The following is a 274,107-nucleotide window of genomic DNA, read 5'->3' as shown; positions in this document are numbered from 1 at the left end:
TCTGAAGGGTTATTCAAAAATCAGCGGAATTAATATGGTTAAGGACATGCAGCGTAATTGGACTTTGCTCTTCTTATGTAAAGCAGAGATGATGAACAGCTTTCTCTTGTTTTTTTCTCACTCCCGTTGCCTTGCCTACTTTGGAGAGTAAGGTGTATGAACTTCGGACTCTACCTCCCTTCTCCTAAAGGGAATATTTAGCAAACAAAGCCCTTAAACCTACACTTATTTCATTGCCACCCAGGAAAACAAGCCTGAACAGTCTATTCTTCCACTATTCTATTCTATAGTTCCCCTTATCTACCATTGGCTTAACTATGCCCCTTAAAACTTCCTGGAATTCCTCTTTACATTATTAGAGACGGTACTGAATGCTCCAAATAACTGTTACACCTAAGGATGAATCTATTCTTGAATACAAAAAAGTTTTACTCTTTTGCTTGTTTTCTCTTATTCTGTCTAATCCAGAAAAACATGACCCATCTAGCCTGAAAGAAAACAGGATTTTACTATAGAGCATATAATTTCTCATTTCAGTAACTGCTGAACAGTTTCAGAATCAGTTTAGAAATGGTTTGGAAATAGCTATGATCAGCAGAAGTCTACTCAATTAGTATCCTTCTGACTTTTTAATGTATGTTCAGATTCTAAACTGTTTGAAATGGAACATTTATTTTATTGTGGAATGTATTTTTTTAATCACTATCTGTAGGCAAAAAATTTCAAGGAAAACAATAACAAATATTTAAAACATTTGAAAGAAATTTATTTTACTTCTTAACCATTATTTCCATGTATATAGTAAACTAGACATCTTCAACACCTTTACAGAAGTAAAATTTAAGAAAAGTTAAATAAAAATCCTTGTCCTAGAAGACAAGTAGATTTATTTGAATTTCTCTGTAGGTCACCTATCACTCAAACAAATTTTACTGAATCTGATAATTAACCAGAAGATATAATTTTTGTTCCTTTTAGTCATGCATACTTGTAATCTCAAAATTTTTATAAAACTGAGTACTTTTACAATGCTTTGGAATACAAAGAGTCTTACCAGAGTGAGGATTACTTTAGAAAGGGTAGTTTACCATGGTCAGTCAAGCAAAATATAAAGGATTATTAAACACAAGTATTATCTGTTTATGAAAAGTCATCCTGAGATATTTGTATACTTCTATCCACAGCAGTTAGTGGGAATACTTCTAGGTTTTAACTTGTGTGCCTAAGTGCTTTGCTGCACTTGATCTTAATGGGCTGGTCTAATTTCAGGTAAACTCTGTCAATCTATTTCAGTGGGAACTGAATAAACTTGAATGAGAGACTCTAGAGAAAAGTCAATTAATTTAAACAAATGAAACAGTATATGCAGGTCTTTCACAACTGTTTCACCTTAAAGGGAAAATGGACAAAACTACAAGATCTGTCACAATGATCTGTTATCTCAGTGCAGTGTCTCAATGCTATTGCAGTACAATCATGATAAGAAAGTCAAATAGAAATAAATCAGAATAGTGATTTGTAACAGCGTTTCTATTGCTTGCATACAGTAGTGCAAAGAAAATGAAAGACTGTTCTACAGATGATTTTACCATACTAGGAGCTAAACCAACTAAACTGATATTTAAAAAGTGGGAAAATTGGAACAGTACAGTATGTGACATCTACTTAGTAAGCTACAAAATTGTGTTATTTTTCTATAGCTTCTATACTTCGACTTTTTAGTGACATAGCTTCACAGTTGCACAGAATTTGAGATCACTAAATCTTTCTTCTAATCTCTTGTATCATGGTTTGTTATAAATAATTCAGATATTTCCATGTTAAAGTATGTAACTTCAGTCTGAAGAGATTAGATTTGTGTCATAGACCAACAGCAGAAGACTCTGAGGCATCACCACTGCACATTACCTGCACTTGAGTATACAAAAAACATGTAGGTGAACATCATAGCTGATTCACAACCCACAATGTATGAAAAGACTCAGAAACAATGTAGGTGCCAGTCAATCTAATCTGAGGAGAAATACTGTTTCATCCGAAGTTTGGCAACAAGTTTTGCCCTAAATATATAAGCAGGATTCATAAACCCAATGTTTGAAAAATACTTTCTGTATTACCTCAGATTGGTTATTTGGTTAAATAAATAGCTTAATCCCAGCTTTAACCAATCTTTGACGACATCATGGGAGATTTCTTTTTAATTCTGTGGGCTGAAGGCCTGAAGCATGAAATCTAGGATAGATATTGTATCAAAGGGACATTGACTTAATGCAAAGTAAAGATGTTCTGAATATCTTTAAAGAGGAGTGTCTTGTTCACTCAAAAGTCCAAGAAGAAAGAAAACTTTTCTTTTTGTCCTTCTATTTACTAGTCACAAAATTTCCCACAGAAGATGGATTTAAATAGGGATGAGCAATCTATGACCTTTGAGCTATTTAAGGCTCATAAACTATTCAAAATTCATTCCCAAACCAGCTTGTTACCTTATGATCAGAAGAAGCAGGGATCTGCTGATATGGGAACTGTTGAACAATTCAAATCTCTTGTTGTACAAGCAAGTAAATATATCTGATAAAGTTCATGTGCCTGGATTGTCCGAAACTCTGCTACATGTCCATCTCAGCCCTATTCCACAGTGGATCAGTGGGACTCTATGATGATAATGACCTCTGTTGAGTGATGTGGTAAATGTCTTGAGAGATTTTAGCCAGTTGAATATTCTGGAAATTGACTCATAGGATCAGGAAATTTGACCTTGTCTAAATTAAAGCGTATACATGAGGAAAACATCTAGTTTCACTTAAAAAATTGCAATTGTTCACAAGTTCGTTGCACCTATTGGCTAGTTGCTTCTATGCTCCATTTCCCTTCATGGAAATTGTTTAGTTCAAGACTGAACAAAATCTTTTGGCTATTATTACTTCTATGAGGACCTTCTTTGTCAGATATCTTTTCTATGCCAAAATACTTACGAATATACATAAGCTTTACTCAAACCTCTCTTTATTAAGGTAGTAGCCAATTCCTTTTGCCTGACACAGTTTTACGGCTCCTGGATTATATTCACACATACTTTTAGAATTTTGAGTATAAGAAGTTCTTGAGTTTTTGAAAGATGGTCCCTTGGTCCATTAGGTCCCTTGAAATATTCTGGAGAGATTGTAATTGCTGTAGACTCAGGCACAATTAATACCCTTCTCCTACTTGATATAAATGATCTCTCTCGGTCACTCTACTGCCATGAGAGATTGTACTGTAACAATAAACTATCACAAACCTTAAATCCTTCTCCTAGTCATTGCTTTTACAGACCATTCACCAGTCTTGACAGTATAGTGAGGTGGGGTGGGGCTGGTTTCTACTGCCCCTGGAATAGATCCTCAGTGTGACTGAATTGCCATCTTCCAAACCCCTGCTTTTCCCTTAGGATTTTTTTCCTTTTCATGATGAAGTTTTTCGTCTTGAATCCTCGAACTTCTGCCTAGCTCCATCTCAAGACTCTTACCTCTGTTTGCAGTTTTACTTCTCTCAACTTGCAGAAGTCCACTCTATCCACTTCGTTGCAGTTCTTGCTCAGAATTTTGCAATTTCCTCACAAGTCTGAGAGAGGGTTACGCAGCTGTGCCTTGGATCATGAACAGATGAACTCCTGAGGAGGAGGAGAAGGAGTTTACAAACTCAAGTAATTACATATTAAATATATAACAGTACTAATATTATATCCTATACAGAAATTAAAGCTATTCATATTGACTTATTCCCTTCTACAATACTATTTAAAATTGTACTTTATAAATACTTGCATTATATTCCATACAGTTTGTGAAATGTCTAGGTTACACAGGAAATTATGAGAATAAAGACCTGTTGTTCAACTTCTGCTTATTAATAATAAATTCAAAAGTTTTATTTGTTTCTCTATTCTACAGTTACAGTTCATCATATTCCTTACAAATCACAAAAATGAGGAGTGGAAGAGACCTCAGAAAGTCATCCTGTCCATCCTCCTTCGTCCAGATCAGATCAACTATTCTATCTGTCATTCTTGACAGATGTTTGAGTTCTGCTACTCCAGTTTCCAAAAAACAAAGACAGGGACTTTCAGACTACCTGAACTGTTAGGAATCTTTTCTGATGTCTAACCTGAAATGCCCTTGAGATAGGCTAGACCTGTTACCCCTTTCCTATTCACAGCAAATATAAAGAACAACTTCCTCCATTCCACTTTGCAGTACTTCTGAAATTTTAATACTGCTTTCACAAGTGTTGTCTGTCCCCTCTAGACAAAAAAACCCCAGTTCCTGTAAGTCTTCTGGGTAGAGTTTGTGTTATTGATCTCTGACATTGCTATCCTCTGGACTCAAGCTGTTTCACAGTGCTTTTTTTGAGGAAAGTAGCCCCAAAATGGGGTTTATTTCAAAAACAGGTAAATATTTTTAATTTCTATAACTAATTTGACTTTCTTGTATTGTACCAGAATGGAAGTTGTCCTGGTTTTGGCTGGGATAGAGTTAATTTTCGTGCTAGTAGCTGGTATAGTGCTGTGCTTTGGATTTAGCATGAGAATAATGTGGTAACAAAGTGATGTTTTAGTTGTTGCTAAGCAGTGTTTATATTAAGCTGTGTTTATAAGAAGCCAGGGACTTTTCAGCTTCCCATGGTCTGCCAGCGAGGAGGTACACAAGAAGCTGGGAGGGAACACAGCCAGGACAGCTGACCCAAACTGGCCAAAGGGATACTCCATACCATATGATGTCATGCTCAGTATATAAACTGGGGGAAGTTGTCTGGGGGACAGTAATTGCTGCTCAGGGATGGGATGGGCATTGGTCAGTGCATATTGAGCAGTTGCATCACTTGGTTTTCCTGGTTTTTGTTTCTCTTTATTTTTTTGTTGTTTTCCTTCTCATTACAATTTATTATTATCTTACTATTTTATTTTATTCCAGTCATTAAACTGTTATTATCTCAACCCATGAGCTTTCTTAATTTTGGCCTTTATATTCTCTCTCCCATCCCACTGAGGGGGAAGGTGAGTGAGCAGCTGTGTGGTGCTTGGTTACCAATTGAGGTTAAACCATAACAGATGTATACTTACTTATTTTACTTAAACATGTATATTGAATTTTGTTACTGTAATGAAATTACTAAAAATAATCACTTTGTTCAGTTCATAAGAGATTGATTATGGCATTATGACCATGTTCTGCATGTTAGTCTTTGACCAGAGTTAAATTGCTTTGTTCCTTTAGATGTTTACTGTAAAACAAATGATTGCATACTGTAAAGTAAATGTGGTTCTACAGGCAATTTTATTCAGTGCAGACATACACTTGTTCACCAGCTCCAAATCTTTTAAATAGCCATACCCATGGACACGAGGAGTAATGCCTCCTCTTGCCAACCACTTCTGCTTCCAGAAACATAATGCCACATGCCACAGCTCCGTCTGCTTTACATGCCACAATGCCAACATATCCCTTACAACAATCTGGGTAGACCCACCAGGAGGATTCCAGTTATGATATCAAAATGTGCCTGCATGTGATCACTTTTCAAGAAATAGTTCTAGAGAGACTGGAAGAATTAACTCTCATCATGCAGGACTTCAGCGATTAGAACATCAGATTTCTGCGTGTTGTGGCCAGCAGTTACTGAAGAGCCAATTACCTCTAGTCATTCTATTGACCTAGGCCAGATGCTCTACTGCCTCTTTAATTTATCATCTTCTCTCAACTCCCAATTTCCCCCATTCCATAAGGATTCATTAATCTTAATTTCCACAAATTAATTTCCTGAAGTCCTATCCAATGGCTAATCAGAGCTTCTTATCTTTCCCAACACTTACAGCTACAAGCTCCTGGTTTGCTTGCAGTTCTGAGACGTCTTTAGACTAGGGGCTGTCAGCAGCTGAAGCTGGTGGTGGAGAGGATGGAAAAAGAGATCAGGAAGAAGCAAGCACATTTACATTGATCCCAATTAAAATACATTTATCCAAGCTTACTCACTGCAACTGTTAATCTCCCTGTAGACTGGTTGTTTACCAGGTATTATTGCCATTTTCTCCTTCCAGTTCCTAGGTACAAGATATGTTTTCACTAGGTGTTAATCAGATACTGATAAATAGACAATAGCTCATGTTTTTTAGGAATAAAGGAATTTTCCCTCTGTTAGAATAATTTGTTTGATTTCTTTTAGGAAAAAAAATATTATGAAGTGTGGCTTACATTTGACGCAGAAAAACGTTTTCTTCACAGAGACCCAGAAATGACCAAGACTCATAACTTATTCTGGTTTCTAGTCTGCAAGAATTATGATAAATCTATTCTTTCACTACCAAACAGATCAACTCTTTTACAAGCCACAGGCTCTCAAGTCACTAGTGAGCACAATTCAAGTTGCCTCATCATTGGCCAAACATCTCTCAGAGAGGGACAGCTGCACAGTATTTAGATGTCAGCTTTTGACAGCTGATCTTGTTTATTCTATCTGTTTCATGCTTTTTAAGGGACTGTCATGGTTTAGCCCTAGCTGGCGACTAAGCCCCATGCAGCTGCTTTCTCACTCCTCCATGATGGAACATGGGAGAGAATCGGAAGAGTAAAAGTGAGGAAATTCATGGTTTGAGATAAAGACAGTTTAATAGGTAAAGCAAAAGCCACACACACAAGCAAAGCAAAACAAGGAATTCATTCACCACTCCCCATGGGAAGGCAGGGGTTCAGCCATCTCCAGGGAAACAGGATTCCATCACAGGTAATGGTTTCTTGGGAAGACAGACGCCATCACTCTGAACGTCCCTCCACCCCTTCCTTCTTCTTCTTTGTCCCAGCTTTATATACTGAGCATGATGTCATATGGTAGGGAATATCTTTTTGGTCAGCCTGGGTCAGCTGTCCTGGCTATGTCCCCTCCCAACTTTCTGTGCACCCCCAGCCTTCTTGCTGGCAGGCCAGTACAAGAAGCTGGACTGTCCTTGACTACTTAGCAACAACTCAAAACATCAGCACATTATCAACATTTTCTCATCCCAAATCCAAAACATAGCCTCACGCTAGCTTCTATGAAGAAAATTAACTCTACCCTGGCTGAAACCAGGACAAAAACATAAAAGTTGTCTTCCCACATCAGTAAAACATTCTATCTCATTAACAAATCTGTAAAAATTGAAATGAGTGCCAGTCCTAGAAATTCTACTAAAAAACATTTCTTAACCATCTTATCTTCACAGCAACTACTTCATATATTTATTAAGCAGTCACTGTAGAGTACAGTGCTATAGCGCTTGACATAATTTTGTTAATATATATACTACAGTAATATTATTATTTTACTTAAACTTATACCAGTATTCTAAACTAAAACTAATCTATCACCTGTTAAAAATACCATTTTTCTCTGTTCTTTCTTCTCAGTCGAAACTCACTCCAGTTCTGACAAGCTGGCACATCATAAGATCATTAAAATATTCCAACAAGGTTTATTGCTTTACTCACAAATGCTATCCCTATCAAGGGCAAAAAAAGCTTTCTCCATACAGTTCCCAGTGAACGTTCAATTTATTAGACTTCTACCTTGCAAATCCAAATTTAATCTTTTTTCTTATTTATTTCTTACTCATCTCTAAGCATAAACTTTATATACAAGTGCCATACCATATTAAACAGTGACATGAGCAATGAAATTTAAGAAGCACTATGCATGGCCAAATTCATAGAGTATTATTAGTAGAGACCTTCCTGCACAATAAACAGCAGGGAGAACCAAAACTAAGTATTTACCCAATCAGCAAGCCTCAGGGGTCTTCCCAATGCTTTCTTCCCTTCCCTGTGTGGACTGTGAAATCACAACATGATTTCTCATCTACTTCCCAGACAGAATGGGAGATAAAGGCTGTAGGTCAGAGCCAGAAGGACAGGGGGGTGGCTCCATAAAAAGTGTATGTTTACAGGGGCCCTTGAACTACAAGGCTTAGGACTAGCCTCATGTTCCAGCACCATCAGAGATAACTGAAGAAACACAGTGATCTCCCCTCATATTCCGATTTCCTCACCCTTTGCACTCTAGACTTCCTCCTTTCTGGCTCAACCCTGAGTCACTACCTCTGCACGGTTTACATTCTGCTTGCACACAATGACACATGACCCTGTGTGAGGGTCATGACACTAAATGTAATTCCTTGATTTCTTTTTGTAGTCAGCAACAAATAATGAATTAACAGTTCATCCTGACTGAATGAAGTGTTCAGAGCAGCCATGCTTTCCATGTCACTATTCACTGAAAGCAAGTGATTTTGTCAGTATCATAGAATCATAGAATCATGGAATCATTTAAGGTGGAAAAGACCTTTAAGATCAAGTCTGACCGTTAACCTAGCACTGCCAAGTCCACCACTAAACCGTGTCCCTAAGCATCACATCTACACAGTTTTTAAATACCTGGTGAGTCAACCACTTCCCTGGGCAGCCTGTTCCAATGCTTGATAACCCTTTTGGTGAAGAAATTTTTCCTAATACCCAATGTAAAGCTCCCCTGGCACAACTTGAGGCCTTTCCCTCTTGTCCTAGCGCTTGTTACTTGGGAGAAGACACCAACACCCACCCCACTACAACATCCTTTCAGGTAGTTGTTGAGAGCAATAAGGTCTCCCCTCAGCCTCCGCCAGGCTAAACAATCCCAGTTCCCTCAGCCACTCCTCATAAGACTTGTGCTCTAGACCCTTCACCAGTTTCGTCACCCTTCTTCGGACATGCTACATGCTCCATGGCATTCTTGTAGTGAGGAGCCCAAAACTGAACATGATATTTGAGGTGTGGCCTCACCAGTGCCGAGTGCAGGGGCACAATCACTTCCCTACTCCTGCTGGCCACACTATTTCTGATACAGGCCAGGATGCTGTTGGCCTTCTTGACCACCTGGGCACACTGCTGGCCCGTATTCAGCCAGCTGTCAACCAGCACCCCCACATCCTTTTCCACTGGGCAGCTTTCAAGACAATCTTCCCCAAGCTGTAGTGTTGTATGGGGTTGTTTTGAACCTGGTTATCTTCCACACACTCCAGGAACCTCCTAGACTCTTTCCTCTCTGCTGTATTGTATTTCCAGTAGACATTTGGTAAGCTGCAGTCCCCCACGAGAACAAGGGCTAGTAACTGTAAGACTTTTCCTCATCTGCCTCTTCATCCTGGTTGGGTGGTCTGTAACAGACTCCCACCATGATATCTGCCTATTGGCCTTCCCTCCGATTCTTACATATAAACACTCAGTCCTATTGTCACCATCATTAAGCTCTAGACAATCAAAACACTCCTTTAACATACAGGGCTACACCACCACCTCTCCTTCCTTGCCTATCACTGCTGAAGAGTTCATAGCCATCCATTGCAGCACTCCAGTTGTGCCGAGTCATCCCACTATGTTTCTGTGATGGCAATTATATCATAGTTTTCCTGCTGCATAATGGCTCCCAGCTCCTCCTGTTTGTTGCCCATGCTGCATGCATTGGCATAGATGCACTTCAGTTGGGCTATTGATCCCTCCACCATTTTGGGGGAGAAGCCCTAATTCCTATGTGACCGTTCTCAGGCACTTTCATGGTTTCTAACACATCAACCCTTGCATCTTTGCTGGCACATGGATCACCGTCACCTACCTCCAACAGAGATGGCAGACTGAAGGACCTCGTTAGCACACTGTTCCTCAAACATTGGCGTGCCGCTCCCAGGCTTATCCCTAGCAAGCCTGGTTTTATCCCTCTTCCCCTTCAAATCTAGTTTAAAGCTCTTTCAATGAGCCCTGCTAACTCCTGTGCAAAGAGCCTTTTCCCCCTTTGAGACAGTCATACCCCATCTGTTGCCAGCAGGCCTGGTGTCATGTAAACAGACCCATGATAAAAAAGAAAAAAATTGTGCCAGTGACACCAGGCTTGGAGACAGGTATTGACCTGCTGGCTCTTCCTGTTTCTTCCCTCATCATTCCCTGTGACTGCAAGGGTAGAGGAGCACGCTGCTTGTGCTCCTGATCCCTTAACCAGTTGTCCCAAGGCCCTGAAGTTCCACTTGATTGCCCTCAGACTTCTTGTTGCAACTTCATTGCTGCCTACCTGAAAAATCAATAATGGATAATAATCTGCGGGCCATATCAAGGTGGGAAGCTTACTCTTCACGTCTTTAACCCGGGCCCTAGGGAGGCAGCAGACTTCCCAAAGAGATGGCTCTGGTCTGCATAGTGGGCCTTCTGTTCCCTTCAGAAGGAAGCCTCTCATGACAATGATCCATCTTTTTTTCTTTATGGAAGCAGTTTTGATGCAGGGCATAGGCCGACTTAACCTCGGCGACATCTCCAAGCTAGATGAACCATCTAGTTCATTGTTATTTTTCCAGTTGCAGAGGGGGTTCCACTTGCAGAGAGCGCCTCATGCCTATTACAGGAGGGCACCTGGGAAGGTGGGGTGGTCACAGAGGAGATGTGCCTGCTGCACCAGGCAGGATCTTGTTGCCATTACCCCTATCCCTTAAGTCACTGTGTTCAGCCAGGCGGAGAGGGGACAGGGAATCGTCCATATCATGTGTCCTGTCTGCCTGCTGGGCCCGTCTCAGGGAAGGCAGGGTGCGATTCCGGTAGTCTGTCTCTCTCTCGCACTCCCTGATACCCCTCAAACTACTCACCTCCTCCTGGAGCTCCGTCACTAAGCAGAGGAGTTCCTCTACCTGGGCGCACCTCCCACAGCTGCGCTCGCTGCTGCCATCTGGTATTGGCATAAGAGTAGGGCAGTATGGAACAATGTTCAAGGAAACAATTCTTATCAGCTCATTTAGCACTCAGTCAAACTGAGATACCTGCTACTGTAAGAAAAGGCCTATATCCCTTGTATTCAGTGTCTGTACCTGACACACTAGGAATCCTGTTCCAGTAGAAATTAGAGGTCCTAAAGCCCACATCCTAAGGATCCACAGGTTCTCCCTGTGGGCAAAGTATGCTTATTAAATACGACAGGAATTCCTCCATGGGAGCATCCTCTGGGGTTGATTGTATAGTCAATACTATGAAGCAGAACGGAATTAGGAAAATGGATCTGTTTTAAACTACCTCTGGTGAGTATCTTGGGACTTGGTGAAATGCAAACAAAGCCTTTTATCTAACCACTAGAGCAAATGATCTGGTCATTCCATGTCATGAGCCATTTGCAGAAGACTTTATAGCATTTTCCATGGTGTCTGGGGACAGATATATTGCTAGGTTACCCCACATCCTAAAGAAGATAGATGATTTCTTCAGTGATCACATTTCATCAGTTCATGAAGAGGTCCACTGAGTTGGCAGTTATAAGCAGGTGTGACCAGAACAAGGCCAAGTCCTATAACCAAAACTGATTCCATTGTATGGTGCACATGAGGGAGGAGAACATATCTGCCTAGGTTATTTATGGAACATCTTGGCAACACATTACCAAAAAAAGATGCCTACTACTGTATGTGACAGAACCAAGAGGAATTTGTCACACACCAACTGGATAGTCCAAATCTAGTGCGTATAGGAAATTGCATGTGTAGAAGAACAAAAATAATTTGAAACGTGGTACTTAATCTTGTCCCAAATATATCTGTGACAAATACTCTTTCTGAATACTGGTATGATGAATCACTTCACAGGACAGAATTACCACCTACATTCCTAATTGATTTCCACCTATATTCATATTTCAAGTAGACTGAACTATTTAAGAGTGGTAAGTCTCTCAGGGAAAGTATATATGTATGTTTCTGCAAGGCCTAAAAATGAAGATAAGTCTATAGCATCACGAGTGCATGTATGGTCTTCTCATACACTGGGGGTTAGATTGGCAGATTACACTTAATTTGTTACAGAGTTCACTTTGTTCCAGTGAACTCTAACAATTTACTCTGGTTCACAAGAGGGTGAAGACAGGCAGGCAGAAAAATGTTTACTCCAAGATTTCATAGTAAGATGTTCCCCATAAACATTTTAACCCCAAGAATGGGTAGAAGTTATTATCCTGTTTCTTTTTGTGTGCCACCACTATGGTAGCAATCAAAAACCCCTTTGTGCTAGCACAATATTAATAGTAGTGGCTTATTCTGATAATGGTAAACTGAGTAAACTGATCTCCTCCCAACAGATCACATGGATACAGATAAGGACTTGATTGTCATGCCATATCAGATGAGTCATACATTAGTGTTAAACCATGACAGGAAATAGAGGAAAGCAATAATGACATTGTCCACCTATGAAAATCTCCTTTCTTTTTCACATAGATTTGTATGAATATATATGGAAAAAGAAAGGGGTGAATAACATAAAAAAAGATATATATACATCTTCTGTATCAGCAAAATATGAGTAGAAATAATGGCAAATGTTAACAAAACCCTCTGTGTGCATCAAAAAACGTGTAGACATGGCACTTCAGGACATGGTTTAATGGGCATGGTCGTGTTGGGTTGATGGTTGACTTGGTGACCTTAAAGGTCTTTTCCAACCTTAATGATTCTGTGATTTTATGGACTTTGATCTAGATGATGATAAAAAGAGCCAGACTTTTGTCTCTCTCTTGATCTGGGTATATAATACTAGTCCTATGGTGTTTAAAAGTAGGTTCTTAATTTCTGATTGCTAGGTTTATCTTACAGTTTTTTCAGGAAACCTTTTACTAACTTGAAAACAAATCCTGAAAGCTATTCTGTACCGATGGATTTCTGCACACTCAGAGAGCCCTTCAACAGCAGTCACCCAGGACACAACTGTCAACTATATATGATGACTATGTTAACATTTCTCTATCCAGAATAAAACAGGGATATATGGGAAACTCAGTCCTCAACTATCCTGAAAATTATTGTTAATGTGAGAACAAAATATGTTTCTATGATCCAGTTACACAATTATAACCAAAACAGTGTTAAAACCAGAACTCACAGCACTGGCTACTCCTGCTTGGTCCCATTGCTCCTAAAATTTGGGAGATTCTAACAATAACAACTGACCTGACTGCAGAGCAAGCAAGAGTAATTGCAGGCCTTGAGAATTAGCTTTCCTTAATCATTAAAAACTGCACAGCCCTTAAAAACATTGCCTCAGGGTGGAGCGTGATTATCAGCTACATTGCAGGAAGAATCTCATGTAAGAAATTTAGTAGGTAGATGTCTCAGACACTGAAAGGAGATTTGGCTAGCAGGTTATTCCACTGAGAAGAGCACTATGAGAATGTAAAATCATATGAATCCTGGAAAAATTGTTGGGATTGGCATCTGAGGAAGTATCTGTTGGAGTTAATAGACCCATAGTGCCTTTAAAGCAGCAGTGGTACAAGGGTGACGTCAGCAAGAGTAATTCTGGGACCTGTGGATCAAACAGAAATATAATGGGAGGACCTGCAAATTCATCTTTAACAAATGGGCAAGGTAATGAAGGTAAGAAGGAAGTCAAAGAATCTCAGTCCTGTGGACCTGACAGAAGGTCTGTACATACTGTAATTTTCAGAAACGGAAGCTGTGGGTCCTTTATGACCATATTTCTGAAAATATGGGACTGCAGGAAAGCAATAAGGTCAAATCTGAGAAAAAGAGGCAAAAATATGAGAAAATGGGATAGAACCCATAAATTCCTTGCTGACTTGTTTTGTCAAACTAATGAAAAAAGATGAGGAGGAGGAATGAAAACTACAGAACATAACACATCCCTCTCAGTGAAGCCCTCAGGCATCACCTCTCCCTCTCAATAAGAAAGACTAGGGACACTCTGCCATCTACCTGCCCCTGGTCTAGTGGTAAAATTACAATATAACCAATGCAAATGGCCAATAACAATATTAGTACTGGGTCCGGGAAAGAACGTTAACTACCACTAGTGCTATGACATTAATTGATACCGTAGTGTCAATAAACACTCTTAATGAATGGAACTCAAGGAAGTGGAAAAAATATAAAATTTGTATTATATGCCTGAAAGGATGTTCAAGCACCTGCATTAAGATCTCTGCCTGCAGTCCAATAGCTACCAAGTTCAGAAGTTCCTTATGAGTATAGGAATGGGAGGATCCCTCTTATAAACAGCAGGGAATTACTGGCACAGCCTTGCTGAAACAAAATGGATTAGCTGCAGATTTTGCTACGGATGTTTGTAGAAGTGGGGCTGACCAGTAGGAGGTAAGGGTGGAGTGATTCCTGCAAGTCATTGATGCTTTGTTATCAAGAATCCGGAGGAAGTAAAAACAGTGGATATTTGGGTAACAGAATTTCCTCAAGTTTTGTGTGTCTCCAAGTTAAAATGTGGAAAAACAGAAGTTGTGCATTAATTGAAGGTCCAGATCCTCCTTCCCAAAAAACAATATAAACACCCGCAAAAAGCAGAGGGAGGACTCCAACCCACCGTCAACAAGTTTACTGGAAAGCAAGGTCCTAGTACAGAGACCTATAATTTTAACATCCCTTTTTGTCCAGGGTTAAAAGAAAAGAAAAAAGCCTAAAAGTGGATTTTTAACACTTAAATAAGGTAGCCACCTTATTTAAGGTGGCTTATCTCAGGTTGCCACCTTATCTCAGGTTGGTGGAAAGATGCCTGAAATTCTTGTAGCACTAAGCAGAATATGTCACTGATTTTTTGTTATTGACTTAGCCAATGTTTTCTTTGCAATTCCACTAGCAGAGCAAATCTGGTAAAAACAAGCATTTACCTACAAGGGAAAACAATATTGTTTTATCCATGCACCTCAAGACTTTCAGATCAAATGTATCAAATGTGGATGAAATTACCATCAAAATGTGTTATGTCATAATATACATGGATGATGTGTTGGTCCATGGAAAAACTGAATTGAAAGTCCAGAACATACCAAGAAGTAATCAATATTTCTCAAAACACAGGCTTTAAAGCTAATCATGACAAAACTCAGTTGCTACAATCTGAAGTGATATATATTCAGAAATAGTTTTAGGTCAGGAAGGGAGGGTGACGCTGGGATCACCAAAGAATAGAACTGACTATCAATGTCCATGCCCCCACAGTAACAATTGTATTAGATTAACTTTTGGAGTTGCTTACATTTTTGTGAGCATACCCATACATTTGCAGGAATCAGTAAACCACTAATAAAATTAGTGAAGAAATCTCACAAACAATAACGGAAAGAACAGAAAGAAGAAAAACTGCAGTAATTCAAGCCCTGGCCATCAGATGCCCAGATTCCTGTAAGGTCTTTCATGTTCCGCTGGCCACTACTGATCTAGACCTTGGGAATGTGCTATTTCAAGAACACAGAAGTAAGATGCAAGTTGCTGACTTTGCTCTGAGTCTTAAGATCAGTGGGAAAGAACTCTATATTAAAAACCAGGTTTAGCATTGGCATAGGCAATAAGCTTTGGGAATACATCAGTAGAGGTTGTTTTCCAGTAGTACGTATCAAACACATGCTCCACTAAAGTACATAATCAGTGGTAAAGTACAAACTGGGTATATATCAAACCCTAGGTTAGCTGGATGGACATTGGCTTTTATAAACTTTCTGTAGAAGCTTTTATCACCAGCTCTATAAGGCTTTTAACCACTGGAACAGAACATAAGTGCCCTTTACCTGTTTATGTGTCTCTCATCAGATAAAAGATCCGTTGCTGACTTCGTGCCACAGGATATCCAGTGTGGTTCACAGATGGGTCCAGTTTTTACCAAAAGGATGGAAAATCCTCTATTAGATATGCTGCAACCCCTGTGAAAAATACAAAGAGTTGCTTGCCTTCGCTCTGCACAAGGGCAGAGCTACAAGCTCTGCTAACAATGTTAAAAGAGGAACCTGAAGGAAATGGTCTGGCTTTATACATACTTTCAGACCGGATATATCAAGCTTTAACTCTTTGGCTACCAACATGGAATAAAGATGACCTACAAACACAGAATGGAAATCTGGTAGCCTATCAATCATAAAAAGGAAATCCTGAACATAGTTTAAAAAAAGCAGTGAGGAAAAAAATATGCAGTTCATGTAAAAGCATACGAAAAAGAAAAATACAGAAGCAGCAGTATTAGAATAGTCAAGCAGATGCTCTAGTCAAGGTTGTGGTGGTCTCAGCAGACTTAATACTTGAATAAACACTCATTTTGAAAGACAAACAAAGAAAATCATACAAAGCAAGGTAGGAAAGACCTAGCCACTTTACAACAGGGAAATGAGGAAACTGAGGGGCGATTACTGTAGAAGCTAGTAGACAGGTGAAGCACGGAGCGCCAGATAAAAAACACTTGTAGATGGAGAGCACTACATACATTTCAAGTAGATTTGCTTCAATAGGTGCATGGACAAGATCATGCAGGGGTTACCTGAATGCAAAAGGAAGTACCAGAAGATAGATAATTGGCTGAAATTATAGAGACAGATGGGTACATAACTGCTTAACTTGAGCTGTGGTGAATATCCCCACTAAGAGAAAAATAACATTAAAACATTAGAGAATTCATGAACCACAGGCTAGGATACAAACAGACTACACTAGACCAAGGGTAGTCCCACTTTAATTCCACCTACTGTGCAAAGTGGGATTAAATATTGTTTGCTAATACTAGATCCACTGACAAAATGGGTTGAGGTAGTTCCAGTAAAGCAAGCTACAGCCAAGTCTACCACAGTGCAAGCATTTAATATTGTATCTTCCAGATGGGATTTAAACCAATAAATTGATTTGGAGCAAGGAGCATATTTTCTGGGGCAAATCATCAAGGAATTATGTGGAGGTCTGGGAAGAAAAGAAAGGTTGCATATTGCTGGGAACTCCCGGTTCAAGGTAAATTGAATGACCTGATGGGACTATAAAAATAGCACTAGGTAAAATAATGAAAAATTACAGAAAAGTTTGGGATATCCCATCATCTTGTCATTTTAATGACCTGTGAGCCACAACAGCTTCTCACAAGTTCCTGTGATTTATAGTTATGCCTGGCAGAAAAAAAACTGCTTAATGTTTTAACTGAAGAATGGATACAGACCCTAACTAAATACTGGAAAGAGATTAATGTTATTATAGCAGCTCAACTGGGAAGGAATGATCAATGCATGGATAAAAAAACAAGAACAAACCACTACCCTGCAGAATGGCAAGGAGGATGGACAGTAATGTTCCATATTTTCCATGCAAGTTTACAGTCTAAACTGCAAATGGGGTGGACTAGCTCCACTTATAAATAAAGCAGGACCTTATGCATATCACATAAAACTCCAGAATGGAAAAATGCCTAAGTAGTTCCAGTTTCAATTTTAATTATGGGAAGGCAAATAAGTTAACAAAAAGCAAGAATGTTATATTATAGATGTTGCTATTAAAATGTAACAGTGAGCAGACATATGGGAAGTCTCACCAGAATCGTCAGCAGAAAGGCTATTAAAAGAAAAAGCATAAATTAACTGTTAGGCTTTCTCTGAGTGAAGTTTGCACGTTTTTATTTTCATTAATAGTTGTATATTAATAATTATGTTAGGTTCAAAACTGTGAATAATTGTTTGTGTTACAAGGGAGTAGCAAGCACCCTGATTTTTGTTGATAATAGACCTTACCTCTAGTGGCAATAGAAATCTCTTTTGTACTAAAGATCATGAAAACATTGGATACACATCCCCACTACTTAAAAATTATGAGAGGCAAGTGTGAAGGTTAAACAATAACATCTATGTTCCATGATGCCAAAAATAATCTTATGATTTTAACAAGTGTCTCTGATTTTAAGGGAATGTATTATGGGGACTTGAAGCAGCATACAAATTTAACTTGGATATTTTATTTCTACTTACTTGGCTAAAAATCAGAATAACCTACAACAATTGTGATGGAACCTGAAAAACCACACCAACCGAAATACAAGTGGAAAACACTAGAGATGGTTAAACCAAGTGCGAAAGTCAGAAACAAAATAGAAATTGGGGGAGGGAGGTAAAAAGGTCAAACATGTTTAGTTTACAGAGTTGCTGCTGCTGCTGTTTAAATTTTTAAACCAAAGATTCTAGCTGAGATGCAATTCAAAATTTTGGGAATACAAGATACTACTCAGTGGCAGCAAATTACTAGAGTGCATATTATTGTGAACAAGGCATTTACTTCTACTTGTCAGAACAGATATACTCCTTTTATTAAAGGGATATTTGTAACATTGGCCCAGAAATGGTTTCCATATGATTGAGTAAAACATACCAAGAGGGTTTAGGGATACCATTTTAGAGGGAGCAGAAGTTGCAACTGGAATTTTGGACACCCTTGATGCACAAACTTTGACTAATAAGTTATCAAAATTGGGGCATATTATATGCAACATTCAAAACCCATGAAGTAAATTTATATATAAATACATCTTTGAATGTTATTTACCTGAGAGTTAACAATGTCATCTGGGAATCAAAATGTGGAGAGAAGTAGCAAAAATATTAGTTTTATAGAAAGAAAAGTACTGGAACTTGAGAAAGTGGTATTAACACTGTTAAACTACTAATACCGTAGTAGATTCTGTGAGCAATGATCACCAACATGCAAGTTATGGGACAGTCAGTGTGTAGGATGGCCAACGTTTCAAACGTTGAAATGGGATAGAGCTGTGATTTTAGGAGAAAGGCCAAGATACTATAACAGAAGCATAGAGATGATTGTAAAACAGCACATACACAGCCTGCATTGCTATTGCCTGAAGAGATCTATCAGTCACTGCACAGAAGCTGAGTAGCATTACTGATGGCATATAAACAGATTTGGAGAGGCACTGTAAGAAATGGGGTTATAGCCACTGAGGCCTCTCCTATGGGAATGCAGTCTGAGGAAGCCCCCACAATGGAAACAGAATATTGCTCCTACAATAGCGGTAACTACTTGTATGTCAAGCCAATTAGAAGTTAATAATTTCAGGATCTATGACACCAGATATGGATACATATTATTGTTTCTCTGTATCTATTTCAGTAGGAATTGCCAGAAAACTCTGTGTAGAGAAATAAGTGTGCAACATTTCTGATCTACCTCATTTAGGGTAAACATCTGCAATGTTCACCTGTATCACCAGAATTATAATACCCAGAATACCACCAACCTGGGGCTAATTTGGAATCTATAACAAAAATGTTAAGGAATGACAGCAAATAGAGCAAGCAGCTAAAAAAAATTAATGAATGGGCACTAAGCAATAAAAGGACATATTACTTTAGTGAATCAACAGCCAGTAAGGTCAAGAACGGATGCAGAAACCCTGATTCTATCATGACATTTTTAGAGGAAAGTCAAGTACTGGAACAAGAATCATGTGGGTTTTTAACCATAAATCATTACCTGTGTATTAACAAGTTGTCTTTTTGTTACAGCTTGCAGTATGTCTTGTAGAGTATGACAGAAGATCCTGGGGCTATCTGGAGTCATACAACTGCAAAAGACCTACATGGATTTTGCAAGAAAACCATGAGACAAGACTGGAGCAGGGTGACACTCTGCCTTCTTGCTCTGATGCAGTACCTAGCCTTGGGCCAGCAGAGCTTGACACTGTGGGTTCAGAATCAAGGCATAGGGAACTGAGTTTCCATCCCATAATTGACGGGAAGCATACTAATGCACAAGACTTCTACAAGTAGAAGTATACTAAGCACGATATAATCAATATTTGCTTGTCTTGAACCCAGAGATAAGCACAATAGAACAGCAAACCCAGTGACAACATACCAGTATTTTGTAACACAGCTAATTATATGAATAATATGCAACTGCAAAGGGACAGACACTTGGGATATCCTTTCACAAAAGGGGTACAGAAAAACATCTGCAAGTAGTCAAATCTGGAAAATAAGCAGTGAGGATGCAGAATAAGCAGGAAAGAAGTCTGGCAAAATCAGAACAAGTTCTAGTCCTAAAAAAAAAGTGAAACCATATTCGTAGTAGATGAGATCCTCTGCTCTTTTTGACTGGGAAGGGGTGAGGAATGTTAGAACATCAAGGATCAGCAAGGAAGAATCAGGAGAAAAGTCATCTACTTCAGTTCTGTCGTTACTGAAGAGCTCTCAGGTCTGACCACCTCAACATCAGTGATTCAGACCTTCAAGAACCACAGCAATCAACACAGCATACACATACTCAGTTGCAAAAAGGAATATACTGGTTTTAGATGTATAGGAAATTTATATATCAAGGTCTGAATTGCACACCTGCGAAGAAAAAGGATCTTAACTTACATTTTTATCATCTATTACCTGATCAAATGTGGCCACCAAGTGGCAATGTAAATATTTAAAGTCACAAAGGAAAAGTGTAATACCTTTTTAACAACATAACAGCTTTAGAATATGCAAAAAGAATAATCAAGAGAAATGAACACAGATTAAATTTTATGTGCCCTGACATAAAACAGTAATTGCATTTATGGTTCACAAGCACAACTTTCAAAAGCTGTCTTCCAGTGTTTAGGTCACGATGCCTTCAAATACTGCTTTCCTACTCATTCCAGACAAGAAACCTTAAACTGACCTGCAACAAGTTTTAAAATTTGAAATTTACATCCTTCTTGTCCAAAACCACAAATGTGCTTCATATTTCAGTGTGTACTTTCTCTTGGCCAATTCTACTATGATGATGTCATTTTGTAGAATTCAGGTCTTGTTCTTACTCTCCTTCTGTTCATGACTGTCACCCAAGTATGCTCTAAAAAGGCATATGGTACTCTGTTTTCCTCAGCTCCTTTCACTCCTTCCACATAATTAAGTATCAGCAGGATGCCAAAAAAGAAGGTGGGTGGAATTCCATCTTTTAAAACACCCTCAGACCTTTCTTTTAAAGGATCCTGTACAGATCTTTTTAGACATAAGGACAAGCAATAATGCCGAAGTGCAAGATCTACAAATAAACTGACAAATTTACAGATTCTGAGAATTCACATAGGAAAGAGTGATTTGCAAGAGTGCAACTTGAACTCCAAATGGTACTCAGGTTTCTGAGCTAAAACTTTGTACTGAAACTTTTTTTTGTACTGAAACTACGAGGCTTCCGTACAAAGATGTTGGTAAATCAAACATACAGAGAGATGCAGAGGATGCTGCCAAAAAAAGAAAGAAAAAAGCACAACAAAAAAAAGCCAAAACCCCTTCAAAACACAAACTTTTAAAACAGCAAGCATGTATGCCTCCTACGTATACATATAACTAAGCAAGTGACTGAAATCCATGAGATGTGCTCCAAACTATTGGCACACTCAAAACTATCCGAACGTGTAATAGTAAAATATATTGCATCGCATACCAAATGTGCCATAATCAGTATGTGTTTTGCTCCTAACTGAGGAAGACTTACATGATATTTTGATATCAAGTTCATTTTCTCCTACTGCAAATCACAATACAGTATCACTTGTTGTGGGTTAACGCTGGCCAGCAGCTAAGCCCCACACAGCCACTTGCTCACTTCTGCGCAGTGGGATGGGAGAGAGAATTAGAAGGGCAAAAGTGAGAAAAAATGTGGGTTGAGATAAAGACAGTTCAATAAGTGAAGCAAAGCAATGCATGCAAGCAGAGCAAAATAAGGAATACATTCGCTACTTTTCATCGACAGGCAGATGTTCAGTCATTTCCAGGAAAGCAGGGCTTCATAATTCATAACAGTTACTTGGGAAGACAAATGCCGTAACCACAAACGTCCCTGCTTTCTCCTTCTCTTCCTGAGCTTTTACCACTGAGCACGACGTCATATGGTGTGGAATATCCCTTTGGTCAGTTGGGGTCAGCTGTGCCGGCTGTGTCCCCTCCCAGCTTCTTGTGCACCCCCAGCCTTCTCACTGGCAGGGCAGGGTGAGAAACAGAGAAAGCCTTGACGCCATATAAACACTGTTCAGCTACAGTTAAAATACTGGTATGTTACCAGCACTGTTCTGGTAAGAAATCCAAAATCCAGCCATACTGGCTGCTATGAAGAAAATTAACTCCATCCCTGCCAGATTCAATACACAACTCATATAATAACTTTGCTCAAGCGGAACTAAACCTTGTAAATATTTAATTTGTTCAGAAGTGAAGTTTTAAAGTTGCAAACTGTACTGAGACACAAACCCACTGAGAATGGAATAAAAAGTCTGACTTCTAGATTTTATTTTTCAATGTGTTTATGCCTTCAGAAAATAATTCAAGTGAATGAATTCTGTCAAATTTGAAAGGAGACAACATGTCACAGCTTTTTTAATTAAGAATATCCTTAATGGTGTTTTTTCCACTTCAGTTATGCAAACAATCTGTTTAAAAGTCATCTTCTTATTGATTGAAAGCCAGTAAATCTGGAGAAACACTTCTGAGTCTTTTTTTCTTTGAGATGTAGTGGTTTCCATAAAGGCATTGCTATCTGTAAACCCAAATGGCTTTCAACCAATTAATATTCCTCATTGCTGCTATACCAGGCAAAGCTGTTGTATTTATTCATGTAGTGACACTTCAAATTCCTAATTCAGTAATACTGTTTCTGAATATTTTAAGTAATGCATTCTAGCTTCACATGGTTGAAATCAAACAGGAGTTAGTTCCCAGTAGGTTTGGGTTTTGTTTTTTTGTGTATGTGTGTACTTTTTTAGAATCACTCATTACCCATGCCCATGCTTTACAGAGACTGACTTCTAAGTGAAGCCATATACTCTGACACACAGAGCTATTGGTATCTTATTAACGCTTTAAAGCTAACATTTTTAGAGGGAACCAGTTGAAGTCTGCACATCAACTCACACAGACATGGTGTTGTCATTAATATGGTACATCTATATTATACATTCTGTATTCAGAAATGTTAGAGCAGAAAGTACCTTTTCTTATGTAATTTATTCTAGGAATAATTCTGCAATACAACTGTCACATGCAAATCAAAAGAATTTAGGTTGCAAGTGACCGACAGAAGTAATTTTTCTACCTGCTCAAAGCAGGGACAACTCTGAAGGTAGATCAGGGCATTTTGACTTTTCATCCAGGTGACTATCTCTGGGACAAACATTCTACAGCTGCTCTGAGCAATCCGTTCCAGTGTTCGAACATCTTAGCTGTCAAGAATTTTCCCTACTATATATCCCTTGTTGCAGCTGCTGACAATTGCCCCTTTGTCCATTTGCTATGCACTCCTCAGAAGAGCCTGACTGTTCCCTCTATACTCCCATTAGGTAGTTGAAGACAGTAAGATTTTCCCTTAACCTATTTTCTTACAGAGAGGCATTAAAAATGCAAGAGTTACCACAGTAAGTTTCCTGATAAATTTATTGAGCTTTCTTAAGTCTAAGGCAGCTGATGATATTAATTTTTTTTTTCTTTTAATTCTTTTGAAGTCTTCTGGAACCTTTTTACTGTTCCTGCTTTGATAAGACAGCAATAGAAAATAAATTATTTTTGAAAGAAAGCAATGATCTTTGAGAAAATTCATTTACTTGAGGACTAAAACTTACCAATATTGAAACCAAAGCTTGGTCCAACAGATAAACCTCATCTTAAATCTCTCTCAAGTATAAAAATAAAAAGTTGCAGTTTCTGGAAACAAGGCAGAGGAGAAGAACAGAGAAGATACTCTTGCTTTTGATAGTTCTCCTGTTGTTTGGTTTTTCTATTTGTTTGATTTTTTGTAAAGTATTGGTAATTATCCAGTATGTTTATAATAATTTCAAGAACAATAGACATTGCAGCTGAAATTGCTCATCTACAGAGATGAAATCTACTTCAGCCTCAGCTTGAACTTAATCAAAAGATTACTCGAGCTGTACAAATCTCTTAATAGAAGCTACAGAGATAAAATGGGCCTCAGCAAAGACTCTGAGATGCAGAAAGAAACCTGAAGGCAAGCTCTTTTTTTCTGAGAGTCAACAAGTAATGCATTCAACATTTTCCTTAGATTGAAAAAATGAGTAAAGAACAATAGCTTGTTTCAATCTTGTTCTAGTGGAGCCATTTCATCCAAAAAAATTGTTACTATTGCTTTCATAGTAGAAAGAGAAAGTATATCCTCCTTCAAGTTCATCTGTGCCCACTTCTTTTATGCTATTTCTGGAGAGGGGAGAAAGAGAGACAGGAAACAGAGTGAACTACCTCATAATGGATTCGAATTATAGTGTGTTTGAGAAAAAATACACCCAAGGAAGATGAAGTGTTACCTTAGGGAAGGCAGAACAGTTTACTTACCATTTGATATAAAGTTCAAAGAAGATAAAAATTAGTTCAAATGTATTCAGCTACATGCTGAGTGGGGTGAGAATATGGCATATCAAGTAGTATATGATGATCTTGGAAGTATTGTTAAGTGGCAACAACACTTGAAACAACTTAGGAAAGATCTTCTGATTAAAAAAGTAACATTTGTATGTTACTACATATGAAAACATGGTCATCTATATGGAAATTTACTTTTTAAAGTTCCTACATCAACACAATTTCTCTTCAGGTAATGTAATTGGCAGTCAATAACTGGACACAGTTCCCTGTCTGATAGCATCTGTAGGAAACAGCTTCATATCTACAAGTGATACTCGTTGAAGATACCCAGAGGGGATTTGCATGTCAATAAGTAAAAATTTTTATATTTCATTAATAGGAATGGATAGCTTAAGACTTTAACAGACACATTTAGGAATATCATGTGCATAACTCAGCAGAATAGAGTTGTATCACAATATATGTCACCACTGATCTTTCTTGCACACAAATAAAGTTATTTTCCTAAGTAGAAAGGGAACTTCCTCCTAGAAAGGAAGAAAAACAAATTAATCCATACAGCTTCACATCCTCCCAACTATCCAGACAAATCCACTCCTTCACACCCCACAAAACACAATTAATTTACGGCTAGGTTTTTTTTAGCAGTGTTGAATCATCCCATCTTCCAGTGACTTGAAGTTCATTTCATTCCCTGTCTCTGTACAACTTGACACCAAGGCAAAGCCCTATACCCAGAGTTCTTCTAAGCATGCTCAGAAAGAATGCCTTTTTTAAGACGGGGACAGATGCCTGTACTTTGGCTGCAGAGTGCATTACCATTTCACTCACATGTTCCCACAGGTATGGCCTCTAAAGGTTACATGTGCCATAAACCAGTGTCTAATGGTTCAGAGCAGTATTAGTCCAAGCCTAAAAGCACCACAGCCTACAACCAGAGATGTTCTCACATCCCAGACAGCAACACTTCTACCAAGAGCAAGTCTTGACTGACCAACCAGTGGCCTTCTATGATGGAGTGACCACATCAGTGGACAAGGGAAGAGCTATGGATGTCATCTATCTGGACTGCTGTAAGGCCTTTGATGTGGTCCCCCACAACATCCTTCTCTCTAAATTGGAGAGATATAGATTTGATGGGTGGACTGTTTGGTAGATGAGGACCTGGTTGGATGGATCCATCCAGAGGGCAGTGGTCAATGGCTCAGTGTCCAGATGGAGATCGGTGACGCGTGGTTTCCCTCAGAGGTCCATATGGGGACCAGTAGTCTTTAATATCTTCATCAATGACATAGTGGGATCGAGTACACCCTCAGCAAGTTTGCAGATGACACCAAGTTGAGTGGGGCAGTTGTCATGCCTGAGGGGTGGGATGCCATCCAGAGGGACCTGGCCAAGCTCAAGGAATGGGTGCATATGAACCCAGTGAGGTTCAACAAGGCCAAGTACAGGGTCCGCACCTGGATCAGGGCAACCCCAGTGTCAATACAGGCTGGGTGGAGAATGGATTAAGAGCAGCCCTGCCGAAAAAGACCTGGGGGTACTGGTGGATGAAAAGCTTGACATGAGCCAGCCACGTGCACTTGCGGCCTGGAAGGCCAGCCATATCCTGGGCTGCATCCAAAGCAGCGTGGCCAGCAGGTCAAGGGAGGGGATTCTGCCCCTCTGCTCTGCCCTGGTGAGACCCCACCTGGAGTCCTGTGTCCAGCTTTGGAGCCCTCAGCACAGGAAAGACATGGACCTGTTGGAGAGGGTCCAGAGGAGGCCACAAAAATGGTCAGAGGGATGGAACACCTCTCCTGTGAGGACAGGCTGAGGGAGTTGGGGTTGTTCATTCAGCCTGGAGAAGAGAAGGCTCCAGGGAGACCTTATTGCAGCCTTCCAGTACTTAAAGGGAGCTTATAAGAAAGATTAGGACAGACTTTTTAGCAGGGTCTGTAGCAATAGGACAAGGGGTAATGGTTTTAAACTAAAAGAGTGTAGGTTTAGACTAGAATGAAGGAAGAAATTTTTGACAATGAGGGTGGTGAAACACTGGCACAGGTTGCCCAGAGGGGTGGTGGATACCCCATCCCTGGAAACATTCAAGGCCAAGTTGGACGGGGCTCTGAGCCACCTGATCTAGTTGAAGATGTCCCTGCTCATTGCAGGAGGGTTGGACTAGATGACCTTTAAAGGTCCCTTCCAACCCAAACTATTTTATGAACTCGCTAAGAAGAGAGAGAATTGATGACAGTGAAAAGAAGCCCACAATTTCATAGGCACTTAGAGGACTACAGGACTCACTCGGGAGTCCTAAATCCTACAGAAACGTACCGAGCAAGGGGATACGAAAGCGAATGAGGGGAAAGAGGACGTTTGGCAGACGGGGAGTGCAGGAAGTCTCGCACAGACGCCCTGCTCCGCGCCTGGTGGTGCGCTCCCCCTTCCTCAGCCGGGAAGGGGACCCGGCGACTCCACCACCCGCTCATCGCCTCAGGTGCCGGCGCGTGGCCCGCCTCGCGGCCGCCTCCGTTAGCGGCGCGCGCCCCTTTGAAGCACCGGCCGTTGGCAGCGCCGCGCCGCGCCCCTCCCGCGCGCTGATTGGCTGGCGGCGCCGGCGCTCTGCGGCGCTGTGATTCTGAGACGTTGTGGCTGCCCGGAGCGGGGTGGGGGGGGCCAAGCCGCCCCCGCCGCGGGGACCCCGACGCCTTCTCGCCCGACCTGCTGTCTGCCTCGGGGCGTTGCTCCCGCGCGGACCGGGCGGCGGGAGGAGGAGCGGGGAAAACACGGGGGCCTCCTCCTCCGCGTGCGGCGGCGGGCGCAGCATCCTCGAGACCAGGAGGCCGGGAACAAAGGCTCCGCGCCAGCCCCGGCGGCGCCCCCTGCCCCCAGCGGAGATGGCGTCCATCGGCCTAGGGGGGCTCAACGTCTCCGCCCGCAGGAAGAGCGTCCCGCCTCGCAACGCCGCGGTGGAAAGGCGGAACTTGATCACGGTCTGCAGGTGAGCCGCCGGGCCCTGCCCTGCCCGAAGGGACCGCTCCTCTCGTCCTCCGGCCCCGGGCAGCCCGGCCTGAGGGGACCGCTCCGTCGTGTGTGTGGCCCCCCCAGCGCACAGAGGACTCGCGGCCCCTGCTCGTGGCGGCCGCTCGGGGGCGGGAGCGCGGCCGGCAGCCCCGCCGCAGCCGGCGGCCGCCCTGTCAGCGCGGAGGCCGGGGCGGGGCGGGGAGAAGGGTTGCCGATCTCCAGGGGAGGGTGCCGGCCTTCGGGGGCACGTAGCGGCGGGAGAAGGCAGCCTCCTCCACCCTGACTCAGCTCGTTCGGGGGCGTTGGCGTGAGGGGCATTCAGGCGGCGGCCGAGGGGCAGGGGCGCACCTGGCCGCGCCGCTGCAGCGAGCAAGCGGGGCGTTAAGTGGTCTTTTGCTGGGAGGGGCGGTGGAGGTGATTTTGGCACCTTGGTTGGGTTCCTGGGCGAAAGGCATCTGCTGAAGCAAGGCAGGGCAGACTAAACTCTCCGCGATGCTGAACTGAGGTTTTCATCTTCGTGCAAATAGACTCGGTGCAGCGTCGGTTTCTCTTGAATTGACGCGGTACGGCCGCTTTTAAAATTTAGACTTGGACGTGAAGTGAAACCTAAAACTGTTCTTCGAGCTGCTCGAGAGGGGCTAACCGTGTGTTCTTGCTAACGCACTGATGCAGCAAGAGCAGTCCCGAGGAGGCTGCATTCAGGGAATATTTTTATCTCCAAAATCTAGATCAGGAGATCTGCAGTACAGTCTAGATCTAGTGTATTCAAAATTCTTTTTTAGCATCTTGGTGCTAAGCTTATGCAAGCTTAAGAGTACTTCCTATTGCTTTCCATGCAAGCGTTTCCACTGCTGTCGTTGTTGAATTCATGCAGCATTTCCAAGTGTGCGGTACTGACCCATTACATCATGGCAAACTTTTAAATACATGAATATGCAGGTAGTGATGACTCTGTTAGTTCATTTGTTTCCGTTGCTAAATATTTGCATTATCAAACTAATTTGAATATTATCTGGAGAACGTCTTCAACAGATTCATATGAGCTCTGATATAATTTTAATTCTCACAAAATTTTCATAATATACCAGGACAACCGTTAGATAATTTTGTACTCTCACCACTTAATGCTGCAGCAGTATTTTTTAAAACAGTTTAGGACACCGTATTCTTCCTTTTTTGCTTTTATTGTACATTGTTAATGGGTTAATGGGTTTTACAAAATGTAACTATATCATCCAGCTACTGAAAGGAATTTGCTTCAATATTCCTTCAAGTCGTAATATCTGGATTTCCGAGTTCCTCAATACTACTCTGTCTTTTCCCAGGCTTTTATGCTTATCTCTACTCTTACCTGTGAAAAAAGATATGCAACACGAACATAGAAAAAGAAGGTATTTATCAAACTTGCTGAAGCAGATGAAATAGAAGAAACAGAAATTTTCAGTTTCACTATCGCTATAGAGACACAGATATTGCCAATCTGCAGGCTTGGGAAAACACCAGTTTTATCAAGTAATGACATAATAGTACAGAATATAGAGTTCTTTTTAAAGGAGTACATTGTATTCTACAGAGCATGCTAGTTTTATCTGCCTCCTCATTTGAGAAGAACTCTTCTGTACTCTGCTGTTACATTTTATTTTTCAGTTTGTTTCATGTCCTTGTCCTGCAGTTGCAATGATGTTGCAACATATTTAAAGATGCTTGGAAATCTCTGGGAATACAGTCAAACATATATGAAACAAAGAGCTACTGCAGAAACTTCTTGAAATTGGTGTATTTTCATTATTTTCAGTAAAACAATTTAATTTTGCTATATCTTCACAAAACATGAAGTTCCTAGTTTGTGAATACACCTTAAAATTTGGAAAGGATGATGAGGAAAAAGGATTTGCATTATTATGATGTGTATACATTTATTTATATTTTTATTCTGCCAGTGTAAGAGTAAATGTTTAAAATATTTCCATGCTTTACTGTAATTATTACACATTTTCTATTATTGAAAAGTATTATTTGCTAGGAATAATGAAATTAGTATCAAAACCAGTAAGATAATAGTCCTTTCCAATCCATATCTTATGAGAATGTGAAATATTTCTGGTAAAAATAGCTCCAATGAATTGATTCAATTACATTTGGATGATATGGCTTGCTAGCCAGTGAAAGTGAGAGATCACAAGGAAGATATTCTTCTGAATTACCATCTCTTAACAGTCTCTGATAATTTAAAGAACTATTTTTGTCAAAGCTTCAATTTAGCAGAACTTTACTTAATAGTTAAACCAGGCTTTGGGTTTTTAATCTTTTCTTACAGTGATGATATCTAACTCCTCATGCGGATGTGGATAGCTTCTTACATTTACAGCTTTGGAAGGAACAGTTTGTTTCCACTATAATGTTTCCTGCAGAAACAGGCCTTGGAAGTGAGGGTCATAGCTTAAATAGAGTGTTAACACAGAATTGAACAACTGTCAGGAAATGTGTTTTTAAAATAGTGATTTTTGCTAATATGCCTAAGAGCTATTGCAGTGACATTGACCCTTAGCTGAACTGTGGTTTCATGTCCAAGCCATGGATAAGGCATGCATCCAGAATCAGGAATATTAGTTTATAATCTTGGGGATTATTCTACAGTAATAGTTCATGTTCTTTAAAATGGCATTTTAATGACATTTCCCAAACTGCAAACTAAATAAATTTGACACAATCCTTCCATTTGTTTGAAAACTGAGATGAGCAGAATCTGACAATGAAAAGTGCCAAATTCATATATCTGTCAAATTTTCTGCCTGTTTGCTTTTTGATTACTGGATTGTTGCTGTTTTGGAAATAAGCCTATAGACCTGGGATATATCCACAAAAGGTTTGGCTTTGGTTTGGAGTTATTCAAGACATTTGGGAGACCTTCTTGTGCATCTTGCAAAACAGTGGAAGAACTTACTCCAAAACATCAGAGTTCATGAAGGTTGTTTAGAAACACTGATATTGGAATCTCTCCAACGGCAGTTACTGTATGGAAAAAACAAACAAACAACAAAATAACCCTGTTGTTGCAGTGACACAATGGGAAATGATTGGATAAAAGACTTTTTTTTTTAAATGGTCTTGAAGCAACAAGTATTGGAGCTGTATTACTCCTCTGCTCCTACAGTCCCAAAAAGTTCACCTTAGAACATTTTAGGTTTGTTTTCAAGCCACTTTACTTTCTCATACCCTTTTGTTACAGTTTCTCCATTAACCTCTGAAGTGTAGGTAGACTGTTGCTCTAGAACTCAATGCTGTTGTGGCAGCCCAGTGGACAGAAGATGAAGTTGGGAGCAACAAAGGAAAACAAGAAAGCTGCTCTAACTCTACTTGGACATTTTTTCTTTCTAACTCTTGTGTGCTTTAGACCTGACCTTTTCTTTCTTGACTTTCAGTCCCCAAGTGGTTCCACATAACTCTGCAAGAGCGTGGGCTTTCTTTTATGGGGGTTGTACACTGGAAACAACATATGAGGCACCTTTCATGACTAAGTAAAATTGCATACCCAATGCTTACAGTGTAACCTTTTTTTAAAGGCATCACTACTACATCCCTTAAATCCCTTTTCCAATCTGTGTGGTAAGCGTGGTAAAGTGTGAATATCATGCAAAATGCGTTTGTGGCTTTTAACTTACACCTAGAGATATGTTTGCCTCTCTATAGTACTGGAGGAAAAAAGCCAACACAGGAGTATTTGCCTAAGAATTTTTTTAAATATAAAAAAAAATATTTCTGGTCAATCAAATTTTGCCTAGTAGCACTGTTATCTTCCTGGTCTATGGAAATAAAGTGTGCATGCTCGCACTCCCTGTCAGTTCTCCTGAAAGCCAATTTCAGCCGAACTTGGCATAGCTGTAAAGGTTGTTTAGGTTTTTGGTGAAAATGTAGCGTAGAGAGATGGAAATTAATATTTCTATGGAAAGCATGTTGGCAGTAATATGAGCACTTAAAAAGACCACCAATAATGATGATGATCTGTTAGACTGTCTTTTCTAATCAGACCCCAGGTATTTAAAAATTGTTGTATCCTTAAAAACTAGATATCCTTTTTTTCCTTCAATTGAATTGCAGAATGCTTTAAAATTAAAAAAAGGAATTATGTATCTGTGATTTTTAGAAGTGTATGTGAATTACTCCCAAATGTTTTTTCTTGAATATATGTCCTTTTCTGAATCTGTATCCTATACAATATTAACCAGTGAACTTTTAAGTAGGACACTGAATAGAGGAGAAATAGGCATAGCTACATATTATACACTACTTTAAAACAAAGTTTATGGGTGATCATGCCATGACTATGTCTCTGACTTTTAAGATGATATTATATATAGTCCAATACATTACACTGCTAACTCACTGTCTTTCTTGTGTATGTACCTGTGAGTGAGTGATATACTGCACCTTTTCTTTTCCAGATCTGCATGGTGTGGGAGGAGTCTTCTAGTTACTGTTAATACCAACTTGGTCATGATGTTGCTATATGCATTTGTTTTTCACAATTAAGAAGGTTTTATAGATAATTTCACAGCTCTTGTATAGCTTTGAGAAAACAATCATTACTGCCATTGGAGTAGTCAAAAGCAACAATACTGACTAGGTATAAATTTTACTGGTGGGCATGCATGTCTCACACTTACTTAAAATTGGTTAAAAATGTGGAGGAGTTCAAAACTGAGTCATAACTTGGCACTGTAGAAGCAGCTTCCTCCCCCACCCTTCTCACTCCTAATTCCTGTCCTGCCAAAAACACTAGAACAATAGAAGCGTGCAGGAAAGGTAGGATGCGGAGTCTCTATTCAGAAGTTTACTTAGTATAATGTAATTGAGTTGAAACTCTTGAAATATATATGTCAATTTAGTTTGAGCATAATTAGTCTCATTTAGTAAGTGAGCATCAGGAAGCTCTGCTGACTCCACTAAGGATGCAGTTAAGTTACTGTTACAGTACAGAGCATTTGAAAATAGTACTGATGGTTTAAGGAGTCTTATTCCTGCCTATGCCTATCATGTTGCTTCTGCAGCTATGCTGTAGAACTGTTTGTGTTGAGATGCTGTGAAGCATATTTGTTATGAATGTATCCATATTTAAGAGTCTGTCCACCTCTTCTACCCACAAGTACAAAAAACCTAGATCAGTTCATAGAGAGTCCCATAAAAAGCAGAACTGGCACAGCTGAGGGAATAGTATGCTCAGGTATAGGGTCTGGCATGAACTGGCAGAGGGAGAACTTCCTAAGCCAGTACTGTTGAAGTTTGGCTGTTGCAAAAACTGTTGCTTCAGGCTCTATTATGGCTCCATTAGTACAAATAAAGATTGTTGGAAAAAGCACAATAAATGCCTCAAAATAAATGTTACTTTTAAAGTCAAGGACACATGAAACTTGCTTGAAACTGAAAACTGAAGAACAAAGAATGTCGTGGTTTAATCCCAGCCAGCTACTAAGCACCATGCAGCCACTCGCTCACTCCCCTCTGGTGGGATGCGGGAGAGAACTGGAAGAGTCAAAGTGAGAAAACTTGTGGGTTGAGATAAAGACAGTTTAATAGGTAAAGCAAAAGCCACACACACAAAGAAAAACAAAACAAAGAATTCATTCACCACGTCCCATCGGCAGCTCATGGTGTTCAGCCATCTCCAGGAAAGCAGGGCTCTGTCACGCATAACTGTTACAGGAAGACAAATGCCATCTCTCCAAATGTCCTCCCCGCTTCCTCCTTCTTCCCCCAGCTTTATATGCTGAGCATGATGTCATATGGTATGGAATATCCCTTTGGTCAGTTGGGGTCAGCTGTCCCACCTGTGTCCCCTCCCAACTTATTGTGCACCCCCAGCCTACTTGCTGGTGGGGTGGTGTGAGAAGCAGAAAAGGCCTTGACTCTGTGTAAGCACTGCTCAGCAGTAACGAAAACACCCCTGTGTTATCAGCACTGTTTCCAGCACAAATCCAAAACATAGCCGCATACTAGCTACTATGTAGAAACTTAACTCTATCCTGGCCAAAACCAGGACAAAAGAGCAGAAAGGAAAATAAAAATAGATTATGATTAAAATCGAGAAGGCAAGAGAAAATTAAATTTTGTCATATTTCTTGAGGTTTAAACTATCTTCTGAATAAAAATGAAATTCTGTAAGTGCAGGTGTAACTAAACACAGATAACTGGCTAATTGACTAGTTACATCTTGTCGCTTCTTACAGTGGCTTGATTCAGCCTTTCCAATTTCAAATGTTAGATCATTTAAATTGATAGCTTTTCTGGCATAATAATGAAGTAAGACGATGCTGAATAGGGATTACCCCCATTCACAGGGAAATCAGCCTCTCTAAGTTAATGTACAGAGTTAACAGTGCATAAAAATTCTTTGTTTCATCACTTTTGGATTATTCTTGCATTAGGATGAAATTACAGTGTTCTCATAATAGGATAAAGTTTATACTTCTGATTCTTGGGCATGGATTTGTGGAATAAAAGGAGCATTGAGCGAAATGTCAAGGAAAAATCATGGTGTTTAGGATTGCAAAGAGAAATTGGTGTTTGATGCTTTTGAGTCCTTGTTTTTCTACAGCTTTGTTAAAATAATTGAGAGAAGATGAAAATAATTAGCTCACTTCTACATCAGAAGTGTGGGGATTTTTGTTTTCTTTTTGTTTTTAAGGCTTTATGCCTAAGACTAACAACAATGATTGTATTTCTGGGCTATTTCTCAATGGGGTAAGTGTTTGTGTTGCTCTGACTGAAGTTGAAATCATCAGGGTGGTTTTCTGGTTCTTTGCTCATTTGGTTTATACAAACTGCTGTCCTGCTATAGAGGACCAATAGCCATCCGTATAATTTATGATTGTGCTATACTTTTGCTCTAGGTTTTCAGTCAAGACACTGATTGACCGTTCCTGTTTTGAGACTATAGATGATACTTGCCCTGAATTTAATAATTTTGCAGCCATTCTGGAACAGATTCTAAGTCATCGACTGAAAGGTATGTTAATTAACTTCCTTAATGGTGATGTGTTTGCCGTGAGAATTTGTTTATTTTAAACCAGTGTACATCGTAGAAACTCCTTGATGCTGAATTAAAGTGTTGGCGTTTTGTCTGTCCCATTGCTGTTGCCTTCCTGATTGATTGCATTACTGTGGAAAAGTCAAGGAAACGGTTTTTGTGAAACATGTTTCCAGTGTTCTTGTTGGAAGCCTTCTTGGCTGGTAAACAAACAAGTGGATGTTGCCATGGTGCTGAGCTCTGTCTGATTTTCTGCTTTATGATAAGGCTATGTCCTAAGAGTCTGAGTCTGAAAGACAGTTGTAGTGTTTTCTGCTTTAACAGAAGCTAAAGAGAGCATAACTGTGGTGCTGCTCCCTTTTCTTTCTCCCTTCCCTGCTTTTGTCTCCGCCTTTTCCAGATACTGTGTTTAGGTCCCTTCATTCCCATCCTCCCACCCCCCTAGTGAAGCTGGTTTTTGCTACTGAAATGTAATGGATCTGGATTAAATTGTTTTTGAGAAAGGTCAGTTGTTGATTTTCCTCTTGTTATCGGGAGTCAGATGTTGTTCTAATTCAAGAAAATGTGTGTTGGCATTTTCTGATTGTTCTAGAGGAAGCTGCTTTGCCAAAAGAACAGTGTGCCTTAGCAGTAACAGTGTCTGGAAAAGGACTTTGGAAGCTTCTCCTCATTTCTCAGTTCTGTGTACAGTTTCTGAAATTATTTGAGGGACATCATAATCACCTAAATATAGATATGTAATATGACAATCTACTCCTTTTCATACTTTTGCTTTTTAATATTCATAACTAAGCTTTGTGAACAACATTGTGTGTAGGCTGACATTTGAGTAGCACAATTACTACCTGCTGTCATTCTGTCAAGAGAAGGAAAAAAAATCACACTGTGGGGTAGGAACATAGTATTTGTCACATTGTGACAAAGACTATTGTAGTGATTATGGGTACGTAGCAACTTGACACTGCAGGGAAATTGCTCTGTTTTCTCCTTCTCCCCCAGCTTTGTTGATGTTTGAGCAAAAAATCATTATGAATTTTGTTATTTTTTTCCCCAACATTCTTTTTCTTCACAGTCTATTATTCAGGACAGGCAGTACAGAGAAGCAGCCTTGACAGGTTGGAAAATGGGTTACAGGCAAATGGAATTAGCAAGTAAAAAATTATTTCAAATAAGAAATGGAGAAAATAAAAAAGCTAAATTATTGTTTCAGTCTTCCCCTTGTAATTACCAGTATGATTTTTCTAAGTTTGCAGAGTTAACTAAAAATATGGAAAAAGGCAGCAACTTGTGCATCGTATTGCAAACGGGGAATATTTTGGTAGATCCCTAGATCACTGCGACTAATTACTTTATTCTCTAAAAACTTGAAAGTGAAATTGAGATAATAAATGTACCATGAAAATTCAAATTTTAAGAGGACATATGTTATACAACACAGGACTTGAAAGAAATTGCATTTTATTGATGGAAATGACCAATATGTTCTGACAGGAAGTATGCATTCAGTAGGAGCACACAAAAAGCAGACAGGTGATTGCAGTGGGTTGTATAAAATGTTTTAAAGCAGGGCGAACATACATAATATGTTTGTCTAGGGTAAGATAAATGGCTTCATTGTATCAAAGCTGTTAGGATCATCCCACAGCACTGTAGTTAAAAGGATGATCCAGTTTGAGAGTTTGAGTATATAGACTTTTACTTTCTTAAGGCCATAGCAAATAATTCTTAATGTTTAACTTCCTTTGGAAGTACTAGGTGAGGAAGGAAGAATTAAAAAAAAAAAGTATTTAATTTGCATTGTAAAGGACTAAGTTTACTTTGGTTAGAATATTTTTTCTGGCAACTGTCTTTTCTGACACTAAATATGTTTTTAAGGAGCAAAGCATAGTCTTGATGGAATATAGTGACTGTTGCTGCTTATTGGTTTCGTGTTCACATAGGATCCAGACAAAACAAAATGAGGAAGAAGGATAGGGGGAAAATTTTAAGGGGGAAAAATGTTCAACTACAGGGATTAGAATTTTATGCTTTTTTTGAAACCACTGCAATTAAGAATTCTGAAATAATAGTTTTCCAAGCCTCATCTTCCTGGCTGTTCTGCTAAAAATGCTAATTATAGCAATAGGAGCACCATTTTTAAATTTGTTTTTGGTAGGTAATTTATCTGATGTTGCCAGCTCCAAATAGAAAAAGGGTCATTGAAGCAACATTCATAGTGCTTTGGGTGGTTTTGTTGGTTTTTTTCTTTTTGGAGTCATTGAAGAATTTAGTTTGGAAAGTACCTTAGAAAGTCATCCAGTCCAACCTCTTACTTAAAGCAGGGCTGTCTCAGATTGCTCACAGCATTTTCCAGGCGAGTGTTGAAAGTCTCCATGACATTTCTTAAACTCAGTGCAGTTTGCTGCAGAATTCCACCCCCTCCCCCCGCCCCCTTTCTGTTTACCTTTCCCAGATATTGACCATGGTCTTCACCAGATCTTGTGGTCAGCCAGACCAGGACGTCAAGCAGGCAGAAAACTAATGACTTTCTCCATGGATGCACTTCTTTAACCCAGCTGATCATTTTCTTAAGAGTGGTTTAAATGTGGGTGTTTGCTTCATAATAAAATGAGGTCAGCATAAATATATCGGCTCACACAGCAGAGATCTGTGAACACTGCTTGAATGCAGGTATCTGTTCATGTGATAGAGAAAACTCAGCACATATGGCACCAAAATAGTTCCAAAAAAGGTAACATAATATGCCATGGCCAAAAAGCCACATCTGTACTACCTTACAGTTACATGTACAATGTGAGTAAGTAGCAGTGAGGAATAGGCCACTGTTGTTAGAAAAAGCAGTCTGGCCTCACAGCCTATTTTTGAATTGCCCTAAGGAAGAGAGAGAGAGTTTGAGTAAGCTGTGTTAACTGTCTTTTCAGGGATTGCAAGCAGTTGACTGCCTTCTGCTCTAGAAAATGGAGAGATACTTATCCCTGTACTGTGTAATACTATATCTGTAGTATAGCTGGTACTCCCTGGAAGTGCTGGATTTATTGTGAATGCAGAGTAGAACAAATATCGTAATGAGGAGGATATAAAGCATGTGTTCTTCCTGTCATTAAAATAAGCTGTGTGGCATGCCTGCTGGCAAGATATGATGCTATTGGACAGGACAATTGAAGATCTTGAAAATGTAGGCAAGGAAGAGTAACAGAATGAAGATGGGTGATTAATTACTCTTATTCCATTTCAGGAATAAGAATTTGCTTGGTTTTATAATACAACAGAGAGTAAGTGGTATTCTGAGTGGATACAGAGAGAATGTATTTGAAGGTCTCTGGACCAAATAAGACCTATAGTCCTGAAAGGGATTTTACAAATTTGTATACAAATGTATCTGTGTTTGATAATCTTTAAAGCAAGCTGGGTAATTTCAGGAACCATTTTTTCCCCCAGATAGTTGTTTGGAATTTGTTCCTTTCTTAACCGTTCTGTACTGTGGATATTAAACTGTATCTTGTAGTTCTCGTGGTGGTTTCTTGTTTTTGCTGCTGGCCACAGATCTTTCAGGTATATTTCCTGTAAGTGTCCTTTTTATCAGATCAGCTAAGTAAATATAGTTAGTGCAGAACAGGTAGGGTCATCAAAAAAATATTTGGCAACAGTACTTGGGATTTGATCACAGGTATATCCTAACTCATGTAATACCTGAAGTCAGTTCCAAGTGATGTAAGTCAATTCAAAGGGATGTATATATGGCCTTTACTATATCACAGTGTTGTATGGTTTTCTGCCTTTTCCCGTCACTTTAAATTAGTTTTAACTGAGTTAGTACTGAAGAACATTAATAAGTATTTTATGGCTATCATCTCAAACATATTTCTGAAAACTATTGTCATGTGTATGTACTTACTGACTTACTATATTTTCATTGTAATATTCTTTACAACAAAATGTGTTTATATCCAAACTGCTAGCCAGTGTGCATGCTTAGAAATAGTTTTGGTGTATAAATTCAGTGCTGTCACTGACAACGTATATAGTGTATCTTGCTTGGGACTTCTGTAATTTTTGCATATTGTGGTTACTGTGAGTGTACTTGTCATCTTATTTGCACTTACCTCCATAATGACAGAAAACACTATGCTGTACTGTGCTATTTTGACCCTTCCACAGCTTTTTTCCTGTATGTACATTCTGTTGTATGTATGCCTTTTTTCCGTATGTATATTTAGAAAGTATTATAAACACACCAAAACCTTCTGCTAGAGTTGCCCAGGGAAGCTGCTTGTCTCTATCTGATCTATGTTATTCCTAATTTTTAGTGACTGGAGTTCATTTGCTTGCTTTTCTTTTTTCTTTTAGAAAACTTACTATGAGTATTAAGCTTCTATGGTTATCAGTGCAGCTTCAGTGGAAAGATAAATATAATAATCCTCTTTCTTTCCTCATTCTATAAAATGTTCTGGTTTCATGCATCATCAATAGTCTGGTGGTAGTAATGGTAAATGGCTGTACTAGTGATGTCACTGGTAAATATTCAGTATTTGCACTTCTTCATAGTAAGGTAAATTATTAAATAATTTCTGAAGCAGTGGAAGACTTTTGTATCTGCAGTGCACAATTTATCCTCTCCCATATGGTTTTTATATTACTTATTTATTTTTAGGAGGAAGAAAAAAGCACTTATGACTACCTGCTATTTCATTGAAAATCTTTCTTTTTAAGCAATGAATATAGATATAGTTTATATTAATCAAAATTCCTTGAATTCTAATAATTCAAGCATAAACAGTGGTTAGAAAGGGAAAGGATATGAATTATGTCTGCACAAGGCAATTTGCACTTGCAGGTCTAGGTCACAGGGGAGGAAGCAGGGTTCTGTGAGTAAAGTGCAGCTTATAATGCTGCTTATCCTGAGAGAGACAAGTCTGCTGGATAAAATAGTTAAGGCAATGGAGATATAAAGGGGGTGAAAAGGTAGATTAAGGAAATAAGAGCTTAGGCACTACTATAGTGAAAAAGACAACGTCTAAGCACACAGCTGCTGTGACCCTTTATTTGGTGCAGTAATGCTATTAGCAGAATAGCTTTTCTTACTACACATGTAGTGACCTTATTACCGTTTTTGGCTAAAAAGAAATAGCATGGCTCTTGTGTAATTTGTGGTTTAGTTCATTCTTCTGTATAGAGAAAAAACTTAAATGAATTTATAATTGTCTTGGAGGAGGGTTTATGAACTACTGTAAATTTTTAATTTTTAATGACTCATTCTGTAGGCCCAAAATAAAAGAGTAGGTATCACAGAAATTCCTCAAAGGAATAGCATGCTAGTTTATTACCAACAAGTTGTATTAAAAGTTATTTTTTGCGGGATAGAAAAATTTGCTGCAAACTAAATAATACAGGGAAGTCTGAAGAAAACCTGCCTGTACCTTTGAGAATCCTAGTCATTACTACTTTGCAACTGTGAAACTTGAAGATACGAAATTAGGCTGTGAGTAGGAATCAAAGTGTTTAATGTGTTATTTGCGAAGAATTTCTTGGGCATGAAAAAAATCTGCAACAACTAGTGTTGTGGATATTTGTATCTAGTTGTCAGACTGAAGCAGAAATGGATTGATACAAATAAGTGCGTAGCAGTATTGAAAAATGTGGTGAAATAAAAAATTTTCACAATATTGTTTGTTTGCTTTGCAGTTCTGTAAACAGGACTTGAATTGATTTGAACAATGTTTAGTATTAAACATGCAGCTTCCATGCTTACCTAACAGTTTTGTTTGGCTGACAAAAACAGTAACATCATTCCTGTTGGGATAGCTGTCAGCTTCTGTGTCTTCTGATGACATACAGACTTTATGGCAAAGAACCACATATTCTTTGTCTTTTGGACCTCCCAGGAAAATTACTCTTTCTTTAAGAGGTACTTTGACAGAATATAGATTATATACTAAAATTAGCTTTCAAGTTATTAGGACCCTTTAGTAAAAGACCCAACGCCTTCAGTCTTTCCTCATGGGGCAGGCTCTCCAGCCCTTTGAACATCTTTGTGGCCCTCCTTTGGACCATCTCCAGTCTCTCCATATCTTTCTTGAATTGTGGGGACCAGAACTGGACACAGTACGCCAGGTGCAGCCTGACAAGCGCTGTAGTGAGAGCTATTTCATTCCTCATTCTTGAGAGTTCTCATTGCTGTGTACATTGAGTGAATAGAGGGCCAAATAGAACTTCATACACTGAAAGCTTTTAAAATTGTAGGGAATATACAGCTTAATACCTTATTTAGTAGTTCTTAAAATACATTCTGACTGCTCTCGGACAGTCTTTTCCAACGTTTTTCTGTGTATAGAATGATTAAGGAAGTTTTTCTTCAGATGGTGTTAATTACTGGAGTGTAGGCAAGATTTAAATTTATAGGGAGAAAATAGTGAAATATAGAAGTCCTTGGTTCACAAAAGGTCCTGAGCTGTCTGTGAGTTTCAAGTGAAGACAATTAGTTGGCACTGGAATTGGTGACACAAAGTCATCTTCACACTTAAATTGCATTTAATTTTGCAGGTATAATCCCTAGGGCAGAATTGTCTCTGATATGGTTAAGAATATGAAACATATCTGTAGCTTTTTGTGTCATTAAAATGCCATTGATTTTTTTGTTGCTGGCTGCTACACTTGGCAGTTCAACAAAAACAGTAAGTTTGTAAGAGCACTTACCTCATGGAAATTCTTTCATTTTAGTCCTTAGAGCTGAGAAGATCTGAATCTACAGTAACTGAAGCACCTTGGGATTTTGCTTTTCCTTTGGCATATTGAGTAGTATATATCAAGTCTTCCTGCTTTCTTTTTTTTATAAGTCTTTTATCAAGCTTTGAATTTAGTAAATAAATCCATGTGACGAAGTAAGCAGATGGACCACAAAGTCAAGTTACATGCACCCTCTAGGGAAAAAAACCACCACTTGAATTTCATAAGATCATAGAGGACAAATCTTTGACACCACTCTTCCTATGCTTGGAGATAAGTCATGCTAGATAAAAATATCTTTGTCATTATATTTTGACATTTTATTTTCAGTATGTATGATTTACAGTATTAGTCTAATATGTTCTTTCTTGAAATATGAGCTTTCTAACAGCAAAAGAATTAGAAGACTTTCTGATAAATAAGTAAAGTTTCAGAAGTACAGCTCAAGACTTGAAAAAAAATAAAATTAGCTTAACAATAAGATCTCATTTTATATGGAGAAAAGGTTTTGTATGTATGTAATAACGTCAGTCACCAGAGGGCAATGTTCATCTTACTTTTTACATACCTGTTCATAGCTGTGTGCTGTCCAGTCTGAAAAATAGGGCTGAGCTCTTGTGTCTTTTATGAAATTTATTTTGTGTGGAGTGGTTGCAAGTAGTATGTAATTTTGCTTTTCATTTTCTAACTGCAATACATTGCAAGGTGGAAAAAAAAAAAAAGAAGGATTTGATTAAAGCTTCAGAAGAGATATAGAGTTGCTCAACTCATTTTGGTCAGCTTCCCAAGGAATGACCTGTGTGTACTCAAAATAAATTGTGACTGCAAAACTTTTTGATTGTGCATCAATTTCTCTTTCAATGAAAGCACATTTTGAAAAATTCCAATCTGCTTCTAAAATAAAGATAACATTACCACAGCAAACAGTGGTCTATTTTTTATATATTTTATTTTTATATTATATATTTTATATTATATATAATTTTTATATAAAAATAATATATAAGTATTTTCTATATATTAGATATATAGGTTTTTTAAAAAAGAACAAAACTCTCTTTACTTGACTGGATTAGTGAAACACATGGCACCACCTAGAACAAACAATGGAAATACTTCTTGCATCATGTTTTTAAGTCACAACCGTGTGTGCTCTGTTGTGGTTTAAGCGTCCCATGAAGAACTCTTTGAGTATTATTATAGCATATGAATAAGGAAAAAACAAAAAAATACACATAAAATACACAAAAGCCCCAAACTTCTCTTTGTGCATTGGTTTCAAACCACGGTGAGCTGCATAATACAAGTGGGGTTTTTTTACACCTGTGAATGAATTTTCAGTAGGAATTTATGGACTTGCTAGTATAAAATCCTGTCAGTGCAGGCAACCTATAGGGGAGTATTTTAATTATGTTTATCTCCAATAAGCAGAGAGGGACGTTCATAAGTATTTATATATCTTGTATTTTGATTTAAGGTCAGATCACCTGGTTCGGCTATGAAAGTCCTCGTAGCTTCTGGGACTACATTCGAGTAGCTTGCCGAAAAGTCTCTCACAATTGCATCTGCAGTATTGAGAACATGGAGAATGTCAGTTCTTCTAGAGCTAAGGTAGGGAAGAGAAAGGTCAAATTTTTATTACATTGTTCTCTGTAAAGTATAACTGACATTTCTGTACCCAGAACAAAAACATATTACTAAGCTTGCCCCACAAAATTTTTCATTGTTTGAAATAGTTCATTTTTATATGTACCTAGTAAATATTTACTTTTAAAAATCCCACTTTTAAATCTGAATATGTTTCCTTTTATATTTATGTTATTCGGTAGTATAAATCTCAGATTCTTTATTCAGTGAGCATATTGTATTAGAAAATTATTGCTTTCACATTTTCAAACTTACATAATTTTTTGAAAATGCAGTACATTGAGGGAAATTAAGTTCGTGCGGGTATACCTAAAATTATTATTTTTAAATTGTAGAAATGTGATTTTTTTTTTTTTCCCCCCTAACCTAAGTCTCACTTTCTTTTGTATATAATTTATGCACTACTAGAAAAGGTGTGATCAGCTCTTGAGTTTGTTGCTATGATTGTGCAGGAAGCCTTTAATAGACTTATTTGCTAATAAAGATCCATCTTTTTAAAAGGTATATATAAAATGGCATCACAATTTCTGATTATAGATACGTTGGAAATGTTAAGGAAGTAACAACTTAATGTTTATATGCATATAAACTGAATAAGAATAAGGTTTAAACTGACTTATCATTAAATCTTAATACTGTGAGAAAATATAGACCAACATCTTAAAAAAAATGCTGTTGGACAGAGATTACAAGTTCCTTTTACTATATTGGAATGCTTTTCAACAGCTTGTATTTCTGTGTAAAGCAGCCTTGGTTGATAACTGAGAACCTTCTGACTTGAAAGTCTAAGTAGTATAGAAGGATGCACGAATTAATGTTCTTAATTCTTTTTATCCCTAAATGAATGAGAATCAGTTGTTTGAAGAAGTATCCAAACAGTGTTCCATGGCTATTTTAAAAATCCTGTAGTTCCAGATTTTTATTATACTCTGGATTATTCACAGTTGGTGGCATTAGTGAGGTGGAAACATTTAGCTTGTTATATACAAAAACTTTGTAGGTTTTTTCAGGGGCATGACTGTGGTTAATAGTTTAAATTACAGGTATTTATGCAACCACAGTTTTCTTCAATATGAGATGATGCTTAGATCAACCAGCACCATGAATGTAGTAGATCTTTGAGTGGCCATTCTGATGATCCATAGTATTGCAGAACTTATTTGCTGTGTCTCCTGTTGCTCCTTTCTTCTCTTATATAGACTCAGTTTTAAATTTTGTATAGTAAATGTATCTGTAATTCCTGTGAAAGTTTTGAAATACTTGGGATTCTATGGCAAAAAGCTATTGACTCATTTTCCTATCCAGAATATGACATTACTACTCCAGCAGCCAATGTACTGGAGTAGTAGACTGATAATTTAAGTCATGTAGCTTTTCTTCTTGCTAATATTGAGATCTGGAAATTCAGATATTTTGGAGAACTTATTTCCAAATACTTTCTGGAGAGTCATGTTCTAGAATCTGATGATTGTATTGCTTATATTTGAGTTTTATTTTAAAGGTATTTTTCAATTCCAAGATTTTAATAGATATGAATCTTTATATTCAGTAAATAATAAGATGCAAAACTATTTTCTGAAATACTTTTATAAATAAATTAAAATTTTATTTTACTCTGTGGAAAACTCCATGCCAAACAGTAAACAGAGAAGCTAATTTGTGCAGTGAGTGTGGAGAGCGATGTTGAATTTTTAAAGGTGCATGTAAGAGTTTTATGGATGTCTGTATCTGAAAAGGTTGGAGGCATGTGAGGACACAAATACCGGTGGTATGCATCAGTTTTACAGGTGGTCCAAATGGGTGTCTGCCTCAGCCTGGAAGCTGTTAGTAAGGGTTTGCCGGTGCTAGTTAGCCCTGCTTTCGCTGGAACTACATAGGCTTTAGACGTTAGCTAAGCAGCAGCATCGTCAGGGTTTGACTATTTCACTCATTATCTAAATAATTGCAATGTAAAGACAGCTATCCAAAAAACCATCTTTTTAATTTTAGTGCACTCTATGTTAAAGTTTTTGCTGTGCTATTGGTGTTTGTGAAAGCAATTTTTTTTGTTATTTAGCATCTGCCTATAGTATTATAAGGTTAGTTTGATCTAGGTCTACATAAATTAAAAGTAGGTTTATAATCTACTACAGGTGGGTTTGGTAGAACTTCTGTAGTGATATTCAGGTAGATGTCAATAAACACCAAATATACTAAGCAGAAAGACATCTTACTACTCACATAATTATTTTTAAGTTTATACGGGTTACAAGAAATGTTCCTGGTGTTCTCAAACTGCCAACCATAACTATGGCAGCCATTTGAAATATCTTTTTCTTGTAAACTATGTTCTTGTGCACTAGACCTGTAAACATACTGCAACATATATTCCTAAAGGTTATTTTTGAAGCTATTGGTGTTGTTCATAGAACTGTTTGAATGAAGTTTTGCTTTTGGACTACAAGTTCTAGGCCTCTTAGATTTAATTTCATTCCTGTATATTATGTGCACCTTCTATAATGCTGTCCTTACTGAGGGGAAAAAATAATTTATGCAAGTTGCATAATAAAAATATGTCACTGAGTTACTTTTTTTTTTTTGATCCCACAAATATTTGGATGAACGCAGATAATTAGTTCTTACTTAAATCATGTTGAGATTACTTGAATCACGTTGAGGTTACTGCTGCTTTATAGTGGAACCTATTGGATGCTTCCAGTACCACTGTCTTTACAACGAAAAGCTTTCTGCCCTGATCTGCTACCACTTATGCATAAGATTTTCAAAAGGCTGGTGTATATAATTAAAGCAAAATTATTTTTTTCTTTAAATTTTGGAGAACTTTATTTCACAATCAATTTTATTTGTAATGATGCATTTTTTATTTTCATTATTACTATAATGAAGTACATCTTAGCAACAATTTCTGTTTAGTGGTAATTTTGTTAATCAGTTCATTTTACCCAGATAAATCAACTGTATTCATTTTCAGATGTAAAATTAAGTGTTTCATTCTATAATACTTAAATATTTGACATCTGTTTCTTCTTGCAGGGTCGAGCCTGGATCAGAGTAGCACTTATGGAAAAGCATTTGTCTGAATACATTTCCACAGCTCTGAGAGACTTCAAAACAACCAGGTCTCTAAGACTTTTATTTTTGCAGTATTTTACCAAACGTTGCTTAAGTGAGGGACTTGGGTTTGGAAGTCAATGTTCCACTTGGTTTGTATAGGAAAGGGTGTCACTAGTAAAAGAGCTGTAATCCAGTAAAAGATATCTGGAGTTGGTATCAAGTGGTTGCATTTTAGCATGGGTAAAATTGCAAAACTGAAAACCCCTTTGTGATTTTAACAATGTGGAAATAAGTCTGGAATTCTTGAAAGGTCAAAAGAGAAGAAAACCTCTCTACAGAAGGAACTAATTCTGAAATTGTAGTGTGATAAAGGTAGAAGATGTAATGTTCCTTTCAAAATTAGGTATGGTTGACAGAAAGCCCTAGAGACTCAGTAAAAAATAATTTATATAGGAACTTTTCTTGAAGAAGAAAGGAAGAGAATTCCAGGAAACTTTTGAGAAATACTTGATATAATATGAAAAATGTGTAACAGATTTTTGTTGTACCTTCTAATGATAAAAGCCGTTATGGACAAGAATATGCTTGGTGATAGAAAAGATACTCTGGCAGTTTTAGACTGGTTCTAGATAATGTGATTATTATATGATGCTTTGTCATGTACCAAGTGTGTCTTGTAGATTTATGATTAAGTCATCTAACTATGAGTGAGTCTGTAATGTGTTGTGGTACCTTATGTTGAACTCTAAAAGTTTTAGACATACTGGATGGACTATTTAAACAGTAAGAATTTTGTCTGTAAGGACTTGTGTTCGTTTAGAATATTATTTCTGTTTGTAATACTATTTGTCCACAGATGTCCATATATTTTGCCAATGTTAAGGTGACTTGAAACACAACTAGGTAAATGTCCCATTTTATGGAAGTTTCCAGACCTGTCATCTTTATTTTACTCAGATTTGCTTGCATTTACAGTAGACAAGAAGCTCATAAAACAGAGATTTCTGGAAAAGATTTACTCATGTTGCCTCAAACTGAAAAGTCACTTGGGTTTTTGAGGGGGAGATGAGGAGGAAGAGGAGGCTCACAAGCTATGTAGTTAAGTAGTACATTCTTTGTCCCTGTTTGGTAGTGCGGTTTGTTTGCTAGTGGATAACAGCGGTATTATTTTATTAGCAGTTTTAAATTCATTTATTTGAACATGTTAATGTTTCATATATTTGAATGTTCTTTCAGTGGTATAGCTTTTGGAAACAATCTCTCTTACATTCCAAAAATAGTAAGTGCAAAGTTTGTTTTGAAGTAATATTTTAAATACTTCTAATGGAAATAAAAGTTACAGTTTCAGATCTTGGTAGTGTGGATTTCAAATCCACTACCAATAATAGACGTACTCTCTTTTCCCATGTGGGATTTTGGATACCTAATAAGTGGCCTGATTTTTTAGTGATGCTTTGCACCATTTATTTAGCATTTTAAGTTATGCATTGTGCTATATCTATATTTAATAATTATTTATATAAACTACAAATATCACATTACACAGGTGTGTATGTAGAATATGGGATTCATCTATCATACGGCTAGCTCTTTTTAAACCTTACTGTTGTGTTTAGGTGCCTGATCTTAAGACTAGTCTTTTAATGAAGCAACATATGCGGGACGTGCATATTACACTTGGAAGGGAGTTATATTAAGCATGGGCACACAATTATTTTTCTAACAAATTGGTCAGCACAGACTCTTAACTTAAAGTAGACTGTTCTGCTGTGAGATCACTGAGAGAAGATTTGTGAGTTTTCGGAAGGGACTGTTGTTGTTTTGGCTGGATTATTGTAGCTGGTTTAAGAAACATTGCCACTGTCAGGCTAACATCTGCATCTCACCATTACAAGTACACCCTGTCTTTTTTGTGTGATTACTTCCTAGGCACCATTTGACAAGATAAACTGAACACAGTACAGATTGGTACCTGGCAGTATTTTTACAAATGCCTGTGAAATAATTTGTAATCAGCTTGTACTGGGAGCACTGTTGTTAGTTCACAAATAAGAGTAACTGTACTGAATCAGACTGTAAAGTCCATCTAGCTCAGTATTCTGTCTCAACCAGTGGCCAGTTTAGCCTCCCGGTGCACTTCCTGAAGTTAAGAGGGTAGAGAGCTGAGTCTGTACATCATAACCTCAGTGTCAGTACTATAATCTCTGTCCTCCCACAAGAAGTCTTCCAGATTTCTTGCTTCCACTGAGAACATCCAAGGTCTTGGACAACTGGTTTTCTAAGAGCAAATGGATATCTGTTGAGAAACTGCAGAAGTGGGACTTCTGATGGTGTGCATTATAACAGTTCAATCTTTGGAGCTGTGCCCCAAAAGTGTCTTTTCTGGATGTTCACCAAGCAGCCAACTCAAGCTCTCACTGAGCCATCCCAATGCTTTCATGCAGTTCTTGAAACAGATGGAGTTTTTGGTAGGGCAGTGTTGCTGGTATTTGTCTGAAAGATAGGTTGCATTCAATAACCTGGCACCTTCTTGCAACTGTACATTGCTAGAATGTATAGGTGGACTGTGTGTCTTGGTTTCTGGTAAGTGACCTTTCAACCTTGTCTTTGGTACTGAACAGCTCTTGGTTTCCCTCTTTCTACATGTAACGCACAGGTGAATTCTAGTGACCTTTCTGCCTCTGCTGCTGCCAAGACTCCTTTAACGCAGAAATTAAAGTTGTGTGCTACTTTACTAAACAGACCAAATGCCTTTTACACAAGGCCATGCATGGCAATGGTGGGTCCTATTTACCTGCCCTGTGCATGGAACATTTCTGTCTAGAAGTAGCTTCCGTGGTAGCTGGGAGGAGAAAATTAGAATAAATGGGAGAGAATGGGGAGGTGGTGAGGGAATACAGATTTTTAAATTGTTGCTTTATTGGTCACTGTTCTCAAGCAGCCCTCACAAGTCTGCATATACCAGGGTATGAGAAGTGTATTCTGAGAACAAGGCATAGAGTTTTAAAACTTTGGCCAATAGGTATTTTACAATAAAAAGTGCTGTTAAGAAAACACTTGTTCTTTCAATAATTAAAATTTTAAATCTCAAAATAACTGGATGCAGCATGCAACTTCCCATCACGCAGTATTTTAAGAAAAAGTATGCTACCTGGAAAATAGCTGACATGTGAAAATATTTTTTTTAAATAATCAACTCCTAAGAATGAAAAGTGAATGCTGAATTTTTAAAGAGCCTGCAAGTACAATTGTGAGAGAGATTTTTTTTTTCATATGATGGAATAATAATTTTTTTTATATACATGACAAAAATTCTTCCTTTCAGCAGTAAAGATACCTTCATAATTTTATTTGCATCTTGTCCATCCTATTCTACTATTTCTTAGGGCTAATATTGTAAATTATTTTTGCTTCTGTCTAAATTTTTATGTGCTCTAAGATTGTGGTGGTTTGTGCTGTGCAGTCTATTGGTTTGCTTTATTTGAAATGAAATATGAATGCCTCCAGGGTTTACATGAATTGTTTTTATTTAAACTGGATTTCTTCAGTTTTCTGTTAACTATGAACAACATTATTATTTGGAAAAAAAATGGTATTAACTGAACTAATTTCTTTCTTATTGAAGGAGATTTTATGAGGATGGAGCAATTGTTCTTGGTGAAGAAGCAAATATGCTTGCTGGTATGCTGTTGGGACTCAATGCAATTGATTTCAGGTATTATATTTGCATGCTTCATAACAAAATGCTTAGGGAAATTACTTCTAAATTGATGCATTAGGGAGAACATTGTTAGATTCCCTTAATAGTTTGAGAGACAAAACTTAGGTGGGGGGGAAAGAGGAATCAAGAGAGACATCTTGAATGGCTCTTCTAGATAAGAAGAAAGTTATGCCATAGTTTATATAGCTGCATGATTACATGGTCTTTCTTTCAGGTGTCAAAATCCTGAAAGCAATCAGAAGTATAATTGCAGAAGATGTATCAGACTTATTAAGTGAAGCTTACAGACAATTGAATCTTTTAAAGTTATTTTTAAACTGAAAGGAAAACTGTGATTAAGTACATGGTTATGCTCTGGTACTCAGTGACAGCACTGTAACTGCATATGCGGAAGGTGTAGCTATCTTTAACTTTAGCGCTTCTAGATTTTAAAAGCTTAACCTACAAATGACAGTTTAATATTAATTTCTGTTGTAATTAACTTCAGCCAAACGCCAAAGTAATATCAGATTACATGAATTTGCCTTTGCAATCTCTAGCTAGACTTTTGTGTGCTTTGTTATACAACTAATTCTGTGTTTTGGGGTAATGAGGGTGCAATCATGCCCTAGATAATATAAAAAACATCTGGGGGGGGGTGGTGTATATATATATGTATATAAACAAACAAAAAAAACCCACAAAAACATCAGCAAGGTATAAAGACTAGAGTACCTATGAAAAGATCACACCTGGTTGGTGCAAGGCCTTCTTGATATGCTTAGTTGGGGCCACTTAGCCTGTTACAGAGCCACTGGGGAAGGGTTTCATAATACAGCATAGGGAAAAGGAGAGTGATAATGCTTTTCTCCAGTCTCCTGGCAGTACACTGTTAATATTTACCCTTCAGCATCAGTAATGCTTGTCAAAAACCAGTTTAGGAGATAAACTGACAGAAAACAGCACACAGTCACACTGGATGCAGTGATTCACTGTTGCCGAAGGTCTTTTGGAGGTTTACTCCCGCTTATGTACACTTATACCTGTTTTGAGGCTTGTTGGACTCTTCCATGAGCAGCTTAACTTGTTAAAGAGTTAAAAAAACATGCCTAGTAAGAAGATAAGATAGTTCTTCTGTTGTTAGGTAGTTTGGTTCATGGAAGCATCCTATTAAAGGCAAAGATGATGGGACCATAAAGCTTAGAGAAGAGAAGAAACAGAAACGATTGAGTAATGTCTTCCCTTTCTGGTGGCAGTGAGCATTTAGTTCAGCTGCCTCTGGAACTGCAGCTAGACTCTAAAGGGGCAAAAACCTAAAAATTCAGCTCTTGATGGCTGAACTAGCTCATCATGGAGTCCGATAAGTGCCAGTAGGGGAAAGGGAATGTCTGGTTAGGGGTTTATTAAAAACAAACACAAAACCAAAAAAACAGGGAGGAAGAGATTGAAAATGCAGGATAGCTTCTTTTGCCAGCATTTAGTCATTAGAATGGCCTAACTGCTTCCTCAACATATGTTCTGGGGGAACAGAAATGTGCTGCAGGATGATAAAAGAGCTAGCCTTGTGTACAGCAAAATCAAATCTTACCAGATTTTGTTACTTTAAGCTTTACACTATATGAAATTAAACGGCTTCTGTATTAGTACTATATTTGGAAGGACTATAGCTATACAGGAATAAGCAGCATAGCAAGAGTAGGTCTGCAGTATGTAATCCTCCCAGAAATAGTCATCAGTTGATTGTGTTTGTCTTGCATAAGCTTCAGTGGTACATACTACTGGTATGAGAGTAGTTTGTACTACCAGTTGTTCTTCCTTTGTCCTCTGATTTCTAATGTAAGCATATTTAAAGGTATCTGTTAATGTATTCAGAGTAATGACTGGTTCTCATTGGAAACATTTAAATTTTTGTGAATGGCAGCCTTTAAGAGCCTAGAAATTTTCTGGGCGAAATAGGAACATAGTCCTACAGGAGCATTTTTATTGTGCCACATATAATTCATAGTATTGTGGTTTGAATGACTGAGAAGCTGTAGCCATTCTTTGCATGTTATATTTCAGATTTTTTTTTCAGTTCAGAGTCTGTTATAAATGTTGACTGGCTTATCTATGTAGAACTGTAAAAACTTTGGAGTGGAGGTGAAGGAACCCAGGTGAGAACAGAATCTAATTTTTTTTTCCTTTCTCACAGCAATGTGGAATTATGTATCCACTTCAAATAATTGTGGTTTTGCAAGGGTGTTTTTTGTTGTTTTCTTTGCTTTGCTCTTCTTAGGGAGGAAAAAAACGTTTCAGATGTACTTGTCAAATACGACCTAAGTGACTGCATTGTCAAAATGTCACTTCGCAATGATGTTGACAAAAGCTGTATCTTACTAGAATCTGTTTTTTGATGACAGAGATAAGGAGGAGTGAGTAAAGTGAACCTTGTGGAAGCATAATTAATTTTGTCCCTTCTGTGGTAATTAAACATGATTCAGATACAATCTTTCATATCCAGTACAAAAAGAATACAATGTACATGAGAGCTTTGTAAAGCTACAGCCGTTTAAGAATGTTTTCTGAAAGTTAGTTTCATTAGTGTTCCTCATCTTCCTGCAACTCAACACAAGGAAGTATTTGCAAGCAGAAAGAGTGAAATATTTTTGAGAACTAACATTTGACTATAGTAGCATAGTTACATAGCATTCTGCAAACACTTTAAATGAGCTTAAATACTGAAGATTCCAAGCTCAAAGCTCATCCATAGCTCTTCTGTTTCTCTTGGTTCAGCTAACTTTCCTTTTCCTGTTATTCCCTTGCAATCCATCTGTATTTTCAGAATAAAAGTGAATATTTAAAAATTAGGGTTTATACCACTGCCTGATCTATTCCTTGATTATGTGGAATTGCTGTTTGTTGGGGTTTTCATTATCCTACAGTATGCTCAATGACTCTCATTTAATATTAAAACATTCTAGCTTGGCTGAGTAGGATTTCAGTGTTAAATATTCTAGGCCCTTCTTATTACCAAAATATTAAGAAGAATCAAATTTCACATTGGTAACATTCAACTGTCACTGTCATTTAATTTTTTTGTTATAATCTTATAGGTTTTTTTTGTTTGTTTTATCAGTTTTTGTCTGAAGGGTGAGGGATTGGATGGCAGCTTTCCAGCCGTCATAGATTATACACCGTACTTGAAGTTCACCCAAAGGTACTTTTTATCTTTACACTGCTTTTTAAATTTTATTTCATTGGAAAAACTTTATACTGGGCCTCTTACTTTTCATTTCACATTCAAAATTTTATCCATCTCTAAATACAAACGTATACACTCACCTACTTTGCTTTTCCTGGTGGAATTATTACATGACTCATCAGCATGAGTCATGCTAACTTTGTTTACTTGTATTAGAATCACAGTTCAGCAGGAAACAAATTTTTTATTTCCTTTGAAGATCCTCAGACCAAGCTGTCCTTTCTCTTGGGCCTTTTCTGTGTAGCCATAAATTTAAAAGTAGTTATTTTATGAATAAAAATTATATATGCCCTGGTAAATGATAAGGTATAACAGATGAGCAGTTAGCACATAATAGAAAATCATGACCAGTTGCATATATAATCTCACCTCCCAGCTACATTTTGCTCCTCTGATCAGCCATATGGTTAATGATAAAAGGAATGATTTCTGTCTAACTGATCAGATAGCAATTTTGCATCTCCAAAAAGCATGGAGATTGATGGGATGTGTTCTGTTGTTAGGTTTGCCAAAATGAAGAAAGCAGTTGGGAGTTAGGAGCAGTCTTGAAGATATACAAGCGAACATGAAACATAGTTTTTCTCTTGAAGTTCCTATTAGCTTACATGGTAGTGACAAACTGCATGATTCAGTCAAAGCAGAATTTGCATCACAGCAGGATCATGGGGTTGCAGGAATCACTACTTAAACTAGTAAATGCTGTTAATGTAATGGAAATCACAATTGTAAGGGAAGATTTCAAACGGCTATTGGGATAAATTAAAATTCTTGTCTTTGAGACAGATGTCTGAATTCTCTGGCATACATTGATTCTGGATGATATGGAGATATTTTAACAATGAATCTGCATACTACATTGGGAGATACTTATGTTCTGTGAAATAACAGGCACATGGTCTTTGCTATAATCATAACTAGACATTATCATTTAAATTTACTATGATTTAACATAACGCCAGTCACTTTTTTTATTTTTCTGTTTTTTGAGAAACAAATACAATTTCTTTTCAGATACTACTCTTTGCCCTGAATTTGTGAAGGAAAGATTAAGTCAGCACTTCCTTAGATAGCATATTGTAATGCATTGGCCCTTTGTATTCCAGAGTATCCCACATACAGTTGTCTGACTTGCCTAAGACAACATGACTAAGATCTCAAGCAAATCTTTGCCCATTCTTTAGGTGGCTATACAAATAAAAGCTTGAAATATAAGTTGTATGTGGTGATCTATGCTATACCAACATTTCAATTCTTTTTGGTTTACAAAGCTTTAGATATCTTTAAGAACTGTGGTGCTTTAATTTCAAGGGGAATTTGCGTTTTAACAAACACAGCTTTTCACTTGGCTAATAAATATGATCCTTCAGTTCTGACAGCATCAGCAGTGATGAAGAAGAGCTAAGAACGCTGGGCAGTAGTGGCAGTGAAGGCAGTACTCCAGAGAACATTGGTCCTCCTTTCATCATGGATGAAAACAGTTGGTACAACAAATGCAAAAGGGTAGAACAGAAGTACCGGCTTGCACTGGAACAGAAGGTAAAAGCTTAGTCTTGGGGCGGTGGGGGTGATGGAGCCAAAGCTCATCATCAGCCAACTGATGACATATCCATTTAAGTGGATTTCTTTGAATCAAAAGGCAGAAAAAATATATTAAATATTATTTAGCTTCATATAAATGGTCTTAAATTTTACCATCCTCAGAGTATTTAAGTATCTTTGCCCATTGATTTGAGGGAAAAGAGGTTTGGAGAGGTAGGAAAGAGAATAATAATTTGGACATCAGATTTCACAAGCTTTGGCTTCTTTTTCCAATCTCAGAGTTACAGGGAGTGTATCTCTCAAGCTGTTAGGTTGTGAGCTTGACGTGAATATGACTGCCTGGATGATTTTCCTCTTTCTTAGAGGCCATAGAATTTTGTTCATATAGGTGGACTGCCAGTTGAAGGCTTTTATAATGATAGTGATGTTAAACTTTAACATTTAGTCCTGCAGTAAACACAAATGATCAGCAAAGTAATCCGTCTAAGAAGGAAAAGCAAAACTATCTTTTCAGTGACACTGAGATGGGTTTTTAGAAAGTACATAGTTTTAAGACCTGCTTCAAGCTAGAATGGGAAAAAAAAGGCATGTGTTTGAATTTAATTTTAATAATTTAGGTGGCATATCAAATGTTATTATAGAAACCGATTTTCCACCACCCAGTGGCTGTAGCAGCAAATGGAGGTTTCAGTTTATTCATGAATCTAAGATCTGGAAACATTTCTACTCCATAGGAAGTTATTTACTGAGTATGTCAAATTTTTGAGCAGTACTATTTTAGTGAGTCACATTATTCTTTGTAGCATTCTCTTAATGAACTGCCATTTTATATAGTCACCTAACGTAGGGGTGAATTCAAGTCAGTTTTATGATAACTCTTTGAAAACTTTGGTGCATTTAATACAATTTTAAAAATGACAGCTACTCTGACAGCCGTTGACACTTTCCTAATTGTCCTCCTTTAGAATGCCTACTTGACAGTTGCAGCAGCAAAATAACTTTTTTATTCCCACAAACAGAAAATTTTCCATTGTCTAAATTTCATTTGGGATGTGCCTGCCAAATTTTTATTTAATTCACTTCAACTATGCAACATTTGTTCTATTATAACTTGAACAAATTACTGTTAAGAGGTTAGTTGGACTATGGAGTAGAGCTCCTTTCCTGAGTGTTCTCCCTTTTCACGACCTTTATCATGGCAGCAAGTTGCAGCAACAATCAAGTCACACACAGTGCAGTTGGTACCAGTTAATCAGAGACAGAGAGTTTTCTTTCAGATAAAGGGGCTTTCTGACATTCTGTGTGTTGGGAAAATTGATGTTTGTGACAAGACGATCAAGTTGAAAATAACGTATTTTTAGTAACCGATATAGTGAGTCTGATATATACTTCTTTTGCTCTACTGTCATTCACTTTGTGCAAACAGTGATAAATTCCTTTTGTGCCTCCTAAGTATGGGTACTGCAGTCATTAATAGCACAGGTGAATGATGTTTACCAGGGTCACAATATGACAAGTGATTGGATTTCAGCTAAGATAAAGGTATCTGTATCTTCTGAGTTGTGTGAATGGTAGCATAGGGTCAGGTATTATTTTAGCAAGGTAAATCCTAGCATTGCTTTATTAGATCAACAATGCTATGTTGGTTTAGACCAAGAACGCTTGGTTATCTTGCTATCTTATCTTGGATATTTGCCCAAACTAGATGTGGAGAGAAGAATAGAAACAAAGCAAATGTATATGCAGTGGTTTTCCTCTAATACTTTCTTGGCCAATTCGTATCAGCTCAAGGACTTCCTGAAGCTGATAAGGTTTGTCTGTTTGGTAACCCGTGATGGATCTCTCTTCCAAATACTTGTCAAATATCCCCTTGACCTCATGTAAATTTTTAGCATCCAAACCACTTTTTGGCAAAACATTCTGCATATCTACCATCTGTTGTGTGAAAAGCCACCTCCTTTTCTGTCTTTTGAATCTAGCTCCTACTAGCTTCATTTCATGCTGCCTAGCTCTTGTATCTTAAAAAATTATCAACAGTCACTTCCTTCCTGCCCTCTTCAGGCCACTCTGGAAATGTTTTTTCTTTTCCAAGTTGTCTCTTGTCCAGATTAATGAGTCATAGTTTACACATTTGTTACTTACGTGGAAGTTATCCCTTCCCTGTTTTGGAATTGTGTAAACTGTTCACTTTTGTGTTAGTAAACTCATAAATTCTTTGTGTACTGTGTATACTGGAGTTTTGTATGCTTTTACTGGTGGGATGATGCATCTCCTTGTCATTATAGATAGATAATTATCGTGGTTTAGCCCCAGCCGGCAACTAAGCACCATGCAGGTGCTCGCTCACTCCCCCATGGTGGAACATGGGAGAGAATCAGAAGAGTCAAAGTGAGGAAACTCATGGTTTGAGATAAAGACAGTTTAATAGGTAAAGCAAAAACCACACACACAAGCAAAGCAAAACAAGGAATCCATTCACCACTCCCCATGGGAAGGCAGGGGTTCAGCCATCTCCAGGGAAACAGGATTCCATCACAGGTAATGGTTTCTTGGGAAGACAGACGCCATCACTCTGAACGTCCCTCCACCCCTTCCTTCTTCTTCTTTGTCCCAGCTTTATATACTGAGCATGATGTCATATGGTAGGGAATATCTTTTTGGTCAGCCTGGGTCAGCTGTCCTGGCTATGTCCCCTCCCAACTTTCTGTGCACCCCCAGCCTTCTTGCTGGCAGGCCAGTACAAGAAGCTGGACTGTCCTTGACTACTTAGCAACAACTCAAAACATCAGCACCTTATCAACATTTTCTCATCCCAGATCCAAAACACAGCCTCACACTAGCTTCTATGAAGAGAATTAACTCTACCCTGGCTGAAACGAGGACAATAATAGATATAGATAGTATTTACTGTTCATAGTATTCTGTTTCTGATACTGATGCTTTATATCTAAAATTGTTTTATAAAATGTGTTTGATGTTTCTGTGAGGCAGGAAATTTGTGTATGTCCTAATGCATCATTTTGTACTTTCAAAGCACTACTTAGAACTCCAAGGAGTACCTTAACAGTCAAGATAACAGTAACATTTGATGGGTCATAACTAGGCATGCTGAGAAGATCTCAAGGTTCCTTGGAACTTGTACTGAGACTAAAATAAATTCCTATCAAATAGAAATATATCCAGTGTATAGAACTGTATGTAGTCACATGTAGAATCACAGAATAGTTGTGACCTCTGGAGATTGTCTAGTCCAACTCCCCTGCTCAAAAAAAGTAGACTAGAGCAGGTTGCTTAGGGCCTTGTTCAGTTGGGCTATGAGTATCACTAGGATGCAGACTCCCCAGCCTGTCTGGTTAACCTGTTCCAGTGTTCATTTAAAACTTGGAAAAAAACTTTTTTATTTTTACATTTAAATAGCATCCTATATTTTAATTTGTGCCCGTTGCCTTTTTCACTGGATACCACTGGGAAGAGTCTGACTCCATCCTCTTTACATCCTCCCCTTAAATATTGATACACATTGATACAATTTTCTTCCTTCCCCTCTTCCCTCTCCCCCAACCCTGGACTGGACAATCCTAGCTCTTTCTGCCTCCTCTCATATAAGAGATATTCCAAACGCTTAATTGTCTTTGCTGGTGAATTACATAAGTAATATTTTACTGACCAGCTAATGTGAAACCTATTTTCTTACTCAACAGGACTGTACCTGTTCTGTGTCTATGAAAACTACCTTTTAATGTGGGCACCTGTGAAAGAGCTACACACTTTTCCACAGGCTTCAAGGAATGTGCAAAATATTGATGCAGTGTAGACTTCTTGTATCCAGCTTTAACTAAGCCTTGATAAGAACTTACTAGGATCTGACATGCTGAGACTCTGCTTGAAGAAGAAAAAGAACTAGCTGCTTAGTATTGTAACCAGATGTGTAATTTGTGAACATACTTTATAAGCAGCCTGCTGTCACAGCTGCTATTAAATACACTGTGGATTTTTGTAAATGACTAAGTGGTTGGGGTGTGATTAGGACTACAATGACATAAATGCCCATGCACGTTCCAGCTGTACATGTCCAATGTTACTAAAAGGAGTGACCTTCACAGGTTGTCCTATCTTATGCTTTACTGTAGATGAATATTTATTTCAGTAACTTTCTTCTTTGTCATGTTAATGTGTGATGCGATATTGCAGTTTTTGAAGAAACTTTAAAGTAATGTTGGATTTTTTTTATAATGATTCTGGATCCCTTTCATTAGCTATACAGATCCATACAGATACATTCTACTCTTGTCCTTCTTATGCAATATCTAACATCTTGCATCTGTGAAGGCATAGACTGATGATCTTTTTCTTGTACTACTGACTGATCCATGTCATTTACAAAAAATGAATTAGTGTTTCATGCTGGTTGCATTCCTGTCTCATTGTTTCACCTATTATTCTGTTTCTCCACAGGAATATAAATAAGTACATGATTTTTTTGGTACCTATTAGGAAACATCATACTAATCTTAAGTCAATTTACTAGTCTGTTTAAAAATTTTAAAAAACCTACAACAAAGCCAAAGTAGAACTGTATACATCCCCAAAAATGGGAACATACATAATGAAAATTTTTTTATATGCTCCTTAAGGCTTTCTAACACTTATTTCCAGGGTTACCTTGAAGAATTGGTACGACTCAGAGAAAACCAGCTATCTGAATCTGTCTCACAGAATAAACTGCTGTTACAAAGAATTGAAGATATGGATCTAGCCCATAAAACGGAGAAGGAACAGCTGGAATATATCATTGTGGAACTGCAAGACCAGTTGTAAGTTAGTATAATGGAGAAATGTTGTTAGAGCAGTATTACTTAATTTATTTAATTTATTTAACTATACAGTAGGAAGAACATCTGGTCCTCTGGAAATGAGTCAAACTTCTTTATGAAATTGATGTATTTTAGCTGTTTTTTTCCTGAAAAGTCTTATGTTCAGAAATGGCTCCCCTAAAAACTGCAGTAGTTCAAGACAGAATAATTCTGGGATTTTTTTTTTTTTTTTAGATCTGAAATAGCTTATAGCAAACTTGCTTAAATTTTTAACACATTTTTATAAAATGTTCTTACTTCCAGCTTTAAGCCTACCCTTTTAAAAAATGTACTGGAAGCAGCTTCCTTTTGAACACTGTTTTTAAAATGTTAGACAGGAGAGGATAAAGAAATATTTATTTTCTTTGTATAGATTCTATTTTATTTGTGTGGGGCTCAGACACAGTAAAAGTTCATCTGGTAGTCCTAAAAATATTCAAACTGATGAAACAGTTTGCTAGTCACTCTTCAGTGTGAGGCAAAATGCTAAAACAACAGGAAAAGGCTTAATTTTTTTTCAGTGGCATATATGACTCCTAACATGATAAATATTCAAATATTTTATGATCTGTACATAGTTTATCCCCCCAGTCCTGTCTTTTGGGTAGGGAGGTACTATCGTTTTGCAGAGACATTCCCTGGTAATGTTTAAAGACCCAGATAGATGGATCATCACTGTGTGATGACAAATTGCCACAAGACTCCTATAGTATGCATCTGCAGTAATTGTTTGTTCCATTCTGTTCATAAAATACAAGATAAGTTATTCTACCTTATAACTGGAATAATTTGTATGTGTCTGGGCGCTGAAGTAAAATAGAAGTCATCTACGGCCTTCGAAACAATCCAGAATGAACAGGATACAAAGATAGTATTGGGTTACTTTGGTTCGCTCTGCCTAACGTCTCACAGAGACACCACCCAGAAGGGTCTTTTCTATGCAGTAAAAAATTCTTCTAGCTTGTAAACAAAGCTTTTGTTGCTTTTTTACTCTTTCCCCTCTCTGTCTTGTGGTAGATCTTTTTATTGTCAGCGCCTTAAATGGGTTTTATGAAAATCCTCAGGAATACAGCATTTGCATTTTATTCATGCCAATTTCAGAGTTAAGGAAGAAAAAAGACATTTTTCCAAGTCTTCCCCCACCTTGCAATTGCCTGTAAGGTTTTAAGAGATATCTATTCTTGAGTTCTTTTCTGAGCTTACTGATATAGCTAATGATTCATATTATACTTCTTTGGCCTCCCTGATTATTTGGGGGAGGGGGGGGCCTGGGGAGGAGGTTTTGAATGTTAAGACCTGCTGGTAATTTTTAGCTAAGCTATATGCAGTCAGATTGTTCTAAAGACCTCAGTCTTTGGGGGTTGATTTTGTTTGCTATCTTGCTTATGTAAAGGCTCAAATTGTGGAGCAGTTTCTGTTGTATCCTGACACTGTGTTGTTGTATAGCTGTTTATGAGATACTGCAGTCAGGAGCCTGGACTACACTAGTTTTTTTGAGAGCGAGGTATTTGCTGTGAGTGTAGCATGCCTGTCAGATGAACTCTTCTTGAAGTGTGTTAGGAACTCATAGTTCCTAACTGGGGACGGGGAAGGGAAGAAATATTCCTAGCATCAGGTTTCTGATGCTGCACACCAGTTCTAACTGCCATCTTTTAATCATTCTTTCATACTTGTTTTTCTGGGTTTTTTTGGGGGTTGAGGGGGGAGGTCTTTTTTTTTTTTTTTTTTTTTGTTATTCTGACCAAGGGTGACCTGGCAGCAGAATATGTTGTATCACTAATGTGTCTGTAATGAGGCATGAGTTTTGGCCAATTGCTTTTTATGGCCCAGCTGTTTTAGAATGGTGTTCATGGAATTCCAAATCTTAGTGTTTTGTTCCCCTACCATTAGTAGCATTTTGCAGTCTGAATGTATACTGTAATCTTTTGGAATTCTTTACCAGCAGCTAAGAGCAAGTTGGGATTGTAATCCTGCCCAAGGCATATTACATTACTGTTTGTAAAACACTTTGAGATCTGATTTATGATCATTTGCTGTGTAATGGAAACTATTATAAATAAACATTCTCTATTTTCTTTTTAATGATGGTTTTCTATTCCACTCGCGGTTGTTGTTAAGGTAGCAAGTTCTACTGCTTTAAACTTCTGTTGAGTAAGTATTTGTTTTTGTTTCCAAAAAGGTATTTCACAGGCATGTATGTCAAAATGTTTTATGTATGTTCTCAATGGATTTGGGCAGAATCTGAGTCTGCCTGCCTGCCTCTTTTCCTCTTCAAAAAAAAGGGGGAGTGGGGAATAGAGATCTGACTTTATGTATATGTTGTTATTGTTGCTGACTTGGAAAACAGATAACACCTAGCGATCAACAAGGCCTTCAGGTTATAAATTATGTTACCTACAGAGAAACTTTTCCATATTCACATTTAATAAGGCAGTTTTTCTGTAAAGCATGAAATAAATGTGGAGATAGACGATTGGAGAAACTTGGAAGTAATTTTTGTTTTACAGCTGCTGTGAAAAACTTAATGCTCTACAGTTTTCAGTATTTTTAACTTTGTCTCACACGTTTGAGTATCCAAACTACAATGAACAATTTTCAATTTATTTAAAAGCAATTTCACGGATCTTGTGAAGACCAATATCGCTAAAACAGTGAAGCTGAAAATGTATCAAATTAGTTATTCACAAAAGAGTAACATTTTTTTTTTGTCTTTCAACGTAATCGGTTTTCTTAGTAATATGCCCACCCATCTGGGGATTGGACATCTCACTTTGCTCGCAGTTGTCTGATGGCAAATCAAGCTAGAAAAGTGAAACTGCAATAGACCACCTGATCATCAGTCAGACATGTTTAAACTAATGCACAGCAGATCAAGAAGAAGGTTCAGACTGGACATTAGGAAACATTTCTGTACCAAGAGGGTAGTCAAACACTGGAACAGGCTTCCTAGAGAGGTGATCGATGCCCCACGCCTGTCAGTGTTCAGGAGGCATTTGGACAATGCCCTTAATAACATGCATTAACTTTTGGTCAGCCCTGAAGTGATCTTGCAGTTGGACTAGATGATTGTTTTAAGTCTTTTCAAACTGGAACCTTTCTGTTCTATTCTAAGAACAGCTTGCTCTTTTACCACACTTTCAGCATCTCCAGATGAAGTGATTGCCTAGTGATATGTGTTAATTGTAATAATGATGAGGCATATTCTAGCTTTGATTTGCTTTCTTCAGAAGTGTTTGCTGTCACTGGGACGTGTTTTTGCCTAGGACTTGTAGTTGAACATTAGGGAACAGTGCTTTTGGCTCTACTCTTCTATAGAAAGTGTATTTTTATAGTGAGCGTGGGGCAGTTCTTAAGGTCTTAAAGTGTTTAAAAATAACAGGAGGACAGCCAAGAGAAGCCTGTGATCCATGGCATTCCTAACTGAAGAAAACAGTTTGGATTCCATAACATTCAAAATGTGATTGGAGAGGGATCCCAAATCATCAAGGAACCATATCCTGTAGTATTCAAAACTCACAGAGGCAGCCATTTCTTCCTCCTTTAAGGTCCTGCAAGGAAGTGTTGAATGTCTCTTGGAGCAGAGAGACATTTGATTGTGCACACCATCAGTAAAAAAATTCTGAGCACACCCCCTAATATAGGTTTATTTATTTATTTATAAATTATATACATGTACTACTGTACTAATATATTATGTACATCACCAAACACACATGAAGATAAAAATTAAAAAGGATGAGATAAAGATGAATTAAACACTTTTTTTTGTTGTTTTCATCTATTAACAGTACAAAAAGTATTTTCTTTCCATCCCCAAAGGATTGTCCTACATGCCCCACTTTGGAGACTTGCCTTGAAGGACTAATTAGCTCAGTCAAAAAAAGTGACTGGGCAAAATCTGGAACCATGTGCCCCACAACATCCTTGAATTAAAACTCTATCTCAGTTTCAACAGGCTTTTTTCCCCTCAGGGTGATTCTTAGTCTTTCTTTTGGCTTACACACTACCTGTGTCTAAGGCAAACTCTGCTATCTTTGTTACTTTAAAGTTCAGATTCTGCATCTGAAGTTGATATTTATAGATTGTTAAATATTGATGTATGATTACAAGAGATTCCATCAATTTCCTGAATAGTGACTCATCTGCTGCATAGTGAGTCACTGATGTTATCAAAGCTAATCGCTTTAACAAAAAAATATCTCTAAATAAACTGATAAGGAAAAAGAAAAGCACTTTATAGAAAGATTAAAAAAACTCAACTTAAATGCTTTAAAATTTTTTTCTTGTGCTGTGAGTTTTTGTTGAAATTACAGTATTATTTGCATAATGTTTACCAACATGAGTTTCCTCCTAAGGTATTTTTCAGGTTTTCAGGCTGGTGGCCCTGGTGTAAGATGTTACAGACCCTTGGTCCCAACTGGTGCAATTTAATTTTTTTTTTTTTTAATTTATCACATGTATTGAAAATGTATTTCGTGGATTTAGTGGCTATGCTATATTTTATACTGCTCTGTTTTTTTATCTCCTTCTGCTGTTTCCTCCTTTATCCCAGTCTTGTTTGGGTGTTTTGTGGTGGAGCATGTGGAGAAAAGGAAAGTCAAGGAAACTCTAATGTGTTTGAAATTCTGTCTTTGGTTATGACAGAAATAAGACTCACATTAAACTGTAGGGACACTCACATCTTACATTGCATTAAGCTTGTCTGTATAATTAAGAATTTTTTGTATGTTTTTAGCAAATCGTAAAGCTAGATTTATTTAATTTGGCTGTTACTTCAGAATTGATCAGTCTTTTGAAGGCCCAAACAGTGCTTGTACTCTGTTCTTAATGTTTTAACACAGCTGTCTGATAGATCCAGCAATACTGCAGTTTCTATCTGGATAATACAAATGTCTTTGTAAAGAGAGGAAATGACAGTTTGGTTGCAACCCTGAGAGACCATTTATTTCAGTGACACTCCTTCGTTACAGTAAATGTTCTGTATATGTTTCCACTCCTGAGTCATACACAGCCTGTCACTTATGTGTCACTCTTTTCCAGGCATTGACTGTTGGGGTACTGTCCACAGAGCCGTTTTTCCTTATGTTAGCACTTCACTGAGCTCAGGCTAATGCATCCTTGCCTTTCAGAGAAGTCCATCAGCTCATTCTCAGCAGCACCTGAACATATCCACAATAGCCCCGGGGGGAGCAGCATGCCAGAGTAAATTCATACATGTTTAAGTCCAGGCTGAATAAGCCGCTCTGTTTCAAATACTGTCCTGTCAGATCTATTATGGAATACTTAAAGGAAGATTTACTATATTCTTTGTAGAAGAGATGATTACTTTCCAAAGATTGATTATGCCCCATTTGGTTAAAAAACTTCCTTACGAAGATAGTTATGCGTGCTTTTCCTCACTTTGTCAAGATTCTGTTTGTAAATGCACTAGAACTTTCAGAGTGCTGCCACAAATACTCTGCCTGGAAGCAGGCAGGGGAGTGTCACCAATGAACGCACAAAAGTTGTAGAGGATGTAGGCTGTAACTGTGCTGCCAGGGACGAAGCAGAGAAAAGCTTGTCCAAGGAAACAGAAGCAGAAGGGTGTGAGCAAAGGCTTTGAAAGTTAGCCTGTGTTTTGTGTCTCCTTGTGAGTAAAACTTTAAATGTGGTTGCCTGGCTTTGTAATCCTTGCTTAAAAGCTAAATCATCTGGAGAAATAGGAAAGCTGGATCACTTTTTTAGCACTTTTACCTTCGTTTTCAGATAGTCCTTGTGTAAGACTTTTTTTTTAAGAAACTGAATTCTTCAACTGCATAAGTACAGTAAATCCAATTTGTAATAACTGCTTTATTTTCTCACTGGAAGGAACTGGGAGATTAAAATTCAATGTTTGATCTTCTTGGTGAATTTCTTTCCTAGAATGTCAAAACTGAGAATACTAATCCTTCTTTCCTTTTAAAGCTTTCATGGATCCTTGCTATCAAACCGTAATTCGCATTAGCCACGCTTTTATTTGTAATGTTTCCTGTATGTCCTCTGTCTCCCTCAAGTTTGCCACAGCAGTTTTAAATCCTTAGTATGGAAGTCTGGTCTGTTTTCAGCATCTTGTTTTCTCAACTTGTCTGTACTTTTTTTTTTTGACAGCATAAAAAAAAAAATGCATATTTTGACAGATGTTAAAACTGTTTTGTTTATGCAGTTTTGGATTTTATTTTTGTGGAATTCTGTCTTTTTAAGTATGCTGCAATATTGTACTCCTGTTTTACAAAGGTGTGGATAGACAGCAAGTAGGAAAGTTCTTTTTTCAGTGAGGCAGAAACCTGTGAAGACATGGGAGTTTCCTTTTTTCTTAAAAGTATGATAGGAAAAGTTCAGCTGGGCATAGTACATAGACAGACAGACTTCTGCAATTCAGAGTAGAGCATACAGAGTGAGGCACAGCAAAGAAATATGTGGAATTAAAAAAAATTGCAGCCAAGCCTCCGACATGACAGAGAACACGCTATTCCTAGAATCCAGAAGAATTGCATGGGTTTACTGCACAGCAGGAAGTGAAAAGTTTCTGGATTGATAGCAGCCTGGAGAAAAGCACTTACTCTACAAGATGCAGCAGATAGGGAGGGTTTTATTTTTAAACCCTCATATTTTAATTTCTCATTCTGAACTTTTGAAAGAGGGATTTAAAAAGTTTATATTAAAATAAACCTTTTTTTAAAAAAAAGTTGAAAGCTTTTGAAGTTATTGGTGTCTTCAAGGACAAGAAGTGTTGGTATATTTACAGCAAAATGCTGGCTGACTCCAAAGTGAAAAATTCTTAACTTTGTAGGGAGTCTCTCCTCTCTCTTTTCCTTTTCCTTTTTTTTGGGGGGTGGGGGTGCTGTGTCTCCTTTGTCGGTTCAAGAATCATGGGTTCCTTTGACTATTTTGCATACATAATGACATTAGCATGGCAATGTGTCCCCTTCTCTGTGTCTCTAGTGTGTAATGCTAAAATCTGTTTTTATAGTGGCATCCTTCCTCTTTTCTCCCATAGCTACACTGCCATAGATAAAGGCATTGCATAAAAGTAGCAAGCAAGAAAGCTTGGGTTAGCACTTCATGCATTCCAAATTCCAGAATTTTTATCCAATGTAGAATTGCAAGGTTGGGACCAGGGGAAGTAAAGCCTTTCGAAACAATAATGAGAACTATTGAACCTTTTAGGGCCTCAGTGCAATGAGTTGCAAATGACGAGCATTCCCAGTAGGAAAGCATATTGTGTGGATTGTGGAGTTTCTTCCTCTGTTAATAGTACCTGAACTTACCTGAACTGTGGCAGAAGATCAGTATCTCATGTCTAGAACAGGTGAACATGAGGCTTTGGTTTCATAGAAGGGTTTGAATAACTTGATACTCACTGTGAATCGAGGGAATAGAGAACATCAGCTAAAAAATAGGGTAAGTAAAGTCAATCACGGTGCATGATCATCACCTCCTGCAGTACTATCATAGAGACTGAATTTGATCTCTTCATGTTTTACTTATTTAGATAAATGAACTTGCATTACCATTTGCTTCTGAGAGTCCCACTTTTTCTTGCTTTATTTCTTAACCCTCATATAAATTTACTGTAGATTTGCTTCTATATTACGGAAGATACCGACGGGAAAAGCTATAAAAAAAAAATTTGATAGTGTTTATACATAAATTAGAAGAGTTGAACAAAAGTTATTTTTACATTCTTCTAATATATTTAATGCAAGTTACATGAAGTTCAATACCAAACTAAATGGGCTTTAAATGACAAATAATAAAAATACAACATTTTTGTGAGGGTAGAAGAATAGTGCCAGGTTAGAATGGTGAGGAGAGGCTAGTTCTGTATGTGCAGAGATATTACTTTATCATTGATATACCGTATCAATCTCTCTAAGATTCTTTAGACAAAAGAAATGGAAATTTAAATTATCCTAAATTTCATTTGGCTATATTTATAAGTTTAAATAAATCAGATTGAGAATTAAGTTTCATCCAGTAAAAAGGAATAGAAAAATCCATTTTATACTTTCAAAACAAAATTAAAAGTTTCTCTAAAATACAAATAGTTTACCAAAAGAAAGATGAGTTGTAGTCAGTGTGCGTACACACGGTCACAGGAATGTTTTGGGTTGTTTGGGTTTTTTAAATTATGGATTATATTTGTAAATATAGGATACAACTTGTTTTTCTTTCTTCGAAATCCAGTTTTAAGGCTACAACTTTGTGTCCTGTTTTTCTTAATGTTTTATTAAAATAAAACACAATATAAATAATTTCTGGAAAGACTTAAAATCAAAAAAGTTAAATGTCTGAAGTTATAACCAAGAAAACACAGTGTAGTGAGTTACCTGACTTCCTGAGCAAGAAACCTTTATTTTAGCTGCCTTTCTATTTGGATAACAAGTGGTTGAGATTTAGATTGGTGCTTTTTCTGTTTGTCATTGAGATATTATTATGCAGCCACTTAATAAAATTTTCAGTATTTTGTTATCCAAATTATAACTCAAATTACACTTGGCAAAGACTTTTATTTGCCACTTGTTTTCTCTTCCCATTTCTTGCTTTCTTACTGTTCTTCTCTCCGTGTGTGGGGGGTTTTGTTTGGAGTTTTTTCCCCCTTGTCCCTTTGGATCAGATTTTTGCCCTGCATTTTTTTCATTCTGCAGTCACTTTAGACTTTGAAGATCTGTCTTACTGTTTGCGTAGTCTTCTAGTGGTATTAATTCCCATTCAGCTACCAGGGAGAACTTAACATTGCTCATGGCTTGCTGCATTTTTTTTTTCTATTTTTTTTTTTTTTAAACCAACATGGTCTTCTATCCTTCAAAGTAAGTCAACGTTCCCATATTCACTTTTTTGAAATTAGAAACACAGCATACTGAAGGAGCTTATATGCTGGTTTTGGCAAATACTTACAGTATCCATCTTACATTTATAATATTGGATATCTCTGCTGAAATTCTTGCTGGCTTAAGACATGAGTGGAAGTTTAAAAAAGCAGTTATTCTGTCAACCCAAATTTTACCCAACCATTTTGTGGTTGGTATTGCTGTTTTTACTGAATTCAAGGGAAGCATGTTAAAATGGCAAAAAAATTATTGGGAAGATCACTGATTTTGCTGAAGTTTTACTGATCTGTTCTGAAGGAAGATCTTGATTTAATATTTCCCCCTTCCCTGCTCCCCACCCACATAGAAATGCTCTTTTAAAAGGAGTTCAGCTATAGACAGATAGTTTGTATTTACATGACTGGCATGGAAAAAAAAAAACCCCTTGAATGACAAGCTCTTTTTGAGAGAATATTACTAAAGACAAATTTGATAATCTGTCAAAAAAAAGTTGTTTTCTAAGAGTCCTCCATCTTCCAGCAGAAAGGATCTGGTAGTTGAAGAGCAGAATTAAAAGCTGCTCTTTACTTTTTTAATAGTTTGGTTGCTAGTCACGTTCAGTATTTTTTGTATTTTCAGTCAAGACCTACTATCTGGGGAAACTGGTTGTGTTGTGCCTGTTATCCTCCTCAAAGGAATCAGCCTGGTTGTTTGTCCAAGGACATGAAGAGATGTCAGTCATGTGCTGCAGTAGTATTTTAATGAGCACATGCAAAGTTAACATATTGTAGTATGCTTTGATCCATTTTGGATGTCTGTATTCAGAAATAAAATTTCCACTGTAATGAAGACTACTCAAGAGTCAAGTTGCCAGTACTTCTGCCAATATAAACTTATCCAAGTTACTCCAAAGGTAAAGGAGATCAAAGGCTGTATAAAATTGATGACAGTAATTTTATTACTGGAGGATATATCACAAGATCTCCAGGAGCTAATAAAGGAGGACTAAAAACATTGCTGAAGAAGCTTCACAGGCATTTGTTCTGTGGCACAAATAGTACTGTTGCTGTTACACCCGAAGGTCTGTTGGCCAGTCAGAAAGAGTGAGAAAACGTGGTGCAGTAGGACATGCCTGCTTTTTTCCACTGCAGCGGCTGCCATTAGAAAGTCTGCTGGGATCTAACTGCTCTGGCATCAAATTTGGGGAATACTGTGTCTGTGCACAGGGCACAAACCTGAGAGGGGTGATATATTGCAGCATCAAAGTCTACTGGTAAGTAACTCATTTTCATACCTGCTAATCTAATTTCTCAAAGTCCAATGACATACCAGTCCAGACAACTCACTGTCTTGCTACAGTACTGACCATTTGAGAGTTCCCTTTTATTTTAGAGTTGCTCTTACAGATTTTAGTTATATTCATGTATGCTATCAGTTTGAGTTTGCATTCCATATTTCCTGTCCTAAATAAAGGTTTTTAAAGCTTGTTCTTTCTTATTCAAATGTTTTTATTTTTTTTTTAAGCTTTTATTTTCACTTTTACTTTTCACTACTCAGGTAGTTCTTGAACTGGAGCACTCATCTGATATAATTCCCTTTCTTAGGGAATTAGTCTGTTTGGTTTATTTCCTGTCTTCATCTGCTGGTAGGAGGGCAAATTGCCAACTGGACTGGCATTTTCTGGATTTGGAGAAATTAAACTTGGAGGTAAGAAATTACTGGTTTTTCATAGGTATAATTGGAAACAGAACTGACTTTTTGTTTATTAAACAAAAAATCTGTGTGAATTAGTTTATCAGAATAGGCTTCAGATAGCATGAATCTGGGGAAACTGAAAATCCCAGCTAGCTGAAATGAGACCAGAAATTTTATGTGGTTACCAAGATACGGCTTTTTTATATTAACTTGGACTAAACTTGAGATTGATTTTTATTTACTTATTTATTTTTAAATTCTCAGAGGTGTTATAGTTACCATATAGTCAGTGACCAAAGGTAGTCACCTTTGTATATCATTTCCATTTTTTGTGCAGGAACCCCATGTACAGGCTGTCTTTTTGTCCCTATCCCACACTATGAACAAGCAAATCACGTCAGGTCACAGTTTCAAGATGCATAAGTGAAGACACATAATGTGTTTATTAAAAGTAATTTCATATCCTTTTGAGAGGTAGCTGAGCTGCCAAAAGTGATGCTAGTGCACTCAGAACTGTTTGTGGGGTTAGCTTATGAATTAAATTAAATTTTTTTTTAAAAAAAAACTTCTTTAAAAAAAAAAGAGTTGTAAATTGACCGTTTTGATGATCCACTTTGAGAGTGGCTCCTACATGATTGTACCAGAACAACTGAAAGGGCAACATACTGTGGACCAGGGATGGAAATGAGCAGTAATTTGTCAACTGCATTTTATTATTATGTGTGTACCATACATAATGATATTCTGCTTATGCTTAGTAAATCATCTCCAAATAATAAATCATGAAAAAAACATCTCAAAATAATATAAGTTAGGGAAATCAGCAAGTAAATATTCTGGAGAGTACCTGACAAAGACAGGGCCAGTGAACACTAGTGGAGAAGGATGTTTATTATTGGAAGACTTTACTCATCCCACTTCTCCCTACTTCTTAAATACACAATTAAAGGACTGAAAGTCAGAAGCATGCAGTGACATTTCAGGGAATAGTTGTATAAACATGATGTTAATACTTTGTCTGTTGCTGTTATTCTTGAATAAAAGTAAGTAAATTTGGAGGCCTGGACAGAGCATATCCGAAGTATCTGCACTTCAAGCAGACACTTATTCCGAATTTGGGATTATGTTTGTATTGATTAGTTAATGAATCATCAGTATTCTTTTGTAATAGGCAGGAACTCATTAGCAGGACGTTTTCACTGAATAATTTTCATTGTTTTCTAAGAGAAGCTTAATTTAAATAGCAGTTCCTGATGTAGAGAACAAAAAATATAAATGTAAGCCAAATATTTGTTAGTTTTTAATGATATATTCTAGTATTAAGATTATGTTCTCATCTCTTTTGCTTTTTGTTTTTCCTAACAAGTTATTAGCTGCAGTAGTATTTTGAATTTGTATGGCATTTTTCTTTTTTTTTTTTTTACATTAAGAAAAAAACCCCCACAATTTAAAGGTCATAACTTCAACAGGGTATCCTAGGCTAACATGGGGAGACAGTGTATATTATACTTCTCTTACGTATGTGCATCATGGAAAAAACTATGCTGTGAAGTAATACAAAGGATATTTGATCATTTTAAAAGCAATTTTTTTCTCCAGCATCACCAATCCCTCTCTCCTGTAATAAATCTCAACATGGGTTTTGCTGGGTTTGCCTTACCAATTTTCAGTACGAAAATAGCAATTCAGCAATTACTTCCAAAGGAATTAGAAATATTCTGTCTCTGCCTGCCATCTCTTCAGTATTTCTTGATTTTTTTTAATGTTTTTCAGAACTTTAAACGCAATATGAAGTTATCTTATAAAAATATTTGTTGGTGGGAGGACTGCTTAGGGCACAAATATTGAGAGCAGGAGAAAAATAATTGTTTTCGTTCTGCAGATCACAAAAGAGAGCTTCTGCTACTTTTTGCTAACATGATTATAAAGAGATGGAAATGATTGTAGGTAGAGAAGATACCAGTTAGTGGGGGGGAAGGGAGAAGTTCACAGGGTTTCAGACAACCAAGAATTTTTTCATGCCTAGATTAGGTGATGTACCATAAATCAGTTTAACCCCCTGCTCTGATAATCAATTCTTGCATATTCTCCCTACTCTACACAAAACTTTCTGCACTCTGCAGTCTCACCATGTTATTCCAGGATACCATATTCAGCCATATCTCACACACTGCTTTTTAATTCAAGAAATAATCATACAATCTCTTACTAAGATCCACTGTATTCTCCATGTACTAACTACCTTCTTGAGATTACATTTAGAAGCCATTGTTTTTATCTTCTTTTTGGCTTTCAGGAAGAAAAGGAGTTAACAGCTTGTTGTGTGTGTGTGTTTGCTTGTTTTCACTCAAACTTGATCGTATTTTCTTCTTTTTTGTCTTCTGTCTATAGTAGACCCTTTCATCTCTTGTACTTTTCCTCTTCCCTCTTTGGAATGTCCTTGCTTTTACTCCTGTATTAAATGGCTTAACATATTGTCTGCAAACCTTATTTTGTATCATCCTTAAATCATCACAGCTACAAAACAGATAGAACAGTATTTTATTGAATTTTATTTAAAAATAGAACTGCATACTTCGTTATCTTTGGTGTTATTCTTATTATATATTATGGATTTTGTTCCATATAAGTTATGCTTATAAGTTATCAGGTAATATTCTTCGTAAAATCTAGGCTTTGAGTCGTGGTTTACAGGCATTCAGGTCATTCTGGTTTTCAGTTGGTGTTTCTTGCCAGCGGTTCATTCTCAGGCACAGAAGCAACAGAATAAATTCTGTTTGTACCTAGGCTATTCCAGTTCAGTAAGTTTTACTACAGACCAGCATTTTATACAGAAGCTTATATATCACATTACATTATTTTTATGTGAACTTTTGGTAACACATTAAAATATTTCCCAGTCAAGGCCCAAAGAGTTCAGTAGTTCCCTTTTTTATATGTGCGTAAATAACAGAAAACACTAATTTTGCATTTTGTTCTTGAATATTTTGTGAAACTTGTAAATGTCACTAATATCCCTATTTGCCATCTGTACCTCTCCACCAATTCTTCATTTCTTATTTTTGCTCTGTGAAGACTTCATTCTTATTTTTTGTCTGTAAGTTTTTATACGCCAAACTTATTTTGCTCTACTAGCAGATAAATAAGTTTTAATAGTGATATTCTTCTTTTGGTTAAACAACCTGACACTAAACATGTAGAGGAAAACTCGTAATCTTCATTGCACTCATTGTGATCATTAAGAAAAGTTCTACTTTCAAACCCTGCAGTACGGCAGCTAGAGTTGGCCGGCACTAGTTACGATGTTCGCATTCTGAGGAACGAGAGTGCTACGGTAGAAATTCAGTCTGCCTGGGATAAAATAAATTGCTGTCTTTTAAGATCTCTTAACTTCTAGAAAGAGTTCCTCCTGTCTGACCAAGAGCAGGACAGCACTCAGTAATCTTGTGCAGCATTTTTTCACATTGTTTTGAAATTTGTATGCTTTTTTCATTAAAACTTAATCATATTTCCTTCCTTTTTAACTCCTTTCTATAGCAAATGCTTTTATCTCCATTTCTTTTCCTTTTCCCAGTTTTGAATATTTGTAGCAGGATCATTTTTGCCTCATGGTGATTAAGAGTTTGAGGATGATGTATGCTGTGTAGATGTGGTGCTTAGGGATGTGGTTTTGTGGTGGACTTGGCAGTGTTGGTGGACTCAATGATCTTAAGGGTCTTTTCCAACCTAAATGATTCTGTGATTCTGTGCAGTTTAATACTTTGACACTTAAAACTCTGGTTAATATGCATAAATTGATACTGCCTTTGTCTTGAGAGAATTGCCGTTTGCAAGCAGTGCCTTTAATAAGTCTTTGCTGCAGTGGAATCTCATGATACTTTAAAAATGGCTGGAAGAGCGCAAACAGCTAAATAATCTACAAGGCTGAAAAAAATCGCGGCAACTATCAGCACCTGCTGTGAATATTTTGCCTGACTTCCTATTGTCTATACTGCTATTTTATATATATTGAATACTGTATTTGGACTGCTTTTATACATTAATTTTGGTTATTTTTACATATTTTTAAAGATTCAGAGTAAAAGCATAGAAGTTTTAAGAACAGAATAGTTACTTCTGTATCCTACTTGATGCCTGGTTTTCTTCCTGAGCATGGTGGAGTGGTTTAAGTAGTGATCTACTGGAACTGCCTTTAAATGTTGTTATGCTAAAATCCCTGCAGCAGTTTGGTTAGGCTTTCTTTCAGAATTTCTTTGTCCAAACAGAAAGCGTGAAATTTCAGGTTACTATAGCGTAAAGATTTGTGGGAAAAGCCTCAGTATAGAAACTTGTGTAAAATGCCAAAATTCCACTATTAGCAACTTGCCTGTAGGTGCGTGGTTTTGCCGCCTTTGCTCAGCATGTTTATTTATTAATAACTTAAGACTGCTGCTGAGTTGTGTGGTGATAACACATGGAGTTGTCCAAATGGGAATGTACACATACGTGTTATATGTGTATGAATTTGCATTTAGTTACTGTGTGCATAGTTGGTAGCATAAACTGTGTCCTGTTATGAAACTTCTATGAAACCATACAAGAAGTCCTTCTGAATAAGGAGGTGATAAACTCATAAGAACTTGCTAAATCACTGTTTCAGTTTCCTCAAACCAACAAGCCTTTAGCAGACCTGTTTAAAGCTTGATATACCCCATGGGATTAGGGGAATTACATGGGGAAGCGAATACCTTACAGGACATTTGAAATTATTGAAAGCTTTGTGTTAGCAAAGTGATTATTCCTACAGACCCCTTAGAGAGGAGGGTGAGAGAGGAGGTCCCAGGGTAGAAAAGGTGATTGTTTACTTGCATGAATGCTGGGGGAATTTGTCATCTTGAGAAAAGTTTCTTGAAAATAATTTTGGTCACTGTGGTCCTTCACCACCTTCTCTTGCAAAATTGCTGTGCATCTGTCTTCTCTCTCAAACTCAGCTGCTAAAAATTCCTTACAGAACTTGCTATTGTCTTACCTTGTTTTGTGGGGAATTTTGGCTCTTTGAATGGCATTATGTGCCTTTACTGACGTTCTTGTCTAAACAGTTCAGATACCACCAGAATAAAAACTGGACTATAAAAACAGACCTGTTGACAATGTTATCTGTGAATTCACATAAATGTATGTGTACCATGAATAGTTATTTAATTTGCTATGCAGTTTGGCATTTCAGATAACAACATGGCATTTGGCTTTGAACTCCTGAGTACATTTGGTGTGGAGATATGTAACATTAGCCATTTACTTCAGGCCAGAGATAGTCAAACTTGTTGTAAAGCAGCATTTTACTGTTGCCTAGTATTTCATGGATTGGAGGATTTATGGGTTAACAAGCAATATTACTTCTGTTTCTAGAGTTACTCTACAACAGTGTAAGGGTAGGTTGGAGGTTGCCTTGTACTATTGGAAAAAGGCTGATCCTGTCTTGGAGCCTGAAGAACCATGTACTTTCCTTACACTTGACTTTTGGCAGATGATTTCCAATATTGGCATATTAGCTTCCTCATTTCCAGAATTTTAGAATACCGGTCTGTTTCACAGGAATATGAGGCAAAACTAATTTGAACGTGTAAGGTACTCAGTTAACACGTTTTCTGTAATTTAAAAAATAAACCACTATAAACTGTAAGGTGGTAGAAAACAGAATATCTATGTGTTATATTTTACCTGGAAGCATATAGTGGAATTAACATGTCTGGTTTTTAGTTCATTCTGCAAAAGTATTGGGGGGGAAGGGAGTGTGATCAAACTGCAAAAAATATTGCAGGGGGACACAGGACATGAGGACATCACGTTCCCATAGTTGGTTTGCAAATAGTTGGACTGTTAATTACCATCATGCTGGCAGAAAGAATCTTTAGAATTCAGTTGCTTTTTTATTGCTTTTGCGGAAAGATTCTAATTTCAACTTTTTTCTGTTCCTAACTGCTTCTCAATAGGTTTAAAAGATGCTTTCCCGAGCAAAAATGAACAGTTTAAGATGCTTTATGAAAATTGCAATCTGTTGGTCATTCAAAGTATAACAACAGCTTGGTCAGGATTATTTGTCCTGGTTTTCTTTCTGTACTTTGAGGAATTGCATTTAATAGACTGAGATTTACTGCTTTTTGAATTCACAGAACTGTGCTGAAGAATAATGACTTGAGATCAAGACAAGAATTAACTACTCACCTCACCAATCAGTGGCCTTCCCCAGGAGCTCTGGATGTCAATGCTGTGGCCTTGGACACTCTACTCTATAGAAAGCACAATCAACAATGGGATGAGTAAGTTGACTATTTTGATTCACTTTTAGAGGAACAAGGAAACTCAAAATTATACATTTCCCTTAGCATGCTCTTAAATGTATCCTATTGGAATTACCTGTTACAATGTACAAGGATCAGTTGGCAGAAGAAATCAGTTTCTCTCGCGTACCATAAAAATTTCCTTCCTTTGGATTAATTAAAAAAAAAAAAAAAAAAAGTCATTGCTTTAGGAAAAAACAGAAGAAAGGCTGAGAGAGTTGAGGTTGTTCAGCCTGGAGAAGAGAAGGCTCCAGGGAGACCTTATTGCAGCCTTCCACTTCCAGTACTTAAAGGGGACTTATAAGAAAGATGGAGACAAACTTTTAGCAGGGCCTGTAGCGATAGGACAAGGGGTTTTAAATGGTTTTAAATTAAAGAAGGTAGATTTAGACTAGATCTGAGGAAGACATTTTTCACAATGAGGGTGGTGAAACACTGGAAGAGGTTGCCCAGAGAGGTGATAGATGCCCCATCCCTGGAAGCATTCAAGGTCGGGTTGGACAGGGCTCTGAGCCACCTGATCTAGTTCAAGATGTCCCTGCTCCTTGCAAGGGGGTTGGACTAGATAGCCTTTAAAGGTCCCTTCCAACCCAAACTATTCTATGGTTCTATGAAATAGAGTGTTTAAGAGAAGAAAGATTAACTACCTAGTTATTTTAGAAAACTTTTTAAGGAGAATTGAAGGTATCTACTTAGATCGTTACATGTGTTACTGCTAAACATTATTTGCTTTGCAGGAAAAGTTTTCAAAGTCTGGACCAACTTTCAGCAGAAGTTAGTCTTTCTCAATCCTCTCTGGATCCAGGTCACTCACAGGATGGGAAGCAGGATGGAATGAACTTACTAAATGAAGGTACAGAGCCAGTCTAGTAGCTTCATTTTATTTTTTTCTTCATAGCTCTGATCTTCAGTCCCTGTGAGATGAAATTTCAGTGTGAACAAAATACGCATTGAACAGCACATTTTCTCATTGTTATGCAAATTGTTTCTGTTTCCCTAAGGACTATACTTCAAATAAGTTTGGATTTATGAAGGTGCCCACCCCGCCCAATAATTATAAGACTTTGTGCTCTATTTAAAGCTAAGCTTCAAGTACGTTGCATATCTTCCTTCTCCATCACAGAACCAGAGAAAGCGCAGCTACAAGGATGTCATGTCTCTGCTATAACTAACTGAAATCTTTTGAGTTCTTTAAGTTTCCTTTTTTGTTTCTTAAAAGAAAGATTAAAGGCACTGGATTTGCAACTACTACTGTCATTCTCACATCTTGCATTCAACATTTATCTGTGGAGATGAAGCCTGACACTGTTTCTGTTAAAATAGAGAGATGAACATGATATGAACCATGCTAATATATAAATGTAATACACACACACCCCCCTCCCTTTGAAAATCTGTATGCTTATCAAAGCTTAGCTGCTCCATCTTGTGGGCCATTGTGAAAAGCAGAAAAATGCTGGAAGACTTCTGAAATAGTAGTATTTTGGGTACAGAATATAAATTGCTATAAAAAAAACCTTTTTGTATCTAATCAAATATTAACTTTAATTAGACATGACAATACAGAGCCTTAGAAGTTCATAACTGCAAAGATTTTTTTGTTTTCTAAAATATCAAGGATGTAAAATTTAGAACTTTTTTTAAAATTGTAAAACAGCCTTAAAATCTAAATTGTTTCAAGTTAGCACTGGGTTTTTTTTCAATATTAATCATTTGCAGTTATGCTTTATCTTCTGTAAATTAAGGTGGCAAAACCACTGATAATAATACTTTAGGTTTTGATTCCAAGACTCTGTCTTTAAAGGTAGCATAACATCTCCCTTCTAAATTAATGAGATTCATCAGTACCTAAGCGTTAATAGAATTTTTTAAGATGGCGTGTGATCCTGCAGTTAAAATACCTCTGGTCTAACTCTCAGTATGGTGGTTTTAATTAAATATTAGAAGTAATAACCTTTCACATTGCTATTAAGCCCACTTGTGTAGTCAAATTGTCAGCTTCAACACTTGTTGAAATCAGGGACTGTGCCCAAACAGTGTTACACTGCTCTTTGTGTATTTTATGTCCTCAAACTGAATGCAGCCTTTAAAGGATAGTTTTTATGGGAATAAATATTTTTCTGAAAGTGAAGGCTTTTTAAACGAGTTCATCTAGTTCATTCTTTAGGGAAAGCTATTCAATCACTTGAAAAAAGCTCAGTAGAGGTGAGAACTAAAATCTGCTGGAAACTGCTAATAAGAACCATAAATGATACAAGAGAGCTTGATGTCTTTTTTTTTTTTTCTTTTTTCCCCATAAAGAATTGTTGGGCAGGGCACGGTTTGGGTTGCTTGTGAGGAAATGGCCTCAAGTTGCACCAGGGCAGGTTTAGATTGGATATTAGGAAAAATTTCTTCACCGAGAGAGTGGTCAAGCATTGGAACAGGCTGCCCAGGGAAGTGGTGGAGTCACCATCACTGAAGTATTCAAAAATGTGGATGTCGCGCTTCGGGACAAGGTTTAGTGGGCATGGTGGCGTTGGGTTAACGGTTGGACTTGATGATCTTGAAGGTCCTTTCCAACCTTAATGATACTGTGATTTATAGATGTGATTTTAAAAAACTCCAGTATACTGGCCTTTCAATAAAATCTTGTGCCTGTGACCTGTTTAAAGATCATTTTTATCTCTAGTTTAAGGTGATCTTTTCTATTCTGCAGATGAACCAGGAGGAGGAAATAGGGAGATGCTGGTAGATCAAATTCTTTATAATATAATTTATTAGCAGAGTTGGCACAAAATAACTTGAACGGATATTCTGAGAAGGAAAGACTTAAAATAGATAGAGAAATTGTCCAATGCAGTCTTATACCTATAGGTATGTTTCACTTCTGTTTAATGTCTTTATCAGTGATCTGGATGAGGGGACTGAGTACTCCCTCAGTAAGTTTGCAGGTGACACCAAGCTGGGTGGGAGTGTTGGTCTGCTGGAGGGTAGGAGGGCTCTGCAGAGGGATCTGGACAGGCTGGATCGATGGGCCAAGGCCAACTGTATGCGGTTTAATAAGGCCAAGTGCCAGGTCCTGCACTTGTGTCACAACAACCCCATGCAACACTACAGGCTTGGGGAGGAGTGGCTGGAGAGCTGCCTGGCAGAAAAGGACCTGGGAGTGTTGCTCAAGCCGTCTGAACATGAGCCAGCAGTGTGCCCAGGTGGCCAAGAAGGCCAACAGCATCCTGGCCTGTATCAGAAATAGTGTGGCCAGCAGGAGTAGGGAAGTGATTGTGCCCCTGTACTCAGCACTGGTGAGGCTGCACCTCGAATAGTGTGTTCAGTTTTGGGCCCCTCACTACAAGAAAGCCGTGGAGGTGCTGGAGCATGTCCAGAGAAGGGCGATGAAGCTGCTGAAGAGTCTAGAGCACAAGTCTTATAAGGAGCGGCTGAGGGAACTGGGGTTGTTTAGCCTGGAGAAGAGGAGGCTGAGGGGAGACCTTACTGCTCTCTACAACTACCTGACAGGAGGTTGTAGTGAGGTGGGTGTTGGTCTCTTTTCTCAAGTAACAAGCGATAGGACAAGAGGGAATGGCCTCAAGTTGTGCCAGGGGAGGTTTAGATTGGATATTAGGAAAAATTTCTTCACCAAAAGGGTTATCAAGCATTGGAACAGGCTGCCCAGGGAAGTGGTTGAGTCACCATGCCTGGGAGGTATTTAAAAGCTGTGTAGATGTGATGCTTAGGGACACGGTTTAGTGGTGGACTTGGCAGCGCTAGGTAAATGGTCAGATTTGATGATCTTAAAGGTCTTTTCCAACATAAACGATTCTGTGATTCTGTCTTAACTGTCAAGTGTTTTTGGATGACAGGGCAGATACTTGCACTGCCATTGTAGGGCATTTTCCTGTTGTCGGAGCCTAATGCACTTCAAATTACCAAGGTTTAGAAAACAAAGCATGTTTATTTTTAAATAAATATATCCCGATTCCAGTTAATTCTACTCCTTTCTGGGGGATTTAAAATTAGATCTCTGGTACTGATGTTGTGTTGGTAACATTACTTCCATTTATATATGATGTACTCTACTAAATCCAGTGCTTGAATTGGTCCCTTCTGTTTACCATGTGGTCAGTGGAGCCTCTGAATCTCCTTCTGTAGAAGCCTGACCACAGCCCAGCCTGTAATACAGGGGTAGGGGTCTCTTGACAGGAAAGGTATGGCATAAATGACGTATGGCAAAATTCCCCATTGCATTTATGAAGTATGCATGTGCTGAAGCAGTAATATGTCATTTATAATAGTGCAGATGAAACAATTTTTTCCTATTCTCTCCCCCCTCTTTTGTGGTCGGGTCATCTTGTGCTGTAAAAATTACTAGCTTTTAATTAATGTTTTTCTTAACAGGGAAGGAAGACACTCCATCGTTGCTTGGTCTTTGTGGCTCTCTTACTTCAGTAGCAAGCTACAAATCTCTCACAAGTCTGAAATCTAGTGAATATCTTGCAAGTCCCACAACAGAGATGACAAGTCCAGGCTTAACACCGTCTTGAGATACGCACAAGAAGGAAGAGCTTTGTGTTGTATGCATTTGGTTTATGTTCCCTAAAATTACTTGCAATGAAGACTACTAGTTCTAAGTTGAAAATAAGCTGCTTTATTTTTTCTTTTCATGGTTACCTGTTTAATTGACAAATTCCGTCACTTTTCATTCACCTTTTTTTTCCCCCAGAGGACTTTTCAGATTTTTTGTTTTAGTCTTGGATTATTTAAAGCTCTTGGTCAGGTACAGGGCACATAATCCGATGCTCATGACTGATTTTTAAAATGAAACAGTTGGAAATCAGTCCCCTACTTAACTGCCATGACCTTTGTTTCTCCTTGCAATGGCCTGGCCCTACTCTAGCCATGGTGCTTCTCTGCAGTGCTGTAAATCTCTCTCCACTCTTGCAGAGCAGACAGGGAATCCTTAACACCAGCCTTTGTAGGCAAAGAAATATTTTACCTAAAAATCCAGCTTTTCATCTGTGTATGTTGCATAGGACCTCAGATACTGTATTTAACCTATCAATAGCTCTTCTCAAGTTGACTCAATGTTAGATTTTGCATTCCTGTTAGTATCATGGCACTTCGGGGGTGTCTGAATCGCACTGAAGAATCACACTGAAACACCCTTACTAATTCTTGAAGTTGCATGTGAATAACAAATGTAAGTTGATCATCTAAATCGAGCATACTTGGCAGTTTGTAAATGCTGAGGAAACGCATTAAATGATTTTGAGTGACCCAAGTTACAGATAATCTAACATCATAAGAGAAATTTCTTGGTTAATTGGCCTTGATGGAAAGATGAGGACTAAGGGTGGTGGGGTTAGCACCTTGGGAAGTTTGGATTGTGTGTTTATTGGCAAGATCCTGAGAGTGAAAAAGGGGAAACAAAGGCAATGTAATGACAGTATTGTCCTGTTAAAAGATTTTTCTCATTCCTGTAGTAGTGCAATAGGTAACCTTCTTGATTAGGTAATAGGGAAGACCTTATTTAAGTCAGTTTTCTCAAATTACTTGCCATTGATTTAAATGCAGGTGGAAAAAAGGAAAAAGGGAGACATTTTTTAAATGACACTAACTTTCCAGATTACCCTACAGTTTCAAAGTTTGCAAATTAATTTTTGAATTGCAAACTATATTCTTAGTTCTTTGTAAGATACAATGGATCCTTTATCTGAATTTTGCTAATCAAGGTAATGCTTATCAGTATGATTAGTAACTTTTTAAACAAACTTAAATGCATGTAAGTACGTTGTATTTATAAGTGCTAGGGAAAATGCTTTTTTGTGCCAAAGAAGTTTCATAAATTGTTTACATGAGTAGTTGCAATACAAGACAGATTTTTAATTATTGCTTACTCTTAGATGTTTACAGTACGTCACTACACTCTGTATGGTTTTAGTTGAGTTGCCTCTTGTAACGGTACCTTGGCACTACTACTGGTCATCTGAGGGTGGGCTTGAAAGAAAGAGGATTCATTCTTACCTTTGCTAAAAACTACAGGAAACATTCAGCCTTTGTAAGTACGAGGCTACGCATCTCTGGAGCTCAATGCAGTGTTGGATTTAACTGAAGGAGGTTCAAGATACATCTCCTCAGCTCTCTAGTCCACAGTGCTAGAGGTTACTGCATCCAGGGCAGGGTAAACAACTACTGATGCCATTTTAATGCAGATTTTTAAAGCAGCTTAGCAAAATCCACCAGACCTTGTCTTTCAAGCCCTCATGTACCCACCCAGTTAATTTCTCTGTAATAAATTCTGACCATTAAATCCTTCCATACACTGTCAGCATGTCCATTACTTCATGTAACAGGCTTTTTTGTTATCACATTAAGCACCTGTTCTCTCATGGCAGTTGAGTAACATTATTAAATACTCATTTGTAAACGAGAGATGCATTTTTACTACAAACACAATGAGGGAATCTGGGTTCCACAAGTTAACGTTCTGCATCAAGGTACAGTGATTTAATCGGTCTTGTTAGCTGTTAACCACTTCTACATCCCACTACATCAATATTTTGGAGGGGGCAATAACCATGATCTTCAGTCATGTTTGCTGATGGCTCTTTTCTTGGAGCTACTGGTATGGAATTCACATGTCATTTAACTGCAGTCTTTTATGTGGTCTGACACCACTGTGAGTTTCTGGGTGTCATTCTGTGCATGGGAAATCAGTTATGTGTGTCTTTCTCAGTTCTAAACATTAGTCATTTTTCAAAAAATTTGAAAAAAAAAAGCCAAAACTGTATGTTTTGTTGCCTTGACGTTCCATAAATGTTGCATGTAAATTAAACATTTTGTATCATCGCTAATTACTAGCTTTGGTCTCTGTTTTAATAATACAGGATAACATATGACCATTTGGCAAATTACAGTATTACTGAGCTTATAGGAAATTCTTTTCTTGCAAAACAGGGAGACACTGTTTTTGTCGCTGGATTTCATTCAATGTGGTCCAAAAGCTGCAGTTAGTTACTACTTTCTTTCTCTTTGACCTCAATTCGAGTTTCTACTGTAAAATTACTTTGAAAATCACAATGGAGGAACAGTGTCAAATATCTCCTATGGCAGTACCTCTTGCTTGGACCGTGTGCTGCAACTTTGTGGCTAACATGTTTACAACTGGAGCATTTTTCAGCATGTGATGAATTTTCACCAAGACCAAACACATGCTGGGGATACCTTCTTCATGGTAGAACAGGACTGAAGTCCATTTCTTGGGTAAAGCACATCTGAAAGTTGGTGCCTTTGTGACCTGACTACTGAGTTGCTTTTGTCCCAGCACACCCCCTCAGTACAATAAGCAAAAAATAAAACTCAACCACTTTATTGAGAATGCATGAAAGAAGGGGTGTAGTGAGGGTAGTTAAAAAAATAATTAAAAAAAAAAAATCACCCAGAGGCAGCTCTGATTGGGTAAGTCAACTATTGGCAAGGGAGATGCCGCAGCTGCTCACACCACGTGTGCAGCAGACAATGGCTGCGGCTGTCGTAGTACACTGAACGCGCTCTTGCCTTCAGATGGATACATGGCTGTGTCAAACAGGCATGGACTCGCTGGGGTTTATGCCGGCAAACTTGGCCTTCAAACCCGGGTGATCCCACACAGGCTGTGTGTGGGGAATGGTTGCTGGCAGGGCGCCTGGACCCCCCTTGGAGCTTTGTGATGGTGGCAGCTTGCACCTCCCAAAAAGGTGCAGAGCGTCCCTCCGGAACACCTGTGTGGGCAGCTGTCTTCAGTGCCTGGCTGGGCTTTAATTTCTTAGAGTATTACCTTAAGCTGAAAAGCCGCTGCAGCACCTATCAACGTATTCACCGTGCTCTCTGGGTTCCTATTGAGCATGATGTACTTTTCTCAGTTTGAGCTAAACCATTTTTCATTTTAACTAGACCTGAGAAGACGACGCAGACTATTTCATAATATGTGTTTACACAAAATACAGAGCTGCAAATAACATGCACAGAATTAAACATGTATTAAGCAAGAATAAATAACCGTTTATTGAATTCATTCTATATCAACCTCCTTATGGAGGAATAAACATATCATACAACTGGAAGCCCAAAACATTTTCTAAATATCATTTTAAATACCCAACAAAAATGTTTAGTCAGGCTGAAAATTAATACAGTGGCACTCGTTATTCTTCATTGCTCTGTCCAGCCCCAGGTTTTTTTCCCTTTTAATCATCACTGAGGAACAGTCAGAGCACTTTTTTTCCCCTCTCTTTCTTTCTTTTTTCTCTCTAGCTGCAAGAGAAGTCACAAGATCTTCAATGATAGTTTAAGGGTCATGTGTATTTTCTTAGTCTTCAGAAAAAAGAAAAAGTTAATTTATCCTTTGTGAAACATTTAAAAATGAAGCTGTATTTAGTTACTGAACGTAACGGCAGAAATCCACTGGGAGTTCTAGAAAATGTCTTGACAGATTCAAATACAGCACAGTATATTTCACCATGTATTTTGAATTCACACAATCAGATTAAGGAGAATTAGGGACGTTGGTTCATTTTTTCATTTAAACAAGAAAAGAAAGACTTTCCATATTCGTATGTGCTGATCATTATAGCACAAGCAGGAGCAACTTTAAACAGCCGTGGAATAATACCTGCCCGGAAGAGAAAGGAAAGTATTCACTGTCATTTCTTTTCAGACTGAAGTGCTGTAGTACAATTTAGTGGCCGCAATACACCGATACCGTAGTATATCGGCGTAGAACTGGGATTCTGCCTCCACAAAATACTGAAATTACCAGCAGCAGGTATTGCCATTGTTATAACCTTATGCGCTCACCTGCGCCGCCCTGTGTGGCCGGCCTGCCTCAAGTGCCTTCTGTCTCCGCCCCTTCCATCTCTCCACCAAGGTGGAGCACCTTGACCTGCAGGGCTACTTTGCTCCAGCACCCAAGAGGTGGCCCTGAGGGCAGGCTGTGTGCCCTCCCCAAAGTGTCATGCAAACTTGCTGCTCACGTGGGACAGAGAGAGGCTTGTGACCTCTCAGGTGAGACAACAAGAGGTTCAGGAAGCCCTGCATCCTGACATGGAAAAAGTCAGGGAGGATTTCAAGGCTGGAGCACCATGCTGGGCTGTACCCTCTGCTGTAGGTATGTGTCTCACACCTGCAAGCCAATTGTTAAGTAAAAGGTGTGATTCCACTGCCACTATCTCCTAAGACCTACAGCACCTTTACTACAACGGAAGGATCCTGGTCACATGTAGAAACCATAGAATTTAGGCGTTAAATGTCTCCCATTAGAATCAACTGTGATCTTGTCAGTGGAGTTTAGAAAGCAATTCAGCTTAAGCAGAGGTAGGAAAATAAGTCTGAATCCACTTGTCTACACACAGCTGTCTACGTCCACTTGAAATGCAAAGGCATTTGCATGGAGCTAGGGCAGATGAGGCACGACCTATGGAAAACTAGCAGGAAGCCAGGCAGAATGCCCCCAAGCCATCTCACCTACGTGTGGACGACTGAACTGAGGTAGTGGCTGATCAAGAGACTGTCTCTACACTCTGTTACACACCTGTTAAGACCTAAATGTAGGTATCCTAACCTAGGAAGTACATTCCGCCCAAAATATCTAGTAATATTGATATTTTCTGCCGTCATGCATTCTGCTGGCATCAGTGTTCTGAAACATGCAAATCCTGTTACCCAGCTATTGTCATCACTGTACAGCAAATACAGCAATTTAATCTCTTTCAGTGAACACAAACAAGTCTTGCAAGTCTTCAACCAACTGTGTAGCCATCCACACAAGGAAGCCCAATGAACCAATGCAGTGCTGTCCACACTGGTAAGTAGCTGGGGTTTGGAATGTCTCTTGCAGTTGTTCTCTTAAGTATGAACTACTGTATGCTATCTCAATATCATTTTAATGTCAGTGTCTTGTCATTTCCTGCTTAGGCTGCCAGAGTCACACACGACAACACATGTGCATTACAAAGGACTTCTGTGCATGGCAACAACAGAGTATTAAAACCTCTGACAGAAGTCTAGCAGGATCCATGATAACTGCTGCCAAATACCTACAAATCTATGAAAATTTCCATGTTGTTCTCCAAGAGAATATTCTGGCATCTGGCTAAATCCACCATGAATTATTGAAAGGACTGGTGATTATCTCGAAGGGAGTTAGTCCTTTTTGGTAACTACAGAAGTAGAACACTCCCTGAAAGATCTTAAGAATTAAAATAAATCCTCAGTTTCAGGCTGAGGTAACAGTGAGGGACTTATGCTCAATGCTGGAATGTCATTTTTCTGGTCTCATGTCGCCCTTGCCAGCTCACAAAGTCCCTGTTCTGGCCAAGGCAGTTTGGTTATGCAGTGGAAAAGACACTCCTAAGTTTCATGAGGTCTCAGGAGCCTCTATGCTCACTCCTTGATGCCAGACAGTTCTCTTACAAATGAGCCATAATAATGAAAATACGGAGGAATAATATTTCCTGCTGGACCTCTCAGCAAAATGGTCAGCTGGAGGTTTTGAGTTAGTACCAAGAATTACGTCACATGATGAGGTAGGGCTCACTGGTTTCAGAGAGTTTCCAGGACTTGAAAAAGACACCAGAAGGTATTCCTGGGGGTTTCTTTTCTGTTTTATAAATATGCAGGGTTTAAGTGGCCAAGATATTTTATGATGGTCAGGGATATATCTGTGCTGGTCAGCAGTAGAAATAACTACTGCACGTAGTTCAGGGCTAAAAAGTGATCTTTGCCAAAGCTATCAAAAAGACGAAAAGACAGTCTTTAAGACAGTCCATGCAAGAAGAAAACAAAAACACATCAAGGAATTACACAGCTAAATGGGGTCTTAAGAGTGAGATGTCTTACTGAATGTCTCAGGGGAACTGAAGCACCACCAGCTACATACTAAACTGTGTACTGATATGCTGAACACTGGACCCAGCTGGGCAGCAATGGTCCCTCGATAGGTTCAGTGAGGGTAAGAAAGTCGTGTAAGATGTGTACACTCATGTGAGTTCACATGAGATAGATAACATACCAGTAAAATTTCAAAACTCTTTGACTCATTCAGAACTCATTAAATTGTCAAGATTGTGTCTCTCCATCTGCTTAAACATAAAAATTTAACAAATATTTTAAATAATGTTTCTAGTTTGATAGAAAATTTAAAGGAAAAAATTCTTGGGGAATAGTTGTTGCATGACATTACTGTTATACAGTATTCGACATAATAACTCCCATCTAGCAAACAAATACTCATACAATTCCCATATCTTCCAGTCCTCTGTAAAAAAATGCATCAAAGTCCAAATTAATATGACTGCATCATAGGATAGATGGGATCTACCTAGGGCCTAGTATTCCACAGGCAAATAACAGTATTTAGTATGTTAATTCTGCTTCAAAATACCTATTCCATACTCAGACTTCTTGGGTTCTTAGTAATGCATCTTCTTCAAAGACTAAGAAGGGAGACAGAAAAATACCACTGAAGCTTAAGCTCTGTTTCTGAGACAGAAAGAACCAGAAAAGTTGAGTATAGAAACTAGTATGAGATAAAGAACAAAAATTAGGATTGCTATTCCTAAATATAGGTAATATTTAGTGCAACAGTACTGACGGTTTGGAAACTTTTAGCACCGGACTGAAAACTGCATAGAAGAAACTTTCTCAGTCTAGAAACACATCCATACCATAGCTTCCAAACCTACAATCCATTACATTTCTTTTGTACCAATTCTTTCTGAAAAACCCAAGCACTACAGTTTAAGAAATCAACAAATTATTTAAATTTTAAAAAAGCTATTTCCTGAACTGAACCTTCTCCCGCCATTTTTAATTGCCAACACAGCTGTATCTGTCAAGCCCAACCTGTTCATTTTTTAAATAAATCATGTACGTCTTGGACAACTGTAGGTTAGTAACTTGTGAAGAGATTACCAAAATTCTTTCTGTATGTATGCATGTCTGTTGCTTTATATATGCAAACTCTTCCATAACTAGAGAGCATTCACAGAGATGGAAATATTATACAATTTATGTATGTTAACATCTATAATCACTTGTTACTGATGAAAAAACTTTCTCTCTAGTCTGAGGTTTTTTGTAGAAAGATATCAAAAGATTTACCAGCAAATAATCCAGTAATCCCATTTTTAGCGACAATTTTCCTCATAACTGCCCAGGTTGATGTACAGTTTGTCTGTGGAACTCAATACAGTACAAGAAAACAGTGAATTAACAATATATTCAATGCCACAGAAGAATATTTTTAGAAATCAGAGACAGCCACAGATGTAATTATTTGGTTTAATTGACTTTACATTAATTTTATCCATACTATTTATACAGGATATTCAATTCATACAGTGTGCAAATTCATACAATACTCAAGTTAAAATAGCATGACATGGAAAAGCCTGTAGTAACGCCTGGAGTAAGATATTTGAAGAGAGACGATAGTTCTGACTAGATTAACTGACATAGTTGAAAAAAAGTCAGCTAGCTTTCAAATGAGCCAGTCCCTCTCCATGTCACTTTAGACATGAAGCTAAAAGATCATCACAATTCAGATTTTTAACCAAGAACCTGCCTTTCTGGTAAACTGAACCTCAAAGTAAGTTTTGAGAATTGATATCATAAGAATTAATCATAAGAATGAATATAATAATTAAGCTAGGACACTACACCTTATGTCTAAGTTTATAAAAATCAACACACCCCCTAAATTTACACGTGAGTTTAAGAAAGTATAGGTCTATGAGATGTACATCTCAGTCCCTTGTAGAGCTAAATCACATACCATAAGCAACCTATGCAGCAAGCATCAAGAAGCAATCTGCATTGCAGATAGATGCAACTGTTTTAAACAGAGCAATTTTTTTGGTGCTATTTCACTCTGTACATGCTGTTTTCATTGAGCCATAATATGAAAGTGGCTAAGAAATTTTTTCTAGATGAAAGTTAAATAGTTTCATAGAATACTTTCAGCAGGAACACCCTACAACATCCGGAAGTCGCAAAATATTTTTGCAGCCACAGAGAGACAATATGTAGATGCATAGTCAGTATCCAACTCTAACAGCAACTGGATTTGGAAAGAATTAAACTAGTACAAATTACAGATAACCATAATGAAATTTTAAATATATATCAATCTAGTTAATATCAGCCTAATAAATATATGGCAGCTACCTGAGATTCAAAGTGGTCTTAGCAATGAATTCTTACATTCATCAGCACAAGGGAAGAACTGAAACACAGTGACTATTTATAATTAAAGCTTTTTTGATCTTTGTCTGTTCTGCAATGAAACATAAATATGATTTTTTCAACAATTATACCAGAAAAAAATAATTTACCTGAGAGAATGAAACCTCATGCCAAAAAATGAGCACTAAGTTTTCATAACATCTTTCTGAACTTCAAATTAATTTTTAAGCAGAAACTGTTTGGGTACTCAGCCTTTTTACTGGTATGTAATCTTAAAGTCATGATCTAACATTTATTTAAGTTAATGAAAGTCCCTCACTGGTCCAGGTCCCAAGCAATGGAAAAAAAATTTTTTAGATACACCTTGAATTTGTAGAAAACACAGAGGTGCTCTACTGAACACAGAACAAAACCCAAACTTTCTTCCTCTCTCATCTTTTAAAGTTGTTAGGATATTCACTAATATGCCCTCAAAAATAATTTCTTTGAAATGACACAAAAAGAAGTTGAAAAATACACAACCTGACCACAGAGCTTTCTCTCTCTAGACAAATATCTAAAAAAAGAGGAATAACATTATGAAGGAGCAAGTGGTAGTGAATGTGCAAACATGTTATCATGTTAATTTTATCAACTCTAACGTCTTTTTCAATAGGTTACTGTTCACCTGAATGTTTTATAAGAAATTAAATTTTTGCCTATTTAAATATAACTTACTTAAATGTATAAACATTTGCAATTGATCTGCCTAAATGTAATAGGTCTGGATTTTTTTGCTTATATTTTATACCATCTTATTAACCTAAACGGTACTGAACTTAGACCTTTTCCCTCCTCCATGCCATTAATGAAATATTGTATTTATCCTAGGAGATAAAAAATATCACAGAATCATAGAATGGTTTGGGTTGGGAGGGACCTTAAAGATCATCTAGTTCCAACCCCCCCCGACATGGGCAGAGACACTTTCCACCTGACCAGGTTGCTCAAAGCTCCATCCAACCTGGCCTTGAACACTTCCAGGGATGGAGAACCCACAACTTCTCTGGGAAACCTGTTCCAGTGTCTCACCACCCTCATAGTGAAAAATGTCTTCCTTATATCTAGTCTAAATTTACCCTCTTTCAGTGTAAAGCCATTACCCCTTGTCCTATCACTACACGCCCTTGTAAAAAGTCCCTCTCCAGCTTTCTTGTAGCCCCCTTCAGGTATTGGAAGGCTGCTACAAGGTCTCCCCAGAGCCTCCTCTTCTCCAGGCTGAACAAGCCCAACTCTCTCAGTCTGTCTTCATAGAAGAGGTGTTCCAGCCTTCTGATCATCTTCGTGGCCCTCCTCTGCACTCTCTCCAACAGGTCTATGTCCTTCTTATGTTGGGGGCCCCAGAGCTGGACGCAGTACTCCAGGTGGGGTCTCATGAGAGCAAACTAGAGGGGCAGAATCACCTCTCTCCACCTGGTGGCCACATGCTTTTTTGATGCATCCAGAATACCGTTGGCCTTTTGGGCTGCGAGTGCACATTGCCAGGTCATGTTGAGCTCCTCATCAACCAACACCTCCAAGTCCTTCTCCTCAGGGCTGCTCTCAATCCATTTTCTGCCCAGCCTATATTTGTGCTTGGGATTGCCTCGACCCATGTGCAGGACCTTGCACTTGGCCTTGATGAACTTCATAAGGTTTGCATGGGCCCACCTCTCAAGTCTGTCAAGGTCCCTCTGGATGGCATCCCATCCCTCAGGCATGTCAACTGCACCATACAGCTTGGTGTCATCACAAACTTGCTGAGTGTGCACTTGATCCCACTGTCCATGTTGCTGACAAAAATGTTAAACAGCACTGGTCCCAGTACTGACCCCCAAGGCGTACCACTTGGCACTGGTCTCCTCTTGGACATCAAGCCATTGACCACAACTCTTTGAGTGTGACCATCCAGCAAATTCCTTATCCACCAAGTGGTCCATCCATCAAATCCATGTCTCTCCAATTTAGAGATGAGGATGTCGTGTGGGACAGTGTCAAATGCTTTGCACAAGCGCAGATAGATGACATCAGTTGCTCTTCCCTATCCACCAAATATGGTGGATGCTGTAACCCTGTCATAGAAAGCCACCAAATTTGTAAGGCACTATTTGCCCTTAGTGAAGCCATGTTGGCTGTCACCAATCACCTCCTTATTTTCCATGTGCCTTAGCAGGGTTTCCAGGAGGATCTACTCCATGATCTTGCTGAGCACAGAGGTGCGACTGACTGGCCTGTAGTTCCCCAGGTCTTCCTTTTTTCCCTTTTTAAAAATGGGGTTATGTTCCCCCTTCTCTCGTCAGTGGGAACTTCACTGAACTGCCACCACTTCTCAGATATGATAGATAATGGCTTAGCAACTTCATCCACCAGTTCCCTCAGGATCCATGGATGCATCTCATCAGGTCCCATGGACTTGTGCACCTTCAGGTTCCTTAGATGGTCTCAAACCTGGTCTTCTCCTACAGTGGGCACTTCTTCATTCTCCCTGTCCCTGCTTTTGCCTTCTGCAACTTGGGTGGTGTGGCTTGAGGCAAAGTCTTCACTTGCCAGTGAAGACTGAGGCAAAAAAGTCATTGAGTACCTGAGCCTTCTCCATATCCCAGGTAACCAGGTCTCTTCTTTTCTTCCAGAGAGGGCCCACATTTTCTCTGGTCTTCCTTTTATCACCAACGTACCTACAGAAGCTTTTCTTGTTGCCCTTGACATCTCTGACCAGATTTAATGCTATCAGGGCTTCAGCTTTGCTAACGTGATCCCTGGCTGCTCAGACAATTTCTCTGCATTCATGCCAGGCTACCTGGCCTTGCTTCCACCCTTCCTTTTGTGTTTGAGTTTGTCCAGGATCTCCTTGTTCTTCCATGCAGCTCTCCTGGTGTTTTTGCCTGACTTCCTCTTTGTTGGGGTGCATCGCTCCTGAGCTTGAAGGAGGTGATCCTTGAATACCAACCAGGTTTCTTAGGCCCCTCTTCCCTCCAGGGCTTTACTCCATGGTACTCTACCAAGCAGATCCCTGAAGAGGCAAAAGTCTATTCTCTTCAAGTCCAGGGTAGTGAGCTTGCTGTGCGCCCTCCTCACTGCCCTAAGGATCTTGAACTCCACCATTTCATGGTCACTGCAGCCAAGGCTGCCCTTGAGCTTCACATCCCCCACCAGCCTGTCCTTATTGGTGAGAACCAAGTCCACTATAGCACCTCTCCTTGTTGGCTCCTCTGTCACTTGGAGAAGGATGTTATCGTCAATGCATTCCAGGAACCTCCTGGATTGCTTATGCCCTGCTGCGCCGTCCCTCCAACAGATATAGGGGTGGCTGAAGTCCCCCATGAGGACCAGGGCTTGTGAATGTGAGGCTGCTCCTATCTGTCTATAGAGGGCCTCATCCACTCGCTCTTCCTGGTCGGGTGGCCTGTAGCAGACTGCCACTATAATGTCACCTGTCCCTACCCCCCTTTAATCCTGACCCATAAGCTCTCAGTCAGTTCCTCATCCCATCCCCAGGCAGAGCTCCATGTACTCCAGCTGGTCATTGACGTAGAGGGCGACACCCCCTTCTCACCTCCCCTGCCTGTCCTTCCTAAAGAGCCTGTATCCTTACAGTCCAATACTCCTACATTCCAACATATCCTACAAGATGTTACAATATGGAAAAGAAAAAAGGCCTTAGTGACAGAATTTTTAGATAAGCTTTAGAAGAAGAGACAAATATTTAAAATTCCTACCAAAAGTCTACTTACTCAAACACTAGGTTTTATTTTTCCAAACATTACGGGCTTTTTTCTCTTTACCAACAACTTACTTTTTAAGGTCTCACTCTCCCAAAGTTCAGTCTGCCTATGTGTTTTCACTACATCAAATGGCAGAGTTATGACAGCTGCAATCTATCAGGAAAATAAATCAGTTGTAATGTCACAAAAAATTAAAATTTAATTAAAATTTTTAAATTAAAGTGCACACAATTTAAAACTATATTTGATATTATTAAGCCTTGTATTTCAGAACACTAATTTATTCAGATGTACCTAGTCAGCTTGAATGCCAGGCCATGTGTATTTAAAGTAGATGCATCCCAAACCATACACTATTTCTGAGAGAATCATATAAAATCATACCTCTTTTAAGTAAGTAGTTTATTAGTGATAATGAGTAGCACTAGAAACAAAAATATATACTTACAGTTCCGGATGCTGCTCCTGATGTAAAAGCAATAAAAAATGTTGGTTCATGTGCACCAAGTTCCTTGCACATCATCTTCTTGAAACGTTCATAATTATACCAGTACATTGCTATGGTTATAAAAAAATAAACTTGCATTACAACACATTTGTATGTCAAATACAGAAATTCTTTTATCAAGTACAGATGTAAGAATTCTACAATGGCAGCAGGAGCAAAAAGAAACAAGAGCTGACAGAAAAATAAAAGTGTTCTCTGTGACGATCCATGGACAGACTGCCTTGTTCCCCTTATCTCCATATTCCAAATTTCTTCATACGACACAAATCAGCCTAATCATTTTGTTACTCCCATAAAGTAACTCATACCTTAATACAATCTAACCCACGCACCACAAAACTCATACAACTGATTTTTTTAAAATTCAATTTTAATAATACAAAGTGTAGGCTTCTAATTATTTGCTATGTTTTCAGGCATATTTCACACATTTCACAGAACTCACTAATTCTACAAAAATGTGTTTCATACAAAATGAAAGGTTGCTCAGGACTGCCTCATACTCTTCTGGAGGGACAGAGTGTAGAATTTAATTCTGAGAGAACCAAGAAATACGATTTTGCTCTCTGGAACTACTACGGGGTAAATGCCTCTGTGAGGACTGTCAACAGCAAGTCTGATGAACAACTTTTAGGAATAACATCTCTTTCTGTTATTGTCTGCTGAACTAAACTGCACTCTTTCTGCATTCTAACTAAAACTCTAAACTATATGCTACTGGGTTGGATTATAGCATGATTTCCTGTGGCAGCTGGTCAAATACTGCAAATGACGGCTGCATATCCTGAAAGATAACTGTGCCTCATTCAGCGCTGAGTTCTGGAGGTTGTGGCAGCAGAGAATTATCAAAGTATTTTCTTGCCATGAAGACTGCTGGCACATGTGCCTGGCCCTTTTGCAAAAGTAAATGTAGGCAGTATCTCAGAAGGCATTCTCAGGGTTTGAGGAAAACCTACTATTGAAATGTACGAAACATTTGGTTTGTATACATTTGGTTTTGAAACTTTTTTTTAAACATTTGTTTTGTGTACAAACCTACTATTAAAATGTACGAAAGTTAATGTAGATTATCTAAATCCAAAGCTTTGCTTAAGCATCTACAGGACTCCTTTCCGTGTATACCTTTTACATTTATATCTTCTGCAACGCTGCTTAAAGAATGACTCAAGTATTGTTAACCTAGTTCTTGTGTTTATAAGCATTCACAGCTGAAGTTTTATTCAGTCTAGGTAGCCTCCCAAGGAACATGCTTGAAGCATATCATTCACACTTGGGCTAGTAACACCATGTGATTCTATTCACCGTATGCTGCTTGAGTCATGCTGTGCTGCTTGACTGTTTCCACAGAGGAGCTGCTTTCTCAGTACAAATTACACTGATTTTAATTCCTCTTGAAAGAGCTAACTTGAGCTAACTGCAGCAAAGGCATAGCCTGTGCTGTAAGAATACCAGAAACCATGATGCTGTTGAGGCATCATTCAAACAGAAGGGCTAAGAATGGAGGTATTAAGGGAGCATATCTTAACTGCCTAGAGAGTATTTATAAGGAAAAAATAATCAGAAAACACATTGTGAAATGGCATTAAGCAGCATTAAACACGCTTAGCTTTATATCACCAGAGTTTTGTGGCATTTAATTGTGGGGAGAGTTTTAAATTACATTGTCCTTCGCTCATGCATCTAATTTCCTGCTCACTTCTGGATTTGTAACAATCCTTAACCTATAAGGCAGTAGCTGCATGGTAACCTGTGCCTCTGCCTATCCAGCACCCTGTGATGCTTATGAAGTACTGGGCACAGAGAAGTGCCCAACAGCTGTGAAGTGAATGCCAGACCAGTGTGGAGACTGACTTAACATCAACAAGGATGTTTTGGACTGCTGGAGGAACAGCAGCCATGGCCGCAAGAATCTGAAAAGGGCTGAGAAGAACACACACAGCTCCTTAGTGCCCTCTTCTTTGTGCACTCCCTCACAGTCCTCTGATCTTCCCACTCTCTTAAAAGCAGCAGAGAGGAGGAAGATCACTAGCTCCTGCCACATTGCTACAGACAAAAATCAGTAAGAGAACAAGAGTTTCTACTTGAAATCAGACAGCAGGAATTAGATGAAGAATTTTAGAGTTCCCTTACAAAGCTTAGCAGAACAGCCTAAGAGAAAGATGCATTTGGCAGAGAGAAAAATGAGTGAACTAAAAAATAAATATTGATCAGGAAGCACTTTAGGCAAAAGGTTCAGATGAATTCTGACAGTTATCTTTAGCCTTAGAGAAAGCATGTTGCTGTAGGTTCAGAAGCCTTGCCTATCACAGAAGGCTAAATTAAGTCCCATCAAGAAACAGGATCCTTAAGCAGGAAACACAGTCCAACCATATTCTTCAAACACCTACTACTAGCAGAGTGAAAGAAAACAGAGTATTATTCATTCTGAAAAGAAAACAACTGGAATAACTTAGTTCTGTTAACTCACTTAACTGCTAAATGCAGTTTTTAACTAAATGTCTTAACCACCCCATTTACCATGCATTGGTTTGGTTCACAGCCAGTTTAAAATTTACTCCAGGTGCACATCTAAATGTGCTCAAATCCCATAAGAGTCACTACACTTTTTGGAACCACAAATTAAATTAGATATCAGATTATTTTAAGAATTAAGTAGGAGAACAAAGATAGCAGATCAAATACTTCACGGCTTCTCTGCCTCCAAAAATAGATTTGAAGCATTTTTCTGGTACTATCCAAAGGACAGAAATTGCTTCAAGGACAATTGATGTCCGATGATCCACAAGTGCTAGAGGCAAATTTTCCCACTTGTTAATGCCAGTGGTGAGAGCCCCTATCTCTTTGAGGCCATTGTGACAAGTCTCATACAATTACCTCTGTAGTTCACAACATAGCAGAGGTGTGACAAAAAGAAAGAAAGCATGATCTCCTCTGTCCTTGTTGTCTTAAAGAATAGTCCTAGGACTAGCTATGCTCTGTATCACTTTTCTTCTTCTAGACTTTCAGCTTTGGAGGTTTGCTAATTGAGTGGCACTCTAGCATCATGGTTTTTTGGAGCAGTTATACAAACTCATTCATCCTGCTAACAAAATTCCTGAAGACACTACTGTGTCACTCTCTTTGTACACGTTTTCAAAATTAAGCATCAGAACACTTAGATACAGTATGTTCCTCTATAAGGAAATAGCCACTATACCTATCACAGAGAAAATTTCCTATTGAAAGTCTTCAAAAACAGTCATTGGACAAGCTAAAGATGAGAACAATCAGTCTATATAATACAGAGAAAGGAATGTAACAATGAATCCTAGCTGGTATCCACAAATAAAACGGAGGGGGGAAAAAAAGCAGGTCCTCAAAGTATTTCTAAATAAAAAGACTCAAAAGAGAACACGTAGATCTCAGACATTCTCAAAGCTAACCATTTAAATCACCTAAAAACACAAAGTCTAACAGAGTTACGCATAAACAGATCTTCTGAAGTAACACAAACTTGCACATAAAATAAACCCTACCTGAGAAAGGTACATCTCTCAGAACAGTAGAACTCCAGCCCCTCCACAGGGAAAACCATCCATCTGTAGCCACTTTACTGCTGATGCATGTGTACAGTTGCTTGTAGGACAACTTGCGATACTGCATTCTAGTTCTGATCAGCTCCAGGGGGCTCATTACAGTAACTGAACCAACTGCAAATGAGAAAAATGTGGGCTTTTATTAAAATCAACATTTACTAGTAACATTTCCTGAACATTAAAGTCAGGTCTCTCCTTGCTTTATATATTTGATTCCTTTCAACTATCCCATTTTCCTTGAAATAATTCCCCAAATAAATTTTCTTTCCAGCTAAGAATACCATATCTATTCACAGTACCTAAACTTTCTGGGCACACAAGCTACCTACCTTTTTTCAATACTATCCATGCCACACATTAAGAATACTAATTTTCAGATTTATTACATAAATAGGATGAAAATTTCAAGTACTTACAAAGAATACTTTTCAATCGGTAGCATTTTTAAGTGTAACTTGAAGAAACTGAGCTTGAGTTTGAGTTTTTTTGTTAAGGATAAAAATTACGGTTAGAGATTAAGCTTTTACTGATTCCTAAGGATCTTTGCCATTGTTATTTTAAACTATCAAGAATATTTAGCAGGTATTCTGTGTCTGATAAAGTAACTCTCTGGCATCTTATGGGAAGATCAATGAGTCACCACTCGCTAACAAGGTCCCATCACACATGTAATAGACTTTAACGATCTTACTAGACCCAAGAACTTTTCTCCTGTTGCTGGGATAAGGTTTCTTTGGCATGCGAATTTAAAATCTGGAGCAGCCTAGCAAGAACAATTTGCCTCATCACCACAGAATAACGATTCTTTTTCCACTCGTCTTTCAGTCCCCCTCACAGCTGTCAAAAATAGAATATGGAACTGCATCCTCAGAGTCTTCTAAGAAAGCCAAAAAATATATGACCTGAGCTACTTCTACAAAAATAGATAAGGAAAAGGATAAACAAAAGTAAGAAAATATTAAAACAAATTCAGTCTGTTTATATTATACAGCAGTAAAACAGTGCAATTTTCATTTTCCTTGCAATTACCTGTGTAGCTTCCATTATAGAAAATAATGATGTTTAGTATTAGAGTCATGACAGAACAGACTGAAACTAAACTGCCCTTGGTAGAACTCTAGAACTATAAAATTTTGAACAAATTACAAATGTAGTGAAAGTGTAACAGCAAAAATAAAACACAGTATTCCAGGTTAGAGGGTCATGTTGCTCAAGAAATACTGGGTAATTACAGTATTACTTCCTATGCCCAGCTCCATGTAATATTATCCCTCACATAAAGCCGCAGCAAATTTCCTTTAAAAACAAAACACCAAAACAAAGCCAAGAAAACAGCATACAGGTATTTTATTTCAGTTTTCTCTTTAAAGATGACAACTTACATCTGCTTAAGGAACCTGCAAGAACTGGAATGTGTTCTTCATCCTTTCCTAGTCTAGATTTCAGAGCTTCACTCAGTTGGTCATAGCAGGTAAAATAGATTACTGTGGTAGGAAGTGCCATTATTCTAAAATATAAGAGAGGGACTCTAAATTAATACAAGGAAAGCACGAGCATATAGTCAACCATCTTGTATGGATATTTTGCTTAAATACAGAAAAGTTAAATCTCCAGCTGTGTGTTACGGATCAAGCAAAAGCATTAATCCCAGGGCTTTGATTCACTGCCTCTAGCTCAGAGTTTTACATCCACAGATTTCCCAGTTTTCCAGTTTTTTATTTTATTTTATTAGGAAAAACTATAAGTAAAATGATGGCGGATTATCTCAGGAATGGAATTGAAAGATCTGAATATGAAGCAAGCAAACAAAACATTATGGACGTAGTTACTAATCTTAAATTGTTATTCATTTAACAATTGGAGGTATTTTCTCTATCTTAATCAACACTTATGATTCTCATTACTTGAAAAACAATCTGGAATGAGTAAAGATAAGCTTTTTCCATCCCAGCATAGTACAGACTATAGTAAAAACAGCTAGATCTATAATCATTCAGTATAGGGATAAAGCACCATATCTTACTATAAAATGGCAATTATATTTCTGTGTTATGTCTGTGCCAGTATAGCACAAATCACCATTACCAAAAAACAGTGAAGACTGTCATGCTCAGAAAAACAACAAGCCACAGTTTAGATCTTTTAGAAACTGTGTGCCTCTCTCCAGTCAAGAAGCTGGTTCTTCTCTGCTGGAGCACAGAACATATGTTGAAGAAAAAAATGTCTATGCTGAAATACAGACCTCTTAGTTCAGTTAGGTCCTAAAGGTTTATATATCGAAATTGCCACATGCTGCAGGATAAATAACAAAGCCTGAGCTCCACCACGTTTTAGTTTTTTGTGCCTATATAATGAGCACTGTGTGTAAATCAAAAGTGTACCAGTGCTTTCCCACTGGGCAACACTCCGCATCTTACAAGATACAACTTTAACATACGTGTTAGATTTGACCACTTTCTTGGATTGTTTAGGGAGGAGGACATAATTATAGAGGTCTTACTCTCTGTACCAGGTTAATATGAATAAAAAGATAAAACCCTTTGGTGCTGTTTAGCCTAAAGAGAAGACCAGAGGGAGATCTCATAACAGTGTTTAAGTATGTAAATTGCTCTTGTAGAAAGACAATGAAACATCTGTTTTCCGTGACAAAGTTGGACAGGATAAAAACCAATAAAGTTCTTTGGAGTAAAGAAGATTCTAGTTAGATGTTTAAAAAAAAATTAAGTAAGGGTAATGAGGTGCCCCACTATAGAGTGTCTGTGGAAACAAATATCTTTGATAGATATTTGACTAGCGTTCTCTAACAATCACATTTGAGCCTATGATTCGATGATGCTATCAAGTGGACAGCTACAGTAAAGATACCACCTCTGAAAGGCACAATGAAAAGTCTGATGTTCCTGCTTAACTATTGAGAATATATCAAAGAAGTTGCAAGGAGAAATCTCAAGATCTGGCAAAAATTATACTGTCTCTAGATGTTTTTCATTGAACTGATTACATCATTATCTGTAACTTCAAAATTTACCAAATTTTCAAAATCACTTAGAAATAAACATACTAATTTGTCTAAATAATGAAGCATTTTTTAACAATACTTCATAACATGTTACCAAAAAAAAGAACATTCAACTTACAGTGTTGGGGGAAGTCCACTCCACAGTGATTTAATTCCCTCTGTTTGAATAATTTTCACCAATGCATCCTAAAAATATAACCAAGCAAAGAGCAATGATTAGCTACAAACTTTTGTACTCAGTAATATATTTTAGCTGACAGAACACAAAACTAATGTGTTAAAGATGTATCTTTCTAAAATGGCTTATCATTGTAAGATCCCAATTTTGTAGTTGCTTACACTAGCTATCATATTTAATCACACAAATAGTTCCACTGAGCTGAACAGAAATATTTGTGTGATTGAAATCAAGAAGAATTTACTTTCATCTTTAGAAGACCAAAGTAGTAAGTTTTTACCACTAACTGACAGCCCTGTGAATAAGTTATTTTCAGAACTAATACAGTGCAGCAAAAACTTGTGGAAACTTCCCCAAAATAATTGACTAAAATATTTTTTTAATACATAATAGAATTTCTGGTCATGAAATAGCAATTTACTCTCAATGATTCTTCAATACTTGCTTTCTCTGACAACAGTGTGACAATATATGTGCAATGTATATATTGGAAGCTTACAATTGATATCACAGCTGTCCCATATATTTCCCTGACCACTGACAGCAGAGGAACACTAAACCTTGAAGATCATTCAACTGAGATCACCATCAAAAAGACAAACTCCCTAATATTAGGATACCTACTTTTTTTAAACATTTGAGGGAAGTGTTTGAGGTTTGATGAATTAGAATATGCTTAAGACCAGACATTATCACAGAGACTCAAAAGATACAGAGCTTGACAGACCACAAAAAAGATTCACAGGAAGAAAAAGATAAATAGCTTTAGAGGAGACAGCCTTGATGGACAGATCCACTGAGGTGAAAAGTTGCATGGGTGAAAACAAAGATATGATTTATTAAAGCAATCCTGACTTGAACAGATTGGAGCTTTAAGAAGGAGGCAAGAAACCCTAAAAGATTCTAACATGATTTGACAAAAATTACACTTAAGAGAAAAAAAAAAGATAGAAAATGGCATACTGGTATTTTATGTTTTCTCCAAATTATTCTGTACTAGTTAGTTTATATGTTTATACTACAGCTTCAACAAATTTACATTACAGGAAGGCATAGATAAAAGACTGGAGAAAAGACGTAACTACATCCAATGACTGAGCAGCATATTTATATACCTTACTAACTATATGGGCAAATATAGTAAAACATTTGTACACTGGCAACCTACCATGCCCACTACAATCTTCTTTACTGCACAATTGCCCAGTACTGTTTTTTTAAAAAAATGAAAGGAGATCCAATGACATGATAGTCATTCTTCTTTATGAATCACATTGGCACAGCAAAAATAGGCATAAAATCATGTCAATTAGAAAACTAAGGGACTTTCTAGAAATAATATGGTAAAGTTAATTAAAAAATTCAAACTTATGAAATAATTTTTTAAAATAATACTGTGAAACTGCTCAAGAAATCATTTGCATGAACATTTCACTCTCAGAAATTTAATTCTGAAAAAACCTTGATAACGTGTAATTTAATGGCAGAGTCAAACAAAATCTTGATTAATGAAGCGGTACCACAGTGTCTGACACCAAGTCTGCTTCAGGTGTCTGGGTAAAATGCTAGTCCTACAAGTTTCAATGGATCCAGAACTTGACACATTAACTTAACTTTAAAACACCACCTGCATTGTTAGTTCAGCTCAGGAGCACACTGGGAGATCTGTGGACAGAAGAGCTGTAAGCAGGTACAGAAAATCAGTACCTGCAATCAGCAACCATTGACAATATAGCTCAGGCGGGGAAAATAAAATCAGAGGCAGTATCCTGTGAGGAGTGCTGTGCAGCTGCCCCCTTATTCATCTTAAGGAAGGAATATATAGTTTTTTGTAGAAAGTAGAAGGTATCATTAATCACCATATAAATTACACAGTGTAACCACACGGACATCCTCTCAAATTATAACACTCTACTAGAACTTGAAAAAAACAATAAATTTGCAGTATGCCACTTAAAATGCTTTGAATGTATAGTTTTATATAAATGTAAAATGTTCTTACCAATGTCCCTTTGAAATGCCCAGGTTTTTTATACCATGCTTTGCTCTCCCCATTCTCACAAACACATATATGATCCATAAGGCCACTGGAGTATACAAAACACTTTCCTAATAAAATGGCGTATAAGAATATAGTTAATGCTTGTAAAATTGTTCTTACTCAGCAGCAATTTCAAATTGGATATAATGGCAACACAGATTTATCTCTGGTTAGACACAGAGGGGCAAAATAATCTGGGAAAGTCAATGATGACAAATTACGTAAAAGACAAGAGGGAACAAATGTACTCCTCAGAATTCCACACTAAACGAAACTGCCCTCACAGGCTCCAGGAGACATGTTTATGTTATACTACCATCTGCTGAAAGCTAAAAACAAAGCAAGACCTGAATGTCACTATTGTATGTAACTATGTGAACATCTTTCAGACTTTTACATCTTTGATTAAGTAGCCTCAGCATCCACATTACAATGGAGGTATTATAACTCAGGTTAGACTGTATTTACACTAGATCATCCCCTCTACTTGTTTCTGATTTCTTCTACATCATGTACTTTGAATCTGTTTGATAAAATGTTATTGCCATTACAAAAACATACTTCAAGCTTCACGTTTTCAGATTTCTGAAGGGTTTAGAGTTTACTTAAAAAACAGGATAGAAGGCACAAGTATTTCTCCTGATTTACAGCAAGTGTGACTGCAAATATTCATCTCCATATACAACACAGAACATCAGTTATCTCCTTTCCTTTTAAATCTCATTTATGATTTACAACTAAATAATAGGAATCATTGGCATAGCTTTGAATGCACAATGTCTTCATCAATTTAGAACCCGCATGGCAAGACTTAAGTAAGACTTACTACTCTTTTTCGAAAGTCTCTAGATTCTGGAGGAGATGAACTTTGATATAGCATCCTAATCACATTAGCCCTCTGATGAAATATTTAGGTATTTATTAATAGGTTTTTTTTAAAAATCAACTCAGTAATATTTGTACTTTCTGCCACAATGAAAATACTAAGACAGAAAAAAGCCTGTTTAAAATGGTATGTATCGATGGGATTTTTCTTCCACTGTGTCTGTTCACTGGCACATTCTTTCTTTAGCAATTTCAGTATATATTGCTGTGTTGCTTGTTTCTTCAGCGTTAAATGGGGGGGGGGGGGAACCATAACTATTGTGAAACAAACAGAAACATTCTGTAGCTCAGCATTATGATAACTACCAGCTAAACACATCAGCAAAAAGCAAACTGTGTCCTCCACTACACTACACATTTATTTACCTTTGGGGAATGGATTACTCTGGGCTTGCAGTCGAGTTTTGATAACATCAAAAGGAGTTACTAAAAATGAAACAAAGAAGTCATTTAGAAACACCCTGCATGCCCTGAAAATGCAGAAGTGTATAGATGCTTTACCATGAACTCCTACAACTTTTTTTTTTCCAGAGTGAGAGACCTGTTTTACAATGTAATCAGACAGAGGGAAAAGGGAAAACTACAAATCCTACACAGTTTGCAAGTGACCATATGTAACTTTTCTAATTCACCGAGTTGCACAGACAACAAATATTAGAGATACACAAAGTTAATTCAAAAACCATTGTGTCATCTTGTCTAAAAGTGCTAAAACTTGTGCTTTTATACTCTGCTGCTAACCTTTTATAAGTGGTATACTACAAGCCCTGTGAGATCAGATTTTGGCCTCAAGCATGTGAACAGCATTTTTCATGTGTTTATTCTTTTTCAACAAACTGACTGTAATAGCGATGTTCAGAAGAAAAACGTTAAACTCATGATGTACACTCCTTCTTTGCTGTGTGCAAAGATGTAAAACTTTAGAGTTCTTGAAAAGTAAATGATGGTTTAGTGAACATTTCATTGCTTCCACTCCAGCCCTTATAATTATTATGGTCTAGACATGCTGAACACTAGAGTGGCTGGTCAGCTGGACCAGCCTCTACTGACTATATTGACTGAGGGCTTGATTCAGTTGCCTACACACAAGCAGCCAGTGCCGTATGAGTCTCTAAAGTATCCAAAATACCTACACAGTTGACAGAAATGACAGAGGACCTACAGCCTTACTTACCAAGCAGTAGCTAGAGGCTAAGTCAAACACTCTAGCACATGTCTCACTGAACACACTCCTATGCACAGGCAACTGACTCACACCTTAGCTCTCTGTTGATGCCTCTCAGCTGACAGGAGGTTGAATACTTGGCTCACATTTTCATATCTAAATGTAGAGATCTAAATGTGACCCCTGCAGCTCAGTTCAGTTGCTTAAAATTTGGCATTTAGTAGCATTTTAGCCACTGATCTCCCAGCTGCCACTTCAGAAAGGAGCTGATCTATACCTCTTGAGGTCTTGAATACCAATACACCTTATGCTGTTCTAGAATCTTGTGTACACACAGTTGGAATCCATCCTGGGAATGCCACAGGGCTGATGTAGCTTTGCTTCCTACTTTACCTAACATCACAGGACACGTAGTATAAAGACAGACCAAAAAGACTACGAATTTGACAGGTTCCTGGTAAGATCGTATTTTGCAAAAATTTGGGAATTTTGTGGGGGAAAAATCGTGCTTAGAAAATCGTACATAACCCTGCAGCATAATCTGTGTCAAAAGTCAGAATCAAAGGCTATCTTAAGCCAAAAACGAACTGAAAGATGAAGTACAAGCTAATGAGCTTGGAGAGCGCCAAGGGATATGAAGTGCTGAATCTAATCAACCAGTGTCTCCTTGGGTGTGCATGGGGAAGGAGGTCCTGAGCAAGATGACCAAATAAGCAGAAGATTAATTTCACAGGCTATCCAGAAGTTAAAAGCCTAACAAAAAGCAGTCCTTAAAAGCAATGTTTAGGGAAAAGCCCCTCGCCTCCAGTAAAAGACTTTGACAATGTAAGACATCACAGCAGAATAAATTGTTACTATTGAAGTGGTAACATGAAGGAGACATCTCACACGGGCCAGTCTTGCAGGATTTGTGTTTTGTAGACTTTTATTTAAATCTATTTTTAAGCAGCAGGAAGTATGGAAATTAAATATTATTATTAATTTTTATTCTGGCAGAAAGCAAGCAATGAATTATTATACCGAGGGGAAAAAAAGACATAGAAATGAAAAGTTAATAAAAATTATTCTTAGTTTCAGAAATGGTTAAAGACTATCAGGGATGGGAAAGACTTCAATTAACCACATTTGTTAAAATACCATAAATTATGAGAAAACTACCCAGAAACATCCTTGTTGAACATGTTAGTGGAAATTTATAAACCATATATATGCAGACATCATGCTGAGTCAAACTGAAGAGTAATCACTTTGCAGAGATTCTCTCTGTGGCAAGCTTGATAGTTTGCCTTACCAAATAATGATGTAATTATAGCTCCACAACAAGAAGCTATTGCTTGCTGAATAATGGTTGTTTTATCTAAGTTGCTATCACTCATTTCAGCCATGGCTTTATTCCTGGAGAAGAAAAACCTGTTAAGGAACAGACAAACATATTGCAAGACTATGTTCAAAACTTGCAGAAAAAGCAAAGGAAAAATATTTTAAATTTTCATTAATACATTACGTATAAGCAGCAATAATGTAAATATTAGTTTTTTACTTGTGTACAAGCATCTCAATAATTTTTTGAAATCAGACTATTTGTGCCATGTTTTATAAATGAGTTTTCTAAATTACAATAAATCTTCCAAATCCTTCTTACATGAATTACAATGTTTATATTTTTTGTAAACCACATTAAATATTTAATATGTGTTACCTCTTGCTGCAACAAAGGGTTTAGGAGCATGTAAATAATCTGTACGAAGACAAATTCCCAGCCTGTGGCCCATAAACTGTGTCACGGCAGAATAACTCGTCTAGCCCTCCTCTTGCTTCCGTCACTCCTGTGACAAAATCCAGAAGAGGTCTCTTGGTTGATCCAACAGTCACGGCCCTACTAGTGATGACTATATACCCTGGCAAGCTCCTCATGCAATAAACAGTGACTAACTAGTATTAATGCTACCATTAAATATTATGTTCTTGAACAAAGCCTGCTGTATGGCTGCATAGGCAAGGCTCCAATACCTTAGGAATGTATGCACAGCATCTAAAAATAAGATTTTATTTTCCCAGTATCTGTAACTAGCCAGGGAAGCAGGTGAAAAAGTAACAAAGTCAGGACATAAAATCCTAAAATAAGGGTGTATCTTTCAAAGTGCATGTCATGCGTAAGTGCAGTCATGACTTTTTTTGCATTGATACAAGCTTTTTATTTGATCTACAGGAACACTAATGTTTTACTATTTTCACTAAATTTCAAGTAAAACATAAGAAAGATTAAGCTGCATACGAGTCACCTCTACCAGTTTGGGGTCAGTTGTCTTTTTTAGTATTTTTTTTAACTTATAACAAAACTACTTTCCAGAGTCACATATATAACCCGTTCATAAGCAGCAATAAAAACGTGGGACATCCCCAGCCCGCAAGTGCCAGCAGGGCCGCAGGCTGTGAGGCCGTGCCCTGAGCTGGGCCAGCGCCCTCACCTGCCCTTGAGCCGGGAAATGCCCCGGGGAGGGCGGGAATGGCAGCCCCGGGGGAGGGAGGCGCTAGACCCGGGTAAGTGCCCGGCCTGCCGCCACCGCGCCCGCAGCCGCCGAGGGTGGCTGAGCCGCGCGGTCGCTCCTCGGCAGGCCTCCCCGCCTGGCCTGGGCCGGGCGCAGCGACACCTCCCCGGGACCCCGGCTGAGCAGAGCGCCGAGCGCCCACCGCCCCGGCCCGGCCCCTGAGGTGGGACGAAGGAGGGAGGGAGGGACGGAGGCAGCACCCCGCCTCCCGCCCCCGCGGAGCCCCCCTGCGCCGAGGGTCCCCTTTCCCTCCCGCGAAGGGGAGGGCGGGACGGATCACGCTGCTGCCCCGCACCCCTCACCCTGCCTCGCGCTGCCTCCTTCCTCCCGCCCCCAGCGTCCGGCCCCCGCCCTTCCCCACCGCGTGCGGGGGCTGACCGTTAGTGAAGCGCGGCCCGTGGCGAGGCACCGGCCGCCCCTGGGACCGCGGCGTCGCCGCCGCTCTCCGGGAGGAGGAGCGCGGCCCCGCGCGGCGGGACGGGGCTGCCGGAGGCGGGAAGGCCGGGTGAGGTGAGGCACGGCACGGCAAGGGCAGCGCCCGGACACCCGTGGCGGCCCCAGCGGCTGGGTCGGGAGCATGGGGCGGAGGGTAGGTGGCCGCGCTGTGGCGGGAGGGGAGGACTTGGAGCCGCCGGGGGAGCGGGGATGGCGCTGCTGGGTGCCGGGGAGCTTAGCGGCTCTCTTGAACCCCTGCAGGTCTGCCGGCGGGCGGAGAGGAAGATGTGACTCCGCGGGAAGATGAAACCGAGCGCCGCGGAGGCCACCGACAGAGGAGCGCGTGCCCGTAAGCTGCGGGGGGTGGCCCGGGGGGGAACGGCCTTTTCCAGGGTCCAGGGATCGCGTTCAGCCGCGGCCTGGTGGCGGTGCCGCCTTCCCGGCTGTGGTTGTGAGCCCCGCGGACAGCCCGGCGCTGGTTTTGGGCCTCTTGCCTCTGTCAGACTGGGGAGTAAGCACGCCGTGGGCTGGCTTTGTTAGTGGTGGATACCCTTTGCGTGGTTTGGGGAACTAAACGTGAAAGTGTGTCATTGTACCTACGTAACTTGTTGTGGTTTACAAGATGCTTGCAGTGCAAAGTAACTAGTAGCTGTGTGTTGAAGTTCGCTAGGCCGCTGCTGTGCAAACTGCTCCACCCAGGCAGATCTTCGCTGGTGTGGGGAGCATGTGTGGAAGGCCTCCTCAGCACGTTAGGCCCAGGGTATTAAAATGCAGTCGCTTTACAAGAGAGACTCCTTACTGATACTGCAGTACTGGTAACTCACTGCAAACTTGTGATTATCCCTAAGATATTTAGTATCTATTTTCCAATATTGATTCCGGTATTCAGTGTGTTAGTTTTTGAGCTGCCCTGGCCATCACATGTGTGTGCTGGGTGTAACAGCAGATCTGATCCCTGGTCATCTACAGAATTTCACTTGCACACCTGCTTATCATTCATCTTTTCTGTTTAGATTCTGACGAAATCACACTTTCCTAAGCCTCCTCATTTTCCTGTTTCTTTTGGTCTCCTAGATTCTACAAACCTGACTGCTGTTCCTGCTTCACTTATATGTGTTCATAACCATTACTTACAGAATCTTGCAGCGTGAGTGGTGGTTCTGTTACCTCACCCATCAAAGACCATGTCAGGGAGGGAGAGAATACATAATGGAGGGACTGGTTTGCATGTTGGATTTCTGTCTACAAAAGAGGCCTGCTCTCTTCCTGCCGCAGCCCTCATTGTCTGTTTTGAGCTTCTCCAGAAGAGAAGTAGCTAGGAGTAGGGTGTCAGTCAGTGAGGAAGACAAGACGATGTAAAACTAATGATACGCAAGTCTTGGGTGATTCTGTTGCTGTCATTGCTTGTAAGTGGATTCCTGTGGAAGTATGTAAGGAGAGAGAAGGTATAATTATTTTTATCTAATAATAGTACTCTAGTTTCCAGCTACGTTTAGCTATAGCGACTTCATGAGTTGCATGTCACTTCTGAGCATTTAGGACCCCTTAAGGTATTCCTCTTCCTTGTACTTGTATGGCCTCCCCTAGAAATTGCATCTTAGTATTGACAACATTCTTGGGCAGAAAGCTACACAGGGTTGCCCTGTTGCATTGAGAATCAATTCCTGTTTTTCATTTGTACCTGACTTCTAATTTTGTTTGGTGCCCTGTAGGTGTTCTACTGGAATAGGCTGTTTAGCCATTCTCTCTGTGTTCTTCTTGATTTTGTATATCTGTATTCTTTTTTCCCTAAATAATTTACTTTACAGACTGACAAAGTCTTAATCTACAAGGTCATTCTTCATGCCTTTGATCATCCTTGTTACTGTTTTTGCAGGCTGTATTTAACATGTAACTGAGAGTCCTGCATTTATGAAGTGGCATAATAAAATTACCCATTTTATTTTCTGTTTCTTAGCAATTTCTGATTTTTTTTTTTTCTTTCTTGATTGCTACTCAGAATTGAGCTGATGTTCTTGTAGAACTCTACCATACTCCAAGATTTCCCTTGAGAAATGAGGCTTATTTCTCACCCAGACTGAATTTTTAAATTTTCTTATTTAGGTGTCTGACAGTTAGACCTGCATGGATAGCTCTGTGTTGGGCATCAGGGAAGTTCCTTGACACAGTTTAATTGCTGTATGTGGTTTCCTAGTTTTAGAGTAAAATTCACTGGGATGGAAAGAGTGGCAATAACTAGAATGGTTCTGAACTTTAAGCTTAGTTTTTCTGCATCTCAGGTGGGTGCTCAAAATTTAGATAAATAGTAGGATCTAGGTCTTGTGTTCTTTGTTGTTTCAGTTACTTTTGACCATTTTTTGTTCTAATGAGTCTATATGCATCCTTTTGGTTTCAGATGAGTAAGAGAGAGGCAGATTCTGTTCTAAAATGGTGTTCTTGTGATTAGCAGTGGCTGTGACAGTGTATATACTGTGGTAGAGACAGCAAATACTTGCCAAACTGGGTGAGAAAATTGATGGCATTGTATAGCAACTGAAATAAAAAGTCCATTTTAATATATGATTTTAAGAAGACACTTTTAAGGGCATATGTGATATTATTAATGTCTTAATTTTGACATGTTTAACATATAGCTATTTTTTAAAAGTCCTATATTACATGGAAGCCTGCCTTGTTCACTTCCGTAATTTAGGAACTTTGCTTTTTGAAAAGAAAAAGATAAACACAGTTCATAAAACACAGTCCTGTTTAAATTCCCTTTTCTTTCTGCGGCAGATGGAATGCAAGCAAAAACAGAAAACATAAGATCTTCTCTGACAAATGTGAAAAAAGATATAGGAAAACCAGAGAAACTTAAGTATAAGCCACTCACTGGGAAGGTGTTTTACCTCGATATTCCATCAAATGTGATCTCTGAAAAAATAGGAAAGGACCTCAAAGAGCTAGGAGGGGTAAGTTAATAAGAAGAGACTTTTATGAAGAAAATCTGCACATGTGGGATGCCTTTTCCATGTTCTTTGTGACTGCATTTTAATGTTACTTGTATTTTATATGTGACAGGATTTTATTTTTTTTATGCTTGTTGTAATGTTTAGTAACTTATCAACAAATTATTGTGGGGGGTGTTTTTGCTAGAAGGTGCTTTGCTAATTGTAACAAAAGTGTTTATAATAGAAGTTTGTTTTCAGTAGATTATTCATTTGCTTAAAAGTTTACCCAAATATAATAACCTTCATTGTTTGAGGTGATTTGTTTTTCCTGTTGCTGCTGAGTATATTGGCATGTTTACATGTTACAACTAAAGTTGTTCAGCTGAACCTGAAAGAGATTAGAGGAAGTGTTTTGCATATGCTTAAAAAGTCAGTAACTTCAGTAAGTATTTTCCGCACAGATAATGTTAATGACTATTTTTCAAATACTCTAATTTAAATAATAAATTTTACAAGCATCTTCGTACTTTCATTTTGTCCTAATTCTCTCTTCTGTATGGAAGAACCGCTTTGATACAAGCAAGTGCAGGATATCGTAGTAACACACAAGCAATGCAATTGCTTAGTCCACTTTAAAGTTGAATATTTTGAATTAGTGTAGAGGAATCATGGCCGTTATAGTATTAAACACCCTTTAACCACAGAGGCTAAAGGGATCTGCTTAAATTGCTAGCTGTTCAGAATGTTACTTTGGCAATACTTCTTTGACCTCAGAGGAGTGCTGAGCAGCTTTATGAAATTCACACTTGTAAATCAACATGCTGTCTAAAATTAAGTAGAGGAAAGGAATAGCAATAATATGGTTTCAAGTTAGATGCATCTCTTTATATTTAGCTTTAAATGAGTGCATGCTATCTTTTCTCTTTCTCTCTAAAACAATTTTAGGAATTCATATGTGAAAGGTAAGGTTGCAAATAAAACACTGAAAGTTTTTCTGTTTTATTCTGAGGAGTATATGCCTAAATTTGAGGTGCTCAGCACCCTCAAGATCAACTACCACATGTGTTTCTTTGTTACTTGTGTGGAGTGCACTCAAGTTTGCCTCTCTGTATGTCCCGTTTCTGTAAAAAGGTAACGTAGCGCAGAATTGGAAGGCACAGTTTCAAGCTTGCTGCCTGTGTGATTTGTGCTGCCCATACTGATTAGTAAAGAGGAAAATATTTTAAGCTACATACACTGTCAAGAAATAAGGCAAATGGAGTTGATAATCACACAACAGTTGGTAACAAAAGACTGAAGGAGGAAAATGGAAGAGAATAAGTGTAGGATAATTGCATATTTTGTCTTTCTGAGTATGAAAATAATGTGAATCTACTTAAGTCTTCTATGTTTTTTGAGAAGTGTTATAAATACTGTAGGTATGAAACATGGTAACTATTCTGAAGTTTTAATTTTTCTGCTGGTTCTAAACTCAGTGAATGTATAGCTTCATGCAAATGGTAAATTACATTTGCATACACGTGCCTCTAAGTTTAGCTAAACACTTCTGTGTGGTTTTTGTTATATAAAATTATATAAACCATGATTTTCCTTAAATTATTCTGTTATTTCTCAATTCAATGTTTGAATTATTATTCTGTTTGGAAAGTATTACAGCTAGATGGTTCAAATAATGATAATAATTGAAACAAAGCAAAGCTTTTCTGATAGATTACAAAATTAAGAAATTGAAATTAGAATTTGTGATTGGTAAGATGCCACTTCAGCTCCATTGTAATTGTCATCCAGATCTTTAGGAAAAAACTTATTGTTAATTCAGTGTTTTTGAACTTAATTATTCTAGAAGTTTTGTCACTGTTCTTTGAAGTATGCAATTTAAAATTGAGTTACTCATTTATTGTCCTGAAATAACTACTTCCTTTATATTTTTATATTTAGAGAGTGGAGAGTTTTCTTAGTAAAGATATCAGCTACCTGGTGTCTAATAAAAAGGAGGCAAAATTTGCACCAACTCTTGGTCAGATTTCTCCTGTTCCTAGCCCAGAATCTGCACGTAATGGAGGAAATAGTTCACCTCATCTTAGCAACCGAAAAGATCGACATGATGGAAGTTCATTTAAGATAGCAGATACAGTAAGTTTTTTAGTAAAAATACTGCAAATCAGGTACAACCCATGGGGTATGCTTTTATAATTTTTCTCCTATTTTGTTTCCTAAAGAAGGCAACAGTTCCTTGGGTGAATAAAGGGGGGGAGGGGGATTAAGTTTTTTGTTTGTTTGTTGTTTTTTTTTTTTTAAAAACAGGTCAAACATGCTTTTAAACTAGTTCAGGCTAACTTGTTAAACTTAAGTAACTGAAACTAATGAAGCAAAGTTTCAAAAACTAATTAAACAAAGGAGCCTTTTCTGCAAATAAGCAGACTACACTAAAATCTGTTCTAATATAGCATGCCTGACATAATTAAACATTGTCATTGTTATGTTTGACAGCTGGATCAATATGGATAGGCTTGCCATGGCATCCAATGGTTCCTGCCTCTTTAGCAACACAGCCAATTAGTATCTGGCTGCTGTGGTCTTGTTAACGCAGATATCTACAGAAGAACTCTTTGACAGTAGTTCAAGGAAATAATTAAAATTGAACATTATGTATATTAAGCTTTTCTGAGCTCTTTCTTAGAGGATCATGTTAATTGCAACAGATAATATCTGAATTTGTGCAGGTTTACGTGACGTTTCTTATATGGGCAAGTCTTGTGTCCTTTCAAAATACAGTTGGAAACAATCAGCCGGACTATATACGTGGTACTTACTTAGAAGCAATACTGCGAGCCGGTCTGTGGGGTGGTCTTTACATTGCATGGGTGAGATTACCTCATTTTGCAAATAACCTGGATAGGTAAAGGCATGCTCATTATGAATAAACAGCATACAGTACAAAAGGAGATGCACTGGTGTAGAAAAGATGGAGATAAGATGGAGGCTATGAATATATTCATGACCATTAGCTTAATTTGGCACAAGTGCAGCTGATGAAACGTCATTTTTTTTGGCACGTGCCACTGGCTGCTTATTCGCACCGTCTTTGTTGTTCCAGCACTAACATTGCTTCAGCCATGCAGTGACCTGTGGTTGAAAACGGCTACTTCTTTGGGGTCCCCTGTCCCTCCCTGACTGTATCAACTCTAACCTTGTGGGGAAGATGTGAAGTAATGAAAAATGGAAGTACAGTAACCAAAAGGAGACTATCATAGCTAAAATATGTATTTGTTAGCAACAATGTAAGTTGTCTTACCTTTTTGGTTTTTTGAAATGAGTTCTAACTTGCTACAAATGTGTTTCTGTTTTAATATAGGTACGTATGAGCAGAGGAAAAGCCTTAGTTGAAAAAGCAATCAAAGAGCAGGTAAGTCGTGTAGTCAATGAATTGTGCTTGAGAAACTTTGCTTGTTTGCTAGAAGAGGAAAACCAATAGTAAGAATGGTTTTAGTGGTCTAAGAGAGAATTCCCTCATGGAATTCTCAGGCAGAAGTTGAGGGATTGTCCTAAGTAAAACTGTCAGGTCATGCTTTCTGGTTACTTCCTGAAGAATTGAAAATCTGTGGAGTCTTATGACTAGTATTATAATTTATCAGGATTGCTAGTATTGCTAGTATTTGAGTGGTGCTTATGAAGTTAAAATAAATATATAAATGCACTGTCTTCAAATCTTTGTTCTCTATTGTCATGTTTTATAGTAACTGTTCTGGCTTGATGAAAGGTTAAATACAATATTTTGATGGTGAAGTGCTATGACACGGAAATGGATAAGTCAGTTTAGGAGAGTGATACTTGTTTGGCACGAAGCAAAGCATCTGCGCTTTGATCTCAGCTTTCATGTTACATGTAATATATTTGTAACTATTTTACATAATCTGCTGTATAGTGCTTAAAATTATTAATATAATTTATTGTTTGCAGGACTTAATCCCCTCTGGTAGTATACTATCCAATGCTTTGAGTTGGGGAGTGAAGATACTTCATATTGAGGGTAAATATTTTTTGTTTGATGAAGCCTAACTTGAACTTTAACATTCATTTATTCTTTTGATGAATTCAAAATATTAAAAATGGCAAATTACTTCAACCATACAAAAATAAACTCAGATGAGTATAATTCTCCTTCTTTTTGCCAGATGTTAAGAATTACATTGAACAAAAGAAAAAGGAGCTCTACCTAATCAAAAGAACAGGCAGTTCTTTTAAAGATGTGGTAAGTGGCACTTCATCATTTGAGAAAATGCCATTTGTTTCATTAACTGAGAGGTGTACTAAATACTAGCTACTGTGAAGTTTACAGATTTTATTTTAATAGTCTTGCTCATGTTCAGTTTTTTACAGACCACTATGTTTTATGAATTGATTTAAAAACCATCCTTGAAAAATAGAAAATATTCACTATACATTTCAGCATTATTCAAAAATAAATCTGTAGTAGCATAGATAAATAATGTGTAGACCTTTGCTCTTCAAAGGATATCTAAGAATCAGAAGTACCGAACTGTCTGAAATTTCCATTCTGCCTGTCTCAAAAATAATCAATAATAAAAAAGTAGCTTGGTTGTATTGGTTTTAGTATGATGTAGACTGTGGTTAAACTGCGTTGTATAATTTTTCCTATGACACAGTTATTAGAAACCCTTTCCTTTTGATGGACCATTTTGAAGAATTAGTTATGTTTCTGAAGAAGGTGTCTGTAGGGAATCTGTGTCCGTTGCTCAGTTCTGAATCTTTTCCTTCCTAGTCTTTTAAAGAACTAGCATAAAGCATCTTGGAGCTATTCTGCCAATAATATGCAGCTGGCATGTGAAAAATCCCGATTTCTCCAAATTTTAGTGTGTGACGTACAGAGACACTGAAACTGTTTTAGCTGCTCCTGCACTCCAAACAACCTGTGTAAATCCATTCAAACGAGAAGAATTGTTTTAATTGGAGACAGTTGCTATCTGCAGTTTTTGGTGGCATTTTACACCTTGTAGTTAATTAGCATTTATACAGTGTTGTAAAAATGTTACCTGTATCTAAGAATCAACTTTGAACCATGGCAAGGTGTTTTGGGGGAGGAGAGAGAGAAAGTGAAGAAATTTACCTGTGTGGGTTTTTTGGTTGGTTTTAGGAAAAATAATTGAAACATCTCAAGGAGAACTTTCTTTTTAAAATGTGGAAAGAAATATTTCTTTGTGAAACATGTTACCGTATTTCTGAAGTACTAATGAGCTTATTTGTCGTGATTAACACAGGGAGACCCTCATAGTTTTAATTTGGCTACAGCTAAATCTTTAATAAAATCTAGGATAATATTCATAGGGATTTTTATACCTTCTCTCTTTTTTTCAATAGGGAAAACAAGTTATTGCCTCAAAGTCCAGAAGTAAGTATTGCAATATTTGTGGAGTTTTTTGTTTTGCCTTACATTCTGAACGCTTAATGTATTACAGTTCTTATCTGGCCAAGTGTGCTGCTGTATTCTAATTTGTATGTCTAAGAAAAGCATGTAGGAAAACTTCATGGAAATCAAGAGTTTGTCAAAACATGTATATAATGAGTTCTAAAATCATGTCTGCTACTGGAGTAACTTGCTAAATGAAGAAAAGTATTTCTCTCTTAATTTCGTTTTCTCCTCCTTGAGCAGGTAGACTGAAAAATCCATTTGTCAAGGTGGAAGATAGAAGTTGGTAAGTGTTCTCTTCATACATTCAATAATGTGGTTCTCAAACTGAGTAGTTAAACATTTAGTATGCCTTGAGGAAGTGGCCTTCAGATTTCAGTTTTCTTTGACTTCCTGACTTTAGATGCCAGGTATACTGTCCTCTTAGGGTAGAAAATTTTCATCTCTGCATGCTCTGGGTAGGTATCTGTGTGTAGCCACTGAATGAGATTTAGCAGGTAGTAATATAGTAAGGAATATTTGCAATAGGTAATGGAAGTGGAAAATTAATATGTAGCTCCAGTTTGCAGACCATGGAAGTGGGTTCCTTGGGTTACTTCCTGCCAAGGGCCAAGGAATGAAAAGGAAACACAGAGGCTTTGAACATTGACATTTTTTCTTAGATCCAAATCCTATAGCCAAAAAGGCCAATAAAACTTTGTATACAAAATTCCAGTCCTGTAGTCCCAACTCAATAACATTCATCTCCTGCAGAGACTGCTTAGATGTAAGGAGAGGGAAGTTGTTATAGTTCAAATCTTCCCTTGAAATTTGTTCAATCATTTCTTTTTAAAAGGAAAATAAGCTTTAATCTGATTTCAAGAGCCACAGTAGCATGAAATCTGGTATTTTCAGCCTTTGAAATTTTCATATATTTCTGGTCCTGTAATTGATCACACCTGGTTATATAAGGAAATACCAGTTTGCCAGAAGTTGAGTGAACAATGAATTATCAAAAAGTGCAGTTCTGCACAGAATGTTTTGCACCTTTATATTAACTAACATCCGCTTTGTGATGATGTTTATAAGCTCCAAATTCTTTGACCTGATTTCTTTGACACTTTCCTGAATTACAAAAAGAGACCTAAACCTGGTCTTACACTGTGAATTGGTGTAATAGGTATGAGGGACATGAGGATAATGGGGAGAATTGAACAAACACAGTTGTTATAGGAAATTTATATATAAACGTGTGAATTTGACTTCTGAATGTAGCTGTGTACCAAACACCTGAGACACAAGTTTAAGTGTTTATGTAACATAAACAATTGTTTTTAATGTTTAAATGTTTATGCAACATAAATAACAGTTCAGAAGCAGAAAAAGATGCTTGGTTGTCCTATTGTGTTTTCCAGCCTTGCTCTTTTTCTTCTGCTTGGGTAGCTTATAATAGTAATGTGGGGGGAAAAAAAAAATCAGACTGAATTCTGGCATCAGCATTTCAGTCAAATGATTAAGTATGTGAGCTTATGGTATGCCCTATTTTAAATATTTTTAATATATTCAGAGCAATGGTACAGTTGCTAGTTCTGATACTTTTCCAAGTACAATGCTGTACAGGAAAATGATCCTTCTAGAAAATGAAAAGGTCAGGTTTTATATTTTGAATGGTGAATTGATAAAAATTTGTCAAAAGGAAGCAAATGGTAAAACAGGAAAAAAATTTAATGCATTGGATGTTAGGAACTGCTATAGCTACTTCTTGGGAACACAGATGTACCATCATCCAACTTGTTCTTACTTTTATTAGTTACCCAACTCTCAACAATAAATAGGCGTGAACACTATACCCCAGGTGTATATATGCGTAAGACAGCTATGGAAACTCAAGGCAAATCTATTTTGTGAAAGTATTGAATTTGTGGGAGGGAAGGAAGGAATGACTTATTTTAGGATATTTATGTGCTTAGCATTCTGTGTACATTATGTGTGAAAGAGAAACACTCTTTAAAGAATTTTTGACCGGATTGTAATTTGTGCTATAAACTCCTTTTCCCATTTCTGATGGTTCTTATGCTTTTCTTTTGCCTAATACAGCCAGTACCGACCGTTTTATCTGCAGTTCCCCAGTTTTCCAGTTCTGAACTACTGTGTTCCAAAACCGCATAGTCCATTTGAGGTAGATAAGAAGCATCCTTCTTGTCAAAAGCAAACTCAGTCTAAGCAAAGGTGTGTTGAAAACTTGTTATTGCAATGTTGATAGAGGAGAGGATTGTATTCTAAAGTAACTGTCTTCTAGAATAATTGCTCTGCTTCTAATTTTGTGTGATATTGAATACTAATAGCAATGTCTCAGCTGATGTATTTACTGCACTGTAACTATTGGTGTCTGTCTATCTTTCTGTACCCTGTTTATCCTGTCTTTAGTCCTTTTTTGGACATCCAGATGCATACACTCAAAAATGCGGCCTTCTCCTATCACTTTGGGTCAGCATAAGATTTTTTTTTTTCCTTTCTGCCACTGGTTTCTTCTTTGTCCTCATCTTGGATGCCACCCAGTAAGTATTTTACAGGAAGTGGATTTCTTAAGCGTTCTTTGATATTTGTCAGTATAATGTGAAAGTAGGCAGTGAAAAGTTTTTCAAACAGTGATATACAGTCGTACAGTGCAAAATCATTGTTGATAAAGAGTGCATGTTGTTGATGAAGTCTAATTTATAGAAATCAGACTCCACAAATACTGCTTCAACTCTTCAGTGATGAAAGGTGGGTGCCAGTTGCCCAGCAGAATTGCAGTTGGTCTTACAGCAAGTGTTTGTATGATACATTTTGGCATTCAGGCTCTATTTGAGCACTCTAGATGCAGTTAGGACTTTCGGTAAATGAGTTTTGTGATTTCAAAGTACTTAGGAGTCTTAATTATCTGTTTTTTGTGTGAATCAAACTATTCTTTTGAATTTCTTCTAGCTAGCATATCTGGAGTATTAATGATTCTTTCATTAACTTCTGAAATCGATTCACATGAAAGACTAAAGATATTTATGTGAAATGTAGCTTTGCTATGTGTGGAACTTTCTGTATCTTTCGCTGATTTTCTTCTGTCCTTGGGTCTGAGACTTACTTAGATTTGACACTTGTTTTCTTTGTAAAATAGCTTCTCAACTGTTCAGGTTCTGTCCAGTCTTCACCATTATTATATTGCTGGAGATTTTCATGTGATGTTGCCATGATTAATTTTTTTTTTTAAATTCCAATGAATGTAGCAGTATGAAAAAGCAAAGCAACTATAATACTATATTATTGCAAGGGTTACTGCTGTATCTCTTCAGAGGGGGTTAGAAAGGTCCATTCTTTTTAAAGCATTTAAAAAAAAAAAGGGGGGTGGGATCAATATCCTTTTCATTGATGTGGATTAAGGAACATGATATACTAAAAATTTCGGGAGTTATGTTTGGATGAATAGTTGTATTTAATCTTTCAGGTTGGCACTTGTGAAAGAGTTATTTAGGTGGGAGATTATCTCGTACTCAGCAGGTAGATGTGAGGAATGTCACTTTCAGGAGAGAAAGGGGAGTACTCCTTGTTTTATGTTTATCTGTGAGAAAAGCTTGTTGAAGAAAAGTTCTGCTTGATTCTGCATCAGGCAATGACCTGCAGACATTATTCAATCTTCAGATGATAAATGCCTTTGCTTATATCCTGCTTTACTGCTTCTCTGTGATTTTGACAGTTCTAAAGAAGGAAGGTGAAAAGCCTACTGTAACAGTAAAAGTACACAGTTAGATGGAGCCTATCCTGTGGAACCCAACAAATGCTGGGGCAGGTACCAGCTTAGACTCTTTGATTGAAAGCAGTGTACACTTATTATGCTGAGCAATACATTGCTATGTTTTGTAAGTTAGAGATTTTTCAGGACAGGTTTTTTTGAGGTAAAGTCCTGAGCTTACATCTATGCAGATACGTGGTAAAGTCTGTCAGAATGATTTTTGGCTAGACAGGGAGATGGCACTATTCCTCTGAAGTAAAAAGGAAGTAGAGGTTGATGATTTTGCTTTACCACCTAGCATATCATCCTTAGGCGGTTTAATAGTGAATTGCAGCGAACAGTAGCTGTCCCCAGATGAGGACTCTCAAGGTCATTCAGCAGCTGTTGAAAACCTCTTCATGTTTTAATCTCCATGAAGAACTTGAGGTTCATTTCCTTCTATTTCCACTTAGCCTGTACCTAGAAAAACAGGACGAAATGGCATTTGGTTAGAATATGCAAAAGCTACGTGTAACCAACAAATATGACTGTTCTTTACTTTTACCAAAGAATTAAAGGTCATCTGCTAGACCAAGTGGTTTTGCCTGTTTTCTTGGCACCAAAAATACTGACAGTTGATGAGGTGTTAGAAGAATTTTTTTCTTTTTTTCTAATTTTGATTTTTATCAAACCTCCTTTTATCAGTTATGCACAGAGACTTCAATATATCCTTTGATTTGTTGAGATTTTTTGTTTAGCAATTTTGCATTGTACTCTGAGTCAGTGATAGTAGTACATCTGTACTAACCTGGATGTTTTATGTTTACATATAGTTCCACTAGGTCTGCCTGTCTTGTTGTAGTAAATATTTTTTTAATTAATGCATAATTTTTCTCTTTGTTTTTCCTGAGTATTGACTAACATAATGTAAATAGCTTGAGGGGAAATAAAGATTTTTTTGTTGTTGTTGTTTTTAATTAAGTGAATAAGTATGAACATACTGTGAAAAGCAAGTATAGAGCTCAGCTCCATATTTAAGACTCATTAATATATCTTTTCTGTTAACAGAAACAAAGTAAATAGTGACAAGGACTGTGGAACTCCTGTTCAGCTCCCTCAGAAGGACAAAAAAAAGAGAGGATATTGTGAATGTTGTGGGAAGAAATATGAAGATCTGCAAACAGTACGTAAAATAAGTATATGCTTTGAAACAGTCATATCTCTTAAGTGTAATATCAACAATGGTTTCTGCCTGCTAGTTTAATAATATTTTTTCTGTTAAAGGATTTTCTGAATGTATCTCCTAAAAATCAGCAAGTGGGTATTTTTTTCCCTTGTATGTTGTTTAATTCTTGATTGCTGCCTCTATGCTGAAGGCACTAGCAATTCAGGTTTCAGAGACACTTGTAATAAATTAACATACATTTACTACTCCATATCATACGGTTGACTTACATATCCATATATGTAATATTAGATTTGTTTCATGTTTTTCTTGATCCAGCATCTTGAAAGTGAACAGCACCGAGATTTTGCACAAAGCACACAGTATCAAGTTGTTGATGATATAATCTCAAAGTTTGTTTATGAGTTTGTTGAATACAAAGATGATGAAAAAAAAATAAAAAGGTAAGTTACATGTTCTAAATTTTAAAGACCCTGTGAGTTAAGACATTGACAATAAAGATATTTAGTACTGAAATTCTGGATCTGGTACAGAATAAATTCATATTTTTCAGTCTGAAATAAATCACTGAAATTTGCAATGCAGTTGTAACTGGCAAATCAGTTCTATAAAGCAGAAATTAGGGAGAAAACCACCAAACATTAAGATGGCATTACAGGAAAATGAGACTGAAAGGAATTGCCAAAAGCTGTCCTACCTATCTGTCAGCATCAGAAGAGCAAGATCTACTGTACTAAAATATTGCTGACAGGACAGCAATGTTTGGACATCTTACTCTAAAAACTTTCTGACATTCTTAGTAGCCCACGAACAGCAAATTATATTGTCCTCAGTCAATCTGATTTCCTTACCAGTGGAATAACTTTTCCTAGTCTAATCTAGATCTTCCTATCTGTACTCTAAGCCTTTTAGCTTCTGTCCTGCCTGTGCTGGACAAAGAACACAGATTTTCCTTTCTTCTTCATAGCTCAAAAGGTTAAATGGGAGAGAAGGACTTGTTTCATGTCTTGGACTGTAGACAGCAGTGTCTTCATTACGTGGAACAGTAACTCAACTCAAGATTGCTCTGATTTGTTTGCAAATGAGTCGGGAGATAAGGAATAACTTTCTAATTTCTTTAAAAAAATAAATTGAAGAAATAAAGATACTCAGTGAAATCAAAATAAATGCAAATAAGAGTTGAACAACTGATAGACTAATGAAGGCAAGCCTTTATTCCTTTTGGGATTTAAAAATACTCAGAGTGGTTAGGTTTGAAATACTATGTCAAGAAAATCATATATAATTATGCTAGTTTTGTGTGTATATATCATAGAATATTTGTAAATATTTATAGTCATTGCATTATATTCTTTAACTTCTTTTGTTCTTAATACCACTGTGAATTGAGATTTACTGAAATACTAGACTGCTTACTTCATGTATTTTTAAAACAATTTTATGTGCTGTAGAAATCAATAAGAACACATCAAATTCAAATATAAGACACTCTGTTCCGGTAGAAATAGTGTGTTGCTGTCCTAAATATATCTTCGTTTAAATGTAAAAGCAAAAACTGCTTTGTCAGTTTGGTTGCTTTTCTAGATTCGGTTGCATATGGAGTTATGTTACCCATGTATCTTTCAAGTGTTTGTTAATAATTTTAAACACTTTCATTTTAGGATAAAATGTAGTACAGGATGTTTTTCTCCTATTACTGGAAAGATAGCTAGACCAGATGAGCTGAAAGAACGACTGAAAAAGCAACGCATTTCATTGAGAAGTTACTCGTGGAAGGATACCGCAATGCGGGCACTCAAACTGGATCGCCAGCCTGCGGAAGTACAACCCAATTCTGTGCCAGTACCTACCCCTATTTCTGGATCTGTCTGTTCACTTCTTTATTGTCATCTGTCACAACCTTCAGAACTAAAAAGTAAGTTCAGAAATAATGATGAAAATATTAAAACTGATTGCTCCTGTGCTGCAAACTTAAAAGACACTGTTGTATCGTTGAATTTCATACAACCACCCCCTCAGAAAGATGGCAAAGCATACGTGGAGGACTTGTCTCGAGTTTATGAGCCATTCAGTAAAGAAATACTGGAACCAGAATTAAATGAAAAGAATTTACAATGTTTTCAGGAAGGCATGTGTACTTTATATTCTCATAGTCAAGTTACAGATGTTGGTGAAAAAGACAAAAACCTGTCACATCCAAAACGAAAATTAAATAATGCAGTAGTTCTACCAGCAAAGTGTTTGAAAAAAACAGACGCCGATCCCACGTTTGTCAGGAAACATCGTGATTTATGTGATAATCATGAACAGATGCAGCACAATGTGTCTCTGGAGGCTGAAGTATCTGATACTGCTATAAACAAAAAGCTTAACAAATCAGATGCCAGCACTGCACATAGTTCACCCTCTGGAAAGCTGCGCAGAAAAGTGAAGCTTTACTTGGGAAGAAATAAAAGGGAAACTCGGAAACAGAATATGGAGTTATGCATAAAGTATACGGATGGACTGTCTGTTCCTCAAGAGAAGTTCTTATCGCTCACTGGTGCAGGCCCTATGAGAATTACTTCAGACAAGTGAAATAAGCTTGGAATTTGGAGATTTTTCAGGTTACACCAAGAACAAAGGTTCAACTAGCATAAAAGATACATGGGAAGGGCAGAATACAAATGTTATGTGGTCATTATTTTTCTCTTCATCCTCATCCCCATTTGTTGGATTTTAATGCTGCTTTATTTAATATAATGATTTTCAAATAAATTTGCAAATTTAAGATTTTATTCATGGAAACTCTAATTGCTGTATTTTATGTACAGATAGTTTCGTTTTCAATTTTTTTAATGCAAAAACTTCTGTATATGTAAATATGAAAAATAAAACCAAGGTGGTGTCTTGGGGTTTTTTATTTCTTAAAAGGTACTGCTTTATCACAGCTAGTAAAAGGCTCTGACCCCAGATTTGGGCTTAAATCAATTGCTAGGCAACTACTAAGCATGATGTAGCTGCACTGGGATAGAATAGTTCTCTAAAATCACTGATTATGATACATTCTAAATAACCACATTATAAATAGCTGGATGTTCCACTGTAAATAAGGCAGTCCCTTACTTATGGACTACTGATGTTTTGTGGAGATTTGGTTGCTTCCCTTCCTCTTCCTTCTGCTGCTGCTTTATTAGAAAAGGTGGAGGGGCACTTAATATTTCTTCTGACGAAATTGTCTTGGGGAACCTATGTAATCACAGATGTAGGATTAGGAAAGCATGTATTATATATTTTGGCTACTCTGACATTTATTTTTAGACTAAAACTATCTGTATTGTGTATTTCAGCCAATAGGAAAGCTATTTTTTCTTTAAAAAAACCAAACACAACACCAACAGAGCAGCAACAATGACAACAACAAAGCAGCCAATAGGTTTGATTGACATGGGTAATTTGTTAGATTTCCCCCCCCCTTCAGAGTAGCCAGCCTGTCTGCCTGGCTTACTCGGAGGCAGCAGAGTGAAAAGACACAAATGAGAATTGGGACAACTCTTAATACTTTGAATCTTTACCAGAGCTGATCTTTCAGAATTTCCATATCTGTAAATCAGTGCAGGGCATGAGTATAGAATTACTGTGGAGGTAATTGCAAAGCTTTATTAATAAATGTAAGTGCCTTAAGGTCATATAAGAGATCTAAATAAGCAGAAATTACTCTCAATTTTTGCATAAATTAACTTTGCATTTTTATCTCTTGCCCATTTAATATTCTCAAATCTACTCTTGTCAGTGTTCTGATGGTTAAAGTGCTTTCAGCTGTTGCATGCTCTTGTCTGTTTTCTACAATATTTTCAACGAGGGGTAGGTAGAGCTTCGTGTGCAAGAATGGGTGAGGAAAATTACATCAAATTACTTTCTTTTAAAGAGCGTGTGTATTAGAAGCTTAATGATGAAACTAGCTGGTTAGGGCATTGCTGTTTCCTTAAAGGTGGTATTCTTTGTTCCCCTATTTAGGTAATTGCCTGTACAGTCTGGTAAGAACTGCTTTTGCTTCTTCCATCTTACTGGTCACTTCTGTCTTGATTTATAGTTTCTTCTGGTGTGGAAAATTATATACAAAGCCATTATAGAAGTCAGCAAAATTAACATTTTAAAAAGGAGATTATCTCAAATATGCATGTCTATATATATTTTGCCTGCAATTTACCAATCTGTAGTGTTTTAGTTACGGGAACTTAAAGTAGAACATTGATGCAGTTACTTTGTTCCTCACTTTGAGTGACACTTTGATAGAAGGATTGCTCTCTGATTCGTTGAATACGATCTATCTTAGGAACAAGTGTTTGTCCATTTTTCTGCTCTTGAGAATTCTGTGTGTTTTTTGGTTGTTGATGGGGAGGTGGGGGTGTTAGCATTTGCTTCAGTACTAAAGTAAAGTCTAAGAAAAACTTGCGTTTTTCCCGCAACGCATTGCAAGGATCTGGCAGTAGGTATCTCTTGCGGACATCTCCCTCGTCACATCCCTGAGACACATACTCTTCTTGGCTGGTACGGTGGCCACGGGGTAAGGGAATAACGAAAAATGTTTTTACAAATGTATTAACAACAAAAAGAGAACCAAGAAGCATCTCCATCCTTTATTGGATGGAGTGGGGGAGAGCATAGTCGCCCAGGATGAGGAAGAGGCTGAGGTACTTAATGCCACCTTTGCCTCAGTTGTTAATAGCCAGACCAGGTACCCACAGGGTATTCAGCTCCCTGAGCTGGAAGACGGGGATGGAGAGCATGATAAACTCCTCATAATCCAGGAGGAAGCACCTGAATACCCACAAGTCTATGGGGCCTGATGGGATCCACCCAAGAGTACTGAGGGAGCTGGCCTAAGACCTTGCCAAGCCACTCTCCATCATTTATCAGCAGTCCTGGAGGTCCCAGAAGACTGGAGGCTTGCCAACGTGACACCCATCTACAAGAAGGGCCAGAAGGAGGATCCGGGGAACTACAGGCCTGTCAGCCTGACCTCAGTACTGGGGAAGGTTATGGAGAGGTTCACCTTGAGGGCACTCACAGGGCATGTGCAGGACAACCAAGGGATCAGGCCCAACCAGCACGTGTTCATGGAAGGCAGGTCCTGTTTGATCAACCTGATCTCCTTTTATGAACCAGGTGACCTGCCTAGTGGATGGGGGAAAGGCTGTGGATGTCTATCTGAACTTTAGTAAAGTCTTTGACACCATCTCCCACAGCATTCTGGAGAAGCTGTCGGCTCATGGCTTATACAGGTGTACTCTTTGCTGGGTAAAAAACTGTCTGGACAGAGACAGATTTAACTCTGTTCACCACCAGAGTTGTGGTGAACAGAGTTAAATCCAGTTGGCGTCCGGTCATAAGTGGTGTTCCACAGGGCTCAATTTTGGGTCTTGTTTAGTATCTTTATCAATGAGTCTGGGATTGAGTGCTCCCTCAGTAAATTTGCAGATGACACCAAGTTGGGTGGGCGTGTTGATCTGCTGGAGGGTAGGAGGCCTCTGCAGAGGGATCTGGACAGGCTGGATTGATGGGCCGAGGTCAACTGTATGAGGCTCAACGAGGCCAAGTGCCAGGTCCTGCACTTTGGTCACAACAACCCCATGCAACGCTACAGGCTTGGGGAGGAGTGGCTGGAAAGCTGCCCAGCGGAAAGGGACCTGGGGGTGCTGGTTGACAGATGGCTGAATATGAGCCGGCAGTGTGCCCAGGTGGCCAAGAAGGCCAACAGCGTCCTGGCCTGTATCAGAAATAGTGTGGCCAGCAGGAGTAGGGAAGTGATCGTGCCCCTGCACTCGGCACTGGTGAGGCTGCACCTTGAATCCTGTGTTCAGTTTTGGGCCCCTCACTACAAGAAGGACATTGAGGTGCTGGAGTGTGTCCAAAGAAGGGCAATGAAGCTGGTGTCTGGAGCACAAGTCTTATGAGGAGTGGCTGAGGGAACTGGGGTTGTTCAGTCTGGAGAAGAGGAGGCTGAGGGGAGACCTTATCGCTCTCTACAGTTACCTGAAAAGGGGTTGTGGTGAGGTGGGTGTTGGTCTCTTCTCCCAAGTAATTAGTGATAGGACGAGAGGAAATGGCCTCAGGTTGTGCCAGGGGAGGTTTAGGTTGGATATTAGGAAAAATTTCTTTACTGAGAGAGCGGTCAAGCATTGGAACAGGCTGCCCAGGGAGGTGGTGGAGTCACCATCAGTGGAAGCATTCAAAAAACGTGTCAACATGGCATTTCGGAACATGATTTAGTGGGCATGGTGGTGTTGGGTTGATGGTTGGACTTGATGGTCTTAAAGGTCCTTTCCAACCTTAATGATTCTGTGATTGTGATCATCAGACTGGAATGTATACGTATGGTTATTTATATATGTAAAGATTATTGAAATAGTGAAATGTTAAGGGGAGAGGTAGTTAACCTTAGTAAATTTACTCATTAGATAACCAACACGTATGTCTTGCATATTATATGATTGGATGCAATATTAGAACATGTTGGCGCAACGGGCGCTGCACAGAGGAGATTTAAACACGTTGGAATCTGGCTTTAAAGTCTTAAGGGAAAAAATTCAGAGGTTTGTCATTAAAATATGAAAACTACTCATTGTAATGCAGAACAAGACGGGAGAGTCACTGTTACTGGTTGCAAAAAGCACTTTTAGTCATGATGCAGATTTTGTGTACAGGTGACTAGTCACATTAGCGTGTGCTAAAAGCCCCCTTTGTACATAGTATGTTCAGATAGTGTCGCAAGCCACAGGAAGCCTATTAGCTATTTCTAAAATGCATTTATTCAGCATGTTGTGTGTGATTTTCATGCATTTATTATCTTTCAAGCTTGTTTTCTTAAAAAACATTTTTTACAAAAAAAGTAATTATATTATTACATAATACTTAAATATATATAATAATTAAATATGGAGGCATAGTTCTTAGAACATTTGTCCATCTCTCTGACTTCTCCCAGAGAAGAGAATGAGTAATTTCAAAATATGTGGCAGGGATTCTGCAAAATGCCAAACACTTCAGACAAACACTACCACAAGTACCTCTGTAGTCACTAGAATAAAGGTTTAGCATTAGAAGCATGTTTTATCTGCAAGTACATCTTTGTGATAATTACCTATTATGTAATTACAGTTTGAACTCCTTCATAGGTACATAAATTTGTTCTATGCACTTCGTTTTTGATTGGTGTAGGTAATTTTTATATTCTATTCAAAAACCGTTGTTAATATACTAATTGGTGGTTAGGGAAACTTGGAGCTATATTCCCATACTGTCTGTAGTGTACACATATACACAGTGTGGGACTGAAAATTTTAATGAAGTACCTAAATCTTTACTGTTACGAAAAAGTGAAAGCTTTAACATTTGTGCAGAACAGACACTACTTCAGTTTAAACACTGATTTGAAAAAATTCCCATGGCTTTTATGTTGTAAAAGTACTCTTTAAGTGATTATCCTGTGGCCCAGTGACCACTACTGTTTCTTTTGCATAGGCATGGCAAGCACAATTCTGGGGATGCAAAATATTTGGGCATAACCTTTAAAATGTTAAAATAGAAGGCACTTGCATGCACATACACACACCATTACGGAAAGCCTGTGCAGACACTGTGCTGGTTTGGTACTTCCGTGTAAGGGTGAGTTGTAGCTATCAAACCCACTTTGTTTCATTACCATGGGAGAGAGCAAGATGATTTTCAGTAAAGACTTGCATTTTGCATTAAGACTTGCAAAAACATTCTTTGAGTACGTAGACATAGCTGGGCTTTAAAATCCAGGCTTTCTCTGTGACCTTCAGAACAGTTTTGCAACATGGTAGTCCAGTAGAACAGAAGCTGAGCACCACGCTGTGGAAATCTGTCGCCAAATGAAGGTAGTCACTTCTGTGGTTCAAACCACCAGGCAGAGCAGGAACTTGGATGGGGGAGTCTCACATTTCGGGTGCAGGCACACCACTGGCAGATGTCACGTGGGGTTCATCTTCCAGGTACGAGGCCTACAAGCCGAGTAACGGAGCCTCAGAAGCTTCGCACCCCTTGGAAGAGGAAAGAGTCTTCTGGCCACAGAAAGATGCATGAATCTCATCCTGTATCTTGCGTTCAGGCTGGCTTGGTTGAGTAGCTGCTTAGCTTGTTTTTGAGGATAATTTTAGCAACTAACTTCCCTGACATAGTTCAGGGGTTACTACAGAAGATCTAACCTGGAAGCTCCGAAGTGAATGCGAGTTTTGTATGTTGTAAAACATGCATGAGATCTCTGAACATCTTTTACTTCGCTGGTGACTTGACTTCCAAACTACTTGCCACTGAGCCAAATGATTCTTTATTTTATAAATAAAAACCTTTGCTTTCTTTATGTCACCAGATTTTCTGAGAAACTGACAACACTAAATCATACGTGTAGTTACCCAGCCCAATCTAATTCTAAGAATGGCAAGCAGCAGTCACAAGAAGTGCAAAAAGGATCCTGTGCAATGACTAGACGTGGGGTAAAATCCCCAACCAAAAAAATCCTATTTGTAAATTTGGAATAAAAAAAATGGACAGAGCTGATGCACTTTTGTCCAAAACTGGCTGTTCATCGCTCCAGCTCTGGATGTTCTCTCAGTTCACAAGAACGTCCTGTCCGTCTTGACACTGAAAATTTTGAAAGATTTCATCAACAGCCTAAATGAAGAGTTCAGTGGTCTAATTACTGGTTGAACGAAAGCATATTGCTTCTTATCAAGCTTTGAATTTACTAGGTTTTAATTCAGTTAAATGTCCTCTTACACACTGTGGTGCCGGGAGAACAGAAAGCACCAGCTTACTTTCCCTATACCATAGAATGATAAAATAGTTTGGGTTGGAAGGGACCTTTAAAGTTCATCTGGTCCAATCTGCCTGCAATGAGCAGGGACATCTTCAACTAGATCAGGTGGCTCAGAGCCCCTGTCCAACCTGACCTGGAAAGTTTCCAGGATGGGGCATCTACCACCTCTATGGGCAACCCGTGCCAGTGTTTCACCACCCTCATTGTCAAAAATGTCTTCCTTAGATCTAGTCTAAACTACCCTCTTTTAGTTTAAAACCATCACCCCTTGTCCTATCACTACAGGCCCTGCTAAAAAGTTTGTCCCCATTTTTCTTATAAACCCCCTTGAAGTACTGTGTGTCACTTTAGTCTGTTCCTGTCTGTTCATCACCATCCTGAACAATCTTCACCTTTCTGTTTTGTCACTGTCTTTTCCTGAACTTCGCGACGTCCTCGCTGGGAATGGCCGGTGCCCTGCGCCGGAGCAGACTGTACCACCAATTTAACATCAAAATGGATTCTGCGTGATGGGCCCTCTGTTTAGGTTACAGTTGCACATGCTTCCTGTTTCGAGGTAATAGTCATGCTCTGAAATAAATAACCAGCAAAGTCAAATGTTTTTATGTACATTAGTCAAAAAGTCCCTGCTATAAATGCACAATCATGCAGACAGGATGCACTTCTTGACTGTAATTGGATATGTAACTGGTACTGATACAAGAAAATTTAATTACCATGTATTCAGAATGTAAATATGTTTTTCACATGGAAACATTTAGGGCAGTACACTTATGGTAATAGGTGGCCAGATGAATGGAGACAATTACAAAATATTCATAGATCTGCCTTTTGTCAGGAAAAAGTCTTAATATGTTTTTTATAAATGTAATAAATCAGGATTGAATATCAACCACTGAGAATGCGTTTGTTAAAAAGTGCCCTAAATTTCAATTACAATCTATTATATTTGAGAAAACAAAAGTTTTTGTGGGGGGGGAGAAGAGTTATACTTTGCATAGTATTAATTTGCTGTAATGTTCTCTAATTGGAGTCAGTGTTATTTTTCCATCATCTCTATGCATACACAAGGCTCCACTGTGTATTTCTCAAAGCAGAAAATCTTAATTTTACCAAAATTATAAAAATACAAAGCAATTTCTGTAGGTTTTTTAGCATTAAAAATGTATTACTCTTTCAGCCTTTTAAAGTAGGCTAATTTCTTCAGAACTTTAGACAGTTTAAAACTATAAAACATGTTTGCAAAGTCATTACTACTTACTGTAGTCATTACAGGAAAGCTCAAGTTGTACAACCGGGAGGTATTTTTCAAGAATGCCCCAAATAAATTAAAAGTACAATGTCAACAGGGCTGTTTAGCCCATGTATCTTTCTTATCTTCCGTGGAAAGGAAGAAGTAATACTAAGGCGTTAAATTTAAGTGTTATGACTGCTAATTAATTATGGTTCAAAAATAATCTTTTGAATACCTATAGTAAATTAAAAGCTGAATATCTTCTTATAAATCACTTTTTTTTCCACTTTCTTTCTCCTGATCCTTTGAAATATTGGCATATGTTTTTCAGGCTTAATTTTTCTGCAGTTGTGGTTCATCTGGTCACATAGAATATGCTTGTTATGTTTGGCAAGTCATGAAGATAGACATGTTGTAACATAGGGTAGAGCTATTATTGCTCATTTAAAAAATAACTGGCCTGAATTTTCAGTGTAGTAAAATTCCATGGAATGTTAACTGGCAAGAGAATGAACATTGGAAAGCTGGCATTCATCTGCAAACAACAATTTCTTTGGGCTCCTCAGTGTAAGAAGCACATCAAACTGTCAGAGTGTGTCCATAGGAGGGTGACCAAGGTGGTGAAAGGTCTCGAGGGCAAAACTTACGGGAAGTGGCTGAGGTCACTTGGTTTGTTCAGCTTGGAGGTGGGAAGGCTGGCGGGTGATCTCACCACAGTCTACAGCTTCCTCAAGGGGAAAGTGGAGGGGACGGTACCGATCTCGTCTCCCTGGTGACCAGCGATAGGACACGAGGAAATGGAATGAAGCTGCATCAGGGGACGTTCAGATTGGACATTAGGAAAAGGTTCTTCACTGAGAGGGCCGTCAGTCACTGGAACAGACTCCCCAGGGAAGTGGTTATGGCACCAAGCCCGTCAGAGTTCAGGGAGTATCTGGACAACGCTCTTAGTCATATGGTTTAGTTTTAGGTAGTCCTGTGAGGAGCAAGGGGTTGGACTTGACGGTCCTTATGGGTCCCTTCCAACTTTAGATGTTCTATGATTTATTTGCTAGAAGAAGAAAAAAATGTGCTCCCTGATGCAAAATTGCCCATTGCTCAGAGGTGGACTGTCTGCCACAGTCCTGAACAATGTCAAGGAGATTCCAGTAATGTAAGACTAAGGAAGTGAATTATCGACCTTCTCTGCCTGATTTCCCAAACCGGGAAAAGACATCAATAAATTAAAATATTATTTCTCTGAAGGATTAAGGCTGTCAAATCATCAATTTGTGATCACCCATTTCTAATCAATGTGTACAATAAAAGGGGACGTTAGACATGCAGATCAGAATTTCCTTCATCGTAATTTAGATCCTTCAATGTGATATAGAAATTTTCAGTAATTTATTTAAGCCTTCTCTTTTTAATTATTCTTCAGTATTTATCATAGAAGTGTTTTCCTAGGCAAATGGTAGAAGGATGTAAATAAGAGAGGTTTGCAAAGAGAGGGACATAAAAAAATTTTCAGCTCTGTTTTGGCTAATCACTTCTAGCACACATACTTTTAAAATGCCTTTATCTTTGTATTAGTTGGCTGTATTTCTAAAAACTGTTTTAAAAATTATTCTTAAAATTAGTGAAGTGTTTGACCAAAATGGAGTTGGCATACTAAAAAAGCGCTGTATTTATGAAGCTACTCTCATCATAGCTCACCACATCCCCTGAGCCCACAGAATGGATAAAACTCTGCATTCAGTCATCAGCTTAAAGCAGCGGTGCCTTGGCTGGTGCTGGTTTGGTGAAAATTTGGTGAACCGTGTGACATCTATGCCAAATATCTCAGCATTTCTGGACAATGGTAATGGCAAGAGAAAAATGAAATATGTAATGTACCGATCCAGGAAATGAGTCTATAGCTGTACTGTGTATCTACTGCGTAACAGGTGTAATATATACCCAATGCCATGAATTCTTGCAGAAATAATGACACAAGAAGCTGTGAAATAGCATGCCAGGAGGGACAGGTTGGTCTAACTGAAATAACTGTAGAGGCTGGCTGCAGCCTGAAATGTAAGGATTTATGACTTTTGAAAGCAAGATTGAAACATCATATTACTGTACCGAATTTTCTCTCTATAAATAGCTCTTTCTCATTTTCTTTACCCACCCCACCTGTGGTCCTTCTGATACTCCGCAGCAGAGTTTCATAAGCTAATTGTGCGCTCTTTGAGCAACGGCTCGAGGACTTAGTGGACACTTTGATGTAATCTGTCTTGTCTGTAGTGCATGACTGCAGTGGAAGCAGGACAGCACAAAACTTACTAGCCACTTTCTCCTCAAAGTTGATATATATTTCCAGATGCAGTAGTTGATGTACATTTCCAGATGCAGCACTGTGCCCTTAAAATGCCTGTCTTGCGCCCGTCTTCAGCATGTTGAACTGTCATTTTGCCTGTGTTTTTATGTCGTGGAAACAAACTGAGAAATTGAATTTCCTTCATCTGTCCTCTAATGGCTTCCCTTAATAAGATGATCAATGTAAGCAAGGTAAGACCTGCAGAAGGATCAGGCCAGGAGCCCTGACCTTCCCCGGGGGGGTAGGCAGCAGCTTCTGGGCCATGGTGCCCGCAGCACAGTCCCTCCCGTGGGGCAGCCCATGGAAGGCAGCCCACGGAAGGCAGCCTGGCGGGCTGAAATGCTCCTAAGAGCAGAAATGGAGGTGCCAGGTGTCCTGGCTGTTGCCAGTGCAAGCAATGCAATTAATATTAATCTGCATAGAGGTTTTAAGGTTATGAAAAGACAGATTTTTTTGTTTTGTTTTGTTTTGTTGTTCTTTTCATCTTCCAGACTGTAAAGAGCAGCAGCTTTCAGTGGCGTTTACTGCGAGGCCACCTTCTCCCTTACTGTGTGCTTACAACTGGTGTAAAACCTTGCCGTGGGTAGTTTGACCTCCTATTCTCTTGGCTGGCTTAGTAGCGAACTGCGTCTGCCACTGTGCTGCTCTGACATTCCTCCTCCTCTCTCGACTCACCGTAACAGTGTGCCATGGCAATCCTTCCTATTGCCGCTTCGGAAAACGGTGGGGGAAGAGGTGCCGTAGACAATTGCCGCTCTTGCCCCATTTTCAGAAAGAAACGTAGTTAAGAAAGGTGAGATACCCGGTGCTGACAGGCAGTACTGCTGCCCTCGGCTTCCCGGGAGGTGGGAGTATGGGACTGGGTTGCAGATGGAGCCATCCCTCTGCTGAGGGAGAATAATCCTTGGGTTTTGGGGAGTGGACGTGGTGGAAGCTCCTCAACACTTCTGCCTCTTGCTTTGGCCTGGCTTTTGCCTTTTTCTTAGTTCAGGAGCACACGTTGTAACTCGTACCGGATGATACCAACTCTTCTTTCAGTGTTAGTCCAGCGGAGAAAGTGGAGCAGGAGTGGAAATTTAAGAAAGGAGGAAAAAAGGGTCATAGAGAAGGAAACTGAGGTTTGCTCTGGAAAGGCACACGTAAGGGAGGAGCCAGGGGCCGGCGGCAGAGGCGGGGCGGGAGGGGAAACGCTCCGGCTGCCGCCCCGGCGGGTCGCCGCCTTCCCCCGCCGGGCGGGCTGGCAGCGAGCGCGAGTTTTGCCGCGGAGGTTCCCTCAGCCCCGGGGCTGCCCCGTGGTACCGGGGCGGGGGCGGCCGCCCTGCGGCGTTCCCCTGGCTCCGGGGCTTCCCCTCCGCTCCCCCACGCCCTGACAAGCGACTACATTTCCCAGCACTTCCCTCTTCCAAGCGGGCTCTGCGGGGAGCCTCGCCGGCTCTCGCCATCTCCTTCCCTCGCAGGGGGCTCGGCGCGGCGGCGGCGGGGCGGAGCTCGGCGGCCCCGCAGCCCCCCCGCCCCGTGCAGGCGCGGAGCCGGCGGCGCACGGCGGCGGCGAGCGGGGCGGAGGGCAGCGCCATGCAGGCTGCCGCCTGCCTCCTCTCCCTGGCGCTCTGCGCCCTGCCCGCCGCCCCAGGTGAGTCGCGCTTGGGGCGGGGGCGGCGGCGGCGGCGGGGGGCGACGCGAGGCTGGGGGATGCTGCGCCGAGGGCCGGTGCGGGGCCCCGTGGAAACGGAGCCCCCGCTCCAGCCCTGCGCGCCGGGGGCGAGGGCGCAGGCGGGTGACGGGTGACCGGTGCCTCTCCCCTGCCCAGGAGGCGCTGGGGCGGCGGCGGGGCGGCGGCGGGGCGAGAGCCGGTTCGCGGAGCGAGAGAGCATCAGGCCCCTGCGGCTGGTCTCCGGCGAGGGCGGCGGCGCGCGGCGGCCGGCGCTGAGCACGCGGGTGCGGAGCGGCGCGGCGCGGACGCAGGTAGGCGCCGGGGGGGACACGACAGACCCCGGAGGGCGCGGGAGGGGGGAAAGGGGCCCCTTCCCCAAAGGCGGAGGTGCGGCGTCTCACCCGCGCCCCTCCCCCACGTGTTGTTTTTACTGCTAAAGAAGAAGGTTTCGGTGAGGTGGACGGCTGGGAATTGCCGGTCGCGCTGCGGCAGCGCTGGCACCAGTTAAAATAGTCCCTCTGCCGCTTAACCCCCTCCTGCGGCCGGCAGCGGGGCCCCGGGCGGGCAGAGCGCGCTGCCTGCGGCTGCCGGTGGGCTGGGGAGCCGCAGGAGGAAAGTTGCGGTGCCTTTGCGACACGCCGCTGGGGCTGAAAGGCTGCGGCTTAAAATTTCGGTTTCTGGCTGGAGTGTGGGCAGGGTGGGTTTGCGTTCGGTGGGCTCGGGTGTGATTTTAAAAACAGACATTGGAAATGGGGAGGAGGTTGCTTGAAATATAACCCGTGAACTTAACGTAGCGATTTAACTTACGTATTAGCACCCGAACGGGGGTATGTTTTCAGATTGCTTTTCTATGGAGACCAGTCCCTGTAGCTCTTGACAAACATCTACCTCAGTTTATATCAAAATACAGTGATTTTAATCTTCATCACTAAGCATCGTGTTCGAGGTGCTACATGGCTGTTACACCTAAAGGGAAAAAACATTGAGTCTATGCTGTTACAGATGAAGAAGATAAAAAAATTGTGCACTTGAGGTAACTGTTGACATCCAAAATGAGTTGCAGGCCTCCGTTTCCTCCTTTTCCAATTGACTGCTGTCCATTTAAGAAACAAAATAGCTGAAAAAATTGGCTCACGTTCCTTTTTTTATAAATCCATAAAGTGTAAGCACTGACAGCTTGCATTCTTTCTGTGTAGTTGAGTAATAAACAGTCTCTTCATAGCATATTTTTCTGCCTCTGAATGTAGCTTATTCAATGTAAAGATTTTTCAGATGTGAAGGCCAACTTACAGGACGATAAAATAGAATTCTAGAAGTTCCAAAATGGATGCTTTGCTTAGAAAAAAAAATCCTCTCAGCATTTCAGGATTCTTTGAAGACCCTTGGACACTCACAAGTTCAAACACTTGGTGATGTGTGCTTAAAAAGTAGTAATGGTTGCATTTGGATCTAGTATTAGGATTTGAATTCTGGTCTTACAGAACAAACTGTTGATTAGTGGTTTTTGATGGGTTTTGTTTTTCTGAATGTCTCAACTTCTATTCACCAAATCTTACGGTCACAAAAAATTTTCAAGTCATCATTTAGTTAAGCTGTTAGTACAAACATTACTCCAACCTGAAAAAAAGTAATACTAGTGAGTAAAAAAGGGTTAAATCCATTTATTTCACAACAGTCTCCACCCTAAAATGAGCTTAAATGTGAAAAGCTCTGCCTGCCACTACAACTTTTTCCCCTGATCAGGAAGTTTCCCTCTGCTACTTAAAATATCCAGAGCCTCTCCCATGGTGTCTGATGGTTGATACCCCACTGAAGGATGCAGTAACTGGCAGCAATTTGGAGGAAGAAAATTGGGAAGCAAAAGCAGGCCAAACCGAGTGGTATAGATTTGCTGTGCTTCTCGCACAGGACACAGTTACATCCTGGTTGCAGGGTACTGCATCCCTCGCCTGGGATCTGAGTCAGCTCGGCAGCGATGGACCGGCAGCCTGACTGCCTTCGCTTAACTGAAGTTTTGTAGAAGCTGCATTTAGGAAGGTATGTTTGCAGTTATAGTGTTAACTGTTGCAACTGAGTAATTTAATATCCTGAATCTTAAAGTCTAGCATCCAGTAAAAAGACCAACACCCTTATCGCTGCCAGAATGCTTATCAAAGTATGGGCTGGATGGGTTAACTTTTGCGGTTGCTTTTGGGTGGGTGGTAAAAGTCACGTGAAGTGTGAAGATACGAAGTGCTGGATTCTGCTCACATGTGAAGAGACACTCATGCCTGCCCTGAAGAGTTAACAGTCCGAGACCAGTGGCATATAAAGGGTATAGGAACAGAGGTGCACTCTCCGTCAGTAAAATTTTCATATGTATTAGTTTATTTTATGATTAAATATGCTCTGACTGTCTCTGTGCCCTGTTCTGTCCATTGCCAGTAGTCTGGACAGCTGTGTATCAAAGTTAGAGAAAATGGTCTTGAATAGAGATTTCAAATCAAAGCTAATGGACTTGTGGATTAGTTCAGAGAGGATGCTTCTTGGAGGAGGTTGAAGCATTCAAGAAGAATCTCTGATGGCTGAAGGACAGACAGGCAGCTGAGTCTAGAAAAGCAAAGATACCTGAATGGGGTGGTGCAGTCAGAGGTCTAGAAAAGGAGGCTGTAGCTGCTGAATTAACATAAAACAATGTAATTGTGTTTTAAATTGGATAAAGATAAAAGGAGAGTGAGAGAGATAAGCTGGAGAGAAGGAAGTCGCATTAAATGGGATCGGATTCCTTTAATTCCTGGATGAAAGCTTTAACCGCAGAAAGGGCAGAAGTCATACAAGAGGGATGCAAGCCTGAGTTTGGAATTGCACAAAGGGAAACAAAGAGGGTCGTTCAGGGGAAAGCAGAAGCAAAGCGTGGCCTTTGCAGATCAGGAGTTTCAGAATAGGCTTATGATGGAGTTGAGCCAGAGGAGTGTAATACGAGAAGAGGAGGTGGAAGAAGGGAATTGAAATGAGAAGTGACTGGGATGTGATGGTTGGCAGCTTTCTAAAAATCTATGGGTTTTTTTTTTCCGCATTTGTTGAGGTTTTTCTCTAGCAACCCCCCTTGTTTGTTTTGGTTGTTTTGGGCCATTGCTATTGCCGTAACTGTTGAGTAACGTCTCTACCTGCATATTTTACTATTAAATAGTAAAGGAAGTAGTCTATGTACTCAACTTAGAAACCCAGAATGTAATTGCTTAAGAAACAAAGTCATCATGCTCATAATTGTAGTTGTCCAAGATCGCTGGACTTCAGAGCACAGCACAAGGCAAATGTTGTAGGCTGTTACATATTCATGTCATTAATATTTTAATGTACGGTACGTAGTGGACATTGGAGAATTCACGTGACTTTGGGTTTCTGCTTTTAATTCCACCATGGAATAGAGTCACTACCAGTATCTGTGATGTTCCTGTATTTGAATTTCTCTGTTCCCCAGAGGGGGCCTATTAGCAGCTGCACAGCACATAATCTAAAGAGTAATCAATATAAGATATAGCTGAGAATATGCTAATATTAATATCATCCTTAATGCAATCCAGGATCTTAGCAGTGGACACTTAATTCACTGTTGCATAAATAAGCCTATTAGAAGATGAACGTCCTCTACGGTAGGGGCGTTCAGTGAAGGCTAAGTTAAGAGTTTTGTGTTTAAAAGAAAGTAAGTTCCTACTATGGACATTTATGAGGAAACTTTTAACTCCATGCCTTGTGCCATATTTTGGTATTGTAAGAAGCACATGGGAAATCACAGGTTTCTTAATACTTTCCTTTAGTCAATAATGTGCAGGCATGTTCTTCATTAAAATGTGGCAGCGTGTAAGCATTCCTCCCCACTGCCTGTATTTGTTCTTCCACCTGTGCAGGAGAGCAAAACAAAGCACGAAGTATGCCTTTACAAACTTGAGTTTGTACTCTACGTCAGCACCTGATTTGGAGGACCTTTTTCTTAGTGATTTTCAGTGGATCAAACATTCTGCTTGCAAAGATGAGAATCATTTTCCAGCTGGAAATTAGAGTACCAGACCTCTACATGCCTTCACCCAACAGATGCCTTCCCTCAACCCTACACATAACTTAATAGTGAGCTTGCTCTCAGCTGTAGACTGCCACTCATCAGCGGAGAAGGGTCCCAGTTCTCCTTGTGGCCAGCACTTTGTGGTCATGCACACACGTATAGGTCTGCATATGCAATCTGAGGGACAACATTGTTCATCGTGTGGCTTTCATTGCATTATCTGTTTTTGATATATCTAGGTGTTGATACAGAAATTTGGGAGATTTGTTATGATTTTCAGTGGGAACAAGGGCCTGACTCAATGACCTACTAGGGACATAGATTCATGCATCTCTGCTGGCTGTGCAAAACATTCATAATACAGTAACTTCTCTTTCTCAAGCTGTTTTTCACTTGCTCGTTGCCCGTTGTCATGAAGGTAAGCTGGGTTCCTCCCTAGTGAGTAAAAGGGCTGAGCTGATTTTAGGGAGCCTGGTGTGAAGGGGTTCCAGGCCTGAACTCTCTCTGGAGATAGAAGTACATGTTGTTTGTACTCCAGAGTGACTCGGTAGTTTTCAGCAAATTGTTTATTTGTTTTCCATAGTCTGCATTTCTGAATTGTTTGTGACCAAATGATACAATTTCTCCATACATCGATTTGGAAGCATGTCTTACAGATTTCTCAAATAAGTTTTTATTACTAATAATCAATTGCAGGGAAGCTTTGCTCTGTCATGCTGAGCTCGCATAGCTCTGCTTGCACTTGGAGTTGAAATCTTAATTAGTTATTCAGGTGTTGCCTAGTCTTTGCTATTGGATTCCCTGACTTCCTGGCCTCTCACTCTCGCCTTCAAATAGGATATCCCTGTTCTTTGCAGGTGCTTCTGAGACTGCTGACTTTAAAACGTTCTCACTTTCTGTTCTGATGCTGTCAACTTCTGTTGGTATAATAAGTTCCTGTGTTGGGTAGCTCGAACAATTAGTAATTTTTTTTTTTGGTTAAAAAATGAGTTCTGACTGTTGAGGAGCTTATAAAACAGCTCTAGGGTTTGGGGCTGATGGATGATGACTGTTGGAAAGAGAAGTGTCATGAGAAATTGCCCAGTTTTAAAAATTCTTTTCTGCCCACTTAATCAAATGACTGCTGACTCTAGGAGAAACTTAGGCACAATTTTCGATCAACCTATCACAAAAGCAGAGCAGGAGGAGGCTAAACTGGGACTGAGGCTGTAGTGAATAATAACATGCATTTGGTTTACTGACAGATTTGGTTTTCTTCTGCCTTGTTGCCTCTTCTCCCTCTTCCCCTAAGGTTTATAAGGTGTTAGGCAAAGTGTCCGTGATACTTTACTGTATGTTCAATGTATGCGGTTCTGCAGTATTCATGTAAGGGTAAAATACTTCGACCTGGCAATATTTTATGAATATGTGAATGACAGTTAAAATATCAGTACTCTTGATGCAGGTCCTGCCTTCCTGAAGAGGGAAGAAAAGTGCTAAAAGCCAAACTTTGCTATAGATTGCTGCATGATGCAAGGGTACTGAGAGTGCCCTTTTATTTCTGATGTAGGAGGGACTTTCAGATACACCTTTTTATAAAATATATATATTCATTTTGTGTTTCAGTATTTTGTAGGCAAGGAATATTTCAAATTTCTAAATTTCCTTCTTTGCAAGCTCATTGCAGGGAAAGGCTTTCCTTTCTTGATAATGAGATTTGTTATGACAGTAAATGCGTATGTCCAAAAAATCATCCAGCAAAAAAACTCCAGTAGCTGCTGCTTCAGAGTTCATGTTGCAGAAATACTGTATCAGGACTCACATTTTGAGGGGTGATTAGAAGGCATAGGTATCTGTGGAAATCCTAGTCTGGGTAAAAGGACTGCATGGGAAATCTTTGTTTTGTGATACCTTCTTTTGCTTGTGCCATAGCAGAGCTGAAAAGAGAGATATTCCAAAATCGATGGCTTAATCTCGTGAAACAGGCTTATATACAGTCATGAAGGATCTTAAGGGCTCAGATGTAACAATTCTTATAGAAAGTGTTTTTCCCCAATGTTTGCTTGTTGCCATGATCAGTGTAGTAACTGCAAAGTCTATTGATAGAGAAGTCCTTCCCGGCTCTGGTAATCAATATATCTATATTTACTCCTGATCTTTGTTGGTGCTCTGGAGTGCAGAATCAAACTGAATATTCTGCCTGCCACTGTTTCACTGAGGATACCTGTTTTGGGACCCCTGTTGTGGCTAATGATCTGCTTTAACACATTCATGATGCAGAAGCGTGTTGCATTCCAAGTAGTGTCATGATAAATTTTGCTGAGATTTACACAAATTATGGAGGAACTAGATACAAAGCTAACATTCACTTTAAAGTGTTTGCCACAAGAACCTTATGGATATATGTGTTACACTGTCATGGTAGATCTGGTATTATATTATTCTTCTGGTACTCCACGTCTCTTTTGTAGTCTTCTCAATAATCATACCAGTCTTAAGTGACTCAAGACTAACAACTTTTCTTAGGGGTCTGCTTGTTAAAACATTACTGCAGTTATATTGTCAAACACTGCTTAAAGGTCAATCAAACTGTGTAGAACGTTCAAGAGCCAGATAAGGCTCAGCTCTCTAAATTGTGTGCCCTGCTGGCTCGCGCTGTCTCAGGGCTTTTCCCTCTCAAATCAGCTCTGCTGAGGTTCGTGGTCCGTTTGCTCACTGCGACCGCCTCCCGCCACATTCTCTCCCTTGAGGGGATGGGGATCCTTGTCTTCTGCTCTCATGGGTTTGAGCCAAAGCCGCTTCTCCTCCCTGGTAGGCTGCCCTTCTGCTTCAGGGGAAGTAGCTCACCGGGCTGTTGTCAGACGGTTTGCTTGGCAGCCCAGGCCCACGTCTGTTCCCTGAGTCTGGGTAACCGTGGATGTGGAGGGTGAAGTCCAGGGCTATCAGAGGATCAAGCCCACTGCTCTTGCACACTGGGTTGTGGTGTCTTCCCATGCAATTTCTCTTTCTCATTCACCTAGTGATGCGGTTCAGTTTTTTGGTCCCTGAATAATCTGTTTTCAGTATTGTATTTTCTAGCTGTTGTTGGGTTCTTGCATGTTAACGAAAACTGCTACATTTAACATCTCCAAAAATCACTGTGACTCCCATCCTGTCTCTCTTCTCTCTAGTTTTGACTTCTTTAAGTATGTCAAATTTGCTATGATTGTCTGTGGAAAACTTTCAGACAAGAAAGCCTTCTGAGCCCGTCTAGTCATCATCTTCCCTTTGACTGGCCAGTGGCCTCCTGAGTAGTGTATGGATATGCTGTTCTGAGGAGACGTCAAGTGTGTAAAGGATCACAGAGGCCTGTCAGATGAAGTTCTGCTCTTAATAGCCACAGATGCTCGCTGATAGTACTACTCTGAAGCCATTGCAATATTTGCATTAATCTGAGGAGGAGAAATCATTGCTGCAGGGATGAACCATGCAGTGGCAGCTGTGCTGAGCCACAGCCAAGCATGGAACCATGTCTCTCTCCTCAGATGGAGGCATGTTCTGTGCAGAGGAGAGCTTTGTGCACAGATGATTACATCTGTGCAAGCTTTTTAATACTTTAGTGGGATGATTGTGTGAGGGAAGGCTCATGTTTTTTTCCCTGAAACTTTATTGTGTGAGCATTGAGCAGCAACGGTGGCATGGGAGTGCTGAGCACATGGACAGGATGGGTTCTGCTAGGCTATGGTGTGCACTTCCATGATGGGGCTTGGCTGGTTGGGTAAGTTCAAGTGGAAAGCCAGTGTCACCTGAAATTAAAGACATGATTATGTAGAAATCAAAGGAAGTGGCAAATGATGTGGATCTCTTTAACTGTTGAGTCAGTAGGAGTCCAACTTGCAAATTGGATTCAGTTAAAGAAAGCTAGGAAGCATGGCATTGTAGCTGGGCATTTGCCATTAGACAGTGAAATTTGGTGATACCTCTTGTAATTTGATGAGCTCTGGTTTACTTGACACCAAATTCACTCTACAATCTTTTTTTTTTTTTTTTTGTATTAGTAAAATGAATGTTACTGGACCAGAAAACTGTAGCAAGTGACCATGCTTTAGAAAAAGCATATTTCAGAATGTTATATTAATAAAAGGTTTAGAAAAAGTTTGTGTGGGGAAATGCCTTTTAATGGTGCCTTGATTCTGAAAGTGTGATGTATGGGAGTGTGGAGGCTACAGCCTTGACTTACAGCTCAAAAATTGCCCAGAAGAGTAGCAGTATGTAGGAACACAGTCTGTTCCGGAAATGTCTCCTTAGAGTATTTCAGCCCCTGAAATTTCGTGAAAAAAAATGAAAAAAAAATCCATTGGCTGTTTCAGAAAATATATACAGTGAAAATGTTGATTCATTTTGCTCTCCTAGGCTGTATCAAGAGGAAAAGGAGTTTTGAACTGTGCTTTTGTCGCTCTTTTCAACTTTAAACAAGACTTTGATACTTAAATGTAGAGGGTGAGTCGTATTTTAAAAGTACTGTGTGTGGAGATGATTGGGCAATGTATTGGCATGCCTAAGAGTCTGCAAGTTTCATCGGGCTCTTCCTAGTCTGTGGTGCTTACAAAATGTTAGTAAACTTTCTGCTGTTGGCTGAGAACCGTTTATGGGAAAAGTTAGCCATGTTGGTAGGCTCTAGGCCAGTGGGAAGAGCTAATCTTTTGGTAAAGCTTTCTTCTGTATACAAACTAAATGTAAGACCAGTTGAAAATGTTTGGAATATGTCGTTGCGTTGCTGAAAAATGTTTTGGTCACATACTTGTTGTATAAAGGAGCAAAGTTGGTGTCCAAAAAGGACTGTAGTGGGTTGAAACCAGGACACCTTGGCTGGGTGTCAAGTGCCATCAAGCCACTCTATCACTCCCCTCCTCAGCAGGATGGGGGGGAGAAAATAAGGTGGAAAACTATGTGGGTCAAGATAAAGGCAGTTTAATAAAGCAAAAGCAAAGGCCATATGTGGAAGCAAAGGCAGACAAAAGTTTTATGCTCTGCTTCCCATCAGCAGGTGATATCCATCACTTCCCGGGAAGGAGGGCTTCAGTATGTGTAGCGGTTGCTCCGGAAGACAAACGTTGTAAAAAAACCTGAATGCGCTCCCTCTGCCTCTTCTGTTAGCTTTTATTGCTGAGCATGACATTGTATGGTATGGAATATCCCTTTGGCCAGTTTGGGTCAGCTGTCCTGGCTGTGTCCCCTCCCAAGACCTTGCCCACCCCCAGCCTGCTGGTGGCGGTGGGGAATGTTGGAGAGATGGCCTTGATGCTGTGCCAGCGCTGCTCAGCAGCAGCCAAAACACTGGTGGGTTATCAACACCTTTCCAGCTATCAATACAAAGCACAGCACTATGTGGGCTGCTGTGGGGAAAATTAACTCCATCTCAGCCAGACCCAATACAATCTAAAGCCTGCAGCACCTGGTGCACGCTGTTTTTATTATGTTTGAATGCTTTATTTGTAATGTAAAGGCGATGTTAATGGAGGGTTTTTGCAGATTCCTCTGGTAGTGGAACTCTGTTCCTTCGTTTCTGAAGCTTACAAGAGATGCTGAAAAGGGACCTTTCTCTAAATGTTATTGATTCCTTTTAGAGCTTGGAAAACATGCAGCTAAAAATGACCTCAAGGCACCATCTGCTTCGATGAGGGAAATGCCTTCACTCCTCTTGATCCCTTGAGCTTTCCTTCTTGCCTAAATGGTGTCCTTGAGACAATAGTCCTTTCTACAGCTGAATGACACAGCGATCCAGATGGGTCCATCCTCAAGCGCTGCCTACAGCGCGTGCGCTGCTGCCCTTGTTTTGTGTTCGCTCCCCTGCGGATGCGTTGTGCGTCGGTGCTTGCCTCTCGTGCTGCAGCTGTGCACGCGTAGCAGCTCATTTGGGTTCTGCCCACTCGAAACTGCCAGGCATCCTTGGGAGAGGGGTTATTTCATTGGAGAGAGATTTGTTTCCTTGTTTGAGTCCTTCCCCTCTGACCTCATGCTTCTTCACAAAGAGGTAGGTTCACCATGTGGTTGCGCAGTCAAGTCCTGTGGTATCTAGTGAGATGGGTGGAACACGTTGCTCTACTGCTGTTGTATCTAGCCTTGCTCTTGGTGTTATTATCTGACCCTCTGAAACCTACAGTCGCTGTGGGAGGCAGTGGAAACTACAGTGTCCCTGTGTCACGGGGTGAGGCTCTGCTCTGCTCCCTCTCTTGGGAAGTGTGATCTTCAATGGTTGTCAAAGTTTTTGTATGAATTACGGCAGGAAAACATTCTGAACTTTACAAGCTGTCATTCATGGCTTTCCCTTGTATCCTACTTGTAACTCAGTACTTTATTAAGCACCTTTGTAATAACCTATTTTATCATACTTTTCCTAGCCATTAATCTTTGATGAAGAACCTTGTCAAAAGCATTTTAAAAACATGGGGTTGAGCAGTCACCAATTTTTCGTTTTTTGCCCCAATAGTGATGTATTTAAGACCTCTTGCATGTTAGTTAAATGTGACTCCTTCTACACGAATCATTGCTACTTCCTTTTCAGAAAAAAGAAAAAAAAAAAAAGGACTATGGCTTCCCAGAAGTGCTTGCAGTTCTTCCTTTCACTGGGATTTGAAGACTCTCACAACAACAGAAGTTGCAGTAATTAGTCTCACAGGAAATCAAAAGTTATAACTAAAATTTTCTTAAAGTCAAATCAACATCATGCTCTATACATAAAAGCACAGTGAGTATAAGATCTGGTGCTGGAAAGCAGTGTTAGATTGCCTCTTGGGAAGCAGCATCTTGCCCATTCAGTTACTTAAATTTGTCCTTTCAGATCTGTGAGATCAAATGGTAGTTCATGCTAAATCTGCTAGCAGTGACAGCCCGAGAGTTCTCCTGTCTTCACTGCTCCATCATTTAACCTTGGGTGAATTTTTTGAGAAAGTTGAAGTGGAGGCGAGGAAGGAGAGCAAGAAGAGAAGTTTTCAGGGGAAAATAAGAATTATTTTTACTTAGTCAGTTTGTTGTGAATGTTCAAAGATGCTTACAGTTTTGGAGTGCCGGGTGGAGGTCTAGGGTGAGATGTGTGAGCAGATATAGCCGAGTCCATCAGAGCTCAGCATCACACCTCGGTGGGAGCTCAGAAGGATCCCTGCCGCTACGCAGGCATGGGATCTGCAGTGGTCACACCTGCGTAATGCATTGCATCGGTTTGTGCGCAGGACTGCTTTTTCCTGGTGCTGTTCCCCTCATCCATGTTTCTGAGGACCTCTTTTACTTTGCCATATTGAGTAAATGCAAACAGCCTCTGATTTCAAACCCACAAATAAATAGTAAAAGAGATTTTTTTTGTTTTTTACTATTGAGAAGAATAATTACTGGCATTTTAGAGGCACAAGTAGTCCTTGCTTCTGACTGTGATTTCATTGATGCTGTGATGTTTATGCAGAGGAAAGCTATTTTAGGTCACGTTTACAACTTTGTCAAGATCTTCGTCTGCTGAGAACAGGCGAAACCCCACCAAAGTGAACTGGGCCATGGCACCCTGCTCCAGCTGATGGCCCACCTTCATTTGGCATGGAGAACAGATACGTGATCCAGGATTCAAAAATGAACATGGATCTCTTAAAACCTTTTCTTATTTCTAACTTTTCCTGAGAATAAATGACGTTTCTTTACTAAATGTACCCCAAAGAGGCAACTGTAAAAGCCTTTTCATCAAACCATGATTCTGTTCCGCATTTTTTTTGTTAAACAAAAACCTCCCAAAAAAGCCCCATAGATATTTAGATTTATGCAATGAATAAAAAGAGGGAGCTTGCATGAAGAATTATAAATAATGGTGATTAATATAGTAAATGAGTGCCTATAAATACTTTGAGAATGCTAGGGAAAGTAAAAAAGAGGGTTTGCAGTTTTTTAATACACTGTGAGATGTGAATCCAGTGCAGTGACACTGAACTTTTGATTAAAATCAGGTATATGCAAATGGTGATACAGGAGGCCTGAGGAAATCATGTTGCATTTATATTTTATTGTGTTTTTTTAAAAAAAGATTCTTTGGCTTGGAGATACTAATTTTTAGTATTAGACATAGGCTTATTTCTGAATTTTGTCTCTGAGCAAAGTTGTGGGTTGTTTTTTTTTCTTCCCAGTACAAGTAGAAAAGTAATCTTTTTTAACCAATTTCTTATTTTACTTACAGCAACAATACACTCTGTAACTCTAGATTTGTTACAACACAACTGAGGCTGAAAAATGTCCTTTCATTATGTGTACTGTGTGCCAATTAGCACTATATTCCTCTACTACTAAATTTAAGTGTAACAGTTATTTTCAAAACCACAGTTAAAATTCTTTTTAGGTAAATCTACATAAAATGTTTAGTATATTTTTTTCATTTAATTTCATTAATATATTTATTTTGATTTCCCATGGACTTAGCTGTGTCCTTACTGAATTTAAGACACAATCATTCCATACACACTTAAAGGATTGCTAACAAGCTGAGGTTTCTATTCTCTTATTAGAGAGGGGGGAAAATTGAATATCTGAGGAATTTTGTAAGTGTGACAGGCTCTCAGAATGTCTGCTATAAAACCTTACTGTTTTTACAAGCTCTGAAGCATAGCTTTTAAGTTACCTCTTGTTATAAGATTCTGTATTATTTTCTCTCTCTATTCTCTCAGACGCTTTTCTTTCGAGTCTACAAACTTGATCAGAAACTTTTAATTAGAAGCCACAATGATATAAATAGTAGTAAATATAAAATTGTTTACACCAAAGGGCAAACATATAAACAGGATTTTCTCATAGTTTCTAAAAGCAGGCATTCTTCTCTTGATAGAAATTGCTGTTATCTCTTCCAGCAAAACGTATTAAAAAGCATCTTAAGTGCTTTATGAAGGATACTTTAGAAGTAAGAAACATGTATTATGAGGAATTACACATTATATCACAATATACTTTTAATGATCTTTTTCCTTATTTTAATTAAGAAAAAATATTAGTCATCTTGTTACTATGCTGCTTTCAACACCCAACTAATTACAATGCGAGGAGAATTTCTAAAAGATTTCCTTTCAAAATTCATATTAGTTTGATTATTAAAGAAGGATTACCAACAGTACAGTGCAGCGAGGCTCACCATTGATCTGCAATGATACACGTTGGTTGTAGTTTATGTACGTGTATTCCCTTGGCAGATGCTCATTGTTCTGGGCCAGTTTCTGTAGAAAACTGATCGCCAGCAGGGGCACTGAAGGGACTGTATCAGAAATCACCATTATTCTGTCCTGTTTCTTTGGAATGGTAACACAGTCTTACCTGATACTGATTGCCCGTCTCCTCTCTTACGGCAGTGTTCCCTGAGGCATGGAGCTGGTGATTTAAAATAATTTCAGTTGAATCCCTCTTGATTTGGCAGGAAGGTTTGTGTACCGGTGTTTTTTTTCTTTTTTTTCTAAGATTCAAGCTTTTAACATTTGTTTTAAATAAAATGTCTTTGTTCTTAGTGATTTGAAATAATCCTTTCCACTCCATTTACTTTTGATTCCTTTCAGACATTCACTGAGATGCTTAAACTTTTCAAGCTTTGATGAAAGTTAGCTCTTGCATATTTGCATTAGATGCATGAGATGCTAAGTATTTTCTGTAGTGGGGGGTTTGGAGGGTAGTATGCTTTATGTGCCACTAGAAATTGCATCTGAAAGTAGTGCAGCTAATTCTTTAGTTGCATGACATTAAAATTTCAGAACTTTTTGGTTGCGTCGGAGGCACGGCACCGCGCTCTTCCATTAAGGTGCTAGATTCTCCTTTCCTGGCTTTTGTTCGTGTTCTGCATTGAGTGCATCTCTCCCGGTCTCCAAGAACTCCCCTTTTATGACTCAGTTGTCAGCCGTTGTCCTCATGTTGGCTGGGATAGAGTTAATGTTCTTCCTAATAGCTGGTATAGTGCTGTGTTTTGGGTTTAATATGAGAATAATGTTGATAACACACTAGTTTTTGTTGTTGCCAAGTAGTTGTAGTGCTTACACTAAGACAAGGACTTTACAGCTTCCCATGCTCTGCCAGCGAGGAGGTGCACAAGAATCTGGGAGGGGGCACAGCCAGGACAGCTGACCCAGACTGGCCAAAAGAATACTCCCTACCATATAACATCATACCTGGTACATAAACTGGAGTTGGCCGGGGGGTGGGAATTGCTGCTCCGGCACAGGCTGTCGATCACTGGGTAGTGAGCAATTGTTGCATTGTGCATCGCTTGTTTTTGTATATTCCTGTATCGATATTATTATTGTTGTTGTTATTATCATCTTCAGTATATCTTCCTTTGCTGTCCTATTTAACTGTTTTTATCTCAACCCACAAGGTCTTTTTCCCCGATTCTCTCCCCATCCCACCAGGGGAGGGAGAGGCGAGCGAGTGGCTGCGTGGTGCTTAGTTGCTGGCTGGGGCTAAACCACGACAGCCGTCAACATGTCATGCCTATGGTGGTTGAAAGCCTCGAATTTTCTGAGAAGGTTCCTTGGTTTGAGCGCTGAATGACATAATTGATTGTCTTGCTTCAGTGGTTTAGAGGAGCCTTTGCAGGTGTCTTTCTTGTTACTTCTGCTTGAACGAGGTGATACAGATGGAATAAAAGTACTTATCTCCTTTCTTTGGGTTCTTTTATTGACATGTGTCTAAGAGTGTAAGCTTCCTTTGCAGCTGGCCATTTTACCTATTCACTGAGCGGGCAGGTAGATGTGCTTAAAAATAATGTAGAGCCAAGACTTTTTAAAATCCATTTCTTTATTTTGTGTTTCTTAACCAGATACTCGGAAGAATTGTTATCCTAAAAAATGTACTAGCTGGCACTCTTAAGGTGCAGGTTTTTGTTACGCTGAATGAGATCTGTGAGCTGCCATTGAAAGGGGGAATCTGTCTTTCTCTTCATTCCCTCTTGCATGTCCCCTCCAGCTTCTTTCCATCACATCTACTCATTGTGTGACTATATAGTTTATCTGGATCAGCTTATTTGTCTGACAGAAGACAGATCCATTCCAAGTAATGATTAATTTTCTGATTCTGATCTCACACAAGCTGACTAGGGAGAGCAGATGGAAACATGTGGCCAGGATGGAGCAGAACTGTCCATTTTTTGGCAGCACACAACAGTACTCAAACAGTGTTGCAGTGTTTTACAACCACAGGATTGAAGGAAGGGCTGCAATTTCAGGGAAGGACTGAGTTTGTCTGGCTCTCCAAAATGTGCATCTTGGTATCTCAGTAGGTTTGGGATACATTTTAGATATGCTTGATTGCATTTGAGCTTAAACTTAATGATGAGCTTCCTGGGTTTGCACGGCTTGTCTTGGGGGTGTAATGTTTTTCATCTTGGTTTATTAATAGGCATTTTGTCTCTTAAATCCACATTAACAGCTTCTGTCAGGGAATAACTGTGAGGGTCACCTCAGGAATACATTAGCCTTGTAATTGTTTATCTTGGAGTCATGTTCAAAGAAAGAAATTTCGCAGACCAAATCAATATGATGCAGTATACCTAGCAGTTAAAAACAAAAGCAAACCAAAAAACCCTAGTCATTTTTGCCTTTACAGTGAATGAGGTGAGTACATTTTAATGACAAAGGCCACGTTCAGTATATGCACGTTTAGAAATTTAAGTTAGGCTTTTTACATTCTTCCTTACTGACGAATTCTCTTTTGGTACCAGCATATGGTTTTATAGAAGACTTGGTTATACTGTGTACACAGAGCTAAATGATAGCATATGTAGCTATGTTGTTAACAAACAGAAATAGTAAAGTGCTGTAGAATGTTCTTTGCAATTAATAATGTAATGATGACAAGCGAACAGCTGGGCTGCCGTTACTCCTTTGATCAGAAAGTGGTGGTTGCGGTGCAGGTAGGTAAGTGAAGGGCTGCAGTGGAACAAGGGAATGACAAAATTAGTGCTGGCCCTTGGTAGCCTATTTGGTTCTTGGCCTGTCACATCCTCTTTATGAGCAGCAGCCTAAAAATTCACGCCTAGCAAGAGAAGATGGACATGTAAAATCATTCAGAGCAAACTCTGCTGCCCGAGAGTTGGAAAAGAAATGCAGATGCTAACTTGCAAATTTGTTAATGGTCGGTTTTGCTGTATTTATGGATGTGCTAGCTGCTGCAGTCCAGAAACGGCTAAATGGTGGTCCTACGTGTGGGTGGCCATATGTGCTGTGGGTGTCTGTACATGCTGTGGGTGTCCGTCGTTGCCTCGCAGGTGCCAGCTGGCTGTGTCACCGGTCACTTGGGGCAAGCTTGAATCCCTAAATTTCAAAAAGGGATCAAAATGGATGAGGTGAGGCAATTGCTGCCTTTTTTTTTTTTTTTTTTGAGGCTTTTTTGGGTAGAAAGTAGGATTTTAATATCGATGGTAATTAATCAGTGAAATTATTTACCCAGATAAGGTAAAATATATGTTATATTCAGTTAGTTGGTCAAAGTTTATACATTTGTTCAAAAGAGGTGCTCTTTAATCGTGCAGAAATTACAAGAACCACTTAGTGAAGTCCCATGGGCTCCGTTACAAAGCAAGTTAGATATAATGGGGATAACTGAAAGGACATCTGACTCTGTGAATTGAGGGGCCTTCTAAGAAGCTTTCCAGTTAATGCTGCATCCTTTCTAAACAGAAGTTTAAATATCTGGAATTTCTCATCATGCAATTTTGTAGGCTCGTTTACTGCAGTGGCACAGCTAGGCATTTTTCTAAAGGGCACTCAGCCTGAGCAGCCTCTAATAAGAGAAGCAGTCTTGACTTTTTTTTTTTAAAATAATCAAATGTTTGTAAATATGTATTCATGGTGATGCGTTTTTAATTTATGAATATTAAAGCTTGTATATATAGACATAAAAAAAGCATTCTGTTGTAGGGCAACTCAAATATGTAATAAACAAAAAAGTCATGATTCCCTTAATTTCCCATATTTTTGTTGCTGTTCTTCTCCAGGGAAACTGGTATTCTCAACCCTTCTGGATTTAATGCCTATTGAAAGCCTGCCAGTAGTTTTAGAGAGAGTGAATTTGATGATTCACATTATCCCATCCTGTCCTGTGTTTCCCAGAGTTTTCAATAAATCATTTGTCACAGTTCTACTATCCTGTCTTTATTTAGAGAAGTGTAGTTTAGAGTTGTAAGTGGTTGTTCAGTGTTTCTTCTTAGATTCCTCTGTCTACATGCTTCAAATCTTAATGTGCAGATTTCAATGGAAGGAAAATAAGAACAAAGTTGAAACTGCTCCAAAATGTCTGAAAGTAGCTTTTCCTATTAATTAGTTAAATAACATGGCTGCTCCATTTCTTGGGAGTTTTCAGGTCTAGAAACAACTGTTGCATTTCTATCGGATAGCTGAGTATTTTCTTCCACTGCTGCTAGAGTAAATGTTCTATTTCTGGCAGATTGTGAGTTAAAAAGTATTCTCATGTTTGTTCTCTATAGGACTGAATGAAAGCAATTAATTCAGGGAAAATATATCGCGAAGAAAGAAGGAAAGAAAGAAAGCAAGAGAAAAAGAAATAGATACGTGTTTCTCTAACACCCATTTTTCTTTGGTTTTAGTGAGTGCTCAGGGGTTTGGAGTTTTGGGAGCCTTTTGGAGGAGATGGGTTACAGGGTGGCGAGTCAGAACTTCACAGAAAATGCAACTAATCAGATTTTAGCCCATTGCTGTCACCTCACTATATGGGCTTAAATGAGAGCCTGTCTGAATGAACAGTTTCTTTCAAGTAATGTTGGTGAGATTTGTGAGTGTATCCCGGTCTGACCCAACCAGTAATGTCTCTCCACTGGTTTGTGTCCAGAGTCAGGTTAAGGAACAAATAACACATGAGCCAGGAGAAGTCTTCCACTTTCATTTGCTCAGCATTTTGCCCAGGATGGAAGGTCGAAGAGAAGAGCTGTTTCCTATGGTGTGGATGAGTTGAGATGGAAGGTTACTAAGGTCACAGGTTGTGTTGTTGGGAATTCTTGAGTAAGTCTTGTAGATTCAGAAAACAGATCTTTTATTTGTTATCATTGACTGCTTTGTCTGTTTCAAGGCAATTTTATTTGCTTAATGGCATATTGCTACTTAGTAAATATATTTACTTTGTGCATTCAGAAACCTGTATGATATGTTTTATTGTGGCTGAATACTAATTCCAGCCTTTTCAATATTGCAGTCTACCCACATTGCTCGAGCCAGCTTCCAGGTCGATGCTTTTGGATCATCTTTCATCCTAGATGTGACACTAAACCAGTAAGTAATGACTATATCGTTACATTTGTTCAAGACCCGGTGCCAGTGAAATGCCATTTTTCAATGGAGGTTTTAGAGGCTGTATTATTGCACAAATGCTATTTCTAGGTATTGAGCTAATCTGTAGTAGTGTACTTTAAGTTTGTTATTTTCTCAAGTACCATTGTAGGCTTTGATATTCCCATTGTTACTGCTTAGTAGCTATTGCAGCGTAACTAACATTTTAATGTTATAATTTCATTTTCCATCTTTGTTTATCATAAAGGCAAATTACTATACTCATGCAGAGCCTCCCTGCATGCTAAAAGATGGAGTTGCTGAGAACTGGTAGCTCTTAGCATGCTAATAACTAAGTGTAAAGTACTGGAGATAAAGCAATTGCACTATAGCCAATCCTCAAAAAAGAATGAGATGGATAGTTGGGAATGAAGTTTCTCCGGATACATTTACAGTCTTTTGGGAACAGAGAAGTATTATAAGGCAGTAGCACACTGTGAACTTCAGTCTACGAGGAAAGATTGAACAATAGTAAACTTAAAGTGAAATCTGGTATGTGGCTTTCAGTAATGAGTTTTTGAAGTAGCCTTTTAGCACAGCTGTTTTAAAATAGGAGTTGCTTTGCTTTTCTACTCTGAAGTGAAAAGAGAGTAAATAATACAGTAAAAAGAAATGCTTTGTTAAGTAATTCATCTCCTAATAATTGAACACAATGTTTTGTGGTTCGGTGTAAGTGTTTGTGCTCAGTTGCTACAAGTCTTGTCTGCTGTAAAGATGAACCATTCAGGTTACAATGGGAGCCACTCAAATTTCAGTTTTTTTCACTTGTAAACACATTTTAAACAGTGGCAATTTCTGTATGTCTGCTGACATGAGTTAAAAACCACATGTGAATCCTTGCTGCTTACAGACGGCAGAGACGCTGTGCTGCTGGAAGGAGAGGGAAACAGGCTGGTGTAGAAGTACGATTTTATAACAAATGCATGTTAGAAGAATTATAGAGGAAGAATTTCCTGCTGAAAAGCACCAAGTCCACAACACTGAAGCGTTTGTTGGAAGTAGAAGTTTTGTATGCATATTTACGCCTTACTGAGAGTAGGTTGCAGAAACCTGGTTTTATGTTGGCTGGCAGATTAATGGTGTGGTCACAGTTTGTTTCTGAAAGGTCAGGGTTGACCTTGCAGGATGAATTTCAGGTCATCTTAATAAAAGTAGACACATTTACTAATGGTGTATGAAAAGGCAAGTTAAGGGTGTGATTTTATGAACTGCAGCAGTTCTCTGTAGGTGGATTTTTTGTTTACGCACATGTATATATGCACATAAACACACACAAACACATATATTTAAAATTTGATTTGATCTGGATACTAAACTGCTTCTGAAATAGCATTTGCAGATAATCAGATAAAAAGAGGGCCAAGTATACTGGAACAACATGTAAAATGTATTCTTAATTATTATTCCCGTGAACAAATATGTCCCATTCAGAAGGCTGTACATATTTTTCTTCTCTTGCAGTTCTTACTCTCCATATTATATTCTGTATGTATTTTCTAAGGGTCCTGAGAGAAAAGCACTAATTTTTTTGTGGGGTGGTTTGCAAATTTGCCCACAGTAGCCTTATAATTGAAAAGCAGCTGAATGCTTGAAAGGAGCAAGGTTCAAGATTTTAGTTTTCCTCTGGAAAAAATATTAGCTTACTATTTATAACTGAACCTCTGCTAATATCAAAAGCATGCTGAAGCAGGCCTCTGTGGTAAAATTAGCTTTTATGCATAATACACATTTGAGGATTGCTAAAGGAAGTATGGGGGACAAAGGGGGAAAAAATTTAAAATACACATAGGTTGTGAGAAAGGAGAGACTCTCCCTGCCTTTGTCACTCTCTGTTCTTGCCGTCTCCCTTTTTAAAGGTTGGTGTGTATGGCTTGTACATCTGAGCATCATCTCTAGTTACAATGTCAGTGGTGGACAGACACAGAGAAAATGTTCATTTTTCCATATGGTTTCCCAATTTCTGGAGAAAAAATTTTCAAAATTAAAATTATCGTAGCAAACAGAGCTTTAAAAAAATCAGCAAGTAAAATATACTTCTGCTCCCTAACATCTGTCTGCAAATAGATGTTTTTCATTTGCTGCTTTGTTTGTGGGCATTATTTTCTCTGTCCTCTTCAAATCCATATTTTTAGCTGATAGCCAGTGTCTGTATTTCCTCTGCTGCGTTTGCCTGTACTTTGTTATACATCCCCCTGTTACGTACCCCTTTATATTTTGTATTCTGATGTGTTTGTGTATTTTAATTCTCTGGACTTACTCAGTTCTGTGTGGAGTCACACATTTCTTTCTCTTCTTTTTTTCCGTCAGGTGTAATTGTCCCCTCTGCTATCATCATAGGTACCAGAAATCTTTCTTTTCTTGCAGCCTTTTTCTTGACAGTTTTTTGTACACTGACAGTCGAGTCTGGCAGAAATGTTTATGGTCTCTTACTTGCCTCTCTCTTCCCCTATTGCTTGATACCCTCTGTTTTATGTCTTCACTTCACCGAAGGAGATGCTCGTATTGAATCTGGGCGTTAGCTGAAGCAACTTTCCTTTCCTGGTGCCTTCCTCTGCCACCTCTCGCAACACTGGCCTGCAACCAAAGGTTGATCTCTGCAATGAAACAAGTTGGGAGTATACGGGAGGTGGGCAGGGAAATCAAAAAGCAGAGCTTACGCTGACGTTTCAGTCATGAGGAAAACCAAGGCCCGGGATGGGAGCGTTCTGCCAGTCCTGCATGCAAGCAAGAGGAAGGAAAAGATCATTTTCCAACTGGCATTACAGTGTGGCAGTTTGATTTAACGTGGGAATCCTCATGCTTTCTTCTTGCTCATTTTGGATCTTAACCAGTTTTGAATGCATATTTGTTCACAATAAATGCAGATGTGAGATACACTGAACCATTACCTTGAATAATAATAATACTACTACTACTGCTAAGCATACATAAATAATTAAAAAGCATAAATACATAATTACAATGGAGTTCCCTTTTTGGCAGTGGTGGTGGTGTTTTCTCCACATACATCATCATTCTTTCTCGCTTCTTTTTTTCCCCTGAGTTGCCATAGTGTCTCTACAATGAACTTTTTTTAAGGTACAGTGTTTCTTTTTTAACTTTTTTTGCCTGTTCAACTGTCTGAAGTATTTGCAAAGGAGCTTTCAGATCAAATCAGCTGTATTTTCAAAAGATTCAGTCCCTTCGGCAAAGGTTAGGAATGCCTTAGCTGCATCGGTGTGTTTATGAATCCATTGCCTTGGTGTCCTCCTGCCTTCAGAACTGCAGCTCATGGAGCGGTTTTCAGTGGCCATGTTGGCTAATGCCGCCTCCAGCGTTAGCAAACCCGGGGCCTGACTGCCAGGCTGCGCCGGCGGGTGCTGCTTGCAGCCTTCCCTCCTTCAGCACGCATCCAGCTCTGACCGTCAACCCGGAACTGCAGGAGTTGCATAGAAATTAAGTGTGCTTGTTCATTTTTTAATTCCTTCCTATTGAAGTTTTAATTCTGTGATGGCATCTGTGGCTCAGCAAATGGCTATTTCTTTTTTCATGTAGTATATTTCTTCTTAAATGTAGCTATGTTATGCTCTCATCTTGGGTTGTAATTGGGATGAAACAACAGAGCTCACCAGGAAACGGCACATGTTTCCGAAAGCCTCTTTGAGGCTCTTTTGGTCCTGCGGACCACGTGGTAAAATCTGGTCTGATTTTACCCGGGCCAGGGCACGTTCATCTGCACGTGAAGCAGCAGAGACATAATGGCGTAATGGCTCAAATCAAGCTGTGGTTATAGGGCTGAGTTGGGAAAGAGCATGCTGCAAGTTGGTTCATCGGAAAAGCTACAGTATCTGTGCTTTTCTGGAGTATGGACAGGCCCTGGTATGGGGTGGCTGCCCCAGGTTCACTTCATCATGGCGACGATGGGCAAGAAGGATGACCAAGGCCCTTCCTAGCTGCAGCATCATCCGTCATACAAGGACTCTGGTGTCTCCTGTCACGGAGACGAGCAGAGAGCCTTTCCTGAGCCCAAGTCTGAACTGTGGTTGTTTCTGAGGTGCAATGTGGACATCGGGTGCCCTGCTGAGGAGACTCATGGCCTTCAGAAAGCTCCCTGGAGCATCTGGCCACCCGTGTGTGCTCTGGCTCCTCTGATCACGGCTTTTTTGTGAGAATGAACACATCGGTAGCCTGAGGTCTTCAGGTTCGTGGTGATGGGGAAGTGCTCTGAAGAGTAGGATTTCTGAAATAGAATTTCAAGCTTATATTGGGCACTTCAGGACTGCTCTGTCCTTCCTGGTGACACTCACTCACTTGGATGGAGCATAATCGCCACCTGCTTTCTCATCTTGCACCAGAAATTTAATTCCTCCGATTCATGTGTTGGTGGAAAATAACCTATAAAGTAGTAGTGTGCTGGGCAAGATGTGCTCAGAAACCCCACCTGCCCCTTTAGGAAACACACATCTTCTGTTGCCGTTGAGCACCTGACTGTGTCCCGGAGGAGTACCAACACTGGTTATAAATCGATGGTCATGATGATCAATGGTGTTCAGAAAGCTGAAAAATTTCAAATGAGGCAATTTTTGTAAACTCTACAATCACTCTATTCTCTATGTGGAAAATAAGTGCCCTTTTCTCTTAGATTATCAAGGGGTAGGCAAAACGAAAGAAGCTTCTCAGAAAATATTGATAAGACTGAAATATACAAAATACCTGATTTAAATTATTTCTGGTTAGTGGTAGTGGAAGGTTCCAGGGACTCCAGGAATTAATGAGTTTGCCTTGCCACTGAATGTTTTTCATAGCGTCTGCTGAGAAGGATACAGACGTTCCTCATGCCTTGTGGGGAGTGTTTATTAGGAATGTCTTTAACTAGAGTTTTGCAAACATTACAGAATCAGATCATAAATTTAATCAAAAAATCCTGAAAACAGAAGCAAAATAAAAAGCAACTTGACAGACAAGTGCCAGCTTTTTCATGAGACAAACTGCTGAAACCTTGCCTGTAATTTCTCTTGGCAAATGGTCTCCAACACTAATATCAATGTGTCATGTAAGCTGTAAAAGAAAAACATATTCCTAAATTTGCTCTAAGTCATAAAGATTTGTCTGTGTGGAATTCAAAAGGATTAGCTTCCTGACGTGGTTTTAAAAATGCAGTTGCACCTTGTATTGGGTTTGCGTGGCAAGGTTTTGCTAGCCGGGGGGGGGGATTGCAGGGGTGGCTTCTGTGAGAAGCTGCTAGAAGCTTCCCCCATGTTTGACAGAGCCAGTGCCAGCTGGCTCCAGGACAGACCCATTGATGGCCAAAGCCGAGCCCATCAGCGACAGTGGTAGTGCCTCTGGCACAACATATTTAAGGAAGGGGAGAAAAAAGGGCACGTATTCTCACTCCTCTCTCCGGCAGCAATTGCAGCCAGAGAGAGGTGTGAGAAGATGTGAGAGGAACAGCCCTGCAGGCCCCCAGCTCAAAGCAGCAGGAAGGGCTCCAGGCGCCGGAGCAGAGATTCCCTGGCAGCCCCTGGAGAAGCCCACGGGGAGGCCGGCTGTGCCCCTGTGGCCATGGAGCTCCACGGGGGAGCAGATCTCCACCCGCACCCGGGGAGGACCCCACGCCGGAGCAGGGGGATGTGCCCGAAGGAGGCCATGACCCCGTGGGCAGCCCATGCTGGAGCAGGCTCATGGCAGGACCTGTGGACCTGTGGAGAGAGGAGCCCCGGCTGAAGGAGGTTTGCTGGCAGGACTTGTGACCCCGTGGCGGGGACCCAGGCTGGAGCAGCCTGTTCCTGAAGGATGGCACCCGTGGGGGGACCCAGGCTGGAGCAGTTTGTGAAGAGCTGCAGCCCATGGGAAGGACTCACATTGGAGAAGTTCATGGAGGACTGTCTCCCGTGGGAGGGACCCCACGCCGGAGCAGGGGAAGAGTGAGAGGAGGAAGGAGTGGCAGAGACAACGTGTGATGAACTGACCACAGTCTCCCTTCCCCATCCCGCTGTGCAGGGATGGGGAGGTAGAGAATTCAGGAGTGAAGTTGAGCCTGGGAAGAAGGGAGGGGTGGGGGGAAGGTGTTTTTAAGACTTGGTTTTATTTCTCATTACCCTACTCTGATTGGATTGGTAATAAATTAAACTAATTTTCCCACGTTGAGTGTTTTGCCTGTGATGGTAATTGATGACTGATCTCTCCCTGTTTATCTTGACCCACAAGTTTTTCATTACATTTTCTCTCCCCTGTCCAGCTGAGAAGGGGAGTGATAGAACGGCTTTGGTGGGCACCTGGTGTCCAGCCAGGCTCAACCCACCACACACTGTTTCCAACTATTATAATTTTTGGTAAGGCTTTCTTCTGTGTTGCCCCCATGAGTCTTGTGCTCCTCTTGCTCACCCGCAGGAGGGGTGTGTAGTTGAGGGGGCTTTGCATAATGTGATGTGACCCACTGGGTTGTGCTGCTGGATGCGAGAAGACCCATCTGCCATTCTTGCTCTGAGAGTACTCTGTGCTTTACCATATCTGTTACCTTTGTATTGACCCCCATTAACTGTTTGGATAACTGAATGGGGTGAGTGATGGTCAGATCAAACCTGAGGAGGAGCAGCTCTTCCTTTAAGCTGTTTTGGGTCTCCCTAAAGTCCAACTCAATCCCTTATTAGTTATTTTAATGAATGCCTTGTCTGCACACAGTCCCAGTTGTTCTCACAAGCAGCTGGAATTTATTGGGAGCAAGGGAATTCACTTTCCGATCACTTTTCTTATTCATACCCTGTGCATGCTGGCTGAGGAGCCCCACTTGGGTACAATCACGTTTTGGGAATTGATTCTTATTTAAAATAATGCCTTTTTTTTGCATCGTATGAGAATGCTCTGAAAGCTTAATTCTAATATTTAGTACCAATTTACAGGTAGCACAATATAGACTGAGTTCAGGTCTTCTGAATGAGATAGTCATGTTCTGCACGACTTTTAAATTATTTGTTAAGTGACATTTATAGTGGGCTCTGTGATCAGAACCCCGTCTGACCCAACAGGATTGCTCTTTCACAACCCCGTTTTGCAAAGTCATTCTTTCCCCGCTCCCACTCTGTGGTGGAAATGTTAGTATGGTCATAATTGCAAAACAGACTTAAAAAACATTTTGTCCTTGATATTGTTGCTTAATTTCAAAGGTTGATTTTGTTCTCTGGGAGGCAGTTACTCTGTATCTCCATTTGCATGCTTTGCTAACGCATATTTTGTACAAACTGGTTTTGAATGGCTTATATGTATATATTTTTTATCTTTAATGAAAAATGTCAGTTCTACAGAGATTTCTGCTCACTAATTCTGTTTGGTCTAAAAGACAAAAACTCAAGGTTTTATGAGTGTATCACTAAACATATCCTGAGGCTAGGCAGAAAGCCTGGGATTATCAGTTAGACCTGTGTAGCATCCTGTGTAGCATCATCACTAAGGGTTCCTGCCTTTGTGGGTTTTTACACAGTTTTGTGTTGAAGAAGTATGGGAATGAAGAATTTTTCAAAATGTAAACTATTTGAATTAATTACCCTTATTGATTAAAAATTTGAACATTAGTTTTAAACTCAATGCTACAGGGCATTTTCAGTCTATCTCCCACCTTGGTACATACAGCATATCAGCCTACTTTTTTTACAGTAAGTAGGTTGAGCTCGTGGGTCTTGACAAAATGGCGTCTTTTAAGTCCTTTAATAATTTCTGTGCCTTTTTCCAGACCTCCCCAGTTTAACAGTATCCTTGCAGAATTGTAGACTCAGTACTGTATTTTGGCAGTGTCCCATGTAAAGGTAGCACAACCTTCCCATTTCCAATTCATATACTTCTTTATGTATAGATGGATAGATTGAATTCTCTCTTCCTCTTTCTTTTGATTTTTTTTTTTTTTTAAACTTCCTTCTTCCAAGCTTAGAATTGATTGTTTGATAAAGAGGAACTATATTCTTTGGTCTTATTATATCATCACTGTTATTGAATTTGTAATCCTGTACAAGAAAAACATCAGGTTTAGTTTGACAAGAAAAATTTTTCATAAACCTATGTTGATTATCAGTAAGTTTATTACCTTCCTTTAATTCATTTTGTATAATGTTCCATTATGCTTAAGACTTCTTTTGGAAAAGGTAAGTTGCTTTTGATAACTCCATTACATTTTATTTTTTAGCTTTATACTTCAGTTTTAGTTTAACAAATTTCTGTTATGATTATTCCTCTATTATTGTCAATAGATTTTTGTTGTTGTTGTTGAATTTAGTACCAGCTACTGGTAAAGGCTGTTGAAATCAACACAAGTTTGCTACTGATGTCAGCTGGGTGGGGATATGAAAAGTTTAAGTGATGTCTGAAATGCTGGCAAGTGCTTAATTGGCATTCTAGTTAAAATGAGAACAAAAAAGGTAATTTGTTTAATTCATCTGATATTTGCAAGACTACCTCACTGTGAGGTAGTCCTAAGCACCTGGGAGAGAATTCCCCTGGTGTTTCTGAAACACCACTTAAAGCTCAATGGTTGTTGAATTCTAAGAGAAATAACATTTGAAAACACTTACCTGTGTATACAAAATCTGTGCATCTCTTCATAGGATCCTAGCCCATTGAAAAAAGTCTCTGAAAAGGTCAGTCCTTTGTTTTCCTCTCAATGGATGTGATAAAGAATATTTTACTGCTTTTAGGTAATTGCATTCACTGGAAGCAATATTTGTTGGTTTATAGTAGAGTAATTAAAACATACGGGATTATCATGACTGAGTAAATTGCCTTTCCATGGTCTGAATTTTTTTGACACAAAAATAATTACAGAAAATGTATTACCGTGTATTTGTGAGTGTGTGTGTAGGAAGAAAATGATTAATTATTCTGGAGAGATACTATCATTCTATTACTGTAATGTTTTTCTTTCTTGATGGTATTCCTTAGATTACCAGATCACTTAGGAGCTATATATCTTACATACACATATACAGAGATACCTCATAGGTACAGATCGATCATGTGCTATATTTAGCATCTTCTTTGAAGTAAAATGGCTTAAACTAGGGAAGGGATCAAATTGCTTAACATGTTCACTGCCTATGGATTTATCTTCTTCTAAGTGCTGAGTATCTCCAAGTGGCAGTAACTTTAACAATCAAATGACCTTTAGCCATTATAAAAGATTTTAAAAGAAAAATTAATTGTATTTTTGATTTAGCCTTTACAAAGTGACTATGATAGTCAAAGTGTAATTTCTGGATTTACTGTTCAAATAGAATTATATCCTCATATGCCACCATTAGTTTGGACACCAGAGTTTTTACTTGAATGTTTAGGCTGTATGTACATTACTACTACTTCTGTAAGTAATACAAAACAAACCACTGACCTTTCCAACTGTTTCTATTTTTGGTTATGGTTTAGCAGCTAGAATAAGATTTGTGTTTATAAAAGCAAGCAACAGCCATGCAGGTTGGTCTAATGAAAGCGATTACCTTTTCTTACTTACTTCTGTCAGAGTCTGAGACCACTCTGCGTACAACACTGCTAGTGTCCTATGAATTGTTACATGTAAATACTGATCAGAGTATGTGAAGAGCCTAGTAAACGGGAAAAATGCCCGAGCTGGAATGGGAATAGCAGGTATTTGCTGTCATTTATAGGGCATCTCCTCTGCGAGTCAGCAGCCCTCCTGCTGATACAGTTCCCTTTGCCTCTCCCTGTGTTGTCCAGCTGCTCGGCCCTGTTTTTTACTTTCTCCTTGAGAGCTCCTTTGGCATCATGACCTTCTGTATGTATGCATTAAAAATAGCACTTACAGAAACAGAGGAAGTGCTGCGGGCCTTTTAGCTTGGGGCTCAGATACTTTCCTCAGCTAAGCAGTGAAATGAATTGGAGTCCCCTTTTCTAGACAAGGAGTCAAGTGATGCATGGGGCTAGGAATGAAGATATGGAGAATGAAAATAGTAGAAATGATTAGGCTTTCCCGGGGGGAATCGGAGTACCTAACGGATGGCTGAATAACCATCAGCGTACAAACTCATGGTCTTTAATTCCGCGAGAGCTTTACACGAGGAATAGGTTGTTCAGCCCTCTTCTGCTCAGGACAGTGGTTCTACTTAAGAAACATGTTTTTAGTCCAGAGACGGAATCAACAGACGGTATTAAAACAATATGTTGTTAACATATGGAATATCTTACCTGGCAAATAACAGTGCTGGACTTGTGCACACAAACTCTGTTGTATCAAAGCAATGGACTCATTTGGTTTCTTTGCAGTATCTATTACAGAGCTAAGGTGCTATCTATGAAGTCTACAGCCATTTGTTTCTGTGGTTGTGTGGGATTTATGTGGCATTTTTTACTGCATTTTGCTAGTAAGATTCAAGAGGAGTGTGCTCACATTTCCTCACTCAGTGGCTGGAAACAGGCTTCCTTCATCAGACCTTCCGTGTGGTGTGTAGTCTTTACTGTAATTGTTTTCATTTGGTTTGGACCTGCTAGTGGGTAAAAACCCATTTACAGGCAGTTGCATCATCTTAGTGCTGAAAAGTTAGTTTCCTTGAAGAAAACCACAAACAAACAAAATTTTGCTCTTTCCTTTGAAAAGCTTTGCACGCTTTGCTCCTATTCTCTTCCCGGCTGCATTAGCGTGAGAAACGCGCTCAGCGTAGTGTTCCCTCCCTACAGGGAGACTTCTTTCCTCTTCCAAAACACGCGCAAAAATCATGTTTTCAAATCCTGGAGCACCAGTTAGCAAATGCAAATCGGGTAGGAAACTACTGATCCTGGCTGTGACCCTTTTTGCCTTTTGTCAGAGGTGCTGTGACCAAGGAAGCCGGACGTGCTGCTCACCCACTGGGGTGTGTGTCCCGTCCTGCTGGTACCACTGCTCCCTGCAGCACCCTGGGCTGAATCAGGCCCGTTGCCTTTTGTCGGAGGTGTCCCCCATGGAGGATGCTTCTGAATTGTAGACAGGCGTGTTAAAATTTATTTTTGATAGACAAATATCCTATCGGTAAGCCTTCCACTTCTTGCGTATAGCCGAAAGATAATCTTACTCTGTTGACGTGCTGTAGATCAGGGTTGGCTTGACCATAGCCTGATCCTCTCTCAGTTCGAACAGCTGGACTCTTGTGATGCTTTCCAGGCCTTTGGACTTTACAGTCTGTGAGCCTGTGTTACTGTGATGCTAATCCCTGTTTTTTTTCAATTATATGATAATCAAATTTTCCTTTTAAGTAATCTTCTGATTTGAACAGAACTCAGTATGTCTCTGAAATTCTTCAAATATCTAATTGCTTCCTATTTAGTTTTAGTTCTTTATTGTCCCAGTTCCATTATGAAATAGTAGTAAATGGATGAAGCGATGAACGATACCTTAGTTATACTGCTTATCAAATAGGGCATTAAAATCTGTGTTTTATGGAAATATGGAACAATTTACACTGCACCAATATGTTAAGAAGTTGCTTGACGAAACACACTGTCAGATAATCCTAATGGAAATACTGAGGCATGTGGCTGTTTTATGGTATATTAAAAGAACTTTTTAAAATGCCTTTTCTGTTTCTTTTCAAGTGTTTTAACGAAGGAGTATGGAATCTGCTTGCATTACCATAAAATACAAATAAATTCAAGTAGACCAGAAAAGATCCCTTTATCAATTGACTGAAGGGCTGATTGTATGATAATAGTTCTATTTCTTTAAAAAAATAAATGGCAAAACAGTGTTAGAGACTATTGTGTGTCCTCATTCTGTTCCATTTACTTTATTTCTACCATGCCAAAGGAAATAAAATGCTGTCATTTGGTGTGATGCACAGTGAGATGAAGGGGAAGAATCATCTTGTATTTTTATTAAAGATGACCTACAAAGAGATATTTCTTCTAAATTGGGCTTCTGACCTTTTTTGAGATGTAAAAGGTCAACTAAAAAATTTTTTTTTCCTCTTATCTTTCGTCCTTCCTTTCCCCAAAGAAATAAAACCACTTAAAATCCAGCTTTTTAATAATCAAACTTATTTTTATCCACCCTTGTTTACCTCATATCAGATCTCCTTGTTCTTGCCAAAGAATCTATTGGGGAGGGTATAAATGTACAGGAAGAGTTACAATTTTACAGGATGTACTCATCCCCTAGAGTAAAACCCCTCCTGATGACATATTGAAGGTTGGCCTAAACATCAAAGATGTGAGATTTGCTTCAGAAGAACGACAAGAAAGTATTCATGTCCAAAGAGTATGACACATTTTAAGCCCCTGGTTGCGTGGTATCAAATATACCATAGTGACAGTTCTGAGACTCTAAATCATTGTAGAGATTACTCAATACATCATTTTAAAAGGAAAAAAAAAAATCACCCTGTCTTTCTGAAGACACTGAGTTTTTGGTATCATTTGGTTCTGCCTAAGCCAGCCAGCCAAAAAAGCACATCTTAAAGATTTTCCTTCTACAGAGCAGTTCATTTAGAACACAACTGTGCCTTTTCGCGCTGTAAATGTGGTATTCGTGTGATGCCCATTCAACCTGCCTTTCACAGAGACAGCCTTGGTGGCAACAGTAAAATTATAATTGTCTCTCTGCTTATTGTTGCTCTTGTAATGAATCACACTTTCCATTTGGTCTGTCAAATTTTGATAGTAGTCAATAAACTTACGCTGAGAGAAAAGGAGAAAAAAAAAGAGCTTGACATAAAGTTTCTACAGTGGAGTTACGCATGTTTTCAGAGCAAAGCAGTAAGGAAATGCGGCTGTATCTCCACTTCCTAAAGGAGCAGCTATTTCTAAATATCAGTGAAGGGACAAAAAGCTTTTTGTTATGTTGCCATGTGTTTTAGCATCACCTCTCTTTTTACTTAATTATAAGAAGCAAAGGAATTCTCCCAATGACTTTAGAGACAGCAATCTATCCAAAGGCATCAGATTATCAATGCATTTCTGCCAATGTCAAGTGGCTAATTTGGTTACAGAGGAAACTTCCTAGAAATTAGCCAAGGAATAAGTTTGGTTTATTGTACTTCACTTGGGTACGTTGCTCATCAGTAAGTGGAAATCGCGAAACGTGAAGCTGCAGAGAAACAGCGAGATCAAGCTGAATATGATACTGTAAAGAAGCTGCCGAGTTTAGCTAAAGAGATTAAATAAATACATTTCCAGTATTAATGAAAAACAGTGGCTGGAGCTTTTCATTTATATATGCACAGCCTTTGCTTTGGTACAAAGTTAGAGGGCTTCTTTTGTCTTTCTCTTTTTGCAAGAACTGTTAGATCTTACATTACAATGTATTCTCTGGATGAGCTTGCTGATCTTTAGCCTGTACTTATCCATAACCATTCTTTGATCTTAATTTCTTTTTTTGGTATAAGAGGATGTATTTCTCTTTGGTGGTTTGCCAGAACATCACTGCTAATGGATTTCTGGTGTGCTAGAAATTTTACAACAGGGACAGATATAATAATGTTCCGTTGGCCCGCAAGTATGTGGTGTTGCCACTTGAATTAGGCAGCTATGCTGTACTCATGCTTTGCTCTTCCCTTTGCCTGTCTCCTAGATAGACTGTAGGAATTCAAAAGATGCAATTCATCACTTCTTATTCAATCTGTTTATTTTCCATATCTGGTGGTATGACTGGAATAATTTTGCAGCTGGGAATCTGAAAGACTAGGAGCTGATACTAATGAGTTTCTGCCATTCCCTTGATGACCAGGTTCTTGCATGTGTTTTTTGTGGGTTTTGAGCTGTGAAGGTCATTTGAGTTCAGCTTCATTCCAGTCCTGCTCTGTCTGGACAGCAGAAATGAAGCACTTTTGGCCCAAGCGTACAGATTTGCTGGCTGATGCCATTTCTGCCCTTCCCGTTAAAGCCTGATTTAAGTTAGCCTGGTAAGGTCTTAACCGCATTTGAATGTAGGCCTTCAGATACTGAGTGTTGGATTTCACGTGGTCAGTTGCTGCTTATCACTAATAATTCCTGCTTCGTTTGTCTCTCACATCCACAGTGGGTTGTTTCACCAGTATAAAAAACTGGAATGTGACCTGTGGGTTTACCTGGAGGACAAAAGATGAGCCTTTCTTTATGATTATGTTTCTAACAAATGATTTAACATTTCACGTTAAGGCCCTGTGTGGTTTACCCCCAAAAGCTTGAGAGATAAAGCTACTGGTACCAGATTTCAAGGACAGAGTACCGAAGAGGGTTGGTGGTAGGTGATGGCAGATGAGGCAGATGATGCTGAGGTGAGGGAGAGGTGGTATTGTTTTAACCTTTTGCAGTATTGATGCCAACACACATATGGTAAGTTAATGAACTTGCTTTACTAAAAGAATCTTTTGGGTTTGGGGCTGCATTCTCAGTGCTCAGGCACTTACTGTGATCTTCACACTGATCTGATCTTCCTGAGGGCTGAAGTATTTTCCTGCAAATTGAATACAAATTGGTGCTGAGACATATTCCTCTTCTTCCCTACATGAGGTGTGTTGAACCACTTCAACAATTTTTTTTTCTCTGGCCTGGTGATCTGCAAACACTTTGCTTTTGGTCTTTGCTGGGGTGAGAAGGGGCTACTCAGAAGAACAGGAGAGCATGACCCATATCCATGCCTTTCTCCTGTCAAAGCAGGTAGAATTGTTGCTACCACCCAACCCCTTGTCCCTGCAGAAGCAGATGTGCAGTTGGGCTAGAGAGGAGTGGATTAGACCTCAAAGAGTTGTGAAGTGCATAGCAGCACAAAACGAGTGTCCTGGAGACCTCCTTCGTACTGGCACCCAGTCACTTTGGTATCCTGTAAGTTGAGTATTGAGATACTGTCTGAAACAGTGGGGAAGAAAGTGAAGAAGTGTAACTTTATTTATGGAGTTGCTTAATCTTTCTGGGATTTACACTTTAACATTTAATTTGCATTTTCAAGCTTGTTTCAAGAAATCCTAGTTCCCTTGCAGGTACATACTATCATATAGCATAGAAAAAGTCTTTTCTTTAATAATAAAGTTTCCAATAACCCAGTCCATAAATATCCCTGTGCCTGTGCAGGGCTGAATGCTGTGTGATAGGCCATACGCTTTAAAACCAGATTTCACTGAGGTACTGTTGCATTTATTCCTAAGTGACCTGTTAACTTTTTTAATGTAACTTACTTGCTCTGTAAACTCACTCAGGCTCTTATTCCTGGATGGACTCATCATTGAAATACAGTAACGAGTTCGTCATTAACTGAAAAGTTTTATTTTCTTTTCCTCCTGCCTTAAAATCTCATATAAATATTCACCAAAACAAGGTTGTCATGTAAGTACAACCAAGGGAGAAAACTTCACTGAATGTCTCCTTAAGCTGCGATGCAAGTTAAATTTGAGGGGCATCAAGCACTTGCTAATTCTATTGACTTTATGGACTTTGTACAGAAAATGATCTTCAATCAAAGAAAAAAAAAAAAACCCAGAGCAAAATTTGGATACTCTATTGATAAATGTTTATCTTTGAATCTTTGTGATAGCCTTCATGTTGGTCCATGCTGTAATGCCAGTGGATTAGACCAGCACAGTTCTACTCCTAGCTAATTGTATAATTCAGTTGCAATAGGTAGAGGCTTTCAGAGAATCCAAAGAAATGTGTATTATCTAACAGTTTTTCACAAATAGTACAATGAATTGTATTACTAACTTTAGTAACTTCCTTTGTGCTTTTTTAAAATAAACATGTATACAAACACATGTGTGTGTATATATATATACACACGCACACACAGAGAGTATTTCTTCCCTCCCTCTCTTTTTATAGATAGGTCTGTGTTTAAGACTTTAAATAATTCTTGCATGGCTCCTGTTCCTAATAGCAGCACAGAAAGATTGTTATTTACAATAGAATTGTCTAGACATTGTCTGGCTGTGCAGACAGTAGAGCAATGTAGGTAATGCAAATTCTGGACTTGGCCTCTCATATAAGAGATGTACCTGAACACCTGCCTACCTCCTTGCAGGATTATTTAAAATTTCCTGCTTTCCATTTCTGTCCCACCCTCCACCTCAAAGTGGTGCACAAAAAGATTGCACAAAAGAGGCACTTTGGCACTCCAGAGGAGTGAGATCTTTATTACTTTTTTTTTTTTTAAGATAAATTCTAAAGGGTGGTTGCTTTTTTTGGAAGCAAATACTTTGCTTTTATTTTGGTTTCAGTTCTTGCACCTTGATATTCCTGCAGATAATTCCCGAGAGCAACTCACATTTCTCGTGAAATGAACATGAGAAAAACAAGGCAATTACTGCTTGGTCCTTGCACAGCCTGTCATAAGAAAGGATTTGGCTTTAACTGCATTGGTTTAGGACAACATGACCGGGATTTTTTTTTTTTTTTTTTTCCTCTGCATCTCTTTCTGTCATGGAGAAACTAAAGCAGCAACATGCAGACAACATGCTGACGCTTTACTGTGTCAGCAGGAATAAGAAAAGTGTTCTTTTTCCAAAATATGGACATTTTCAGTGTTTTTGGTATACTGAAGGCAGCTTTAAAGTGTTTCCAGAATCGTCTGCAGGTCACTGTAAATCACTGTGGACATAATTCCTTCACCCAGTGTTGCTGATACACGTTCTTTCCTATTCATGCTGGGAGAAGGAAGACCGCTATGGTGCTACCTGATTGACAGTGTGGGACTTGGGAGAATGGCTTGGAAATGAGCACGTAATGAGTTGTTCTCCGTACTGCTGGCCCACTAGTCCTTCAATATTTCTAGGCAGAAATCTGCTTGTGAATTCAGACAGCTTAAAGATGTATTAATACTCTTGTGTTGTGTCAGCTATATCACCCCGGCAGAAAAAGGAGAAGATGCTAATGGAATTGCACACAGGCTATGGCAAACTAAATTATGCTCCTGCATTTGGACAACTGCTGCCTTTCAGTTCTGCTTTATCCAAACCTAATAGCTAGTTTTCAGTTACGCATTTCATATTTTCCCTATTTAGACTTGTGTATAGCATAAAATAAATGCTGTATGTCAAATTTTGCCCTTGGATGAACTGGGTAGTTCTGGTTGACTTCAGCAGGAGCTGCAGGCAAACGTCCTAAAAAAAGAACTTGGCCTCGGATCTAAAATCCCTTTTGCTGCATCCTATATTCCAGGAATGTGTATCTCCCCGTTTTCAAAGTACGGCAGTTAGCAGCATTGTTAACAAGTCTCTTTCATTTGTCCTTGGAAAGCCAAACAGAAGCAGCTAAATACCATATGGAAATAAGAGGCAATGCTTGAGCACCTTTGAGATCCCAGACCCTGAGAACAAGCTGCCACCTAACGAAGGCATTTAGGGATTTGTAAACGTGCGTGGACAATTAACACCCTAACCAGAGCAGAATGATCTTAAACACCAGCCATCTGTAAAAACTACTGTAGATGTGCTTACTGGGATAGTGTAAGTGTTTTGTATAATTTTTAAGCTGCATTTTTATGCATTGTTAAATGTGACTATGTCATTACAATACGTTTCCCTGGGGCTTCTGGATGTAACTAACAACCTCTGCTGTGGATTACTGGTGTTACTTAAGGGGAGAAGCAGAGACCAAGGTGGGGGAGGCACCTCTCAGCCGCGGAGCTGGCTGAGGAGCGTATCAAGAATCCCTTCCCCTCCTCTTACACCATACGACAACCAAGGTCTTCCGATTCACTATAAAGGAGCCAAGAGACGAAGGAATTTAAATTGCCAGTCAAAGAGTAGGGCAGAGGAGGGAATAATCAATATACAGAGAAACCACCTGGAGAAGCAAAAAGGCTAAAGCTGCATTAGGTATTTCCCAGCAGATACTGATAATAATTGTATGCTGTTGTAAATGGGTAAAGCAGGATTGCCTGCTTGCTGGTAAACTGGGAACGCTGCTGTCTGTAAATTGAAGCTGGAGTAAGAAACATTTCTGTGTTTCTATAAGTTTCCCAGTTTAATGGGAAGGAGAATTCCCAGTACCTGATGTAGGACTTGGACCAAATTTGCCATCCCAGCTGGGGGCCCAGAGCAGTTGGCTGCAGAATTTGCCTTTCAGACATAATGGTCGTTGGGTATGTATAGCAAATCAAAAGCTTTCCAAAAGCCTAGAGCATAGTCCCAGGGTGTGAGAAACCTGATTTGAGGTTTCTTCTGCACATCAGCCTAAGTAGGGATTTTTAAAACAGGTCTGCTAGCTGCCGCCTTTCCTTAGGCATCCAGTAGTGCCTGAGAGTGGATACTGGGTAGATGCTAAACTGGGGTGGGGGAATGCTTCAGTCATCTGTGGCAGCGGTTCGGGGATAAGGCTGGTGTCAGCGTCAGTCCGAAAAACAGCGAACATTTGCTGGTATAGTGACTAAGAAAAGTTGCATTAAAGTTAGATAGTGTGAACAGGTAAACTCATGTTTATGAACTGCTGTTTTTTTCCTGCTTTGCTTTTCCTTACAGATACATGTTGAAATAATTATTATTCAAACTGTGATCCTGTTCAGTAATTTGTCAATAAATGGTCATATTCCCAATTTGTATAATCAGTGGGTGATGAGATTATTTTAATATAATACCAGGGCTGGTTTTAGTGGGGTGCATGAATACCACAGTTTGTACTTTTATTAACCGTTGGTATAATCAGTGAGATATTAAGGATTGTTTCAGGACAATTTGTCTGTTAACAAATGTTTTCAAATAGAGTTAGTTTTTCTGATAAGGATCCATGGAAGCTCTCTGTTTTTAATGCAAGATTGAGTGGTCCTGACCAGTCCCCTTTGTATAAAGGTATTTTTCTCCTTAGTACAAATTTAATGTCTTCAGGGTTATTGTTTTTTTTTTTTTAAACTGCAAAATGTTTTTGAAAAGTTTTTACAAGTTTTAAAAAGTTTTAAAAATTTTAGACCTTTTTTAAAGACAAAAAAGATTTTAAACATAAAATTTAGATATGATAAAAAAGCATTAAAATAGTGCCAACACCCTCAAATTGTCAAGCTGAACATCCAGTAAGAAACCAGGAGAGTTTTGACCACTTTTGAAAAATGTCATCTTCATTTTCCAGCCAGTGTGCAGTTCTGAACGAACAGGATTTTATAATTGTCGCTTGACTCTTCCCTTGTCCTTTAAGGAAATTTGGTTGCCAAAATACCACACAGCTTTTGATCTCTTTCAGCATCAGTGCACCTGTGCTATAGAGGAGGCAACTGATGCTGCCGTGTTGATATTACAGAATCACAGAATCATTAAGGTTGGAAAAGACCTTTAAGATCATCAAGTCCAACCATCAAAATTGTCATCTTCGTTCTCACGCTGGTATTGCCAGATCTCAGGAAGCTTAGAAAATGATTGCTTGCTTTTTCTGCCCTTGCTGTAACTTAGTGCAAGCATTTATCTGTTGCCACTATTGCTTCTTCCACTTCCACTGCATCCTAATCTATCCCTATATTGCTCCCATTGATCAAATTTTTCATTATTCAATCTATTTGTGAGAGAGAGGAGAAAAAAATACATCCTTGTTGCTCTCCTGGTATCACTCTGAGCCTGGCTGTTTGCTGTTAACCCAGACACTGTTTTCTGCTTGTCAACAGTGACATGCAATGTTTGGAGCAGTATAGCTGGAGAAGCTTTAAGTTTCAGTGTTTTTCAGGTGCACTGTCTTTGCGATAAATTTTTATTCAGCTCCATGATACTGAATGTGATGGGTTTCTGGGATTAGACAATTGTTCACTTTAGGGAGAATACGTGGTGCAGGAAAGTATGCCCTGTACTCAGGTCCCCCTTTGAACTCTTCCAGTGTGAGTACCGCAGTTACTTGGCTTGACATCAAGAGCAGCATGACATTGCTCTAGCAGTCTCACAACTGATTTTTTTCAACAATATTCCTCTTCTTCCTTCCCTAGGGACTTTGCCTGACTGTCATCTTAGCTCATGTGCTGCATTGTCTCTCTTCACATATTGTTGTTTTGGCCCAGGACATCAGGCCCAGGACATTTGTGTCCTTCAAATTCTTTAAGGCACGTGAATTTCAAATTGCATTTGCACTTGGGAAGAACGAACTGCCTCCATGCTGGAATAACCAAATGGGTTTTTCGTCTTGCCCTAAACCTTTGTTGAAAGTTCTAACGTGGTTCTCCTAATCTGTAAATTTGCCTCTCTCTTGTATTTAGTGCGTTACTCCTTTTCCTGGCATTAACTCACAGAGCTACTCCTCCAGCCATGTGTCTTCTCTCTCAGTGACTTTCCTCTCTGCTTTTTTTTCCCATTTAAAGTCTTCTCTCTTCCACTAATTACCAATACGATTCATGAATTTGTTTTTAATTATTGCTTTGGAGTATTTTTGTACATGTATTTACCGTGTTGTCTTAGTGTGTTTTGTAGGACTGTTGTGTCTATCTTCTCTAAACAAGATTAATACTGTTTCTTAGCTCTCGGAACTATGCAGCTTTTAATGGTTCTTTGCTGCAGAGATCATTATCAGCAGTACCTTCCCTCAGCAACCCAAAATCAATTTGCAGGTGCCATGTGGTATCTGCTGCATTACAGGGTTATTGTACTCTGTACAGATACTTGTCCTGTACCATTCTGCTAAAATACTGTGGATCATACTTCTGTATTCAAAAAGCGGAGATTTCAAGGTGACCATATAGGTATATTTATATAGAAATACTGTTTTTTCTATTCCCTCGTGTCCTTAGCCCCTGTTTAGTTTGGAAGCCCCATGGTGTTCTCGGTGCGTGCTCCTGCACTGACTTCTGCTGCCTCCCTGTCAGGGTTTAACCCCAGCCAGCAGCTAAGCACCACACAGCCACTCGCATATGTATAACAACTTGCATCATTGCAGTGCTGCTTCTGCATCATTCGAGGCATTGATTGTTATTACTACTAAAATAACAGCACTCGCTTGTTACATGTTTAGGTAAAAAGGTACCATAATTCCTCATGAAGAGTCCTATAATCCTAACCTGAACCTGCCCATGGAACACGTTACTTGAAGATGGATGAGAGCTATTCCCGCAGTCACAGGAAATTCCAGGTACCAGCTGAGAGGCTGGTAAACCTGTATGCAGTACTCGGTACTACAGTTACCTTGTGCATGGCAGACAAGTGCCCAGGTGTGAAAGGCGGCTGTGCAACGCAGTGCACTGCTCAGGAATTGATTCTGGTTTGTACAACCTGGTCGTGGTTTAGCCCCAGAGGCAACTAAGCCCCACGCAGCCGCTCGCTCGGTCCCCACTGGTGGGATGGGGGAGACAGTCAGAAGAGTCAACGTGAGAAAACTTGTGGGTCGAGATAAAGACAGTTTAATGGGTAAAGCAAAAGCCGTGCATGCAAGCGAACCAAAACAAGGAATTAATTCACCACTTCCCATCGTTCAGCCATCTCCAGGGAAATGGAGTTCCATCACCTGTAATGGTTACCTGGGAAGACAAACGCTGTCACTCTGAACATCTCCTGCTTCCTTCCTTCTTCCCCCAGCTTTATATGCTGACCATGATGTCGTATGGTGGGAAATATCCCTTTGGTCAGTTGAGGTCAGCTGTCCCAGCTGTGTCCCCTCCCAGCTTCTTGTGCACCCCCAGCCTTCTCGCTGGTGGGGTGGAGTGAGGAGCAGAAAAGGCCTTGACTCTGTGTAAGCACTGCTCAGCAGTAGCTAAAACACCCCTGTGTTATCAACACTGTTTCCAGCACAAATCCAAAACATAGCCCCATACTAGCTACTGTATAGAAACGTAACTCTATCCTGGCCAAAACCAGCACATTCCCTGGGGTGTGATTCTATACCAAAGGGATGCCTCTATAACAAGGGGGTGACGTAAATGACAAATTGCCTATCACTTCAGGTGGACAGTCTCTATCCTTGCAAACCTGTGTAAGGAGAGGACTCTCCTTGTGCATAAACATCAACATCTTAGCAGCAGCCCCCGCAGTTTAATTCTTGCCACCCTCTCTTGAATTGTCCTGGGATCTTTGTCAGGAGCTTGATGTCGATGGTGAGGGTTTCTTCCTCAGTGGTTTTGGGTCCATTTACGGTTATTTTTATATGTTTTCAAGCTGTTTGAACACTCTTGTTACTGATCCACGGGTTTAATTATACAGTGATTACTTTCTTTTGTTATGCCTTTACCATATAGGGTATTGCCCATACAGGTTCTACCTATTGCTCTATACCTGAGAGAAGGTCTACCTATTGAATTTTGAGGTATATGGACAACCTGCTATATTTTAAACAGGGTAACCCCTCCTGCCTCTCCTCCCTCCCCCCCTTTTTTTTTCCCCCTCCTTTCTTCCTTGGGAGTAAGCATTCAGAGACACCCTTTAATGTAGTGTTTAAAACCAGTACATAGGTAAAGTCCAGAAAAATGTTTTGGACTAAAATTAACGTATGTATGCTTGAGTTAATTTTGCAGTGTGAAACAGTCTTCTAGTTCTGATGTGTACATAGTTTTTACAAGAGGATTGCTCTTTCCTTGCTGTGGAGTACAGTGCTTCTACTTTTATAAACAGAGCATTGTTAAGTACTTCCAGGCCTGTTTTCTTCTGGACGTTAATTTATAGATGAAATAAAGAGTCAGGATCATTGTTGATTTTAGGTTGGCCTCAGAGACTTCTGATTTCTTCCTGATGCCCCAGGATGTTTATATTCAGGTCCCATATATTTTGTCCAAAGTGCCTGAGGAAGGCTTGGTGCTTGCACCAAGTAGTTGTTTGTCTACTGTACATTCAGTATGTGTGAGAGCTTCCTCCGTGTTTGAGCTGCCTTGGTAGCCCACCTACCCCGCATATCTAGCGGTCGTTTGCAGTTGGAGGAAGAGCAAAGGTGATCCAGTAGCTAGAAACACCTCTGGGGCTGGGCAGTCCCCTGGTCCACCACATGCTTTACTTCCAGTCTTGGGCAAATCACTTCATCCCGCTGTAACTCAGCTCCTGTCTGTCAAGCAGGATCATAGACAATCTGTAAATCAAAAGGGTGGCGTGGGCTTCCGGGTATTAGAGTGTAAGGTGCTCACCTAATGGGTGAACTCAGATCACGTGGGTTGCACACAGAACTTGCAAACCAAAAGGCTTTAACCATATAGATCCCGGGACCTATAGTGGTAGTAATCTGCTGCCTGAGGGGTGCACAGAGGCTTGCAATATGCACCCTCAGGAATGAGCTATCCTCAGATACTGTGACGGTGAAAATGGGTGGCCATATGTCAAAGGCAGCTGCTAAATTGAAATGAAAACGGGAGGGGGCTGTGATGTCTTGCATGCTGAAACAGTCTGCGAGAGAGTGCTGTGGCTTTCGGCTCACTGCTTTTCCCATTTTCCCTTGGTGCGTTAGAGCTATTTTTAAACTCAATATCTTTTAAATAATGCATAAGTTAACAATAGAGACTTATAGCACTGGAAAACACGAATGAGCTTAAAAAAACCCGGAAAACCCTACGCAGACTGCTTCCAGGAGGGTCTCTGGGAGGAACAGAGCACATTTGTCTGTTCAGTTTCCAGACGTCCTTTGTGAAATTCCGTCTTTAGAGCAAATCTCCCGTCTTTGAACTGAGATTTTTCATTTACATAGTGCCTTCCCAATGAAAACAACTGAATAAGCACAATGCTGAGAGGTCCGTCACTTTGTGGGCCGTATGTTTTGACATAGCACAGCTCAACCCGGCTGTGCAAGTACCTTAGCACCTTTGCACGTCAGGAAAACCCTTCTCCTCTGGGAGTGGTGTGCATGAATGCTTCAGCTGAGCTGTGCGACTGCAATGAATCTTCTTTTTCCAAGCAGGGCCAGATCTGCGGTCCGTGCGCTTCGTGGGTACCCTGCGCACAGGCAGCCGAGCCACCATGGCTCCTGTATGCACGTCAGCCTGCCAGACCCGAAGCATTAAATGGCTGCCTCAGGGAAGACAGTTAGCAAGGGGTGGTTACGTCCACACGGCCTTTGCAAGCCCGTTTCCAGTGGCCACGCTTTGTCTCCGTAGCTGGCATGCGTCCATGGAGAAGGATCAAGGGAAAGCGGTGGCTGGGAGCGTTGTATCTGGGCCTGATTGCTCTGAGAAAAAAGAGGTTGCAGGGACTGAGCTGCTGGGCAGATTAATTATCCTGGCAGCTTGCAGATATGTAACCTCCGCGGTCATGAGGACAGCGTACGCCACAGACGCCCACGCTTGCACGTGAACCGCGCCGGCAGGCAGAAACTGCAGGGCCGGTTTCGGTTCTTCTTCTGCGTTACCCTCGGGGTGTTGCTGGGCCGGAGTTGGAGGACTGCAGCCGCTCCGCTCCGCGGGGCACAAGCAGTGAATTCAGAGATGGAGCAGGGCCTGGAAGTTAAGAATGTGCAGGGGCATTTGGGTCTGCTGCATTTTTCATGTCATCTAGATCTAGTTTTGCTAACGAGACCGCTAACTGAAGGAGGGGGAGAACGTCAGTTCTCAGTAATCTCTGTTTGCCTTTATTTCCTAAAAAGTGAACTCTAATGATCTTAGGGGGAAAAGAGAGAGAAGCACAGAGTATTTCGAGATCCAGTATCAATCACGTAATTTTATCCCCTTTCACTGGTGTCAAATGCTTTTATGCCATCATGTAGACAGTAATAAATATTCATGTGGGTGGAAAGATGGCACTTTTCTTTTTTCCAAGTACATTTGGAAATAATTTGCACTCTGGTTGTCTGAAAAATTACAGTTCTGTGCTGGTTTGCAGACGCATTATTTTAATACCTTGTGAGATATTTTGGGTGAAATGGTTAGCTAATTGGAACTGTTTCACTGTAAGAATTCTCTTTTCTCCATTTAAATGAAGATAATCAATAGTAAGCATCTTCTATATTAAAGACTCTTAGAAATTTTAGAGAGTCTTTAATATAGAAGATGCTTACTATTGATTGTCTTCAGAAGAGAAAAGTTACTAATAAATGTCCATTATTAAGACGTTAATGTGTTACAGGGTTTAAAGAAATAAAAGGTCTACCAGTGTTAGCCATAGTTCAGTAACCGATGCAAGAGATAAAAATAACCATCAGCTTGATACCAACACAGGAAATGCTTTAAAGAATAATATTTATAATACCTTTTTGTGTCACTGCATTGAACTTTTAACAGGGTTTTGGGGTTGTTGATTGAAAGCAGTAAAAATTTGGTATATCTGCTTAAATTACAAAAATTAAAAAACAAAGTGATGTGTGGTACATGTAGTTTTTCAGGATCATTGCTCATGGTTTAGTGTCGGGGAGAACTGTAAGAGTTTTAGGATGAATCTGGGTGGAGAGTTGGAGAACATATTCTTGGGTTTACATATTAACAACAGGGAATACGGGCTTTAGTTAAAAATCTGTGTGTCGATTACAGTGCACTTTGTAGAGATTGTGAAGAAGGGATTGACTGGACTTCATCTTGCAAAATAGGTAGTATTCTGTACTTTAGTGGTATGGCACGTATGCATCTCCTTTGACTCTTTACCCATACATAGTACTGTGTGTGCATGGGCACTTCAAACAGTTTGTGTAGTTGGGTTTTGCCTTTACAGTCTCACGGGGTGCACATGTGTCTTGTCTTTCGTCATGTTGCAGGCCTAAGGGCATAAAAGGTGGTGCGTGCTTCCCGTTGTGCCTCTCATTTAGCTTTGGCAGAGGACCATATTTTAGGATGCCCATATGGTCTGCAGCTGTTCACTCCCTGAACCTCTTCTTTCCCTTGCCCTCCGCTGCCCTTTTTCTTCTCATGTTGGGAGTCTTTCATGGAGTTGCACTGTCCTTTTCTCCATGTTCAAGCTTGTTGCTACAGGTGAAGTGGCGTACAACGGTCTTCTGGCCTCCGCCCTACAACCTATATACAGAAGTGACACTCCATTTTGGCTTTTCCAGGTTGCCTGGCTTCAGGTGGAGCATAAGAGGTTGTTTAGGTGAACCACATCTCCAGGCTGTATGTTACTTGTAAGTTTTTATTCATGTTCTGACCCAGAAAGATGCTTTAGACCAAAGTCCAAGTTTACCCTCAGGAGAAATACTTTCCTTTAGTCTCTAGTCCCAGAGTGCAGGACTGTGCACGAAAGCTAGAAAAGCATGGATTGCTTCATGCTCGGAGAGGTCTTTGTCTGTGAGGATGTTCCCCAAGAAAGAAAACTGTCCCCGGGGTGTTTGGGAAGGCTTTTTTCACTCTCTCCTCACTTCCCAGGCTCGGAGACCTTGCAGCTTCATGGCAGCAGTGTCCATTTTCAGGAAGCTTCTCCCTCAGGGCATGCTATCTGGAACAAAACTGCATATCTGAACAGACAGCGCTGTGGGTGATCATGCTTGAGCCTGTGCCCCAGCCCTACTTATTCTGCTAGGAGAGACTTAATGTGGCACCTCACACCTACTGCTTCTGGCTTCTTCAGTGGTGCTGCCCTGCAGTGACTCCGTGAGCTGGGGGGATTTCTTTTACACACCCTTTCTGTATATACATAGACCAGATTGTGTAGCCATTCCTTTTTTGCTTATGACACATGGTTAAAAAAGTTAATTATTCTAATTTAGATGAAAATAAAACCTACTGTTGATGTATTTATTTTTTAAAGGCAAAGCCTTCCGGTCCTTGAAGATCTCAATTGTACAAATCCAACTTGGAGTCCTGGCCAGCATTGGTCAGGTCATGGTAGAAATCTTCTTCCATCTGTAAGGCAAATGTTTAAAAGTCTCAATGATTTCCATAAAAATTCTGTCTAATTAGTTTTTGGAGTTGTGTGAACTGTGTTGTGAACTTCTAAAGTAGGCTTCCCAGTGATAACCTGTAAAATAAATAATTGCTGTAATGATAAGATGGTTTTCTATTAGAAAAATAATGTGTATGTTTGCCAAAATCGTATCTAATGTATCAGTTTTTCTGACAAAACCAACAACAATAAAGAAGTTTGGGATTTTTTTTGCGATAGTTCCTTTTTTTAATTGAGGGATGAGAAAAAGTAATGGTGGGAGGAAAGTAAAACAAAAACATTCTTTAAAAATATTGCAAAAGCTTTTGAAGTCTTGGCTTAAATAAACTAGCATAATTTACAACATTTTAAACATTTTCTCAAATTTTGTTTTAACAAACTAGTGTACATTTGTGCTTATTATTCTTTTGGTTGTGTTCTTTTTCTGCAAGCTTTTCTTTTTCTCCCTGGATGAAATATTGCATTCTGTGTTTCATTCACTATCTAGTGTATTGCTGTTACCCAGTCACTGACTTTTCCTTCAGTCATAGCTTAGGGTTCTTTGCTGCACAGCTCTGAAAAACTTGAATTTGAGACAAGAGTGTTATTGTGTGTTTGGAAATGATATTTTGCAAGTCCAGGATAGTAACTCATGATTTTTTCCATGTCCTTTTATAAACCCTTATCAATAGCACTGCTAAAATATGCATTTGTATCCTAAGTAAATTACTGGGGCTCAAGTGGCCAAGTAGCAAAGAATAACTGCTTATTTTGAGTTGTTTTCCAATACTTTACAACAAGTTGATCATTCAGGAAAGATGAATAAGATTCTATTTCGGTCTGTTTCTCTTATTTAAGTATCTTTGAAGATTAAAAAAGGAATTGCTTGGGGGAGAAAACCCATTTGGGAAAAAAAGTTAATACACTCTTTCTCGTTAGACTAAGGGGTCTGGTATTTGCGTGTTGAATTACCACTAGTCAACGGAAACTGTACTGATAAGTAAAGCATGTGTGCTATTTATGGTCCATTTATGGCATGACAAAGATGGTAACGAAGTAGAACTTTCTGCGTTTTCACTGTATGGTACTCTCTGTGTTTTAAAACACACCGGGAAAGGAAATGAAAAGATTTCAAGGGTACAAAATTACGATACTGGACAGAAATACATCAACATACTCTTGGCAAAAACCTCTAAATACTTGGACTGTGTTTAGAGAGGGAGGAGGGAGAATGATGATCAGATAGCCTAGAAGTCTTCTTTTGGCTTCAAGGCCGTACCTGGGTCAGGGTGGCAGTGGGAGGAGCTGGGAATGGGGTGACCCCTGGGACACCTGATGGGTTTGCCCTCCGCTCCTGTCTTTGGCAGTTTTAGTCTCCTTGTGGTTGTACACCTCTTGTCACCTTTCTGAGGTGATGGTGTGATAGTATAAGCAATACTTGGTTCTTTCACCATCATTTCTGTTGAGCGCGAGACTGGCGTTCTGCCTTGCTGCTGAAGGAGCAGTTCCCGTGCTCCACTGCACACCAGTGCTTTTGAGTAGCAAATCTAAGTCTACGTTTTCTGAATAAATGTCACCTTCCATTTAATTTTCTGTGAATGAAGCTAAAGCACATACAAGGATTCAGGCATGCATACCCATCTATGCTTATAGACCCATTCTTGTAATCTGAAATTAAGCTGGCAGGAGTGGTGTCTCATCTGAGGGTTTAGTTCTTTCAGGGACTGAGTGCCCTTGACTTCCACTCATTTAAGTGGGAATTGGGCATCATCATTCTTTGTGCGTGCTCAGATTGTGAGGACTGAAGTATGGACAGTATCATCATCCCGTGTATGAAGAAAATCTCTCTAGCAGCTCACAATATTGGGAACAGCACTCTTCAGCTCCTGCTTTTTGATTACCTCATTCTAAGTTGAAAATGTTTCCTCTCTTCACCTTGTCCTGAATGTGTGCTTCCTGCTGATATTATATATTAATTCTGCAAATGCATTATTTAACTCTAAAGAGCATTTTAGGCTGCAAGCTGTTAAAAAGTGAAATACCTTATGAAAGGATGCTTGAGCTAAGGGAAAACACATCTACTCTATTTTTAATTTGTTTAAATAAATGTTAATTTTGTACTATTGGTATATATGGATTAAGACTTTGTAGAGAATGTATTGTTGCATTTCAGGAATTCGCTAGTGTTTCTGATGTTAAATTGAGTTCTATTTAAGGAGATTTTAAACTCAAATATTTCAATACAAAATACAAACCCATATATGTTTGAATAGTTTCTGTGTTATTTTTCGTGCCTTCCACATTGAGAAGCTGTAGGGTGTATTTACCAAAATGAAATGAGTTTTTCAAATGCTGGAATTCTCCCTGAGAAATTTGTCTATACCCCAGAGATTGTGGACCTCAATGAACAGAAAGCCTGTCATATTTAGAAAAGGGTTCTGCTCTGTTAAATTTTGTTTCCCTTTAAAACATTTTCTTAGGAAATGTTAGGTAGGTTAGTAGATTTTAACGATGACAGGCACATCTTGTAATGCAGAACTGGTAATAGGTTTTTGCTCTGCTATTGTAATCCAAAATTCTAAGCTGTTGTGCAAAGCCTGAACTCCATGTAAGGTGATGATACAAATGTTGGAAGAGCTGGAATCCACCCATTCTGCGGTGTGTCACCCATCTGCCATTTGGGTTTAACCATGTTTTCCCACAAAGTAAGTTTCCATGAAACTTGGGCATCTCTCTAGAGTTCCCTTTCACATATTTATTCTCTTCTATTGAATGTTTTAATGCTTACATGTTTTTGGCCAAAAATATCAATCTCAAATGCTCAATCAACTATTAAATTATTATATTATTACAATATTATATATTATTATTATTATATAATTATGTAATATTATATGTTATTATTATATTATCAAATTATTGCTTAAATAAAATTGGACTGTTTTTCAAAAATGTAGCTTATTAATACCCTCTGCTTTGTTAACGGATATAATGAATGCTCAGCAGCTCAAAATATCTCATGTGTAGGTTCTTGAGAGAAAATGTCAATTTGGGAACAAAGAGGGAAGGGAACTGACAGTAGGTCCAGGAGACTTAAAGTGAAGCCTGTTATATCTCAGATTCACAGCTATTTTCCAGTTAGTCTCGTCTTTGCTTCCTTTGGTCCAATGAATCTTTTGTATGGCACTGAGCGGAAATGATGGAATTGATGCCAACCCAAGAATAGTCCGAAAACCAATGATCGGGGTACACATCTTATAATAGGTACTCCAGTTATACTCCTTGATCTGAATCAAGCAAATCAGGTCTTTGAATGTGAGTGTACAGGGTTGTGCAGGTCTTTGGCTACATGGAAATGTGCTTTGAAAAAAAGCAAAGTTTAAACCGTACATTTCTGCTTGAAGTTTCACTTTGGAAAAGTTGAAGGAATTTTTTTTGTGAAAAGCCATTTGTTGGAAATTCCTGACTAGCACTAATTAAAAATATGTTTTCAGGGCGTCTGAGGTGTCTCACACATCTTGCTATCTGTTCTTATGCTTTAATTCTCTAACTGCTAAGGAGCATAGTTATGTCCACCTCCACACAACACTGGTCTGTAAGGAAAATGAACGTAAATGGAAAATGCATTTATTCCAGTTAAGGCATTCCTCAAATTTAGGCACTTTACTTTTAAATTAACTTTTCTGTAAGGGTATATATATTTCTGATTATTGCAATCAGTGTTTGAGGTTATATCACCCAAACACTGGTAACTATATACAGAATCAATGAGCTTGTAAGGAAATATGCATCAATGTGTATGTCTTTGTGGTTTAAGAAAGAGCTATATTTATTTTTCTGTCATTTTAATACTAATCTCCAAATATTAAGGTAGTGCTGCAGATTTCAGTCATACCAGCAGTGTTTAGCAGATGTTCTGAAACTATTCCTGTGAAAAAAACATTACAAGATTGTTTAATTGGTAGTATCATTGTAAATATGTCTGTCTATTTTTGTGAGGGGGGAAAAATAGTCTGGGTTAGAGAGAGATCTATATAAGTATATATATATCTCCTTGTAAATCTTCTAACTTAAAAACCATTAGCATCCTTAATTTATAGTTTAGCTCAGTATTAAGTTCTATGATGTTGTACGGAGCTTTTGGAAGGCTTTTTCTTGTTCTGCAAGCCACATTAGCCTCCCTGGTGATTGCTCATCAAATGCATTGCACTGTAGAAGTGGAGTCTTAAATCCAGTTTTTATTATAAGTAACATGACATGTTAGAAGTATTATTTTTAGAAACATAAATAATTTAAGGTATTGAGCAAGATTCTAGAAATATGTAGTAGGGAGGATAATAAGGATATCCTTACAGATTTTTGTACTGAAGAGGAGAATACAGTCTTGAACGCGTGCTTGTCAGTGTGAACTATAGGTATAACCAGTTGTGCCATTTATCTAAATTAATGTTTGCAAAACCACACGTGTTCCTTAAGGGCTGGTGAGCACCGTTGTGAGAGGCTCTCGAACCCTCCACTGAGGCGCTGGTTTGTGTTCCCGGGGGTATTCCCCCACCTGATTTTCAGGCATGATGAACAGAGGCACCTAAATTAGGAGGCTGATCTCCCAGGATCTCTGTAGGTCGGGGCAGGAGGCTGGTGGGAGGGAGATGTCTCACCTTGATGAGCAACTGCGCGCTGTCTGCACAGGTTGTGTGGAGGGAGATCCCATAGGGACCAGCCTCCCGCTTGGGTGTACCATTTCCCCATGGCTCAACAGAGTGAAGGAGGGGGGGATGATTTCCTTGTCTCTTTAAAATGTTCTTCTGTATCTTTGCTCAGTTGCAGAGGTTCCTCTAGGACACCAGGTTAGCTCAGGACGAAGACGAATGAGGAGCTGGAGCAGTTCTCTTGTTAAAACCGTGTCAGTGCATCACTGAGATGCCAAGCAAAGGTGACAGGAGGTTTGAAAGTAGGTTTCTTGTATAAATGCTTGGTCAAATTCAAACTCATCATGCACTGAACGAAAATTGTAATTAGAGGCAGCTCCACACTCAGATGCAGATCACAACTAGAGCCATCTGCGTGTGACCGTGTCCTTGGCTGATGGGGTGCTCCCAGCCGCAGACCCTGTCAGCTGGCCGTGTTTTGCATCTCAGGTCTGGGTGCATGCTTAGACCCTTGGGTGAGCAAAAGGACAGGAGTGCCGGAGGGACGGTGGCACTCAGAAGTGACGCTGAGCGCTCTGTTCCCTGTCCCTTTGCCAAGCAACAGTGGCACCTTTTGCTATCGGAGGCGTGTGATGAAGTGCTGCGTGGAAGGAGCCATTCAGGGTAACTGAGTCAAAGGCTCTAGAGGGAATATGCTATACCGTGTGCTCTTCACGGCAGTTCTTTTGTTCCTTCAGGGCTTTCTACCACACTGCTATATAGCATTTAAAAGGGTCTGCAGCTGTTTTGCACGTTTAAACATTCATTTTTTTTATGGACAAGCATCTGGCTATGCGGTTGCTTTGTGAAAACTAACTCTAAACAGACTTACCTTTTCATGTGTTACATTCAGCTGTTTGGAGAGACATTGGCTTGGAGTTCTTTGGAGGAAAACAAGGTATATGCCAGAACAGCAGAGTATGTTCCTGCTCACTTCTGCCTCTGCTGGAGCGGCTTTCATCCTTGCATCTTTTAACTCCTGCAAGATGCACTTTGCACTGTCACTCTAGTGCTTTGCTGCGCCACGTTCAAAACATAACTGTTTGATGCCAAATAGTTGCCAAATTGCAAAGAATGCCATTCTTTGAGTCCTATGGAGCTGAGATCGCAGGTGCTCAGCCTGACCTACAGAAAATATGACAATCCTGCGGAAAAAAGCTGGAACAGTTGAATGAAGAGGTTAGTCCTTTGAAGAGTGGTAACTGGAGCTGGCCCGCTCAAGTATGAAGATCTCTTTTCATCCTGAAGAGAATACTTCATGATAAAAATAGATAAGATTAATAGATAATAATAAATAAGATACTTCTTAGAAATCTATTCTCATTTTATAAATGGCTATATAATGTTTCTATCTATTGGCATGTCATGGCTGAAAGATGAGAGGCTACAGGAAAAGACAAAATAGTCATAAGGATTTGCATTATGCCCAAAAGAAAATTTTGAGTCTTTGCTGGCACTATAAGCCCACTTCAGAGAAGTCGTCGTGGCAAGCATTCTGGAAATGTAAGGAGATGGTGATTCAGATTTAAGACTGTGCGGGAAGAATTCGATATACTTGGGTCTCCTTTGACCCTGCCACTTTTTCTGTCCTGGCATATGTATCTTCTGAAATTTAAACTATTGCTCAGGTGGCAGCATGAGCATAAAATATATCAAATTCTGTAAATGTATGTTAGCACATTAGGCACATCAGTAGGCATTCAGGATAAAGCAATTTATTTTGTGTTTTGAGTCAAGAGAGAGCCTGTAGTCTGCTATTTTCTAATTGTAAGAATTTTGAGCTAGAATTCTTCAAACAGACAATTCTGCAAACAAGGCAGTGGATTGGTCCTGATTTAAGAGAGGGTGGACATGAAAGATGAGAATAAAGGGATAGAAGAAGGTGCGGTGAAGGAGCAAGAGAAGACAAATAAGCAAATTGAATGTATAATGCATAGTGTATTGCTGACAGATGCCTCCCAGGGGTGTAAATTTATATCCCATATAAATTTATATGGATATATAGAGGATCTCTGTGTGTGTGCATATTTTTATATACATATATATATATGATATATATTTGTATAAGAAACGGATGGTAGCAGCAGAGCATCAGTCAAATGAGGACTTCTACCAATGCTGTATGAGTGAAACAGCTACAAAGCTGAAGAATTTTTTTACCAATCAGTGCACCAAATTAGGTGGATATATGAATGCCGTGAAGGTGGGGAGTTTTGTATATAGAGGAGTGAAGCTAGTATTAGGGTAGGAGGGATGTGATACCTATGATAAGAAAAGGGGGAAATATTTGAACCCTGCAGGTTTTTTTCTGTAGGACTGTCAGTATGAGTTGAATCGTAGTCTTACCCATGCAGCAGCAGATGGCAAATTGTGAAAGCTGCATTTTCAGAAATGGATCTCCGGTTACAGATGTGGGGCAGTCTCTGCAATGGATGCAGCTAGCAGGGTGCTGCTGACCGCTGTTGCTCTGTACAACTACTGTAGGTTACACAATGTATTTAAAGGCAATTCTGTGCTGATATGTGGAAAGTAATTCGCATCCTATAAGTGCAAATGTATTTTCTCTCAGTTTCAAGAAATTACTCTGGCTAGAAATGTTACTTGAGAATATCAAATACCTGAATTCATTTTACCCTAAGGAACACTGACAGCGATTAAATACAAAAGAAATGAAACTCTGTCGTACCAATGGTCCATCTGTCCTGGCATTGGCAATGGGAGATGCTCTGAAAGAGCACATGGGCTGGGCCACTTTCAGGGTTCATTCCACTCACTCCCCTGCAACATCCATGGCTGTTTGATTAAAGATGCCAGAAGACACATCCCTGCGTATGCCTTTTAGTATCTGTTCATGAACCCGTTCTCCATGACTTTAAACCCTTTCTGGGATACCTTCTGATACTATCTGCCTGTACAGCTTCCTGTGGCAACATGTTGCAGAGATTCATAACTTGTGTGACATAGTGCTTTCTTTGATCTATTTTACATTGCTCTTCTAATTTTTTCAAGTACGTCCTGATTTTACTAATGTAGAATTAGGTGAATAACAGCTTTGCATTAATTCTGCCTATGGCCCACATGATATTGTAAACCTCTATCATAATTCCCTCATTCTCACCCCATCCTCTCTTCTCCAAATTGAAGAGCTTTTTGAGTTTATAGAGGATGATTTACTGGTAGGTAACACGCAGGGAGGCAAAGTAACCTGCTGGGTCATCAGCAGTGCCAGAGCTGTCTGGCAAGCCAGACAAAACTGACTTGGAACAGCATTAGAAAATGGATTTTTTTGGTCTCTCTCAAGGTAGCTGTTCTCTTGCAGTTGTATGTGCTAAATGAAGATTGATGATTGTAAGTTTGAGGAGCTGTGATAATTCCTTGGACTGTGGTTAAGTGATTAGTGTTGTCTCAGAATCTGGCTCCTGAGGATTCGGCGGTTAAGGGACTCTTGTCTTCCCACTCTTCATTCATTTTTAAGATGATCCATGAATTTTATTTCACAAAGCTTTGTGTAATTTGTCATGTGTGGATGTTGTGTGAGATTTTCCTGGTAATGCACATGCTTCTTCAAGAGACATCTTTCCTTGTTCCCCGTAACTGTGCATTTGGATTTGTTTGCATGGTTTCAGACTAAAAGCCTGGCTCACCTACAAATGCAGCGTGAGACCTTTGACTTTGAATCTGGACAATGTTCTGTGCTGTTAAAATGGACCTTCTTTATCAGAAGAGAGAGATTACAGTGCTACAGAAGGTACCTGTAATTTCAATTCCTTGCACTGTAATTTGCCTGGCATTATAGATATTTTTCACATGGTGACTCATTTTTCCTTAGCCTCTCTACCAATAACAGGCTTTTTCAGTATCTTTGTAGTTTCAAGCCCGTTTCTATCTTCTTGAAATTCTAGCAGAATGTCTCCATCAGCATAGTTTCTAGAAACAAATTAGTTCCTAGATTTAAGGTTTACTATCTTTTCAATTAAAGCTATTTTCACGTATGCCCTTTTCTGAAGTTCACGTGTTTTGTGAACAAAAATAAAAGTAGTGGTAACCATTTTTTCTGATCTCATTTCTGAAACATCTCAGGTACTTGAACAGTTGATGCAATCATTAGATTAACAATAAAAACAAACTTCTCCATAATTTTTCAATCCATATATGCTAATACTCTTTAATTAAATAAAAATACACAGTTTAGAAGAAATTGTTCTTCTTGGTGATTACTACAAAAAAAATTCTTGTGGCATGAGCAACGTTTCAAACTTCAGGATAAAATGCAAGTTCTAACAATGGGTAATAGTGAACGTAAGGGGGTGATCGTCCTAAGTGCATATAAAAGAAATGACAGCACAGTGGGGGAAAGCTTTGCTGTTGTTAAGGATGCACATTTTTGGGGTAGATGTGTTCAATGGTAGTGCCAAACTGTAAATGTAACCTTGAATTGATACTGACTCCTTTGCTGGTCTTTCTTGGCATCATGCAGAAGTGGGAAGCAGCAGCATGGAAACGCTGGTTGGTAAGAAGGGGTGATGGGCTGGGGAATAGAGGAGGAGTAGGAACATGGCCAGGGAGAGGGGGATCTGAGGGCAGAAGAGGCGGGTTCAGCGATGGGAAGTTTGGAAGGAGGTGATGAAGCAGGCAGGAGCTGGGGCAGAGCATAATTTGTCCCCTTTGTACTCCTATTCTATGCAGCATAAGTTTTTTTAATTCAGTTGTGTAATCAGATGCTATTTGTTGCCAAAGTAAGTTAGTCTGGGAGCGAAGCAAGGCTGTGCTGGCAACGAGGCGGTTTGCTGAACAGTCCCAGTTCACCCGTTAGTGGGTTGGGAAGAGCGTATGTGCAAAGCAAGTGGTGATGCCTGACCTCCTTGACAGGGATTTCCTGCCTGGCTCAGGAGAAGCGTCCCCTGAAGTGGTGCCTTCACCATTTGCTGTAGTGACTGGTCTGGTGTTCTTCAGGCATGCCGTGAGCAGAACACTTGGGATCCACTCTGAAGAGCTCCAAGAGCTCCTGAGTTGTCCTAACTGCAACACAGGGCAGGTCACATCTGAAATGTGTTATGATGAGCGGTAGGTTGTATTTCTACAGTGTATGGCTCTGTGAAGTTTCAAACCGGGCACCCAAAACAAACAGATACTTCACAGCTTTCTAGCATTGAGGAAGATGCTAACACCTGATCTCCTGAGGGGAAGCATGTAGAGGACTCATTATTTTGTTTTTTGCAAATACGTTGAGAGAGCATCATGGAAGTGCCCATGAGTACAGGAATAATTTGTATATTTGCTCCAGGGCAGAATGTTGTATACAGTAACTAAAATTTGAGGGCAAATCTTGAAGGAAGCTACCAAATAAAAATATTTAGTAAGTCCCATTCACTAAATGATACAGGTGTCCTCTGCAAAAGGTATGTGCTTGTTTTTAATAGCATAAAGTCATGTTGGGGCCTTACTTTTGCCTCTGTGGATGATACACAAATGTGAACAAAGTGTTGGGTTGAAATGTGCTTGAAATCACAAGTGAATTTACTTGGGAAGTGATTCTCCATGTAGTATAAAACAGCTTCACTGTATGACGAGACATATTAAAAACTAGGATTAGAGCACACTAGTAGATTTGTGCAGGAAAATGTGTAGCCTGGGCCTCTTGTGTGCTTGCCTCTTCCCTTTATCAGTCAATTTACCATCTTCTCAAATACTAAAATTAACTATGTTTATCCTGACTTTAAAGTAACAAGTGTACGAACAGAATGGCATTGAGGAGCCTGCTTTGTAGTAGTGGTATGAACGTGGTCTAAAAATATCTGCTCATTTTAATAGGACTCCTTCTGAAATTTCTGTAGGAAAAAAAAGTAATTGCCTGAAGATATACTGGAGTAAATTATTCATCGGCAAAAGCAGAGTAAGGTTTTATTGACACTTGCATTGCCATCAGTACTGTAAGGAAGACTAGGTAAGGAGCAGAGTAAGTGAACGTTGCCCAGACTGCTTTCAACTCTGTTTAGAAGTTTAGAGCTAGAAAAATCTTACTTCATTTTTCTGCCTGACAAGAGTCTTGCAAACAGCTGCTGTCTGCTCTTTGGGCTTGTTAAAGTCTCTAGTTTATCATTATGGCACCTTGAGTAGCAGCGTCTCCCCTTGGATACTGGGAAGAATCTCTGCAAGGGGGGTGTGGGCACCTTCCTTGTTAGGGCAATAGGTGAAATCTTCCTGTTGTCTAAAACAGAAGACCGTAATCTCCTTCCCTCCACCACCAGCAGGATGAATTAACTGCTCTATTGAATTTGTGCCCTTTGTAGTGCTTGTGCCACAAAATGTTTTAAAATGCTTTATTAAAAGTAAAACACTTTCATTATATATAATACCAGATATTATTTATCAAGTTTCAACATTTGTGTTAAGAAATATGTAATTGATGCAATAAATATTAACATTAAGAATTTAATTATATTTAAGTTGCAATAAAGAATAGAATCTGAATTTTTGATTTCAGAGCAGCTTTAGGTTTCTTATTTTGTTGGGGTAGGGAGCAATATTCAGATTTCACTCAAACATAGTGAAAAGAAACGTGTGGCGAAATATTATGAGTCAGTAAATGATAGTTTATAAGTGTCTCTCTTCCTAGCTACAGAACTTAAATATAAACTCTTAGGTTTTTCCCTGGAAAATACAAGCAGTATCTATTGATCGTTGTGCCACATTTACAGTAATTTCTCATACGATTGCCCGTATGGTCTTTTAGATAGAGGAGATCAGACTGAATTGCAAAGGTTGAAAAGGATGGGTCAAAAAGTCCATGGTGTAGTAAGTGTAGATGGACAGTGGCACCACAAAATGCCTGCTGACGCTGAGAGCTGGATGTACTTCAGGTACAGGTCATGTGCAGAAGGCACGTCCAGCATCACGCTATGGCCACACCAGCCAGAGCATTGAAACTACCGCTGCTGCTTCACAGGTTTTCCTTGCAGCTTTTGTTGTGTCCTCTCTCCTTTTTTGTGCTAATAATAGGAACCATGTGCGTAAATAGAAACTTAGCGAAACTAAGCAAGAATGTCTTCAACCTGCTTAAACTTTTTCCCATCAAGAAATTAAGCCAGTCCAATAAATCAAACGCATGATGTTTGTAAGCCAGAGCTGTAGGACTTCATCTCTGCTGCTAGAGGTGGAGGCCCTGCAGAGGGCTGCAGAGTTGCTCTGCAATTTGGTGTCTGCAGTAGCGTGCAGGGCAGTTACTGTCATGTCCCGCAGGCAAATTAGCTATTAAGGGTAAAGGGACTAAGTGCATTTTCAAGTCAGATGGCATTAGGAATCTAAGAGAGAAGTCCTGAAGAGGAAAAAGTTGAGCAAATGTTAGTATTTGGAAGAAACTTCATGAGAGATTCAAGTTGTGTATCATTCTCTGTTAACTGAAATGTGAAATTAAGGTCCAAGAAAGGACTGAGATTGGGTACGACTCAGCATTTGTGTGCAATCTCTTGAGGACTGCACCTATTCGTAAGTCCCTAATTTCTTTTTGCAGAAAGTCTTAAATAGTGAGTAGGAGTAGAAACATTAAGAAATTACTTTCTCCTTTCTCCCCTTAATATTAGCAGCAACAAGAACAGAAAAGCACGGTAAGATTTATTAAAAAAGGGGAGAAGCTTCAGTTTGTGCAGACAAGAACTGACTCTGTTTTTCTCAGTTGTTTTTTCCTTTAAGTAGGCACTGTGAAAACTGCTGCCGTATCTAAGAGAAGCTACCTAATTCTGATTGATTATTCCATTTGGCTAATTTAACAGATACAGACATTAAATTAACTATCCACATAAAAAGGAATTCAGCAGAGGAGAAGGAGGGGATGAAAGTTTTAGAGCTGTGGCTATTAAGCAGATAGATTCATGGAGCATGGAGATAGCTAATCCCCTCCTGAAGTGCAAGGAAAGATCATGTATAAGCAGAGAGAAGGTGTTTGGGTAGGCATGAAGATAAAGGAGAATTAAAATGTCCTAGCTAGTCAGATACAGAAACCTGCCAGCTAAGTGGCTTTTTTTTGAGTTCATCTTGCTGTATTTTTTAGTTACCTCATGACTGATACTGAAACTGTTTTAGGACCACAGTGTAATGTGAGGTAATGCTAATAATTGTCCCTTGTACTCTGTCTGACAGATAGAAACATCCCGTCTGTTCCCTCTCATGTAGTTTTCTACTTTCTTGGTTCTTGTTTCATGATAATAATGAACTTGCCTTCTCTTCCCTGGTGTACAAGATGGGCTGTTCTGAAAAATTACCTCCCCTAGTCACTCCTTCCATATCTATTAGTCCTGTTAACAAAAGGAGTCTTTCAGCACTTTTCTCAAAGGAACATGCTGGTAGTTTCCAGTCTTCTATAATAATCTCCTGTATGAATCTGATTCCCTCCCTTTTCCCTTCTTTTGAGGGGAATAACTTCCCCTTATATTACTGAGTTATAATTCAGACCTTTCCAGGTTACTTGGTAGAGGATGTTACACCATTGTGGGAAAATCTTTCACTTGATGGGAAGTTTCCTCATCCTTGTGTGCTTGATACCCAAACAGTGCCCATTCCTTTTACTGCAGCCCTCTCAGGCATGATGTTACAGGAGGCTCCCTTCTCACAGTTTCCTCCTGCAGCGTGAGTTGGCATTAATTGTGCGGTTCATACGGCATCTTTCTCTTATCAGTGTCTCCATCAATTCTCTGAACATGTCGTTTTCTCTTGAATGTCTCCATATGTCTCTTGACAATTTCCTATTGGCATTCGACCCATCCAGGCCTTTCTGCTGATTTCGGCTAAAACGCTGTCTTCTTTTTCAGTACTGCATCTCAGCTCAGATCGCTCATTTGATATCCTTGTCTGGCACCATTTTTAATCTGAAATTTCAGGTGTACGTAATGGAGAGTTGTGGAGACAGAAATCGGGGTCAACAGACAGAAGAAGTGGTAAAGAATTCTCACGGTGTCCAAGGAGACAGCAACGATATCGGATATCATGAAGCCAGTCATTTCTCTCATTTATAACACTGATATGCCAGCAAAGATGCATTTTAGTACTGTAATTATGAACTCCCTTTATTTCTGCCTTTCTTAAATTTGTAATTCCTCCGATGGCCTCTAAAGAGGTCCCTATAGTTTCTGCTCTTTTTCTTCCATAACTTTCAGGCATTCCATCTTTACAGTCTCTTAAATCTGGAGATTAAATTTTTGTTCAGAAGCTGTTGATGGGCACTTTCCTTCTCCTTTTGAAAATGAAAGTTTCTGTTTCATTTCCAGGGATAATTTGCAGTTTGTTATCCATTTCCTATTCAAATACAAACCTGTTCCCTTTTCAAAAATCCTTAATGGCTGTCGAAGCACTTTATAATCTCCTGTTTTCTCTGTTTGTTTCTTTAAACACTTGGCCTGTTCTGTCCTCTATTCTCTTGCCACCTCATTTTTCCCCCCTCTTTTTGCTTCCTGGAGCAGCCTCTTTCTGTGGGGAGACCCATCTATTTCCAAAGCTCATCTGGTTTTCTGGATTCCCAATCCCAGCTTTGCTTTGGTAGACCTCATATGCAAACGCTACAGTTAAATCAAGGTAGAATTTAAGTGCATTTATATGCATGATCTTGGATAAGGATACTTTCCTTAGTTGAGGCCCTCTTCTATAAGAAAATTCCCCCAGCCGCCTCCTCCTGTGTACTACTGTTGTGTCTGTTTGGGAGAGTTGGAAGAGCAGAGAGGAGCTTGCTCATTTTTTTTGTTCTGGCCCGTATGCTATTGCGTCTGTATGGGGTGGATTCATATGGTCGTGAGTTAAGAAAATGCTCCAAAAAATGATGCTGCTGTAAACAAAACTAAGCTACTCGATTTGTGTACATTTTTAAAATAACAGACCTCTGAAAACAGGATTGCTATTATTAGCATAACAGGTTTTTCCTTGTCAAAGCCACCGATCACATGTGCTTCTTTCCTGTGAAATGTTTTATTTTTAGATCTGAACATACGCAGGTTTTTGCCATGCCCTTTCAAAGAATTTGTATCAATGCCTCAGTGATTATTTCTGAAAATCTCATTCTGCAGTATTGTCTTTTATAGTATAGATGTTTTTTAACGGTAATTTTCTACATCCCTAGGGTTTCTAAGATTTTTTTTTTTTTCCAATCTTTTTTTTTCCACATGCAGATTTTCTTTCTAATTAATACCAAATCTACTATTTAAACTGACAGAGATGGCTTTTAGGATAGATTGTCAGGAAAGCTAAATTATTACTGTTTCATCTCTCCCATAGGAGACAGTTGTATGATTTATGTTGAGATGCATATTATTTTAATGCTGATTGCTCAGTGTCTTTATGTTGCTAAAACAATTTTCGTTGTGTTTCACACGTGTTTCACTATAGCTTTTTGTTTTTTTTAAAGTAATGGCTATTATTAACATCACAGTTATGTGCCTCACTGTTACCGAAGACAATACATTACGCCACCTATGAGGTGATTTCATGAGAGATGCATGACATCATTGACATAAATTTGACAAGACTGTGTATAACTGTTAGGTTGTAGCTTAGTTTGTAGTAGCACTGATTGCATTATTGGACCTCCAAGAGCATTGTGTTTTTTATAATATTTTCTGTGCATTGAGTAGTAGTAGTAATAATAATAATAATAATAATAATAATAATAATAAAGCATAACATGGCATCATTTGTGTGTTTTTCTGCTGGTGAAATATTCCCAGACGTAACCTGCCTGCCATGTTACTTAGGGTAGCCCTTAAAAATGTATTTTAAATTTCAGACCTGTTGTCTGTTTATGAGCTCTGGGCCCAGTCCCCAAGAGCTGTGCAGGCTGGTGACCCCATGGCATTTCCCTTCCAGGTAGGCTTATTTTGGGAATTGAGGCACCCATGACAGATCTTGAGAGGCGGGGGAATGCCAGCGGCTACCTGCTGTTCCCAGCCCTTTTGTCCTGAAAGTAGGGACTGAGCAGGAGGATGAAATGGATGGACCTGTTTAGGAATCGCTCTCTTGGCCTACTTTGAAAGTAAACACAACTTGAACCACCTGGGTATGACCATCGGTGGGTGGCAGGTGGGAGAAGAGTGGCTGGCTGTCCATCGACAACCCTGGAGCTGGATGCCGGGGGACCCTGCATAACCCTCAGGAGAAACAGGGCCCTGCCAGGGTGCAGGCAGAGCAGGTCAGGTCAGAGGGGTGCTTGGCCAAGTGTCCTGTCCCAGTGGCCCAAGGCGGATGCTGAGGGAGAAGCAGAAGAGCAGAACAAGTACATATGAGGCTTCCCCAGAGTCCATTCCCAGCTTGAACCAGTACAGACCTCCAGCATCCATGCTTTCCTGTGGCAAGAGGTTCCATGTTGTAACCAGGGGCTGTGCCAGAAAAGCTTAGTGGCCTCTTCTGTTACCTCCTAGTTCTTGTAAAGGCAGAGAACGATCAATCTCTTTGTTTTCTCATGCTGGACACAATTTCCATATCTTTGAGAACGTAACATATGATCTTCCAGAACATAATAACATGAACAGCAGTATCTTTTAAAAAGCAATAATTTTGTCAAACCCACATGAGAAGACCCTGTGCTTCTCCTTGTCATCCCTCCAAATACAACTGTAAACTCTGATTTAAGTCATTCTGTATGATCTCTGTCTTCTATACTGTATAGTTACTTTAATATCTTATATTTTATAATCTCTAGCATATTCCCTGGCACAAAACCCATTGTGGCCATCAGATAAGGAGGATGACCTTTGTTCAACTGAGTCTCCCAGAAATAGCTGAAAGTAAAAGTAGAGCCCTAAGCTGTAGAGGTGGCTTCAGTAAATCTGTGGAAGCATAGACTTTTGCTGGAAAGAAAGTGTAGTGAATGCTGAGAAACTATATATCTAACTCCAGCAAGCTAAACTAAATATATTTTAAAAGAGCATCTATCTAAATTTCTAAATGTGGAAAAGGCATACAGACCTTATATAGAAGTCTTTGAGCTTGCCCGAAGTGGGAATATCCTAAATATTTAGGATACTCACTTCTAAGAGGAATTACAGGATTGTAATCAGTAACTCAAACAACAGCATCTCTTTTAGGTGCTCATCAGTAATGGGTCACTTGCAGGCTGTTGCACAAAGCATCAATATAGGTGTATGGGCCTGACCATAATTAAGGGAGTCCTAGAGGGCGAGTCTAGGGGCAGCTGGTCACGCTGGTTCTGCAGTGGCCAAAGGAGCCTCTCACTCTTTCTTCCTCCCCTATTGACAGCTGCTCAGGTACTTTCCCTCTCTTGCATCAGCTCTGGAGCTTATCATACGTCTTGACAAGGGACTTCAATTACATAATGCAGCAAAGACGTGGCTTTGTTGAAGCTTCCCCAGTGTACTTTGATGAGTGCCAGTACTGACATAGAGAGTATTTTGGTGACTGTTAGTTCTGACACCGAGAGTATTTTGATTAGTGCTTGTGCTGACACAAGGTGGGTTCAGCGCTTGCTACTGAGACCTCCTGCTTTTAGCAGCAACCAGCTGTGAGCTCACTGTGACTGAGGGGACCCCACCTCCATCAACAGTTGTCCAATGGATGCTCCCATTCAGAAAGTTATTGGCATCCCTCTTTTTGTTGCCTCTGTCGCTTGCACTTAGATACAAAGTCCTTTTATTAACATCTGGTTCCCATTGACTCATTGACAGACTGTGTACATTTGAGGCTTTGCCAGCACCTTCTATAGCCTGATCAGCTACCTTTACATCTTGGTGTATAAACCCTGGTGCATTCACATCCCCTCACAACTCAATTTTTTGCTAGATTTCAGGAGCTTCCCATTCCGTGGTTATCTTAGGACCATCTCTTGTGCTTCTAGGTAACTGAACTTTCTAAGCAAACCTGTCCAGTACCTGTCTGCAGTATTTGAAAAGAGGTCTCCTTTGGACAGTGGTATTAATCTTACCTCAGTTTGACTAGAAATACATCTTCTTTGATGTATCCTGGGAGGACAGTTGTGTTTTTCAGGAAGACACCCTATTGATCTGGCAAGTCATTTTGCCGGAAACAAGTGTGGTCACATCTCTCTTCCTTATAAACCAGGCCCTCCAAAACAACATAATAGAAATTACCTCCAGTCCCTAAGTGCATAAATTTGCTGTTTGTACAATTGAATTTGATCCTATTTCTAGTATCCAGCCCTGAAGATCATCTAGCCCTTTCCTGTGGGAGTTTTTTCAACATTCTTATTCATTCCCCATGGTTTCCAACTTCGCATTATCAGCATATTTCTTTAGAGTGCTCCTGGTTTTTGTGTCTGGGCTATTAATGCAAATACCAAGCTAGCAGTTTGTAGGGCTGATACAGAAGGACCCATACTACCAACCTTGTCCTGTTTGGGGCTCGCTCTGGGCAGTCTGCAGTGCCTACTTGAGGAAGGGCGGCCATGGCCCTGCTGCCTGTTTAGCCAGGGCGAAACTCTGGAAAGCCAAGTGGTGCTGCTCTGCTGTCCTTCCCCTCCTGCAGCAGCCCAGTTCACCCCTAGCCCTTAGGTGTTTTCGCTGTTTGAGGGAGAAACACTAATTTTTGCTGCTTCTGCTGAGAAGGCTTGTGCTCGTTGCCTCCTGTCCCATCAGTCAGCGTGCCTGTTGTCATGTTTTCTTTACCAGTACTTTATCTTTTCCAGTTTAATCACCTCTTAGGTGGGACAATATCAAATCTTTATACAGATTTCATCTAGGTTAAAATTTTGTGATCTTTGAAAACGTTTAGTGAAATTTTTGATGTAATTTGTTTGCCTAGAAAATAGCTTACAAGGGAGGAAATCTGACTAGTTCAGCGTGAAGTGTGTTGGTAAATGCAACATGCATTTAACTTACATACATTTGTCTCCAATCTGATTGTTTTTTCTCTTCAGTGTTTGTTCCAAAGCCTCGTGTACTTGTGAGGCTGCGTTGGCTGTTGCCCAGAGCTGGGGGAGGTTTAGATCGGATATTAGGAAAAATTTCTTTACTGAAAGAGTGGTCAAGCATTGGAACAGGCTGCCCAGGGAGGTGCTGGAGTCACCATCACTGGAAGTGTTAAAAAACGTGTGGATGTGGCACTTCGGGACATGGTTTAGGGGGCATGGTGGTGTTGGGTTGACGCTTGGATTTGATCTTAAAGGTTTTTTCCAACCTTAATGATTCTGTGATTTTCCTCCGATGTTGCTAAAGCCGCCGGGCTCCTGTGTAGAGCGAGCATGGGGGCTGGGTCCTGGTGGAGGCCTGTCCTGGCGGGCCGCGGGCAGCCTGGCACCCGCCGCCTGCCTTCGTGCCCACGCCGGGTGGAACTGGCTGTGAGCCTACGGTGTGGTGCCGCTCCTGCGGCTGATGGCTTTGCCTACCCGCTTAGCGTGTTCCTGAGCTCGCCATAGTGGTATCACAAGGCCATTTCATTATTGCACCGTTGTGTCCTTAGGAGTCTTGCTGGAGGCCACTGCCATTTTCTGTCAGATGCAGCCTGCTACAGGAGTGACTCCCAACTGGTTTCTCATCCTTCTGCCTTTTTTTTGTTTGTTTGTTTAAAGTTCACCTAACTTCCTTACTGTTCGCTTTTAGCAGCAAGTAGAAAAGTCTCTTGAATTAAAATAATGATCAGTGTCTGGTTTTGAAATCCCCTCAGTTTTTCTTGTCCTGCCTTTTGGTATTAAAAATCAATGTATCCCATGGGCTGTGTAACTCCATTGGAGGTGGTGGTTTCAGTGCTTTTTATGAACATTTTAGGAAGAGTATCCTGCATGTTTTGCCTTTTTCAAATGTAAATGTTTAATCAGTGCTTGATTGCCGAGCGGGAGTGCAAAAACACATGTGCGAGGCTTATGGTTCTTTTTTCCTTCTTGCAGTGACCTGCTGTCTTCTGAATATCTTGAGAGGCATATCGAGCAAGGTGGGAAGACAGTGGAAGTTAAAGTAAGTATTTCCTTTTTATGCTTTGCTTTTTTAATTTGCTTTGCTTTCAATGTTAATGCAGACTCAGCCATTTTCTTGGAAGGAAGATACCTGATTTTTCAGGTGATTTGTTTCACTCTTCTGAGGCAAGCATGTTTCATGTCTTCTAACTTTTCAGCTTTTTAAATATGGCAAATAAACTTTAATGGCAAATTTAGTACATTAATGTTTATATCAAAATGGTATCCATTAAAAATGTATACATGGTAGTTTTTTTTACTAGTAAATTTACTTTTGATGCTTGTTGAAGAAAATCTTTCTGGTTTGGTAGCTAGCAGTTCCTCATTGTACTAAACCCCAAGTTTGTTGTTTTTAATGAGCTGCTTTGTAAGCTTGAGAATAGCAAAATTTCTTGTATAGTATTTCCAAATATCTAGTCACTGTCTCATGTTGTGGGTTTCTTTCTCTGGATGTTTGTTGGCATGATTGCTACAAGATCCTTTTTCTTGCAGTTGTTTTCTGTGAAATGTCCCACTGCCTTTGCAGGAGTGTTTTGTTATTTGCATATGACATGAGAGAATTTCCTTGAGGACCTTCTGTTTTTAGAACAATATTGTGTATAAGCGTGATATAAAATCGCTGTAGATGACATAAAATGTGCATGAATGTAATATGTGCTGAGCATAACGGAAGCTCTTTAGACTTGCCTGTCAGGTCAAATTTTGTTCAAAGTTTACATTTAATTTAAAAAAAATCCAAAAGTCTTTTATGACATCTGAGATCACTTAAATATCCTAAAACAAATTATTTAACCTCTGCAATGTGAAAGCAGAAGTGGAAATGGAGAAAGCAATCCTTTAGCCACCGAGTAGCTGAATCCTTTAGCCACTGCGTAGCATGTTTACTTTGGTTTATTCCTTTCTAGCATTTGCAAGGCTGACTTCTGCTTTCTTTTTACTCTCTGATGATAGTCTGCATACATTATCAGACTGAGGCGAACGCATACATGTTCCATTAAATTGTAAAGACTAATTTCTCAGTCAGCCGTGCTCTGCAGTCACTGAGTCTTGACTCAGATTCAGAATATGAGTCAAAGCAGAAAGAAAGATAATAGCTGATATTAATAAGAACAAAACAATCCATTCGTCTGCGTCAAGGTATATATGCAAGTTAGCTAAGTGAATCTGTCTGAGTCCCATCACTGAATTAGGACAAATCTGTTTCTGATGAGTAAACCTTAATCAAGCAAGGAAATGTTTGAAGTCAGTGTCTCTTCTCATGTAGGTACTGTTTAATTGCATGGGGAAGAGATGAGGGGATTGACCCTTTCAGAGGAAGAGTCATAAAAAGTTTTCTGGGCAAAACTTCTCCCAGTCTTCGGGATCCCAGAGATTATTTCCCCTTTAGTTAGCTGCTGTGCAGGATTGTGGCGTACCTTCAGGGATGGCTATCACTGCCTCACTTAGTACTCTCAAACCTGCTTTAAGTAGAGAACCAGCATTCTTGCATTGACCTTGGTGCTCAAAATGGACTGAATTGGGAGTGAAAGGGTTGCACCTTGCTGTGCAAAGAAGGGACATTGCTGCCCCAGTGGCACATTTCCCTCTCCGCACTTCATTGCACCTCACCCTTCATTGCACCTTGCAATGGGGCATGGGGGGGCTTTTCTGCCCCCTCCTCACCAACTGCTCCGGAAGTTTGGCAGGCAGCAGGCCTACAGAAGGGTGCCAGGAACGGGGAACGTGTATTTTTTTGCTTGTTTTGCTGCAACTGAGCATCTGGGATCAGAGGAGATGGAAGCAGCTGCTGTGACAAAATGTCCAGAAGAGCCTGTTGGCCAGTCATGGCACGTTTTCAGAAAAGTTCAGATATCAAAAGATTTTTGGAAGAGTGCAGACTGGCGAGTACATTTTGATGCCAGACACTGAGTGAGGCTAATTTCAGTACCCAGTAGCTGTTTAAAAATTAATCTGTCTCCTTCTGACCAGCCAGTATTTTTCAGAGCACCTGTAAGTGCTGTGGAGAGCCCTTTTGTCTGTCGAACAATTTCTGAAAAGCCCAGCAATATCCATTTTGTTTTGCATTTGAGAAACCGAACTCTGTTTTTACATCAAATGTTTTGAAAATCTTGCTGCAAATACAAGAATTTTTTGTGTATGGCCATTTAATACCTTCAATTTCTGTGGAAACTGTTAAATTGGTTAAAGCATCTTTAAATTGGTAACTTATGACACATACCAGGCAAAATGTAATTATTATAGTAGATTTTTGGGATTGTGCGGATTGCTTAGATACTTATTTAAAAATAGCTAGTAAAAGGGTGCAAATAAATCACAAAATATGCACTCTGCTACGCAGCACATTCTTAAGCAGAAGGAGGAGAAGAGGTGTTTCAGAAAGGAGCCAGGTTTCTATCAGTTGCTTCAACACCCCACTCTTCACCCACCTCTGTGCCATTTGTCGCCAGCTGTAGGCAGGAGCAGAGGCGGCCTGGGAACATCTCTCTTGCTGCTTCGGCGGGAGAAACGGTGGCAGAAAGAAAAAGTCCGTCTGCCATCCACTGCCAGCTGCAGGCTTTTTATACAGCAAAAGGGCCTCCTCTGTTCTTGGCCTTCTTAGTGACGTAAGGAGAGGTATATTTTAAAACACACACACACACATCTCTCTCTATATATCTATATCTATCTATATCTATCTCCCCCTTGCATTTCTCAGTGCAGGAATACCGCACAACCACGCAAGGCGTCAGTGCTGCTGTTGTGCCACCGGCAATCTGGGAGAATACAGGATATTTGAATCGCGGGGGGAAGGCGGCTTTAGGTACACCCGGCCGTTTGGGGATGTTACAGGCACGAGTGTCTCTGTGAAGCAGACGCCTGCCTTGGCTCTTACCTGATGTGGAGTTAACTACTTTTGCCACTCCTCTCCATCTCCACGTCCCCTCCCAGTAAAAATTCGTTTACTGTAAAATATGTACGGATCTTCTGCCATTGCTTAGGATGCTTCAGAGAGGAGAGGAGGGCAGGGAAAGGGAAGAACACTCAGATCATTAAAAATGCCACTTCGAAGGAGCAAAGGGATTTTTATAGGGAGGAGAGTCCTCAGTTTAACACACCCTTTTATTGTAAAATTACATTTGATTGCTGCATAATTCATTAATACATTGGACCGTTGTGAAGGTGGAACGTTACACATGCTTTTGCAGGGTGCCAGCATTTAGCAGCTGCAGAAGAGAGCTTTCTCTGTGAGATCTTGTTGATCTGGCACAGTTGGGCAGCACCTAAGACATTCTTATTAAAACAGCAGCAGTGTGCAGTGCTTAAGAAAAACAAAAGGAGGTAGATCTTTGAATTATTTTGGTGTTCTCTTCCCCCCCTTTTACTTTAGATCATGTCTCTAACTGCTAGGAAAGCAGCAGTATTGGCCTAAATTCCCTCTGATAGCAAAGAGAATAATCAATTAATAAGAAAGAGAAAAACCCTTCGTGCATTGCCTTTTCCTGATTGTGTCAGCCCAGATCATCCTATGCTCACAGCACATAAATACTCAACTTGTGTATACTTAGTGTTGCTGCAGTATATCTCTGTGTTCTTTTATATATCTCTCTCTCTTTTTTGGGCTATCTGTCACTGATGCTGTCAGTGAGATGAAAGGCAAAAAACAGCTATAGTGCTGAGTAATTCACATTGCTGGATTTTTCTCCCTCAGAAGGAACAACTGATATCTATTCAGTGACATTTTCTCATATAAACTCTTTCAGTTTCCCTCTTTGGAGAGTGTAGAAATAAATATTTCTGCCTGTATTCCCCCAAAACATTGGACAATTCTATGAGTTCTTAGAAAATTGCTTTCTGAAAAACATTAAGCAATGAAAATAATTCAGATCCCAGTCAGAGAACTTGTGGTAGATAAATGCCATGAATTTTTGATGGCGTGTTTAAATATAGCTAGAAGGAAGTATATTTCATAGGCAATCCTAAAATTTTTAAGGTATAAACACAGTATGTGTATTATGGGCACAAAATTACAGCAAGAGTGTTCACAGCATAAAATAACATTGCTTTTTGCTTTTACTTCACAGCACATTCATAATCATGGTGACGTTGAACAACATAAGCAGAGTGATATTAAATGCTAGGTACTGTTTTTCTCCATTGTAGTGTTGATGAAGAAGCTTTGTCCAAACTTGCCTTGTGACTTGAGATTGCCTTGTGGCTTTGTGTCCCAGGCTGTGCTGAGCCATATTGCTGGCCCCGGTGGTGCTCAGCTACTGCCTGTGCGGCAGCAAGTGCAGGCAGCACCGTGCCTGGTGCCTTCCTTCAAACCGCCCATGGCCGTCTTCTCGACCTGGGGTGTTCCAGCGTGGCCTCATGCTCTATCAGAGGTGCTGTCACTGCAGTTTGGGGAATGAGGGTTGTGGGGCAAATGCATTTTAATGCTGCATAGAAAAGCAGAGCCCGTAGTTTGCAAAAATAGTCATTATTTCCTTTTGTTATGTGCGTTGTTTAGCTGGTAGTGTGTGCAAAATACCTGATACTGTACCTTACAGCTATTTTAATGCCGTGCACAAGAGGGGAAAAGTATTGTTCTTCATTGCCTTACTGTGATTAAAGTCTCAGCTTGTGTGTGGCATGATATGTATTTGAAGGGCTCTTTAAATGCCCTTATTTAGGAAAATAATATAGAAGGGAGAAAAATATTAAAATCTTGAAAAGCCAGAGAGGGCTGGGAACCCTTGACATGATGGATGTTGCTTTTTCTGTTAAACACTCTCCTCCAAATCTGGTCTGCTCAAGGTGTTGTTAAGGTACAGTCCCTTGACTGAGGGCAATGTCTGTGTCTGAGACTTTATCCCAAATAACATTCCAACATTTTGCTCTGTCGCCACAGGTACGAACTGATCATAAGGCTACAACAATTTGCAGTGTAGCCAGCACACACACTGAGACAGTGAGCATGTCATTTTAATCATTGACTGGTACGATTCCAATCTTATAGCAAGGTGCTTCCACCAGCATCTTCCAGTTTTAATGGCATCCACTGTCTGAGCTCCGTAGAAGAATCTCTTTAATTTTTCTTCAGCTTTTGATAACTCACAATTTTGTAACCAAAGAGGAAGGCGTTTCAACTTGCCAGAGAAGTTGGTATGCTAAACAGGCATTCCTGTGAACAATTATATTTTCTTCCTGAAAACTGGAGTGCCAGTTCGGCTGGGAGGGGAGCGCAGGCAGGCTCTGCCCTGGGAGGCTGGAGCCTAAGGCTGGTGGGGAGCTGTGCGTGCACGTACAGCCCAGAGCTTGCACAACCTGGTGATGAGCCCCTGGGGGAGAGAAGAAACTGAAAAGGAACAAATCGTAAATAATGCAGGACTTAAATATGCCTGTTTCTGGCAGGGCTTTTTCATCTGTGTCTGGAGATTGGAGAAGCTGTTGGTACCAGAAAAATCACTCTCTTGCTTGTTTGAGAGAAGATTTTCAATAAAGTTTCCCATAATGTCGTCAGAACTGCTCTCCCCTACTCCCTCAGCAGAGCTCTCTTTGCCTCATGGCAAATTATTAGTAAATCTAGGCCATAATCTAGTTTTTAGTGGTAGCAATAAACTAGCCGAAGAAGAGCTGATGGGGAGTCTGTGAGTGACACAGTTTAGCAGGGAATTCCTGCAAGGTTGATATTCAGACTGCTTTCGTCAAATGTTTTCATTATTTTCATTAATGACTTAGGTAAAAAAAAAAAAAAAAGTATGTGTATATTAATGAAATTTGCTAGGAGTACAAAAGAAGGAAGCATTACAGTGCACAGAAAGGTCAGATGGAGAACTGGCTGTCTTTGACCAATGGAGTAAATAAAAATGGGATGAAATCAGATAGAACAAATGACAGCTTCTTTCACTTAGGAACTAACTATAGGTGTTTTTGCTATGTGATGGGAGTTCATAAGTTCAAAGTTCCACAAGAAGGAGAAGATCAGAGTGTAGTAGTGGAACAGGGAATGACTGTATGGTTCATACCTTACAGGATGCTGCCGTTGCAAAGGGAACTGTAGTTGCAGAATATATCAGTCAAATTACTTCCCCTGGATTTTGGCTAGAATTAATGTTACTATATGCACCCTGATGAAGAGTTGACCACATTTTTAAATTTCTGTGTGTTTTCAGTTACACTGGACATCTTTTTTTTTTTTCCAGCAGTGTCATGCTGCCGTACTGAATCGATAGGCATTGAGAAACATCTCACTTTCCTGTTTTAGCACTGTTTGAATTATGAAGGCAGTTCCTTTGGGGTTTAGTAAAACATAGCATCCTCTCGGGGGGTACTAGGGCAAGATTATCAGCCATTGTGTATAATGCATTTGCCTGACCTAATGGTTCTTCAGGCTGACATTTGTAATGTACATTTGCATTAACATTTTTTTAATGTCTGTTTATCTTCCTGCTATTACTAGCTTACTTTCTACATACATCCTGCTACTAAGAAGGAGGAAATTGAAAGTGGCAGCTTTCAATATTAGGAGTCCTTCCCAGGCCATGTTTTTGAATATACTACACTAGAATGAAGCTCAGATTGTGACTCATGTAGGATCTTGCAGGTTTAATTATCTTGTCTTCCTTTTCTTTATGACATAAAAAAAATAAATCCAGTGGTTTTAGCTAGTCCTGGAGGAGAAAAAATTGTCAGAAAGTGGAAACCATCAAGAGCTTAAAACATATATCCCATCATTGTGGATGTGGGCCCCAGTGATGAAGCCCTAGTTCTGCTGAAGTGAGATGTCAGGTGCCTCTGTGACCATCAGGAGTCACCTCTTGAGTATTTTCTGCTGCAGTTTTCATATGCCCCAGAGGAAAGGCAGCAGTCCAGTGCTTGAATTTGCAGAAGAGTCCTGCCAAGACTTTGTGCACCTCATGAGTTATTTACCATAAGCTACAACATACAGCGTACATAGGCAGAGAGTGGCATCTACGAAGCATTCTGTAAACTCAGACTGTGCAAGGACTGAGTATAGCTAAGAGAAATTAACTGCTGCTATAACATTAAAGAACATTAAATCCCTTTGTAGATGCTCTTATTAAAAAATAAAAGTATCTTTTTGGGTTTAACTTAATCCTTTTGAGGGGGAATTAAGCTAAGCAAACTGAAGCTGCCATACTTCTGAAAGAGCACTTCCATCCAAGACTTCATTATGCTTTAGCTTGACATCTTTACTTACTTGATCTTGACTTCTGTAAATAGTTTATTGCCTAGACGCATCTGTTGTTCCCTATGGATACCGAACTGGCACTGTATTATACACAGTAGGTTAATGTTTCTAGACACAGTCTCAAGCTCTGTGAATTCTCACTCAAAGAGAGGTTTCTGTCATTCAGAAACAATGAGCCAATAAGGAAACCTAATTAGTATTTTTCTCTGTTTTACTCAGAACTTTATCTTCTTCTGACTGATTGGTATCCTTGTAGGTGCATGCCCACATCTCATATTCTGTGTTGTGTTTATAGTAATCTTGTACATCACGTGCTTATAACTTGGCTTCAGACTTGAGGTAGGCTGATGAACTGATGTGACAGATTAGTATGGGTAGATTATAAAGATTTTTTGTATAGACCTTGAAAGGTTTGCTCCCTTTTCATTGTGTACAGGCATGCAAGAATGGGGCAAAATGACTGTAATTAAAATTACTTGTATGCCATGACTCAGAGACACTAGGCACTGCTACAAGAGGCAACTTAAAGACAACAGAGTAGGCAGGGAGAGGTAACCAACCCTCTTCTCCTCTGCTTCCTCTTTATCCGGTAGCTGATCATTAAACTAAATTTATCTAACACCAAGGTAAGGCAAGGCAAATCAAGAGGCTGTTTCCCAAGCAGATGCCAAGGCAGCTCCCAGACCAGATGGCATTGCACTGGCATGAGCTCTCTGTCCACACCCTGCAGCTACATTCGTGGAGCATCTTCTCTCATAGCTACTGGGCAGTAAACACAAACCTCATTTGGCCTCCAAACCGGGAAGCTGGGCTGACAGCACACGCCATCTGCTGAAAGCGCCTTCCATGAGTCACCAATGGCAGTTGGAGCGAGTCACCTGTGTGCAGGATCCTGTCACGTATACGTGTGCCTATGTTTTTTAAGAGTGCTGCCAACGGTCTTATAAACATGGGCATTTTGTGGAGAAGCCTTAGAAGCAGTGATTCTTTGTTCTAATTTTGGAATCCATATGTCTGATTTCAGAACCTGAAGTAGCGTTCTAACCTAATGTCACAACAGCATGTTGGCTCTGAGTTCTGTGGGTGCATGTGACAGCTGTCCTTCTACAAGGGGAGGGCACCGGAGACCTACTCTGCAAAGAGGTGGTGCCGGGGTCCCTGGAGTTGTTACTGAGCTGTGTAAGGGCTGAGCCCGGGGCTCTGCTGCCGGACAGCGCAGCCCCGCCAGCCGGGCCCCCGCCTTTGCTGAAGCACATATCAATTAAAGGAGATTTTCTCGTGATGTGGTTACATGGGTCAAAGTACCATTCTGACTTTTCTGTTTACAGATAGAAACCCATCCGTAGCAAGTCGTTTTGTGCCATAGAAGTCAGTGAGAGGATGTTCATTTTCTCCTCCTGTTGTTCTTTCTCAGGCAGTCTTAGTTACCGCTGGCCAAAACTTTTGCAAGCATCAATAATTTTTAAATAGACCTAAGTGATTACTAGGGAAGCAGTTTTAAAACTAGTGACCCTGGAATGGGTAGGTCTTTAGAAAGCTAATCATTATCTGGCACAGAATGGTGGCATGGTTGTTAGCTGGCCTTTTGGGAGCTTTCTGCTGCAAGGAAAGAGGGAGCTGTTTTACTAGGATCTGAACTAGACCAGTAATCTCCTTTTCTTTGGATTAATGAGTTTTAAAATGGGAATATGTAGCTGCTGGAAAAAGGAAGTTATTAATTTTAGGGTCAGTGCCTGAGTGTAGCGTGAGTTTTAATGGCCAGCACCTCTCCTAATTGCAGAAAATTGCTTACTTAAGCATCTGATGTCAGGTGTTGTTTGAAAACAGATGAATGTGCATCCTTAGTTTTCCTCCCCTGGGAAGGTCGTAGTGTCTCTGAGGTGAATAAGAAATACTGTTAGTGTATGGTCAGCAGATGCTTTCTTTGCTGAGACTGCAGAGAAGAGTGAACTGCTGCCATCACTGACTGTCATGGCTGTTCTTTTGCTTTACTTATTCCCGCCCCTTCATTGTGAATATCAGTTAATGTGGTTTTTTCATCTCCTTTGTATTTACTCAGCAGCTGATGCCTCTTTGGGCTGGGACAAACTATCTCAAAGGATACAAATGGTTTTTACTTGCATTGCTAACATCTCTGACTTCTCATTTTTTAGTATCTTTGCCACACTACCTACCCAGACAGGCTGCAGAGAAACTCAGACTGACATGGGCAAAAAGGGTTGCATGCTGGTTGGCGAGGAGCTGTAGCAGTTCACAGGACAAGATACCCCTGATTCAGGATTTTGCTATAAATATCCAATTTAAGCATCAAGATGAAGATTAAGTCATAAATTGACCACTATCATAGTGATTCATTTCTTTTAATTGACCCTGAGGTCATTCTGGTTTTTTTCTTTTTTTTTTTTTTTTTTAGAATGTTATTACATTTTTAGCTCCCCAAATCAATAGACTTCCTATTAAACATCTGTATATTCTATATTGCTCTTGGAAGTCACCGGTAAGGCTGAGACGTTTCATGAAGGAAGGAGAATTTACTGAACTGAGGAAACAGACAACCACGTGCCACAGGCATTGGCAGAAAATCTTCTTTGCTTCGTGCTAGCCACAGCATGAACAGTGGCTGTGCGCCTTGTGGAGGCAAAAACGTTGAACTTCTCTCTGCTGTAGCATTAGACTGCCTTTGGATGTGGTGTGAGTGAGTGAGTGAGTGAGTGTGTGTGTGTGTGTGTGTGTGTGTTGTTGCAGGCCTGTGTCACAGGCATTGTCACTGGGCTGACCTTGTCTCATGGGAGATGATATTTAGCCTAATTTTCTCCCAGAGCCTACGCTGGCCAGGTTCAGTTTTAGAGCAGAAAGGCTAAATGTGCGGCTCACACTGATGGCTGGCATATGTTAAAAGAGCAGTCTTACTTCCTCTTCGTCTTAACACTGAACCGTTCTCTAGTAGCTGACAAAGGCCAGTGTGGAGGTTTGATTTGCTGAGGTGGGCAATTATTGCTGGCATTTGAGAGAGCAGAGAGGGGCTCTAATAGCTACAGGAAGCCAACAGCTCTTCACAAAACACCCTTGATGCTCTGGCCTGAACTGTTCTTGGCAGTAACGGTGCTAATTTCAGCTCTTTGGGGAAGTCTTAATATTCATATGGTATCAGAATATTTTTAGGGGAAAATTAAGGTTTTTTTCTTTTCAGCTCCTGTCTCACTGCTACAGATACCAATATAGAAGAGAGACAACCTGAGTCCTTCAGTGAATGTTTCCAAGAGCAGAGTAAAGGAAGATAGGTGTGATGATTACGTTTAGTCTTTTGGTGGTCTTAGATCTCCCATATACTGTGATTCTTCCTGTAGTACGGTGTATTTTATTACAGCAACTGCTATAAAGGAGCTTTAGTACCTGTCAAAACCAACAGGATTTCAGCCTCAGCAGTACAGGGAGGCAATGACAGTAAACTTCTTGTCCAAAATTACATGTGCTCTACAGAAAACATTGACCTGTAGAGTCCCTTCAGTTGTTCTGACTCTCAGTACAGAACCAGTCCCAGACTTTGTAGCTTTAAGTGCTTCTCTCTTCATGGGTTTTGTGAACTGTTGAAAATGAGACTCCCAAAAGTACGATATACAATTTGCACCCTCCCCACTATGTGCCATGTTACTGGCATGTTTTGTCCGTTTGTGACACTGTTAAGGAGTGCTAAGCAATTGCTCTTCCCAGACCCATCTAGTGCTAGTGCCATCTGGTTTCACTGCATCACCTCTTAATTAGTTTCTGAGGTTATAACAATCCTCAGAATTTCATTTAAGAGTATCCTTACAGTGGGATTTCTTACACCGAAAAGCTCTTTTTAGAACCCCCCCCCCCACACCACTAGTGCATCAAGTAATTGAAAAAAGCTATTTTCATTTAAACCCTGTAAATTTTATTAACTGGTTTGAGGTGACTTACATTATGTTGGTAGGAACATAAGTCCATGTGTATAAAACATCCCCCAGATGTTAGCATGTACAAGTAAATGTTTTTTATTGGTAACAATATGTCCCCGAGACAGAGATCAGAGTTATTTTTCTGTTTCCACCAGAATTACTGTGAACTTCAGTAGATCAATTAATTGAATTGATTTGATTAAATAGAATAGAATTTGTGTGTCTGAGTTTTGTTTTTCCTAGGCAAGAATTTAGAGCTGGTTTTCTTACATTTTTCTTTTCTAGATCTGTATGCATAAAAATTTGTTCATGGATTTATTACTGTGAATTAATTTGGAGGTACTGTCATGGCAGGGCATTTATTTGATTCTCATTAAGAAGATCAAAACACAATGTTGAGCCACCCACTTGGATTCTTAGTATGAAAAGATGTTTCTCCTAGTTACAAAGACATGGTTCTGCAACTAGTGGAGCCTGAGATTCTACTTCTGGTACATATTAACTACGTTTTCTGAGAGCAAACCAATTTGTCTAATTACTCCAAATTCGTTCCACAGCTAGAACTCTGTACAATTCCCTATTAATCTCTTTTCGAGATTATTGCCATATTCATATGCTTACTCCAGTTATTTCTTTTACAGGAACACTACTGCAAGAGTCCTGTTTAGGGAGTATTTTATTACTCATAAGGTTTTATCGCATCCATATAGTTTGACTGTTAGTTTTGTTATTAGCTTACTGAAGTGTCTCTTCGTTTACTTTTTATTCATATATTCCGGGAAGACCTGAAAGCCTTAAGCAGTACTGTGATCCTGTAGGGGGGGACATCCTACAGACTGAAAGAAAGAAAATCTCAAATGAAGAGAACTTAAAGTAACTAAGATACAGGAAGTAAGTAGGTGAAAAAAAGGAGAATAAAATAGAGAAAATGAGACAAGGTTTCAGGAAAAACAAAGATGTCTGTCTAAAATCCCATGTAACTTGGTGGCTAAAATGTATGAGAGTGCAAAGCAGAGATTCAAACCATCTTTTCACTCGTCCCCCATCAGAGTCCCATTGCTTAATGGTCCTGAGAAATGCTGGTCCAAGGATGAAGGGTCATACGTCTTCCACCGGACACTCACTGTAACCTAGTATGGGAGGTCAGCCCTGGAGCTTCTCACGGACATGATCCAGATAAACATCAGCACAGCCTGTCAAACGTTACCTGTGTGGCTCCAGTAGTGTTTTCCTGCAGACATCTTAGTAGAGAGGTGCCTGTGGTGGGTAACATGATGGTCACTCTGCAGGTCAGTTTGGTGAAGGTGTTCCGTATCTGTACCAGATACACAGAGAACAAGATGCTGAGGTGGGTAGGCAGCAGAGGTGGCTGCTGCAACTGCAGCAAGTGGAAGGAAGAAGTGCCATGTAAAAGAGAGGAAATAATGAGACTGAAAGAAATTGGGGGGGGGGGAGAAGTGTAACACTTTTCACAGAAGGTATGCCACAGTTCTGCTCGCAGAGTGAAGCAACAAGCCTGCCAAGTAGCGTCAGAGTCGCAGTGTGTTGGATCAGGCGTAGCAGTAGCGCTGCTGCTGGTGCTGGTCACCACGGCTGCAACCTGCGCTGAGTGCTTTGGGGCTCAGCAGCAGCATGGCATGCATGAATGCTCCAGAGATGATTTTGAGGAGGAATAATAATTTTCAGATTGAGATCAGGTCTCTTCACCTGCGAGCAGCCATGCTCTGACAAACAGGCTGCTATACTCTCTTAAGGAGAGCACCTCAAAACAGAAGCATCCATACTTCGTAGTTGCTTTCAAAAACAAAATTGCAGATTGTAGAAAACGAAACAGGATTTCCTGATCAAAAGACAAAACTACCAACATATTCTATGTGTTTTCTTGCCTTTTGCCTCGACTTGATTAATTTTTTTTTTCCGCATTTGAAAAATAAAATCCAAGAGCATTTCATGTCAGATGTCTAAAATGACTGTGCTATGTATCATGCAAGTGACTGCTGGCTTCTGAAAAAGCAGTAATTGTAATGCCTTTCCCTCCCTGCAGTGAACAGACATAAATATTCACATGGCTGGGTACATTAGGCTAGGTAGATTATTCATACATTTGCTGGTTAGGAATACAAATAGTAAAGTGTTGCTTTAAAAAAAAAAAGGCACTGAAAGTCTTCTTCATAGTCCTTTAACCAACAGACATAGCTGAATTTGGCAAGGCACTAAAAGGTAAGTTCCTCTGCAGGGTAGAGTGGCAGTGAGAATTTAAGGGATGTTTGAATTGTTTTTCAAATTTTGCCTACAAATACTGATATTGTGCAATACTGAATACATTCAGTGCATGTGCAGTAGGCCTTACTTCACTATAGGTGTGACTTCTGTGAAACTAAGGGGGGGGGATGTTTTTAGTAAGGTCTTCTGGATTTGATTTGAAAGGTTTGTATTTTATTTGTAGAAGAGAAGAGGCAAATAATAATTTTCATTTTATTCCTTTGCTGCTTGGCTATACTTAAAGTTTTCATTAGTGTTGGAGCACTAGTAAGCACTTCTGATTTGTTCTCTTTTTTAATCAAGTGTTATTATTATTCATACTTTTCTCCTCAGAAGTAGGAAATTGCCTTACCCTGAGAGCAGAGTTCATCTTGTCCCATGTAGCTATGTGCAGATCAGGTGTTGAGTCTAAGCCCCCTATTGCCAACTCTTTTCCTAGTCAATGAAGAAAGATGAGCACTTCTGGAGTAATTTGTCCTGAAACCTTGTCTCAGGATGCCAGGGATTTCACACTGAAAATATTTTCATTTGGTGGAGAGAGTTGAAATGATGATGTCTGTCTAGGTACCAAACCATGGCTAATAAAAAGAGGTGGGATGAACACCTTTGTGAGTGATAGTCAGTTCTTGGTGCCATGTCAGTGGGTTGGCAATGTATTTATGAAAAAGCAGTGTTTGACAGGATGGAGTGTGATACTGTGGGATGTCCTGTGGATTTACAGTCTCAATTTCCAATTTCAGGGGGGTGAACATTGCTATTATCAGGGAGAAATTCGAGGAAATCCTGTATCATTTGTTGCCTTGTCAACATGCCATGGATTACAGTAAGTCTGCTGGTTTGTTTTTACTGGCCTTTGCTTATTAGTCTTTTAAGCAAAATAAAGCTGTTTATAGTAAAATAAGTGCTATTTATTTTCCTTACTAGTTTGTCACCAATACTAAGTGCTCAACAATCTTCAGAAAAAATGGGTTTAATTTGAACCTTGCAAAAGCCTTGTTTGTTTGTTTTCAGAACTAGCTGACAAAGCATGAAAATTTATTTTCCTTTTTTTTTTTAAACTGAGGACATCTGACAGTGGCCAGGTATTGTTTTAAGATAATTTGTTATAGTAATAGAAGAGTAAAAGTAGCTGAAAACATCCTATTCTACAAGAATAAAAACCACTGCTAGTATTGATGTGAACCATTGGGAAATTGTGTTCTGTTGAACACAATACAATGATGTATTTTATATTTCTTTTCTACTCTTTTTACAAAGGAAAGTGTTGGTTTAGAGTTTCTCTTTTCTGATCCATTTTCTTCACAGAATGACTGACCTTAAGCTGCGTGCATGGAGTAATACCTTTGATATAGTAAAATCTTGGAAGATCTGGAAGAAAGGATATAAAATGGTGCAATAATATTTTGTTTAAAGTACATCATTTTAGTGATAATATAATTAAAGTGTCTGTTATCTGAAGATCACATGGAGCTGTATTGATTATACAGCTTTTGGACCTGTCTAGTTTTGGCACTATTGAAAGAAGCTAGTCAGGTTTTCCGAGCAACCGAGCAACTTCAGCGTCTGTTGAATCTGGGAATGATGGGATCTCAACACTTTTGATACCGAGATCAGCTTGCAAAGTTATGGCAGCAAGCGAGCCTGTGTGGAGATTACCTGAGCTTCGCCTTTTTCTGAGGAAGCAGGGCTTAGCTGATGGAAATCTTCTTCAGCTTACTGTCTATCTCCCACTATTCTGTAGTATTGGTATCAGCCATATAAGTACACACCTTTAAGTAGTGTCTTTCTTTTGTATTTGCATATTCTTTGTTAGGAAGAGGGACAATGCATGGAGAAGACTTGTCATCCTTGCACTTGTCTGATTTACGGCTGTGTTGATCTTTTTTATGATCAAGGTTGAGCAGCTTAAGAAACACGAGTCCAGTTTCTGTATGGACAGCGAACCTAAAAATAGTAGCATCCTAATGCATCCTGAGCCACCCTGAGCATGGCTTCCATTAGCAATGATCCATTAGGTCTTGGCCCCTTCTAACTCCTAGGAGAAAAAGCAGAAAGGAAGGAGAGCCAGCATGTGTCTTTTCCTGCCCTCCTTTTGTGGGTTTGTTCTTAAGACCAACTGACCTTCCTACTGCTCTGTATTCTTAAATTGCCTGATATGCGAATTGGTCCTTTCTGACACAGTTACATGATGGAAGATGCATTTTCTTCCCCTGTATAATTCAGCTCTCCCTTGAGAGGTATCTTTTTTTTTTTTTTTTTTTCCCTTTTTCTGATACAGTAAAGTTTCAGCAGCTATCCTTCACGCAAGATGCAATACGAAGCTTACTAGAGCAGGCTGGTAATTCCAGCGTCCAGTATGAGAAAGTAGTGTTTTTCTGAGCTGTATTAAACTCACATTCTCTGACACTGCATCTCCATCATTACAGCTAGCTCCTCCACAGTCGACTTTAAATGTTAAGTACTAGAAACTCACACTGACAATCAGAGCTCCTTCGCTCCAACCACAGTTTGGAGCGTCTCGCTGGAATAAGCGAAGCTGGGGAGAGTTTTCTTCTAATAAGATCTGCAGGGCAGGAGCTTTGCTTTCATGAATTTTAGGAAGTGTGTAAGACAGAACAGATGCTTTTAATAGAATAATAAGCTTCATATTCCCAAAGTTTATGCTAATCTCCTTTCTTACTTATTAGTACCCCTAGATCTTGTCCAGTAACAGCAGAATTCTTCATACATGTTAAAAAAATGTTGTGGTTTTTTAATCATAACTTATGAGTTCTTCTGTTGGTAATGTCTATATTGTAGTCTTCCTTTTATTAGTTAAATTAATCGCATGACTGGCTAACAGAATACTTAAAATTATGAATTTCTTCTCATAATGACTTTGCTGATGAAACATGTATCTCTGCAACCTTAACTCTGAGCGAGCCATTTTGTTAGGATTTTTTTGTGTTTGTTTTCTGTGGGATATGCAGTAATCACAGTTTCCTATGAGTTAACACAAAAAACTTCGAATGCAAAACACTGCTTGCTGGGATATAAACAAGCTATATAGTGAGGCACGACTTGCAGTCCTGTTTCAACGCGAATCACGCAGACACCAGGTTGGTCTATGATTTTGCTGCCCACTGGTGGTGAATATAAAAACTGCTGTTACTACTGCAAATTGGACTTCCACGACTACAAATTTGTTTGTTTCAAGAATAATACATAAACAAAATCCAGGTTTTTGAAATGGCCTGTGTTTTGCTGTTGCTTTCTCTCTGACACATCCGTGGGTGTGTGATTTGTTTACGGAGCACTGGACCATTGAAGTTGGTCGGAAAAGAGCCATAAACACTTTGAGTGGGCAAGTCAGATCTGTAGGTCAGCAGTGACTATTATTCTTGTCACTGTTGAGTGACTTGATCAGAAGTCAGTGCTGCTGGGTGCGACAGTCGCACGAGAAGCCATTTGCTGATAGTGCTTCGTCTTGCAAACTGTGCTTAAGTAGAATTGCAGTTAGAGGGAAGGAAGTTTTACCTGATTAAGAACTGCAGGATGTTCCCAAATCTCATCTTATTCCCAGACACAGAAGCTTCAGCAGGTGCTAGAATATTTATCTTAAGATGTGTAGACAGTATTTATTTCTAAAGAATAGGCACAGGTAATTTGAAAGGTGAAACAGCTTTAAATTGTAGGTCACATTTGATGTATGTTAGGCAGCAACCCAAGCTACTTCTGTGAATGCTACACGGTTAACCCCATAAGTGAATGATCCTAAAAGAAGTATGCTCATCAATAGTTGTAATGGTTTACAACCTTAATATATGCTTATATTTCTTAGTAGTGAGGAACAGAATGATGGTATGTTACTGACTACATCTGGTCCTGTGCAGAACCAAAATCAATTTTGCTGATTAAAAAAAAAAAGCTGCATGAGAAAAAAGAAAAATATCTGGTCTTGTTTATAATTCTGGTAGAGTTTTTTTAATGCCTAAAAGTTTGCTAAAGTGCAATCTAAATAAATAAATAATCTTGCTTTCATGCTGCTGTTGTGTACTATGTGCCAAGTTTGAACTTATAGCTCATATTTATGGCCAAGCTTAAAGCCCTTAGTAGTGGCATTTTGAAAGGGACATGCTGATACAGCCTAATCCCAACCATGCATGCCACTGCAATAAAGGCAAAATTATTAAAAAAATATGCTGATCTGATTGAAGATCAGAATGACAGTGATAGAAGAAATGCCCTTTGGTTTTATGCTTTTATAGAGTAATGTCTGTATCAACGCTTTCTTTTAAGGTGCAATTCACCCACACTTGTGCATCCTGCATTATGTTAAAGACTAAACCTCAGTACCTTCTTTACCTAAGTAAACTTAAGGTAAAGTTTAGTAAAAACTGAACTAAACAGAAAACATCCTCACAGGAATGGCCCTTACCTTTGCTGTGCATTTGAGTGGTAATACAAAAACATCCAGTGTTACTGTCACAGGCTATCTTCACCTGTTTAGAGAGCCTTAACACTTCGGTTTGTTCTTCAGAGTTGAACTGTGTGTTGGAGTTTAATATGAAAAATTGGTGATTGTGTGTGGACAAGAAAGGTGGCAGATTTTCTGAGATACATAGCAGTATGCGTATCATGAATGACCTTCAGATTTCTGTGGCTGAGGAGACTGTGCCATTAAGAAAGAGATCATGAGTACTTTGCCGGAACCTTGGGTATGGCAAAAGGCTTGGTCCTCTGTATCTTTTCACCACAACCCGTTGGAAGCCTGTCTGATGGCGTGTCTTATCTCCTTATCATGAACATCATATAATGTCTGTATTGATATGATAGTGCATATAGCCATTATTGTTTCCTAGAAATATAAACTTAAACTATCTCAATTTAAAAAGACCAGACCATCTGTCATAACTATTATTGCTGAAATGCCCCAAAAAGCCCTCTACACCCAAAAGAGCCAGTTAAGCCCTTTGTACTTCTTTCTGAAGCGAAGAAACAAAAGATTGACTCAGAATGACATTCTGAAACGTTCCTGAAACTATTTTTAACTGCTTCCTTTTCTAAATATTTAGATTTTTAAAATACATGAACTTCTTAAACTTACTTCATGTTGCACTAGTATTTGTTTATTAAATCAGTATTTACATTTCATGCTTTTGACAGTGGGATGTTCTATGATGGAAACCATACTTACCTTATTGAGCCAGATGAAAACTACACTTCAGATGTAAGTAGAACTTACAGTAGCCCTGCTGTGTTGTTTGTTGAATACAGACATTTGTGGGTACAGGGTAGGCGTAAGGCTTACATGAGACCAAAGGGTCATCCTCTCATTCCCAACTCATTTACCTCATATGTGAGTTCCCATCACCACAGACAAAAGTAGACCTCCAAAGATTGAGCAGTGGTATGTGTATATGTGTGTACTCCCTAACACTTGGATGTAGAGCAGTGCAGCACCAGAGGGTGATGAGGGTCCCTTGGAGCCAGGAGGAGAAGCCTGTGAGTGTCCTGTCCCCTTCTCTGGAAGTTCCTGCTCTGGATTTGTTACATCCTTCTTCTCCTTGTTCGGCCTCAACTCCAGTTCAGCAGCTCCCATGACTCTCAGATGTTCCCTGGGCAGCTCTCTTAAGCTTAGCTTTAAGCACTCCATTTGATGTACTCAGATGTTTCAAGTAAAAGATGATTAACTGTGGTGTTAACAATCACATGACAGTTGGGAAAAGGAGAAGAGTGTAGAGTAATGGTGCCTTGCAACTTGCATGTTCACTAGTGTAGGTGTTGGATGACAAGGACCTTTGGAACTGTGTAATGCTCATGAGATGGATTAGTTTATCCAGGTTTAATACATGCAATTATTTACTATTTCAGGATGACTTCCATTTCCATTCTGTTTACAAATCCAAGTTGTTTGAATTTCCTTCGGATGACCTGCCATCTGGTATGATTTTTTAATATTTGTGACTTACTAACTTGTTTTAGTCTAAGGCCAAATTTATTAATCGTATTTGATAGGTAATCTTCTGATAGCATATTGTTTATTTGTATATCTTTTCTTTTTACTGATGAAATAAAAAAGCACTGAAAACAAAGAATCTGAAACACTGAAAGCACTGGGAAATAACCTGAAGCACTGAAAAAACCCTGAATCCGATGAATCAAACCTCTCCTAGACCTTCATGTTGTGATGTATGTTTCTTTTAACAAGTTGTGCAGTCTATGGACTGCATTATAAGCTAGTAGTTGTAAAAGAAAGGAAAGGACTTAAAGATGATGAAAATAAACCCCACATTGCCAGTGGCTGGTAACTCTTCATGGATTTTTCCTTTTTTGAGACAGAGGGTGAGTACTGAAGTGTGAGCATAAGACTGGGAGACAAGAACTTGCCAAATACAGTCAGCGTTCAGTGACTCTCTCATCCCCAGTCTGCTCAGCATCTTTCACAGTACTGGCTGTAGTGTGGGTTATGCATTTCAGTACAAATGAGTTTGGAGGCAGAAGTGATTTAAAGTGCTTGTAGTGATGAATCCCCACAAACAGTTATATTGTGTGTGGAGGGAGAAAAGGTTTTTATAAAAAACAACTTTTTAGCTGAGAAGTTGGCTTGTTAATTGAAGCTGAAATTGCAGTCTTTGTGCCATATCCCCATTCTGTCAAGGATTTGCCAGCTTTACAGGTGCATTTTCCTACTCTACAAAATATATCCTAGATAAATAAAGCTGACCTTCATAGACACTGTCATTTTGGTAGAAACCACCTCTAGACTAATTTCTTCATGAGACTTACAGATGTCCAGTCATCTTGTTACAAACGGTTTGTCGTATGGTAACAGTTGGATCTGGGATCATACGGTGCTGGGCACTGCGCATAGATGGGTCCTTGTCTAGAGCACAGTGTGTGCAGATTTGCTAGTTGTTAAGCGAAGTAGAATCATTCAGAGAGCTAATTAGAAAAAACAAGGGAAATTGCTAAATTGCTACAATTGTGTCACCTTGATTTCAGTTTCGAAGAATGAATCTTTCTGAGTCTAAAAAAAAAAAAACATTATCCCAGCTTGGTGCATCATGTCCTCTGCTGGTGATTGCCCAGGCAAGGTGGAGAAGGTGTTGGGATGGAAGGGCAGCGCAGAAAGCTCATGCAGTGCAGGACGTCAACATCTGTATCATGAAGCTTCCTATGTACACATACCATGGTTACCCCCTGTACTTGTGAAGATGGTAGTGTAATGAGAAAAATTTATTGAACATAAGGCCAAATAATAAAGTGCATCTTTCATCACGCTTTCTTAAGGATATGGCATTTGAGAGGTTGGAAACAATACAACCACTGCTGAGTTTAAAATAATTATTCTGCCTCAGGTTGTTAAAGTAGGAGACTGCTAGAGCTAATACTTAGCAGGTATCTATCAGCTGTCTTATAAGATTTCCTGATAGTGAATTTTTATGTTTTCCAGATTTTGGAATAAAATTATTTTCTGCTTTTAAAATTATGAAAAGGAATTAATTGCAAGTATAATCCACCAGTTTCACCTCCACCAAAGCTTCTTGATTTTCAAAAAAACTGTCAAAATAGGACTTCAGTTTCTCCCCCCCGCCCTCATCCAGATATGTTTGTACAGTTTTGATTTTACTGTAGATAACAAGTAAATAGTTGCTGTCTTTGCTGTACGAAGTCTGGCCTGTGACATAATGGAAGATGTTGCCATTGGATTGAATTAGAATCCCAAGATTGTAGAAGAGTTTGAAAAGGAGATTTAATTGTGGAGTGCTAGTGGTCTTAATTATACAGATATTTGTAATGTGGCTAAGAGGTATAAGGTACTAATCTTCTATCGCTTTATGTTTAGGATCCCATATATGAAGAAATAAACTTTAACTCACCAATTGCTCTCCCACATGACCATAGTTGATTTTGTAAAACTGTTTGGAAAGGTGTTTCTGAGGTTTGTAGTGAAAATGTTGGTAGATGTAGTAGATTATATCTAGGAATAGGAATAGGAATCCCATGATTTTTCTTTCTCTGTGATTATTCGATTTATCTCTAAGTTATTGTCCATGCATTACCATAGCTCCAGAGGATGAGAGCAGTCCTCACCACCTCCGCTTCCCCATCCCTGTGCCCACAGGAGCTCTGTCGTTCATCCCCCAACCTACTGCACACCCTGGCAGACCTTTGCTCCTCATACATGCTGCCCTACCAGTGTCTCTGCTTGGCACTGCCTTTTCCCTGCCAGGCTGGAGAGTGCTGACTGTTGTCTTGACTTTTCCTTTTTTTGTTTTCTTTAAACAATATTTGCAATTAATTGCTAATAATATTGTTGTGGCTGATTTTTTTTAAAGTACTACAGCAGAATCATTATTATTAGTAGCAAGTGCTGTGCTAGGTTATGTCATCGGTATTTCTGATATTCCTTATTACTCTCACAATTTATCAATTTGCCTAGCATGACGAGATCTTCCTTGATGTCAAGATTTTCTTCTTATCTTTAAAAGAGTCTATGTGTAAGCTAAAATTTCCACTCAGCACTGCATTAGGAATGGACTGGTTGTATCATCAGCTTCAGTATTGACGTTAGAAAGGGAAAAAATCAAGTAATAGGGATTACTCTATATCAGTGATAGTAAAAGCACACACTATTATACCACAGTTCGATAGCAATGTACTTTTTACATTCTTTAGCTCCTTGGGTATTAAAAAAAAAAGAAGCTATTGCAGAAAAGAATAAATTGTACTGTACTTTGCAATGGTCTGAGGAGGTAATGAGGACTTTAAATAAGAAAAGCTTGGATGGATGACTTGGCGTGCTTAGAGCATTTGGCTTCATAATTTAGTAGACTGTATTTTTTCTCGCAGTCTGTATTGAGATGTATAGTGCCCTGACATGGTCTTAGACAAAGCTGTGTTGTTGAAGGTGTTGTTTTTCAAATAATGCATAAAAGCTGTCCTTTTCTTTTGAGATTACTTGAATCCTCATTACACTTTTTCAAGGTAGTATGTTCTCATCAAAATTTCTGCTAGGCTTTCTCAGCAGTCTACATTTCCTGTGATTTTGCTGGTCATGTTCTTTTTTGTGAGGGTCCCTGGCTGGAAATACACCCTGCGTGAATTCATCCAGCTTGTGAATTATAGCATAGTGTTAATGTGTGTTAATGTGTTAACATTAATGGCTGCATCATTCCCCTCTAGAGATGGCTGACTTCCGGTGGTGGGTAAAACGATTGCATTTGCTGGTAAAGTTATCTGAGACCCTATAAACATACTGTAAGTTATTATTTTATTGATTGAAAAGTTGTATTTTTACCAGTTTCATTAATGATGGTATAAAGCCTCAAATGACAGGTTGAGAGCCAGTTGTGTGGCACTAGAACACAGGCTAAATTAATCAAGATACATAAAGCATAATCAAAAACAAATTTGTAAAAAACAAGATTTAGTTTCTCATCATTGCAAGCTCTAGAGACTGCAGGTCTTTAAGCAATAAATAGAGACCCTTGCATGTGATTTAATTTATTTTAGGTCCTTTTTGTAAAGAAAATTCTTAGTGCAGTGATGTAATCATGAAAACATTTTTAAGCAAAGGGCCTATGATTGTCCAGGGCCCTTCATTAAAAGACACCTGCAAACTTCACATATCAAAATGACAGTATAATCCTCAAGATTTAGCCAAGACCATACCAGTTAGTCATGGTTTGCTTTCCTGCTTTGTCTTATCAGTAGCTAGCCACTACTAGCTACTACTTAAGATAAGCACTTACGCCTGGTAATGTTTTGTCAGATGGGCAATTCAGCTTCGTGTTTTCATGATATGGCAGCCCTGTCAAATTCTTATCGGCATTGTTTTTAATTCTGTTGTTTGAACCTTGTGCAGAAATTGTGCAGTTGATGTATAGCAGGTGGAAGGTGGAGCTCTGAGAAACTTTCCTGCCTCACCAGCGAAACTGAACTGTTTAGGATTTTGTAAAACAAACGGAAGTTGTGTACAAAAGTATATGAACTGGAAGTCCCTCAATTCACACAGCTGCTATAGTACTGTCTGCTTCTCTGTAGAATTGATAAAACCACTCTGGAATACTGAAAGCAGTTTTCAATCCCTGGAGACTGAAAGGATATGCAAAGCTGGAGAAAGTACAAAGGAGGGGGCAGCGGGAAAAGATATTACAAAATAAGCAACTGCAAACATTGAATTTACGTGTTTCAAAGAAAGATGTTCTTGCGGTTATGTGAATAGTAAACATGTTTATACAAGATAAGGAAAGAGATTTCTGTTCTATAGAGAAAAGTGAGGCAGGGACTATGAATCTAAAATTAAAGACAGAAAAATACTTGGACAATTAAAAGGGTGAGAGCAAGTATTGTCTTCTGCTTCATTTACAATGCGTACCTCTCCGTGAGCGGCTAGTAATAGATTTGGTGAAAGGTAGTTGGCAAAAGAATAAACTACTTGGTGCTTATGATTAGAGGTTTAAAAAATTAAAGACCTAGTGGGATTAGCAGGGAGGAATACTCTATTGATAATGAACGTTGCCAAAATCTCATAAAGGCTTCTCCCAACTAACATTTTACTTTGTGAATATAATCGTCTTAAAGAATTAATTCTGCCTTCCATGCTCTTCTTATTGACTTAGGTAGCTATTGCGAGAGCTCTGTGAATGTCTGCTGAGTTCCTGAAAATGTGATTCACTCCATGGAAGCACTGTGCTAATAATATTACATGCCCAGTGTTGGTGAAGTTTTGGTGTAGAACATCTGCTGTGCTTTCTGAAGTGTGACACCCACAGATCATCTGTTTCAGCAGACCCAGATTATCACTAGTAGAGTTTTTAATAAGAACCCTGTTACTGGGAAGCATCTGTAACGTTGCCTCCTTTGTAGCTGGAAACTTGAAAAAAGGAGTTGTTACTGCATCTAATGTGCAGAAGGATGCCACACTACTGTCATTCTGCATCAGGGTCACTAATTGTTGGGCTATATTCTTGTAATCATTCAGTGTATTTGCCTGTGTTTTCTGCTTAGAATTCTGGCAAATGAATACTACATCACAGAAGTTTGTTGTAAAGCCAAGACATAAAAGAAGTAAAAGGCAGGTATGTGCCAGTATCCTTGTTTATATGTAATATACCGTCAAGTTTGTTTTGTGTCTGCTGAATTAATTTGTCCAGATGGAGTCCTGCTGCCACTGCTGATGTGGTATGAGGTCTCTATATCAATACAGCTATTACAAAAAGAGGTATCTAACATTGACAAAACATTGTTGGGTTCTCTTGAACATTGCCTACCTGAAGAGTTACAAAATTGTTAAACACTGCTAAATTGTAAATGAAAAAGTAGCTAAAATATTTTCTTTCATTCTGAGTATAGAGTTTTATCAGAAACTCACAATTAATGAAACATTTATGTATTTGTTTATGTTGCAATGGTGACAAGTAGCTACTTCATCTCACTTGACTTTGATTTAAAATAAATATTCTAAACTGAGAGTTCATTCCCTGTTTATTAAAGTGGGGGAGCCACTAAGTGCAGATGTTTGCTTGTATCCTGGAAAGATAGCAGCAGTTCTTTGCATTTTAGGAATAGAGCTCAGATAATAGTACAGGTAAAGACAGAGCAGGGTCAGGTGGACTGAACAGTGCAGGCAAAAACGAAATATAGAAAGCAGAGGGAGGGAAAGGTGACTTCAACATCTCTAACTAATGCAAGCCTCTCAGAGGCAAAAGAGAAGTGAGAAGGATGCTGAAGAAATTTCAGAAGTCATTCTTGAGCGTTTTACTTTATATCAGGTGGTTTACTACCTTTCTGTAACCTAGCCATTACTCTGCATTTTGAAATCATAATGATGTAATAACTGTCCTGGAAAATCCAGGAAAACAAGGAAACTGTGAAGAAGCTCAGTCATAAACGTTTCTAAATGCAAAGCAAGCATAACACGGAGGTGAGTACTGCATTCACTGTGTGAATCGAACAGTGTGCAAATAAATAATGGAATTGTTTCAGAGATTTTTCATAAAGAATGCAGGAGGGATCCCTTTCTCCATGAAAGAAAAAGTTTATCACTGACACAAGCCATATTTAGAGATGTAGGCCCCACTGGGGATTCTCTTTCTTTAAAAAAAACTAAATTTGGGATTAGATGGGTTGAAAGGCTCTATTTGATTGTTTAAGGTCATATAAATGTCCTGATGGAGGTGAAAGGTTTGTAAAATGATGCAACTAAGCACCAGAAGTTTCATCAGTATCTGAGACCAGAATTAAGATAATAGGAAAAATGTATGCGCGAGAAGTTTGGTTTCTGAAGCCATTTCTAGCTACCAGTTGCACTTTCTCTGTACTGTGTTAGATGTTCTTACAGTTGTACTCTCTCCGTAGGTTCGTCAGATTCCACATAAAGTTGAAGAGGAAACAAAATACATTGAGTTAATGATTGTAAATGATCATCTAATGGTAAGACTGACACACTTCAACATCCTATAATTATTAACATCAAATTGTCTTACTTGGTCCATAAAGGATAACAATGAAGAACAATATATGGTCAGAATAAATTCAGCATGCCCTTAAGAGAAGAGATTATGGTCTCATTAACCATTGATGAAGTTGCTTCTGAATTTTGGCAAGGTAGTTTCACCAGGAATGCAACCAGACCTGAGTATCAGGAAGAAGGGTTATAAATTAAAGCTTTGTGTCATAAAGTAACTAATGTCAGTGTGACTTAAGCTGATGATTTTCTTTCTGGCTTTCTTGAGCACTTATCTTAGTTATAGCCACTGAGCAATCAATAATGCAGTTATTGCAGTTGTGCAGCAGCTGTTGACAATGGAGAGATTAATAGTGACTAGATATTTTTGATATGACCAAATCAATATAGAGAAAATTATTTTGTTAAGCTTGTGTACTTTCTTTGTGAGAAAATAAATAGGCTCTTTCATGTAGTGGAAAGAGACATAATAAAGATTAGTGTATTGAAGAAAAACCAGGCTCATTCAAGTGCAAAAAGGCACAGATTTATGTCAGTGGAGATAGTTAATAATGAATGAAAGCAATATCAAAGGAAATGGTGAATTCTCCATCGCTTGCAGTCTTCAAATCCAGACAGTGTATTTGTGGAAGATGTTGTAGTGTCAAACACAAACAATAGGATTCGATCTTTAAGTAAGTGGACAAAGTTCAGAGACTGGTGATGCCCCTCCAACTGGGACATTAGTTGATTTTATGGTCTTTTATGGCTTTAAAATCAAAATGTATCTGTACATTTTATCTATCCATTCTGTAATGTGCAGCTTCTCTCAAGCAATACCAAATTGGCAAAAACAGACATCAGAGTGTAAAGGGAATGTGCCACTGTCCTTGGACAGCATACTCCTCCATCAGCTTAGTTTGGTGAGCATAGCAGTAAATTCTTGGATTAAAATGGACAATACTGGATGCAGAATTCCCTAAATTGGTGTCATTGTGTTTGATTCTGAAGACCTGAAGCCCCAACTTTCTCCTTGGGACCTTACCTGTCTAGGCTGATTCTCCCCCAAGGACGATGTTTCCTAATTTTGGTTAATTAGAGCTACTGCAAGAGTCAGTCCACTTAGGAATTTATTCTCTGAAGCAAATGCCAGTGAACATCCGTGGTCAAAGAAGCCGAATAATTTCCACCTGGGAGAAGGGCGTGTCCTATGCTCTGGACTAGTGGCCCCACAGCCTGGGCTAGTGTGTGTGTGTATTTGGATTACTCTCTGTGCATGTAGTAGCTGCGGCACTTTAGATGAACTGGAGCTGACAACGTGCAGAGTCGGAGCCCTTTTCACCGTTCAACCTCCCCAGGTGCTCCCAGAGGGAGCCATGAACCTGGTGCTTCTTCCTCTGGTCTGCGGAGCCAGCTGCATCCCATCAGCCTGCCTGGCCGCTTGCTGCTGCGAGGGGTGCGGTGCCCTCTCAGCTGCTCCTCCAAACCATTACTTCCAGTCATGGAATAAAGCTTCTAAAGCCCCAACATTGAAATAGGCTTATAAATGAGTATACTGAAAACATTTCTGTAGGATGCTTAGAGAGGCTGGAGGCTTAAAGTTTGAGGTTTTAGTTGCAGATAGAGACTTGAGTAGTGTACTTATTTCCCTTCATTCATGTGCTTCATTTTCCATTTATTTTGTGGCTTTTTCATTTCATCCTTTCCATTTTTAGCTTCTCTTTTTTAGTAAGTGTAACTTCCTCATTTTTGGTGGTTTTTCCCCCATTACTGCTTGATGGGGGATTTTCCCCCTCCTTAGCTGCTGGGCACTTCTTGCCCACTAAAAGATCCTAACTTCCAGAAAATATGGACAACTTTCACTGCAAAATCATGTGTCATGGGACACAAGATGGTTAAACATTTCTGAAAATCTTGTCCCTTTTGTCCTAAATTCTTCTAAGATACGTGTGACTTTCATACCCATGGTGCTCATTTATAAGTGTTTTGTCTGCAAATAGGAGTACCTGGAGAGCTATCTTCAGTGTCATCTTTATACCATTGTATTACAGATTTCAGTAAAGGTGCTATTGCAGTTTGATTGCTAAAGTGATTTGAACCATTTACTGTGGCATTATGGAGTGTAAAATCGTACATGAAGAAATCCAGAAGACAGCTTAAGAGAGAGAACTGGAAAAAATAGAAAGTCTGATAGATTAAAACATGGATGCAGGCACTCTCGGGGTAACACCTCTAAAGAAATCTCAACTGTGGAAGTTGTGTTGCTAATTTCTGTATTGACATTTGGAAAAATTGCCAGTAATAAAGATAATGAAGAGAGTAACAATATGTTCCTGTTCCTATAGCATTTTTCAGTAAAGACCTTAGAGTACTTTCCAAATGGGAATTAATAGATCCTCACAACAGCTGTTGTAAAGTATATCAGTAATGTGCATTTCTGAGCAATTTTCTACTATTGCTTATTAAGATTCCATTCAGCACAGGAGACCAAACCTTGCATGGGAGTTTTACTGTTGATGTGGTTGCTTTTTACTTAGTGCTTTTTTGGAAGTGGAGCTTATTTTTCTGAAGTCTGTATATGTAACCTGTCTGTGCTTGTTTCACAGTGTAAAAAGCACCGCTTGTCAGTTGGCCATACAAACAGCTATGCTAAATCGGTTGTGAACATGGCAGATTTAGTAAGTATCACTCAACTAAATGTTCTTTTACGTGTGAGATGAGTCATATGATTCTCTTACTAATAGATACAGGAGTTGTCAGTTCATGGTATACCGAATAATAACATATGTGAAGATGACAAACTTTCATCTAGAGCTACAGTCAGCCACCTATAAAGCCTTTGTCTAATGCATTAGAGATTTTTTGTGGCTTCAAACATTTAAGTATCCTGCTGGATCAATCCCTTGAGCCTGAGTTTTTTTAAAGAGCATTTTAGATATGACAGTTTTTAACACAGGGTCCCTATGTTGACAACCTGAAACCCAAAAGACAATCTGAAATTAGAGTGCACTAAAATTTCTCCAGAAAAGGCACATTTGAGTAAATGAATTAAAATAGGGACATACAGGTGGATTATGTGAATTATATTTGTGGCACTAAATCGGATGAGCTCCTGGCTTTTGCACCTCACCCCAGAAAGGTCTTACTAGAAAAAGAAAAAATGCAGTTCCCACTCTAGAAACTATTTGATGTGGAGTATTAACTCCCAGCATTGAAAGGATGGCTCTTTTTTCATGATTCGGCCAGCATGAGGTTAAACGCTCCTGTAGAGATGTAGAACAGTGAAAACTGGTAATTTTTCAAAAATCCCATCTCCCTTCTAGGCTGATTGAAGAATTAGGCCTAAAATTTAGATTTTACTTTGTTTTCATGTTTGTTTGTTGGTTTTAAGGGAGATAAAATCACCTGGGAGAACCTAAAGTGTGCTAGAACAAGCTAAATATTTAGTTACGTAAAAATGCAAGCTGTTACAAAAAAGGGGTAAAACTCACCATTATTCTATTTGACGTAATATATTTGTTCATTCTGTTAATGTACTAGATATATAAAGAACAACTTAACACCAGGATAGTATTGGTTGCCATGGAAACCTGGGCTACTGATAACAAGTTCACCATATCTGAAAACCCCTTGGTGACCCTACGTGAGTTTATGAAATATAGGAGGGATTTTATCAGAGAGAAAAGTGACGCAGTTCACCTTTTTTCGTACGTAACCTCGTGTGATGTTTTATTACTGGTGTTTTTTTTTCTTTCCTTGCGGGTTGCTTATCACAAGTGGCTGATGCATCTCCTTTCTGTTGTGTGTGTAATCCACACTAATTCAGAAAGTAATGTTTCTGGTGGGGAGGTGGGAAGAAGTTAATGCACAAACTGCCTGCCAGTGCAACTAGAGGTTTGACTCTCATTTTATTTTTAACGTACTAAGCCCAAGCTGCATGCGCTGTAATCCTTGGTTATTCTATGCAATTACCTACTCTGCAAGCACAGCTGCTTGGAAGGTGATGCATGGTTCCACGTCGGAGGTTAGCTTCTTTGGCAGTGGAGCACAGACAGCCCTGCTGTATTATTTAAAAGCAGAACATTGGTATTGAAACCAGTGAGGTTTCCTGCTTAAAAAGCATTATGGCCTGCTTTGTTGAATGACCTGCATGCTGCAGGATTACTGAAGTGTTTCAGATTGTTGAAACAGTTTGTCCTCCAGAGAGACGTGTGCTGTAAGGCGAATAAGCTGGGAGGAATGTTATTCTCTCTAAATCTCTTAGTTGTTTTGGAAATAAGATTGATATAACAGAACATACCTACAAAAATAGAGGAAAGGATCATGGCTGAGACTTTTGATCCACGCAAGACAGGCCAGATGAATTGCTCTATTTGAGTCCTTATCCCTCTCTACTGACTGTTGAAGGAGCCTATATGAATAAACTTAGCCTAAACACCTCACTTTCACATGACTCTGGTAGGGTGCCAGGGTACTCAACCCCAGTATCCACCCTGTCAGAATTTTTGCATGTGCTTAATTACTGTCGTTGTCTTCTGCTATGAGAAGAGCTAGTAAGATCTGCAAGTGGTGCTTGCAGATTTTGGTTTCTCTGTGTCTCAGTTCTTCATCTGTAGAATGGGAATCAAGTTTTCTCACATCCTTCATGTGTCTTTTCTGGTGATATTGTACGGTCTCTGGGGAAGGTCTTGTTCTTACAAACATTTGTGGATTGTCTGGGACAAAGAGGGTCCCATTTGCCCTGTGACTGGGACTCTGCATACCAGTGTAATGCTAATTCCAGTGCTGTCTGTAACACCACCACTGATGTTTGAGCTATTGAATTCATAGACTGTTTAGAAATACCAGTTTCTGAAATCATGTTTGTGAGTGAGATACAGCTAAGTTGGGATGTGAGGTTGGCTGGTGTGATGGTACGCTGCCGCCTTCAGCACAGTTAGCCCATTGTATTGTTTCTTGAGGTTTTTCTGTTTTGCTTTGAAAATAACAGTTTTCCACAGCTTGGATGGATCAGTACTCTGAAGTGGAGCAGAGTATATTTTGTCTTCAGTAACTGGCAGTCATTTATGCTGATGTGGTCAGCACCAAAGGGATGATTAGATTTAGGCTCCTAGTGCATCTGTCCCCTGGGTGAGATCAGCTGCAGTTCCAGGGAGTTTTAACCTACCTCTGCCTCAGGGAGCCACTAAGGCATCTCACTTTGAGTTTTGCCACATCAGCATTGCCCAACTAGACATGTCTTTCTACTAGTACCCCATGCATTGGCAGCGTGGTGACCTCTCCTGCGCTCTGTCTGTAGCACGTGCCAGTGGAAGTTGCTTGCTGTGGAAGTATGTCAACGAACAAAAAGCTGGTAAGATTTTGGCAAAATAGTCCCCTTCTTCTTATGCTTTCTTATATTAGGTAGTCTGAGGTGTAGCTTTTCTGGAGATAGTTTTTATGTGAGGTTTGTGAGTGGTTATATGTTTTTCCCATTTTGTTTTTGCATAGTTTGCAGCGTGGTGGTGGCAGCCAGCATTTGCAAATGCCAGTTTCTCATTTGGAAGTCAGAAGGGTAAATACTGGGATGTATAGGTGCAAAACTCACAGGCTGAGCACGGTAAACTTTCTTTTCCTTTTTTCTTAAAGAGGGAGTCGATTTCAGAGCAGTCGGAGTGGTGTAGCCCACACGGGTGGAATCTGCTCCTTGCTTAAAGGCGGAGGTGTGAATGAGGTAGGTGGAGATACTGGTATGAGCAAAAAGTGGTGGAAATTTATCTGCACAGAATTTATCACTGCAGACATGTTCCTCAAAATATCTTGCTGCTGCTTTGCTGATGCAGAGTTTTAGGTGCTGCTCTGTAGAAGGGATGTCTCAATGAAGAGTGATGAATGAATAAAATCAGATATGGATTCAAATATACTTTTCAGCAGATTCTGCAATATCCCATCGTTCATGCTTGCAGCCACAATGGCAAAAAAGAAGAAGACTTTGTCTTACTTAACTTGTCCATAAGCCAGCATTTAGTTTTCCTCACTTGTCCATTATCTACCTTCTCTGAAGTAAGAACTCTTGACACTGTGCATCTGATTTTGCCTTTCATTACCTTGAAATGAGAAAAACTTCACTTGTCTCTGAGATACCTGTATGTAACTGATTACTCTTCCTACTTTGCTTGTTTCTTTCAGTTTGGAAAGCCAGACTTAATGGCAGTTACCCTGGCTCAGACCTTGGCCCAAAACATTGGCATTTTCTCAGACAGAAGAAAACTTCTAAGTGGTAAGGTTGTTTGCTTTTTCACTCTGTCTCAAGAGAAAGTCTTAAAAGGTGGAGGATCTTATCAGTGTCTCTCTGATATGTATTTTTTCCCCATGTTTCTAACAATGTTGAAATACTTTTACTTTTCCTGTAATAACACAAGGAGAGATTGACAGATCATTAATTTTCCTCTATTTACATGCTGTGATATCCCCCTGCCCATGACTGCTGCAGCACTGGTGTCACCATTTCATTAAATCATAAAGGTGTATGCCACTTCCATTCATTTCAGGGAGATCAGTGTCACACCCACAGACTGAATGGCTGCCATCTTACGGCACAAAAGTAGACACATACATTATTAGACCTGGGGATGATGAGGAGCCACCTCAATCCTGTTATGCCAGGGCGGTTTTGACAACATAGCTTTTTCCCTGTTTGCCTTGATTGAATTCCTGTTGTAGATTACCCAAATCTCCTGTATGTGCCACCCTACTACCATTTATCTGCTGTAACCTTGGTATTGAACTTCTTGGTATCGCCTATTTACCTGCAATGCCTTAATTCAGATCTCCACTCCTGACAAGCACCTCACCCTCCCTGCTTTCATGTCATATGAAGTCCCAGCAGATAGAGACCAATGGATGATATAGTAATAGTATAGTTTTGAAACAATTTCGATGATGGAGTGCTTAGGTTAGTGGGTCGTGTATTTATGTGACTTACAGTTAAAAAAAATAAATTACTGTATTGAGTAATAGAACTCTACTTAGGCAAATTTTGTTTCCAGGCATTGTAAAAACAGTATATAGTGTGGAGATACATCTGCATGTAAAGGTTTTTGCAGTTTACGTAATTTTATTTTGAAAAATACTCAGAAATGTAGGATGGATGCTCTATGGTACTGACATGTTCAGTATGCGTTTTCCAGCAGCATATTATTAACCTGATACAGGGGCAGGGTAAAAGTGAAAATGATAATAGTGGTGGTTCCCTTTCTTTTGGCTGAGCAGAGTGGTAGGACGCGGTTTTGGTGGGGAGAGAGGAGAATGCAACTGTTGGGCAGAGCCTTTTTTCCTTTTTAATTGTACTTTAAAAATGGAAGCAATAAAACTGATGTTCGTTGTATGATGTTCATTGTACAGTAAGGCAAATTGCAGAAAGAGAAAGATGAAAGTATGCGTGCAAAGCATATATGCAAAAGTAAACATATGTACAGAAATAGAGACAAGTCACAATTTTGAAAGGGGAGGGCTGAGACCAGAGCAAAGTGGTCCTGGGGAAGCCCTTTGCCTGCTGGGGACTCATGTGGGGAAGGGAGGGAGAGCGGAGGAAGAAGCTTCTAGATCCTGCTGTACTGGCTTGTGTTTATAGACCGTTTTATGCATTTTTGTGTGCATTATTGTTTGGAGTTTTTTCAAGCGAAGATTTCCCCAGTCACATTAGCATAGTAGTAGAAGATAACTAAAAAATTAGAAGAAGGGTTAAAATGATGAATTTTTTTTTACTCTGAAAATTCGGGGATCAAATATCATGCCATGGGAGAAGGCAGGAGAGCTGACTCATGTTTTGCAAGTGCTGGAGGCTGACATTGCAGTTTCTCCTAACTTCCCTTTAAGGGGAAAGGAAAGAAAAACAGGACACATTTCCAATGCTCGGGGTTGCATAGAGTCATGTATAGTTTTTGAAAGAAGGTTTTTCATTGTGCATTGATACACTTAAACTAAGGTTTGCAATAAACCGGAGAATTCTTCTTTTCAATTTGTGTTTAAATATGAAATGGAATTAACTACAGTGTGTTTTTTATGATAAGAAATGTATTATTTTGGACTGAAAAGACTCAAGTTGTGAAATTTTTTAATTTTTGTTGCCAGGTGAATGTAAGTGTGAGGACACGTGGTCTGGATGCATAATGGGAGACACGGGGTAAGATGTTTCACTAGATGAAAGTCATGTCCTTCATACAATGACATAAACAAAATGTGTGAAAACATTTGCCTTTTGTGGCTCAGCAGAATATTTTCTGTGAATCATTTTTCAGAAAGTAAGGTGTTAGCTGTACAACATACGTAGAAAAGACACTTTCAAAGAAATGTGTGAATAAGTGAGTTAATGAGAGGATTTGTGAGGATTTTTAGTGGCTGCTGGTTTAACTCAAAAGGCACAGGGCTCAACAGCCAAACCAGGTCATTGTAGAGAAGCAGAAGCATGCTTAGCTTCTTTTCTTCTGCAAGTTTGCTGTTGAGTTGTGGGAACAAACAATGACACATCCCAATTCTTGAAATACCATTATCAAATTTCTTAAGTATGTCTCATTTTCAGTGTTTCTGTTGGAATCTTTCTTTTTTTTTGTACTGTTTTTTATCCTTCAGTTTGTGTGATAATGTTAGAAAAATTGGTTCCATTGGAGATTGAGTATGCTTATACCCACATATAATGTCACTGGAGAGATTTTATTTAAAGACTAGTGAATCAGCAAATTTTTGCAGCTAGGTGAAATTTTATGCTTTCTAATGTGTGTATTCAGACCTTAATTCTTCATATTACAGGCCTGTCTTTTGTCATGTGTATGACTTAAACTATAGTCTAGTTTTAGATATAGAGAGTGCTCCAAATTTTAAACTTATTTTCAAAATGACCTGCAAATTTTCACAATAGCTTTGTGATCAGAACAATTTTGAACAAAGCAGCATATTTAATTCAAAGCGCTTTGGAAGTGTGAATGTGTGCCTTTTTTACCTTGTCTACCTTAAAACATACTAGGTAGGATTTTTCTGATTCTTAGTATGTTAAAAAGCCAATCTGAGAAGCATTCTTAATTCTTGTAAAAGTGATAACTTGCCTAATCTGGACATGAGCCGGCAATGTGCGCTCACAGCCCAGAAGGCCAGCCGTATCCTGGGCTACATCCAAAGCAGCGTGGCCAGCAGGTCGAGGGAGGTGATTCTGCCCCTCTACTCTGCTCTGGTGAGACCCCACCTGGAGTCCTGCGTCCAGCTCTGGAGCCCTCAGCATGGGAAGGACATGGACCTTGTTGGGGCGAGTCCAGAGGAGGCCACAAAAATGATCAGAGGGATGGAACACCTCTCCTGTGAGGAGAGGCTGAGCGAGTTGTGATTGTTGAGCCTGGAGAAGAGAAGGCTCCAGGGAGACCTTACTGCAGCCTTCCAGTACTTCAAGGGGGCTTATAAGAAAGATGGGGACAGGCTTTGTAGCAGGGCCTGTAGCGATAGGAGAAGGGGTAATGGTTTTAAACTAAAAGAGGGTAGGTTTAGCCTAGATGTAAGGAAGAAATTTTTGACAATGAGGGTGGTGAAACAGGTTGCCCAGAGAGGTGGTAGATGCCCCATCCCTGGAAGCATTCCAGGTCAGGTTGGACGGGGCTCTGAGCCACCTGATCTAGTTGAAGATGTCCCTGCTCATTGCAGGGGAGTTGGACTAGATGACCTTTAAAGCTCCCTTCCAACCCAAGCTATTCTATGATTCTATTCTATGATTCTGTTCTATGATTCTAAAGGTCTTTAAATTCTTTATCTGAAATCCAAAAGTTTCACTTAACTAGGTACACAAAAAAAGCTTGTATTTACATAGTTTATTGATAAACGATGGTGTATCCCACATTCTCTGTAGTTGTTAGACCTGAATCATAAACACTAGAGATGGAAAAGACCAATTATGATTTGCAAGCCGTCACTCTTGGCAATGCAGGATTATTTTGTATAGCACTTCTGCTAATATTTTTTTATCCAGTGATGAGCTGATACAGGAACACCCTAGAGACTCCAAAATCTGCTTGAAGCATAAGTACCGTCATGAGTAAGAACCTAAATATAAAGATTGCTTAAGTTACTTTGGGAAAATTTCTTTCCCTGTGGAAAGGATCCATGTAAAGATTGTCTGCATTATATTGTTTTCAGGTGAGGCACTGTGCCTTTGGCACTCTGTACTCAAATGAAATTTTTTCAGTGGGGCACAAGAGAGAGGGAAGCTGAAATGTTAGCTGATGTTTGTTGGAAGCATGTTCTAAAATGGCATAACTCTATTATATAAAAATTTTGTGGGCCAGGAGAGCAATTTCATATAAGAGGGAAATGAACTGTGAGCAATCTTTGTCTCCTGTGGTATGTACGGGAAGAAGTGAATGTATTTCTGAGATCAGGCCCTTTAGTGGAACAGGTCATGTTTGTGAGAACTACACACTGTGCAATATGATTTGTGGTATTTTGCATTAAGTAACTTAGTGAAATCTTTTACACCTCTCCTTTTCCATGAACTTTGTGTCATTGTTGAAAGTTCTTTGCCATTTGCTAAAATTATTTACAAATTAGAGTTTCAAGCAGATCATCATTCTGATTCTGAACACTGTGGTTTTGTACTTTTTCTAGAGTAGAATATTATATTTCTTCTCCTATTTTAAAAAGAGAAAATATACTGTAAAAACACTATAGAAAGTAATCCTGCTACCGGATTTCTGTGCAGGTACTATCTTCCTAGCAAGTTCTCCAAGTGTGATATTGAAGAGTATCATGAATTTTTAAACAATGGAGGTGGAGCCTGCCTTTTCAATAAACCAACCAAAGTAAGCATTACCTTCTTATTGAGTATTATTTGCATTCTATTTCTAATTTAGATTAAATGAAGAAGAAAGAAAATTATAATGTTGGAAAAAATAACACCTATGATTTTGATATTTCTGGTTCTCTCTAACTTCTAAATTTTATGGCAACAGAGGAGTGAAAGTAGCTGATTTTAGTTCACAGTAGTTTAGAAATTATATTGAAATAAATTTTTAATAAGTGGTTTCATGTCCAACAGATTTCCTACAGGCTTTGATCTAGAACAATCCCTCAGGCAATCTGTTCTGAATATTGTAAATAAAATATGTTGCTGAGTGTATTTGTTGAGGTTTCAAGTGTCTTTGTAATCTTCTGCACAGCTTGAATTCTAATTTGTTGTTGAACTGATGTGTTTTGGTACAAATCTCTGGAGGCTGAAGTAAGATTGCTTTTATTTCACATCTGTCCCAAGATGAAGACACAGCTCCTGGAGCCTCTGCAGGGGATGCACTGCCGTGCAGCCCACCAGCTTTGCAGGCACCAGCAGTTACAAGTGGTTGTGATATTCTCCCAGTTTGGAGAAGGCAAAGTTTTTACAGTGGCTCTCAGAACAGAGTTTGAAAACTGGGACTAGTTTTTCTAAGGCTGGAAGAGGCAGAGCAGGAGACAAAGCCTTGAGGAGTAGGGGACAGACACTAGGTGAGCCTGTGGCTGCTGGGCGCCTGTCACGCTCCTCATTCCCCAGGCACTGCCCACATGGTCCCCATCACCGTCACCCTGGTCTGTCATCCCCTGAACTGCCTGTGCTGGGGGAGAAATGTGTCTTGGATCATCTCAGCCCTGTGTTACCTCCTTCCAGGCCAGCGCGTGTGACTCTGCACAGCCTACAAAAGCATCGGGACCCACTTAAATGACTGACTCATCCCCTCCAAATTTGCCTCTAAAAGTATGAAATCAGAGACCTTGCTGCATGAGTCTTGGAAATCAAGAGAAGTGGGGATTATCTCTTGAGATATTATTCGCCTGTGCTTCTCTTGTCTCAATTTTGGTCTGTTAGGCAGGTACATTCATGTGAAGGATGCAAAGAGTATGAAATGATTAACTGATACATTTAAGGGAGATAAATACAAAACAAGGCTAAAGAAACTCCATCCAAGATGCAAGTGCTTCTACAATGGATGATTTGCAACAGGGTTTCAGTATATTCCTGCTCCATTTGTTGAAGCATGTATTAAAATATAAAGTAATCAGGATAATGATCTTGATTCTTTTCTATATATAATTAATATTATCCTCTATTTAATGGGTGTCTTTCAACAAGCAAAGGAAGGCAGCTAAGGCAGAAAGACAGTCCAACGTGGAAAAAGGACTTGATAGCTGAGGTGGTCACGGATGTAAAAGAGAAAGTCAGTTCTGGAGCGATGCACATCCCTCCTGGAGTAGCAGAGAAAAAGTGCATCTTCCCACAACCACAGAATTTCAGTAAATGTTAGAGGGGAACAGAAGGTATAAAATCTGGATAAGCTAAGTCTGCTTATCTCTCAAAGGTCTCCTTTTCATAGAAGAATGTGGAGAGAAAGCACTGTACTTTGTTAATAAGATGTAAGATTTCTCATTCTTTAAAATGCACCTGCATTTTAGAAGTTTGCTTTTTCCCATCTCATTAAAGGCAGAGAGAAATATAGGTGGTTTTACTTCTTTGCCGAGTTAATTGTTTGCATAGTGTAATGTGTCTTACTTGGGCTTATTTTAGCAATTCTGTTCATTTTACACATCCATCACTTGGAAAAAAACAATTACTCTCATCTCAATTTAGATTGGCAGCATTTACAATTTTTTCTAATGGCATGTGGAAATGTGAAGTGAGATGTGGAAGCGAGGGTGATTTAGACTCTTCTATGTATTGTTGTTTGGGTTGGTTTAAAGTTACTGTCAGTGGATGTCTGTCTCATTCACAAGGCTGTCAAAGACGTGTTTCCTAGGAAGGGTGGTGAAACACAAACTTAATTTGAGATAAAGGAAAACTGATGTGACAAGGTGCAGTGTTCATCAGTGCTCCACTGTAAGATCAGCTGTGGTCCTGAAGGTTATATCAATGACTGCTGGAGCAGATTGAGCGTGTGTTCTTTTCAAATGAATGGATGACTTATATGACTTTTGGGGAAATGTTATCCAATTTGCTTTTCATGTTTTTTTCTTCCATTTCATATTTACTTGTCTGTATTGTGCAGCACACTTAGAGATACTGAAGGAGTTGAGATGTCTGGAAAAATATGTAGGAAACAAGCAGTTTTAACAACTCTTCAATAATTCTAAAAGATTGCTTGCTTACATTTAATGTTAAATTCTACATATGCATTTCAAGCTGCAGTCAAATTTCCATTTCAATAGGGGGATCTAATAATAGCACGACAGCCTGTGCCACAAGCCTCAGGCTGGTTTGTGGCACAGCGAAGTACACGGGGTGATGCTCCATCCTGTGGGCTACTGACAGAAACGCAGCAGCTGGAGAGAAACACACTCTGCGTCATGGGCGATGTACTTGTGCAGATGGCTCACAAGCAGAGTGGTTTCTTGAACAATCCTAGTTTACTTGGAGAACTCAGGACAATCTACAAAATTTTAGTCTTGATGACACACTTGTATGCCTTCTCATTTATGTAATAAAAGCTACTGTTATGTTTTCTTATGCCCAAAAGAAAAAAAAATCTTTTTGAAGAATTACCTTTAGAAATTTTAGGAAATGGGAATCAATGAAACGGCAAAGAACAGAGTGTGTGTCCATTAAAAAAGAGCATATCATGGGTCCTACGTGAATGAATCTTGCCCTTGGGAAAGGAAAGCACTATTGCAAATATACAGGAATTTTAAGTTACAGTTTAGGGGAAAGGCTGAAGGGGAAGGGAGGAAGCCTCAGCAGCTATACTTTCTCATCTGCCTGTGATGTGCTTATGGAAAAGTGCTGAGAGTTCCCAACTCTGGTAGAGAAAAAGGGAAGGAAAAAGCATCCGACTATGACAAAAACTGACAAAGAAACTCAGCCTCTCCCCTGTCCCTGCATTTCTGAGCCACATGTTCCCAAACAACAATTTTGTTATGACTGTGTCTTCTGAAGGTCTAGTGCAGGCTTCAGCCTGGGATGCCGCTCTCATCACTTGAATTCTAGAACAAGAGCAATTGCAACCCCTGTGACAATAATGACTTTTTTTTCTTTTATTGTCACACCTTTTGTTTTTGCTTGTGGCTTCTGCTTAAGCTGAATCTGCTGTAAGATGGCATTCATGCACAGAAGACGCTATGTGAGTCAGCAATATTGCTGAATTAGTTCACAGCATTGTTAGTTCTCTGCACATTTCATTTGTGTTGCTTCTCCCTGAGTAGTTGTAGGTACTGGTTTTTGGTTAATGTCTTTGGAGTGCTAGCTAAAAGAAGTATGTTGTACAGAATAAATATGACAATGATCCCCTTAGGAGAGACATGCCCTTTGATTTCTGATTTTGCCCTGCAGCTTCTGGATCCTCCAGAATGTGGCAATGGCTTTGTGGAAGATGGAGAAGAGTGTGACTGTGGGACGATAGCAGTAAGTGCAATGTACTTCAACTTAGCAACTAGATTCTCCAGGACATGGTGCTGCCCATCACTGCCATTAACATTAAGTGAAGGAAGACAGACAATGTTAACATCCTGCGGAAAATGATTCGTCATTTCTTAAACTTTTTTTCATCATGTTTAACACATTGTGGGCCAGCTTTTTTATTTTATCATCACATAAATTCTAAAGAGTAATAGTAATATCTACCTGTGCAGAATCAGGCCTTAAAAAATGTTAAAGAAAGTATGTTCCTGGATGGGAAGATGACTCTGGTCAGTGCTAAAATGTCAGTATTTAATGATTGGCACTGAAATTAGAAAAATTATTTCCTATATTGCATAGGAAACAGCAGCTTCCTGCCCCGCAGTGCATGCCTTTTTCTGCCTCCAGGTGCCTAAAAGCCTGATTAAAAATCTGTTCGGGTAGTGTGCTAAGATGAGAAGTAATAATAGAGCTTGGGGCTCACCTGCTTTTCCCATGTATTCTGTTATAAGTGTGTGTGTTCCTCAGGAGTGTGCCAGCGAAGGAGGAGAGTGCTGCAATACTTGCACCCTGACGGCAGGCTCCCAGTGCAGCAACGGGCTTTGCTGTCGGAAGTGCCGGGTAAGGGCAGCAACCTTCACTGCAGTGTCCTGGGGGGAATACATCCAGGTGGCTACAGGCACCACAGCACATGTCTTTTTCCCTGCACACCTTGTGATTACTTTCCTGAAAACTTACCTTTTAAAATTGGCTGAAAACTGGTTCCTCTGGGGCTATTCTCTGTCCTTTAGGCTTGGCTTCTTGGGCCAGAGACTGTGATCAAATGCAGAGGTAAATTAAAGTCTTCCAGTTTCAGACAAGTTTGAATGAGGTTGAAGTTCCATGAGGTGTCATTAGACATCCTTGTTTAAACATGCACATCCTTACCCATGTGCTGTTCCCAATGCCTTACGTGTTGCTCTGGATTTGCCCCATGAGACTGAATGGGAAGACCGTACCACAGAGGGCCTGACAGAAGGTTATAGTAAAAAAAAACCCAAAACCAAAAGCAGCTAGCAGAATTGTTCAGAAATGTTCATCTAAAAGACACCTGACTTCAGTTTCAATTAGGTCTGCCTGTGTTTATGTTTGGACTGACTGAAATCCCATTGAGTAAAGGGAATCAAGCCCTGTGTAAACTATAAGGTATTCTTCCTGATGCATCAGTAAATAAGCCAGATCTTGGCTGTAAGGGAGCCCAGCTAAATATGACTTCAAATAGTTGTTTATACTCATTTAGTAATAATGATAATTATTATTAATGTTACTAAAACTGTGGTGTACTATGTGTGATATTTTTATCTTTGTCTGTGGGTATTTGAGGGTTTCATTTCCTTAAGGAGGAACATTAGTAATAACTCTGGACCACATTCTTGACTTTGTGCTCATCCTAACGTTAAAAAAGAAAAAGCACAGATTATGCTGGAACAGATCTCATTTCCCTAAGCACATTCCTTTTTTTTATGTAATATAAAACAAATTAGCAGATTGCCAGTGTGGATGAATTTTGTTCAAATATCCAAGTCACATGGGCACCATATTAAAGACTATCAGAAAAAAATTAAGCTCCTGTGTACCTACATTATTTTTACAAGTGAGACAAGGATTCATCTGCATACAGAGTGGCGAGGGTGAGCCAATGAAGAGAAAGGCAGGATTTCGCAAAACGTGTGTCCCTAGGAGATGTTAATCGGGACAACTCTAAAGACCAAATATAACAGTAACCTTCCCCTGTAATACCTTGCCTGAAAGCAGGAGTGAAGGAAGGATTGCAAGCAAAACATCCCAGCTTCTCGTAGTGTTTCTGACAACATTCATGTCTGTCTGCATTTTTCCAGAGACTGGTAGGAAAAAGATAAGCTGAAGGCTGAGAAACTACCAGAGTCTAGCTCTTCCACTGATGCGTGCCCGTTCACACCAATTGTGGAGGTAGCAGTTGTCCCCCCCAAAATGTATGTGGACACAGGTCAAGAAAAAAAGTCATAGAGCTGCAAAATGAGCTGGGCACCACGCACTTAAGAAACCTTTTGGGAAAAATAAGGGGTCTGTAGTATGCCCGTGACCAGAAGCATTTACAGTTGCCAGTAATGGAATGTTTTCCTGCTTTTATAGGTCTTGAGATTTAGCACAGAAGTCTTTAACCAAAATGTCTATGTTAGGTCACTGGTACGTTTTTCATTGTTAAATGTCTGGTCACTTAGAAAATGGTGTCAAACCATACAGAATTCAGTACATTTATTAATAGTTTCTGTTCTAGAACAGTAATGGGGCATTGTAATGACCATAGTGTTTATACCTAGAGCTTTTCAGTGTTCTTCATCCCTAGAGAGAAGGTCAGGATCACTCTCCTGGTTTTATAAACAAGAGTAAAATAGTCACAAAAAAGCACAATCACCTGGTCAAGATAATGCTGCAAGCCACTGCAGTATTGGTTTGATAAACCCCATGGGTCCTGTGTCCTGGAAAAGCAGATATCCTGCTCGGAACCACACTCGATGCACGTGGAATGGCGTGCCTCAGAGAGTGGTAACACTTGCACCAGTAAATGGCAGGTGCCTTGAGTGATGCAATGTCCACACCAGGGAGAGGAAAGTCTTGCCACTTCAGTCAGCACAAGAATATTTCTCATTTTTTATTTTAGTTAAAACTCCAAGGAAGCATTGCATTTAAGGCAAGATATGGAGAAACCAAGATACTAATTTTCTGTCCTTTTTTTTCAGTTTGAACCTAAAGGAGTTTTGTGCCGAGAAGCGGTTAATGATTGTGATATTGCAGAGAACTGCACAGGAAATTCCAGTCAGGTGATTTTTATAGCTTCTATCCAAGAAATAGAAAAATACCCACCTTTAGTCTCTCAATCACTATGAATGTTACTGTTTTGTATAGTAAGGTGTATCAAAGCTGTATTAGACCTGCTGATACTGAAAAAAAAAAAGTGTGATACTGAAATAATTTTCTGTATGACTTTTGTTGTATACTTTGCTTCCATGCTTGTCTTATCTATGATCTATTAGTTATTTTCTCTTTCTATAGTGTTCTCCCAATATTCATAAAATGGATGGATATTCATGTGACAACAAGCAGGTAATTAGCACCTCAGTTTGTTTTCCATTCTTGCTGCTTTTATAGATGGCTGTTTATAGATTTTGGTTTAAGATCTTTGGAAGTCTGTCACCTGTGACAGTTCTGCTGACATTCCTGAGTTTTGGATGCTAGTCATACTAGCATACAGGAAGTCAAATCACATATTAGTGGCCTCAACAGAAAGCATGTGACAAATCTGTAAACAAACACGTATTTTGGAAAATCAAGTTAATTGAAACTTTTTCTGTATCTTTTCTTTCTAGGGTATTTGTTTTGGAGGAAGATGTAAAACCAGGGACCGGCAGTGTAAATACATATGGGGTGAAAGTGAGTGAATGTTATTGTTTCTAAGTTGGTCGTTCATGTGGCTTGAAAGATTATCTTTGCTAAGAAAAATCATGGAAGTGACATATTCAGAACCATCAAAAACAGCTAGGACTCCATGTCCCTCCCCTTCTTCCCCCCTCATTTTGTCCTTCTGTCCTCTTTTTCCAGCTCTTTCTCTAGTGTTGCTTAACTTACTGGTGATTATTCTGAAGTCTTAGGTTTAAGTTTTCATTAATAACCACATAGGGAACCTATACTCATATTTATCAATGTATTTCAGTGGCTTCTGGACATTTTGGACTAATAAACCCTGGTCAATCTGAACAAAATTTTAAAACAGTGCTGTAGTGCCAACAAACTTTTCATTGAGAACACTGTGGAGAGTTTCACAGGCCACCTGCAGACCATGGTACTGCATTTCACAGATTGGGAAGCTCTGCTTGCTTTAATTGTGTATCCCCATTTCCCAGGACCTGGCTTTTCAAAGTCGTCATCATCTTAGAAGAGATTTGTTTCTGTTTTTAGAAGTGACAGCTGCTGACAGGTACTGTTATGAGAAGCTCAATATTGAAGGGACTGAGAAAGGAAACTGTGGAAGGGACAAGGACTCTTGGATACAGTGCAATAAACAGTAAGTTGATCCATTTAGAAAACAACTGGTATGAGATTTTTTTATCCCTGATCCAGTTCTTTAGCTGGCATGAAGGGGCTCAAAAAGCCTCTGTATGGATCAGACTTCACCTGGCCTTCTTCTGCAGACCTTAGTGCAGGAAATTCTGGATGGAGCAGAGCGTTGAGAGGAGATGAACTCTGACAAGAGGGCACCATCTGAGCTTTGGGAGCACTTGGACCAAAAGTTGTCCTACTGTTCTTGGTGATGCTTAACAGTACAGGGAGAGCAGCCTGTGGTTTCATGTGTCAGTGTGGTGTTCACATTTTATGCTGTGCCACTGCATTGCTAGGTTGTGTTCAGTTTTCATCATATTGCAACTTTCCACTTTTTTTTCTGCAAGCTACTGCCTAAACCATTATTTCACATTCTGTATTTATGCAGTTGATTATTTTTGCCTATTTCTGAACTTTTTACCAGTCCTTATCAAACTGCACCCTGGTTTTTCAGATGAGTTCTCCATTCTGTCAAAACAATTCAAATTCTAGTCCTGCCTACAGGTGAACTAATGTTTTTTGCCGTCTTTCTGTGCAGGTTTAATAACCTTGCTTTTGTTCCAATACAAATTCATGAGTAAAAATATTCAGTAATATGGGGGAGACCAGACCCTTCTATTCTGACAGTGCACAAATCTCTGCACAAGAGTTGGGGGTACTGATGGAGGAAAAGCTGGACATGAGCCGGCAATGTGCACTCACAGCCCAGAAGGCCAGCCATATCCTGGGCTACATCCAAAGCAGCGTGGCCAGCAGGTCAAGGGAGGTGATTCTGCCCCTCTACTCTGCTCTGGTGAGACCCCACCAGGAGTCCTGCATCCAGCTCTGGAGCCCTCAGCACGGGAAAGACATGGATCTGTTGGAGCGAGTCCAGAGGAGGGCCACAAAAATGATCAGAGGGATGGAACACCTCTCTTGTGAGGACAGGCTGAGTGGATTGTGGTTGTTGAGCCCGGAGAAGAGAAGGCTCCAGGGAGATGTTATTGCAGCCTTCCAGTACTTCAAGGGGGCTTATAAGAAAGATGGGGACAGACTTTTTAGCAGGGCCTGTAGCGATAGGAGAAGGGGTGATGGTTTTAAACTAAAAGAGGGTAGATTTTGACCAGATCTAAGGAAGAAATTTTTTATAGTGAGGGAGGTGCAACAGGTTGCCCAGAGAGGTGGTAGATGCTCCATCCCTGGAAGCATTCCAGGTCAGGTTGGACGGGGCTCTGAGCCACCTGATCTAGTTGAAGATGTCCCTGCTCATTGCAGGGGAGTTGGACTAGATGACCTTTAAAGCTCCCTTCCAACCCAAAGATTCTATGATTCTAAGAGTTGTAAAGTCCCTTCGACAGCTGAATTAAACATGGTGTCTCTAGTTCCCTCACGTATGTGTCTCATGAGAGTTTGTTTAAAGCCAGTATCTACTGCTTCTCCTCTATGGGCCAGTTACTGTATCTTAATAGGATATTAAATCAGTTTGATGTGGTTTGTTCTTGACAGCTCCCTGCTTGCTATTACTGAGAACATTTTTGATAATACATCATAAAAAAGACTTTTCCCAGTCTAAACTCTGAGGAGAATAATTTTCTTGGGAAACAAGACATTATTTATGGGAGTTACTGTCAGTGGGAAAAAAGCAAGGAATAAAAAACATGTTACAAAGCAAGTGAAGAAAACCACATTTATTTGATCATCTCTTTTCCTTGAATTTTCTTTTTGGTGAATATCTGTTTATTCTCTCAATGCAGGGATGTGCTTTGTGGATACCTTCTGTGCTCCAATATATCCAGTGTGCCCAGACTTGGAGAACTTGATGGTGAAATCACATCGTCAATCTTGCAGTTCGGAAAAGTCTACAATTGCAGGTAATTGCAAATCCTGAAAGCAGAAGAGAGACAATCAATATCCATCTTGCATAGAAAAGCAGCTTTCTCATTCCTAAGTGGAGAACAACTGTTTCCATTAATTTTTTTTTTTTCCTATTAACACATAACCATTATTCCAGCTCAGCCTTTGTTAAGCTTCTGGAAATTGACTTGTGTGTGCGGTATGCAGCTGCTTTGCAGTCCCCTCTGTGTAGTAGTTAATTTTGCCTGTAGAGACATAATGCTTTTCTCTGTCCTCTTGATTTTACATTCTTTAATGTTCGTAAAGTACTTAAAGTACTCAAAATACTTAGACATATGCCTGCACTGCCAAAGCTAACTGGCAGCTTAATACGTTGCTTTATGTTAGTTGAATCCCAATTATAGACCTGGTGTGTTCTCACAGCTTCACACAAGTGTAAGATGAAATAAAGTTCTACACAAGTAGACTGAGTGTTTTATCTAATACTAGCTCTTGCACAGGAAAAATGGTCTTTGTTTTCACCATTACATTTGTTTGATGTAGATATACTGTGTTTTAGTTTGTTTCACGTTAGGGCTAGTGAGATAAATAAGCCAATATTTACTCTTTCCTGGTCCTGGGCATCGTATAACATAGACACAAGTGAAGGCAGCAGCCCAAAGCCCAGTTTCTCAAGCAGTCCCATCTAATCACAGCACAAGTCTTCGGGGTCCTCTTGATTGTCTTGCAGTGGCGGCCATGTGAAGCTCGATGAGGAGACAGACCTGGGCTATGTGGAGAACGGGACACCGTGCGGGCCAAACATGGTATGCCTTGAGCATCGCTGCCTCCCCACTGAGGCCTTCAACTTCAGTACCTGCCCAGGCACCACAGACAGCCAAATTTGTTCAGGACATGGTGTATGTTCTTGTATTCTTTAATCCTTTTCTCTGTTTTTGCTGAATACCTGGTGTTGTGTAGTGTACTAGCTAGACCTTTCAGGAAGACAGCAGCGTGACTCTAGAAGTCTTTATACTGGAGAAGCTTTTGAAAAACGAAAGGGGGACAAGCACTTAAGTAAACATAATGCATACCAGTCAAGGCATTATAAACAGTGAGTCATAGTAAGTATGTATTAGTTTTACAAAAATTTTATCAGTCAATTCTTTTGCTGTCCCTTCTGCTAACTTGATTGATATTTCCTCAGGCAACATACTGGAGAGTATAAAGGTTTTATGAACCTTGGGTTTCATAAGAGAAACTTGGGTTTCTGTTCTTCCAGATGCTCTTTTTCCCCTCTTGATTGTGTCAACAGCCGAGAAGGTTCATAAAGTTGTTGGATTTTGTTGGCTGAGCATTACTTTGCTCTAGAGAAGAGGGCAGTGAGCTGCCTCTTGGCTAGTGGCAGCTTCTCCGCTCGGTGCACAGCCTATGGCTTTGCTGTGGCCCTGGCGAGTCCCTTTGTCCTCATATAGTTCAAAACAGTGTCCAGGTTCCTATGGCTGAGCTGAGATCAAAGGAGTTGTTCTCTCATAATGTCTTTTGTCTTTTACAATGCATTAAAACTCCCTGTTTTATCTGAAGTTAAACACTTCATCGTATTTGAAAAAATAAAATCACTGAGATTCAGAGTCTCCCAAAGCAATTATAAACGGCTTTCTTAAATATATTACATTAAATATATTCAGGTACTTAATACATATTACACATATTTATATAGAAGTATAATAATACATTTAATGCATGTATATCTAATATAAATTAAAAATTGCTGTATATTAAAAATGTTCTGCAAAATTTTGCAGGCAGTCAGAATCAGTGCTATATGACTGTAACTATACTGTAGGTATTAATTATGGTACTAGATTAATTTTACATTATTATTCTGAGCTACATTTTCGGCTGCAGGTTTGCAGCAATGAAATAAAGTGTGTTTGTGACCGATTCTGGGGAGGAGATGACTGCAGTTCTCGCATCAAAGATGATACATTTTTTGATAAAGATGCCATCAATAAAGGTACGTTGTTATAATTTTTACCCATAACTGCAAAAGCTTGGATTTGAGGAAGGTTCATGAAGCAAAACTAGATCTCCTACTCTTTCAGTTAGCATACAACACGATGCACCATTAGGAGCCTCATTCCCTTCCCTTCCTCCCACAGCAGAAGCAGTCAGTGTCTGTGAATAAGGTCTCAGACCTGGGGCTGGATGTGAGCAGTGCCGTTCACCAGCACTCAGTACACTGATACCAGTGTGTCTGGTTGTATCTTGCGTGTCCCAATCATCTGAGTGGCCTTATTAAATATATTGATAGATTAGGACAAGCAAAAAGTTACTGGGACTTTCCATATCTAGATGGAAAGGTAATGTTACTTACATGACTAGTTTTCATTTGTAGAGTAAATTTATTATTACATGGCCAGTATGCAGAATGTTGGCACACAAATTTTAGACTTTTATATTTTTTGAGTGAAAGTTTTTAATCGTCTTTAAGCTTGCATACAAGAGAAAGATATATGGTGGAGAAATGAGGGTGTAAATGTTTTTCATTGTAAGTCCTTGTGGGGGGACAGTTTACTGTCTTCCAGAATGTCTCTTAGTATAGTATATTCAGCTATGGAAGAGATTTGAGAAAAAAACCCCAAATAGTCACTTTTATTCCAATGTAAGCATATATTTGCCAGGCAGGTTATAAGGATGTAAGCTATAGCAGCTTAGTATTGATAACATTATATTGGCATAGCTGGCACAACTTTGCCATGTAGCAAGTGTTCAGTTAAGGGAAACAGACACAGAGGCCAAAGCTTGATTTACAAATGATATTTTCATGTCCATGCTATACTTCAGGATTATATCACTGATTGGAATTAATCAGCCTAGTGCAAGTTGTCCAAGCAGCTTTTTGAAAGACAGTGCATTTGCAGTTTTTGTATATTTTTCTCCTAAAACCCTGTATGTTTTTCCCCTTTCTTGTGTTTCCAGGTGTTGTTAGCACAAATATAATAATAGGGGCTATTGCTGGCACCATTTTAGTGTTGGCTCTCGTTTTAGGAATAACTGGTTGGGGTTACAAGTAAGTAAATTGCGTTCTTCTTAATACAGTTTAAAAATATGTTTATTTCATTTGATAGTGGATTATCTTATGAAAAGAACAATTCAAACATAATCTAAAAAATCCAAATTGGATTATGCTTATATAGCGATATTTTAATAGTATTAGCATTTTTCAAGCAATTCTTACATGTGTATGTGGTTTTGAAGAGCTTGTTCCAGGTCTGAAATTTATTTCTTATGTAGGTTTTTTTTCGTCTTTTGTAGATGATCAGATTATGATTTTACTGTATCTGACAAAGGAAATACAAGAATACAGTCTAATTCAATTATAAATCTTTCCTAATGACAAAGTAAATTTAGCAAGATTAGCCTTCAGTCAGTCAGTAAAGCATTTAACCATAGGCTTCCTTAAAAAGGTGTTTATATTCAGCCAGCTTAACCTGAAATTAATTCAGGCACGTTCTTTGGTAAGAGAGATCTGTAATTTGCAGCTAAGGTGCAAGTTCTCTCCTGGTGTAGAACTGTCAGTGTTCCGCTCACTGAGAGGCAAAACGATTATTTTAGCCTGACTGATCTTTTTCAGTTTTTCTCCTTTCATGAATTTCTTCTAAAAAACAGAGGGACTTGGGTTTTTGCATGTATTAAAAAAGATTACTTTGTCACCCGTGTTTGAGTGAGATTGGCTCTTGAAGTCCTTCCTCCGCGGGTCCTTGGTGTGCTTGGAGGGCAAGGCAGGTTCAGCTGCAGGCAGTGCTGTAGCTGGGACACGGCCCCAGTGGTTTGGCGTAATGAACTGGCACATCCCCTGCTGCTTTGTTAGACCCAGGTAGGCAGAGGGCAGCTCAGAAATACGTAAGGAAAGAAGCATTTGGAAAAAAGCATGAAGATTAGGATAGTAAAAAGGTGGGTTATGCTGTCTTGGTACATCGTCCGCAGCTTCTGGCAGTATCTGAAAATCTGGACTTAAGTACAGCCCCAGAAGCTAAGGGCTCATTCTGAGATCACATCTAGCCAGTGGGATTAGTTTTTGGAGGTGGAGGGCAAGAGTGTACCTTTCACTGGCAGCTTCACAGTGAATAGACTTAAAGTCATCATGAACTGCACCTCCAACTCAGCACTGACTTTAGCCATCAACAGGAATATATTTTCCTTGTTTATTCTGATTTAGTATGTTTATGTTTATTTCAGAAGTATTTTATGTAAAAATATTTTGAGCAAAAATTTCATTCTGCCTAATTGCTTTTCTCTTTACATTGTTTTTTTCTCTTACTGACCTTCCTTTCATTCTTCTTTCTTTCTCTTTTCTTTGTATGGAAAGAAACTACAGAAGACAGAGGTATGTGATAAAAGTAATGGAATGTATCTTAGAAAGCTCTGAAAAGAGCTTTTCTTCTCTCTTGCTCATTTATATGCTATAAAGAAAATACAGTGATGAATTTTATTTTAAAGAATATTTGCTTGAATATATGAAGTTGGTATTTATTCTAGAAATGCATTGCTTGAAATCCTGATTTCACTGGACTCAGTAGCGAAAATAATGTGTACTTCTGAGATAGACTATTTTATTTAGGAAAACAGGAGAATATTTTCAATAAGAGAGACTGAAAATCTGCTATTAGAGATTAAAGTGTTCTTGGGAGGCTGAGCATTGAATAAACAATATTAACATGATGTTCAGGAGCCTTTTGAGACAAATTCATTCCTGGAGCTGCTTTGCAGTTAAAAATACAATGCAGTTAAATTGCTGCATGAATGAAAAGCCCATTTTTACCTGCCACCTTGCTTGATTGATTTGTAGCTAAAGCACGGTACATCTTCAGCACAGGGCTGAGCTTTCACCATTTCAAGCTTGTGGCCAAAACCCAAACAGTTCCTAGTGACTTGGGTTCGGCTCCTGGAAGACCACCTCTCTTTGATCAGTCATCTGCCTGGCAGATGGGTCTTCTAGGAAGGAGTTGGCTACTTCCTCTCCCAGTCACCACAGTTAAGAGGGTTTCTCATTTTCTGCCTGTATCACCACCTCCTGGTTCAAGCTGCTGGTTTGTTTGTTGCCGCTACCCGTTGTGCTTGTTCTCTGTTTCCCCTGCCTGTGTAGCGCTTTCTCTGCCAGGCTCAAAATACTTGGCAAAAAGCAGAAAAGCGCTGCCAAGTGCTGGTTGTGTACTGCAAGGTCAGATAGGTAGCAGGAACAGTAACAGGAGAAAGGCAAAGCTATTTTGCTATCCAAAAGTCAAGCCTTTTGGATAGGTTGGTGGGTAGGAAATGTCACCCAGCACAAGGAAGACAGAATTTCAGGGTTTGGTGCTGCTTAGTGGAAGACCACGTATCTGTAAGCGCAGACTAACATGGCCATCAAGTCACTCTACTGTGGATGTTTCCATGTTGGCTGAGGACAGAGCAGCCAAAACCTTGAAATATGGAGAGAGACCACCCCATGCATGTTTGCACTGGAAGATTAGAGAATCTACCTTTTTCAAATTCCCTCATCTGCAGAAATTAGTATATGGACAGAGAGCTGTGAGTATGCAGTCAGTCTGCAGCTGTGCCTGTGAGCGTGGGCAGAGTGGAAACCAGCATAAGCTTAAGAGGCTTTTGGAGGTGATGGGAGGGCTCCATCATTTTAGAGATGATGGAGATATTTAGTAACTAAATCTCCTTCATGCAGAAAATTAAGTTCTGTAGGCTGACTTCTAAATAGAATAATTTTTATATGTACAAGGAGTGCTCCATAAATGGAAAAAACAGACATCCACCAGAGTGTCCAGAGTGTCCTTTTTAAAAAAATTTGTTTATGATTACTCCTTAACTAAAGATAAAAACAAGCCATTGAGGTATTTTTGAGCATTACATAAGGAATTATACTTGGTAGTATGAAGCAACTGAAACAAGTAAACGGAAAGTAATAAAAAGAGACAATTAGCAAGGATTCTGCCAGCGGGGATAGTGTGGCTTAAAGGGCACAGATACATGGAAGAAGTTATTTCTGAGGGAGTAGCAAGAGAGCAGTTTGCTGGAGGAACCCTGAGGAGCAGGGCTGCCTGCGCCGTCAACTCTGAACATGCCCGTGTACCAGCCGAGGAGTGGGACAAGAAGTGAGACTTGAGAGGTGCTAGAAGAAATAGTGTGGTAGTAGTGCATTACACTAATGATTTATGTGCCATGTAATTATATATTTTAAATACTTCAGGAGCATTAGAAACTCAGGTATGGAATGAAGAGAGCCCAGTTCAGGACTGTAATTGGACACAATCTGAATGTGAATCAACCTTCTGATAAATATGCATCTTAATCGGGGCAGACTGAAGGAAAAAGGCCTTGGAAAGGGCAAGGCTGAGTAGATAATTGGGTGGCTGGTATTATGATATAGCCAACTTTCAAATTAGCTACTTATGCTAGGGAGGATTTTTCAATTTGCTGGAACTGTAACTGGAATATTTGCATGGCAGTTTTTCTGCTGGCACTGAATTCACCATCAGCAAACAAGTAGCATCGCTTGATTAGGACTTTCTAATGCATAGATAGTTTTATCCACCATAACCAAGCTTCTAGTACTGGAAAAGGATAAACTGTTGTCAGATATGTGTGGCGTTACTTTTGTGTGTCTTGGCAGGTTGAGTCTACTGTGGTAATTGGAAGTAGCTGAGAACTTCTGCCGTTGGCATTAGTTCCCCTGCACAAAAAAGAAAACAGTTAATAAACTGGGGGTTTTTCTTCTCCTGAGGTTTAAACAACTAAACAGGTTGCTATTCTTGAATTCAATAATGATCACAAAAATTAAATAGAAAGCATCTACCTCCGAAGGAAAAAAGCATTCACTTTTCCTGAGCTCCTTTTTGGTGCAGGCATGCATTCAGCTCAGGCTGCAGTACTCGTACTGTACCTGGGGATGCTTTTTGCAACCAGCACGATGAGGCTTTTGAAATGTCTGAACTTGGTTAACTAATGTCTCGAGAACCACAAACTATTGACTTCGAAAATTGTGATCAGAGTTATCAGTGAAAAGTCCCTTGTTTTCCCTTACCAAAACCACATAATCCACTTTTCTGCACATATCAGAAGCATGTGGGAGTTTTCTCTCAGATGGTTGAATTATTTATTAATGGGCTTATTGTGTGTGGTTAACAGGTTTCCTTGAGGATCGCTATCCTAGCCTCTTTCTTTTAAACTAATGTTTGTGCATGTTTGTGTGTGTGCTGGTGCCTGTCATGTTTTCTGACTCTACAATGTTTATTATACTTTAGACAAATACCCCAGGGAGATTATGTAAAAAAGCCTGGAGAGGCCGACTCTTTTTATAGCGACATGCCTCCTGGAGTCAGCACAAACTCTGCATCTAGTTCTAAGAAGAGGTCTGCTTTTCTGTCGCATTTTCAGATTTCTACCTGTTCCATCACCCATTATTCCATTAGTCAGAACATTTCATTGTTTTGCAGCAGGTTTGATTCTTTCTTATTTCTTTGTGGAATGTCTGAAATAGCATCCTTTGTGCTTTGATTACTGATTCTTCTCATGTGCCCTGAGCTGCTAATTCCTACAATTAGGCCAGAATAAACAATTCATTTAATGAATTTTCCATTGTAAACCAATTTTTGGTTAATAAAATTTTCATCATCTCCCTGCTTGAGAATTGTTTTCAAGTAGACTGTAATAATAATTGCTGGCTCAAAAAAAAAGAAATAAAATCCCACAACTTCTTCAATCGTGGTCATGTAATCAAAGTAACACTGTCTTGCTTCAGTAATAGTTATAAACATAAAATGGTCAATATAAATGTTATTTTTATATTTGTATTTGTCACTGTCATTAATTCACTGAGTTGACCTAGGCTTCCGGATAACATTCTTGCTGTCTCATGTTAAAGATGATGGTGCTTGCATTTCGTTCGACTTGCTAGACTAGTGTATTAAATGGCCACCAAGTGTTATTTTAGAAAATAATTCTACAAAGACTTTCTGTAGTTTTGTGCTTGCTATTACGAGTAACCAAGGAGGGCATTACATTTTGCCCTTGATCAGATTTCACTAATTCTGTTATTGTTCCAGTTACTTAAAAAACCCAACAACATTTTAAAATGGAAAATTCATTGAAAAGCATTGAGAGTCATTTGTAATTGCTAAGGTCATTAGATCATGATGCTTACCATCTCTCTGCAGTTAGAGATCCTTTAATTATGAAAATCCCTAGCTAGCACTCTAAAACAATGCACAAAAGTGTAGGAGGAATAGACAATCCTGAACTGCTTCATAAGAAAACTGCAATTCTCAATTCTTGTCTCACTAATCAGTCTATAATTGTGCAGTTGATGAAGCCATTTTCTTTGTTGTTGTTTCAAGGAAAGTAAAAAGAAATGTATGGAAGGGATATATTAGCAGTGACATTTGTTATTTGGGTATAGCAGCTTGATCCTATATGCAACTTCATTCAGTCTGTTCTAATGAATATGTTATTAGGAGAACTGTAGTAGTGGTTAATGATTTCTAGTTTTTAAATTCAGCTTTTTAGATGTGTGAGTGGTCGAAATTTTTCAGGGAGCAAGCGTTAATCTTAAATGATGCACTGTTTGTGTTGGAGAATCTTTTCTCATTTGGAAAAAATTTTGAAAAAAGTCTTGGGAAAGCAAGTTTTCATAGCTTTGTGTAAGCAGTTTCAAATACGAGTTAAGAAAAGTTTCTTTTTAAATGAATATCATTTAATGCGTTTCTTCTTTCATCTAGTATCTGTTTTTCTTTTCATACTTCATTTCTTTCATGTGCCTCTGTTTATTATTTGTTTCAAAAAAGCTAATGGTTTCTAAGGTCTGTCTGTACTAGAGAGTTTTATTACTCCCCACCACCAGTTCAGGTATGTTGTGCCACTGTCAAGTCTGGAAAAGTAAGTGTGACCCATATTCCGTTAACATTGTGGTGGAGCTGACGTAGTCCTTCCAGTTGAATGCCCAGAGTGCTATTTCCTACCTTCCAAGCTGGTTTTGATTTGCTCTATGTGCAGATATGGATGGCATCTCCTGGGAGAAGTTAGAGTGACCAGGCCATTAGCTCCCTGGGTGTCTCCATGCTGGAAAGCACTATGAAGTGTTAGTTGGTATTCAGAGGATGTTCAAGGATTAAGAAATAACTTTATGATAATTCCTGGTATTGTGAAATAGCAAACCGCAAAACCAGTACATGGCAAGACATTCCTGAGCCTGAAAATAGACCTTTAGGAGGAGAAAATGATTAAAAAATTTGTCAGTGGATCTGTTGGTTCTCAGACCTTTCATGCTGTAATGAAGTTTGAATTAATGAAAACCTGGGCTTCCTTCACTGTGGCTGGGATTAGCCTGGTCTTCTGGAAACTGGAGAGCATCTCTCAGATGCCTGCCCTCCAAGGAAAGCAGAGGTGGAAAAATGCAAGAGTGTCCACTGAGAAACTACAGAAATAGTTCCTTTAAACAAAACTGTAATAAATAAGCCATCTATTCTGACCAGTTTTCAGCTTCCTCTTGTTTTCTTTTCCTTTGGAAATAATTGTACATCTCATGCCAAACAGCTGATCAGTAGCTCTGGTTCAACAGGAGGGAGCCTGTTGTAAAACCCCATGTGTTGGACATCGCCACACACATCTCTGGCTCTTAGAGGGAATACAAGAGGAAAGAAAAACTTCAGTTTGCTCCAAGCATCTAGATATAAAAACCGGTTTTGGCGTTGAATTTAGCATTAGAAGTTTATACTGCAGTGACTGGATGACAAAACATAATAAAAATTCAAAATTAGAAAAAATGAGGCAGAGTTACCCCTCCACTGGAGCTACCAGCTGTGGGTGGGAGGATGCTCATTACAGACTCCTGGGCTCCCGAGGCTGGCAGGAGTGGGGTAAGGGAAGCAGTCCTGGCTTTCGTGCAGCAGCCCGAGGAGGGAGCGGGCAGCCTGCAGGCGGGATGCGCTTGACTGTGAGATAAAAAAGCCTTGAGGCAAGTGCAGCTGGAAGAGCATCTTCCAGCTGAGAACTGGGGCAGAGCTGCAGATCCAGAGGAAATCTGGTGCGCGCTGGTGTTTGTGTTTTCCACAGCAGACGTTGAGGAAGCAGCGCTGAAGCCTGTCTCTTGAACATGGGCACGCCAAACTGCTGTGGGGTCAGCTGGCGAAGCGTAACTGCAGGGTTTAACTAGAAGTTCTGGATGCTCTGCTAGTGCAGACAGACCTTAGGCTGTGTTATGTCACGGGCCTCAGGAGTGTGACTCTATGAACCGCTGAGCTAACACTGATGTGAGACAATACCCTTAAAAATAACCGCATCTGAGCCCTCCTATTCCAGGTCAAATGGATTATCTCATTCCTGGAGTGAAAGGATCCCAGACACAAAACACATTTCAGACATTTGTGAAAATGGGAGGCCTAGGAGTAATTCTTGGCAAGGTAAGTGTGAACCTCTGTGCTGGCCACAGTGGAAACCAGCCTCTGGGCCATTGCTGCTCTGCTAAAAGTCTAGCTGATCTTAGGACAGCAGCACGACTCCTTAAAATTGTGCTAATTGTTACTAACCTGGAATTGGGGTTTAGCAGCACCCTACACAAGTACCTTTTTTGCACAATGATTTGTCACATAGAAATGACGTTTAATTTCTCTCATTGTGAGCTAAGACAAAAAAAGAGGAAGAAGTCTGTTCACTCTTGCCAGCTTCTGTGACTTTATCAGGCAATGTTTAGTGGTTTTAGTGTTTAGTGAAGTGTAGTGATGTTCTGAAATTAAAGCTGAAATTAAGGAGTTTTTTGCTCTGTGCATTTTCAGCAAAAAGTAAAGAAAGATCACTTAAGTGTCAGGTTTACATAGTCTGAGGTAAATCAAGAGCGATTGACCTGTGACTTTTAAATTGTTAAAGCTAGTGAGGTAACGACTCTTTTGCTGGGGATGCAAAAAGAATACACAGTTTGGCATGGAACGCAGGTGAGTTTCAAGTTGCTTTACCGTCTGTCTTTATCCTTTGATTTCTTTCAGGTAATATAGGAGGAAACAGAAAGAAAGTCAGAGGCAAAAGATTTAGGCCACGTTCTAATTCAACTGAGTAAGTCTGAACTTATAACAGCAAAGCCAAAAAGTACAGTTTTCATACTTAAGTTTTGTAGATGGACATTAAGAGTACTGAAAAGTAGACAGCTGCATTTTTGCTCTGAGGCCCATTCTGATTTCTGACTGATAATCTGGTAAATGGTTTGGCTAATGTATTTCAATGTCTTTGTATGTATTATTTAAAAATTAACTATCAATTTTCTTTTTTATGTAGGCTTCCTCACAGTCGTTCCCATAGCAATGCCCAATGATGGTGGCAGCCTGCACCATCACTGCAGGCTTTTGTCTACAGTAAACTGCCATTGCTGAGTGTATCCTGGTTCAATACTGAATTTCTGATAACCTGTCTCCTACCCTTGTCTTCACCTTGGGTTGGGCCATTGCAGAGTTAGAGATTTGTATCTCTGCGTACCTGCCTGGAGGTTTTAGGAGAGGTATCTGTCTGCTTTGAGAGTACCCTGAGGTTTATTGTTGTAAGCCTGAAACAGCCAGTCTTGACTAAGCCCTGCAATAAATGGGTAATGAGAGTCCTTACCCAGAGACTGATCCCCAGACCTTCCCGGTATGGCTTAGGGTTGCTTTCTTACTGATTTATTGGTTACATTTACTGAAGAGACCATGTGTGCAGTGCTCTCCATAAGGAGAGAGCCTTTCTTATGTACTTAAGCCTGCTGGTTCAGGCTCCCTTGGTGAATGGTGGTGAATGGCTGGAAACATAATCTCTGGGCTTGTCAAGCACTGGTCTGCTCTTACTGCACTTGCGCCACACGGGAACAACCCCTTCTTTGACTATAGTGGCGATGACAGTGCCCTTTTCCCATACCATTAGTACTAACTTTGCACCTGTATGGGCAAATGGACTTGATATCAACCCTGCTGGAAACTAATAATGCTAACTCCTCTCTGGGCCCTGCTTTCTTCGGCTTGGGGCTTTTGAGTTTGTTTTGAAACCTTTCTTCCCCTTGCAGTGCACTGTCTTGAGGTGAGTAGGCTCCGAAAGGTTCGTAGAGAAGACTCTCTGTTACAAGTTACAGAAGTAATAGCTTGATGCAGATTGCAGTTACAACACTGCATGGTCAAAATGGCAACATAGAACCAAAAATTTGAGCCCCAGATTCCTTGGAGGAGTCTTGTCAAGTGCCCCTGTGCTCTTGGTCTTAATGCTGATAAACTCTTACTGCAGCATTATTTTGCTAGTTTTCCTTTCTCTTTGCATAAGACAGTTTGATAAAAGCAAAATTAGTCTGACCAAACTACCAAGAATACAAATGAGGTTGCACATTCTTCCTTAGAAACTTGTCCTGTGCTTTCTTTAATTTTCCAATTGTATTTCTTAAACAAAATTTGTTTTTAAAAAAAAAAAGTTAAGTTAATGATACCATTATTCTGTCATTCAGCAGAGGTGTACACTGGGGCTGAATTGGTCCATAAAGAATGAAACCAGATCAGCTCTCTTTACTCTAGAGTGAATGTAAATGCATGGGAAGAGTATTGTTTTCAGTAAAAGCGAAAAACGCCAATTATTTTTTCCTCTCTGCTGCTCAGCTGGTACATTATACATTTGCTCTGAGAACTTTGGAGCACTAAGTAAGTGGGTAGACAGAGAGTGTGAGTTGGAAATCTTTTTCCCTGTAATTTTTTTTTTGTCTTTTAAAGGTGTCACTGAATTTCCGTCTAATTCTCTGCTTTCCTTCTTGCTGCTTGTTGCGGTCTCTCCACCCAGGAGCAGCCCTGGTGCTAGAGGGAGGAGGCTTGTACTTCCCAAGGGCTGTGCAATAGCCTGTTAGGGATGAAGCACAGTGTGTCTGTTCTTGGGAGAGACCTGCCAGGCAGGAAAATGCTCTTTCTCCTGATGGGGTCTGGCCTGGACTGCACAGAACTGCATGACTTGTCCAAGTCTAAGCCTGTCACCCCTTGGAGAGGAAGCTCCCACTGAATGATCCACATGCTGTGCCAGTTCGGTGAGGAATGGAGAGAACTCCCGAGGGCGCACAGTGGCTCTGGTTAGAGAGAGAACTTCCTTTGTGAGCTGAGAAAATTGACTGAGAATGATCTAACTGTGGCCAGCATTTACTCATTTAGGAAAACAAAAAGCAATGCCAGCTGCTTTGAGAATGGCTCAGAATACACGGAGGCTTTTCCCAGACAAATTTACCTTCTTGCCTGTTCTCAGAGAACACTGAACAGGAGAACACTGAAATCTGTTCTGAAGTGGTGGATGGCATTTAGAAAGTCCACCTGTGTGGCCCCTGGGAGTCCAATGAATCATACTTGTTGAGATGGAAGAAAGGCATAACACTGTTGGTCTCCTGTTAGTAGTAGAAACAGTGTAGTTAATCACTACAGTGATACCTTGTGCAAAATTTAAATTTTTTTTTCTTAAGCAAGTGCACACTAGTATGGTTGCCTGCAAAATTATTTGATGTATGCACGAGTCTGCAGTAACTGCCCATATTATGCAAAAGGGTTTTTTTTTTAATACAGCCAAGTACCAGATAGAGACTCATGCCATTAATCATTCAAGGAAAATTTCTTAAGCACTGAGCAAGGTTTGAGCTCTGCATACCTCACGAGCAGCACTGACGAGGGTTGCAAACAAATTGGGCAGTTCCTGAAAAATGTACTGCTCACACCTTTGTGAGATGCCTTGTACCTAACAGCTGCGTGAACAAGGCTTCTGCTAAGGCTGTAGCTCTGTGGAGTCCGATAAGGCTCTTTTGGGGCATTTTTAGTTGTTTCTAAAAAAATTTGCTTTCTTTACTAAAGGCAGATGGTTCAGTTCATACAAAACTGAAGAATTCAGAATCCTTCTGATTCCTTCATTCAGAAGGAATGGCAACTGGCCAAATGTTTCTGCAGTTTTTTCAGAAACATGGTTGATGAAATGGCCTGGTAAAACAAGTATTCTATGAAAGTCAGTTAGAGTTCTCCACGAATGATAATGAGAGTTTTGTGAGTAAGCTGACAGTTTTATTTGGAGCTTGTGTTAAAACAGGTCCCAGAGAACATGCTTTTGCCAAATAGCGATTCTGACCTTTGTTAATTTGCACTGCTTTTTTAAGCGTTTGTCTTCCTCATTGTTATAACTGATACGAACATCTTTGGCTTAGACTTTCTATTATATTGTCTTTTTGCAGCAGGGTAACCCATGCATCTGAGCCTGGGCTTTCTCTCGCCCACCAAATCCTGGCCCAAGGCATAAGCCCAGGGGGTTCTGACCACCCCCAAACAGGGAATCGAGTTCACAGGTCAGTCTCACCTGCCCTTGCATTCTGGGCTGCCATTTTATCCCGTGAAAAGTCCCTTTCCTCAGTATACAATAGTTTCACTCTGGCAAAAAACTGTGACTGCTTGGAGGTGCTCCTGCTCATGCAGCGCTAGCTAACCTTCCTCCTCGCCAGCCTGAGGGGTACGAGTACTCTTGAGCCCAGGTCTTTTGCCTTGTTGCATGTTGCGCTACAAGCCAAATGGAGCTGTTGGTCTAGCTGTAGGCTTATGTGTAAGGACACTTAAAGTGGAATTTCTCGCTCAAAAGAAAATGCATATGAACGTGTGGCCAAGAAGATCAGCCTGAGAGTTTTCTGACAGTATCACGTAGTGGTCTGCAGTAACTCGAGTGTAACCTTTCTGTAACAGATGAATTGAGGTGGTGAGCGACGGTCTGTAATACAACCAGACCCAGGAAACGGTTGTGCAACAACTGCATGCTCTGATACCTCGTTACACTTCGTTTTCTGATACAGGAAGCCATATTGGGAGTGTTTCATGGTTACCAAAAGACCCTTTCAAAGGAAAAAAAGCAAGTCAAAAGTACTGCAGCGAGTACAAGAAAATGTGTAGTCACACCTGCAATTAAAGCTAAAGCAGAAGTTTATTAGTTCCTGGTGATGCTGGTGTCAGCCTGTTGCTTCACTTGTGGTTCCTCTGTTGCTGCGCAACCACTTTTGACGTTTTCTTTCTCTAAGAGCCCAAGCTGGAAAGCATAAAGCACTCCTGATTCCTGATAAATACGCAAGCTGAGGAAGCTACTTAGAAGCACTTGTGGCTGAGGGCGAGTACTTTCTGAGAGCTGTGGCTGTGCTTGCACGGGGTGGGGAGGAGAAGTTCCAGAGCAAAAAAGGAGCAAAAGAAGTCAAAAAAGTGCTGCCGCTTTTGTGGTCAACGTGGTTTGAAATATGGTGGGGGTTGAACAATGTGATCTGGCCCAACCTTTACTCATCTGAGCAATCCCTTGTGAGGCCTGTTTCCATGTGTGAGGCCATTGGAGTCACTCTTACAAGGGTGACAAGAACTGGCCGAGAAATACCAAAAGTAACTTAGAGAGGAATTTTCTTTCCCTTTTTCCTTGGTTACAGTTTGTTTCCTATTTCAGAGTGTGCTAGTCTTTATTATCTAAAAGTGATGATAATAAATAATTGTTGAACTGTTGCCTTTCTTATACAACAATAGAACAGACTTTAAATTGGACCAGGCAGACTCCTGTTTCTACATTTTCCTTTTTTCTTAACATGAGAGAGGGGGAAGAATTTGCTAATCTTGTTATTGTGGGCTAAGAGAAACCAGTCACAAAAAAATTTTCTTCTTCCCTGGTAACGTTACTGTCAGATAATTAAACATCGTCTTTATTTCTTAGTTTTCATGTAACTAATATGACTGTGCAGCTCAGACTTTTTTCCTAATAAGTGGGGTTTTGGTATCAAGATTGCTTCTGTAAAATGTGAGATAACTCTGCAGCCCACCTCCATTAAAGCTTGTGGTCCTACCAGATTAAATGATTAATAAAACTCAGAGGGTTATTTGAACATAAGTGTAAACATTGCCACTGCAATGGCAAACCATTTAAGCCTTTTAACACATTAAGGCTGAAATTCATTCCTGTAGAAAGGGCCAAGTTTCTGTGCTCATTTAGCTATTGTCTTGCAATTTATTCTAGGTGGGTGCAAATGTGTGTCTTCAGTAAGCAAACTGCAGGAATGGAGCCAAAATGCCCCTTCATCCTTATTCTGAGATCATGAGAGGAGTTCAAACCATGAGCTTAACACTGGCCCTCTGCATAGGAGTGAATTTTACCCTTAAGACAGTAAATGAATGATGTATCCCAAAGAGTTTCCAGATTAATCAAACATCTGAGTCTCGTAGGTCAGATTTTCTCATGCAGTTGTACACATTGCCTAGTCCTCACCCAACATCCATAATGATTTATTTGCCATATTCACTTGCATTTTGGGGATGAAGTCATCCTTGCTAAGCTTGTGCTGTGTGTTCTCAGATTTTCTATTCTTGTTCTTCTGCTTTCTCTGTTCCTTCCATTGCTTTCTGCAGGTATTTAAACCCATGGTTCAAAAGAGAATATAATGTAGCTAAGTGGGTAGAAGATGTGAATAAAAACACTGAAGGACCATACTTTAGGTATTTTGTAAATTAATTCTATATCATTTTTAAGAGCTGTTCCAGCATATACAAATATCTTGGGACTCCTACCTTGTATAAATCAATACAAGTTACTGTAGGTGCAAAGGGCCCCTCTTCTTTTGCTGCATTTTGATGTCTGTTTTTGGCTTCATGTGCAATTTACAGTTCTTTTTCTGAATGTTTTAATGAAGCCATTGAAAAGAGTGTGTGTAGTGCATGCGTTCCCACCGTCATCTATAGCTTGTAGTAGCTTTCTCATCATTTTATGCCAAGTAGTGTTTTATGGGCATGAGACATATTTATCATTAATAAAGTAGTATTAACTTAAATAGAATGTAATTTACTGAAGCAAGTGGTTTCATAACACATTGACTCTACCCACTGTCTTATATAGTGCATACTAAAATTTAAATGAAAAAAGAATAAAAAGTAGTGGTATTTTACACTCAGCCTACAATGAAATAATTTACATATTGTAATTGGAAAATTAAATGTATGAGAATATACTCTATGCTCTTATTTTTGAATCTGTTACAAGTGAGTGTAGGGTTCAACCAAAAATGTCACTTGTTTTTGAAAGGGAAAAGTGTGTATTAATTGATACATTCCAAGTTAAAGAGAAGAAGCATGCATGATGCTGGCCTCCCTGTCGTACATGAATCATGAGACTGAGAACATTTTAGGACATTCCCAAAAGACACAATCCCACAGCTGAGACGGAAGTTTGCATCAGCTGAAAAAATCAGCCAACATAGAAGAGAATGGAAGACAACTTATGACATATAATATAAAACATGAAAGAAATCCATGAAGCTTTAAGTTGACATATCAAAAATGAAGCTGCAACAAGAATTATAGGAACACAAAGAAACAATATGAAGTAAAATCTTTAGTCAAAACAGTGAAGGATGGTAAGAACAAATAAATAGAATCTTAAGAATAATTTTGCTACACTAGTAGACCTAATAATAGTGCAAAAGGGCAGAAAAATTCGCTAAATATGTTCAGTGTGCATTTGGGGGAAAAAAGGTGATGGGAGTTGTATCACAAGATGCTAATGAAACACTTCTATTCCGATAGTAACGCTGGCAGATATTAAGTAGCAGAGTGGGAATTTAGTCATTTTCAGAACTAAAAATGTCCCAAAGTCTTAAAAGAGCATAAAATTGTCACTTTTTTAAACCACTTTTGTTTGCTTTCAAGAACTCTTAAATCACAGAGTAAGTTGCAGAAAGGCTTTCCAATGAACAAATAGGGCAAACGAGGTAAATTTAAGCCTGTCAGTCTTGATCGCAGTCCTGAGCAAGGAGTAAAAATCCCCGACACAAGAATCCAAGGCCTATGGGAGGTGGTTGTGATTGTGCCAGCTGGTTTCAGCCAGGTCTCTGTGCTGGTGCTTGGACATTCAGACAGGGTGTATTGTGAGTCCGGTAGTTTTACCATTGCTGGTTTTAACACATAGGGCCCAATTCTGGTGTCCATGGTTCAACAAAGATGTTCAAGAACTGGGGAGATTTAAGCCCTGAGAAACCTTAGAACGGACTGCAGAGCCTCAAGCTGTTCAGTTTGATGGAGCAGCTAAATGCTTCCCTGGTCATAAAATCCACGTAGCTGCATATAAAGCAAAATCTTTGTGGGAAGTCCTTTAGACTAGCACACCAAGACTGACCAAAAGTCACTGGAAGATGAAATTAGGCAAACTCACAGAATCACAGAATCACTAGGTTGGAAAGGACCTTCAAGATCATCAAGTCCAACCATTAATCCAGCGCCACCATGTTCCCTAAACCATGTCCTGAAGCGCCATGTCTACACGTTTTTTGAACACTTCAGTGATGGCGACTCCACCACCTCCCTGGGCAGCCTGTTCCAATGCCTGACCACCCTCTCAGTGAAGAAATGTTTCCTAATACCCAATCTAAACCTCCCCTGGCACAACTTCAGGCCATTTCCTCTCGTCCTGTTGCTGGTTACTTGGGAGAAGAGACCAGCGCCCTTGTTGCCACAACCCCCTTTCAGGTAGTTGTAGAGAGCGATAAGGAGTTGTAGAGAGCACTAGAAATAAGGTGTGTTTTTATTAGCAAACCTTTTCCTAAAAATACCCTCTTGACCTTTGTTGTTCAGGCAAGGCCATCAGTCACCCACTGTAACCCAAGCCCATAGCTCTCTTGCAGGGTGTTTGTATCAGAAGCCCTGTGATTGCATTAAACAAAGACATTGATGGAATATGAAGATAGCACTAGTTTAAAATATGTTACTTTAAATGGCTTACTTAAACGGGTTTAAATTCCTGTGTGGATACTTTTAATTTCTTTTTCATCTTTTAATATCAGTATATCTTGATTTAGTAACTAAATTAAATTGATGGGTGCATACCCCACCCCTGAGCGTTTTCAACTGTTGCACTGAATGAGTCACTTTTCTAGTTGTATTTGAGATAAACCAAGTATTGTTTGCATGTAGATGAGGATTAAGCTGACCCATGTGAGTTTTAAGGGCTGTATATCAGCAGAGATGAAACATAAATTAAAAATTTTGCACCATAGAAGCTTAGTAATCACTGCCTGGGGCAGTAGCTTTAGAAATGAGAGAGAAAGTAGAATAAATTTAGAAACCTGTATGTCCTAATTAATTGAGGTAACCATGGGGAAGTATTCTGCAGGCACATTATGGAAGGCAAAGGATGAAGTCTTCTCCTGGGATGAGTCGCCATGGGCTTATGAGAGGTTGAACTGAACAGTTTCTCCCCAAAACTCAGGTGCAATTGTGTTTAATCTGTCACAGACAGGAAAAGGTTGTTGCTAAGAACGGTGTGTCTGAATGTCGAGTGGCCGGGGTTTGAGCCTGTGAAGTGATTCAGGAACAGAACAAAACAAAACAAAACAAATCTTGTTTGATAAACCAGAAAGTCAGGCTGAAGTCAGACTGTCCAGCTGACGGTACCGTTTAGGAGTCATAGCCCAGGATAAGACATTTACACCAAATAATTAGCTGAGTAGTATTTTTGTTGCTAATCTTTGATTTCTCTTTTCTTCTAAAGACGTCCTGAATGTAACACTGCTGTTGTGCTTGCCTCCCTATAGTTTTAGAAATCATGTGTTGGTGACTGGTGCTGTTGCAGATAGAGTTGAAGTAGAATCAGGAAAAAAGACAAAACCACTTTTTAGGTACCTTGCAGATTTTTCAGAAAAGAGAGATGTTGGTCGTCACAAAGACTTTCTCCATCAGCTTCAGAAGCCCTTGTATAAATAAAAAAAAGTCCCTCTGACACCTGGTGTCCTAGTTACTAATTTTTTTTTTCTAGACTACAAGTCTAATGGGCATTTCTATATAATTACTTTTGATTAATGATAATAATAGTAATTGTAGCTGGTGTCTCTGGTGCCAGAAAGCTCCCAGCTGCAGGAATCCCTTCCGTAAGAAAATAAGATCTGTAAAGAAACATCTCATTTTCCTGCTCAAAGTCTAGGCTAGATTTTAATTTTACATGCCAGGCCTTAGCTGCATAACCCCAGCAATAAACCCAGGCAGGAAACCTTTCCCTGTTTTTGGCTTTGCTGCCGGGGTGCTGTTTTACTAGTGTGGTACTACTGCTGATTTTTGTTACTGCCAATTACAGTGGCTACTGCACAGACTGACCTCATAAAATTATGATTAAGGATATCAAGATTATGATTAAGGACTCAAGATCCTCACTGAATCTTGAAAGACTTGGGAACCATGATAGTATAAGAGAATAAACTGTCAGAATCCCATATTATGTAGATAATTACAAACAAAAAAGACTAGAAGGCACCTTCTGAAGCACTGACCTGCCTGCATTTGATTTAATGCAAATATTTACAATAACTTAGATTGTATAGGAGTTGCTTAAGAATAGAAGTAGTTTACAAAGAAAACAGTTTTCGTAGATGAAGACCCAGGACACATACCCAGAAGAAAAATGGCCATCCCATATCAGGAGGGCACTGACAAGGGGCATGGAAGACAGGAGGCAACAGGCTGTCATCCTCCTCCTGTTTTTAATGTGCTTTGGTGTTCTTGCTGTTGTCTTCCTCGATTTCTTCTCAGCTCCTCCTCAGCTGATGACTAGCCAGAGCTGGCTCTGCAGCTCTGCCAGGGCCATTGCCACTCTGAGCAGCCAGCTGAGGCCAGAGCCGTGACCAGCCGTTGGCTCCCTGCTCTCGCCGAGGCACCTCTAGGCTCTGCTTAAAGGGGGGAAAAAAAAAGTTTTCCCCATTACAGCCAAAGCGCAGTATCGGCCTTGTTGGCAGACAACAGCAAAAAAAAAAGCCTGCTGACGTCAGTAAGATCAGGATTTCATTTCGAGAGTTGGGGAGAAGAGTTCATGAAGGCATCTGAGTGCCTGCTTCTGAGGCATTGCTGTGCGGTGCTTAAAGCGGGCGCCTCAAGCCACAGCCTTTGCCTCTTCTGCAGCCCCCCAGGAGCCGAGCCTCTGCTGCCGCTTTCTGAGGACACTTGTGCGCATCTGTGATTTTCAAAGGAACCGCATTTAGAGCATTAAAATGTTTAGCCACATCAGTGTTTTTAGAAGATCCCAACTTCCTAATGTAGGAAAATTTAGGCTGCTGGTGTCCTACAAAGAGCTGAACCCACAGCAGCAAAGGTCAGGTTAGGCCGATAGTACCTACAGTTGGGCTTGAAATGCTTTCACCAAGTCGAATGTTAATTGAATTTCATTAAATTATTTCAGCCTGTGAAACGGAATCAAGCACAGCTCATGAACAGTTCGGTTCTGTCAGGGCCACCTGCCTCGAGTTCAGCTAAAATGACACTCAAAGTCACGAGAGGTGTAGTTTTGTGACCAGGTGACACGTTTCACACCGTCTCTTGTGGGCCAGTGCTCTCCTTGTTCAGGTGACAAGAAGGCTGAGCCCGGCGGGTGCCTGGCTGCAGGAGGGCGCATGCGATGTCCTCCCGCTGCCACAGTGCCGTGTTGTGAATCGCAGCGTGGTCTCCCCACGCTCTTAGTTTCAGCTTCCAGGACGGAAGGATGGATGGAAAGTGGCCACTACGTCTTGCTTTCTGGTCAGAAATTGGAATTCTTGTGGTGTGTTGAGGTGCATGGCTTCACTGGGGACTGGCAGTAAAACCTCTGAACCTCTGTTGTGGCACGTGCAGGGCAGAATGCAGTCCTAGTTTCTTGTATAAATTTCAGCTGGAAGCAACATTTGGCATGAAAGCTAATGGATTTGATAGCAGGAGAACTAAAATCCCAGTGAAAACTAAATGGATCCCACCCTTGACCAAAACCGTGAAGTTTTGCCTACTTTTAACCCCAGCATTACCTGCAAGTGTCCCTGAATGCTGTCTTTCTTCCATCCTGTAAATGAGAAAGGTCGTGTCTGGCTCTTTCTCATTTAAAATATATGTAAATCTGGGATACACAGCACATACACAATTGAAGGGCATAACCTGAAAAGTGATAAAAAACGCCTCAAACAATTACGCTTGTGACACAAGACGTATTGTAAGATCTGTGAGCGTACGCTTAGTAGCGGTATGTATTCACGCTCTCAGTAGGTGACACGTAACTGTGTGGCAGGAAGAAGGGGTGAGGCCCTGCGAGGGGAGGGCAAGGTCATTTCTGTAAGTGTGCAACTGCATTCTTGATGTATTTGGCTGTAGCTTTGCACGAGCAGGTGAGCGGCAGTGCGCGCATCAGGCGTGCAAACTGTCGTTGAGCGGGCAACGTGAAGCGGGGTTGAGAAGAAGGAGATGTAGACAGCTACACTGGAGGTCTGGGCTTCAAGATCTTTTGGAAAGGCAGCATTGTGTTTTGAGTTAGGGTGCGAAGCTGACCGGCTAAAGGCTTAGTTAGGGATCCTGGTCAGGGGACGTGCTGTGCAGGGAAGATGTTCAGGATGCCCCATCCTTGGAGGGTTATTGCTCCTTCCAGGGTCACCTGCTCAGGCTCATGGACAGGTAGATTGGCCATGGCTTTCCCTCTCACCATGGCCGCCTCTTGTGCTGCCTAAATTAACCCATGGGAAGAGCCTGTGGTGTGCAAGGTGTGCCTGGTTGTGGGGCAAGGAATCATAGAGTCATGGAACGGTTTGGGCTGGAAGGGACCTTAAAGATGATCTAGTTCCAGCTCCCCTGCCATGGGCAGGGACACCTTCCACTAGACCAGGTTTCTCAAAGCTCCATCCAGCTTGGCCTTGAATGTTTCCAGGGATGGGGCATCTACCACCTCTCTGGGCAACCTGTTCCAGTGCCTCATCACCCTCATAGTGAAAAATTTCTTCTTTATATCTAATCTACATTTACCCTCTTTCAGTTTAAAGCCATTACCCCTTGTCCTATCGCTACATGCCCTTGTTAAGGGATGGGAGATGCCTTCATTCTGTGTGCCACCTCCTGGCTGTGGTACCTATATAAACAGCTTTCTAGGGCTTGCCAAGTCAGATCTAACACCCCCAGTTCCTTGCTTTTAATCTCCACGTGCATTGTAATAAATTAAAACATGAAGATTTTAAATTATACTGCAGCTGTGGAGCAAAATTTTTTAATAACTGGATTACTGATAGTATGTAAAATCTGCTCTCCTTATCTTCCTCTCTTCCTCTTCTCCTTTTTTCATTCTAGATCCACTAATAGTTTATTAGTGATCCTTATCCGTCCAAGTGTGGGCAGAGATGAGAGGATGTGTACAGGTAGTGAACAGCAGGGCACTGTTGAGAACTTTTCCCGGGATTTTCTTTTTTAAAATAACCTGTTTTCTTGCATGTGCAGTTTGGTACCCAGATCCGTGATGCTGGACATATGAAGACCTTGTTTTATACTGCAGTAGCTGTTTGAAATTTTCTTCGAAAGCATTCATGTATGTCCAGTTCATCTTAATGGGTGATCAAAGTGCATGTGCTGAAGATGCCCTTGTAAGGGATGGGAGATATTTGGATTATCCATGTTTGGATAATTGTACCAACCTAAATCTTTTAAGTGCTGTTGAACTTGAAGGCTACCACATGAGGTGTTAGAGCATTGTGAGCCAGATTGGAGAGCTCTCACCGTATAATTTCCATTGACACCTTGTTGCTCGTGGCTACCATCAGTCATTGTTTGTATGGGAGACAAGAGAGTGTGCTGTTGTAGGGAGCTACAGACACAACAAAATGATGCACTAGTCCAAAATAAAAAAATAATTATTTAAAGGTAAATTAATTTCACTTAGTAATAGAGATACACAACAATTCCAGACACAGAAGAGTCCTTGCCTTGTCTGTAATCCTCTCTTAGATGAAAGGACCTGATCCTTTAAATGCCAGAGCCAGGGATGTGGGGCTGTCTGCCAGGGGTGGCTCCTGTGGCTCCTTCATATCAGTGATGATGGCAATGGTACTCATCACTGGGGTCTACAGCTGCACAACATGCAGACCCCTGCTGCATTTGAGGGGCTTGGAAGACCTGTCCGTAGAAAACCTTCCATCTTCAGGGATGCGTTAAGTTCAGAAGATAGCAGGTAGCAGTGCTCAGGGAGGGTCTGGGTGATGGTGCCTGCCCTAGTTGGAGGCCTCCTTTGAAAAATGCCCTCAGTCTGCAAAACAGAAGGCAGCCATGGTAGCTCAATTTTCTACTTCGAGGCTTTTTGTCCCTTTTATTCTGCCCATATTTAGAGCCTGATAGGAACCTCTCAAGTGGGAAAAGTGCAGAATCTCAAACCAGAAGCATAAGAGTTTTCTTGGGTATAAAATTTCAGTCAATAATGTGCTGCTGCCTTATTGACATGAAAAGAGTGCCTTTCATGTGATACAAACATTTACTTGCTCCTGCTTACTCTACTCACCTTGTACAGAAATGCTGATTGCCATTGACATAATCAGTCCATTTTTGTATATTCTCATCAGACTCTTTCTTTGGCTGGAACAATATGCACTGTATGATGCTTGCATGTCTAATAATTGGTTATTAGCACTTTGTATATGCCTTTGTTACTTCACAACTAACAGTTTGAGCTCCAAGTGCATGCATTTGTGTAAACTAATGTGTTACAAAACAATAGAGATGTATTTGCTATGTTTGTATCAATATAGGAGATGTGTAAGATATGCATAAAGACACTGATAATTGCCATTTAGTCACTGGCAGAAGATGGTTTAACCTGTTATACAATCACCATTTCTATTTAGGCTTCATAATGCCATGTCTATCTTTTAGTTCTATATTCAATTACAGATTTGGTTTGTTAGTTTTATAAGGATTAATTACAGTACCATATAAAACAGTTTAAGAAATTGTCTTTGTTATGCCATACAAGTCTAATAGGGCATAGGAAATTCTATTTTTTCTTCCAGTGTTCCTGAAAGCTATAAATAACTTTATTTATATCATGAAATACTAGACCACTGATCAAACAACTTTATCCCCCTGATATTGAGCTAATAATAAGCTGTATACTTGGTTCTGAACCAAGCTTCAGAGTAATGGCAGTTGCTGTTGCAGTGCTGGAACCCGCAGACATCACATTTATTTTGTGTGTTTCAACATCTCAGGACACTATCTCCTGCAAAGTCTCCATCTTCGTCCACTGGATCTATCGCTTCCAGCAGAAAATACCCTTACCCGATGCCGCCACTTCCTGACGAGGAGAAAAAAGCCAACAGGCAAAGTGCCAGGGTACGTGTCCCTCTTCTTTGTGCATTTCCTCAGTGACTTGATTTACTGACAGTCTTTCAAAAGGAGAGCCTGGCAGATCAGCATCTGTGACTAACAGTGAGAGCAGCGGTGGCATTTGCTTCGTACCCTTCTCTCCAGAAACTGCTGAAGGCTGAGCCTCTGGCAGCAATCAGGTTGCTCTTAAAGCTGCCCGGAAGCCCAGATTTCACTAGTTTTCTTCTCTCAGGCTGACAGCGTGCCTGGGGCAGCCTTTGGGCTGTGGAGGATGGGCAGCCCTGGAGCAGGCGGCGTGCCTGGCCCTCCTCCCTCGCCCCCGCTTGGGGGGCTGACACTGCCAGCAACTCTCATTTGGGCTGGGGGATAGCTGCTTTCCAGCTTGTGGCAAGGTGACTAAGTTCCAGTGAAAGGAAGGGCTGAGAGCTTGCATCAAGCCCTTGCACACCTGGAGGGGCTTTGCTGCTGCATGTCCTGAGCCCACCCTGGCCCCCCAGGGTGGGCAGCAATGGCTGGAACATGCCATGGATGGTGATGCTGCTGTGCAGGGAGACATTTCCAGCTGCTGCCAAAGGGCAACACCAGCTGTTGCTTTCTTTGTGTCAGTTCAGACATAGCAGATACTTGAATAAGCAAAAAAATCCCTGAAATTTACTTCAGGAGCTTTACTTGTGATAGCTTTAGTTCGTGCTCCTGATGCGGATGAGATTCCCATCACATGCTCCTGCATCGCAGCCCTGCAGCTGCCTTGGCCCTAGCGCAAACCCACAGCAGAAATTCACGCTGCTCTCAGCAGAGTCGGGCAGAAGCGAGTGGGAAATTCTCTCTATGCTAATATTAGTTAGCGTAACTGTAAGGTAAAAGCTGTCTAGTACAAATTTGATGCTACGCTGACATTTGTCCTTCAAACTGTGCGCTCCCAGCTGTGGACATTTACTATGCCGACTGCAAGTCGTGCTGAAATGCTTGCGACTGTTGGCTGACTTTGTGGTCTGAGCAGATACCCGCCAGCAGCTGGGAGGAGACTAAGTGATATAGATGCAGTTCCCCAAACAAGCTCCTCACACTGTTTGGGTAACAGCCTGTTATATCTTGCTGTTCCATGGGTGTTTGTGTTCCTTTTCCCCCTCTCCAGCTATGGGAGACATCCATTTAGCTGCACTGTTTTCCTGGGGTGACATCAGAACTGTTTACTTCGAATTTTATAGAAACTCAGCATCACTGAGTCATTGCACATTCATCTGCTCTTCAGACAGTTTGAAAGATCAGCAGAGATCACAGCGAGGACCTCCTCTCATCTGGAAGGGGAAAAAAAGCAGTCTTTTTTTTTTCTTTCTTTTTTCTTGACTGGTATTTTATGGATTTGATGAACAACCAAAATCATAACAGTTAATGGGATAATTAGCCCGGACGTGGCAAGGCTGTTCCGCATGATGACAGATACACTTACCTAGAATCCCAGCTGCAGACCGTTTGCCAGTCCCACATAAGAGAGGTTTTTCCCTGGTTTAATACAGTCCTGAGTCAGACCAGAGTTGAACTGGGAATGCGCCTCCTGGAGAGCCCAGCCGATGTAAACGTGTATGCTGTATGCATGAACCTTGTGTTCTTTACTTTCCACATGTAAGGGATAAACAACATACTGTAGTAGAAATTAGCATGCAGGAGTAAGAAATATAGGATTTTTTTGTGACAGGATTTCAAGCTTTGGAAGGCAACTATATGACATAAACGTCAAACAAACAAGGATTACATCTTTTTTTTAACCTTACATGTTTATAGTATCAGTATACAAATTGTATATATGTAAACATTTGATAATGTCAAAAATAGCTGTTATACATAAGTGTATTTTGCCAAATGCCTAAAGAAACAGTCATGACTAACATCACACTTCAAATTTTCTAATATTACGAGCAGACAACTTTGGAAATACAGAAAGTACAGTACTGTAAAACCATATCTCTCAGAAACTGGTGTTTGACCAAAATCTATACTATCTTTTCAGTATCTTACACTGTCTTGACAATCTCAGTTGTATGGCAGACTGCAGAAACCAGTACAGCAGCACTTTGTCTTAAATCATCGTAAGAGGAACCAGCCAAAATGCGTTGCTCAATGAGATAACCTGGGTATCCTCTCACAGGTGTGATCAAGAATGACTCGGCAGATGACAGTCTTTAAATAATGAGCAGTCCAAGCTTACTGGACATTTGGGAATACTTCTAAGTAGTCAGTTCAGGGTGTGGTAGTGTGAAGTCCTTCCGGTGAGAGTTGCTGTGTATTTTTGATAGAGCATTTCAGGCACTGTTTTAGATGACAAGGTACAGCTTATGAGAAGTATAATGGTTTCACTGCACTACATAACAACAGTGCTGGGCAAGTGGCCAGTTTCATTACTGTCTTCTTATTTGTTACTGGAATCGCCTTTACCAAGTGCTTGAATGCTATGCTTGCTGCTCCTGAAGCCCCCTTGACAATTTTGGGGGCTTTAAATGGGGTACAGGGGAGTTTGGGAGGTGGCAGGGATGACCATGTTGAATGAACCCTTTACCATGGAGATGTTAATCTTGTGTGTAAGTGGATGGTTAGATTTGTAACACCTGAGACTCCTAAAGGTTGTTGTAAAACAAATGCCTTTTGATTGGAAATTTTCAGTCAGTAAGAAACTGGACCACATATAATCAGTTTATAATGCTCCAGCTTTCCACAATAGAGTAATTCTTAGCTTCAGGTAGTACCATTGCAGAATAAAACACCCGATTCTGTGTGGTGCAGTTGAATACCTTGCCCAACAGCTGTATGATCAATTAGATATTATTGTGATGGGAACATCTACAGTGTTTCTGAATCTTCTACCTCTTTCATGTATTTCCTTTAATAAGTGAACCCAACACATGCAGCCTTTTAATATATTTTTTTAACTTTTAAGTCTCTCGATAAAGTCAAATATATGTAAGATTAAATTAAGAAATGTTTAAAGATGTCAGCAACTGTAAAGTATGTAAGATTTTTAGAAGTGCTATATTTTATGATTAGGCTGTGTGTTGGATTATGACAAAATATTGGCCTTGGAGTTCAAATTATTTTCTTTCACAGTCAACAGGTTCTGGTAAGTATTTTGGAGAAAGACAAATATGAGTGAGTGCAAGTGGATGCAGGTAGAGCATCTGGAAGGAGCCAGTCACTTGTAATTGCTTTAGGAAAAGATTCTGCACTTTTGTGAAGAGTAGATACCTGTCAGCACTGAAGAATATTTTTTGCAAAGATTTACTTTGAGTGTAGGTAACTGGATTGAGGATAGTTGGTAGCGTATAGCTCATGAAATTAGGGCCTGAGCCATAATCACTTGACATCAATATGTCTTTTATTGATTTCACTGGACTTTGAGCAGGACCCTCAAGGAGTTCACCCACATTAGGATATTATGCTAACCCGATAGCCGCTGTGTTACTCTGTCGCCTGGAAGCTGTTTTTCTCTCCCATATTAGTATCTTGTCTTTAGCAACTGGACTGTTCATCATGTGCCTTTTATGATATGTTGTTTGGATACAAACTAGTGTGTAATTTGGAATAATCCTGTTAGGTTTCTGTGCATATTTTACATTTACCACTGTTTACTCTTCCCTTTCCATTTTGCCTTATCGAGAGCAAGATTGGGCAGACTGAACTGGATATTAACATACTGGCTCTTTGTGTAATGGTCACAGCTTCTTGTTTTGCAAACAAATGGCTCTCCTGACTGTATTTTCAATGTAGTATGTACTTTCGGCTTCACTCTTGGTATAGTTAATTTGTCGCATATGATGATAAAAGTTATATGTGTAGTGTAACTTCAGCAGTCACTTTCACATTTAGAGATACGTAGTGACTAGAAGTCTAGTTATGAGCACTAAGTTTAAGTTAAATAAATGCTGACTTTCACTTTGATGGTCTAGACTGAGAACGTCACAGGATTTTGATTTTTGGC

At 39.6% G+C, this 274,107-nt stretch overlaps 4 protein-coding genes across 10 annotated transcripts; 3 read left to right on the top strand and 1 right to left on the bottom strand.

Annotated features, from left to right (window-relative positions):
* The first annotated feature begins 26,825 nt into the window (after positions 1-26,825).
* Positions 26,826-80,891, top strand: RUNDC3B (RUN domain containing 3B). 7 transcript variants are annotated; one of them, XM_081996862.1, is made up of 11 exons: positions 26,826-27,166; positions 34,077-34,192; positions 42,414-42,547; positions 45,617-45,702; positions 49,263-49,352; positions 52,453-52,533; positions 53,946-54,114; positions 58,774-58,931; positions 75,646-75,792; positions 76,551-76,666; positions 80,191-80,891. In XM_081996862.1, the coding sequence occupies exons 1-11, from the start codon at positions 27,063-27,065 to the stop codon at positions 80,334-80,336; spliced, it is 1,347 nt and encodes a 448-aa protein (XP_081852988.1). In that variant the 5' UTR covers positions 26,826-27,062; the 3' UTR covers positions 80,337-80,891. The 7 variants fall into 7 exon arrangements, with proteins under 7 accessions (XP_081852988.1, XP_081852984.1, XP_081852985.1 ...); XM_081996858.1 differs by having other exon boundaries at positions 27,001-27,166; positions 49,266-49,352; XM_081996859.1 differs by having other exon boundaries at positions 27,001-27,166; positions 76,557-76,666.
* Positions 80,892-84,326: 3,435 nt separating this feature from the next.
* Positions 84,327-107,252, bottom strand: SLC25A40 (solute carrier family 25 member 40; the record flags this gene model as incomplete). The annotated part of the gene is made up of 11 exons (XM_081996513.1): positions 84,327-84,442; positions 87,931-88,003; positions 92,814-92,906; positions 93,202-93,311; positions 96,777-96,950; positions 98,219-98,343; positions 99,974-100,041; positions 102,036-102,142; positions 103,326-103,385; positions 105,416-105,534; positions 106,969-107,252. 11 exons carry the CDS (start codon positions 107,250-107,252, stop codon positions 84,327-84,329), a joined length of 1,329 nt encoding a protein of 442 aa, XP_081852639.1.
* DBF4 (DBF4-CDC7 kinase regulatory subunit) lies at positions 107,014-123,098 on the top strand (the record flags this gene model as incomplete). The annotated part of the gene is given in 13 exon segments (XM_082015310.1): positions 107,014-107,457; positions 109,884-110,059; positions 111,977-112,171; positions 113,394-113,444; positions 113,999-114,068; positions 114,214-114,290; positions 115,418-115,448; positions 115,710-115,752; positions 117,543-117,698; positions 120,259-120,373; positions 120,695-120,819; positions 122,038-122,931; positions 122,933-123,098. Coding segments are annotated over 13 exon segments (2,145 nt in total). The 5' UTR covers positions 107,014-107,411.
* Positions 123,099-134,214: 11,116 nt separating this feature from the next.
* ADAM22 (ADAM metallopeptidase domain 22) lies at positions 134,215-271,697 on the top strand. The gene is made up of 33 exons (XM_082015337.1): positions 134,215-134,399; positions 134,577-134,731; positions 152,626-152,702; positions 198,845-198,911; positions 213,007-213,089; positions 217,412-217,475; positions 218,120-218,189; positions 223,262-223,332; positions 224,612-224,686; positions 227,306-227,377; positions 228,240-228,406; positions 230,328-230,412; positions 230,868-230,958; positions 232,812-232,863; positions 235,417-235,516; positions 239,002-239,073; positions 239,596-239,688; positions 241,827-241,907; positions 242,140-242,190; positions 242,454-242,517; positions 243,043-243,148; positions 244,917-245,033; positions 245,747-245,915; positions 246,904-247,012; positions 247,978-248,068; positions 249,368-249,385; positions 252,291-252,485; positions 255,343-255,443; positions 256,023-256,089; positions 259,232-259,342; positions 261,417-261,503; positions 270,020-270,143; positions 271,273-271,697. The coding sequence occupies exons 1-33, from the start codon at positions 134,342-134,344 to the stop codon at positions 271,291-271,293; spliced, it is 2,964 nt and encodes a 987-aa protein (XP_081871463.1). The 5' UTR covers positions 134,215-134,341; the 3' UTR covers positions 271,294-271,697.
* The last annotated feature ends 2,410 nt before the right edge of the window (positions 271,698-274,107 follow it).

This window comes from Phaethon aethereus (genome assembly GCF_964289735.1).
Source record: "Phaethon aethereus genome assembly, chromosome: 2".
Lineage (NCBI taxonomy): Eukaryota > Metazoa > Chordata > Aves > Phaethontiformes > Phaethontidae > Phaethon > Phaethon aethereus.
Note: the sequence above shows the minus strand (reverse complement) of the source record. Positions and strands in the feature narration are given on the sequence as shown.

Coding starts and splice junctions, on each gene's coding strand:
- RUNDC3B (XM_081996856.1), top strand. CDS start 27,063: ATGGCGTCCATCGGCCTAGGGGGGCTCAACGTCTCCGCCCGCAGGAAG. Junction 45,703..49,262: donor AGAGACTTCAAAACAACCAG/GTCTCTAAGACT, acceptor TTCTTATTGAAG/GAGATTTTATGAGGATGGAG. Junction 52,534..53,945: donor TACTTGAAGTTCACCCAAAG/GTACTTTTTATC, acceptor ATGATCCTTCAG/TTCTGACAGCATCAGCAGTG.
- ADAM22 (XM_082015337.1), top strand. CDS start 134,342: ATGCAGGCTGCCGCCTGCCTCCTCTCCCTGGCGCTCTGCGCCCTGCCC. Junction 239,074..239,595: donor GTGACTGTGGGACGATAGCA/GTAAGTGCAATG, acceptor TGTGTTCCTCAG/GAGTGTGCCAGCGAAGGAGG. Junction 243,149..244,916: donor TGGATACAGTGCAATAAACA/GTAAGTTGATCC, acceptor CTCTCAATGCAG/GGATGTGCTTTGTGGATACC.